The following is a 267,626-nucleotide window of genomic DNA, read 5'->3' on the forward strand; positions in this document are numbered from 1 at the left end:
TATATAATTCAAAAAAATACTACAACGTGTTGTTAAGATGGGGCAGTTAATATTTTTTTCTTCTCTTTAACATGTTTTCTTATTAATGCGATTATTACTCCCTTCATTAGTGGCTAGTAGTGTTTATAGTTCGCCTGTAATTATCAAATATTACATACAAATTTGACTTAATTCACGAATGTGATTGTTAGATTTGGATATTTACTTAAATAATGACAAAATGACCTTTAATTACCCTATTGATTGGTATTCATCATTTACAAGGGTGAAAATTAAATGATTTGAAAAAAAAACTAGATATATATAGTATACACACATTTTCTACCTTAGGTAAGAAATTTCTTGTATCTCTTCCTAGTTCTGATGGAATCCAGTGCATCATCCCTAACGCGGGTCCCACCTTTAAAATTACCTCGACCCACATCACTCAACTCGCGAACCATGACCTGATCATGGAGATGACGATTGTTGTTGTCGTTGGATCATCGTTCCTTTCATTCTCCAGTCACCAACAATCGCCACTCGAGGATTGAGCAAATCCAACGGCTCACGAGTAGGCGTGGTGGCGGTGCCGCCAGTCCTCATCCACTCTTGAATTTCAGCGCTTTGTCGTTGCCTCAGATTATTATTCAAAAGGCCCACTTTATGAGAATTAATATGTATTTAACATTGCTAAAAACTCGAACGATTTCTTCACAAGACAACGAAAGAATATCCGGCTGGTTTGCCAACACTGGGAGGCTTTGTTCAAGATCCTTAGCCAACTTGCACCCATATAACACCAATGCTACTAAATCCTCTTCCATATTTGATTTTTCTTTTCTATTTGAATTTGGAAATAATATGGGGGGTATAAATAAATATGGAAACTAATATTAAATGTAATTTTTTGCATATACGTTGAACACGGAGAGTGGAAGAAATTAAAGTTATATAGGAAAATATGACTAAGAGGGTGTTTGGCTAAGCTTATTTTAAACAGCTGATAAGCTCTTACGTCTGATAAGATGTTTTTAGAGCTGATAAGCTATTACATCTTATTTTTAGGATTAATTTTAGAGTGTTTGGATAATGAGCTTATTTCCTATTTTTACTCATTATAAGATCTTAAATAAAAAGGTGGGGTAGAGGTACTTATTTAAAAAGATCTTATTTGGTCTCCAACAGCTTATTTAAAAAAAAATTAAGATCTTTTTTTAAAAATTTACCAAACACTTTGGAAGAGCTTATAAGCTCTAAAACATCTTATAAGCTCCTTTTAACATCTTATAAGCTTAGCCAAACACCCTCTAAGTCATTGGTCTTAAATTCCTGGGCAAACTTAAATCTTTTTCTCATCTTCAATTGTATTGATCAAAGTCCACGAGAAGACTTGGCCTTGTTGAAACAACGAAAATATTATAATGGACCGTGACGAAATTTCCTAGGTTTGAAGGTCTGATTTTGTGAATATTAATTTTGATAATTATTTACTTTATTGTAATAATTATACTATGAAGTGAATTTAATTTTATTCTTGGTTGGAGGGTTTGAACACTTGACTTCCTAGATTTTATTAGACCTTCTCGATCTGGAAATTAAATTAACTTTAATTTGGTCCACTTAAGATTTAGGTTCTTGGGTTTCATGACTTTTATTTATTTGTTTTTTTTTTTTTTGAATTTCTTCGAACTTTGCTCTTCATTTACACTTGAATTTTAGTGCTGATTGATTAGGAAGCTTCATATATCAATTTTTTTGAAGATGTTGAAAAAAAAATGAATTAATTTTTAACAGTGCAGTCGATATCACAATATTTATCACGATACGATACGGTTTATGTGGCAACAATACAACTCGGCATATGTATCGATTGTATTTTGAATGTCGGTAAATTTAGCTCATATCGCGATACGAAAACGATATTTGTTTTAGGGGTGGTTTGTCAAAATTTTTAGCAAATTTAGGGATGATTTGCGATTTTTAGTACGATTTGTGCAATTTTCAGTACATTGGGGTGATTTGTGCAATTTTTCAGCACAATTTTATTTCAATATCTGTTTTATTTATTTTATCTTATTTGTTTGTTTGTTTTTTTCTCAATTAAGGCAAAATCAAAATAAATTGCTTCAAATTAATTTTACGATAAGTTAAAGATAACACTTGAGGTAATGACAACTTACGAAAACACCCCTCAACTATGTGTTATCTAATACGTCCATTCTTATAGTGTCAGTCAAATTTATCTACCGAATGAAGAATTTTTCTGTAAGACAATACATAGTTGCTCGGTGATTGTAATTTGAGGAGGAAAACGATACATGATATGATATTATCGGGTATTTTAATATTATTTAAGCGATGTTACTAATGTATCGTGTGTTCTTAATAACCATGATTTTTAAATGTAAAAAAACAAATTTTAAAGTGTTAATTGTGATTTGATCCGTCCAATTTTCATCTTTATCACTTTTGCCCCCAATAATTGCTGCATCCGTCTATTTTAATCCATCGACACCGTTAGAACTTAGAACGACCCTTCTCAGTCAATCAACGGTGCAACACCCTTAAGGAACAGGGGGCTAATGTGCACCTCCAGGCAGAGAATCAGTCTAAATCAACTGCATTACTCTTTCCATTTTTAATGCCTTATTTGAAAATCCGATCCTCTGTTTCGCACTCCGTCATCCCACACCGTAGCGTATAGTCCTTCCTCCCCATTCTCCATCAAATTCCCCCACCCCAGCAAAGCAGATCGACTCTCTCTCTCTCACTCTCCTTGATTGGGCCGGGCTCTGTACGAAGATGCTGAAATTCTTGAAAGGAGTGGTCGCCGGATCGGGTGCGGGCCTGAAGGATCTGCCGTATAATATCGGGGAGCCGTACTCTTCAGCGTGGGGCTCGTGGGTGCACCATCGTGGAACTTCCAAGGTTTCCATCTAATCCGTTTTGTGCTATGTTATCGATTTGTCTGTTTTTCTTTCCGTAGTTTCTCAATTCCGCGTTGTTAAGTTCTGATATAGTGAGATTAATGCTGGTGGTGTGAATTGATGTGTTTTTTTATTTTTTGGCGTGGAATTGATGCGTAGAGACAATGAACTAGGCAGTATGAAGAGAATTAGTTCATCAGATTGTATTTAGTTTTGCAGATCATGAAGTTGCGAATCTCAGGATTTTTACGGTTCATTTGATGTATATGTTTTGCAATTGTAAATTCTCAAAGGAGTTGTAGTCTTCCAGATTCTGCATTGCCGTCTATTTGGGGGTGGGCGGGTGGGGGTGGTGGTGGTGCGGATTTCCTACATTTGAATGCATATTTGGTTTCGGTTTTTTATCAGGACGTGCTAGTTTTAAGTATGATCATGTATTAGAATTCACTCGTCAGCTGGCAAGCCTTTGTTGGCTTGGTTTGCATTAAGTTTAGAAGAAAAATTCCATATCACTGCTCCACATTTTAAATTATGGAACAAGAAAGTAGTGTCACGTTGGTTGGATAAACACAAATAAATTGAATATCTCTTAATATCTCATCCAGAAAGTTAATTTTGGTTTTGGTTCATTTAGTTCTAATCCATTTGTTGGCATCACTGGTGATGTAACTTGTTCTAGATTTCTCCAATCACGGCTATTTTTCTTCACATGTTTTGGTTTGAATATATGCTATTGGGTCAAAGGAATTAGATAGCGCTGGACTATGCTCATCATGTGAGAAAGATATCATGCCACTGAGCAATTCTCCTCTCCTCAAATGTGACTAGTCATTAGTGCACACTCATAGATACTAATTCATTTATAAGTGATTGTCTCTCTAAACGTAAAACTCCACTGATTTAGGACTTCAATGGTCTAAGATTGATCTTGAGAAGACTACATATATGTTACTATTCTATTTAATTTAGCACTTCTAATATCATCTTCTCTCTTTCAACAATTGTTTGATTAGGAATTTTATCTACAACATCTTTTACAAGAACTAAGTATGCTTATGTGTTTTTGATTATGACAATCGTTTACATGCTAAAGCATGTGTTTATGTACCACGAAGGCGAGAGCAAAAAAGAAGAAGAGGAGAATTTGTGTAGAGAGTGGGAGAGAAAAACAATGGGAGCTAACTTAATTATCAAATTTTATCACTTTGATACTGTACCTTCATAATATTTTTGTTAAAAAAAACATCTCTCCATAATGTGATGGGTATAGATGATAGTTTCTACTAGATTTATTTTGTGTTCAGCCTTGTTTGGAAACCTGAGCATATATAGGCAGTACTGAAATTTCTCGGTGCTTTTGAACCACTGTCTTCGGTCTGAAGTAGTGTTTTTATGTGATCATGGACATGATAGTGTCTCTACTTACTGTATTTTCCTTCTCTTTTTCCGTTCTATCAAACAGGACGATGGGGCACCTGTCTCAATATTTTCTCTTTCAGGGAGCAATGCGAACGATGGGCATTTAGTTGCTGGCCGTAATGGTGTCAAACGCCTTCGAACGGTGAGGTCCGATTGATGTGTTTCAGTTACTAGATAACAATAATATTTCTTATTTCTTTCGCTAGCATCCTTGATTGGCTATCTATTCTAGTTCAGGTGTGAACCAATTTCTGAAGATCTCTCATGAAGTATTCAATTAGCTTGTTTCTCCTTTTAATTTTTTGGAGAAGTTTGTTGCACGTATTGATTATCTGTGAAAATGCATATTTTGTTTGATTTATTGTCTGTAACGTTGATGGCCAACCTGTGAGCCAATTAGTGGTGTGTGAAGCAGAAACTACTCATGCTTTTTATACTTCGTTTGAGATTTGGCATGAACCATATATCCACAGTAATTAGTAGCTAATAGATGAGTAGACGAAATGAACTTGAGACACAAGAGATAATTTAATGATCTTGGTGAAGAAATTATGTTGAGATGGAGATGAGTATTTTTATCCCTATTTGATAGTTGTTTTACCAAATTTCTTTTCCTTACTGGTTTTCATATTAATAGAAAATGGTGAAAAGACCATTCAGAAAGAGAAGGCTGATCTGAAGTATCAAATTCGTGAAATAAATATAGAATATAAGTTAATATATATAGGCTAATTAAGATTGGGGACCGATGCCTCTGACACCCCAGCACAGAGTATTATGTGATTTGCTGTCCCATCATTATGTCTGGATTTATGATGCGTCTTTTGCTATGTCCTATATTTGTTTCCAGTCCTGGAGGCTGGAAAATAAGCATATGTATGTGGTTCCTCAGGCACTAATCTGTGTTTCTCTAGTGCTGAAGGTTGTGTTTATTTTCTTTCAGGTCAGACATCCAAATATATTGTCATTTCTGCACAGTACTGAAGCAGAAACTTTGGATGGTAATAGTACAAAGGTTACCATCTACATTGTGACTGAGCCTGTTATGCCACTTGCTGAAAAGATCAAGGAATTGGGTTTAGAAGGCAGCCAAAGGTGTAAATTTTTTAGTTATCCTCTTGGTCTCTGTTGTTCTAGCATTTAATCCACTGTTGATGTGCTTTCCTATTGTTTGCTATCTGAACGACGTAGTAAGTCGGATGACTATTTGTTGCTATAGTTCTATCACATGAGTTATATGAGTGGGTTTAATCTCATTATCTTTTAGTGTTTGCCACAAGAAGTCCATAACCTTATTTTTAATAAAACCCATAACCTTAAACATCTTAGATGTTTCTTTGGTTTTCTCTCTTATTTGCTAGACCGTAGACGTTCAGTTTGTTTATTCTCATCTCATGCCAGGGATGAATATTATGCATGGGGACTGCACCGGATAGCTAAAGCTGTGAGCTTCTTGAATAATGATTGTAAATTGGTATGCATCTTCAATCTAATTATTGGTAATTCTCTTCGTACTAAGATTACCTTAATCGACGGGCACACATTCCAAATACCGGTTGGGTGAGGGTCAGATTTCAGCGGACTGACTCTATCCAATTGTGCATGATTTGCTTTACAAAAATAATATTCATTGGGTGCTGCTTTAAAGTTGAGGATAATGTTTTATGTATTGCAGGTTCATGGTAATGTTTGCATGGCTAGTGTTGTTGTCACTCAAACTTTGGACTGGAAACTTCATGCATTTGATGTTTTGTCCGAGTTTGATGGGAATAATGAAGCTTCAACAGGACCAATGCTTGTGAGTTCTCACTTTGACCCCTATTTTTCACAGTTCATTTCAGTGATTATTGGACAAAGATGATTTTGGATTCCCCTAGCAATGGATAGAAATCGTAGAACTGTAGGCTACTATGTAGAATCTTCATGACAACTCTGCTGCCCCGTGAAAAAATTGCAATCAGCATCTTTAAATTTGAAATTATGGTTCTATCTTTGTATATTTCGATTTCTTTAGTTTAGCTTCTCAAAGTAGTTGTTGCTTTCTAAATATGTTTTCATGAAAGGGTTTTAGAAAATAAGCAGACAGAAGTGTTTTGGGTTGAAAATGTGAAACTGGTTCTAGTAATGAATCGAAGAATAATCTTTCAGAAAATAAAAATAGAAATTGAACTAAAACTAAACCAATGAATCCTTATCCTTTCAACTTTTAAATTTTCTCAACGAGTTCTTACTTGCAGAACGTACATCATAGAGATAGTTGTTCAGTTAGATTGATTAGGTCAATCTGTAATGTCTTATTACCTTTTCTCACTCGATGCTTGTTTTATAACAGATAGATACCTGTTTTTTGCTGCTCTTTTCTGAATTACTGTAGTAGATAGTCTGATCGCTAATTTTACTTCATCATTTTTGCATGATTTTGACACAGCAATATGAATGGCTTATTGGTTCACAATACAAACCAATGGAGTTGTCAAAATCTGACTGGTCAGCTATCAGAAAATCTCCACCTTGGGCTATAGATTCTTGGGGACTGGGTAAGTGTGTAATTTTGGACACTCCAATAGGCATTGCGGCTCTCCAATAAATTATTTTATGAATGAATTTAGATTGATCACACTAATCTTATGTGGATGAGTGGGAGGCTGAAAGTGATCTTGGTTATCAGCAAAAGAAACCTGATGTTTGATTACTATTAATTTAGTGTTTATGCATGCATTTTTATGAGATTTGTGGGTATATGTTTGTTGATAGTGGATAATGCTTTCTGGACCAATGGTTGATGTGCTTGTTATTCTGTTTATAACTGTGAATGAAGACAGTATTTGAATCCTTCAACACTCAATTTGTATTCAGGATAATATACAAACCCAACGCTCAATGAAAAACAAAAGTATTGTAGATTGTTTTTCAGTTGACTTAAGTCGGCGCTCAAACTGTTCTCGTCCTGTTTAGTTCCATTCTTTTTGGTAGCTATTCCTCTTTTTATAGTACTTAGTTGGGTTTTCATATTTTTGTTTCAGCTTCGCAGCTAGATTTCATTTCTTTCTTTTCCTTATTTTCCTCCTTAATAAATTCACATCTTCTACCATAATTCTTATCATCCTTTGAGTTATTAACTTTTTTTTGTTTGTTCTTTTCGTTGGTAGGCTGTCTAATTTATGAACTCTTCTCTGGCTTGAAGTTGAGCAGAACAGAGGAGTTGCGGAATACTGCTAGCATACCGAAGGTTAGACTTTCCTTTCAACTTTTCCACCTTAATGGAAAGGTCAACAGAATGGTCTAGATTGTTGTTCCAATTATCATTTAGGAATTTATTTCAGATGTAGGATGTCTCTTTTAATGTTTATCTCTTACTATTCAGTAATTACTTTAACTTCCATTTGATTTGATAAAGTTCATTTTTATTTAGAAATTGTCTATTTTTCATGTCTCGCAGTCTCTACTACAAGATTATCAGCGTCTCTTGAGTTCTATGCCTTCTCGCAGATTGAATTCATCAAAGATTCTGGAGAATAGTGGTAAGTTCTCTTTTTCTGATATCCAAGTATAGGGGGTTGAAACATCAAATGTTACCTACGGATTTACAGCTTTATAACAATTAGTATTTTGTTTCTAATTTATTTCCTTTATACATGATGCTTCAATGGTGGATTTGTGTGTTTTTCCGTATTTCATAATTTAATTGGGTACATAGTTATTGTTCTTATATTTTGGATATGTAATATTTTTAATACAGTTTAAACTCGGTGAACTATTGGCGACAAGTTATCTGCTCCCTTCCTCTTTCACCCTAGTGCTTCTGTTGCTCTTAATTTTTTTTTTGTGACCAGCTTTTGGTGCCATTTTTAATAATAAAAAAATTCGAGGTGTTTGCGAAATTTTTATTATGTACATTTAGTTTGAATTCGTTCGCACATAGTTCACCAATGTATCACCTCACTTAAATTTGAAGAAAATATGCTAGCTCCCATGTTAATAAATGTGAAAATTTGCTTCATGAGCTAAAATTTTCCAGTGATGTATTGACAGAATATTTTCAGAATAAGTTGGTAGAGACCATACAGTTTATGGAAATTCTTAATTTGAAGGACAGTGTGGAAAAGGATAATTTTTTCCGCAAGCTTCCAAATCTTGCTGACCAGCTTCCTCGCCAGATAGTGCAGAAGAAGGTATGTCATGTTGTCTTGTATTTTTATAGTCCAATCTTATGCCTGTCATCGAACTATAATTTTTGGGTTTTCTTGTTCCAGCTGCTCCCGTTACTAGCATCCGCTTTAGAATTTGGTTCAGCTACTGCACCTGCTTTAACTGCATTGCTGAAAATGGGATCTTGTCTTTCAGCAGAAGAATATGGCCTTAAGGTTACTGTTGTCTAAATCTGTATGGTTAACTTTGTGTTGCTTCAGTTTGCCCGAGCAGTACTATTATGAATGGTATTTGAACATTTTTTTGTTGAACTTTGTTTCGTGTTGTAGGTATTACCAACAATTGTCAAACTTTTTGCATCAAATGACCGTGCTATTCGTGTTGGTCTTCTTCAGCATATTGAACAGTACGGCGAGTCATTATCGGCACAAATTGTTGATGAACAAGTATGATTTAGTATGATCATTACAGTTTATAGTTTAAAAGTAATATCCTCCATGTATGTTGCACATAACTTGTTCTTTTGTTGTCTAGAATATTTTTGAAGTCATGGATTACTGTTCTGTTATAGGTTTATCCTCATGTCGCTAACGGGTTTTCCGATACATCTGCTTTTCTACGAGAACTGACGCTGAAATCTATGCTTGTCCTGGCTCCTAAGGTAAATTCACCTCCTAAAAGATCTTGTCTGGTTGAATTAAATTTAGGTATTCTTAAAGTACACGATTCACAAGTAGACACCTATTACATCCCAGCTGTTTAGTTTCTGATGACTGATCTAACACTATCTGCTTTATTTTCTTGGTAGTTTATTTTCTTCTTAATAGTTTATTTATTTATTTTTGCTTAAATTGTCACAGCTCTCTCAGCGCACGATAGCTGGATCACTGTTAAAGTTTCTTTCAAAGTTACAGGTATGCACTTTACGTCTGTTTAGCAACCGGGGTTTTACTTGAAACTGCTGTGCATTTGCCCGACTTTGCTTCTGTTTACCCTATGATATTGTTTCAGAGTGTTCCGTAAGAATCCAATTTCTATTTTCATATGTGAGTCAGGTTGATGAAGAGCCAGCCATTCGCACAAACACTACCATATTGCTTGGAAATATTGCCAGTCACCTTAATGATGGGGTCAGTACCAAATTTTCCTTGCGGATTATGCTTGTCTTGAAATTTAAAGAAGTTATTACGACTCCATGTCTTTACCGAGACAAATCTTTTTTTGAAAATATCTACTACTCAAAAACTTACTGTCGTGCAGACAAGGAAAAGAGTTCTGATAAATGCATTCACAGTTCGAGCATTGCGGGATACATTCTCTCCTGCCCGAGGAGCTGGTAAAGCTTTAATCCTTTATGTGATCTCATAATATTAAGTCTTTTGAGATGTCTTTCAGTTAGTAGCTTCCTAATATTTCCCTTAATGGTTTGGTTGAGACAACTTCCTATTACAATTTTCCTCCACCAAGAATGAAAACCATGCTCACTCATCATCCTTTTCATCGTATGCTACTAACTTCTAGCCAATAATGCTACTTTCGTCCATGTCAGGTATTATGGCTTTGTCTGCTACTAGTTCTTATTATGACGCCACTGAGATTGCAACTAGAATTTTGCCAAATGTTGTTGTTCTGACGATAGATCCTGACAGGTATTAGTTCTTTCTTTCTTGTGATTGATTGATTTATTAAAATTATCTTTCACCCTTATGGTGTGTAAATTATCCTGCAGTGACGTTCGATCAAAAGCATTCGAAGCTGTTGAACAGTTTTTGCATTTAGTGAAACAATACCATGAGAAGGTGTGTAAATTATCCTCCTGGTCTCTTTTTTCTGTGTAACTGTGGAGGTCTTGGAATTACTATAGGATCCATGAATTTTGTCTCGTGGAAAACATGGAATTCTTTGTTTGGAAGTGACGTTACAACAGATCTTCGTAATACTCTTATATACCTGGGGGTCATTTCTATATTATTTCTGATTTCTCGGATTTCTTTCAAACTTTTGAAGAGGCCTTTATGTGTCCCTACACTAGTATTTTTTCTACTCATATACTGGTCTGAAATATGAAATCAGACATGGTATTATATCTTCGTCAGTTATTTAGAATGAGGTTTTATACATTCTACATCTTTATTGAGTATTTATTGCTTTCTTTTTTTACTTCTTTGTAGACAACGTCAGGAGATGCCACATCAGCAGGCATAGGAATTTCATCTATACCTGGAAATGCAAGTTTACTTGGGTACGTCTACTTATAATATTTGTTTTTCAGTACTTCAAATTAGATACTTCTATATGAAGGAATTAGTTGCTCACAGTCAATATCACTTTTATGATGCAGATGGGCAATGAGCTCTTTGACACTGAAAGGCAAACCTTCTGAACAGAGTTCAATTACTTCATCAAGCACCACCGCACCTCTTGCATCTTCAATCTCCAACACCAGCTCTGGTGCCTCTCTCTCTCTCTCTCTCTCTCTCTCTCTCTCTCTCTCTCTCTCTCTCTCTCTCTCTCTCTCTCTCTCTCTCTCTCTCTCTCTCTCTCTCTCTCTCTCTCTCTCTCTCTCTCTCTCTCTCTCTCTCTCTCTCTCTCTCTCTCTCTCTCTCACACACACACACACACACACACACACACAAAATTATATATATTTGTATACGTCTTTCCTTATGGAGCATTGGAACTCTGAGATAATACTAGTTGTGATTATCTTTGATTGCATTGGCAGAACTGATTTTGGTGTTCTTATGTTGCAGTGACGAATGATGCAAGTATAACGCCAGTCCGCGTAACTTCAAGGACAGATTTAACTGATTTAGCCGATGAACTTCCACCTCCTTCCCCTACTTCAACTGACGGATGGGGAGAACTCGAAAACGGCATTCACGGAGACCTCGAGAATGACACCAAAGATGGCTGGGATGATATCGAACCACTCGAGGACCCAAAACAATCCGCAGCTCTTGCAAATATCCAAGCAGCTCAAAAACGACCCGTCTCTCTCCCTAAACCACAAGGTATTCATTCGTATTGCTATCATATAGTTAATTACGGAAAATTGTTCTCATAAGAAGTTAAATACGTGATTCAGTTTCGAATTCAAGACCAAAGAGCACAGATGGTGACTTGTGGGGTAGTAGTAGTGTAGCAGATCCTGCCCCTAAATCCACGTCGAGAAATTCAAACTCGAAAACGAGCAGAGTAGTCGAAGAGGAAGATGACCCATGGGGAGCAATAGCTGCACCAGTTCCAAAATCTTCATCGAAGGCGATGAATCTAAAAGGTAGTGGTTCGGCAGATGACGACCTGTGGGCTTCGATTGCAGCTCCTGCACCTACAACTGGGCACAAGCCCTCATCAGTTGGGCGAGGCAGAGGGAATAAAGCTGCTGCTCCAAGATTGGGTGCTCAACGGATAAATCGAACATCTCCCGGGGTGTAAGCTGAATTTAGAGAAGTTTCTGTAAAAAAAGGAAAGAAAATTGTTTCAATTATATCACATCTTAAGACGATTTTATGTTGTAATGTCTACAAAAAAACCATTTAATGATATGTAATAGACCTACTTCTGAAGCAAATCGATTCTTTGTACTTGGTAAAAAAACCAGCCATTCTTTGGTACTCTGGATTTCATTTTTGTCAGAGTAAGGTTATTTATTTAACTTCGAATTTAGGGTTTTCTCGACCCTCTATTTACTTGTATTTATCTCAAGGATTGTGCACTATTCTTTCCCTGGTCGTCAATATGTGGTAATCATTGTATTAGTTTCTTATTTGAAAATTAGTAAATTTCCAAAATGTTAGTAATCATTATTAGTTTTACAATTAGGGCACTAATTGGTTTCAATTAGACTAATTAGGGCTCTGAAAGTAATAAGAGGGAAGACGGTGTCGTATTGGATGAGACATGCACACATTGTATAAATTAATTAAATATTTTACTCGTTCGTACAAGTAAAATATATATCGAAACATCAATAAGTTTATTTAACTGAAATTAATGAAGAAACTAGACCAAAATAAATAATAATTAGAGACCAAAATAAGAAACTAGAAAAAAAAATAAAAATGCCCTTATTATTATTACCAGTGTTTGTGAATTGTATTCCTATGTGCGATTAGCTAACTAAACTCGTACTTGCAGATCTTCGTCCACCCCCTGCAAATTTTTGGCATTTAACACTAACACAAAATCACCGATTTCATCGATTGCTTGATAATCACTCACATATATACACACATACAAACAGAGATTTGGGAGAATAGAGATAGGGAAATGCTGTTCGGGAGAACCGTTCGATGTGATCTGCTGGCCATGAACACAAATAAAATAGGATTAGTGTTTGGGGTTTTGCTGCTATTATCTGCAGTGGGTGAAATTAGGGTTAGAGCATCGATCCATGAGTACACGAATGAAGCTTTCAAACCTCGCTTCAATTCCTTCTTTTTCCATGGCGGCAGCGAAGGACTCTATGCTTCCAAAAATCTCGACCCCCCCAAAACTCTGCCCACTGATGATAATGGTAAACCCCTCAATGGCAATTCCTTCATCAGGTAAAATGATTTTTTTTTTTTTTTTTTTTGTTTTTGGTCTAATTGAACATATATATCAACTTGATTTTCTGTTTTTGTTCAATTGTTATTTTTAAGGTGTTTTTAAGTGTTACATTATGGAAGGATACAATATCTAAATTATTTCGTGTTTGATATTTCCGGGTGATCTTCATGGCTTTTTGAGTTTTTGGTTTGTTGCTTTGCAAAGGTAATTTAGCATGGGGTCTGAGTGTGTGAGTGGTGTGTGCTTTCCTTTTTCGTGTGGTATTTGAAGACTCCATTAGTAGATTCCTTTTCTCATAATGTATGCAATAGTTTTGTTGTTTCCGGAAAAAAAAAAGACGTTTTACCGTAAATTGAGAGACGTTCGACACTTTAGTGTGTAAAACATAATTTCAGTGGAGTGAGCATTGTTTGATAGCGCTATCAGGAGAGGCGTATAAGCAGACAAAAGAGAAGAAACTGACAGGAAAATATGCATTATAAAAACGTGTTGCGTTTTCAATTTGATATAAATTGCGTTAAAGCTAATCAAGGCTACAATTTATGCTGCTTTTGATTCTTCAAGTGCAATTTTGTCTGTATAAGCGACACTACAACTACCCTACTTTTGATTCGTGCTAATTATTATTATTTTTTTTTTTCATTAATCTCTGTTGTTCATCCTTTGGAGTAATTTTTAAAAGTTTCTATCTCTACTCTTTTATTTTGCATGACATTATTGAGTTGCATTTACTGCATATAATCGGCTCTTTGGAATAAATGTTTGACAAATCATTAGCCTCACATGGATTTTCCATACTGGTCAGATTTTCGCTTGCGTGTTGATTGTAAGATCAATTAAGGTTGAATGAAACTTTATTCAATAAATAGATTCATATCGGGTTTCTATTACACGTATCCATACTTTAAAATATTGATTAGAATTTCTATCAAGACCCGACCATATTTTATGATACACAATTAATATCATATGGAGATTCCATTATGGGAAGATTCCTGTACTTACTATGCTTCTTTTATGTTAATGAGTTACGCCTAAAAGACTAGAGTAGGTGGAATCAAATATTGACGTCATATATACTTTTCAGTTTGTACTTACTTTAATTTCTGACTGAAATATCTTTGTTCGAATCTTTATTAGTTGTAGTCATTCTTCTATTATTTCTATTCGTCAAAACAACCAACTAAAATAGTTAAACATATCCTGCTGTCTTTATTCGTCATAAATGTCAGAAGGAATCAAAATTCGGAACCTATGCGGACAAATTGTCTTTACACAGTCAATAAAAAGCACAAATTTGAAAAATATTTTTTTTCTCCTTATGCCTTGTTTGTTGGTTTAGGTTCGAGTCCATAACGTTTAAAAGACCAAAAGAAATCGCTGAAAAGCAGAACGAGATGCAGCAGAGTACAGGAGTGGTGGAGGCTCTAATAGTCGAAGTCAAAGACAGCGATAAAATCGGAAGAGCTTATATGAACTCTAACGCAATATGCTGCAATCCAACTCTCTCAAAGGAAGGATTCTGCAAAGTCGGCGAAGTTATTATCCGAGAAGATCCCGAAAATCCTGGCTGGCCCAAAAGACTACAAACCTCGTTCGAGGGCAATAGCGAAGAAGCCAAAATGGAGCTCCAAACAATCTACATAAACAAAACCGGAATGTACTATCTCTACTTTGTGGTATGCGATCCACAATTAAAGGGCACTTTAATAACCGGAAGGACCGTTTGGCGAAATCCCGAAGGATATTTACCTGGCAAAATGGCTCCATTGATGACTTTCTATGGGCTTATGTCGTTAGCCTATCTTGTTCTCGGGCTTTTGTGGTTTCTTCGATTCGTGCAGCATTGGAAAGATATTATACAGCTGCATTATCAGATTACAGCTGTGATTAGCCTCGGTATGTGCGAGATGGCATTATGGTACTTTGAGTACGCGAATTTGAACGCTACTGGGAGCAGGCCGTTTGGGATTACGCTTTGGGCAGTTACTTTTAGTGCGATAAAGAAAACATTTTCGAGGCTGCTTTTGCTTGTGGTTTCGATGGGTTATGGTGTGACTAGGCCTACACTTGGAGGGATAACTGCTAAAGTGGTACTTCTTGGATTCGTTTATTTCTTGGCTTCTGAGGCATTGGAGCTTGTGGAGCATTTGGGGAATATTAACGACCTTTCGGGGAAGGCTAGGCTTTATTTGGTACTGCCTGTGGCGCTTTTGGATGCTTTTTTTATCGTTTGGATCTTTTCGTCCTTGTCCAAAACGTTGGAGAAGCTTCAGGTAATTTTTATGCCCCTTCTTTTTTTTTTGGCTTTATTTTATTTTGTTGTTACTGTGTGAGGTTTTGTTTTGGGGAGGATCGAGAATTTATACTTTCCGAGGTGATTGTCGTAAAAAGCATATGAAATGTAGGATTCATTGGTTAGACAAATAACAGGGTCATTTGTATCATGAAATGGTTTCTTTCTTTCTCACTCCGTTTATTTTCATACTTTGCCACAATATATTTAATTTGCCTTCAATTGTTGCATTAAATAGGATACTCGGGTTTGATTTTATTTATTAGAAAAAGGTTGCAGTAAAAGAAAAACTGATTTGGCTAATCCTACTGACTGTGATATTGTCCTAAATGATTTTTCTGGGTGTTGAAAAGAAATTGTTTTAGTTTTCCTATCTGTTGTATATGCTCCTGAATATTTGTGAAATAAAAAAAAAATCGTTTGCTTTTGTTTCTCAAAAGTATATTCTCCTTGTGTCGGTTTTTGGGTATAGATTCGGAGAAGCATGGCCAAGCTTGAGCTTTACAGAAAGTTTACCAACGCACTTGCAGTCTCTGTTTTGCTTTCCGTTGCTTGGATCGGATATGAGGTATTTTCTCTCTCTCACACACACACAAACACACACACACACGATGAAAGAATTGAAGAATGAGTGGTTAATGCGTTGTGCAGTTATATTTCAATGCAAGCGACCCACTAAGCGAATTGTGGCGAAGAGCATGGATAATCACCGCTTTCTGGACTTTGCTCTCCTTCACCTTATTGGTCTTCATATGCATCCTCTTGTCTCCATCTCATAACCCTACCAGGTAATTAATTAATAGCCTCTATAATGAACCAAAATCACCACTTCGCCATAAAAGATTCATTTATTTATTTATTTTCAAATGAAAGGTACGCTTACGAAACCGGGGACGATGATGAAGAGGGTTTGTCACTAACTGGGGTAGGAGTAATAGCTGCTGGAGAGTTAGGTTCAAAGGTTGATCGGAAAGATCATGTCTTCGGTCTAGCTGTTGAAGATCTGGAGGAGGACAAAAGAGAATGAATTTCATATATATATATTTACATTTACATAAGCTTTTCGTAAAGTTTTATTACAAGATCCTTGTCCCTTTTTCCGCCGCCCTGTAAAACTTTGAACTACTAACGGAGATTTATAGAATCGAATAAACTTTGGAAACGAGAAAACTTATGGTCTTTTTTTTCCCTGCTTATTTTTTGTAGTGATTCACGGAATAGTTACAAAAAAATATTAGTTGAATCGATGCGACAGCATCCACCATAAAATCGACTGTGCCCAAAATTTCGTACTCAAAAACAAAAATCCTAATATCCCTATTATCCTAAGCTGTACTGTGTGTTTCTTTCTTGTAGAACATAAAACTGTATATTAATAACGTGGAGAAAGAACTGTATCTATATATATATATATATATATATATATATATATATATGTATATATATATTCATCAGACTGAAATGTTTCTTCAGACCACGATTCCTGTACTTGCATCAAGAACTGCTGCTTAAACTTCTTCAACCTACAGTTAATTTATCCTAATCAGCAAACGGCAACAGCAACTAATAAATACAAAAATCCACGTAATTATAGTAATAATAAAATTTAAAAAAATCATCGTAAAGCAGAACCTGTGGGAGATTCATGAGTTCGAAAACAGCTTTTGTCGGTGTGAGTTCATTGTCCACAATCCGAGCGACAGCTGTCAACACCGGCATTTTCACTTTATATTTCTGTGCCAACGCAATCACAGCTCCAGCTGTCGATACACCCTCAGCCACCTGTACAGAACCAAAAAAAAAGAAAAAAAAAATCCCAACGTGTTATAGATGTCGTATTAGGATACGGATTATTTAACTTAATCATGAAAACGATTTTTTTTCACATGCCTGATTCATGGAACTGAGTATATCATCGAGTTTCTCCCCAGATCCAAGACGAACACCAACCGTTCTGTTTCTTGATAGATTTACGAAACACGTGAGCATGATGTCACCATTTCCAGATAATCCAGTCAATGTTGTTGACTTTGCGCCCATCTGAGCATCAATCATCAAAACGAATGAAACGAACATTCATTTTTTTTTATGCATTTTTATTTTTATATATATCGAAAAAACTGCTAAAGGTACTAAACCTTTGTGGCGAGCCATCTAATCTCAGAGCAACCTTGTGAAACAAGTGCCGCCATAGAATTATTCCCGAGATTTAGCCCTTCCACAATCCCGGCAGCTATTGCAAGTACATTCTTAAGCGCACCTGCAATTTCAACCCCTGTAACATCACTGTAGCATCAGGCGTTACTTCCGAGCATACATACAACCAATATATATATATATATATATATATATATATATATATATATATATATATATATATATATATATATATATATATATATATATATATATATATATATATATATATATATATACTGTACAAAGTTACAACCTTGATGTGCTGATTCTCATGGTCTTGGAAGCAAGAAGTTGCTGAACGGAATTCGCCATCTTTTTGTCTTTCGACGCCACCACCATTGCTGTATACAAAAACACACTGACCGGTCAAACATTATATTATATCACAAAATACGAAAACAAAGTAAACATTCTAGTGGACGACCTGTTGGCAGTTTGTTCATCAACTCCAACGCAAACGAAGGTCCAGATAGAACAACATAAGGCTGACGTGGATTTCTCAGTGCTCGTGGGATTATTTGCGACATCGTTCTAAACGTATTCAGCTCCAATCCTTTGCTGAGAGAGATAAAAGGCAGGCTTGGATCGACATAATCGGCTATTTCCTCGAGGAACGAGGCACTGAACTGCCAATAGGTAAACAAATTTTTTGTTTCAACTTTTTTTTTTCTTTGTTTTTCTTTTAATTCAAGATTCCAACATAATCGGCTACATCGATACCTGGACGGGTACAGAGTGGAAGCAAAAGTCGGCACCCTCGAGAGCAGCTTTAGCATTCGTTGTAGCGACGACATTTTCGGGGAGCTTGTGTGCTGGAAAATACTTGCTGGAGCATGCATACAAGTAAGAAAGTGTTTTCGGATAAAAAATAAAAAAATAAACGAAGATTCGATTGAAGAGAATGTGTTATTCACTACCAATTGAAATGATTTTCGTTGATCGATCGACAAACTTGGTGATCTCGAACAAGCATACTAACTTCCAGCTGGGATTTCCTATTGGCTACATGAGCAGCCATGGCAGTTCCGAAAGATCCGCCTCCAAGCACCACAACCTAAATACCAAAACAAACAAAAAACACGTGCTATATAAATTCCTCTCTTAAAACAAACCCTAATCTCTAAATCAGCTAATTAATTAGAAAAAGGAAGAAAGCAATGTTCGAGATTTTTTGAAGAATTGAGACCTTGTTAGTGCGTTCGAGAACATCGGTCTTGGCCTTTGACCGCAGAGAGCGAGACCAGCGGACCAGCTTCTCCCACGCCACGCGCACGATTTTGCGCCGGTCCTTGCTTCTCTCTAGTGAAGCGTTGTACTCTGGGTAAGTCTCCGCCGCCTGCGGCGGCGAAGGCGGCGGAGGCGGCGAGGCTGGTGGGAGGACGGTTTCACCGGCGGCGCAAAGGCAGATGTGGGACCGGGGGAGAGGGATGAAATAGGCAATTGGTTTGGAGTTTAAAGGGTTGAAAGGGAGATGAGTGGGGGTTTTGAAGAGTGAGTGGGTGGCTGAAAACGGTGGCGGCTCCAGGAATGAAGCAGCCATTGGCGATTGTTTACTGAGAGAGAAGCAAAAAAGAAGCCAAAATTATTTGGGGAGTGTTTTATCCAATAAATCCATCCCACGTGTCCGGTGCTTACACTTTTCTGTTTATTTAATTTATTTTACCAGAAATGGAAATTATAGCTCAAATGCCAGGCTGGCTGATAACATACCCTAGCTGTGATGTTCGGTTAGTGAGGTACACCAAGTGTTTGATGGAAGTCCTCACCCGTAAATGATGAGATAAGATTAAATTACGAATTTTCGTGTAATTTACATGTACATTTGTGTGGTGTTAAATTTAGTGGAATTTTTCTAGATTATATGAAATATTCTTCAGTTTGTACCCGTTTTAGTTTTTACTCAATTTGAGCGTTCACATTTTGATACAAGATGATCATAAGATGTGCCTATTGGCTTGTAAATATCAGATTATGATGCATCAACAATTGCATTTTTGCACAAAACGAGTACGAACTAGAGAAAATTCAACAGAAACTAGAAGATTGTGTTGAATTTGACACCATAAGTTTTGACGTATAAGAAGATTCATAGTTGATGGATGGATGATTGTAATTACCTAAACATGAAGGGTTTTTTCGTAATTTAACATTAATCTCAAGTGATTCAAACAATCACTTTTTAAGACATGATTAAAGATATGCAAGAGTGATAATATAAACAATTAACGAGCTAATGGAAGAACCAAATCCTAAATTAGCAGGCAGACAATAGAGATTAGAGACAGATAATCATCGCCATTGAAGTTTTGTTTATCACGTGATTGTTATTTATTTACTAACATCACCCACATTTTCGTCTACATACATCTGAAACTTCAACTAATTACTATTTCCACGACCACATGCCTCTTACCCACACAAAACACTCCGTAATCTCCCGACCTGTCATTTACAAAAACAACCTTTCTTTAGCAATCAACCAAATACCAACATTACCCTTCATTCCACGCAACAAAAACTCCTCAAAGAATGGGCAATCTCGTCATTTTACCTACCCAATAATTGCATGCCACTACATATATTCCGCAATCGTTAACGGATCCAAATAATAATTCAACCACACAACAGAAATTTCAGAAAGGACCCACCGGAAAACTCCCCCAGGCATGGCTCCGGCGAGCGATGCCACCGGGGCCGACGCGCCGCTCCTCCCCCCCCACCACCACCACGAGGTGGGCCGGCCGCGGAAACCAGCGTCGGTGGCGGGGGCAGTTTTCAACGTGTCGACGAGCATAATCGGAGCGGGGATTATGTCGATTCCGGCGACTCTGAAAGTCCTGGGAGTTGTTCCGGCGTTCGTGATGATAGTTCTGATAGCAGTCGTGGTGGATGTATCCGTGGAGTTCCTGTTGAGGTTCACTTACTCCGGCGAGTCCAGAACCTACGCCGCCCTAATGAGGGAGTCTTTCGGCCGGCTGGGCTCCGTCGCCGTTCAGATATGTGTCATGATTACCAATCTCGGCTGCCTCATCATGTACCTCATTATCATCGGTGAGCACATCCCTTCGATTTCAATTCAATTTCTTAATTTCAAGTGAAAAAAAAATAGATATTTTTGCAAGGAACGCCCCTGTGTAATCTCTAAATATTGAAAAAGCCCTCGTATTAAATATATTAGCATAAAGCCCCCTAAAAAAAATTAGTCAAAGCCAATAAGGCCCTACGAGCTGAATGTGCGTTGCACGCGTGGATTTCGCAACTTGCGGTATTTTTTTTGACCTGAAAAGACCAAACTACCCTTTAAAACATAAATTTAGAAAATTATAAATTGAATCCCATAGTTTTTGTAAGACTCAAAATAAAAGTTTCATAATTTTCTTTTATATTTAAATTTTAATGTAAAAAAATTATTTTGTAAATTTAAATTGAAATATTTTTAAAATAATATTAGGGGTAATTTTGTCATTTCATTGAAGTAACAAACCAATTTTAATATAAGGAGTTGCGGGCTTTGTAAATCGTAACGTAGGGGGCTTATTGCTAATTTTTTTTAACATAGGATTTTTTTCGACAATTAGAGATTACACAAGAGGGTCTGTGCTAAGAACTCGGAAAAAAATTGAATCTTTACTCATTATATATTTGCTAATTAGGAATTTTATTACAGGGGATGTCCTTTCCGGGACAGGGCCTGATCACTTGGGGGTTTTGCAAGAATGGTTTGGGACCCACTGGTGGAATTTACGAGCCGTTGCCCTCGTCTTCGTAGTTGTTTTCGTTATGCTTCCACTTGTCCTGTTTCGTCGCGTAGGTACGCAAAAACCCGAAATGCGAAACCCAAGAAAATTAATTAATCTTGTTACTTAACTTTTGTTTTCTAAGTTAAATTTGTGTTTGTGTTGAATTTAATTTACAGAATCGCTATGGCTAAGTTCAGCTGTATCGGTATTCCTAGCAATCGTGTTTGTCGGTATATGCTCTGTAATGGCAATCACAGCGCTCGTAAAAGGGGAGACGAGGACTCCAAGAATCGTACCTCAATTAGACGACGGCGTTTCGTTTTTCAACCTGTTCACAGCTATCCCGGTTATCGTCACAGCATTCACATTCCACTTCAACGGTAATTAATCAAATAATTAACAACAAATCAACACATTTACAATAACGCCACACGTGTTTTTTTCCGGTGCAGTTCATGCAATTGGAGTTGAGCTAGGTAAACCGGAAGAAATGATCACCGCAGTGAAGATCTCATTAGTACTTTGTGCCGGCATCTATTTTGCTATCGGGATTTTCGGGTATCTTTTGTTTGGGGAGTCTACAATGGACGATATACTCGTGAACTTCGACCAGAGTACTTCTTCGTCCGGGATAAGTTCGTTGCTGAACGACATTGTTCGTTTGAGCTACGCGCTCCACCTCATGCTGGTTTTCCCTCTCCTGAATTTCTCATTGAGGACGAACATCGACGAGTTTCTGTTCGCGAATAAGAAGCCGATTTTGGCTTTGAACAACAAAAGATTCGTCGTCCTCACTCTTGCTTTGCTGGTGTTGGCCTATGTTCTGGCAATAGTAATTCCTAGTATTTGGTACTTGTTCCAGTTCATGGGATCAACTTCTGCTGTCTGTTTAGCATTCATTTTTCCAGGTGCAGTTGTGTTGAGGTACTCTCTCTCTCTCTCTCTCTCTCTAGATCTCTCTCTCTCTCTTGGTTGTCTAATTATGTTTTTTGAATTGGACAGAGATAAACATGGGATTAGTACAGGAAAGGACAGGATTATAGCAGGGATTATGATAATTCTGGCAGTAATTACAAGCACCATAGCTATTTCAACCAATATATATAAGATGGTTGTATAATATATATTGTGTGCTTATAGTTATATAGTGTGAGTGTATCTTTTAATTTTAATTTTTCGTTGGAATATGTTGTTGTTATGATTAAATTTAGGACCAATTAGATTGAATTATTGTAACAATGAACTCGATGGAAATCCTCTTGGTGGATGTATATCAATATCATTGTTCATAAAATTTATTGCATCTAATATTATATACGGTTCGGTCCCCAATATTAAGTTTCGATTATAGTTAGCTCCGTACCTATCATGAAACGTCTGGAATGCCCTTCACTTTATATTATAATTACAACTACACTTCATTTCCACTTAAAAAAAGTTCACTAGTGGTAAAAACATGTTCTAACGAGAAACTTATAAGGGGGAATGGTAATGTTCAACTTCAAAGTACAGCACTGGAGACTGGCTAGTATACGAAACTAACCAAAATGAATTTACGAGCTAAAACCGCTTGATTAGTAGATTTAGTAACACATTTGGTTGATGATATTAAAATTAACTGCCACTATTCAATAAAATTAATAAATGACATCCCAAAATATTTCCATGAATGTTTTAAATTAGGATATTATTGTTAAAGAGAGGATATCATTGAAAATTGACATAAAATACTAGATTTTTAACAATTTTAATACTGGATCTAAACAATTAACCAAGCATCTTATACTAACTAAATAATTAGTTAGTAGGGGATAAATCCAATTCAATCTAATCTAATATATTTACATTAATTTAGATAAATGGTTAAGAAATGTTTACTAGTATTTTAGATTCAGATACATATTAGATTTTGTAAAGATATAATATCTTTAATTTATTTTGACTGATTATTTAAATGAAAGAAAAAATATAAAATAATTTACAAAAGGAACTGGGCCAATTTTAAAATTTATTTGAATTTACAAAATAAGCCCATCTGCTTGTGGAATAAGGCCTAGCTTAGATCACGTTCAGAAAATGAACGGAAAACAGCTAAATAAGATAAGAAGAGAACGGTCGGAGTAGAGAAGGAAAATTCCGGTGGTACTGGTGGCGATATGGACAATGGAGCAGGTGGAGTCGCCGCCGCCGTCGTTGGAGCCTTAATTGTCGGTATGTGCTATTCCTTGCGCTTTTCATCTCACCCGCTAAAGTTTCAAATTCATGAAAATATTATCAATTTACAATTTATCATCCCAAATGTATTTGTAAACCTATCGCTGCTTGCTATGTGCGTGAGATGATGATTACTGAAATGCTTCAAAATGACCACAGGGTGCGGCCGCATGATAGTGATGTTTGTTGAATGATGAACATCAGTTGTTTGATGAAAGTCCTGACCGGAAAATGTTTAATGAAGTGACGATGGAGCGATGATGCTTTGACAGTTAACAATCTTCTGCTTTAAAGGACATGGCGATAAATTGTCATGCTACATTTCAGTCTCTCGGATCCTTTCATAGTCGCGGATTATTTGAACCCGGTTTCTCTAATACAAAAGAAGTAAGAACTTCTTTCGTTATTGTTATATCTGTAAAAACTTGTGAGTTTACTGTATTGTAGCATGAGATGCAAGATTGTGATTTATTACAGTACTTGGTGGTTAGTAGTCACTTGTTGAAATCTCCTCACTTGTTTCATATGTGTTAATCTAATACCAGGCTGTTTGAAATTTTTCTCAGGCTAGAAATTTGGCAGCAGCAAATGCTTTTCAGTCGGTCCATGAAAGAAGTAGAATTGTTGGAAGTAAATTGTTTCAGGTTGCTGAAAATTATGAGTTCCCTCAAAAGGCTCAAAGGCAAGAACTGGTTGACCAGCTACATTTGTGTGCTCAAAAGGAGCTGCTGAGGGAAGCAAGTGTAATTCATGGATATGTATTGAAGTCAGATTTTGCTGATGGTGACTTACTGACGTTACTCAATCACGTAATGTATGCATATCTGAAATGCTCAGATTTTAAGTCTGCGGAGATTGTGTTCGACTATTTGCCGAGGAGAAATTTTTTCTCTTGGAGCGTGATGATCGTAGGATTTAATAAGCAAGCACTTTTCCATGACGGGTTGAGTTATTTTTGCAAGATGATGGATCACGGAATAATGCCTGATGGATTTGCATATTCTGCTGTCCTGCAATCATGTATTGGTATGGATTATGTTGATTTTGGTGATGTGGTGCACACTCAGATAATTGTGGGAGGCTTTGGATCTAACGTTGTTGTTAGCACTGCACTTCTTAACATGTACGCAAAGCTCGGCAAAATTGAGGAGGCTTATAGAGTGTTCCGTTCTATGGCTGAACACAATGATGTATCTTGGAATGCAATGATATCAGGATTTACTGCCAACGGTTTGCACTCGGAGGCTTTTGGTCATTTTGAAAAGATGAAGGACCAAGGCTTTGTCCCTAATGTGTTTACCCTTGTCAGTGTTCTAAAAGCTGTTGGGATGCTAGGTGATGTTGATAAGGGTAAACAAGTTCATGAATATGTATCAGCAAACGGCATGCAGGATAACATTGTTGTTGGTACTGCTTTGATTGATATGTACTCGAAATGCAGTGATATACTGGAGGCGAGGTCTGTTTTCGATATGAATTTTGCCGAGTGTCAAGTAAATGGACCTTGGAATGCAATGATAAGTGGTTACTCGCAGTGTAAGTGTAGCCAACAAGCTTTGCAATTGTATGTCCAAATGCGTCAAAATAATATAAGATCTGATATTTACACATACTGTAGCGTATTTGATGCAATTGCTAACTTGAGGTGCTTGTCGTTGGTGAAGGAAGTACATGGTATGGTTTTGAAGTCTGGTTACGATTCAGTAGATCCAAGTGTTGAAAATGCAATAGCGGATGCATATGCCAAGTGTGGGTCTCTGAAAGAGGTACAGAAAATCTTCAACAAGACGAAAAGCAGAGACATAGTGTCCTGGACAACACTAGTTACTGGTTATGCGCAGTGTTCTAAATGGGAGGAATCGCTGATTATATTCTCTCAGATGAGGGAAGAAGGGTTCACACCAAATAATTTTACACTAGCCAGTCTCCTTACTGCATGTGCCAATCTGTGTTATCTCGAGTACGGTCGTCAAATCCACGGCCTTCTCTGCAAATTAGGCTTTGAAACTGTGACACATATAGAAAGTGCTCTGATTGATATGTATGCTAAGGGAGGCTGTATAGTAGAGGCAGAGAAAGTTTTCAGCCGAATATTAAATCCCGATGTTGTATCATGGACTGCCATTTTAGCAGGTTATGCTTATCATGGCTCTGTGGCCAAGGCACTTTGGTACTTCAAAAGAATGGAAGTAATGAGTATTAAGCCTAATGCTGTAACTTTACTATGCGTTTTATTTACGTGTAGCCATGCAGGTCTAGTCAAGGAAGGTCTTCAATACTTTCGGTCAATGGAGAAAGACTATGGTTTAGTGCCAAAAATGGAGCACTATGCTTGTGTGGTTGACCTCCTAGGTCGTGTGGGGCGACTCAGTGAGGCATTTGAGTTTATAACGGAAATGCCAATCGAACCGGATGAAATGGTATGGCAGAGCTTATTGGCTGCATGCAGGGTTCACGGCAATGTTGAGTTCGGTGAAATAGCAGCCAAGAAGATTCTCTCTTTCTGTCCGGAATATTCTTCTACGTATGTTCTTTTATCGAACACGTACATGGAAACAGGTAGTTTCCAAGACGGGGTTAATCTGAGGAAAGTGATGAGAAAACATGGTGTTAGGAAGGAGCCAGGGTATAGTTGGATAACTGTGGAAGGTAGAGTCCACAGATTTTATTCAGGAGATACAAATCACCCCAAAAAGGATGATATCTATGACAAGTTAGAAGAGCTGAGAAGAACTATGAAAAGTTTGGGTTATATACCAGATTTGAAATATGCATTGCAAGGTGAAGATTGACAGGAAAAATCTTTCGAGAAATTTTAATTTTTGATGCGCTTTAAGATGAAAATAGAGTCCATGAGAGTCAACATCATATGAGCCGATTTCGCCTACGAACGACTTTTCCACTTCATGATCGGTGGTTCCAATTTTCAGTAAAACTAAAAGACAGGTACGTAAACATTTTAATGAAGTATTACTGTGGATAGTGATGTAATTGGCATGTGTTATCTTAAACTTCATCTTCTTAGGGGTTTTGCATTTTAATAAATGCTTTTATTTTTGTATGTATATTAAGACAAAATTTGGTCGGAACATTAGGTGGTTTAGTGGAAGACAAAGACTTCTTCGGACTTCCAACTAGAAAAGGTAACTTTACGGTGTGCAGTCCATCAAGTGAAAAAGACTCGTATAGGGATCATATTTCAACCCTCGTAAGATTTAGAACTTAGGTAACTGGATTATTTTGTTGATCTTCTTGAATTGGCACCATGCCTTAGTGTGATTCAGTTCTTTAAGCCTGTGGTTTCGTATAACATGGGAAGAAAGTTGAACATCTGCATTTCAATTTCGAGGATATTAGTTTTGGACATGAATAAAACTTACTCCGTGACTTGAACCTCTCTCTCTGTCACACAAACAAACGTACATACATATATGTGTTGTTGCTTGTACTTATTTGAATGACAGTATGATGTATCTTACGATAAAGCCAAATAACTGTGCTATTTGGAAAATTGTCTGTGATTCTAAATTGGAATTTCAAATTCTTTCTATCTCATTGAACATGATACATGCTAGTGGCCATGAAAAAAAAACAACTCGGATTTTGGTAGGACACATCTCAAGATACATGTCATGTTTGTTAGTGGTACTCACCGGTCCAATGACTAAGACTTTATTTCCCATTGGTAGAATACGAGATTAAATTTCGTTTTTGTCATCATATATCATATTATTGAAGTGAATAACTGCTGTTCTCATTACAGGAAGTGCCATAGCATAAGGGTGAATGCATCGACGGCTGCGATTGAAGCTGAGGTAAATGTTCAAATATATATAAATTCTAGAAATGTGAATTTTAATTGAAACTGAAAATGATAGAGACAAAATGTGTATAGCTGTCATAGTTCCAGGATTGTGTTGCACGCACGGGTAGGCTTCTCCACAAATAGAATGCTCTTAAATGTTAGATTTTGTAGGTTTGTGTGCCTGGAATTTCACTCACGTGTGTCTTTCATAATTGAAAGTGACTTTTCTCCTTCACATGAATGAATGCCTACATCTACATGCATGTATATGTATATATATGTTTTCTTGATCAAAGTGATTGTGCATGCATTTCTCATAAGCTCGACTTTTTTTCGTAAAATGAAATTGATGTTCTCGACGGTGATCGAACTAATTCAATTGTGATTGGATGCGTATATTTATTACTTCTATTTCAGATTAACTCTTGTCACTTTAGAATTCCAATAATACACTGGTTATTTTTTTTCTCGATTTCCAATAATATTTTTAGCCTCATTATATATATATGTTCTGGTTGGTCATCATCATCTAAGATGTGTAAAGATATTTATTTTTGTTACAGCTTTATATGGGGATGGGTTTAACTTATTTTCCTAGTGATTTTGTAACATTTGCATGTGAATGTACTTTCCCGAAGAGAGCAACTCACGTGATCAGTTTACGTACAATCCAGCATAGCATATATAATCTATACTATACGCAAATAATATAGTGTAATTATTCATTAATTTTATCATCATATATATATATATCTTATCAATCTCATCTAGATGAGGTTTATATATTAATTAGAGATAATTCGAAGCTTCTTGGAATGCGGTATAATCTAAATTTATAATTTCCATGTTGTGGGTAATGTAAATAATGTACAAGTATCATTACAAAATCATGACTCATGCAGTCATGCACTAATTATTGGTAACCAAATCACATTTAGGAAACAAGAAAATTATTAATTAGAGGTGAGTATGCATATATATAATAGAATAGAAAATAAAGAAGAAAAGACATAATAAATATGTACGTATGGAAGTTGGATATGGTAGTAGTAATGATGAAGAGGTGCAGCATGTGAATAGGTGGGTACGTGATTTGTCCTTAGGGCATGCAGACAATTTTGTAAGCCTGGATCATTTCCAACTTATATTAATATACGACGCCGTTTCAATATATATATATATATATATATATATATATATATATATATATATATAATAATGAATTTTTCTATATATATATATATACTGATAACATCTCGTGATAAAATGAGTGGGCATAGGATATGATAAAAATATAATGCCTGACTTGGGGTTTAATTTGTAGCGCATTTGAAGCCAAAAAATGTCCATTATATTGTTTCTGCCACTTTTATTCCTACATTTTTTTTCTACCCTCTTTGTTCCTTGCTCCTTCTTAATATTAATAATTCCCAGCTAAATAATTAATCATAAGGCAAATTACACACACACACACACACACACAAAAAAAATTATCTGCAAAAGTTAACATTCTAATATGCTTCATGTTTCTCTTTTCGACACAAGCATGTATGGATCGATCAATTCTTTGGATCTTATGTTGCAAATATATAATTTCGATCTAATTAATAGATACATATATACTAGATCACTAAGTGTTGTTCAATTTTTTTTTTTTTTACTAAGTGTAAAAAATAGAAATTAAAGTTATAAATAATTATATAAAGTTGTAGTTTCATGATATTTTAATTTTTCACAGCAAGTAATAATAGTTGAAAAAAAAATATTAAAAAAAAAAGAATAATTAAAAAACAATAAAATTAATTGAGTTGACATGACTGACGAGTATTATTGTTTCATATAATAGAAATTCCGTGTGCAACAGTTGAAATATTCACACACAGTCAAAAGAGAAATGATTGTTCGTCCCTTGTGCTTTAATGATTGTTCCTTTTCGTTAACCATGATTTGGCGATCAATAATATATGATGATAATATACTGCAATTACCATTGATATATATATTATATATATGTTATAAGGTTATTTTGTAAATCTATGAATTTCATCAACTTGTTCATATATTTGAGAGTTTTTTGTTAATGTAATTCTTGGCCATATATTGAGGAAGATAATTAAAAAATAAATACCAATTAAAATTAGTAATAAATACTTTATTTTTTTAATTTTTTGTAGTCCAATAATTTGAACACATTGTTGATTTACCACATGGTGTTTTTAATATTCTTGATTATAATTCAATAACAATGCTTCTTATAACACTAATATGAAATTATTGCTAAACAAAACTAGATATATAATCCATGTGGAGTAAAAGACACTTAATTTCCATTATATATTAAATTTTTGTTTTTGGGTTATTGAATAATTGTGGTTTAACAATGTATTAATTAGATGATCGGTTATGAGAGAGAGAGAGAGAGAGAGAGAGAGAGAGAGAGAGAGAGAGAGAGAGAGAGAGAGAGAGAGAGAGAGAGAGAGAGAGAGAGAGAGAGAGAGAGAGAGAGAGAGAGAGAGAGAGAGAGAGAGAGAGGGTATCATGTGTAGAAAGAGAGAGTGGGAGAGAAGACAAAGGTGACGGCTGTTTTGAGAGGGAGCTCCAAATTCCCCGTGAGGACCCTTTGGATCCATCCATAAAATTCCCCAATTAAAATTAAAACATTCTTTTTTTTCATTTTTTTTTATTTCATTTTTATTTTTATTATATATATATAGAGAGAGATATATATTATTTTCGTGATGCACTTTTCTCGATAATATTGGCAATATACAAACAAAAAAATATGTGCGCATTCAGCCATAATAATTCATCTGTTTCACCCTACCAATCCAACACATGATCACGAGCTCATGATTCCTTCTCCTCTCTTCTTATATATATATATAAGCAGCTCTCTTCAATTAATTACTCATCAAATAAAAAAAAATTAAATATATTTAATTAATAGTTTTTTTCTTCCGTAAAGGGTATATCTATTAAAAAAAACATAATTCCAATACAATATTTATCAATTGCGGCTCTAAATTAATCAAGCATATATAACTAAACAGAAAGAGTAGTGCTATATTTAAAAAAAATGTTTTGATGCATGTAAACACATCTCAAATTTGTATATATATTATATTGTGAGTGGGGCGGATGTGTGGTGTGTCACGTGTGTGTGTGTGTGTGTGTGTGTGTGTGTGTGATGTAAAATTGATATATCCTAATTGTTCCTGGTAGCTAGGTTAAAATGGCATGCAGTAAATTTCTTATACATATCTGTATCACATGTGAGATCCATTTAGAAATTGGACTACTGTGTAATTATTACTTATTACACACATATATATTATATGCGCATTGCTTCTGCTGCTATTGCTAATTGCTCCCAGATTATTAATCCATAGTTTAATTACATATTTACATCCACACACACACACTGCACACACAGATGCGTGTGTGTGTGTGTGTGTGTGTGTTGAAGTTTATGAAAGGGCAACGTACTGTAGTTTTAGATGGAATTATATATCATATTATTGTAGTGCATTACCAGCAGAATATATAACTTGATATATATTAATAATTTATTTATTAATTCATTGGATTGGTAATGCATGAGAGAGAGAGAGAGAGAGAGAGAGAGAGAGAGAGAGGGTTGTCATGTGAGAGAAAGAAACAAATGATGACATTGATTTGAGAGGGTATCAGTATCAGTATATATATATATATATAAATGCAGCCTCTCTTTATAAAGGCATCCGATCCATCCATCTCTTAATAAGCCCTCGTTAAAAGAATAAGCATCTCAGTAGAAATACAAGAGAAAAAAAGAGGAGCAAAAAAGATTTAATAAATCCAGCAGTAAAATTTAAAAAAAAAATAAAGATAGAGAGAGAGAGAGAGAGAGAGGCAGCAGCAACAGAAGCAGAAGCAATAATGGTTTCTAGGGAGCAATCACTTCACGATAAGCTTCAAATTCTTCGTTCCGTCACTCATTCTCGCTCTGTAATTATTTTCCTCCTTATATTGCTTATAATCTCATCATATACATATTTATATTTCATTATTTTAATTTGAAATATAATTTCTGCTTGAATGTGCTTATCTAGTACTGTTTTTATCCCTTATTATTTCTTCTTCAACCAATAAATATTACAAGATAACCTACTTTCTATATTAAGCTTCCCTATCTATATATATATATATATATATATATATATATATATATATATATATATATATTTGGTACCTCCTAATTGGCTATCTAATTAGCATTTGATAAATATAATTGATAAGTAGTAGTGTAATTAATCAATTAATACTCTAATAATCGGTATGATCTAAATTGGCAGATGAACGATAGCTCAATCGTATTAGACGCATCGAACTACATCAAAGAGCTGAAACACAAAGTTGAAAGACTGAATCAAGAAATATCATCTTCTTCTACTCCCCTAGATGCTTCAATCCATCATCACAGGCCATCACCACCTGTAAACACACACACACTACACCTTGTATTATTATTAATAATCATATATATATATATATATATATATATATATATATATATATATATATATATATATACATATATATATATATGATATATATAATGAAAAAGTTATATTCTTCCTCATAACACGACAATAAATTCTTGGTTATATTGCAGCGAGACGTGACAGTGGAAACCCTAGAAAAGGGCTTTTTGGTAAATGTACATTCAGGGAAAAGTTGCCCTGGTCTGCTGGTTTCCATATTGGCAACATTCGAGGATTTGGGGCTTCATGTTCTCGAAGCTAGGGTTTCGTGTGCAGACACCTTCCATTTGCAAGCAATTGGAGGACAAGTAATACGAATAAATTTTCGATTTTTAATTACTTACGGCTATTATGATATAAGTGACTAAGTAAGGTAGTGTTTAATTAAGCAGAACGAAGAAGACGAAGAAAACATCGACGCACAGATGGTGAAACGAGCGATTTCGAATACTATCAAGAATTGGAGAGGAAGCAATGAGTAAGAATTAATGTTTAATTAGCCGGCGAGCACGGTCAATAATATTATAGGCTATTATAATTATATTTATATCTATATTATTTGTTCTGGTGTTTAATTAAGCTTTTTGCACCAGATTTTATGTTCGGTTCTAATGGAATCAGGAAGCTGTTAATTAGATTAAAATCTTTGTAAGAAATAAGTGATCAAAGATCATTTATAATTTTGAACATGGAATTATAAATTCCATTTTAAGTAATTTCCATGTAAAATGAAATCGAATAAGAAATCGAACAAACTTGTTCACATTAATGTACTATTATTAACTGCAGCCCAGGAATTGCAATTGTACAACCCTGTTAAAATTTGTCGATTTGTGACGACAAAATTTCACGACTAATTACCGTAATTTTCTCCACAGTATAACAAGAAATAGTTAAAAAAAAATTAAATAAAAAAAAAAGGAAAAAGAAAAAGGCTGTAATTATTAATTAAAAGTAAAAACTCCAAAAAAGTGGGAATTTGCATTTGCATGCATAGTTGTGGTACCTTAAAGGAGAAGTTACGGTGTTCCAAGTTTTGTCTTTTGGTGGTTGTATATACGTAGAAATTAATATTACAGCGTTTTTTTATTTGTTGTAGCACAACTTTTTTGTGTTTTCTACGATAAGGTTAATGTAGCAGCACCACAGGGATTTTGTAATAACAGAAAAATGCATGTATATATAATACATTATATTATATTTTTTTTTGAGAAAATATATTATATTATATTAATTTATTAATTTGATTGTTAATCGACCGATGTGGGACAAAATTTTAGTGGCTAGCTACCTAAAGTTGCATTTATTCTACTCATCAAATTCTGCAATTTCATTTTCATGTGTACATAAACATTTAAAAAAACATATAGCTAGGCATTAAAAAAAATTCAAAAAAAAAAAAAAGAGGAAGATATATAAACAATATAATCTATACAAATATGAAAATAATAATACAATGAATGAATGCACTTGTTCAAATTAAATTAAACACCAGCAGCCCTTCGATTCCGTATATCCATAAACGAAGCCCTCGTAATCTGCACGGTCAAATGAGGATTCTTAAGCGCAAACGCGTCGAACCTCGCCGAGAAAACCACGTCCTCCATATTTCTAACAATGTAGTTCAATGCCGTCTCCTTTAGAGATTGATTGGAACACGTGTCGGATATTTCCAAAATATCTAGAGCGTTAGACGAGCTCAACGAACCGAGCATGTGTTGCTCGCAGAACTTCTGCAGAAACGGGATCTCGTACTTGTCCGCAGCAATCGACAGGGAGTAAACGTGTTTCTCCACTTTCTCCTTTGCAAGATTCCCGCTGTACAGAAACTCGAGAAGAGATTCTAACTCGTCGTGGCTTAGTTCGGAAAGAGTTATCGTCTGGTTCGGCGGGGCTTTGCATTCGTCCGAATCGAGTATGTTTCTGAAAATGCATGATCTTGCAGCCTGCATTGATATTATGTAATATTATAACATATAATAAATAAATAAAAAATAAAAATAAAGGTTTAATTAATTACCAATAATGCTCGATGTGCGGGTATCGACGGTTGATTATTTCCGGGCTGAACTAGAATATCGGTGTGGATTTGATCCGCGAAAACATCGGCAAATCCACTTAGGTAATTTATTCTTTCGTTTAGGTCCTCTTCTACTTCTTTCATCTCCTTTACCCATTTTAATGCATTTGCAAATCCCTGCAGTAGCAATTATTAATTTAATTAGTACTAATCAATATATAAAATAAAACAAATAACAAAAATGTACGTACCTTGGCGGAAGAAACGGGATTAGTAGTAGGTTTATCGGAACCTTTATCGATGGTGGTGTCGAGTTTGTTAGTCAAAGCGATAATCGTTCTAGCTCCTTCGTAGCAAGCTCCACATATTGTGTTTCTTGGAGGCCTCAGAATATATGGCATTGCACTGCAAATTGAACAATCCATCATTTATTTATTTATTTATTTATTTTGCCAGAAAAGAAATGTGAAGGAAGAAGATGAAGTTGAAATTGGGAAAAAAAAAAAGTGATAATTAATTATGTGTTGGTGTCAAGTAAGTATGTTTTACATAATATGCATTATTATTATTCTTTGGATTTGTTTTTTGGTATATAGAGTTGGAAAGAAGGGAGCACTATTATTGCATTGATTATGTTGATGGGAATATTTTGATTAAAGAATAATTATCTTAATATAGCAGCTAACTAGTGTGATTGCTTTATTTTAATTTGTGGATTATGGTCAAGTTGTGAAATGACGAAACTAGCCCTCCAGAAATATTGCTGTAGGATTTTGGAATTTCAGTTGTTGGAGGGCAAAGTGGTCAATTTAAATGTGGTTGGCTGTCTTTAGAGTAGGTGTGAATTAAGAAGCCATAATATATATATATGCAAGAAATAAAAAATGAGTAATTATTTAATTAGTTAGGGAGAATAAAAAAAAAAAAAAAAAGTTAGGAAGTAGAAAAAGACTTTCCAACGTTAGGACAGCAAAAATGTGGTAACCACGTCTTTACAAAATTTGAACCTTCTTTGGGCCCACCTGCCCAACCACCAATGGCATATATTCTTTATATCATTTATTTATTTTTGTTTAACCATTTCTAATATTAATATTCTTTACATCATTTTTTTTAATTATAATTATGGATATATGTGCATTTAAGAGGTCACAAAATAATCAAGATTTTCAATTAATGATTTACGATTTTGTATATAAAGTTATAAACAATATGGAATAAATAGTGTCTGCCACGTAGGATGTCATGTGGATATTCCACGTGTCGCATAGAGCGTTGGACCAAATGTAGATATGGGCCAAATTAATTGACTGAAGAAGCCCAATTTATCCGAAGACTTAATATACTTTTTACTTCATAATGGGCCAATAACTGAATCTGAAACAAAGCCCAATTTATTTATTTACTATTATTTTTTCTTTTTTGGAATATATTAATTAAAACGCAACAAATTAATAGAAATAGAAACACGACAATATGACACTTTATTTTCTGTAGTCCTAAGAGTCAGTCGCGTTTGACCTTTTGGTCATTTTACATTTTCCTGCACACGTTTCTGATAGTAATTGTACACAGCCGCACCGGAGAGGACTGCCAGCGTCAAGGCTTGTGCATGCATCCTGTCATAAACGGAGATGATTAATTATAAAACTATAATAATATATATTATAATTCGAATAAATATGATGTTAATTATGAAAAAAATTAATTATTTTTAACCTAGCATGAATCAGCCGAAGGCTTGGCTTGAGAGGGGTTCTCGCACGTGAGTAAGTTAGTAGTGAAGCACCAATTGCACCACCCCATACTGTGCCTGTTAATTAAATCACCACACTAATATATAATTAGTGTTATTACTGTTACTAATTAATTGACTGTATAATAATTTTAAACATACAACAATTGAATATACCCATCAACTTAAAGTAGTAATTATGTTGCTAAATTATTTTAGGCTAAAAAAAAAAGAAAAAAACAATTTACAACTGTGAAAAAACTGACCAATAGTGGTGAGCTTGTGTTGAGAAATCCATGACTGCACAGCTTCCATATTCTTCTTCACTTCTTTTAATTACTCTCCTTAATTTCTAATTAATTATATTTGGAAAACAAAATTAAATATGCTAAGATTGTAATTAATGAGATAATGGGGAAGAAAAACAGAGTGAGGAATGGTATATATATATAAAAAGATAGGCCCTTGGTTTTGGTATCGATAATGTAAAACCAGTGGCCAAATTGTTGGGTGCTGCAGTATGGGTTATTGGACATATGTATATCAGTACCTACATAATTTATTTGAATTTACCTTTTTAACCTTTTGAAAATGCAGTGCACATTGAATTTAAATTAAATGGTTTTAAAAATAATGGTAAAGTACGATCTTGGGGCAAGTTGATCGGTAGTACTGTGCTTATTTTGGGGACTTTCTCCAATATAAATCATAGCTGCTGGTTTTGAGATAACAATCAACACAACCTACTTTTTATACTTTTCTTTGTTTTTAGGGTAAATCATAATTGGTCAATTTACGAAAAAACTCCTCTTGTTTGGATAATTACATCTATCCCCTCAATTATGATTTTTTATTACACCTCCACTCTCATGGTGTCAAATTCAACATAATCATCTAGATTTCGTGGAATGTGCTCTAGTTTGTACTCGTTTTGTGTAAAAATACAGTTTCTAATGCAATCTAATATATACAAGCCAAAAAACACATATTATGATGATCTTGCTTGAAAATGTTGAGTTAAAACGGGTACAAAAGTGATAATATTCCATATAATCTCGAAGATTCCACTAAATTTGAAACCGCAGGGGTGAACGTGTAAAAAAAATTATAGTTAAAGGGTGGTTAACCAGATGGGGGTTTTCGTAATTTAACCATACCTCAGGGGTTGGTTGTAATTACCCTTGTTTTTATCCAATCAATTTTCAGTAAATTTCCTACACCCATCCACCTCCTACAGAAGGTGTTAATGTATAAAATCTACAAAATACAGGGGGTGTATGTAATTATGAAAAAATTAAGGGTTCTTTTTCTGAATAAACGATACCTCAGGGGGCAGTTGTAATTTATCCTATTCTATATGGTGCAAATGTGCAATGAACAGTACTGTGTTTCAGTATTTTGTAATTCCTTTACTTTATGAAATAGTTCTGGAGGCTACTATTTACTGAATTGTCTCATTTTTACCCCATGTATGCCACTACTTAGTGTTTTTAGTCCATGTGGGAATTTTAGAAGGTTCCACGAGTACTATGTCGGAGATTCCAATACTGTATGTAATATTCATTTATTATATATATTATTGGTTGATTTAAGAGTCTACTGTATGTAGTATTCATTTATTATATATTAATTATTAAAAAAAATCTCCGTATTATTAATATTAATAAATATTTATGATGATAAATTTTACATATTAGCCCGGAATTTTTAGCTAAATGGTCAGTTTTTAGAGATAGTTTGTTTGTAAAAAAAAAAAACCTTGAAACGTAGCGAGTTTTGCTAATATTAATAATACGGGGAGTTTGTTACCGGGTAGAGTCAGTAACCCTAATTGTATATAATATCTTTCGTAATCTCTTTAATTTAAGAATTAAGACACATCTACGTATCAACGGATGGTTGGTTGATATCGAAAACAACATCAAAGTCCACTAGGTTCAATGCACTTGTTTAGTTACCATCGGTCGATGATCATCTATCATCTCATGACCTCCTGCCACAATCACTCAAGTGGTCGAGAATTTGAAAAGGTGAACCGAAATAATATTAAAATTGACAATTTTTCAGAATTATATTATAACTCAATATTTTGACAAACTTAATTTAAAAAAATAATAATAAATGGTTGAAAAAAAATGGGTTTTAATTTTGCAATATATATATATATATATATATATATATATATATATATATATATATATATATATATATATATATATATATATATATATATATATCCCCATTATCTCCATCGTATACGAAATGCAATTTTTGTATTGGGTCGTACAGATATATGTTATGACCAATCAAATCGCAGATAGAATACTAATTGTACATTTCCTTGCATCTGATTGGTGAGAATCAAATCACACACACACACAAAACACACAGTGGCTTAGCTTTCATTCATTTTAATTTCTTGGTACGTAGTTATTGAAAAAACCTAGGTTTAATTTTGACCTATTAATATATTATTATTATTATAGGTCATAGGTTATTACAATAATTTTATTTAGAGACCAAATTAAAGTACTTCAATAATTATGTTGTTGCTCACTTCCCTCTGTGCCATGCAACAGTCGTTGTTTGTAGCATCAACTTGCATCGACTTAATATTTAATTTCCCACATTTTTCCTCTATGTTTTATTTTTGCCCTAATTTAAATATTTATATTTTTCATTTTTGTATAATATATGTGTGTGTGTGTGTGTGTGTGTGTACACTTCAGTGTATGAAAATATAAATATAATTGGAGAAATTAAAATTGTTGCATATTTCATATTAGTGTGGCGTTTTGTTTGCTTTGATTAATTTGTTTGTGAAGGATAAATCCTGGGAAGAATAAAGGGCACAATGGATTGTGGTTGAAACTGTTGATTGTGATTTGTGAAGAGAGAGAGAGAGAGAGAGATAAAGTTGCTAACTGCATTTAAGTAAAGTCGCTAGTGACCAATGAAATCGCTGTATATTTCTCAACCATATATATACCATTCGTGGAAGTTCTCTTCTTTAATGTGTACGTGTCAACTCCACTACGTTATATACTGTTTTCTTCTGCTTAAATGTTTTTTTTCTTTCTCTCTCTTAATTAGTGTGACAGAATTAATTCATGAGAATAACTAATAACAATAAGGTTATTTTAGTCTTTTCCTTTTTCTTTTTTAGCATAATCTGTACATATTTTAGTGTCCAGGTACTTATAAGAAGAGACTAATGGACCACTAGAAACTTGACAACTAAAACAAATCTTGAGTTCGACTTAGAAAGTGTTGGTAAATTCAGAGTCAAATAACATCATCATGCTCGACTAACTTTTAACAATTATTTTTATAAAATTATTTAATCTTATCTCGACTAATTTTATCTTAAACGAGACTAGGCAAGTGAACCATCTTCTTCCTACTAGGAAAAAATATATCACACCCTTTTCATGACCAAATCCACGTATTCTTCCCTCGTATCACACTCTTTCTCTTGATCATTCATAAACGATTTTTAATTTATTTTTTCAATAATCAAAATTATGATAAAAGAACATATAAATGAATATGAGCTTGCAATATGACCCGAATCCAATTTGGACATAACCCACACAACCATATCTATAAGGAAGGGTTAAAAAAGGGAAAGAAAAAAATATTTTCTCAACAAAAAAAAAAGAGAAAAAAATCGTACCGGCTGTTCCGGTGACACAAATACCAGCACCACCCTTATTATAAAGTGGCTACATACACCTGCATAATTATTTCCAACCTACTCTTTTCCCATCCCCGAAATTGATTCATGTCCTAATTAGTAATTACACACCTACATAAAGCTTCTTCTTCGATCATGTCTTTCCAATGAACCTCTTCTTCTTTAATTTAATTTAATTTCTCCCTTTTTTATTATAAAAAAAAAATAAAATCAACGTCGGAAAACTAAAAAATGGATGATGCTAAAGGCTACACACAGGACGGCACGGTCGATCTCCACGGCCAGCCCGCGCTCGCCGCCAAGACCGGCAAGTGGAAGGCCTGTGCTTTCCTCGTCGGTATATTAATTAATTAATTAATTAATTAATTAATTATTATGCTTCTTAATTAATTTTGAATTATTCATTTATTAATATAGTTAAAATAAATAAATAATGAAGCGCAGGGTACGAAGCATTCGAAAGAATGGCATTTTACGGGATAGCATCAAATTTAGTGGTGTATCTGACGACACAGCTACACGAAGACACAGTTTCATCAGTTAGAAATGTAAACAACTGGTCAGGCTCTGTTTGGATAACTCCGATTCTCGGCGCTTATATTGCCGATTCCTACCTCGGCCGCTTCTGGACCTTCACTATTTCTTCTTTGATTTATGTCATTGTAAGTTCATCGTCCCATAATTAATTCTGATTTTTATTAATTATAAATTATTTAATCTCTTTCTTTTTAATTTAAAAAATACAAAATAAAATTAAATCCACCAATCAAAGCTAGGCCATTTGTTTGGCCAATATTGCGTTTACCTAACCCAATAGGCCATTAATAGATGAAGTGGGATTCTTATTAATTTCGTGGGTCCTTTTTACTATTAATGCCCACTATATGATAACATAATTCATGACCTGTAATTAGGTTCACCACATATTTTTTATTTTGTTTTGGGTGCAACTATAATTTAATCGGTAGATATTTTAATTAATTAGTAACGGTGGGGTAATTTGATCGATGTTTCTTCATTGTAATAATGATTTCTCAAAAAAAAAAAAAAACAGGGAATGGTGCTCCTAACAATGGCGGTTTCAATAAAATTCCTAAAGCCCACGTGCGAGAATGGCGTATGCAACAAGGCCAGCACGACGCAGATTGCGTTCTTCTACACGTCGCTCTACACAATCGCGATGGGCGCCGGCGGAACGAAGCCCAACATCTCGACGTTCGGCGCGGACCAATTCGACGATTTTAACCCCGACGAGAAAAAGCTAAAGGCGTCCTTCTTCAATTGGTGGATGTTCAGTGCGTTCACCGGCGCGCTGTTCGCCACGCTCGGCCTTGTTTATATCCAAGAGAATTTGGGGTGGGGGTTAGGGTACGGAATCCCGACCGTCGGGATTATATTCTCCTTGATTATTTTCTATGTGGGAACTCCGACTTATAGGCATAAAGTGAGGAGGGCTACCCGCCCGGCCGGTGACTTTCTTAGAGTCGTTTCTACGGCTTTTGCTAATGCCAGGCTTCGGGTGCCGAGTGATTCGTCCGAGCTTTATGAGCTGGATCAACAGTATTATGTTAGTACGAGGAAACGTCGGGTCCATCACTCTCCGATGTTCAGGTCAGCTCTTTATTTTAATGAATGGTTTAATTTAAGGGATCATTTGCTTAAATTCGAAGCCGAATATTTAGTATCAACTTAAATTGAAAATACACAGCCTAGATAAAGAAGCTAAATTTAGACACTGAAAATTGTGTTGTGCAGTGCATCTATTCTCGTAGTGTTAAGTCCTCAGTCTAAACTCCTCGTCTAGGGCGGTCATATTTTAATTAAGTTCGTGCAAATTATATATAGATACCATGAACAATATTATGGTTGGTGCAAAAGTAGCATAATAGAATATTCTTAATTCTGTCTTTGAAATTGGACATAATTCATAGTATTTTGATAGTAAATGCGTGACAGCTAGGTTATCTCCATAGAAATGGCACAAATGGTGGCTCCCCCAATTATTATGATCATATATATTGATAGAAGGAGAATAATTGGAGAGAAGAGAGAATAATATCTCTTACGTATATTGAGAATATATATAGTTACATGTAGGAAACCCTAACCTACTACACAAGGTAGTCTAATATACAAGGTAACCTAATGTATAAGGTAACTATAATAAATAATAATAATAATAATAATAATATACGCTAATACACCCCCGCAGTCGAAACGGGAAAGGAGAGAACGTGGAGACTGGAAACAAACTGTTGGAACAGTTGAGTGGGGAGACCTTTCGTGAAGATATCAGCAAATTGGTAGGCGGATGGGACGTGAAGAACTCGAACGTGTCCCAAAGCAACTTTGTCTCGGACAAAGTGTATATCGATCTCCACATGTTTCGTACGAGAGTGTTGAATGGGATTGCTGGATAGGTAGACGGCACTAACGTTGTCACAGTAGACAATGGTGGCTTTCGGAAGTGGGCAGAGCAACTCGGAAAGTAGGTTGCGTAACCAAGTCGTTTCGGCAACGGCATTTGCGACAGCTCGGTATTCGGCCTCCGCACTCGATCGAGAAGTAGTGACCTGTCGTTTGGAGGACCAAGAGATGAGGTTGTTGCCGAGGAAAACACAATAGCCCGATGTCGAACGACGAGTGTCAGGGCAGCCACCCCAATCGGCGTCGGAGTAGGCGATAAGTGAGAGGTCCGGATTGGGGGAGAGCTGAAGGCCGTGATCGAGAGTCCCACGGATGTAGCGAAGGATACGCTTGAGAGCAGCCATATGAGGTTCCCTCGGATCATGCATGAATAGGCATATTTGTTGCACAGCATAGCAGATGTCAGGACGAGTAAACGTGAGGTATTGCAGTGCACCGGCAAGGCTGCGATAAAGAGTGGGGTCAGCAACGGGGGGTCCAGTGGTTGAGGATAACTTGCTCTTTGTGTCAGCTGGCGTAAGACAAGGGTTGCAGGAGGCCATGTGTGCACGCTCTAGTATCTCGTCAGCGTACTTGCGTTGAGAGAGAAACAACCCATTCGACGAGCGAGTGACTGAGATGCCGAGAAAGTAGTGAAGATCGCCAAGATCCTTCATTGCGAACTCTTGAGTAAGGGCAGCGGTGATAGAACGTAGCAATTCAGGTGTGGAGGCCGTGAGTACAATGTCATCGACATACAGCAGAAGGTAGGCGCATGAACTGTTGCGACAGTCGCGTGAACTGTTGCGACAGTCGCGGGAACTGTTGCGGCAGTACACAAAGAGTGAAGTGTCGGACTTGCATTCTCTGAACCCCATGCTAGTAATGTGAGATGCAAAACGCTTGTACCAAGCACGTGGTGCCTGCTTGAGGCCGTAGAGTGCTTTGTTGAGACGGCACACGTGAGTGGGGCGAGATGGATCGACGAATCCGGGAGGTTGCTCGCAGTAGACAGTTTCAGAGAGATTGCCATGTAAGAAGGCATTTTTCACGTCAAGTTGGTGGATAGGCCATGATCGTGAGAGAGCAAGACTGAGAACTGTTCGAACAGTTGCTGGTTTGACCACCGGACTGAATGTTTCATCGAAATCTATGCCAGGGCGTTGATCAAAACCGCGAACAACCCATCGTGCTTTATACCGTTCCAATGAACCATCAGCCTTCAATTTCTGCTTATATAACCACTTGCCACTGATAACATTAGTAGAAGGGGGGCGGGGCACAATATCCCATGTGTTATTTTTAATCAAAGCAGTATATTCCTCAAGCATGGCCATACGCCAGTTTGGATCAAGGAGGGCATGGCGATATGTAGTGGGAGTTTGGGATGCGGTAGACACGGTAAGAGAAAAGGGGATTTTGGGCTTGTGAATACCGGCCTTGCTGCGTGTCAACATAGGATGGTTGGGTGGGGGTGAGGAAGTGGGAGTGGGAGGCTGTGGTTCTGCTGGTTGTGGAGATGCAGTCGGGTGGAGGGGCATGGGTGTAGTTGAGGGAGGACTGTCGGACGAACTGTTGGGACAGTTGGTTGTAACCGTAGGTGGTTGTGTATTGTTGTTGGACGAACTATTGGGACAGTTTTGTGAGACATGTGGTTGGACTTGTGTAGGCTGAGGAAGGAAGAGAAGTGGGTGCAGGGGTTCGGTCATATTAGAGGTGGGGGAGTTGTGGGGTGAGTCGGTGGATTCAGCGAATGGAAAACGGCTTTCATCAAAGATCACATGGCGGGAGATAATGATTCGACCGGTTGACCGATCGAGGCAACGATAGCCTTTGTGCGATGAGGGGTGACCAAGGTAGACACAAGGAGTAGAGCGAGGGGCGAGTTTGTGAGGGGTGGTGGCGGTTAAATTGGGATAACAGAGACAACCGAAGACACGAAGGTGAGAGTATGTGGGTTTTGATTTGTATAGTGATTCATGTGGTGTGCGATTTTGTGTGGATTTGGTAGGAAGGATGTTGATGAGATGTGTAGCCATATGAAGGGCTTCGACCCAATAGGTGGGGGGGAGGGAAGCTTGAAAGAGAAGTGAGCGGATCATGTTTGTGATGGTGCGGATCATGCGTTCGGCATGTCCGTTTTGAGGGGAAGAGTGGGGACATGAGAAACGGTGTAAGATACCGTGTTTGGCAAAATATGTTTGAAAATCTGTATTTTTGAATTCACGTCCATTATCGCATTGTAAAGCTTTAATGGGGTGCTGAAATTGTGTTTGTATAAGTTTGTGAAACTGTTGGAACAGTGAGAAAACATCGGATTTATAGTGTATGGGGAAAGTCCATGTATAGTGGGTGAAATCATCTATTAGCACGAGGTAATATTTGAAACCAGAAATACTAGAAATAGGAGAGGTCCATAGATCAGCATGAATAATTTCAAAAGGTGCAACGGTAATAGAATGACTAGTAAAGAAAGGTAAACGAGAATGTTTGCCTAATTGACAAGCATTACAAAGAGACTCCCGTGGGTCTTTGGTACTAGAAATTAAATTGGAAGAAAAAAGACGAGACATGACAGGGTTTCCCGGGTGACCGAGACGACGATGCCATGTAGTAGAGGAGACAGACGTGGTGTGAGCAAGGAGGGCGGTTGCGGATGGGCTGGGAGAAGGGGCGCCAATAGGGTATAAATCACCGGAGCTATTGCACCTGAGGATGACTGCTCTGGTCCGAAGGTCCTTCACAGAAAAGCCATAAGGGTCAAATTCAACTGAACAAGAGTTATCTCTAGTGAATTTTCGGACAGACACAAGGTTCTTAATGATGTGAGGAGTAACATAGACATTGGTTAGACGAAATGGGGTAGAGGGTAGGATGGTGTGGCCAATTTTATGGATAGGAACAGTGGATCCATTACCAACGATGACATGCTTGGGAAAATTATTACTAGGATTAAAAATAAAATGGAAATTACCTGAGTGAGGTGCCATGTGAGATGAGGCGCCCGTGTCCATAAACCACTGAGGTTCGCTCGATGATTGAAGGGTCAACGTGTTGAGATGAGTGGCAAGATCTGTTGGCTGTAGGGGACCACTGTTCGACGAACTGTTGGAACAGTTCACGTGCTGTTGGGGATCTTGCTGTCCAACGAAATAAGCATGAGCTGTAGGAGCATGATAAGGACCAGGAGAGCTTGGGGGGGGTCCAAGAATCGATGAAGGTGTCTGAGGCGTATAAGGGGCCCGCCAAGGTTGCGATTGGTGGTGAAATTGATTGTAACCGTAGTGTTGCATCGGATGTCGTGACTGACCACGACCGCCACGACGATTCGTGCGACCACCACCTCGCTGATTGCGCCAAGAACCACCACCTCGAGAATTGCTGGGAGTGTTGGGCCAACTGTTGGAACTGTTCGGCCAACTGTTGCCACTGTTCGGCCAACTGTTGGAACTGTTGGGGCGAGATGCGTAGAGAACAGTAGGGGTCTGCTCCGGTTCAGCGATGCGCTGTTCTTCCATCTGGAGTAGTGAACGTGTTTGGAGAAAAGAAGGTAATGGAGTTTGGAAGGAGATTAGGTTGACAATGGTCCCGTAATGTTTTGGTAGACCGTGGAGGGTTTGGAGGACGAGTTGCTTGTCTGACACGGGGTTGCCGACGTCTGCCAAGTTGTCGGCAGTGGTTTTGAGAAGTTGACAATAGTCATGGATCGAAAGAGATCCTTTCTTGAGGGACTTGAACTGTTCTTCGAGTTGGATGGCCCGATAGTCTTCGTTGTCTGTAAAGAGAGAAGCGAGGGCCTTCCACAGATCAGGAGCCTTTGCGGTTTTGGAGAGGACCATGCTTGAGAGGTCCTCGGTGATGGTGCCATAGATCCAAGATTGGAGGAGGTAATCCGCGCGTTGCCATTCGTCGGCGGAGATGTTGGTGGGCTTTGCGTTTCCGAGAAGCAGATCGGTGAGGCAGAAACGGCCTGCGGTGATGATGAAGAAATGACTCCACTTTTGATAGTTCGGATTTTTAATATCCAGGGTAACAGGAATAAGAGCTTTGATGTTGGATATGGCATGAGCAAGATGAAAAGGGTTGGAAATCATGGTCGGTGTTGGTGTTTCGTCGGCCATGGTGGATATAGAACAGATGAGAGAACGAGAAGAAGGAAAAAATTGAAGAAGAACGAGAAAAAAATTGAAGAAGGGGAGAAACGGCGGCCTTAGGGTTTTTGGCTCTGATACCATGATAGAAGGAGAATAATTGGAGAGAAGAGAGAATAATATCTCTTACGTATATTGAGAATATATATAGTTACATGTAGGAAACCCTAACCTACTACACAAGGTAGTCTAATATACAAGGTAACCTAATGTATAAGGTAACTATAATAAATAATAATAATAATAATAATAATATACGCTAATATATATCTCGAAATATTATTTTAATTCCATGTGCATATCTTCATCATTTTTATATATAGTGCTTCAAATGGTCCACGCACCATTACTTCTATATCTTCCAATATGTATTCAAGTTGCTATATGCATGATGTTGATGTAAAAATAACATGTGTTAATTAATTATACAATACAAAAATTAAACAAAAAAAAAAAAAAAAAAAAAAATTAAAAAAAAATCATTAATTTATTTTATTTCACATGCATGCATGCAGGTTTTTGGACACGGCGGCTATAAAAAAGGACAACGTTAATAGTCGTACGACAAGACAACCTTGTACAGTGACGCAAGTGGAGGGTACAAAGCTAGTACTAGGCATGGCTATGATATGGGCGGTAACCCTAATACCCAGCACAATCTGGGCACAAATCAACACCCTATTCGTCAAACAAGGCACAACCCTAGACCGGCGCGTGGGCCCCACCTTCCAAATCCCGGCGGCCTCACTCGGCGGCTTCGTCACCCTCTCAATGCTAATCTCCGTCCCCATGTACGACCGCTACTTCGTCCCCTTCATGCAGAGGCGAACCCAAAACCCACGTGGCATCACAATGCTCACGCGCCTCGGGATCGGGTTCCTCATCCAGATACTCGCCATCGCGATCGCGTACCTGGTGGAGGTGAAGCGCATGCGCGTGATCGTGGCCCACGGGATCACGCGCGGGGGTGAGGTGGTCCCCATGAGCATCTTTAACTTGCTGCCGCAGTACGTGCTCCTCGGGGTTGCTGACGTGTTCAACGCGATCGGGTTGCTGGAGTTCTTCTATGACCAGTCCCCCGAGGACATGCAGAGCCTCGGGACCACGTTCTTCACGAGCGGGATCGGCGTCGGGAACTTCTTGAACAGCTTTCTCGTGACGGTGGTGGATAAGGTGACCGGGAGGAACGGCGGGAAGAGCTGGATCGGGAAGAACGTGAACGATTCGCACCTCGATTATTATTACGGGTTTCTTCTTTTGCTGTCCGCGGTGAATTTGGGCGCGTTCTTGTTGGCGTCGAGGAAGTATGTTTACAAGGTCGAGTCGGCAGCTGAGGGTGGTGGTTGTAATAATAAAGAGGCGGCGGCGGGGGCGCAATTGGAGGGCGGGAAAGGGTTGTTGTTGGACGTGGTGCCGCCGACGGCGGCTCATTTGGGGTTGCAAGTTTGATTAATTATTTTTACTGTTGTTCGGTTTAATATAGTTAGGCCGATTATTGTATGGATATTACATAATTATTAACTCGTAATATAATGAAATTTATAGTAAATTTGGGAGTGGGCTTATGGCCCGGCCCGTCACGGCCCGGAAATAGAATTATAGTAGCCTATGTATAAACTAGTTGGGCCAAATATTATAGGCCACTGCCTATTGGGCCATCTTAATGCAGGCTTAATTAACGAGTTTTAACAACAAAAAAAAATATTGGGATAATTGCCTTTTATTTATTTATTAATGAATTTATGCCATGTTTAGATACGAGTAAATTTAATAGAAAAATAATGGTTCCTTCGACCCTACACCTGGTGATAAACACCGGGTGGGTTTTCTGCTGCCACGTGTTCCTTTTTTTATTTTTCTAAAATCCTTAAAGGTAAACCCTAGCGGAGAATCTATTATAAAATACAAAAAGAGACACGTGGCAGCAGAAGACTCACCCGGTGTTTATCACCGGGTGTAGGGTCGAACAAATCAAAAATAATGGTGAATGTGAAAATATATTTGATTTAATAAGTTATGTATGTAGTTCACCGAACCCTTATAAAGTGAGTTGCTTTCAGGAACCGGTGCTCTTTCCTTTGCTTCCTTTTTTATTTTTATTTTTTCTATCTTTTCTTTTGGGGGTCAATTAAATATATCAATTGGGTCCCTCCTCTGAAATTTAACTTCTCAACCTACTACACCAATGCCATTGCTAATTGAAAGTATTAAAGCTAGACTTTATTTGACTTTTATCAAGACTTTAAAAGATTGTAATTGTGTGAGTTTTAATGAAATTATAAAATATTTGATATTTGACAATTTATGCTTATGGTACATTACTTACTACTACTCACAATTAATTACTATCAATAACTATCAAAAAAAAAAAAAAAAAAGTGACAAGATTACTGTGTGGGTCTTTTGCTTTTCGTTGTGGAAGAAAGTTGAAAGTAATTAGTGTTAATTGGTTATTGTTTAGTTAGTTAATCACAATAAGTCAAAATTAATCTTGTAACTTTTCATATATTTCCTCACCAAATCATTTCACTATTTGCATGCATATATAGCTTTTGGAGCCTCTTCTTTTGACAAAAAATAATCATTAATAATCTACAATTTCGTGCAGGGTATAGTAGTTATTAATCTAAAAGCGCTAGTCATCAAATCAAAGTTAATTAAGAAAAAGGAAAAAAAGAAAATGATATAATTAATTAAAAGAGTTGAAATAATTGGCATGCAATGTGAGTCAACGAGTTAGGCAACCTGCCAATAAATTAGGCTAATTATCCAGATAATGAACTATACTCAACTTCTCTATATATATTTACAGTTTTTCCCATCACATAATTGTGAACTTAATTACACTAATAATTAATAACTTAGGTTTTTTTTTTTTTCGTTTGTCCAAATTAAATATGGCTTCATTTTGTACTTTGGCAATTGTACTTGTCTTCCTAATAGGAAGCTCCTCAGCTCAACTCTCCACTGATTATTACTCTAAATCTTGCCCTAATCTTTTCACCACCGTAACATCCGTCGTTCGTTCTGCTATTCAAAACGAGGCTCGCATGGGCGCCTCCCTCCTCCGTCTTTTCTTCCACGATTGCTTCGTTAACGTAAATTTTCTTATTATTAATTTCTCATATATTTATCTCATCATTTAATTTATAAATATTCCTTGTTGTATCAACTAATTATATCATTACATCATGAGTTCCACATTACACTAAGTTGTATGAGTCAATGAATAGTTGACCCTATATCAATCAAAAATGTTTTTTTTTTTATTTGCATATATAGGGATGTGATGGATCAATCCTCCTGGATGACACATCATCATTCACCGGGGAGAAGACGGCCCTTCCGAATCGGAACTCTGTCAGGGGATTTAACGTCGTCGACAATATTAAATCAGCGGTGGAAAAGGTGTGCCCTAATGTTGTCTCTTGCGCCGACATCTTGGCCGTCGCTTCTCGCGACTCGGTTGTCATCGTAAGTTCCCTCACATAAAATATATATATAATAAAATTGAAATGTTACGTACGTACGTAATATTCTTTACATTTCGTAATTATTCATTTCAATATATATATATATATATATATATATATATATATATATATATATATATATATATATATATATTTTAATTCGTTTGGGAAATTGGATGCATGCAGCTAGGAGGGCCTGATTGGAAAGTAAAATTGGGAAGAAGGGATTCAAGAACAGCAAGCCTTGCTGCTGCAAACAACAGCATTCCTCCACCTACTTCAAATCTCAATACCCTAATTTCAAGTTTCAATTCACTTGGTCTTTCAACCAAGGACTTAGTTGTCCTTTCAGGTTTTTCCTTTCTCAAATAAATACATTAATTAAATTAAATTCATTTCTGCAATATATTATATAATTATTAGGGAAAATTACAGCCAACCCCATGAGGTATGGTCAAATTACGAAAACCCCCCTCTCGTTTCGGTAATTATATCCACCCCTCCTTTTAAATATTTTTACATAAAATTTATGTAATTCGGTTATTTACCGAATCAAATCGTATATTCAGTTCGGTAAACAGTATGAAAATGTTGGTGTACCAAAATTTCGGTTCGGTTTTACCGAATTAATATCCCAAAATTTACCTCTTGAGGGGTTTTTTCGTAAGATAATACATAGTTGAGGGGTGATTGTAATTAGCCAAATATGAGGGGTATTTTCGTAATTTGTCATAATTATTAAAAAAAACACATGCATGCATGCAGGTTCTCACACAATCGGACAAGCAAGGTGCACAAGCTTCAGAGCTCGAATATACAACGAAACAAATTTAGACGCTTCTTTCGCGCAAACTCGACGGGGTAACTGCCCGAGAGCCGCCGGTGCCGGAGACAACAACTTGGCCCCGTTGGATGTCCAGACGCCGGCGAACTTCGACAACAACTACTTCAAGAACCTCATCAGCCGCCGCGGCTTACTCCACTCCGACCAGCAGCTGTTCAGCGGCAGCGGCGGACGCACCGACTCAATTGTCCGATCGTACAGCAGTGATTCCGCCACCTTCCGATCAGATTTCGCCGCAGCTATGATCAAGATGGGTGATATTAAACCCGTCACCGGATCTAATGGTGAAATAAGGAAAAATTGCAGGATCCTCAATTAAGAGACAACTAATTGATGTTCTGCTTCCTCAGTTTTTTCGAAACCTTTTTATTTTTATTTTATTATTATATGTTTTGTTTGAGAGTGTTGTGGTTTGTTTGGTCTGTCAGCGTCTGTTTGGATTTGTTTGCCTCTGTTTTTCGACTTTTGTTTTTCCTAAACAAACATGGTCTTCAATTTAATGCAATTTAATTTCCATACTCTGTTTTGTTCTCAAATATAATATTAAATAGTAATAAATAATTTTATATGTTATGGTAGCTACAGAATCAAATCAAAAAATAGATATTAAATTTTCTGTAAATCGGGAAAACAATATTTTATCTTAAATGTATCGGATCATTAAAATATAATAATATATTTATTTATTTATATGTACATATACATTTCAATGAATTAAACCACAAGTCCACAGCTTCATCAATTGGGAGAATATTTATTTCGGAAGAAGAATTTGAAAAACATGCAATAATTGGGCTACAGGAATATATGGGCCAGGCCCAGTTAGTAAATATAAAATCATATATTTCAGAAAATGGAAAATAATATATAATTGCATTTACTGAATTGCAAATAACGAATTTACCCTTAACATAAGAAGATAAAATTTCTAGTTATCACTAGTTATATATATTTTTTTAATTGAGAGAAATAAATAAAAATTGCAGTGACATAAATATTTGTTATAATTCAAACTCATGTTTTTATTCGTGTCAGTAAAATTAAATTAATTTGAGAAGTTAAATTTTTAAATAAAATGTTAATTTACATAAAATATAGTCAAAATACGTAGAAAATGGTCTAGAGATAAGAGAGATGCGACAATTAGAAGCAATCTGGACTTTGGACCAAATACAGTCACCATCTCCATGTGAGAGATGTTGAGATTTACTCATTAATATATTATTAAATAATTAAATACATAGATATATAAATAATAAATAATTAAAGAGTACAAAATGTATACAATATAGGCTTAAATGTAGCTGGTTTGACATAATTAAAAAAAAAAAAAAAAAAAAAAAAAAGAGGGACAGAATAATGTATTTTTATTAGTCATTAAAGCCATCCTCGTGACTGCCAATGTACGTAATTAGGTAATAAATTAATTAGAAGGCCAAATAAATTAAGTAATTAATTAATTAATTACCCAAAATAGGTTATATTTTCAGTGCTAAAGTCACCACCCGCAGCACCGGACGATGATGATGTAACTGGGGTGTACATGGGAGGCGACGACAACAACGGTCTGACCGGAAGTGAAGGCGGCGGCGGCGGAGGTGTAGGTGGCGGCGGAGCAGCGATAGAGACCGCACCAGATGGAAGCAGTGTTATATGCGAGGAGGAAGAATGAAGTAAAGTATTGGTTTCAGTGGTGTTATACTTGTACTTGAGGATCTCGTTTCTAACGGCGTTTAATTCGGCGTGTAAGAATTCAATTTGGTGGTGCAGTGCAGAAATGGCACCCATGCAACCGTAAACTGGGTCTCTCAGCCGTACGTTTGCTTCGTAAACAAGGCTGTTTGCTGCATCTGCTCTCTGGCTTTCGTGAACCTCCTGTACTACCCCATGTCAGATTAGCATAACTCCATTATATATATATTGCAGAGGAAAGAGAAAGAGAGTATATATGCATGGAGGATTAGGGTTTACCAGAAGCATCTTGGATACGTTGCTGGCACCGAAGACTTTGTGGACGGCGGCGAATTTGAGGGGTTCGTGAGGGGAGAAGTATGGAGAAAAGGGGCATTCTTGGGCGCAGCGCCGCCGCAGGAGTTTACAGGCGGCGCATGGAGTTACGGTGTTTAGGGTTCCGGCGGCGGCCGAAATGTGTCTTCTTCCTCCGCCCATGATATTCTGGTGGTGGTGTGGGAAGGCATTATCGGATTCTCTCTTGATCTTCTTGGCTATCTCCTCATCAAATCTCTCCCTGCACCACCAAAATCATACAATTTTATCAGAATTAATCTCAAGAAATTAAATTAATTATTTTTTTTTGGAATTTTATTTATTTATTTAGTACTCCTTTGAAATTAATTAATTGCTCTTGAATGCCATCAGCAAAATACCTCTCTGTGGACATTCAGGCATACTAGGATCTGATAATTAGTTGAGCCAGCTGAAGATTTCAGAGAGAGAGAGAGAGAGAGAGAGAGAGAGAGAGAGAGAGAGAAGGTTGAAAGAAGGTAGTGTATAAAATGGTGATGAGAGAGAAAGAGAGAGGGGAGAGAGAGAGATAGTTAAGAGTGCTTAAAAGGCAAGAAAATGATGAAAAAGAAGGTACATAATAGTTTGAATATACAAACTGCCAAAAAGATATGATAAAGAACTGAAAATGAACTTATATTATTATTATTAAGACCTCCTTTCATTAATTTGCCTACATTATAACAATTAGGCAATTAATTTTGTGGCCTTCTTCTTGGTACTTGTACGAGGATTCAATAATTAACACTTATTACAATTATTGTTCTTCCCGAATTAAAATAAAATAAATAAATAAAATAAAAAGAATTTTTGGAATTAATATTATGATGACGAAACATGACGACACAAACACACACGTACTAGTACACTTTGGAATTAAAAGTTAAAAACTCAATAAAAATGCCAGCTTTTTCTCACGCAACCCTCACGTGCGAGTTTTTAGTTGTTGACTTTTGAAGTAGATTTTTTTTAAAAAAAAAAAAAAGTGAAGTATACATTCTTTGATTTCTAATTCTATTTCAGATATAGCTTGTTTTCCATAAAAATAAATGTTTAATATTTCACTCAAACAGATTTTACTCATAAGTATATTTAATATTTCACTCACACAGATTCTGTACTTTTTCATAAATAGGGTTGAGTGACATAAATTAATGGTTAATCTGATTTAAAGAGTGAATTCAACTACGATTAGTATGCATGCAGTCTAAACTAATTAATCACTTCGCAGTTGCGTTTACTTGCTAATCATGTGCTTACTTCACTAACTATTAGTCGTTTCTCGAGAGCTAAATGCGAAGAATCGTGGCTAGCACTTTCAGTAATTTTCACATAAAACGACGGGACACCTTCAAGATTATGAAATATTTATCTTTACATTAATAGTGGCTTAGTAGTGACTAAAAATATATATAGCACGTTGCTACAATTCATTAATTAGGACATCTCACCTAAACTTTTCCAAATGGCAAGTTTCAAATATAAAAATCTCACAGCCTAGCCTTCATTCTAAGTTCAAGAATTCGAGTTTTCGATCTATATATATAATATGCAGACATATAGTTTGTGTGTATAACTACATTAAAGAATTTGCTAAATTAATTAGCAAATAAATCTCTTACAATTGTACCCAATTTAGTATGTACATAGTGAAGAGAACTGAACAAGGACAAAAAAAAAATCAATTTTTTAGATAATATTAATTAAAAATTGATCATAAACAGTTAATTTCTTAAGGGGGAGAAACGTACAGAAAGATTAAAAAAATCTAAATATGTGGAACGTTATTTCAAGGTGGGTGGTGATGGAGGAATAATAAAGAAAAGGGGTATGTATGTATATATATATATATATATGTGTGTATATATATATATATACATATATATATATATATATATATGTTTGCTTAGAGTTGAGGGAAATTATGACGCCATGGATTCTTGTTTGACCCGTATTTTAAGGCAAATAACCCGCCCCATTGTTCACCCACTACTACTAAAACTAATTAATCAGTTTTTTCAGTACTGCCCTGCAAATTGTTTCATGAGTACAAATTATGGATTTAAAAAAAAAAGTATATGTTTATCTATGTTATCTAACAATTAATTTCATATATTTGGAAACCCTAAATTGGATTCTTGAAGTTTCAATACCATGGTACGTCTTGGGAAGTACAAGCCTTAGCTGTAATTGGCTGATCATTATTTTACCACAATTAATTACTTAATTAATTAATCAGAGTCTCTCTGCATGTCATGAACAAGGTTAAATTAATTTATGTTTATTAAGTTTTCAGAAGATTAACAGATCATCATGCAATTAACAAAAGGTCTTGTAGATGTTGCATTTGTTGTAATACGTCGGGTAATTTTTCACCTTTAATCGATTTTACAGTATATGTATAGTACTCACACGCATATACATGTAAACATTGTACGTAAAATATGTATGGATTTATAAACGTTTGCGTGTGTGTTGGATAATTTGAAAACAGGTTACAAATTAACAAAAAAAACACACAAGAACTGAGCTAGGAAATATTATAATATATAGTTTTTAATTTTATTAATCTTTTGGGCCGGTTTATATAGGACACATTTATAATGTTTTTCTTGGGCCCAATTATGTATTACTCATCATAGTCATTGGACCAAACATTTGAACTCAATAGTCCACATTCAATTGAAACGTTTATTTCAACTTTCCAAAATTAGAAATATTTATATTTTTAGCTCTGATGTTAGCCTCCAACTATGCCCGAGTCTTGGTCGGTCGTCGTTCCTGCAACACCTGGAGGGATTTTTCGGCATAGAAGCTCCGACGATCAAGTCAGTTCAGTGTTTAAGAATATATTGTATGTTTCTTGTAGAAAAATGCAGTAAGAGTCTTTTCAAATTTTATGAACTTCCTATGTACCACATGTCATGCCTTGATATGCAAGCTAAGCCTCATTAGGGTTTTTTAACCTAATTCTCTTTTTATTTGGGTCTGTCGTATTTAACGGGCTTTTAGGTTAAATACACATCCTAGTTCATTAATAACAGCGACCCGAGGCTTTTCCCATCGCCCCGAGATATGGCCTCGTGTCATCATTCGTTGTGAGGTGCGACCTTCCTCTTCGTGTGCTCTTTCAACATAGTTGGGCTTCTAATCTTAGGCCGTTTTTCCTTGGGCCATGTTCATGACCTTGTTTTACTATACTTTTTTTTCTTTTTTATTTTTGATAATTTGTTTTACTATAATTGAAAGCCCATGTTCAACCACTAATCAATGTATTTTAAATACTTATTAAGATTAATTGATGACGAGTGACTGGTGGATGAAGCTTTTAGCTTCCAGATTTATGTAAATACCAGTTTAATTATATGTTGATGTATTTTCTCTCTCTCTCTCTCTCTCTCTCTCTCTCTCTCTCTCTCTCTCTCTCTCTCTCTCTATATATATATATATATGCTCTGAATTGCTTTTATTGACAAACATATTTTAATTAATTATTGATTTGGATATTATTATTTTTCTATTCGGACCATTTTTATATATTGATGGGCCTCGGTACTGCTTTATTTTTACTAAATTTGTTTGCATGCATCTTCTTGTTGATTAATTAATGAGATAAAATTCATTTACAAAAGGTAAGAAACAAAAAGAAATTACTTTTTGTGTGTCGGTGCATATTATTTCTCAATTAAAAAATAAAAATAAACAACAATAATAATAATTAAAAGAAATCATAATCATCATCATCATCAAACATTGAAATATTGTTTTGTTTAACTTGTCTCTTGGATTTTCGACACACAAAAATCAGGACATGATCATGATTAATACAAAATACACTTGTTGAAATTCACACTTACATCTCAGGATTAATCAAACTATATGTATAGCTAATTAACATCACTTTTTTAATTTTATTTTATTTTTCTGTTTCTAATTAATTAAGCATTAATTAATTAATTATTTCCATGTCCAACAATGGAGAGTACAACCTTCTTCACACTTTTGATCGGGTAAGAATAACCTCTGAACCTCCTCGAAGACGGACCAAAGCACAAAGTTGATGTCGGAGAATTATTCCTCCGCCGCCCGGCCGCCACTTCCTCGTATTCATGATCTTCCTCCATGCCCAGACGAACAGTCGATCTCGACCGGGTTTTGAAGTTATTTTCTTTCCCGGCGTGAAATGGCGTCGACGGCAGTGAATAAGAAGACGAAAAAGAGGAGGAGGAAGAAGAAGATGACCCCGCCGGCGGCGAGTTCGAGGCGTTGATTTTCTTCGACGGAGCCCTGGGGAAGATGGAGTTGAAGAACTTGGAATTCTTGCTGGACTGCTTTCTCTGCAGCAGCAACGGCGACGGCGACGAAGGGTTTGCTCGCGGGCTTGACATGTACGACGGCGGCGGAGTCAGCGGCGGGAGAGGGTTGTCGTTGAACGCGTGTTTCGGCGTCCCCGGCTGAGACTCCCACGTGAACGGCACTGAACCGGCGGCGCCGCCGTAGTACAGCACCCGGAAAGACGCCTCGCCGCCCTGTTTGTTGGTTGTGGTTGTGGTGGTGTTGCACTTTTCCCTTGACAGAAGCTTCGAGAAAAATTGATCGTCCTGCTCAACGCCGCCGTTCACCATTTTCTTTTTCTAAATTGATGAGAGAGAGAGAGAGAGAGAGAGAGAGAGAGAGAGAGAGAGAGAGCTATGGAGTTGGAAAATGGTTTCTAGTATTAATGTATAGTGTTCGGACAATTATATAATATAGAGAGAGAAAGGAGAGAGATAAAGGGGAGAGAGAGAGAGAGAGAGAGATACCCGGAAGCTCTACTAACTAATTATTGATCTCAGCAATTATACATCAAGATGGGATTGACCCGAAAGTCAATTATAAAATTATATATGTTTTTAAATGAATATAAAATTCAATAAGATGCATAGAATGTAGTGATCTTTATGAACTAAACAATATAGTATTGTTTTTTGGTAAGTAGAAGGAACAAAATCCGCAAGACATTTAATTCACACAAACTAGTTTCCCTCCTAATATTTTTTTTAAGATTTAATTTGTTGCACATATTTTACTTAATGTTTTGAAACTTGGATCGAAGCGCCGATTGAACCTGTTAAATCGCGAATCGTTGTTTTGTTTGATCTGGTTTGATGGGTTGAACCGTAAAATTGGATTTTTTTTTTTCTCCTTAAAAAATATGTTTATTTAATATAAAAATTAAATATAAAAGATTATTTAGTGACTATTTAATTAATTACTAAGTAGGGGCATTTAGTGACTACATATGAATGAAAATATTTATTACATTTTTGGCCGGTTGCTACTAATTCCATCTACTTTTTCTTTTTTAATTGTTATTTATTTATTATGGATGATGGTATAGTTGTGACGTGGGTAGATCTCCACCGTTCAGAACTTTGATGAGCAAAGAGTAGTTAAGTATAGATTTGGTTGCAGTTGAGCATGGGATAATTAATGAGAACTGGCTGTATACTGTGGCCCATCGCCATTAATTTTTAAGTTCTTTTTTTTTCTTTTACAATGTGGAAATTTAATGTAATTACTGATGCAAACATATCGTTGAAATGCAGAAATACTACTCTAATTGTAATTAGATTAAGGATCCGTTTGGCTGAATTTATTTGAGCAGCTGATAAGCTTTAACATCTGATATGTTCTTTTTGTTTTACCTCTAATATGTAGCACTATATATACTGGTATTCTAGTCGAAGTATATTTATTTCCAGTAATTTATGAACTGACAATAATATTCACTTTAAATGATTATAAATATTTTGATGGGACCATCAAATTAATATGCAAAAATCAAAATTAAAAAAAAAAAAGTGATAAGACAATCAAGTTGTTGGTTCACATTCTTGACACTCTTATGTCATCAAGAACATGATTTAGTTATCTAGATAACACGATTAACTCATTAATTACTCCACTAAAACTGTCACTAATAAAGTTGGTCATAATATAGACAAAACACTAATGACGGGACTTATCGCCCTTTTAAGCTAACCGATTCAAATCTTTCAAAATATACGATTTTCCAAATCGATATATCAATTTCGACCAATCCAAATTGTTAATTATCAACCACATTGGACCACTTTAGAAGGCCCCGAGTACAAGTCATCTACTAATCCCATGAATTTTCTAATGATTATTCAATAACATATGTGTACTTTTTTTTAGGTAAGTTAAACTATTTATTGTTAGAAATAGGAAGGAATAAATAAATAAATAGTAGAAATTGAGCATACATTTATGGGGAATGTTTGTGTTAATTAAATTGAGAGAATTATATATAATGAAGATGGAAATTAATATTGATAGTGGGTGATGCTAGAAATTGAAGCTCATTAAATTGGAAGAATCCTTAACTAACTGATGATCCTCAAATGTTGGTGAATGACCTCATTTATACTTACTAGTTACTATTAGTTAGTAGTGGATTCTAACAACCCATTGTACAAAAATTGGTGCATTTTTCTTGGTACTACTCTTTTAGTAATAGCTTCAAATGTATAAAATAAAATAAAATAAAAATAAATAAATAAATAAAGTTACTTGATTCTGATATTTTATGTGAGTTATTGCATGACTACGAAATTTATCCGAACATTTCGAGGGGTGGTTTTTTTTTTTTTCCGAAACAAAGAACGCGAGATAGCAACTCTTGAACATTAAAATCAAACGCTAGAGAAAGGGAATATTCACGTAATTAAGTCATAACTGTGCCTTGCTCAACTACCCTATGAGCCCGAATTTATTTTCGATGGATTTTAGCGAAAGTTTGTGTAAGCAAAATATGAGTTGGTTTCACAACGATACCTAAAAATAAGGAAGGTAAGCATGTGTTTTTCTTTATTTTTATTTTAGTTGCACTTATATTTTGAGAAAACCGACCTGACCGACAACATCGATAGTAAATTATGCGGTTGAAAATAAAATCAAGCTACTCAGTACTCGATTATAAATAGGTTGATTCGTTAACATCACGAAAATATGCATAAAAATCCGAGTTACTCGATTTTAATTTGTGTTTGTCTCGATTAAAGCTAGTTGTTCAAGTTGATTGCTATTCAGAATAATATATATAAAACACAAAAAAATTAAAAATTAAAATCTGATATTTGGTGTTGTGGGATCAACTCTAAACATGTCTCCAAGTTATATTACATGTATATATTGTAACTAATGATGTGCTTCCATGTTTACTAATTATAAGTATTTGCATATGGGAGTTTAGCAAATGATAAATAATAAATTAATAAAATAATAAACTAAAATTAGTAGAAATGGCCAGATGGGGTCTTATGCATACAAATAGGAAGTGAAATTGTCAACGACGACTGGACCAAATAAAAATAATTTGACTTTCTTGAATATATACATCCCAACAATTAAATTAGTTTAGTGTATGTTTGGACAGCAATTTGAACCAACTAATCATGGAGCTCCACCAATAATAAACGGTTAGGATTCTCTCAATTTATTTGAACAATTCAACCAAAAATAATAATAAAAAAATAATAATAATAATAAAAAAAGGAATTTTTTTTGTAAGAAAAAAAAAGGAATTAGTAGTATTGGTCAATGGTAATATCATAATATTTAGCGGGAAAACTGTAAATTAATTAATAAGAAAGGAGAGTCGTTCCCACCAATTATCGATTTGAATTTTTGTTAATATGGAAATCCCCCACCTTCGTCCATATGCCTTTCCAGATTACACGGCTGCAAAGCATCTACTACACGTGCGAAATCTCCCAACGCACGTGACTCCTGCACGTGTTTTCATCTCCATCTATTACCAACAAATTATAATTAGCAGGCAAATAAAAAATTGATTAGGGACTTCTGTAGCAGTAATTATTTATTACAGTTACTGCCTATAGTAAAAGAATTGGGACCTCGTATTAATTAATTTTTTTGAATGCAATAGAATTGAATTGACGAAAATAATTGTGGCCATAGCAATAAAGAAGCCCATTATAAGTTGTTGGCATTTAAAGGTTGTATGAAACATGTGCGACTAGTAAAGTAGCTGCAGTTATATTTACTAATGTTACAAGTATGTAAGGGTGTGACAGATTAAATTAATTATTTAATAATCTTGATTAGGACAATTCAAATTTATAATAAAATTGCATAAATGAAGTCAGTTTATGTCTGAACAATGTCGAGAACAAACATTTGGCGGGCCGGGTCGAGAGGCCAAACGGGCCTAAACGGATTTGAATTTGACCCGACAAGGTAACAAAAGGAATGTACGGGTGGGCCTATACATATATGGGTCGAGAATTTGGATCCATAAAATTGTGATTTGTCAGAAGAATATGTAACCGTGCTTAATGGGCTGTCTATTGGCACAAATTAATTGCACCATTAGAGCCTATTAGGTGATGATTAGTGTTTAATTATGATACCCTATAACCCTAATGATTACAAGAATTTTGAACCGTGTAAAAAAATTTCAATAATTAATGACGTACATAATCTATATACATGTATTCTGACTTTTTTGTAAATTAAAAGAAGAAAAGAACTATTACTTAATTTACTTCACCATATATAGGATCTGCAAAGTCTAAGAGCTCGTCTGGTTACCACTGTTAGATTTTACTGATTAATTGTAAGGGTTAATAACATATTCGATTGATATGATTCTTCCTAATTCACAACCGCTGCAAAAACTGAAGTCCCGCTACTACATGTTGCTATATCAATAGTTTAGTAGCACCCATCTTGATCCATGCAAAATTAATTTATCCTTAAGACCATAATTTATTTTTATCAAGAGGTTTTATGGACAAATTCAATATACTACTGGAATTTAATTAACTTAGTATGTGAATTAACCTAACGACCCGAACATGTCAGTAGAAAATTAATTCAATCCCATCTAATCTAAACTGGTCCAATATAGGTAATTGAACGAGGCCTAAATATATTTTTCGCATATGAAATAATATTATGCTGCACTGGGTAAATCTTTATCACTCATAAGCACTCAAACACACACACACGCACTCATATTGATGCATGTAAATCAACGATAAAAATTCACCTGATGTAACATTCACCGAATGTAGCATATAAATAATCTATGCCGGACATATATTTAGTCCTGCAATCACGGAAAAGGCTAATGCCATTGATTGTTTTTCAAATAATGTAATTGCAAAGTGAGTTAATTTCAATGGTCCCTTTTTATATAGTGTTTGCTTTTAGTGAAATTGTGCTTGGTGGTTTAGTGAGAGGCCTTTGTGCCTTTTTAAGCATCGCTTTATATACCAACCATCTCAAACAAGTCAAATTGCAATTGAAAAGTGCCCTTTCCAAAAGCCCCTCTTTGATTATTGTCCGATTTTCGATTGTCGAAAAAATCGCAAACGAATTTTTCAGAAGTAGATTTTCACCTTCGAAGATGTAAAACGGGTTTTCCCGAAATTGCGATTTTCGATCGATGCATCCAATTTATTTTACAATCTTCTTTGTATTCATTAAATTTTGTTATGTTTTGCATTTTCCTCATAATTAAATAAATCAAATGGTCCAAAAAGGTTTTAATTACTTTATCTTGTAACTTTGTCTTCCACGCTTCTCACTACAATACGACGTCGTCTAACAAAGAAGAAATACTTCTTTCAACTGGTCCCCTTTTTTTACCCCTCAAATTTGAAAACATAATCATAACAGTCAGGGCCGGTCCCAGGGTTTCGGAGGCCCGAGGCGAGAAACGAAAACGAGACCCTCTTAATTACCAAATTTATTTTGACTTAAATTCTTAGGTTGCCAATCAACAAAGAAGAAAAGAAAAAGGAGGGAAATTAAAAAAATTAAAAAGAAAAAAAAAGAGGGAAATTAAGAATAAAATTAAAAAAAGAAAAAAAGTAAGAATTTAAAGGATCAATCAAGGAATCGAACACGTGACATTAAGAAACCTATGAGTCTGACTTAGCCAACTACGTTAAGGACAATTATTCATCAATAGTTTATCTCAGTAATTATATAACCGTTCCACAAATTGGAGGCCCTAAAAGTTTACAGTTTTTGGAGGCCCAAGGCGACGGCCTTGCTCGCCTTGGGCTTGGGCCGGCCCTGATAACAGTCATATATATATATATATATATATATATATATATATATATATATATATATATATCACATGGTGGCTGATCATCTGAAATTTCCAATCACAAACAATCCCCTTTTTGATTGGCTTCTTCTTCTGTATATTATCCGTCGTAAAACAAGGTTTGATTCACTTTGGAGTTATGGTGGAAACAGAGACGAAGAAGACAATTGCAAACCCTAGAGTGGAAATCTATACTTCGCCGCCGTTCGAATCGGTCCGCTTCGGCGGCAGCGGCCCCTGGATTCCTCATGACTTGCTTCCTTTACCCGCCCCTCCTGTTAGTACTCTCTCTCTCTCTCTCTCTCTCTCTCTCTCTCTCTCTCTCTCTCTCTCTCTCTCTCTCTCACACACACACACACACACACACACATGATTTTTAGCTGATTGATGTTTCATATAAATACAAATCCTGTCTTGACGTTTACCATCATATGAGAGAAAATAAAAACAATTTTCTGAGTCTATGTTCTAATTTTCGAGCTGTGACAATTTGATTAATAAAGTGCTTCAAGACTGTAACACATGTAATAAATTCTTGATTTTAGGGATGATGATGTAATTTTAATTAGTTGTTTTGCTCCTTATGATAAATATGCATTATATATAGCTCATTAAGAGTTTCGATTCTCGCAGCACGAAAACGAGGTTTTCGAGATGGACAGAATGGAGGAACAAGCAGTGCAATTGGAGATGGATCTGATCATTAAACACCACGAAACACTTCATGTCTTGAAAGAACTCGAAGCGGCTAAAAAATTCGTCGAGTCGTTAAAACTCAACTATTTGATTTCGCCGCAATGCCGTGTCAAAGCTCCCTACGAGAATTCAACTGCGGGGCCCGGTTCGATGTTTTTCAATTTGAATCGGGCAAAGACGAACCTTAATAGAACTTCGGTAGATCTTGCCGTGGTTCAATCATCACTCGAGTCTCTTACCAAGAAACTCCGACAGGATAAGGTTTTGTCCGAAACGAGAAGTAAGATGCCAACAATACAAGGAAATTTTGAGGCTGAGCAGTTCAAGAAGATGACGGAAGCTTCTAGATACGAGGTGATGAAGGCGATCAAAGACATCGAAAGTACAAAGAACAGTATTTTAATGGCGGAATTGAGGTTAAACGCAGCCAAGAAAATCGAGGAGGCGGCTAAAGCGGTTGAAGCTATTTCCCTTGCTAAAAAAGGGGGTCGTTTCAAAAATATTCCCGACGAAACAACTCTTTCGTTGCAAGAGTACAAAGCTCTTACTCAGAAAGCAAATGAAGCCCATTATCTTGAAATGCCTATTCTTGAGAAATTTGAGGAGCCCGTAACAGAAGACAAAGAATCCGAAAACGAGGTTTTATTCAAATCGAATTTTGAGAAATCATCGGACATTCTCAGTACGAAATCGGAGAGAGACTTGGACGATTGTTCGGAGAGGGAGCGTGTTTCTTTGAGCCAAATGCTGCAAGAAAAGAGTGGATTTTTATTACATCCTGTTATTATTACGAACCCGCCATCGGAAATGAAAGTCGAAAAGCGGTACTTTATACAGAGGAAGAAATTTGGGTTCATCCGCGTGCCGATTCCGACTAAGTCGAGCAAGAAAAAAGGTCAAATTGAATAGGGTCAAATTAGATAGATTTATAGTGTATTGTATTTCTGATTTACTCTATGTTTTTTGTTCTAATTGTTGGCTGCTTTGTTATGATTTCATTTGTGTGGTGTGTTGTGATATATTGCTGACTGAGTTAGTTATTTCAGTTAATGAAAGATAAAAATGCTATTTTGTGAACTGTATTATGTTTGGGCTTTTAACTAATTAAGAAGGCCCAATTAAACCAAAAGCCCAATTTAGAGTAGCCCAACTTAAATTGGGTTAAACCCAAACGATATTTAATTATAATTTTTATTATTATTTCTTAGTTTATTATAATTATTTGAATTTAATGACGTCATTTTCTTGGCATCTATTGATTTTGATGGGTCGAAGAATCCTAGGATTTGGCTAAACTAAGCAACCGATTAACCCTCATTAATTTTCTTTTCTTAGGCCTACTTACGATACATCATCTTCGATTACAATTTTACACGTCAAACCTTCCACGTCAACTCAAATGGAATTACCCAGACTACCCCTCTATCAGTATTTGATTTCTTCCCCAATGAAGGGTAATTTCGGTACTTGGAAATTACGGAGGTGTTTTTGGCGGCCATCTGACGTGTGCAGTTAAAGTGGTGTTCCCACATTCCATAAACGGAGACACGTGTCCCGTCTTGACAGGCCTAGTGCGCTTTTTCTCAACCTTTTGAGTCACTCGCGGGAAAAAAAGTTTCACATTTTAATTAATTGAAAAACCCCCGCCAGCGCTATTTATCCTCCTTGCTAAAATGAGCCCCGTACACCCTAGCACCCTAGAGAGCCCAGCATTAAAAAATGCGCCAAAAGGCGCACGTTAAAAAAATGCGCAGGCGCAATCCGCTATAATAAATGAAAATTAATTCCCAAATTGAAAACTCAATCGCTTCTTTAAAGGCGTAGTAGCTTTCAAGCTTCAATGGCGCACCGCCGGAAGCGGGTCCACGCAATCCACCGTGGTCCCGACGGCAGCGCCTTCCATAAATGGTTTTCTCCCCTTTCCATTAATTTCTTCTCTCTCTCTCTCTCTCTTCGTAATTTTTAAGACGTTCGTCGTATTTTCTGTTTATATCACGATTATAGAAATGCGATTCGATTTTTTCTTTTTTGATTTGCAGTGGGAGTTGTGGGATTTCAGTACCGATTGCTTTGGGTGATATGCACGAGTGTGAATTCAAAACGAAGGCGAGAAAAAAACTGAAAGTTCCATTGGAGAATGGTGACGTCACTGAGCAGAGTATACAGGATCAGCCCAGATCAGCTTTTCATTTTTTCATGTATGTTTAATTATTTTTATTTTTTTCATTAATTAATTTTTTGGGGGTTTTGTGAGCATGTTTACTTATTTGCATCATGAACCACTAGTTATTGAAGCTGGTAGTTATAGATTAAGGCCCCGTTTGGTTGACAAGATAAGATTAGTCAAGATAAGATTAAATAATCTAATGAGACCCAATTATTTTATTGGAGCTTGAAAGGTCCAACAAAAAAAACTCATTAAAAGGCAAGATAAGCCAAGATAAGCCATGATTATATAATTTTGGCGGGTCGACCCGGCAAGTTATTGAGGATACCAAACATCAAATTAAGTCCAACTATTTAGTTAATCATGGCTTATCTTGGCAACCAAACGGGGCCTAAGTGAATGGGTTTGAATTTAATTAATGTATTCACCATGTTTGTGTCTACTCTAATTATTAACAAAGTCCTCATGTTATTAATATTATCGAAAACGAGAACTCGCAAGTGAATCCCTAGATCGACTTGAAATGCACTTAGCCAGTCGAACTATTTTCTTGATTTGTTAAGGTGGCAAATCGATTACTATGCCGTAATTTTTTTTTAGGGAAGAATTTACGAAGACGTGCAAAGATGAAAATGAAGTTGAGATAGATAAGAAGGGATTCGAGACATGGAAGAACATGTCGGTTGAGGTATCGTATTGCATGGATTTAATTCTTGAAATTTCTATCTACTTATAGTTGTTGATTATTGAGTTGTGGTGTTTCGCAGGAGAGGCAACCTTTTGTCGTTCAAGCAGATAAAGTGAACTCAGCTTATGAGAAGCTGTTGCACAAAGAGGAACAAGAGATTCAATGGGTAATATTTAATGTTATAACATTAATTCCGTTTTAAAAATTTCAAGATTTTATCAACAAAAGTGACAACTCCATGCATGTTCGAACTTACTACAAAAAAGCAAGGCTTTTTTTTACAAACGGTGGTAATGAGATTGTTGTAATGTAGATTGATGACGAGGCCGATTCAGCTGAGGCTGGAAATCTTGAAGAGGTTTCATCATTTCTCTCACATTCTTCTTATTTCGATCTGCTAATAACTCCAACTGTAGTTTGACATAGGTTTTATACTTTTATTGTATTGAATCAAATGGTGTTTGAATTTAATTGCAGAATTACGAGGGCTGCGATTTATATTATGGTTCTGAAAGCTTTGACGGAATCGGGTTCTCCCTATCTGGATCACACTGGACCTTCGACTCCGAAGATCCGTATGCACTTTCCCTGTTCTCGGTTTTTTCTCGATTTAAAGCTAAGTAGTGTTTAATATAGATCTTGGTATTTAATTTGGTTTAATTAAAATTATGCGTATTTGTGTGTAGGTTTCGGCCGAGTTGGTTAACTAAGAAAGCTCCTTAAAAGATAGGAGAAGAGTGGTTATTCTTTGTTGCAGAGATACTTGGAGGCAAGTCATTTTGGCTAATTGTAATTAATTTAAATATTTATGGGATATGAAAAGGTAATTTGAAGAATTTTGTGCAAGATTTGTGATGTTCAGATTCTTGTTTTTGGAATCTATCTATGTAATTAATTAAGTTTTTTTTCTTTCTTTTGTCTTCCTCAACATGGAAATTATGGTGGACTAAATATTGAAAACGGGCCGAATGGAAGGCCCAAATTAATTTTAGTTATTTCGGCTAATCTAATTTGTAGGCCCGTTACATTGGTATTATGATTTATTTATTTTTAAAATACCCAGCTCTGCAAAACTATACGTATTTTTTTCATTTTTTAGATTTAGATTGAAATACTTATGTGGATATAATGTACTAGAATATTATAATTCCAAGAATAATTATTAAACTATACTGGACTAGAGTATTAGGTTGTTGAATAATTGTTTTTGTTTTTTTTTTCTATACTTTTAAAAAATACCATTAAATAAAAGGCCGAAACTTAAGAAACTTCTGAGACCGGCCCAATTGATTGAAAAGCCCAACTAAAAACAAAATTAATTGCCGGCCCAATATAAAGAGGCCCAAACCAATGAAACTTCTTAGCCCGGCCCAATTGATTGAAAAGCCGAACAATACATGCTTATTGATGAAAGTCCGTTTTACCCTTTCGGCATCCCCAGCTGGCTGTTGTAAATTATGCTCACTAGAAATCCCATCTAAGTTGCTAGCTAGTTGAGCGAGCCACTCGAGATATTCGCAGGACATTTAGATCCTTCCCTTCTCGAGTTATTATTAGCCGTCTGCTAGGGTTTAGTTTGATCTGAATTGACAATTGTACCCTTTTAAATCTCACGTGCGACGCACGTGAGTGTGATTCGGGCGAAAATTGAACAATTCCGGCAAATTTAGGGTATCGTGGCAACATTTTCCAAGTTTAAGTAAAAATTTGTAAATGTTTTTAGTCCTCGGGTAACGTGCAAAAGGCACTATAGTTTGGGGCAACGTGCCATTTACGCTTTTAATTATTTTCGATTTTTATTTTTAATTTTTTCAAAAACAAAATCTATTTTTCGATTTTTTTTCCGAAAAGGATATTTTTCAATTTTTTTTCAGAAAATACTTTTTTATTATTTTCGAAAAAAAAATAATTTTTCAAAATTTGGTTTCCATTTTTTTTTTCGAAAAATATATATTTTTTAATTTTTTTTGTTTTTTTTTATTTTGTTTAACTTTTTTTCGAATTTTTTATTTGTTTCATACCAATTTTTTTTTTTTTTTTTTTAATAATTCAATATGTCATTGTGATAATTTGATGAAACTTAGAAAGAACTTTGTCATTATCGTAATTAATCATAGCACAATAATGCTATTGAACCTCTCAAGATCCAATTAGTTATCTCTCAATAAGTAATGATCAAAATTATTTTAACTGGTCGACCCGGAAAATAATAGGGGCAAACCAAACATCAAATTAAACCTTACTATTTAGTTAATTTTGGCTAATCTCCCTCACTAAACAGGCCTTAGGTGACTCTATAACTAATATAAACTATACTAATTAATTAATAACTAAATAAATAATTAAATAATAAACTAATTAATATGATGCCAATTCCTTCATTTTTAAATGGGGATCACTATTTCAAATACTAACTTTTGCTTACTTGAATACCAAAAAAATAAAAAATAAATAATTAATTGTAAATTACTTTAATGCCCTTAATGAAAATTAAAACCCAAAAAATATTACAAATACTATTTTTCTTTCTTAAATACCAAATAATCAAAAACCTAAAAAAAAACATTTCCCTCCTCACTCACAAACCCCTCATCTCCTCCACCTCCTTCTTCTCCCTCCCCAAAAACCCTCCTAAAAAACCTCAAAACAAAAGAAATCAAAACCTTACACAACTTGCAAAATGGCGTCAAATGACAATAGAATAGTAGTTTACGAGCAAGGAGAACCCATTCAAGTATGTATTCATGTATTTTTTGAGCTAAAACATCGATTTTGAATTTTTTTTTTTTTTAAAACTCGCCATGTATTTTCGACACATACAGGTCGAAAATACCCTTATTTTTCGACATGTATGTGTCGAAAACATAACAATTCATATTTTATTAAGTTTCGACACCTAAGTGTCGAATTTTGATACAATTTTCGACACCTAAGTGTCGAAAATTAAAAAAAAAAAAAAAAAAAAAAAAAAAAAAAAAAAATTACACAGATCTAATTCGACAGGTAGCTGTCGAAAATTGGTTGAATATTCGACAGCTAGCTGTCGAAAACTCATCCAAATTTCGACAGCTATCTGTCGAATTATCAAAAATCCCATTTCAAGCTTTCACATTTTTCGACAACTATATGTCGATTTTTGATGAATTTTCGACATCAAGCTGTCGAAAATTCATCAAAAATCGACATATACAGGTCGAAAATTGTGAACGAAGAACCAACCCACGAATCTCAAATCAATGCTCAAATCGACTGAAATTAGATGCACCCATTACTAATTAACGATCATTTCTACCTAAAACAATCAAATCCTAATTACTCATATCAAACAATCAAATCCTAAGTAAATATTAAAGAAAAAAAATTCGAAAAAAATTATTACTTGGATGAATGAAACCGGAACGAAGAAGCGGCGGCGGGTTGATAACAATGGACAAAGAAGCGGCGGTGGCGTACGGTGGCATTCGGCGGCGTTCAGCGGCGGCGGCGGCGGCGGCGAGGTTTGGAGGTTTATTTTTTACAACAAAGGGATTTTTTTCTTTTTTTTTATTTGGTTTTTGATTAGGTAATTTCTAATAAAATTTGATATAATTGATATTTTGTATGAAAGGGTGTTTTTGTAATTTTCTTTTTATTTTGGTATTAAAGTAAGAAAAAACTGATAAATATGTACTCAATTTTGGTTTTAAACTTGGTAGTATTCAAATAAGCAAAAGTTAGTATTTGAAATAGTTGCCCCCTTTTTAAATATCGATTGTAGGTTTGAGATAGTTTGAACTTTGAAGGATACTAATCAAGAAGCACACGTGGATGTCCTATTGTACGAAGTTGAATTATCCGAAACTTTTATTTATTTGTTTTTATAGTCTAATTTAATAAAAATACCTTCTTGCCATAGTCACATCTATTTATTTTTGCTACCCCAAATTATTTATAAATTACCCTATTTAATATTACACTATATGATTATAATATATTTATAAAAACAATTATATAAAATAATTCAGCAATTATTCTTACCAATAAAATAATTTAATAAAAAAAAAAAAAAACCCAAACCAAACCCCACATAAAAAGAGCTTCTTTACTCGTTCCAGAGCTCGTGAACCCTTAAAAATGGAGAACGCTTTAAACTTGAGAAGCTCCTCTCTTCTCCCCCTCAATACGACGACGTTTCCTTCTCATCTCTCATCCAGAATAATATTCACGGTACGAATTCTGCTTCCAGTATCATCTCTTTCTCTATTGTGTATTTGTTATTGATTTATTGATTGATTATTCGCCTTGTTAAACCCCCTTTGGTTTATCTGTAACGAACAGAGGTTTAAACGCTCAAGCTCACTGCAACACCACCGGAATAATAATAATAATAATAATAATAATAAATCTGTATTAATAAGGAACGCTTTCGGGTCGGATGAAAATGGGCAGCTTAACGGGTTCCCCAATTTACCCGACAAAATTTTCACCCAAGAGGTGCTCTATTTTCATTTTCACTGAATTAATTCCTGGAATTTATTATCATACGAAATTGGCGGTATATGTAATTTAATGGAACTTAATTTGATTGATTTGTTTTCCAGGTAATTGGAGCTGAATATGGGGAAGGTTTCGAAACTTTTAGACCAGAAGGTCCACTTAAAGTTGATGTGGTAAGCCTTTCGTTTTTCGATTTCGCTTTTCGTGAAACTCGAGTTGTATCCGGTTTTTAAATCTTGTAGTGAGGATTTATAGTTGTTTTGTTTGTTTGGTGGTTTTTTTGTTAGGATTTTTTAAATGACAGAATGCAAGAAGGGTTTCTGCAAAGAATTCGCTACGCAATGAAGCCAGATGAGGCCTATGGCCTTATCTTCTCTTGGGATAACGTCGTGGTAATTTCTTGAATTTTAATATTAATTGTTTGCTATGCCACAAACTGTTTAATTCGCCATTCGTATGATACCGAAAACAGATATTGCGTTACATCTTTGAGATGAGCAAAAGTCGTGATATATGATAGCAAAATTATGCCGGTGAAGAATCTTATTTTAATTTGGGAACTTATTCAGGTGTAGAATTCTCGTTTTAAAGAGCATAAAGACATCATAATTCATATGTAACTTGTTAACTGACGAAATATCCCTTTTCATATGGATGAAGTCCGTAGCTACATACAAAATATCCATTTTCATATGGAAAGCGAGCTCTGTATTTCATAACACTTTTTTGGTCGTCACGTAGTTTCTCATTTAGATATTGTCTACAATAGCGTTTCAAAAAAATGGGCTTTTAAGACGAGTGCGCTTTAGTGGCGGACTTTATGATCATATTTTGGCTGAGTAAATGTAGATTCGTTTAATTGCAATTATTCAAGAAAGCCGTCAGTTATACCCTGAAAGGTTTCAGGCTCTCTTGTGTACTAAGTAATCTAAGATAACCAAAACTGCAGATTGATTTCGTACTCCTTCATCACATGGTTGGGTGTCCTTGTCGTTATATATGAAAAAATTAATTGTTAAGATAATAGATTAGATAAAGCATAAAGGGTTTCGGTTTTTTTTCATCCCTCAAATATGTATATTTTATTAATAATTAATGCAAAAGATTCCCTCAAGTAGTATATTTTGTCTTTACCAAAATAACGATTACTAAGTTTTCTGTTCTTTAATTGTGTTGCAGGCAGATACTCGAGCTTTAAAGTTGCGTGCATGGGAACAACTTGCATCTGAAGAAGGTCTGCAGCATTCCCACTTTTGGTTTCTGTTCATTTACTTCATTGAACAATCTTTTAATTCGATGAAATAGAAAATGTAATTTTTAATTCAATGGGATAAACGAAATAACTCTAGTGCCTCGGAGATTACTACTTGTTACGACTAAATAGTAATTACTGCGCAGGAAAGGAGATTCCCAGAGGTGTCAGTTTGAAAAGATTTTTACTATATGGCGATGTTGAACATGTCTTGCACAAGGTTCGTAATCCAACATGATTTACATTTCTTGCACGTTTTTTTTCCAGACACGTGTATTTTATTAAGACCTAATGTGTGTGTCTCTCTCTCTCTCTCTCTCTCTCTATATATATATATATATATATATATATATATATATATATATATATATATATATATATATATATATATATATATATATATATATATATATATATATATAAACAAGATATTAATAAATGGTTCTCGAGTATACTTTTATATAAATAAGAACAGCTTAACTTTTGACAAAATTTCTCAGGTGCTGCGCTGGGGGAAGGCTGAAGATGATATAGATAGACTGAAATCGAGGATCTCTCAGTTATATTACGACAATCTTGTCGATGTAAGTTGTTTCAATATATTTATTTGTGCATGTTTGCTTGTCTTAGACGGATGCAGCGATGAATATTCTCTCTCTATATATATGTATAATTTCCTTTTATTCTGTAGGTGTCGGAACCGATAGAAGGGGTAAGAGAATGGTTAGATGCTGTAGCTACATCTCGAATCCCTTGTGCAGTTGTTTCGAGTCTTGGCCGCAAAAACATGGTTGAGACTTTAGATCGAATGGGACTCAAGAAGTTTTTTCAGGTCTCTCTCTCTCTCTCACAACCACACACACACACACACAATATATATATACAAACTACGAATCTTTATGAAGATAGTTAAAATTATCTCTTTTTTCGAAATTGCAGGCCATTGTGTCTGAGGAAGACGGAATGGAATCCATAGCCCATAGATTCCTTTCAGCTGCTGTAAAGGTATGTTCAATGCAAAGAAAATTGGGAATATTTACGTGAAGAAATATACGATGGTAAAATAAACGAAACCCTTTTTTTCTTAATTAGCATAAGTTAATCGGCTTTTGAATTTGTTTTTTACAGTTGGACAGAAAACCCTCAAAGTGCGTGGTATTTGAAGACGACCCGAGGGGAATTACCGCAGCACACAATTGTACGATGATGGCTGTAGCTCTGATTGGTGCCCATCCAGCGTACGTTTCACTCGATTTTACTTTTCTCATCTCAGCATTTTTATTCATGTGTGAATATATATAAATGAAATAGTTCAAAAATGCAGGTATGATCTAGGGCAGGCTGACCTGGCAGTGGGCAGTTTTAACGAGCTTTCGGTCATCAATCTACGGAGGTTGTTTGCACACAAGGGTTCGACTTTTATGGAATTGGAAAAACAAGTAGAAGAGAAAACACCCTCGAGGAGAAAACTCACTATCGACACCATTTTCTGATTTGACACCTCATCAAATCTTGCATATGTACATTTGTTGTAATTAAGGGCTCATAGTTCTTATATATATTTTTTGGGATTTATCAAGAAATGTTTTTTTTAACATTTATGTGTATACAGATTGTACTGTCATGTTATTGTTAATCTGACATGTATGTATAGTTTCTTTTTTCTTTTTTGAAACCGTATATTATTAAATATTAATTGTATATAACGAAAATTAGAAGATTAAAATTTGTTTAATGATACGTATAATATTATTATGTAGTTTGGTAATGAAAGAATAATGAAATGACCCTTCAATCTCTGAAATTGCATGTACTACTGTCTAGCAGCTTTACAATCTGTAAATACTATTTTCTTTTTCTGAGAAGATAAGAGCAGTATATATAATAAAAAAATTATTGGTAAATTACGAAAATCTCCTTGAACTTAGGCTAAATTATGAAAAACACCATCGTCTATCATCGGTGTTTGTTTTCTTCTTATACCGGCCCCCCTTGTGGTGTGATTACCAAAATCCTCATCGACATTTGTAAGGGTAGAATCATTTTTCGGGGAATATTCCCTCGAATAAAAAATCACACCATAATGGGGCCGGTGTAAGACGAAAACAAATGTCGGGATGATTTTGGTAATTACAGATAAGTGAAAGTATTTTTATAATTTAGCTTAAGTTCTGGGAGATTTTGTGCCCAAAAATATTTGTTTATGAAATTGTTTTTTCATCAGCTTGTTTATTACACCTGTCAATGGGATATTTTTTTAGGGACGGAATTATGTGATCTGTCAGAAAGGGGGCACAAAATCTTGAAATTTAATAATAATAATAATAATAATATTTTATTTTATCTTAAAGTTAATGAGTTGGTTGTTTGATTTCGTGGTCTTGACTCTTGAAATTTGAGATGATAAACATTTGGGCAATGTTTGGAAGCGTTTTGGATCTTATTTTGATTTTATTTTGAGGAAATATGTTTTGGTGGAATAATTTGAGAATGAAAGTAATGTTTGTTTGTATTTTGGAAGGAGACAAAATACACTGTAGCAATCAAATCATGTTTAAAGGTGTTAGAAAAAGATATTTTTGAAGAAAAAAATTGAAAGGTGAAGTGATGTTTATTTGTTTTTTAGTGAAGACATTTTTTACTGTAGCAGTCACATCATGTCTGAAGGAGAGAGAAACTTTTGAAATTGTTTTGAGAAAATGATTTGAAAAGTGTAATAAATCCCATTTTGTTTTGGGGAAACAATGAAAACAAAATAAAAACGGTTCCAAACTTGGTATTTTCATTTTTCACTGTTCTTCATACAATTTTAAATGAATCCCTAATCATTTTTATTCTTTACTAATTAGCATGAATTTAGTGTGCTTGACGCTCTGATTATGACAACTTCCAAAAGATTAAACTAAAGTAGTATTTGATTGCAATTAATTATACACGTATACGTTCATAGAAACTTGTGCACAATTATTGAATGACCAGCTTTTTAAAGTTTTGGGGGACATAAATAATAAATATAATTTCCGTGTGGGGTTAAATAATTATTTAGAGCAAGTGGAGGGACAAGGTTTCAACCTTTTGGCACCAGCCACAAGATATAGCGGCAAACGTATACGGACCATATAAATTATTTTCTAAATTATGTGGTGTATAATGCACTACTCTAAATATTTAGATACCAAAATGCAAAGTCAATAGAGAAATTGACGTTTTTGGCTCTATTATATACTTTGTTTTAAATTCCCACTTCTCATTAACTATTGTTTTGATTTTCTTTCTTCATATTAATAATATAATATACAACTAATTTCAAACGGGTGAATATATATGTAGACTACTAATCTAATTATTCAAATAATTGTGGATTATATAATGTCATGATAGGCAATTCTTGAGCCTTGAGCCTCCAATATGGGTAGGCAATTAGTTTAAAGGGGCAATTTGCAAATATCTCTAAAGTTTTTTTTATTAATATAGTAAAGTTGTGCAAATCACCTGTCACTGTTACTGTTAGCTTTCATAAACAAAATTCCGTTAGAGAGACTATAGTCTAACGTCAAATCCATACGGCATACCGCCTTTTAGCAAAAAGATAAAATTGGCTTGTCCTTCATGTTATAGAAAATATTTTTTAGGGACTTCTAGCTAATTTTCTCTAATTTAAAAGGCTTAATTGTAATTATAAGATGAGCTCTAATGATTGATCATAAAAATAACGGAAATATTAGCGAGAGAACCAATAAGATCCGAATGAGATATTCTTTTCAAAATTTCAAACTAGTCCACTTTCAATCTAGTCCACAATTACTTTCCTTCTCATCCAAATTACCCCCTGTATCTAGTTTTCCGCACGTGTCGAAATTCTATTGGTCCATGTTCCTTGAGTACAGAATCACGCCAGTAATCCGCGATGCAGAGAAAAACAACCCCGAAATAGCAGGCCTCAGAACACACAACAACGGTACAAAAAAAAAAGGGGTCATTAGCAATACACCCCTCCTATAGATAAAAAATAGTGATATGTCCATGCCATAATTCTTTTTTTGTGAAAACCCCTTATAATATTTAATTCCAATTTTACCCTTCTACTACTTTTTTTTAATAATTATCTAATATTAACAAAATTCCTATTAGTAAGGAAACTAAATCCTGCACGTTTTTTATTATAATTATCTACTATTTACAAAATTCCTATTAATGAGGCACCTAAATCCCACCAATTAGGAATAATTAGTATAATTTATCTCAATTATTTATTTTTTGTCTCTTTCCATAATAATAATTTAATTCCTAAAAATGTGCTTTCAAATTCCTAAAAAAATGCTACCAAATCAAAAAAAATATATATTTTCGGATTTTTTTTTTTTTTATTTTTATATTATTTTTGGACTTTATTTAGCCATTTTTTATTTATTTTTATTTATAATATTTTTTAATAAAAATAATTTTTAAATGTTTTTTTATTTTTTAAAACAAAAAATTGAAATTTTTCTCTCCACAAGTTTGCAACCCGAATATGACTATAATTGAATATGACTATATGTGACTATATTAACTGTAGTCATATTCTTTCTTTACATTGTTGTTTTTTTTTTTTTTGAAATTTCCGATTATATGGCATAGTCATGTTTACCAAATCATATAAAACAACGAATATTCCCTATTGTTTACGAAAACAATCCAATCACTATCCACACAAAAAATCAATTTGAATCTACTTACTATAAGTCTACTTGAAAACGAGAAGATAGATTATATTCAACAATAGTCATATTCATATTCGGAAAATACATAAATAAGACTATAGTCATATTCGAATATGACTATAGTCATGTTACTGCTGCTGTTCAGATCTGGAAAAAAAAATCGAAAGAGAGAGTGGGGAACAAACAAGAAATTCATAAATCACTAATTGATGAATCAACAATAGTCATAATTATTAACAGAACAATGAGAATATGACTATTATGTGAGTCATATTCAGTAAGTCAGTAAGTGAGAATATACCCTTGCCATATCCATCAACGTTGTCAGTCATCGATACATCCCTCGCATTCAAACTGCACCACTTATCGGTGACAAAAGCCAACGAGGTCTTCATACACAAAATCACCCTGACATATTTTCACCCAAAACGAGTCTCCATACTTTAACACAATCATCAAGGTTGACGACATGCTGTGCAGCACTACACAAAAAAAATTCAGAATGTGACTACTATGTGACTACTTCTGATGAATAAATCTGCACTACTCTGTAAATGCAAAACACATGATATTATGTGAATTCAATTCAACCACAACAAACACATTGAAACTTACACTAACATATCAAGTAACGCAAAAAACAAATTACAAGCATTATCGCCAAGCATACCCTCGCCATATCCATCAACGTTGTAAGTCATCGATACATCCCTCGCATTCAAACTGCACCACTTATCGGTGACAAAGCCAACGAGGTCTTCATACACAAAATCACCCTGACATATCTTCACCCCAAACGAGCCTCCATACTTCAACACAATCATCAAGGTTGACGACATGTTGTGCAGCACTACACCAAAAAAATTTCAGAATGTAACTACTATGTGACTACTTCTGATGAGTAAATCTGCACTACTCTGTAAATGCAAATCACATAATATTATCCGAATTCAATTCTACAACAACAAACACATTGAAACTGACACTAACATATCAAGTAACGCAAAAAACAAATTACAATAAATTACACTAGCATATCAATTACCACAAAACGAACAACTAATTTACAGAGTAGTCACAACGTGACTCTGTGTTAAACGGAATAAAATTTTGAATCAGTAACAATCCTTTACACCAATTAAGACGACCCAAAAATAAACAATAAAATTCGGTTCTACGTACAGACATATCTGAATACACACACTACAGCCCAGCCCCCTTTACGAAACCAACAAAAATAAAGCAGCACCTCTAACCTTCAAACGCAGTTTCCCATTAACGAAAACCAACAAAAATAAAGAAGAATCTCTAACCTTCAAACGCAGTTTAACTCCGGCAACGAACAAAGAATGGTTGAATGGCGATGAAATCTCTATTCTCTCCTAATCTCGGCTGAACTCACGTCTGTGTATCAAAGAGAATCACGTCCGCCTATAATAAAGGGAAACGGTTATGGAAAGATATCGTGATTGAATATTTGATTTATTATAAAAAACTATTAATAAGGGTACTTATGTCTTATTATGTTTAATTAAGGGGGTTTCACTAATTAAGTTTGGGATGTGGGTTTGTGCAAAAGCCTTAAAAGTCAATTGGGTTTTACTCATAATAATTTCCATTTGAGGGGGGTATTGCATATTTCCCCAAAAAAAAAAACACAATAAATAACGTAAGATTTATTCCATAAATAGCTAAGATGTTCATAGTCTTGACAAATATACATACACCCACAAAATCCTCACAACTATTTTACCTCAACATTTCATCTCTCCTTTTCTTCCCAAGGATTCGGATCCGAACGAAGTTCTTCTTCCCCTTCACCCAAAGGTTTGAATTTTATTTATTTTTATTGTTTTCTGCAACTCCATTTCCGTTATTTAAGGTTTCTGTAGTAATCCCTTTTGAGGTTTTGTTTTATTTCTTGTCATTTTACTGTCTGAAATTAACAAGGGCTTCTGTTTTCTCATGGCAATTTTTATTTTTTTATTTTTTGCATTTTGATTCTTGAAAAGCTTGCATATTTATATGCTCTGTAGCCCCTTGTGATATATATTATGTCTGATTAATATATTTTATGGGCTTTTGGAATGTGTGATATTGTTTATAGGGTCCTTGTTGCAAAAATCTGATTAATTTGAGGCTGGATCTCAAAAATGGATGATAGCCTCTACCTAAATTGTAATAGATCAGGCAAAAATTTTAAATAACTTTTTTTTTGTTGCCACCTGAGATTTTGTTCTCTCCCTTGCGATTAATTGTTCGATTTGTGTCTATGAATCTTGATTGATGCTTATATGGAGGATCGAAAACATGGCTGTCGTCTTTTACATTGTTTGTGGATCAAAATAGAAAGATGCATCCCAGCTATTTGTCTAAGCAAGATCCTTTGTAGCCTGAGTAATCGATCGCTCGATTTTGTTGACGAGACAAATCTTGCTTATTAATCGATAGTTATATATAATATATGTGTATGTATCTAACTTTTGATCTGTTTAAATTTCAGAATCACCGATATCTTTGGGTTGATATCCAAGTGCCTGGGAATGCGGAAAGATGTATTCCATCGCTGAGGCTTCCTTCGTCACTGTCCACGGGATCGTGCCTCAGTCTGGACCAATCGTATTCGCCGTCGAAAATGACAGGCGTGATGAATATATCAACGGCAAAATCGAATTTTGCATCCGCAAGCAAAATGGGGCAACACGTCAACTCTCTCCAATTCCGCACGACCTCGTAAAAGGGTTGAGTTCTTTATTCATAAAGACTCAATCTTTCTAATTTATCGCAGCTAACAAAAGGACACGAAACTAGTGCTAGCATATAGCAAGGTTTCGTGCCTTAAAAAAATGGAGACGAAGGAGAAAGTATTGATGCAAAAGTACGAAGTTGGGAGATTATTAGGACAAGGCACTTTCGGCAAAGTATACTATGGTAGGAACCTTAAAACCGGAGAGGGTGTGGCTCTCAAGGTTATCGATAAGGAGAAGGTAGTAAAAGTCGGGCTAATCGATCAAACCAAGCGGGAAATATCCGTTATGAGTTTGATCAAACACCAAAACGTAGTGAACCTCCACGAAGTCATGGCCACAAAGACCAAGATTTACTTTGTAATGGAATATGCCAAAGGGGGCGAGCTTTTCCACAAAGTTGCAAAGGGAAGGCTTAAGGAAGACGTTGCAAGAAAATATTTCCAGCAATTGATTTCGGCTATTAGCTTCTGCCATGCGAGGGGAGTTTATCACCGTGATTTGAAACCCGAAAATCTTCTCTTGGATGAATACGGGGTTTTGAAGGTTTCGGATTTCGGTCTTAGTGCTTTTTCAGAGTCGAAGAGACAGGATGGTTTATTACACACGACATGTGGGACCCCTGCATATGTTGCACCGGAGGTTATAAGCAGACGAGGGTACGACGGGGCGAAGGCTGATATTTGGTCTTGTGGGGTTATACTATTCGTTTTGCTAGCGGGTTATCTTCCGTTTCACGATTCGAATCTTATGGAAATGTATAGGAAGATTTCGAGGGGCGAGTACAAATGCCCTAATTGGTTCCCGCCCGAAGTGAAGAGGCTACTTTCGAGGATTCTTGATCCTAATCCGAAATCTAGGATTTCGATTGCGAGAATTATGGAAAATCCTTGGTTTCGAAAGGGTTTGAACACCTCCAAGAAAGTGGGAGTACTAGACGTGGAGAAGCTTCCGGAACCTTCCGAGGTCGTCAACGTTGTCGAAACGAAGATGGAGTTGGCAAAACCGAGTAACCTAAATGCGTTCGATATTATATCTCTCTCGGCTGGATTCGACTTGTCTGGCTTGTTTGTGAGCAACGATGAGAAGGATGAATTTCAGTTCACTTCTGTAAAATCGCCTTGTACGATTTTGTCGAAATTCGAGGAGATTGGTGCGAATGTAGGGTTGAAAATGGCGAAGAAGGATCGAGGGTCTTTGAGGCTAGAGGGGTCTAATGAGGGTAAAAATGGAAATTTATCCATCGATATCGAAATATTCGAAATCGGGCCGGTTTTCCATCTAGTTGAGGTGAAGAAGTGTAGTGGAGATTCGATCGATTATCGGTGTTTGATGAGACGGGATATTAAACCGAAGATTGGGGAGATTGTTTGGGCTTGGCAAGGAGAGCAACAGCTTTCTAATTAATTAGTTATTAAGATTAAGCTTTATTATTAATTAATTATTAAGATTAATGTTGTTTATTGGAAAATGATGCTGACTTTTCTTAATTCTTTCTGCCTTGTAATATTTTGTTTCTTCTCACCAAGTGTTTTTTGTTCCTACCTATTATTGATTTGAAATTGTAACAATTTTTTTTTAAGACAATTTGTTTTGGTTTGATGTATTCTTTTTTAAGGATGTGTGTGTTTGATTTGATCTTCCTTTTATTATTTATACCTTCACTTGCATCATTTCTCACATTGGTGGGTAAATATCAAATTGTAAAATATTATATGATTAATGAGAGAAAAACAATATTTTATTAATAAATGATTACTAACTCTAAAATCAAATCGTATATAGTTGGCTGCCGATTTTTTCATTTAAAATAAAAAAAATAAGAAAAAATACAATTTTTGTGGCTTGGCTTCAATCATATCCAAAACTTTATATCCAAAAATAAAATAAAAATTATGCTCATAAATATTCTGCATGCATTCGCCATATATATATATATATATATATATATATATATATATATATATATATATATTATATATTAGTGGCCTCCATTAAAACACATATCCTCGAGGTGTATTTGTGATAGATTCCGACATCTTAGGATTTAAAATGCGTGTCGCTTGAACACTAACACCACCTTGATTGATTGTGGGTGAATCAAGTTCTAACTTATCAACATTGGTGTTTGTTTGATACCCTTCAATATGTACTTTTAAATTAGTGTATCCTAAATTGATCATAAATTTGTTATAATTAAAATAAATTAATCATGGTCGTTGGATCCAATAGGTTGAGCATCAAATAACTACTTGTCGAAAGTTGATCTTGATCGTTCAGCTTACGTACGGTGGATTGCATTGTAGTAGACTGAAAGCAAAGGTAGCAACTAACTATGTTGAGTTTAAGTATCAAAGTATTATATTAAGTATCAAATGAATATTTAATGCTCCATTTTGATATCTCCCATTGGAGTTGCTCTTAAAACTTTATTTATTTTATGGGGTCATTAGCAATACACCCCTCTTATAGATAAAAACTAGTGATATGTCCATACCATAATTCTTTCTTTGTGAAAACCCTCTAGAATATTTAATTCCATTTTTACCCCTCTAGTAAGTCACGTTTATTTTTTTATATTTATCTAATATTTTCAAATCCCTAATAATTAGGCACCTAATCCTCCTAATTAGGTTTAATTATTTACTTTTCCTAATAAAACTGCTCCTAACTAAAATAAATAAATAAAAAACAACCGCATCGTCTTGAATAACATACAGAGATTTGGTTTTCCCCCAAATCAAAAACCGGCAAAAAAAATCGAAACCCTCTCTTCCAATCTGCAGTCACATTCCAAAATCGAAGATATTTGATACAAAATCGTCCACACACTTTACCCATTAATAGTCGTATTCTGTAGTAGCTGTGTTTCGGTAGTGATAAACCAGTGAAGTTGAGTTGCGTAGTCACATTCGAATCTGGTTTCTGAAATGAAGAAGAAAGCGTCACAGAATACTATATGACTACTATGTGACTACTATGTGATTACTTCTGATGAATAAATCTGCACTACCTGTAAATACAAATCACATGATATCATGTGAATTCAATTCAACCACAACAAACACATTGAAACTTACACTAACATATCAAGTAACGCAAAAAAATAAATTAAAATAAAATTACAATCAATTAACACAAAACGAACAAAAGATTTGCAGAGTAGTCACAACGTGACTCTCAACGTGACTCTGTGTAAAAAGGTATAAAATTTTCAATCAGTAACATTCATTTACACCAATTAAGACGACCCAAAAAAGAAACAATGAAATTTCGGTTCTAAATACACATACACACATATCTGAATACACACACTACAACCCGCCACAATTACGAAACCAACAAATTAAAGCGGAACCTCTGATCTTCAAACACAGTTTAACTCCGGCAACGAACACAGAATGGTTGAATGGCGACGATATCTCTATTCTCACCTAATCTCGACTGAAATCACGCCTGTATATCAAGGAGAATTACATCCGCCTATAATAAAGGGAAACGGTTATGGAAAGATATCGTGATTAAATATTTGATTTATTATAAAAAACTGTTAATAAGGGTACTTATGTCTTATTATGTTTAATTGAGGGGGTTTCACTAATTAAGTTTGGGATGTGGGTTTTTGCAAAAGTCTTAAAAGTCAATTGGGTTTTACTCATAATATTTTCCATTTGAGGGGGATTGCATATTTCCCCTTATTTTATTTATATATCATTGAAGTTATTCCATTTGTTGGACTAATGAATAAGGCTAAAGGAATCCAAAACAAGGTCATATCTCATATCACAACTCTCCAAACTCATAATGCAATGCATCTAACTAATAATCATTGGTAATTAGGTAACACCCTAATTTATTATTCCTTTTGTTTATTTATTTTATATATATTTTTGTTTTATGGACTAAATTACTTGTGTTATTGCAATATGCCACCTCGTGTGCTTGGTCCACTTGTCTCAATTTCCATTAATTGTGAATCACTAATGGTGGCCACATGGCATAAAGAGAAAAAAAAAGTGTAACTTGTTTGGAGGGAACCCATAATTTGAATGATTAAGGGTAGCATCCTCATCCCCATAATATACCATTTTCTTTTTGCAAGAATTTTTATTGATGCAATTCCTTTATTTCAATCAATAGATATATTCTCATTTTTCATCAATAGACATACAATTGATTACTCATTTGCTTTTTGGAAAGGGTAAATTACACACTCCTGAGGTATGTTTAAATAACTTTAAGGTTTATGTGGTTTCGATAATTACACTCACCCCCTGAAATATAGTTAGAAACTCTAGTGGTGTAATGCATTTTATCCCAATAAAGTTCTAATGGACTATCACTTTTAGCTAGTGGTGGAAACAACATAGAGTTAGGGGGTGACATGGTTCCCCCAATAATTCTTAAATCACCCATAGCTATTTGTTGTATCCATCATTTCTTGAAACTAATAGTTCGTTAAAACTCTATCGGAATAACATATCTAATGTACTATCCCATTAGAGTTTATTACTATGTTTCAGGGGGCGAGTGTAATTATTAATACTATAGGATTTTTAAAGTTATTATAGCATACCTCAGGGAAGTGGATGTAATTTACCCTTATAGATATATAAACCCTAATTGGCAATAATTTGATTTATAATTGTGTTTATGAACTTGAATCCTTTTTATCATTTGTCTTGTTTGCTAATGGAAATAGTTTTTTTTCTTTTTCACTAATTACTTTCATCCCAACTCCCATAAAGAAGAAAGTGAAAAGGTGATTATGAAGGTTACCTAAATGAATATAATAGAGAGACATAAAAAAAGTTCTTATCTTGTTTCTGAAAAAAATCGGTTTTGATTGCTGATTTGGTGGTAGTTATTTGGAATTTGGGATTAGACGGTACTTTATATGCCACATCCAGCAAATGCTACATCAGATAGCACGTCCATGTGGATGTGTGGGTGTGTTTGTGTACTTATATATAATGAAGATTTACCCGATATATTTCACCCGACGTAGCATAGTATATAAAAAGAGTTAGACAAAGCAAAGTAGTATGAAATTTCTTGCTATGAAAGGGAACTATTTGATGCAACTTTATTTGCAACTTGTACACAATCATCACATCATCTTTCACTATGTGAAAAAAGAGGGCATAAGAGATTAGTAGTACTACTTTTTTTTTCCAAATATTATGTGAAAGTAACACAAAGGCTTCTCATAAAATCAAATACCCCACACCATCAAAGTGTAGAGCAAAAGAATTCCAAAATATTGTTAAATTAATGTGTACTTCTTATTGTGCCATCATTTGAACTGCATTTTCTTTAGACATTTCCTTTTCACTTTATTTAAAGTGAGTTAGGATTCAATGACACCTTCACCTCTCTATCTATGAATGATTGATGGTAGGCCAAAAAAAAAAAAAAAAACTAATTTCAATTACATTTTTAAAAAATGTAGAAAATTCGGAATGACAAAATATGTTCCGAAACCGTGATTTTTTTATTTATCGGAATTTGAATTTCTGATTTTTATTCACCTTATAACATTAAATGAATATTAAAAATTTTGATGTTATAATGCATTTTTTGAAGAAAAACATAATATATTTTTTTATTTGGAATTATTTCCATAAATTAAAATTGAATAGTAAGTCAATATATGTTATTTATTTTTGCGAGAGATGGTTAGTGCCTAGTGGGAGGAAATTACTTTTTTATTTTTTAAGAACTTCATGTAACAAGCATGATTAGTCGCATTAATATCACTTGACTAATTAAATGATTATGGTACAGTTTATTTAATTAAATAATTGTATTTAATTATTGCTCAACAAAATTATTTATCTTTAGCTTGTAACCACTAGTGCTAGTGCTACATATAATCGATTAGGTTGAATTGTTAGCTTAAATTATGATTAAAAAAAAGAAGTTATGGGCTCCTAGACCTAGTTAATTAATTTTTTGACTTACTGAAATAGTTTTAATTAAAAAAAAAAAAGAGAGATTATATTGCATGTGAAATTTGAACTATAATGTCAAATTAAGACAGGTCAGACTCACATTACACAAAAATTGTGACATAAATCTAAGTTTCAACTTTTGACCTAAATCATGAGAAAGCAAAATTCAGCACGTGTTGTTTGTGTTCAGATTTCGACCACTAGAGTTACAAAATAATTCGACCTACAATTTCTTTTAAGAAAGTCAACCCTAATATATAGACATTTGACTTCTAATATAAGAAAAAGAAAAGGTGCAACAATTTGTAATGCATATATATATATATATATATATATATATAAAATAAATTGAAAAATTAAAGTGACTCTAAAATCTCTGCAAAAGTGGGAAATAAGAGAATGAAAAAGCTGAGGAACTACGAATATAATTGGTTGGTGGTGTGTTTTAGTTTTTTTGGGAATTAGTTACTAGAAAAAGTAAAAAAATAAATAAATTATTGTGTAATGAGTTTAACCTCATAGTTTACTACTAATGCAGGTTTTTGTAATATTAAGCAATGTAAATTAATTTATAGTTGGTCAAGGGTAAGATTGTAATTTCAAAAGTCAACGGTCAAGATGATTAATTGTAGGCTAATATTAAAATTTAGAAGAACGAAGTCACATCATGAAATATGAACACTCTTCTTCGGTTATAAATTTGTGGTCAAATACATGTGGGCCCCATTACTAGATTGCTAGTTTTAATTCTACTGCATTTGTATTATTAAAATTAAAATTTGCCACAAAATAATTTCAACGGATTTGAAACATAAATTTAGCAATGTCCCCTAATTAATTGCTTTGGAAAAATAAATAAATAAATAAAAAAGAATTATGGGTTTGTTTAACAAAGAGCAAAATAATTGTAGTAAAGAGAAAGAAATAAAGAAGTATATATATATATATATAAATATATAATATAATTATAAATAAAATGAAATAGTAGAATAATAAAAGTGAAGTTAAAAAATAGCATATCACCAAACAATATAAAAACACCTAACCAAAATCAGTCCCATCCCGAAACCGCAATGGACATCGAATCCAACCCACCGCCGCCGCCGCCGCCGTCATCCGCCACGCAGTCCCCAATCAACCGCCTGAACTCCTACGTGGCGAAAAGCCGGGTCGGGAAACGCTTCAAGGTCAGCGAACGCAACACCACCTTCACCACCGAGCTCCGCGCCGGCACCGCCACGTTCCTCACAATGGCCTACATCCTCGCCGTCAACGCCTCCATTCTATCAGATTCCGGCGGAACCTGCTCCGTCTCCGACTGCATCTCACTCTGCTCCGATCCCACAGTTTCCCCCGCTGACTGCTTGAACCGCCCCAACCTCCGCCTCGTCCCCCCGGACACCTCCTGCAAATTCCAACCGGTCAACCCCGGCTACGCCGCCTGCCTGGAAAAAACCCGAAAAGACCTGATCGTCGCCACCGTCGCCGCCTCCCTCATCGGCTGCTCAATCATGGGGGTTTTGGCGAACCTGCCGCTAGCACTAGCACCGGGTATGGGAACCAACGCGTATTTCGCATACACAGTCGTCGGATTTCACGGATCGGGAAACATCTCTTATCAAAGCGCACTTGCCGCCATTTTCTTGGAAGGTCTAATCTTTCTACTCATCTCCGCCGTCGGCCTCCGCGCCAAGCTCGCCAAATTAGTCCCCAAGCCCGTCAGAATTTCTTCCTCCGCCGGCATCGGATTATTCCTCGCGTTCATCGGATTGCAGAGCAATCAAGGTCTCGGACTCATCGGTTACAGTTCCTCCACCTTAGTCACACTCGGCGGCTGCCCCAGCTCCGCCAGGGCGGCGGTGGCTCCGGTGATGACGTCAGCTAACGGCACACTTATGCTGATCCCCGGCGGCTCTGTTTCCGGCGAAATCCTCTGCTTGCATGGACGGATGGAGAGCGCCACTCTCTGGCTCGGCATAGTAGGGTTTGTTATCATCGCTTACTGCTTGGTGAAAAATGTGAAGGGGGCCATGATTTACGGGATCGTGTTTGTGACGGCGGTTTCCTGGTTCAGAAACACCAAGGTGACGGCGTTTCCGAACACCCCCGCCGGCGACTCCGCGTACGAGTATTTCAAGAAAGTGGTGGATATCCACAAGATCGAGAGCACCGCCGGAGCTCTGAGCTTCAAGAGCATCGGAGAACCCCACTTCTGGGAGGCGCTGGTGACATTCCTATACGTCGACATACTGGACACCACCGGAACCCTGTACTCCATGGCGAGCTTCGCCGGATTCACGGGCGCCGACGGCGACTTCGAGGGGCAGTACTTCGCGTTCATGTCGGACGCGTCGGCGATCGTGGTGGGTTCCCTGCTGGGCACGTCGCCGGTGACGGTGTTCATAGAGTCGTCGACGGGGATAAGGGAGGGGGGGAGGACGGGGTTGACCGCGTTGACCGTGGCGGGGTACTTCATGATGGCGTTCTTCTTCACGCCGCTGCTGGCGTCGATACCGGCGTGGGCGGTGGGGCCGCCGCTGATACTGGTGGGTGTGATGATGATGAAGGCGGTGGTGGAGGTGGAGTGGGGCGATATGCGGCAGGCGATTCCGGCGTTCGTAACCCTGATTCTCATGCCGTTGACTTATTCGATTGCCTATGGTTTGATTGGTGGGATTGGTACTTACATTGTCTTGCATTTGTGGGATTGGGTACATCAATTATTCAATAATAATAATAATAATAATAATAATAATAATAATATTAATAGTGGTGCTAAAGAGGGGGTATAATATTTTATTTTATAAGGGTATTTTTGGTATTTATTTATTTTTTTTAATTTGTTTTATTTGAGTGGTATCAAATGATTATTAGGGGAATAGGGATTATGAAATTCATGATGATGGATTAATAATCCGGGAGGTGTGACAGAATAATCAATATATATATCCCACTATTCAACCACATATGTGTGATGTAGGTAGGAAATATTAAAGGCTATTTAATATTGAATTGGTGGAAACATATTTAATAGAGTTATGGCTCTTTCACATCAACTCCACCCTTTTACTTCGCAGTAAAACTACTGATTATTGATTTATTTTATTTTTGGTTAATTTTTAAAAAATAGAAAAGAAGTAAAAGAAATCCATTTTGGATTGGAGGCCCTACAATAACACTATGACTAGCCCAACAACATTAACGAATCTGGGCTTTTCTATCTAGTTAGAAAGGCTTTTATTGAATTTGTAGGAGAAAATGGTCATCGCTCGTACATTTAGGTGGTGTTTGCAAATGCTTTTTGAAAGTGATTATGCAGTTTTTTTTGCTTATAATCTGTTTTTATGTGTTTGCAAAATCAACTTTTGCTTTTGCTTCTCTTAAAATAATCTGCTTTAAGCTATTTTTTTAAAAACACCCCTAACCCTGCTTTTTCAATTTTAGTTCATTTTCTGAAATATTTGCAAACACCCCCAACTTTTAGAAATAAACACTTAAAACTAACTTAAATCACAATCACTAACTTATGCTTTTAAATAATCATTTGCAAACACCACCTTAAACCTCTACAAATTAATACAATCGGAATTAACAAAATCCTATTACCTTAGTCGAACTAATAACACAGGGATCGGAATAAATTATTATTTGAGCGATGTTATTAATTTAATTTCAACGAACAAGGGACAAAAACTTTGTTACAGTAAATGGCAGTACTATGGTAAATCCTAGTATTTACTAGAACTTTAAAATTGTTCCGTGGTAAAAATACCTTTTATTATGTTTTTTTACCGTAGCAACAAAATTTCATAGTAATAAGCAAAATTTCTACTAGTGAATCTTTGCACTCACGCGATATTTCATAATGAAGTAGAATGAACTGAGTCCCAAGTCTCCTCAGCATGCAGATAGATAGATATATTCTCACTAAGCAAAAAAAAACATTCTGAAGAAAAGCGAAACGAAAAATGGATTAACCATGGCAAGGTATTAGACATACCGATCCTCAGTCGCGCGCGCCGGATTCACAATTAGAAGCCGCCAACTCTATCATCTCTTTCGTCAAAAACCTAGTTCATATTATTATATGAATTAATATGAAGAGTAAAATTATTTATAAAAAAGAAAAAAAAAGAAAAAAAAAATTACTCGTGATATAGAGGGAGGTCAGCAGGAGGGATAAGTCGAACATAGTCGACATAATGATGAACCAAGTTAACATCAGTTTGAAAGATGATGGGATACTCGTGAACTAATCCATCAGCAGGAGGTTCCAGAGGCTTAGCTGTAAAGAACAGAGTTACCATATAACCTGCGAATCCTCGTGCAATTGCGTACAACGGCTCCACAAATTCGTAATCATCCAACTGCACATGCATGCATGGACGACACATTCATTAGTATTAATATCAGTATTTGTCGTCATCAATCAATTAATTAGTTACGTAATTGAAATATACATACATGAGTTCTGTTGTAAATACGCATAGCGAATCGGGCAATTTTTTGGACAAGTTTGAAGGTGTAAGGAACGCTGTCGTCCGGATCTCCGTTAATGTTATAGATGACGGGTAGAGGACGAAGGGTACCTGGCGGCGGCGATGGCGGGTATCTCATTTTTGCTTTCCTATTTTTATCCTTCTTCTTACCCATCAGACGCATAAACTTCCACACCTTCTTTTGCGATTCTATTTTCCGATGCTTCATCTCGCCGCCGCCGCCGCCGCCGGATTCACAACACCCGTCTGCCTCTCTCTCTCTCTCTCTCTCTCTTTCTCTCAAGGAACCCTAATCGTGTTCCCGGTTTAATTTTATAATTTTATTTTATTTTATTTAAGGAAAGATGGTTAAAAGATGTAATTAATGGGCTGGATTTTTGAGAAAAAAGGGTTACTTTTGGATCTCTTAATTCTTGGGATGTCACTTAAATTTCAATTTTTTTTTTTTCGTTTTCTTTTATATTGTCTGTGATTTTTTACGGTTTTAATATATATTTTCTTGTTTTACTTTATTTGTTATACTATAATTATTACTCCCTCCGTCCCAATTTAAATGTTTTTTTTTTGTTGTTTTGCACATATTAAGAAAATCAATAAATGTGCATAGATTATTGTAAAAGAACATATAAAATTACTAAAATATCCTTGACATTAATTGATTATCAACTAATTAATTAAGAGTGGTTAAGGGTAAAACTGAAAATAATGCAATTAATGTTTTATTGAAAATCTAAAATGACAAATAATATGGGACAGAGGGAGTAACTCTCTTACCGAGTAAGAGCAACTCTAATGCTAAATATCAAAATTGGATTATCAAATGCTCATTTATGATAATATTTTAAAATACATTTCAAACTCATCTACTCCAACCATGGTAATCAAATTTTATTATCAATTGGAATTTTTTTTTATAATTTTATATGTAATTGTCACATGTCAATTTGTGATTGGTTGGTTAGGTGGTTATTTTTTGATAACTCAATTTGCAGGAAGTATTTTTAGATTCAAAGAGGTGAAATATCAAAATACAAACCCATTTTAATAACCCCTTTAGAGAACACAATTTTTAAAATTTAGAAGTCAAATGGTAGGTAAGAGATTTGATAACTCATTTAATAAATCCATTGGAGTTGCTCTAATATAAAAAAAATCAGTTTTTTTTTTTATATGTATTTTCTAAAATCGAGTTACATTTATGGAGATTCTTAATATTGTGCAGAGATATAAAGGGAGGTTACCTCTAATTGCATAAACACACATACCCCTAACTATGGGTGGTAAACGAGCTGAGCCGGCTCGTGAACTCTACGAGTTGGTTCGACAAAGTTCTAACTCGAGTTCGATTATAGTTCTTCGATAGGTTCCCAAGCTTCTTAGTTAATTTTTTTTATATATTATACAATAAAATGATAATAATAATTATTATTATTATATCATTACTTAAAGCTCGAGCTCACAGAAGCTTACGCGAACTCGAGCTCGAACCAAAAAATTTCAATTCGTCGAGCTCGAGTATGCCAAAATAGGCGAGTTCGGCTCGCCTAACTATAGGAATCAAAAATAGAGTACCAAAATGTGAATATTCCTAAATAAAAGGACAAAGGAGTAACAGCCAGTCAGCCACGTTATAAATAAGAAACCTCCAACCAGAGAAAAAATCGAAATATCTCAGAAATTAAAAAAAGAAAAAACTTTTGTGAGAGATTCACACCAGAAAGAAGAAAAAAATGGAAGTTGTCGGCAGCAATTGTCTCCCGTTATTCTCTCCGGCGGTGGTCGCAGTGGCACCACCACTTGGAACGGCTCCTCTGATTTTGTTTTCTTCCCCAAAGCAAAAGAATTTAGCATCTCTGTGTAATTCCATAAAAGCCCCAAAAAAATTCTCGAGTGAAAATTTGGGACAAGGGTTTGCTGTTAGAAGCTCAAAGAGGTCAACGGATGATTACAATTTAGCAATGAAGAAGATGATGAGGAACCCTTACGAATATCATCATGATCTCGGTCTGTTTTTTTACTTTCTTCCTTAATTCCTTTTTCCTTAAACACATTTCATCATCTTAATCAATAGGTTTGTCAAAGTCTTAGCTCTGTTTTGACTAATTAATTATTCATTATGCTTAATTATGTTTAACTGATGAACTCCATGCTAGAAAAGTGGATCCGCCCCTAATCCCAATGTTTATGATTAATTACACGTGCTCTTAATTAATACTTAATGGGGCCCCAGATAATCAACTTTGGAGGTTTATTGAATATTTAATTGTCACAATAATTAATCTTAATTTCTTGTAAAGCAACAGATGTTGATGTATGCTCTAATTATATAAATTGTGCTGCTCTTAGGGATGAACTATACATTGATAACCGAAAATCTGATAGTCGGCTCACAGCCTCAGAAAGCCGAAGATATCGATCATCTAAAAGAGGAACAGAATGTGGGGTATATTCTCAACTTGCAGCAGGATAAAGATGTCGATTATTGGGGAATCGATCTCAAATCAATCGTAAATAGATGCAGAGAACTCGGTATTCATCACATGAGAAGGCCTGTAAGCTAATCTTTTTCAAAGATCAAATGGGGGGTATATATATATATATTTTTCTTACGGAATTAATTAAACTGCTGAAAAATATTCTCAGGCAAAAGATTTCGATCCAGATTCCTTAAGAAGAGGATTACCGAAAGCAGTTTCTTCGTTAGAATGGGCGATTTCAGAGGGCAATGGAAGAGTGTATGTTCACTGCACTGCTGGTTTAGGACGGGCGCCAGCTGTCGCAATTGCTTACATGTTCTGGTTCTGCAATATGGATGTAAGACAATCTCAATCATTATTTATATATAGTAAATATCTCCATATTTTTTTTCTGATCGGCTTGCTCGTTTTTTTTCCTTTGGTGGGGTGGCAGCTCGGTACTGCGTATAGCACACTGACTTCGGTGAGACCGTGTGGGCCCAACAGAAAAGCTATTCGTGGAGCGACCTACGATTTAGCTAAAAACGAGCCTTGGAAGGAGCCTTTTGAAAACTTACCTGAAAATGCTTTCGAGGATATTGCAGGGTGGGAAAGAAGTCTCATCCAGGATCGTGTTCGTGCTCTTCGTGAGACTTCAAGGAATCTCTGATAAGTTCGATGCCTGATCCAATTTCTTTTACGGAGGATGTGAATTTGGATACAAAAAGCACCGATTTCATTGGTGCGACAATAAATTATTAGTTTTATGGTATGCCCTTGTTTCCGAAAGTAGTAAAATTTTATGGTACAAAATCAAGAAAAAATCTACGGAAAAAAAAAGAAAAAAGAAAAAGAAAATGTCATCTTGTTTGAGTTTCGGGTCTTCGAGATGCTTTGAACTTGGCAAGTTGTGTTTGTCGCCGCCCTAAGTGGAATGCAGTTACTATCCACAGGAAACACACCTGATAAACAGAGCAAAGTAAAATGATTTTTTTTCTTTTCTTGGGATGAATAAGTAAGATTAAATATTAATGATAAACGAAAATTTACGTACAGGCAATGCGTAAAGGGAGACGGTTGACGGAGTGACGTCTAAAGCGCTGAAAAGTAGCTTGTACATGCCAGCTGCAGTGGCATCTCCTAGCCTTTGAACAATTACATCTATACATACCTGTTGATTATATTTCACAAGATTCTTACAAAATTTATAGCACCACTAAAAGGAATTTCTTTTAACCTATGGAAATTGCTATACAAGAAGAAGTAGTTAGCATGGTATTTTCAGACCTTTGCTTTGTACTTTTCGTCTTGTGTAACAACGGTGAAAAGCAGCTCTCTTCCAGGTCTGGTAACAACGTACATAACCACCTGAAGTGGTAAAAGGACAAAAAAAAAATCATTCGAGTGTGTAACGAAAAGATTACTCAAATCAACCCTTAAAATATGATGGGAAAAAAGATTTTGTGAGAATGCTGAAAGAAATTGGGTAAAAGGGAAAGGATAAAAACGAGTATGAACCAGCAAACAGAAGTTACCTTACGTAGAGTTTCAGATATGGCAACTGTAATCCATGAGGGCCATACGGCTAAAGCAATTAGATTAAGGAACCCAACAAATGGTGCAGCGCAAATAGCTGTAGTGACCCCAGCTACAGTAAGTATGCGCCCCTGACATAAATATAGATGAGTAGGTAAGTTCGAAGTTGATTAGTTAAACCGGAAACAGTGCATACGTAAACAATAACTAACTACGTGATTTCATAATAATTAAAAACGAAAAAAAGAAGAAGAAAAGCCATTGCAGTCTCAAGAGTTCAGTTTGGTAATGAAAAAAATATCTTAGAGGAGGAAGATATCAAATGTTATTTTTCATTGGATATCTGAAAGAAAACACCAAATAACTATTACCCAGCATAAAAAAATCAATACCGTTAAAGTAAGTTGTCCACCGAGGATAAAAACAGCAATAAAGCTATTGATTTGTGCAAACAATCTTCTTCTACCAACAGGACTTGTAACTGTACTGGCAATAACAGTTACTTTCTGCAGTTGTAGCAAAACAAAAAACATTACAATTCATAAAATAAATTAACAAAAAAAAGCATCTTAGACCGAAATGTAAAGGTAATGAATGATCAACATATTTGAAGCTTGAACATGTTAACTTAATTATGCATTTTTCCAACTAAACTAGTTAGGACACTTACTTTAAGATCGGTTGTAAACATCAATTGTCAATAATTGTTAAAGGTTTCTATGAATACATCTACATCCAACTCTCGTTAATTATCAAGTCTCAACACAACATGCATGGATCATCATTTGATCATCCGTTGAAGACATTTTATAATTAGTGGGCTAAGAAGTACTCTGAGAGAGTCTGCAAAACAAATAATTGAAGTCTAAAAAAGACCAAATGTTTCCATACCTGGAAGTAGAAGAAAGATGATACTACTGCATTTAGCCATAGGAACAGAGCAACTTGTAATAAATAAGACGATGATAATATAAGCTGCAGGCCCTCCAATATAGCCCAGATCTGAGGTTTTTCGGTCGAAGTAGGAGATCTTGGTGAAGATGCTTTTAGACTAGTTCCAAGTAGTCCATTGTTCTCGCTCATGTGATCAGTATCAGATCTTCTACAAGCCAGAGACAACAAAATTGAGCAAAAGCAAAACAGAGACGAGGATATTTTGACTCCAGGTATTGTTTTTCCAATAGAAATACAGTTGTTTACGACAGGTGTATATGAAGAAAACAATATGAATATGACAAGGCATGAATCAGACCTGATGGGAGATAGTTCTTCAGAATGCTCGGGGATGTCCTTGTTAATTCCTCTTGAAGACTGTGCGGCAAATTCCATCAAGATTGCAGCAACAAGAAGCAAATCTATATGAACCAAACTCGAAGTCATAAAACATAAGGCAAGGAGAAAAAGAGAAAGAGATGCAATAAAGAGGAAACATACATGGGCCTAACCAAGCCATCCCTGTGGCAAACAGCGAACCGAAGAGCTGACCCAGTGTAGCACCAGCTCCAATAAATCCGAACAATCTTGAACCTGACTGAATTCAAGAGAGTTATTGTGCACATAATCAAGGCCCTTAGGAAAATATTAAATAGTTGAAGACACTAGCTACTAAGCAGGAAGGTGATCGCACAAACCTCACTATCCATCACGTCAATCACTCTCGCCCATGTCGAGGAGATAGTTATAAGATTAAGCAGAGCAACCTGTACATATTTATAAAAATAAAATAAAAAAAAAAACAAGGCAATTATTAGAGATTACAGCTCAAAAGAAAATCTGAAATTCGTAGAAGTAGAGAAACACGAATTTACCCAAAGGAACATGGCAATCCTCACTGCAATGTAGAACCACCCATGGTTTTCCCACGTAGCAGAATCAGCCGAAATGGTTTGATTAACTGCAACCTTCAGCTCCTCCTTTATAGTGGAGTTTACTGAACTTGTATCCTACATAGACAGAGGGTATAGTTCAGTAAGAAATGTTGTAAAAACCAAATTGTGAAGAATGAGTGTTATGCACTTGCCTTGGCATTGAATGTTGAACTTCCAGGTGTAGAAAAAATCCATAGAGCGAAGAATACGACAAGAGACAAACTAAAAAACCGGTGTATATATACCAAAGCCTGGAGAAGGAGCAATAATTCCAAATGTTAGTAGCAGAACAACTGCTCAATTAGAACAGATTTTATACACATGTATAACAAATGTAACCCTAAATGGGACAAAAACATGACCAAAAATTCCGATAAAATCAAGCTAAAACACAAGCATAATAACATACCGAAAGTAATCCTCACAAACTGGAGAAAAAAAAAATCAAATTACCAAATAATTTCACACCTTTCCTTTGGAAAGATTTGGCAGTGAAAAAATGAGAGTTGAAACGGGGGCGGCGACGAGCGTGAGCAGCAAAGATCCGACGAAAAGCCCAGGGAGATTTCCCAACCCTAATGAAATTGCACCTTCATCCCGCAACGGTAGTACCACGAAATACGCACTCAGAATCTGCACAATGGATACTCGTTAGACGCTAATCAACAACACAAATTTTACCAATTTCAAAAAAAGAGAGGAAAACAGTAGACTTACGAAGAAGAAGGAAGAGGTCGAATAGATCAATGCAGAGGTTTCGTGGGGATAAACTGTAACGAATATTGATATGATTGATTCTATTTGAGATTTATCAATTATCATCGCAATCAAGCGTCGTAATTTCTGTAATCGCTAATGAAATTGGGAAAAATTCGATTGCAGAAAGAAGGGGGAGATGTCAGAATTTCAGTAGCTGCTGCAACAGATGATTCATTTCTCAACCTTGCTCGGAAGGTCAGAGACTGAAAGTTGAAGACGAGAATGGTAAATAGTTATTTTCTTTATGGACCTTCAACTTGTGACTATTTATATTTTTAGCCCCATATGTATAGTTAATTTTGCAAAAAATAAAATTGATTATATAACAATTTTAAAAAAAATCATTACTAATTAAGAATATTCTTCACACATATAAATCAAAATAAATTATATGATCTAATAAATTCATACAAACAAGATAGAGAGAGAAACTCTGTAATTTATTCGTGATAGATCAATGAGAGAGACTTCAGAAACGCGGTTGTTGGTCGTTTTCTGATCAGCTCGGTGAAAGTTGATTTTTTTAAAGTCGTATTTTAATTGCAATCTCGTATTGTTTATCAATAAAAGGTTTCCGATGGCTGCTCTAAAATGGACGTAGATCTCATTGATCCGAACCACTAAAAAGTAATAACCCTATGTTCATCTTCTGTTTATTAGATCAGGGCTTGCATTATTGTTCGTCGTTTGAATTCCACTCGTAAAATATCAACAGTTTTTAAATATTAACATGTTCACCAAACTTGTTCGATTGATTCACTCTAATCTGTCGAAAAGATAATTGAAATTATACATCCATAGAAGTACAAAACTCAGAAAAGAACACACACACTGCGTCGATCGATTATATATAATTAATTGTACAGTTTGTGAAGCTAAGACGACACACTAATAAATTAAAGTACGTATAACGGAAATCAACCGGAGAAGAGTCTGGTAAAGAAGTTGCCGGAAGAAGGTTTATCAAGGCAAGCAACATGTACATATCTCCCAAGCTTATCCACTTGTCTTGCCTCTCCTCTTGTATCTTTCTTGCACACTTTGCACGTTTTGTCCACCCATCCCTCTTCCACATATTCCCCATCCACTTTTACATATTTACAACAAAACCACACATATCATTATTAATTAATTACCCAAATAATTAATTATATATACATATATTAATACTAATTAATAATTACCATCCACATATGATTTGAAGAAATCCTTGTATGTTCCTCCTATCTTCCTTCTTAAAGCTGCATACTGCAACAAATTTCACACATACAACAAAAAACAAAAATTAATTAATTAACTAATTAAATAATTTTAAGACAGAATAAAAAAAAAAAAAAAACCTGTTCTTTAGACATCCTTTCGCCAGAACGAGTGGCTTCTCTGGCTTCATCGATGAGGTCAGCATCTTTTTCAGATCTAACCTGTGAGAAATCAAGAGCTTCTGTTACACTCTCAAAAATATTCTGTTTTCTCCTCTTCTTCTTCTTCGTTGCTTCTTCTTCTTCTTCTTCTTCTTTTCCGCCATTGTTGCTCTCTTTCTTCGCACACGTCACCACCATACCTATTTTTGACTTCTTTCTAATGCTAACATATCTGTAATTCGAACAGTAGTACTGTTTCTTCACAGCACTGCCAGCTGTCACTGGATGCAGAAAAACACCATTTTGTGAAGAGGATAATGGAAGTGCCCTTATTCCCATTTTTCCTTTTCTTTATTCAATTTAATTTCTCTGTATATATATATAGATACATATATATATATAGGGCCTAAAGAAAGAAGAGAAAATATGAGGCTGCATTTTGTTTTCTGTGTGTGTTTATCAGAAGAAGACGTGGCCTTTTTTTTTATTGCCTGGCTACTACAAATTTAAAATCAGAGGCTTTTTTTATTTTATTTATTTATTTTATAAAAATGTGAATCTTCGAAATTACAAATTGGGGCACATATTTATAGACTTCTTACAATAAGTACACAAAGGTTTTAAGAACACGTACAAAAGAACCCAAACATGAATTAGTAGAATTATCTAATTAATCATTTCATCAAAGTCTTGAGTTTCTCCACATCAACCTCCTTCACAGGCTTACTGATGAACATTACAGCTCCTGCTTCTATGCACCTATATTACATTTCACGAATTAATTAATTAATTAATGGATCTTATTATTAGCAAATTTTACGTATTAGTACTTATCGGTACTGTTGAAAAACGAGATATTAAAAAAATTGTGAAGCGATTACTTTTTCACGAGGGTAGGATCGTTATCGGACGCCATAACTGCAACGGGCACATCCTCCATAAGTGGTGATTCCTGCTGATTGTAACAAAGGCTTATGATTCTAATGTACGTAACGAGATTTACGAACTATAGTACTTAATTTAACTTGAAATTGAATTAATTACCTTAAGTTTCTTAAGTAGCTCGTATCCGTTCATTCTCGGCATTTCATAGTCTATGCAAATCATTTTCATCTTTGGTGTCTGAGAACATAATTAATCCCATATTTTATTTTCATCGATAAATAGACAACAAATATGTTTAAACGGACGGATGATATGAATTTATCGAGAGGTTTTAGGGAGCCGGATTTCTAACATGTCGACTTGCAATATACGGCAAAAACTCGAAAACTAAACAATCTGTTATTACGAATTTGCAAATTCTTAAATCTACATTGTTTCCATCCAAATTCGAGAAAAATATTCATATCATCATAATCAAGATTTTCTTCGAAGAAATAACGACAATATTTAAATTTTGTTCGAGAAAAGTGACGTACGCATACATTGTATTCCCCTAAACTCTGATCATCATCTGCTAATCCCAGATACTCCAAAGCATTCACTCCACCATCTGAAGTAATCACTGAAATAAAATCATGAATTTATAATTGTTTTTAATTAATTAAAATTATTTTACAAATGCAGATTTTATTTAATCCTCAACACAGTTTGATATCTCATTCCCAGTAAATAAAACATCAAATTTCCATCAGGTGAAATAAAAACATATAAAAACATAAAAAAAAAAAAATCAAATGACAGATTAATCAAAATATATACATACATATATGTGTACGTATTGTACCTCTGCATGCGCATTCAGTGAAGAGTAATTCGATAAGTTTACGAGTAATTTCACAATCGTCGACCAACAAAACATGGGGGTGTTCCACAAAAGCCCTAATTGGTTTACACGAATAAGGGCCACAATCCATTTTTTTTTATTATTTTTTATTTATCTCTGATAAATCATCAGAAAACTGAAAACCATGGAAATTAGAGGAAATTTAAAATTAAGGAAGACGACGGTTACGAGAAAAACATAATAATTAAATTACTGTGAGGCCGTTACTTTTTTGTAAGAAAGGGGAAATCAATCAGATTTCCATAGCGTGATCACTGATTTTCGTAATATTATTTTGGATCTCTTTTTTTACAAAATAAAATATAATAATAATTAATAAAATCTTGTAATGTGGTTTTATAATCTCTTTTTTTTTTTACAAAATAAAATATAATAATCAATTAATGAAATAGTTAATTGATTCCTTCATATCAAATTTTGAGTTTAAATGTTCTTGTTGGTTTTACGTCGGTTTATGAGATGCTACACCTGGTGTAACATATTGGATAATTTTGAACTATAGATCAATATAAATAACGATTTACTAAACACACGTGTGTGTGTGTGTGTGTGTGTGTGTGTGTGTGTGTGTTATAATTATGTATAGTTTAGTGGTTCAAGATCACCCGATGTATTCCACCAAGTATAGCATCTACAAAACCGTTTTACATCATCCACACTGAACCTAGGGGTGTTCATTCGTTAATATCGTACCGGAATTTCAAACCGAAATTTTGGTACTTAGAAAATTTATAAAACTATTTACCAAACTAAACTATTCGGTTTGGTGCGGACTTTCACCGAATTAATTAATTTTTCGGTCCAGTAACGGTATCCGGAAATATATTTTAATATTTAAAAAATATATATATAAATTAATTGATTGTGAAATTGACATTCAAATCTTAATAATCTACCCTAAAAATAAAATTTGATTAGCAATAGAGGCTAATTTATAAATTATGAAAAATATTATAAATTTATAATATAAAAGTATTTTATAATTTGTTATAACATTACAGAATTTAAAATAAATGAAAAAGTAAGTATTATAATCTTTTGATATTCGGTACGATACGATATATACGGACAATCAATACCATTTATCGTATCGGATATCAGAATTCCAATAAATCTATATAGAATACCGAACCAAATTTCGATTCGATATTTGACACGTGCTAAATTTTCAGTTCAGTTCGATCGGTTTACCGACCAATTGAAAACCCGTAATTGAACTACAAGATTTTGAAAAATTCCGACCTTTAAATGTAACCGACCAAGGTGGTAACAATTAAGGAAATACTAATTGAAATACACCTGGTGTACTTGTTATTACAAATTTGGTGTATTTTACCGGTATAGACAAATAAGTCAACGGGACAACAGAACCTCTGACCACCGTAGCGCGTAGACAGCTAGCTCTATAAATGTAGGTGACTTTCATGGCAAGTTTATAGCCAATGCGGCACCGATTTTGATGGCACTGTGATGCACCGTCGCGCATTGGATAATTTCCAGGATGGAGGTGGCGGTTTACCCACGTTTGTAAGCGGTAAAACAACCTATTTGGCCCCACTTTCCGCTAATCGTTTCCCCACGTGCTCTTCATCAGCGCGTGTTACCCAATTCCTGTCCTTATTAATAATTTAATAGTAAGATAAAGCCCAAACATTTAGGCTTAATTACGAATGGTTTGGGCTTTTCAGTATATTCATTTCGAATTGGAGAGTGATTGAATTAAAATGGGTGCTCTATATTAAGCTTCCAAAATTAATTGCAGAATTACAAAATATGATTTTATATTTTCATTATTAAAAAAGAAAATATTAAAACAATAGAAAATTGGCTAAAACTCTCTCAAAATTATTTTTGCATAGCTAACCGTCTGTCTGAATATTTTGAATTTGCTAACTCCCTCAGGACAGTTGATACTGAAATAGACAGCTTAAACTGATTAATTGGAGAGTTTAAACTAAAAATAGACTGAAAATGAACAACTTAGTAGGAAAATTCGGACCGCAAATAAATGTCTTAGATGAAAATATTTTTTTCCCCAATGATGTTAATTGTTATGACGTAAATTAGGCGGTCGACGACATGGGACTAGTAGGGAAAAATACAATTATGGAAGAAAATACTATTTTTTTAAAGTAAATGTGGTTTTTTTAAGACGGACGAATTGTATGATAGTAAATTATTTTCGGCCAATACCTATTACCTGTCTAATCTCTCTAACTAACATGTCCGATAGACTTTTAATAGAATACAAAAATATAAATTTACCTGATTTGAAAAATTTGAAAAAGTATTAGTGCTCAAAGTCAAAAGTGTTTAGCACAAATTACCGTTTAAAACAAAGAACGAAATAAAATTTATAGGCCCTAATATGCTTTTTTTCTTTAATTTTAATACAAACAACTAAATAATGCTACTACTTCAGTATGTACATGATTACCAAAATACACACTTTAATGGCCACGTCACTTTGCATTAGCATGTTTTAATTAATGCACGTAATCCCCATTTAGCATGCATTGAACAAATGTTTATATGGTCTGTCAATTATTATTTCCACAAATCAAAATAATTAGACACAAGTTGCAGAAATTCAACGCGTCGGTTAGAAAGAAGCGCGTGGATCTTGCAGTTTATGCATGCAATAATAATATTAGCCCCTCCCCCTCTCTCTCTCTCTCTCTCTCTCTACACTTTCTCTCTCTATCCTGCTTTTTCTCTACACACGTACGACTTTCTCTCCCCTCGCTGACCTTTTCTCACAATCAAATGCAATTAAACCAGATTTTTCTCTTCATAAAAACCCTTGTCTTTTCTTTTTACATAATAATAATTATTATATAAACACTCATTCCAAAAATCAAAGCCAAAATATCCGATCCGATTTTCACCATGGCCAACACTACTAAACTAATTATCAAATCGTCCTTCACACTTCTCTTCTTCTCTCTCATCATTCTTGAAATAGCATCAGCTAGGCCATTGGCATCAACATTATCCTTTCCGGCGGAGGAGAACGGCGGAATGTCGCCGGAGTTTGGAGGAAGTCACCGGAATCTGCTTGGATTAATAGCATACAATCGGCCTTCACTGATGGGCATGCTCCCCAGAGGGAGAACTCCGGTGTCGGGACCTAGCCGAAGAATCAACGACGTTAACAACTAGCCGCCGCCCTGCACCCAAATTAAACTACATATCAAATAATTAACGGTTCTTGATTTAAATTATTAATCCATGTTTGTCTTTTTTTTCTTCTCCATATCTAAGTTTTGATATTTGTTTATTCATTTTTCCTTATAATTATTCCATTAGAACAAACAAACAAGAAAATGTAATTATTTATTGCCTGGATTTTATGATCCCATATAGAGTTTATAATTGAGTTGATCATTCCGATTTGTATTATAATCACATCAATTCTTGACAAGAAGAAGGAAAAAGAAAATAACCTTAAATTAATATGTGTAATTTTTGTAATCTCAAAATTGATTAATTAATTCTAGTATTATGAACGATTTGTTAGAACATTTGCTTAAATATTTGTCATATTGGATTTGGTGAATAAATATATGATTATATTTCAATTTAAAAAAAAAAAGAAAAAGACAAAAAAGAAGAAGCATGCAGCAGATGGATGGTGGCTGGTGTTATAACAAATATTAATTGTGGTGGCAACTTTTAGTTATGCAAAGGACACATAATATTTAAGGCTCAATTCTTCCCACCTCAAATATTCATTCTTCTTTTTTTGCTTTCTGCTTAGGACAAACATTATGGTCCGGAATATATGGATTTGCTTCTCAATAATTACTGCACCCAATTAATTACCTAATTCTTGAAATAATACACATACTATACGGTGTATTGTGTTTGACTTGGTGGAATTTAATTGGATTTTGGCCGGCAACTTTGACAATTTCACAAACATATTTCTTCTTCGATCTCCATCCCTTTTTCTATTTTTATAAGTAAAAGAAAATTACTTTGAAATTAATTTAAGACTTAAGTGCACTAATATGGTTGGATATCAATTTTGTGCCGACTAAGCGGTTGGAATTAGTGACACTGTGTTAATTGATTTAAGTTTGAATTTCCTTGCCAACAGTCGCTAAGTTGAGTTTGTCACACATGATTAGTCTAGTATGATTTACGTCTCTAGTATGCTTTGCAAGCTATTATACGAAAAATGTAGATTTAAATACACTACTTTTATGAATTAAAGGGCCGCCCAATTGCAGCAAAATGGGCCTAATTATCTTTACGAAATGCAACAAATGTACATTGGATCCGCTGAACTACTGAAGCCCAAAACTTAAAACATTTATTTTAATATTCGATTAGTTTAATAGATATATTTTTTTTGTATCAACATACAATTATGAAAATAATGAGCTATTACGGCCCGCATGTCTATAGCTCAACTGGTTCCGGTAATGGTAAATTAGTGCAATGTCCTATAATCAAGATACTAACACCCGCAATGTGGAGATTTCAACACTAATCAGGCCCAGACCTGCTATCCTAACATGTCGTTGAATCATCATAATTTACGTTTCTTAAGGGCCAAATCTGCTATCCTAACGTGTCGGGGCGGGGGCGAAAAATTTAGCCTTTCGGTGCAGCAAATAACGAACGAGCTCCGACAACCTAAAAAATTAAAATGCTGAGTAGATTTGGGCCGCCGGCCCACTTATCGGGAGTGGATTGGGCCTTTGCTCTGTGGAATAAAAGTTAAAAGCCTGCCATTATTACAGCTAATTAATTATTCATTAAACAGATGTAATTAATTTATGTAAACAAAATATATTATAAGTTGGGGTTGTTCTTTTTTTGGTTGTATTGTATGATTCGTATCAGTTCAACATGGTGGGGCCTTGAGCTTATTTCTATTATCTTTTAAATATTGATTCCTTCTTATCTTTTCCAAAACAAAGTTTAAATAATACTATTTAATAATATAAATAATTAAATTAAGGACTTATTGTTATTGGTCGAAAGTTACTTGTTTTACTAGTAAACGAATGTGTTTAGAAAGTGAGTTTGCTTGTCCAAATTGGTTATTGACTCTTCAATATAATTATTTTTTGGCCTCATTATTCAACATACATGTACTAGAATTGTTATTTCATTCTTATCTACAAATATTACACTATTTTTCTTTTGAATGTATTGATTTGTAGTAAGATTAGAACGTAATATAGTTCAACCTCTATGAATTCTGCATTATCAAAATTTTATTAATTTAACAAATTATAATTATCAAAATAATTATTTAGTATCTAGAAAACAAAAAAGAGAAAAAGATCCTACAGGCTACAACCACTAGACAAAAAATGTCCTGTTCGGGCTTCCTAAAATATCTGTACACTATAATTAGAAAACTACCAATTGTAATATTGAAAATAGAAATAAACCAAAAAAAAAAAAAAAAAAAAAAAAAAAAAAAAAAAAAAAATTAGAAATAAACCAAATTCCAGATCAGCAAATCAGGTGGTCTCATCCAAATGACGAGGCAATATTCAATTTATCATTTATCATTTATCATTGGTAAATTACACTTACCACCCCATAAGTTAAGTATATTTATAGATAGACCCCCTCCAATTGGGAAATTTACTTGTATTTCGATTGAGGTTTGATAAAATTAAATTAAATTCATTTAAATTAAACTTTAAGTGAGGTATCTATTTTTTCAATATGGAGAGGTAAGGGTGTGGAAATTGGAACGGAATTTCGAATTCCACAGATTCCGATTCGAAAATTTTCGATTCTGGAACAAGGTTTTTGTTCTAATTAGCGAGATTCCGATTTTTCCAATTCTTTTGGGATGGAATTGGAACTAGTTTTTCATTTCCAAAAAAAAAAAAAAAACGATTTTTTTCTGAAACGGCTAATTCCGAACTCGTATACATAATAGGTTTTCAAATTAGAAAGGTGTATAACTATAATTACACATAAATTAGGGGAGGTAAGTGTAATATACTGTTGATATTCTTTTTATTTTATTATTTTTATTATTAACTTTAGTGCCAATAAATAATAAAGTAAGAATGTGGGGTCAAACAATCATGAACAGAGTAAACGAATGCTTTAGTATAAATTACTTGAAAGTGTCACTAAATATTTATTCCTTCATCGATTCAATCTTTCTTCTCCAATTTTCCCTCAATCCTTCTCTTCTCTTCTCTCTCTAGATAGATAACCACTTAGAGAGAGAGAAAAAAATGGCGAATATCACCATGGGATTGCTGAGAGCAATTATGTACATACATTTAATCTCAGTGGCAGTGATTGCAACTAGGGTTCTGCCTTTGCACCCTTACATGAACGGGCAAGAAAAACCCAATACCCATATTTTTGATACATCAAATTACGGAATTCTTCAGCTCGGCAATGGTTTGGCAAGAACTCCTCAGATGGGGTAACTAATTTTATTTTTTATTTTTTATTTTTTATTTTTTATTTTTTTATTTTTTAAATTGTTTTTGAGGGTTTCCCCCCTTTATTTATCCTGGAGAGGAAAAAAAAATCAGATTGTTTTGTTGGTGGAATGATTCTCTGTGAGCTGGAATTGGATGGGTGATTTGATGCAATATGCCTCCTTTCAGTTGTGGTTTAGATTTAATCGACATGCTTTTGATTTTTTATCATCAAAATCAGCTGGATTTCGTAATATCGGTTTTCGTTTCGTATATAGACATATATGCTACATCTTTCACTAATTATGGATTATTAATTTAAATTTATATGTTACAGATGGAATACCTGGAATTTTTTTGGCTGTGATATCAGTGAAAAAGTTATCAAGGAAACAGGTAGTGCTTTCCTGTCAATTTTAATATGCTATATTTGTTTGATAAATGAATTTTTCGAGGAGGCTATCAGTTTTCGTATTTCGTATTCAATGTGTTTTTTGAAGGCGAATGATACTTTGAAGTTTTCCAGTTATTAAACTAACCTTGTTTGTGATTTTACGACAGCTGATGCACTTGTTTCTACTGGCTTGTCCAAGTTAGGTTATACTTACGTAAATATAGGTAACCGCTTTTTACTTTGTAGCTGCACAATCTTCGTTTTTCGATACTCTTTATGTATATGTATATTGATAATTATGTTCTTATATTACGATATGCAGATGATTGCTGGTCTGAGGTATCACGTGATTCAGAGGTAAATAGACTGTTAATTATAATTTATAATACCTTTTTATTCTCGAGCATATTAATTAACATTTATTAAGTTGAAAAGATGAATGCGTTTCCAATTTTTCACTATTAATATTTCGTATTATGGTTATTTATACTGAAAATTGGGTGACGTGCAGGGTCAGCTAGTTCCCGATGCAGAAACTTTTCCGTCGGGAATTAAATCTCTTGCTGATTATGTGCACTCAAAGGGACTGAAGATAGGTATCTACTCAGATGCAGGGTAAGTAAAAATAAACACTAGATTTATACTTTATTTTGTTTAGAACTCTCGTTTCTATCATTTGCTCTGTTTTCTTGATTCCCATATTAAATTTTCTGCAGTGCTTTCACGTGCCAAGTTCGACCGGGCTCGCTTTTTCATGAATCCGATGACGCTAAACTCTGGGCTTCTTGGGTGAGTTTTTTTTTTTTTTTTTTTTCATGTAGTGCCGAATATGTTTCGTGATTATTTTCATACTGTTGTTCGATTTTCTTTATTGAGAAAATGCTCTTTTTTTCGTTGTGTTAGGGGATTGATTACTTGAAGTATGACAATTGTTTCAATTTGGGCATTGATGCCAAAAAAAGGTTACGTGTCTAAAAATTTAATTTCGTTTACACGGACGAGTTATCTTGATCTAATTGCTAATATTCGATAATGTTTCAGGTATCCACCAATGCGAGATGCCATAAATGCAAGTGGGCATCAAATGTTCTACTCTCTTTGTGAATGGTATAATTACATAGCCTCGTTAACTTTCAAATCCCCTGTTTCTTTTTTTTTTTTTTTTAAATTTATAATATTGCACACTAAAAATGAACTTTGGATTTGTAAAAAAACTTTGCAGGGGTTCGAGTGATCCAGCATTATGGGCAGGCAATGTCGGAAACAGCTGGCGAACAACAGACGACATTAATGATACGTGGGCGAGGTTAGGACCCCCTTTTTTTTTCCCAGAGCTCTTTCGTTTATTTATTTTTACCAAATTACATATTGAAATATTGTAAAAAGGGTTGTTGTACTAATGTGGCTTTTGTAACACCTTTTTTGTTTTTAGCATGACTGCAATTGCTGATATCAACGATAAGTGGGCATCCTATGCGGGGCCTGGTGGATGGAATGGTACAAATACAATCTTTCTTATATATATAGATAAACCTCTATAAATTAATACACTGGGGACTGACAAAATTCTATTAATTTAGTGAAATATTAAATCATCAAACTAATAATTTAGTACATTTTTACCAAGTCGGGACCAAATAAATTATTATTTAAGCGAGGTTATTAATTTATCGAGGTTATACTGTATATATATATATATATATATATATATATATATATATATATATATATATATATATATATATATATATATATATCCTTGTTCAGTGCATGACTTTTTATAATATTCACATGAATCTTTTTGGACAGACCCTGATATGTTAGAAGTTGGAAATGGAGGAATGACAGACGAGGAGTATCGAGCACATTTCAGCATTTGGGCTCTGATGAAGGTACTCTTCATTACACTGTGAAAACGATATTTGTTTTTTTTTTGTTTCTGTGTAATCCATAGCTTAAAGGGTCGAGTGCAGCATTTTCTCTTTATGAAAAAATAAAATAAATATCTAATAATGAAATCCTGTGGCCTTTTTTCGGTAATAACAAAAACCAAATGTTTTCTTGAATTTTCAGTCTCCACTTATAATCGGCTGTGATGTTAGAAACATAACTGCCGAGGCGTTCGCAATTCTCAGTAATGAGGAGGTTATTGCTGTAAATCAAGGTAAGATTTCTTTTCTACTCCATTTTACATTTATCGAGATTTATTTTCTACACACTCTATTTGGCTTTAGGAAAATGATTTTCTTATATTCGGCTTTCAGATTCACTTGGAATTCAAGGAAGGAAAGTCGACTCCTATGGACCTGATGGTTGTTATCAAGTATGGGAGTCTTTTTACTCACTTTTTACATTTTTCTTTACCTTAATCCATCTTTTCCATCTTTTCAAAGTTTTTACACTTGTTAAATCGTCACTCTACATTTTGGATAATTGAAGGTTTGGGCAGGCCCGCTTTCTGGGCAACGTTTGGCTGTTGTTTTATGGAACAGATGTTCGAAAACGGGCACTGTCACAACTAAATGGGCTTCACTTGGGCTCGAGTCTTCCACTAGTGTCTCTATCAGAGATTTGTGGAAGGTGCGTAAAAATGCAGTAGTACCACCTTTGTTTAAAGTCTCTAAATTTGTTTTCATTCTACTTCGAATATTATTGATTTTTTAAATTCTTGGTTCGTTGCAGCACGAATATGTTTCGGAGAATAAAGTATCCTCATTCAGTGCTCGGTTGAAACCCCATGCTTGTGAAATGTACATATTCACTCCGTCTACATTGAGTCACTCGGCAAGTTAATATATTGGATATATGCCAGTGTGAGCTTTTTATAATGGCTCGGTATGCTAAAGAGACAAATGGTCCAGTTTTCATATTGTTGTATTTACGGCTGATGCCATCACCATTTTATTACGAGAGTTCAGTCGATTATTTCAGTTGTCTGTTTAAAGAATAAGTTATGTTGTTGTAATGGATATTTGATTACCACTTTTATTGATCCAACATTGCAAGGATTTTAGTATCTGTGAGTATGTATTCTACTCTGTTTTGATTTTGAATGTAATAAGGAAGAGCTTTTTTTATTAGCAGAAGCACTTTTCAGTAATTGCAGGAATATGTCTGATTTTGTTTCTCTTTCGTAAACGATAACTGCTGTTTCTGGAGAACGAAAACTCGAGTATACCAAAGTTAAAGAATCAGAAAACAGTTGCTATATCATACATAAATAAAACACACACACACACTAGCACAAATGAGTAAGTGGAGAGGGGTTGTACTGTTAAAAAGAATCCCAATAGAGGGAGAAAACATGATAAATTAATCTCAAGGAAAGTTCCAAAGCAGAGTAGAAGATGAAATATATTATAGTTACAAGACATAAAAACCAATTCACCTAAGCCCAACAAAAGCACGTATTTCAGTTCGAAAGTGCACATTCTAATTCATGTTCGAAAAAAGGGATTTCTTCAAGTGAAAGATCTTTACGACAACTTGCAGAAGAGACGAACCAGCATCAAGAAGCACTGGCCAAGGACTCGATCAACAGTTGGTAGCCTTCAGGCACTGTAGACTGCGTGTGTACACAGCCAGCCAATGCAGGAACATCAGCATTCACATCTAGAAACCTGGCAAGCAATAGAAGGAGATGGAAATCTGAAATTCGCTTCACAAAGGGGAGATTCTTTGCCCTATCAAGATGACTCTTCAATGCTCTCATTGTCACTGGGGATATTCTGTTCTCAATCGGAAACGTCGATGTAAGCGGGCCCTGTATTTTATTACAAGATCAGCACATAGGTGATGGAAAAACTTGTTACAAATTATGCTTAAGAAACACGAAAAATGGGAGTGTATACAAGTCCGGACATAACCAATGTTATAATTCCTCTTAGATATCCCATAAAATTAAGATTCAAACAGTCGTAGGACAAGCATGGTGTATTCAAACAGAAAAACCTAATACAATAGCAGCTGAACTAAAGCCGACTTCTCTTTTGCATACACATAAAGTCACATATTTTATTTCTTTTCTGATTCATATATTTGCTTATGAAACAAAGTCCTCACTCTAATCTGAAGCTTGTTTGCATCTACTATTACTAATCTAAATTACGCTGACGAAAAAAAGGCAGGTCTTTTGCTTTTGAGACAAGGTAAAATTATTGATTCTCGGTTCATCTAAAATAATTCTTGCCACCATTATGGTCAAAACAATCTATTCTATGGTTTCTTAAACTTTTGACATTCAGAATAAATTTAGGAGATACCTTTTAACCAAGTAAATTTGGAGATGTCTGATCCGATTTAACAGAACTAAATGCAAAACAAATTACATGAAGAAAATAATATAAAAATCAAATCTTGCTAACCTGGTGATCGAAAATCTTGACGACAACCAAGAAGAAATCGTTGTCCACATCCCTCATATCCTTCACTCCAACCACGACCTCTTTCTTCATCCTCGATAACTTCGGATCAATCTCCTCTTTCACATCCCTCTCGAACCAATCTTCTTTAAACAACCTAACACAAATATCACTCATCTGAAAGGCCTCAAAGTGCACATCCGCTCCTCCATCCTCGTTCGCCTTCAGCTTCACCACAGCAGTAACCCACTCTTTCAAATCACCCTCAGCCTGCAATTCCACCGCCTGCAAAATCTCCGCATTCGACATCGTGTAATCCTTCTTGTCCTGGCTGATGGTCTGAGTGAATATAAACCCTACCCTCCTCATACCCAACCCCAAAGCTATGGCCTCAACCAAATTCTCCTCTTCTGGGTCCCTCAAGAGTATCAGATTTTCCTCGGTCCCTTGCTGCGGCGGCTCGTAGATGAAATCCACCTCAACTTTTCCCTCCTCCGACACGGTTCCGTACATCAAACCGCCGCGCTTCACCGCAAAGCTCAAACTTTCGTTCACGTAATGCTGGAACGCGTTTGCTGCATCACGATCGAAGGAGACTAGCTCGCAGTGGGGGTTCTCCTGGCGGCTAACCCTCATCTGTTTGGCGATTAAATCGTCCATGGTCATCTTCCTGCCGAAAGAGCCGGCGGGGTGGAAGGTGGGTCCGGCGACCGTCCGCTCGCCTTCGTAAGCTAGGTAGACAATTGAGCCGTGGCCGATTTTGAGAGAGGAAAGCATGGCGCCCGGGTCGGTCATGTCGGTGAAACGGGTCAAATCGTCTGGGGTTTTCGCTAGTAGCAGATTTTGGTTGGCGGAGATGATTTGGGCTTGGGCGGGGACCCGGAGTTGGGACTCGATCTCGGACTTGAGTTGGGCGACGGTGGCGAGAGGGTTGTCGATTGAGACCCGCTCCAGACCATCGCGGCTTCGGATTCTGATCATCATCTTCGACGAATTGTGCAAATTTCAGGATTGATTATTATTGGGGAATTTCAACAAACAGTTGGTGTGCGCCGGTGCTATAAAGTTTATTAAGATTAAAACAGAGTAAAATTAACAGGGAATAAGGGAATAATTTATAGAAAGGAAGTTGTTTTGGAGTGAAATTAGATTTGCAGAATAATTGGGGAGGAAGTAAAGATTTTGTTCGAGTGGGGAAGACGAAGAGAGGTGGGACTCTACTAGAAGAGTACAACCGGTTCTTCTTTTCTTCTTTTTTTTCTTTTTCTTTTTTTCTCTTTTCACTTTTGGTATCTTCCCATCAAATATTCGAATTAATCCCTGCTAATTACAATTTTCTTATATATATATATATATATATATATATATATATATATATATATATATATATATATATATATATATATATATATATATATATATATATATATATATATATATATATATCCTTAAAACTTAGCCTAATTATTAGTAATTACAAAAAGAATTAACTATTACTAAAAAAATTAAATATCTGGAAAGGAATTACAAATACCGGTTAAGAATTTATTTTATATTTTGAACTAAAAACAATATTTTTGTGATTTTAAAAGTTGAAGCCATGTATTTATGTTATAAATCATTTTAAATTACAATTAAAGAAATATGTATGAAGTGGTTACAAATTATTTATTAAGAAGATAGGAAATCTAATTTGATTTGATTTGCTTTCAATTTGAGAAAAAAGGGAGAAAGTGATTCAAATAATTTGAAAGGGTGACACATAATTTGATCTCATATGAAACACGACTTGCGCTAATACGAACCACGACTTGCGCTAATTTGATGTATGAGGCAACCTAGAAGGATGAAACGAAAGCGCAAATATTGCGAATAAACCTAATATAAATCAAAATAATATATATCAATCAGATACTAGTTTTTTCGAATTAACGTTACAATGTAGCTGCTGAAATAATCTGCACTGCAGAGTGAGGATTCATACATCTCATCATTAATAATCTGCACTGCAGGAAGGCATGGAACCCAAATGGTTTACATCGCTTCTCAACGGTTGCTCCAAATTCACTGCAGATAACAGCACCAATGGCACTGGAGGAGACTCTAACCTTTGATATACGATAGCATTGAGGTTAGTTCTTCCTCAATCTCCGAGGAAGTGGCTTCTTTGTCAATGTTGATTTTGTTTCCATCATCATTGCTTTCCACTGCAGCACCACCGATGTCTAAATGAATGCTGTTTCTTTCGACATTGGTTTCCAGGAAAGCGGGGCCCGGGCGAACATTTTGAGGTCTTCTAGGAAAGGGTAAGGTATAGTTGAGGAAATATTGCCCGTAAATCATACCCTCAAAGCTACTCGTGCAGTTCCCATGCAGATTAGCGACTTTATAGTATCTTCCTCTGGTACATGCCGCCACACGGTTTTCCATCTCTAGCGCATGTCTCCGATTAATTGTGTTGACGAAGAACTTCTTTATGCCGTCGCTTATGCAGCTTTCTTGCAACATGAGAACCTCTGTAAGCTTTTTATACCCGTAGGACAGTGCAGATTTTATTCGGTAAAAATTACCTGTTTCAGTAAAGTTTATAATACCATCATCAGTCAATCAATTCGCGAAATTAAGTTACTATATAGTATGAAATTTCTTTTATTAACTGAATAAATTAAAATTTTATCATGTTGGAAACATGTTAAACTCAAAAAGATTGCGGTTTTCTGGTAAATTGGAAAAACCAAAGTTGTATCATTAATTACGACTTCACATTTCACTATACCACATGAATCGAATCTCTGTTCCAAACAAGTGCAATCAATTTCTCATTAGAACAACAACAAAGAGCAGGCACAGTGCAATCTATTCGCTGATTATAAAGCAATCTTGAATATCTTATAGTGCATCGATATTTTACGTGAGATGGTATTTTTGTAATAGAAAAACTTATTTAGGAAATCGAGTCTCATTTTGGGACTTCCCAGAAAGGAATGAATGTAAAAAATTAGCTCCGGAAAAATTGCATTTATATGAGCAGTCTTTCAGAAAGAAGAAAATTCCAAGAAGAACGGACATACCTAGAGAGATGCTACGTCCTAGGTTATTCTCGTCGTTTAGAGGATCCAATATATTGATTGGTTTCAACTGAAACTGTCCCCCTTCAGCTCTAACTGCTCTAATTGGGATAGAGAAATAATTCTTGCATCTCTGAATTAAATCTTCCCCGAGCAGCATGTCATCTTCAATTTGTGGTCTTTGTACTGACAGAAATAAGAACATGCAAATGAAATAAAAAACAGAGAGTTATGCAATCAATGGAGGTGATAGATTTATTATATTATCTTAATTCCTTTGGAAAAAGTCGGAGATGAATAATAGAAGAATACATAATACTTACCCACAACATCTGGAAGGGCTTCTAAAATAATGAGACCATCTAAGCTTATTCCAAACCTTTCCCAATCGAATGAACTGTAGTATTCCAAAAAAGTGTATAACACCTGCAGTTATATAGTCATTCAGTTATTGACCCTTTTTGCTAGTAATGTGGAAAGAGAAGCAACTGAGATTTACTTACTGATAATGGACCACGTAAATGAGAATGGAACAGATTAATAATATGTAAGATCATTGTTTCTAAAGCATAAGTTGAGATCAAGCCGTAGGAAGCACCAAGAATCCGGCTCTCATAATAGCACCAAGCTTTGATCAGAATAATGCTTTGTTTGAAAAGGTGCCCCTTCTGAATATCTTTATTCACCTGTGAACGTAGACAAGAAACTGTCGATCTTCTGAAACTAAATTGAATATTTCACGGACTACAGTAGGGATATGTATCTATACGTATATGCATTTAGATTGAACGAGAAAGAGAAGCACAGACAGTATACATATATGTCTATAACTACAACTTCAACTAAGAATCAGTGTACGTCATTTTCTTGCATGTGTAACAACATAAGACCTTAAATATGGGGAATGCAAGAATCGTACCGTTTCCAAAAAGCACAAAGAAGAGAAACCTCCCACTTTGTTGAATGAAATGTCTACAGGAATATGATCCAGAATGCACTTGACAACCTTGACCTGATCCAAAAATGTAAACAAAATGAAGCCAAATATTCTGGAGGAGAAACTTCTAATACAGGACTGTCTAACTTCAGTATTTACATCTGGGGTGAATGCAGATCGAAATTTAAGTGAAAAAGGCATAGATATTACAATTGCAAGGCTTTCTGTGGGAGTGATGACAGTGTCTCAGTGACAACAAACATATTACAGGCAGCATTTATGGTCGAATCACACTTCTTTACTAGAAAACTATAAATAGCTAGAAACTTCTCAAAGCCAATACAAAAGTAGCGAATAATATTCCGTTACTTTTAAAAAGCTTAAAGTTGGTAATATATGTATGTCGTTATCTGCAGTTGTGGACTTCTACGTTTTTTGGTCCGTTATGTAGGTTCTTTTTCACATTAAAAAGTTTTATACATATCAATTATCTTTTTCTCAAGATTTTACATAATATGATAGAACCTTGCCAATTGCTTCCTATATATTCTGCCAACTTTTGCATTTGTTGCACCCTTTACTAAACAGTTTTAACTTGTCTGGCCCAAAATTGCCCCTTATATCAAGTATGCAAATAATTATCCTAATTATAGCAACTCCGTAGAACTCATTTAATAGAATAAATTATCGTTCCAAACTAGAATATGAACCAGGATACTGATGATCATGAATGCTAAATCATTGTTAGCAGATTTACTAGCAAAATCAAATATCAATCGTGCTTGTATCAATTGAGCATATATGCAGATAACAGAGAAGCGTATAAATTAATGTCCTAATAATGTAAATACTTATAACCTATGTAGCACAGACACATTAACGTGGACGCGAACATGGGCAAGGGGAAACACCATTTTAAACACGTGAAAATATATTAAAAACAAATGTAGGGGTTTATTTATAAATTATAAAATACATGTCTCGATTCATTTACTAAAATGATCCACCAAGTGTCCAACGGGTGTCCAACATGCAAATACGTCAATAAGTTTTAAGTGTTCATGCAACATAGCTTATAACTACTTCCTCCTACTACCTATATCATATATATCTCCTATAACACTTACAACAAGAAACTTTTTGTATAGTCCCAAGAATAATTTGGTTAAGATCATATTGAAATTCTTTTTTTTTTATGGTTGCATAAAAAAATGCTTAACACCTGTATTTTTTTAGCCAGATATGTTACGACCAGTGTTGTCAAGGGAGCAAGGCGCTAGCCGAGCGAAGTGAAGCACAAAATTATGTATTTTATAACACACACACACACACACACACACACACACACACACACACACACACATATATATATCATAATCAAATAGGTAAAAACTGATAATAATAGATGCATAATCATTAAACCTAGTGAGAGTGTTGTCACACAAAATTTCTAGAATAGACTTGACTTGATAAACGGAAAATATATAAGCTATACACAGAAAGTTCCACTTATGCAAACAATCCTTTAAAAAATTATTTGCAGATAAAAATAATCAAGTGAAGAGGCAAGACCTGAGCATCAATCATAGTAACATCCGTAATCAGAAACCCAAAATTGTTTTGCTCATAAGCTTTCAAAATTTGATAAAAGTTATTGGCCACGGCGTCCTCGGTATTTTGATGGGTGATTGCACTCATATCAATATCTCCATCAGGAAGATATGTTTTCAGAGGAACTGAGCCATATGGGAAAACCTGCAAAGAAAACTTGATTGAGAGCTGTAACTATCTTACAGATTCTCAGCAAATACGAATCCACTACTATCACAATACTGTGCACTTTAATGCCAAATACTCATCAAAATGATTTTGGCACGAGTAGTTTATCCTCTATTATGAAAATCTAGAAGAAGTTTCAGCTGATAATAAAAGCAGCATAACTGAAAAATATTCAGCTAAACTATCCACTTGCAGTGTATACTTTATATTCAAGTCAGCAATATGTGTGGGTGTGGCTCATGCAAATAATATTTAGATATTGTCCATCAATGAAAAATTCTGAAGAACGTCGTAAAATGCTTACAGTGCCTTGTAAATTCATAATTACCAACATAACTCATGTAGTAATGTACTAGTCTAAAAAATATCTTCAAATAAATGCCCATGGTGTGATCTACTAGCCGTACAGTACATAGCAAAATCTTAATATTGTCACATTGAATAGAACCCAATAACAAAAAAGGGAAGCCATAGATATAATGCATCTTTAACTAAAGTAGGAACACAAACGATCAAGTCTTAGCCTAGGTGGTATTGGTCTTCTCCCATTGTGGAGAGAGTTGAGGGTTCGAATCCCTTCGGGTGCATGTGTTGTGAATTGTGATTGCCATTTTATTTAGTTTTTTTATCACCCAAAAAAAAAATTAGAAACACAAGAATATGAATCAAACCTTAATCCCAAGGTGTTCCAAAAATAATTTCTCAATGATCTTGATCCCCGTCATCCTTGTCTTCTCAGAATACGTATCAGGTCTAATGGATGATATTATGCCATTGGCAGTTCTTTCCAGCATCCACCACTTTTCACCCTCAACAGATAAGGGATGTTGTGGGTAAGACGACGAGGATGAAGCGGAAGAGGAAGAGCAGGTTGGCAAACAAGGTTGAAAGTTTGACATTGGGAAGAGGAGAATCAATTGAGGAAGAAATTCAGCTTAATCAGAACTTTACTTATCTTGATGTATGTGAATGGATTCAGATTTCCTCGTCGTGCAATGAACAAAATAATGATCACTGGTTTCTGGGATGAAAACCTAGTTCCATGTAACAATATAACGAATTGAGTAAAGTTTTGCATTTTAATATTTTAAAACATAATAAGACAAAAACATTAAACTTATGACCATGATGATGTACAAGAGGTGCAAGAATTTTTGCTTTCGCAGAGTGAAATAAATTGAATGGTTTTGTATATCATGTTACAATGGCTTACGTACTTTCATGGAGTAGGGTTAGATTGAGAAATGTACGAAATGGTAAGCCGCGGCCTTAGTTTCGTGAAATAATAGCTAAGCCTTTGGCTTTATGACAGAAGAGAGAGAGTAAGAAGTTTTTAGAGACCATTAATGGCCACTGAACCAGGATTTTTAGAAGGTAAGTAATTGGGCATCGGTAGAAAATAATTGAGATGTTCATAAATTATGATGGCAAATAAGGAAAATCTGAGATGGAAACTCTTGTGCATAGAAGTAATGGATCGGTGAATTATTCTCAACTTGGAGCCATTTGAGCCAAAAAAAAAAACTCAAAAGCAATAAAGAATGGAGAAAAGGAACAGCTTCGCCAGAATTTTCAAGAAGTTCCAGATGATATCAACCATTCGAGTAGAACAATGAGAATAGGATCGAGAAAGAAGTCACAAACACATATGAATATAAAATAAAGATGATTCTACTGATAAAACTGACCTTGGATTATGTTTAGCCAGAAGGAACACCACTATTTTCTCAACACCAAAATGAACCTGGGGCTTATATAGTGATATCATGATATAAGACTTACACCAGGTTAAAAATTGTGTTACTTACCAACTTTTGTTCGAGCATTAATTACCTCAATGGCAATTAATGATTCATACCTGGACTTTTGACAATTTTCCCTCACATTCGACTTTATCTGTCTCGAAAGCAATGAATGGAAAATTAAAACCACCTCATTCCTTTTTGTATTAGTAATAAGTCAAAAGCCTATAATTTACTTTATATTCCAATACTTGTGTAAGTGGATGTATTAATTTTAGATAAAAATGTGCTATTTCAGAATGTTCCACGTAAATATAAGGACCATATGGTTGAAATAGATGAATTAATTCTTGAAATTACTCCTGTCATTGTATCATCGACATTGTATCTTATAAAACTACCGAGTTCATGAAAAAATACATAAATTTCACGGATTAAAATTTAAAGTCTTAATCTCGTGTTATCTACAAAATTTGAACAACAGTGACCAATTGTTGGAAGTTCAATCAATTCCTAAAATTGCATGCGACGTGTAAAACGACACTATCATTTGATGCCAACTACAACCAATCCAAAAGATATTCGCTGATTAGTATATACGCTAAAGTTCAAATCCTACTAAAGACGCAGTACAATAAATTATTGGTAATCGTTAAGTGTCTCGCTTTGTACAAGATAAGGCACTTGGACATTGAATATTGAACCTTATACGTAAATTGTAGGTTCAACATCCACACGACGGCCACGTTTCATCTTGCAACATTCATTTTAATTACTTAATAATCTTTTTTTAAGTATGCCCCGAAAACTATAAGATTTTTTTTAGAAAGTAATCCGGTTTTAATGCATATCTAAATTCCGTCTCGTTCTACGTAATCCAAAAGCGGAACATAATTACATAAACATAGGTTTTGCAACTGTATGAATACCACATAATATTCTCCATAGGATAGATACATTGTTCAAATACAAGGGCTTTTCCGTAATTACACTGCTCAGCAGAAATCTTCAAAAAGTCCATCTCTAGCAATTAAACCTAACACGCATAATGGAGATAAAGCCAGGATTTGAAGATGCGTTCACCATTAAAGCATTTGTAATCTCCAAAAATCACATATAATGTATAATATGATCCGCAAAAGGATTACAGATTTTAAAGGAAAAAGTGGATTATACCTCAATCAATGCCTCCGTCTTTTCCTTTTCTTCCTTCCGCCAATCATCATCCTGCAATTGCTGCTCACTCCCAACATTGCGTGTGCGTCTGTGAGAGAAACGGAGCGAGAGAGATTACAGTAAATATGATTTCGGAAAATTACAAGGGTTTTGTTTTTCCCTTTTCTTTTTTCCTCTTTTTGTATTTCATTATTTTATACTTATAATAAAAATAAAAATTAAATTAAATAGGAAGTAAAAAGCGTGTTAGCGTCTATAACTTCTGCGAAGCACTAATATTACAAACACGCTTTTCCTTTCGGAAACTGATATAATAAAATAAAAAAATAAAAAACACAGGCGCCACTGCAAATCGATAACCTCCAGTCATCCCGCCATGTTTTATCTTCCAATTAAACCCACAACTCCATTCACCTTCCTCAATTCCAAAACCCTAACCCCACCCAACTGCTGCAAATCCCAGCCCCAAACCGAGCGGGGAGTCTCCTTCGACGCCGGCGACACCTTCTTCCGCCACGAGAGCTCCACCGCACGCGACCTCGCCGTCCTCTCCGCCGCCATCTACAAGAAATCGCACAATGAGCTCCGGGTGCTCGACGCAATGTGCGGCTGCGGAATCCGTTCTCTGCGGTACCTGGCGGAATCCGGCGCCGATTTCGTGCTGGCGAACGACGCCAATCCGGACTGCGGCGGAGTTATTGCGGGGAATTTGGAGAGAGCGGACGCGGAAAAGAAGCGGTGGGTGGTTAAGCATTTGGAGGCGAACCGGCTTCTGACGGAGTGCTATTTGGAGAGGGATTTTTTCGACTTCATCGATGTCGATTCGTTTGGGAGCGAGTCGAGTTACCTTAGGGCAGCTATGAGTGCTGTGAAATTGGATGGGCTTTTGTATGTCACTTCCACCGATGGGTATTCCTCCGGCGGCCACCGGCCTCAGCAGTGAGTTGAATTAATGGAAAAATAGGTGGTTTGTTGTTTACTGATTATGCCTTTGTTTTCAATTAACCAAGTTTGATTATGTTAATTAATCAATCAACTCGTCCGGTTAATGGTAATAAGAAAAAAAAATCGAAGATATACTAGATATGTCAACACTGTTTTTGCTTCAAATTTTGACCTTATGTATCCATTCATGTTTCTGTTATGTAACATGAAAATCGCATAATAGTAGATGAAGAATTGTGATTTCTTGGTTATCAGCTAAATCATGAAATTGACGACTTATGGAAGAAATATTTTTGACTCGCAGAACTTTGGCTGCATACGGTGCATATGTTAAGCATATGCCATACTCAAATGAGCTTGGATTAAGAATGCTTATAGGTGGAGCTTTGAGGGAGGCTTCAGTATTGGGTTATCATGTTGTGCCACTCTTCTCGTACTACTCCTACCACGGCCCCGTTTTTCGAGCAATGCTCCAAGTTAGGCGTGGCAAGTTTCCCATTAAGAGGTCTTCATTTTTTCCCTTTTCTTTTTTTCTTTTTTTCTTTTTTTTGTTAATGCATCAGCTTCTTCTGTTTGAAACCTTGATTGTTTTTTTACCTTCGTCACTTGTCACAGGGATTATAGTTTCATTAGCTACTGCATTCAATGTGGAAATTCTCGGGGATTCTCTTGGGATGAACTTGGTCAGATGAGGTGCTCTTGCAACGACGTATGCCTTAAAAATCTCGTCCAATATCATCTGTCATTTACTAATTAATCCTGAAATTTGGTCACCTATAAGTTTTCTCTGTCTTGTTTCTTTTTCAGATTCCAGGTTCTCTTGTTGTTTCAGGGCCACTTTGGACAGGCCCTCTTCACAAGGCATCCTTTCTTACTGAGATGCTAGAGTTGGCCGGAAAATGGGGTTGGACCGACGATAGAACAGGAAAACATATAGAAACACTGTTAAAAGTAATGATTGATGAAAGTGACCCTGTTTTGCCATTTGGATACATCAGAGTAGATGAGGTATTCTTAATACGATTAAGTTTTGATTGAATAATTTGACGCCCCCCTCCCCCCACCCAAATGAATATTACTGCGACCTCCACTAGTTACTTCACGAGCTTCTGTTGACTTTTCGCTTACATCTATCTCAGATAGCAAGTCGAGCCAAGGTTAATTCGCCTCCCCTAATCTCTCTGTTGGCCACCTTGCACAAGGTACTCTCCCCACTCCTTACCATACTACCGAAATTCGCCACTTGGATGTGGTTTTTTTTTCTTTTTTTTTTTGCATACTGTATATACTACTAGCTCGTTATGTATTGAGTATACAATACATGCATGGAAATGAAGTTCTTGATCTCGTTTTAAGGCTGGTATCTTATATTTGGGGGCTTTTAATTACAGGAAGGATATGCTGCCACAAGATCCCATATTGCTTTGAATGCAATCAAGACAAACTGTCCTATGGTCGAATGCGTGAGGCTTGTTAAAGAATTCCATTCCATGTCTGCCGATGAAAAATCACATGGGCTCATCGAAGCATAACAACAAATACTTGCATGGAAACACCTGCTTTCATGATCCAAATTTCAATGAAGCCTGAAATTGCTTCACAAAGAGGAGATTCAAAGAAAGGCACATCACCCACAAGTTTGGCAGTTTTGCTGGTCATTGATTAAATCATATAATTTGTAGTAGATTTTTTTTCTGGTTTATTCTTGCCAGGAAACAGAAAATTCAGAGGAAAACGATAGATAAATGAAAAGATGAAGGACGAAGGGTTGCATGAATCCGAGCCTTAATAAACATACAACTATCATATAAGCAAAGCTGTAGTATGTATCAGCTCGCACAACTGAACATCCCATTTAACAAAAGATTGCCTCTGCAACCGAAGCAATTTTATTTCCTCTCAAGAACTTTTTGAAGTACAGAGCTGAAAAACTTTTACAACCACCGGAACTTGACTGCTCAGGTTCGTCGAATCAAGGGTTCTCTTTCTCAAAAACTTCACTGGCGTATTTCCAGTTTATGACTTTCCATATATTCTTCAGGTAGTCTGGTCTCACATTCTTGTACTGCAAAACGAAATAATATGATATTCAGTGATGTTAAAATTCACAACTTAAATGAAAAGGCCAAAAAACATAGAAGCATAACAGATGAGCATCTGAACTTCGTACATCATATTGCACAAAGCACGATGGGAAAAATCGAATTTAAGCTATAAAAGAACCATTAGAATTAAAGGAGCAAGAAGCACCTGCAAATAGTATGCGTGCTCCCAGACATCAATACCAAGCAGAGGAACCAAATTAGGTCCTACAGTAACCAGTGGATCCTGCAAAAGAAGACGAATTCAATCAAATTGGAAATGCATCGCTTACGTTTGTTCGTCATCACTAATTTATTATCATCAAACAAGAGCCATTGTACTTCTCATATTCTAATTTCGGAATTTCATGATAGAATATTTAATATTAGATAACGGTTATGACCTACAATTAAAAAAAACTTCTTCCTCGTAAACCATTTAAAAACTAGATGCAACGGCCTAGAGGGAAGTAATATAAACAAGGACTGCTGTGAACTCAAGTTCTGAAAAGCTTCCATAGAAAAGCCCATAAACCAGCGAAAAAACTTTAAAATATGTAGCTGACTCAACCCTTTATGGGTGTCAAGTTCTACATCCATTATCTTGGAGTATAGCATATTCAATATTGTGCAATAAATTATAGGACCGAAGAACAACCACGGTTATTTATTACAACACAAGTCAAACCAATTACCTGATTTGCAGTGGTCGCAATTACGAGACGCTTGAATTCTTTGTCCAGACCAAGCCACTGCGAATACAAATAAAGTGATCCAAGAAAATAAAAATTAGCAGGAGCCTGCAGCATTAAGAATCACGGTGGTTATATCTAAAACAAAATATACGTACCACCCATCCAGATCCCTGTAAAGCAGCACCTTCAGCATTCATCTTCTGTATGAGAGCTTCCAAGGAGCCAAAGTTGTTGTCAATGGCCATGGCTAACGTACTCTTGGGAGGCTCGCCACCTCCTTCCTGTACGAGATTATTAGCTTCTGAATAATTGACTTGCCTGATTTTTACAACAACACAATAGTGAATATTTAGGAGGTAGACTTACACTAATAGGAGCAAGATTCTTCCAGAAAATCGAGTGATTAACATGACCTGTTAAAATACAATGTTACTTAGAAGCAAAAAAACAAGATTATGTGTATAGTGATAAAATTAGCTACAGGCACGTTCGGTAGTAACTAACTACTGTAAGCAGCCAATGAAATGCGTCAAAGGTAAATTCTATGAAAATTGAAAACTAACAATATTAATTGATTCTCTTGAATAAATTAAACCCATCGTAGACTGGCATTAGGGGAGGAAAAATCCTCACTGTGGTCTTCATCTTAAATCCAATGCTGCAATTGGCATCTTAAACATAATTATGCCCAAAATAAAATACCCATTTACAGTTTCCAGTTCTTAATTATTTATATCCCACATAAATCTCTATAACACAACCAATTATTGCATAAACACCAAATTGCCAAGGAATTTGAGAAAGGCTAAAATGTGGAAATTGATTTGAGGTAAAAATGTAGAATACCTCCGCCGTTAAACTTGATAGCGGCCTGCAACTTGACAACGGCTGAGGCATCGCCCTTAGAAATGGCGGCATCGAGCTGCTCCAAGGATTTATTGTAATTAGTGATGTAAGCCTGGTGGTGCTTCTGGTGGTGAATCTGCATGATCTCGCCGCTGATTGCCGGCTCCAGGTCGCCATATCCGTAGGCTAGATCGGGGAGAGAGAAAGTTTGCAGCCCTCGGAATCCAATAGGTACTGGCCTCAGGGCTTTTCTGGTGATTAGGGTTCGAAGAGCCATGGCTGAGTTGCTGTTGAAATGAATTTGTCTGGAGAAATGTAGGAAGATGAGGTTTATTTATAGGCCTTTTCTTTTAGTGAGTGGGCTACTACTATTCCTTATTTTTTTTTAATAGTGACCAAGCTCTTTATTCTTCAATTAAATTTAATTTAAAATATACAAACATAACAATTCAATTTTTGGAAGGCCGTTTATCAAAATTAAAAAAATACAATAAATAATAAAAATCTCGACAAAAAAAATCAAATTGAAAATTCAATACAATAAAATTTCATTCGACACCAAACTAAGGTCTTTTTTAAATGTTGATATGATTGATAAGATTGATTTAATTGAATAGGATTACTACGGTACTTGCTATTTACGTTTTGAAAATTGTTATTTGCGGTTTATAACAAAAAACATTATATATCTTTAAAACCCCCAAAACTTCCCGAAAAAATATCTAAAGATCCCCCCAAAATGCGTAAAAGCCTAACTTGGCCGTCCATTCATGCAGTGCACGCCCAATTTGGGCGTGCAAGCTGCATTTGGGCGCCCGAGTTGGGCGTCCAGTGCAAAAAAAAAAAAAAAAAAAAAAATTTAATTGAACGCCCATCTTGGGCGTTCCAACATGTTTTTGCGGAAAAAAAAGTCCTACAAATCGATTTATAGGGTTTTTTTAACATGAAATTGGTTCTGTAATCGACATACCCAATGCATATTACACATAAAAGAGTCGAAATTACATCAAAAAATCGAAGCTCAACCCTTCTTCAAGCTTGATTTCGATTTTTTTTTTTTTTTTTTTGCTATTTACAGTTTGGGGGTTTTTGGATTTTTTTAGAAAGTTTTGGGGGTTTTGTTATAAACCGTAAATAGCATTTCATATTACTAATCATAGTAATTTAATATGATTACTTTGTATTTGAGATTTAATAATTATTTAATACTTGTATTAAGTTATGTAATTTTTAAGATTGTATTTGAGATATTCATATGTTTTATTCACAATTTCGGATCTCAAACGAGGTCTAAATTGAGAAAATAATTATTAAAAAAAGTAAAAATAAAAAAAAAAAAAAATATATATATATATATATATATATATATATATATATTTTATATGCCAATTTATTACTTTGATTTTCTTTTATCAAGAAAATTGAACTTATATGATGGCCTTACTACAACACACGCACACACATAAATCAGATCATAAGTTCATTATTCAAACAAATCTCAATTAAAGTTACAATTTAACACCACAAACCCTCAACAAGTGCCAAAAAAAAAATTAATAAAACAAATCGGCCGGTTCAAGTGCCTGGTTTATTTTGGAGGAATTATTCGCTCAACGAAGATCTGAAGATAGCAGATTCATCACTTTTGAAGCAATTGATGGGCCTTTTTCAACCAAGCATCGTAAATCTCGTCTGAATACAGCACAAAATGCACCTGACAAGGTTATACAAAATTTACGAAAACAATGATTATAAATATTTAGGTTTTAATGATGATTTACGCCTACCACCAAATATTACATTCAAGATTTAGTTGATAATTAAGTTGTCCGAAAATAAATTTACCCGCTTGAAGTGCCCTGCAAATTCCTTTACTGTAGAGATGGCAATAGCGGCAGCTTCGTCATACGGATATCTGCAACCACACATATGAGAGACTAAATTCATTTCCTAATCTATCTTCCTGTCTCGAGAAATATCGTCACTTAGAAATGTTGCACTTTGCAAAAGATTCAATATCTCAATTGTTTTAATTGAAGAATGAAGCTAATTTTTTGAAGAAAGAATCCAATCAAGTTTACATTTATCTAGTTTGTATAAGTATATACTGCAATATAAGGCAATATAATTAATTTTTTTCAATGATGAAAAAAGAAAACAAAATAACAAATGACTTTAACTTTAATTAACTCCAGAAATGATATTCATGTTGTGACAACATATATGATACATACCCATAAACTCCACATGATATGGCAGTAAATGCAACATACTGAATGTTATGTTCTTTCGCCACGCGTAAACTGTTTCTGTAACAAGTTCAAGACAAGAAATAGCGAAATTATAACAATGTCGTAAACTTTAACTTGTAAGAAGAGGGCTTTCTAAGTACCTGTACGCATTCCTAAGAGAGGCTTCAGGGTTTTTGTCTTTGTCGTAAATCGGTCCAACTGAATGGATAACATGAGAAGCTGGCAAACGAAAGCCTCTACAAAATTTCGTAAAGTTAGCTCAATTCACTCATCACAATACTAATGAAAAATGAGGACTCAATACTTTGTACTGTTTTTACATACGGTGTAATCCTTGCTTCTCCTGTGGGGCAACGAACTCCAGGCTTCACTTCCGGTACGCCATAGCATGCTTCCCGTAATTGTGGACCAGCAGCTTTATGTATGGCTTTAAACAGGTAAAATACGGAGAAATTAATTGAGAAGAGTTACGAGACATTGCTCAAATTAGAAAACGGAATAGTCACCTCCATCAGCACCACCACCTCCAAGCATCCGTTCGTTAGCTGGATTGACCTATTATAACGAACCAGTGCAACAGTACAAATTAAGCATCAAACTTATGTGGATATTCTACACCAGGCCCCCAAAATTGCTTCTTCGCCCGTGATTCTATCTTTCTACTCAACGAAAAGTCAGAGACGTTTTTAGAGATCATCTTAAATCATCGACAATGTTGCCATTATTAGCTTATGCAAAATGGAATTCAGAGTATTTGATTGTGTAGAGTCGATTATGAGCTAGATATTTAATGCACTATGATCCAAAATTATTCAATAACTATTTTAGGTCGTCTCCCTCACATATTCATCAGAAATTGGGGAAATCCACTATTTTTCTTCAGTATCCACTGATAAACCCTATTTTAGCAATAGAGAGAGAGATAAATTAATTGAGTTGAGAAAGTTACAATAGCGTCGGAGGAACCGTCGACGGACCACTGAGTGATATCGCCCATCTGTATCTTGACAACTCCAGACGGAGAAAGAGGAAACTCCAGAAGATCATCACCTCGGCCGCTAGACATCGTACAGAATCGAACGGCTATCGTCGTCCGGCCGCTACTGCAGTACCTTGGGCTTGAAATATTATCGGAAAAGGGCCGGAGTTGAACGGCGGCGACCCGATGATAGTCGTTATCCGAGAACCACCGACGCCGGCGTAAATTGTGTAGGGATTTGGGGGGATTTGGAGCGGAGGAGAAAATGCGAATGATTCTGGAGTAGAATGGAGTTGCACAAGTAGTCATCGCCTGATTAATATTACAATTTTGTTGGAAAAATAATCCTTAATAAGCTATTATTATTATTATTATTATTATTATTATTATTATTATTATTTGTTTTACACGTCAGCATTTCAATTTGTATTATTGAATAAATAAAAATATAATATTTATGTATTTATTTGCGAATAATAATATTTATTTGGTTGTTGGGATTATTATTTTTAGGCAAATTGGGAAAAAAGACAGAGTCATTCATAGCAAAATTATTGATAGAGTAAAGGTCTAGGGTTCGAGTCCCCCCTCCCCTACTCCTCCTTGTAATGGACTTGAATTTACTCAAAAAAAAAAAAAAAAAAAGCAAGTAGACTTTCTCATAGTGGAATTGATCACATTTGCTAGTCTTGTTTGTGTAATCTTTGAATTCCGGGGTTTACGAGATGCTACATTTGCTGAAAAATACCGGTGATTTTGCACTATAGATTTATAGAAATAACGATCCATAAGCACACGTACACATGAGTATGTATTATTAATTATTATATGTAGATCAATGGAACAAGATTACCCGTTGTAGCATCTACAAAATCGAATTACGGTGTGTGTATTTTTCAGAAACTTTTTTTCAAAATAAATACATATATATGTTATATATTTAATATAATCTTACATGGGCCTAAGTAAGTTTTAGCCCATTAAAGTGAACTATAGCGGCCCAATGGATTCAAACATAGTGCAATAAGGTTTAATGTAAATGTTACTCATACATGGGCCAAATGTTTCTTGTTATTTATGGACTTCAGCATGTAAAGAAATATAAGATGTTGATTTCTTAACTAAATTAAATCAATTATCGAAAGAAAAATAACTAAATTAAATTGAAATAGTTAATACAAATATTAGTAGTTTAATAATGATATCACAATAAAAATGATATTCAATCACATTTAAATAGCCCCCAACTCAACACTTGTACTGAACCAGGGATTTACATCTACAAACTTATATAGAGTAAACTGCAAAAACTACCCCTGTGTTATCTCGAAATAGCAAAAACCCCCCTGTGATAAATAAACTAGCAAAAACCCCCCTGTGAAATTTAGTCAAAGGCAGAATCCCCCCTAGCTGATTTTTTAGACTTGAAATGACAAAATTGACCCTCAAAATGTATTTATATATATACATATTATATGTATATTTATTCTTTTTAATTTATTTGTTTAGAAATTAAAAAAAATAGTAAACAACTAAATTGATTATTTTTTAAATAAAATAATTAAAATATTTATAAAATATAAGAATTGATTAATTGCAAGACTCCAGGGGTATTTGTGTCTTTTTATATCAAGTCAACCCTCAAATAGTTCCATAGGGGGGTTTTTGCTATTTAAATAATTTCACAGGGGGGTTTTTGCTAGTTTATTTATCATAGGGGGGTTTTTGCTATTTTGGGATTACACAGGGGTAGTTTTTGCAGTTTACTCAACTTATATATAATAAGACATTCTTGATGGACATTTTCAATTTTATCCACCATTTCAATATCTCTTACAAAATAAATAATAATTAAAAATAAAAATGTAACTCCTATAATAATAACTTCACTAAATACAAATATAAGGCCTTTGCGGGTGCAAACCAGCAGCAACCACAGCAACAGAGCCACAACTTCCAGACCCCATAGCCTCTCTCTCTCTCTCTCTCTCTCTCTCTCTCTCTCTCTCTTTCTCTCTCACCCTTTTTTATGCCATTACTCGATTTTCTTGAAAAGTAAAAAATCAAATCGTTTTAAATAATAATTTTCAACGATTTTTTTTAAAGTTTCGATATAATAATTAGAACTGGCTCCCCGTGAATGTTTGCCCGAACTGCCAGCCCGCGGGCGCGGCGTTGTTGCTAGTAAGCGTTCTGCCGTCGCTCGTGGTGACCTGAAACGACAGGCTCTGGCCGTTGATGTACGAATTGCTCTGCCAGTTTTGCCCCCAGTTTCTCGACATCGCTTGCCATCCGGTGTTGGATCCTTTAATCGAAACTGAGTGGACGTCCCCTGCACCACCGACATTCGTGACCAGCACTAAATTGAAGTACGAGTGCCCGTTGATCGTAAATCTGATCCCTCCCTTCTTTTTGCAAGGCACCCTATTAATTAGTACATACCAATTGTCAACAACTGGTCGAAAAATAACAAATCTCTACATGTAATTTTTTTGTTATAAAGATGGGGGCCACGGCCCCCAAGAAGAAATTTATCTAAATATTACCTTCGGAAGGAAACGGGAACGATTCCGGCTCGGTATTGGGCGATTTGCAAGAAAGCAGGCTCCGCCAAATCGAAATGCTGGCGGGGAGGGTTGCACCAGCCGCCGTTGTCGTTGGGGAGCGAGGGGTTAGGTGGGCAGAAATTGGTGGCGGTGACGGTGATTGTGCCACCTAGGCACCATTTCGGGTCGGAGGCGCACGATAGTTCGTAACATGCGCCACATGTCAAGCCGTTGTTGAAGAGAGCTGTGCTGAGTGCGGCGGTGTTGGTGCCGTAGCCTTGGCTATACAAGTTTCCATACCCACAAGCACCTCCTGCATTATTAAATCAATAAATTTTATTAGTAAACTAAATTGCATTGATTTTTTTCAATTATGTAAGTAATTAACGAAGGACTGAGTGACGTACCCATTGTGCCGGAAGCATCTCCGCCGCCGTAGAAAGTAGCATGGGCGGTGTCCCAACCACCGTAATCGCCGTAAGTTGCCGTCAAGCAAAATCCCATAAATGAGAAGAAAAGTAGAGAAATTATTACATCCATCACAAATTAATTATTGATGAGAGAAGGTAATATACAATGTTGTATATAATGTATTTGGAGAGATTGAGGAACTTTAAATTTGGTTGTACAAAATTGTGGAGTGAGAGGGGTTTATTTATATAGAGCAAAAATGTGAGCTAGAGAGAGAAAGATGTAAGTATTAATAAATATTTAATATTATAGACTATAGTATGGTAGAAAATGACAAGTAAGCAACAATAAGGTATGAGAGCCACAAAATCAAATAAATATATGTAATATTTATTTTATTATTTAATTAGGTTAGATAAGAGAGAGAAGGATGCACATGCATTTGTCCCAACTTGAACTACCAACTGCTAATCTTATAGACCCTACATGCACATGCAGTTCTCTCTTATTTTCTTTCTTTCATTTATTAATTATTATTGAATATTATTATTGTTTTATTTTTCTTGGGAATCAATTTATCATGTATGTATTTGATGGGTTTTATCTTACATTATGAAAGTTGTAATTTTTTTTATTTTTATTATTTTTGTGTTATTTGCTGAAGTTGCGGCAGGTTGGTATGTGGAATATTTGGCATCATTTGACTCTTTGAGATTTGAAACTTTTTAATTTAATTACTTTGAAACATTAATTAATTAACAAATTGAGATGCAAAAGTCAAGTGCCCATAAAAAATAAATTATTTTGCATTGGGTGGTGTTTAGAATAGATGATTTAATTAGGAGTCGAGTCAAATAATTATATAATCTTTCTAATTTTCTTGATGTTCTAAACTTCCAAAAACTTGATTATTTTTAGTTGGAATCTTATATTGCATGCTTAATTGTTTTGTAGTGATTGTCCTCGAGTGTAAAGTTTATATGTAAAGATAATTAATTAAAATACGAAAAACAATTGTCTTTATCTATTTGAAGTTTTTTTTTTATGATCCACTTAGAAAAGTTGAAGTAAGAAATAATTTTTTGGAACTTAGCATGTGAAATTTGCATCTAACTCAATACGTAGTACTCACTCCGTTTTTAGTTAATTGTCGTTTTTTACTTTTGTACAAGTCTCTTAATAAATGTGTCTTGATTTTAAGAAAATAAATATTATTGGACTAAAATACCCTTATTTACTAACTGATGCATGGATGGTGTTGAAGAGTTAATGCGGGCAGAATTGTAATAATAAACTGACTGATAATGTGAAACAAGAAAATTTCTTTAAAGTAACAGATATTATAAACACGGATGAAACTGAAGATTAATTATACTCAAAGTAATAGTAATTAGTTAATTCACTAATTGAGTCAAAGGTCAATTTAGGACACCTTGGGGTGTTAGTAAATTTAATTGTGGAAAACGATGAGTGTCTGAAAATTGAGATCTAATAGCCATAATTAGCACGTGTCAACTTGTTGGCTGAATTAATATGATTTGAGATATTGCTTATGAACTCTTTGTAAGAGATTTTTAAGGTTGAGACTTGAGATCGAATAATCTCATTAGTTTATATATTCATCAAATGTGTATCTCATTTTTTATTCAGCTATAATTGCCTCATTATTGTTTATAATTATATTATTGTTCTATAATTATTTTTAGACCAAAGTAGTGGCCACGCACAACAACTATAAGAAAAATTTGAGTTAATTTCCTAAATGTGAACACTTCAATGAATAAGTACTATACTAAACCAATTTATTAAAAAAAAATCCTCAAAATTTCCTCAAAAAAAAAAAATTAATAAAACAATCATTAAATTTGTAGACTATTCTCTCGTACAATAGCCCACGAATTATAAGATAAGAATTATAAGTATGTATTGAAAAAAAAATCAACATTTTTTGTTATCTTAGCTAAAACACAAAAAGATAATTCGATGATAGGGATGTAAAAGCATTTGTCGGTTATCCTCATATGAACAATTATATAAAATCATAATAATTTACAATAATATTATAAAATATAGAGTAAATTACAGCCGTCCGATATAATTTTAAATTACGAAAATACTCGCTCATGTTAGAGTAATTACAACCACTCCTTTATTTGAGAATATTTTTATATGTTCACTCTTGCAATATTAAATGTAGTAAAAACTTTCTAAATTATATGGAATCTTCTTTAGTTTGTACCTGTTTTACCTCATTCGAACTCCATGTTTTGAAACAAGATGATCGTAAGATGTGTTTCTTGTCTTATAAATATTACATTGTGGTGCATCAGAAACTGCGTGTTTTCATAAAATGAGTACAAACTAGAGAACATTCTACGGAATCTAGAAAATTTTGTTGAATTTGACATACTTCATGATTGAAGGGGTGATTATAATTATCCAAAGATAAGGGTTTTTTCGTAATTTAACCTTACATCGGAGGTGATTGTAATATACCTTAAAATATGTAATGCTATCATCTTTTGCGAATTTGCAGGTCGGCTTAATTAAGCGATAATTCCGCACATATAGTCCAAATTTACTTCACTAATCGTATCGGTTTCAACTACTAATTTATCTCTAAAAGTTTATTTTTATTTTACTATTTTACAATTTAATCAGCAATAAAAAACCGTCTTGACGTTTCCCTGCTAACACGTGGTGAGCCTAAACATCGTTAAATCATAAACAAAATTATCACTTCAAAATCAAAACGAAAGAACAAACTCACAAAGGTACAATTCCATCGTCATTAGTCCAGTTAATTAAATGATTTATTCGCTAATCTAATCACTAATCAAGATTAGTTAATATAATAATAAGAGGGCTGAAAGCAGAGTGAATATTTTGATTAAGGGGCCTACCATGTTAGTGCACATGCAATTTGCCCCAAAAGATGGCCCATTTGCATCCTTATATCATTATCATAATTTGTTACACATATAATATTAAATAATAAATATTTCTAGTATATAGGAATAAATAATAATATATTGATTTGTTAACATAGTATATATACACAACATAGTACTGTTTCTAGTATAATATTAAATATAAAATGCAAAAAATAATTGATATATAATGGAAAAATGAGATGCAATAATAATACGAGTTGATGATAATTAGGTATTTATTTATTTACTTTTAATTAATTAATCATTACTGTTGTTGGGATTTTATTCCTGTAATAATATCTGTAAATATATTTTCAGTGGCAATATAAATGCCAGTTTAGCAATGATACAAAAAATAGTTGCATTTAAGATCTATTAATTTTAACTAGAAAAGGAGGAATGTTATATATATATATATATATATATATATATATATATATATATATATATATATTAATTGCAAAAAAATTATCCGGACATTTTGCAACAAATTGCCGAACATGTTTCCGCCTTTTTTTCACTCTCTCTCTCTCTACTCTATCATGATTTTTCGAATAATAATACAATATACGACTAGTTTGAGCTCACAAGATAATTCATATGCAGGGGCGGATTCATAATGAATCTACTCTCATTGGAGTCGAAATTCCCACGCTGCGACTATCGCACTAATTTACCACTCCAGAACCAGTTAAGTTATACTAATGCATGACTTTAGTTCTGCATCTCTAAAAAATTTGAAGACTATTATAACTAATTTGTACATGTTAAATGTATGCATACAACATATGTATATATTGTATATATCACTATGGTAGACATACAATAGAAAAATGAAGTAATGATTCATCATGAAACATAGTTGAATAGACATAACACGAGCACCTAAAATAACATCCACAAAAGGCATGTGGATTTTATCCAAATGTTGTTGTTTTAGGACCAAAGTGTAGTGGTTTTCGGGTAGGGTTTTTCCTCCAATATGCCCCACTTGTTATCAAGACAAAGACTAGTTTCATTGCATTTTATTACATGGACCCTTTTATTCAATTAAATCCGGTCCAAAAAACCAAACATTTTGCCCACTTTTACTAGCCACATAAATTGTCCCACATGAGACTACTCACTCACTATTTAATTTTAATATTTATTTTTATTTTTTTAATTTTTAAATTGTTGCCTCTCCTAAATTTGCTATTTCCATGTGCAATAATGTGGGGGTGATGGGCCACAATTGGCCCCTAGTGACCTAACAAGGGAAGTTAATTTTGGGGGTCCAATATTGCAACACTAGCCTATTTCTTTTGTCTTATAAAATATATACAAAAAGTCAACAAATCGGTGTGTAGATTTAATTTCATCATAAAAATATATATATATATATATATATATAGTTCAAAAGGAGAATGTGTTTGTTTCATATATATACATTATTAGATCATTTTATACGATGAATTGGCAACATTTGAGTTGCATAGGTTAGAACTTAGAAGAGACGATTAAGTAATAGTTCGAGTCTGAACTCACTCAGCATCTTGAAAAGCAAACGGTCCTGGTTTTTTTTAACAGTAGAGATCGACTGTTAAAGATTAAAAAAAATTCTTTCGATCCACGCAATCTGGTCGTAGCTAGCAACTCGTTCTCCATAAAGAGAATGAGAATGAAAAATCTAATTAAATTGGATTGGATCGTGAATCTTACGAATGGATTTAATTGATGTAATGAAAATACGCAGTATTTTGCAAATAAAAATATATGGTCACTACTTGCACATCGATTTGATATCGAAGAAAGATACGAATGTGAGGTAGTTATTTGGGCCTTTCTGATGGTCCCCTTGCGGTTTGTTCTAATATGTTAACGTCATAGTTTTCGTAAAACAAAAATAAATTTCGACATCAAATTCTGTAAACAGACCAAAGAAAAAGAACTCTTATTACAACAACTTACAAACCGAAAACTAATCACACTGTTAAATTTAAAAAGCAAAAAAATGAAAAAAATGTTGATTAGTGATGATTCTTGATCATGCTAAACATCGTCGTGTCAGTTTATGAACAAATAAACAAATAGGTTTTTCCAGACGAGAAAAAAAAAACGAGAATTCAGAATGTACTACTGCTTTCAGTGGCGGAAACGGAAGGGTTTTCGGATTTAACGAGATTAGATTCTCTGCTGCTAATATCGAGGCCTTGAAAATGTCTTAGAGGATCGTGGTGCATTGATCCAGAAAGTTCCTGCATATTATTATGCTGGTGATTCGAAAAGCCAGCTTGAAATGCGTGAAACTGCGGCATCTGCACTGCGTGGGAGGAGTTGTTGTTGTTCGGGCGAGCTTGATGCTGATTGGAGGAGAAGAAACCGGACTGGTTGTAAGAAATATGCTGCATTGCTAAATTGAACGTGTCGGAATTAGCTGCAGATACTTCTCCGGTTGCCATTCTGAGTCTTTCTACTTCCTGCTTCAGTGCTTCGTTAAGCGCTGCAAGTGAAACAAATTTTAATTACTCGAACGAAAAATAAAGGGTAAAAAGGTAATTTTAATCAATCTGATTCTACGTACCGTCGCGTAACTGAGCTTGCTGTTCCATGGCTTGCAAACGAATCTTAAGCTCCGTATTCTCGCTACTCAGCCCTGTTGTATCTCTCTGAAAAAAGTACAATATCTGAGCTTCGAATAAATGTCGACGAACGAACATTCTAATTGGAATATAAATTTTCGACAATGCGTATAAGTTGACAAAATTAGACTATTCATGATGAAACTAGAGATGACCCTCATAATTAAAATAATCGAATTTCGGATGACAAAATTAATACGTCGAGACACTATATATAACCGTGTTTTCTTGGGCTACGTTTTTCCTAATCGAAATAATTAATTAACCGGATAATCTGAAACTGAAAATAATAATAACAATAATTAGAAGGTACATACATACCTGGAATAATGTCAATTGTGCAGAGAGAGTTGTTGCTTCAGTTTGAAGGGTTTGAACTTTTCTCTCGAGTTCCGACATGTACCGAGCTTTTCTCTCTTTCGATCGAGCGGCCGATTGTCGATTCGCCAAAATCCTTTTATCAAATTATCATAATTGATTATAACAAAATAAATAGTTGATGATGCCATACACATATATATGATGATGATGATGTTCAGCTCAAAGATCTATTTTAAGATCCAATCTAAAATCCATTGTTCAAAACAATTCAAATTCAAATGACACAATACATGCACATTATATATATATATATATATATATATATATATATATATATATATATATATATATATATATATATATATATATATATTATGTATATGCTAATTAATAAGAACAAAATTCGAAGAGCAAATAAAATAAAAATTATTAATATAAAAGATAATACCTTTTGGCGCGTTTAGGATCGAGACTCCATAGCTCAGCGAGTTTTTCGGGCGCCATAGCTTTCTTAGCTTCAATACTGCTATCAGTCGAAAACAAATTCGAACTATCCACCGAATTGCTATGCCTATGCCTCGGCCTAGAACCACCGCCGCCGCCGCCGCCGCTCCTCTCCCCATCCTCCTCCGCGGCTCCGCCGCTATTGTCGAAAACAGAGTCGCCGATTCCAGATCCGCCGGGGGCGCCGGCGCCGGCGCTGAGCTTCTCCATGTCCATGTAAGTGGAGAAGAAGTCGTCCTCGGATCCCATCTCATCGAAACCCCCGGCGGCGGCGGCGGCGTCGAATGGATCTGACGCCAGATCCAAATCCTCCGGCAGCCGGAAATTCATCTCGGAGTGGGCCCTCCGGTGGTTGGAAGGCCGCATTGCTGCGGCAGAAAACGGCGGCATTTGATTCATCGAAGAATCCTTTGGATCTTGCATTTTGTAACCCCACTGCGCCACTGATGAAATACTTGTAGTTATAAAAAAAAAAGTCGGCACTTATTTTTTGCCTGAGAGTAACTGTTTTCTGGTTCGGAGTTGACCAGAAAAAAAAAGCTAGTGTGTGTGTTTTTTACTAGGTGAAAAAATGGGGTATGAAAGTTTGTAACTGACGAAGACTTTGGAGTTTCAAGGGTGGACTTTTTATGGGTGCAATCATTTCATGTTGTGGGGTTGTTGCAGGGGATCCTGCCCCCCTAACCCGGATGCAACCATAGGTTTTTTTTTTTTTGGTTCATGGTCATTTATGTTTTTTGTTTGGAAATTATGTTTAATTTTATTGCATTTTTCTCATGCAATTTCATGAATATCTTGCTTAACTTATGGGTGTAAAATGTATTACTATGAGGTGGGCCGGAGTTTGATCCGACAAAAATCATCCGACGCTAAAATCAGCGACTTAGACAAGTAGACAGATCAAGAATTCTTGAGAACTAAAATCGTAAAAGAACACTTACCTTGAAAATACGAGTTTAGATGTGTTGTTTACAGTTTAATTAGTAGAATCTTTATTATGGTGTAATTCTAAATATGATTATGGATCCTAACGGGCTCGTATCCTTAAACTAATGAGATTGGTCAATTAGCTTAATTATTAGCGGATGGGAGGGTAAGTTTTAGGTTCTCTTTGGTAGCCCAATATAAAGAATAATTAGTGGGCCTATTGGGACTGTCGAAATAAAATAAGAATATTACATATTCATTTTCGAGAATTTTTTATTTTTTTTGCATAAAAATAGAGTTTATTTAATACTTTTTCCACATAAACCAACAAATTAATATTATTAGTCTTTATTACAGTTCATGTAAAGAAAATGACAACCCCCAATCACATGAATCTCACATTCAAAAGAGAGTGTAATTTCAAGCAACAAATGTCGGAGCACTCAACATTCCGGCGGCGTTTGCCACCAATGAACCACCGCCTGCCTCGGTGGTTCACTCAACTTCAGCCTGGCACCGTCAACTGCCAATTAATAAGAGCATGGAATTTATTAAAGTAGGCCAAGACATCATGACTTATGTAGATCAATTTGCACCAATACACGTAAAATAATAAATAAAAAAAATAATTGAAACAAATGTTACATCAATTGAAATATTTACGCAATTATATTATATGTCATCCAATTTTATGGACCCATATATAATGCCATGTTGATTTCCCAGTGCCCTTGGCCACATGTAGTCACGAGTCTCGTATGTAGTATGGATTTATTTATGTCCCCTTTTAAATAAAGTATAATATGTCACAAATTGTAGTTACAAAATAATTAATGTAATATGTCGTTTATTATAAACATAGAATTGAAACAATTGATACTTATCAAAAAATAAAAAAATAAGATTTAAATCAATTGACAATCCATATTAGGTCGAAAAAAATATTAATTAGTGCGTGTCATGTGACTTGTGAGTGTCCATCTCTCCCCTAAGCCACACGTATGGGTATAATTGTAAAACCCAGTATAAACTTAACTGCGGTTGAATGCGACTAGAGGTGTGAACGAGCCGAGGTCGCATGTTTTACCAGACTCGAGCTCGAGTCCATGCTCATTTTTTATTTTATTTTTTGTTAATATATTTATAAATGGTCGTGAGTCGGCTGATGAGCTCACAAACAACAAAAAAAAAAGCTTGATCTCGAATACTCAAGTTCGAGCTCAAACTTTTTTCGAGCTCACGAGTCGGCTGAGCTCGTTTAGCACCCGTACATGAGACTTTATGCAAACACAAGTGCTCAAAGAATTGCTTTCACCCGTCAATTCAGAGGAGGAGTGCAAGAGTGGGAGAATGATTTGGTGCTTCTTTTATTTATTTAATAATTAATGATTATTATTTATTAAGCTAATTATGATTAAAGTGGGATCAGGTACCCTAATCAAAATTCTCAAGCATTCCCCCTCCTCCCTTAACTAGTTAGCCCTCTACTAGATGTGTTGGTAAGGTTTCGTCAAGTTTGTTCTTCACAAATAACGACATCTTCCTTTCTGTACAGTGTTTTTCCCCGCACTTGATCATAAAAAATAATTTTAGAGAAAAAAAAAAAAAGACAGTTGGAGGTAGTGATTTAAGGTTTGTTACTTGTTGGAAAAGTGTGCATATGCAGTTTGGTAGAAATTCCTAATTTCAGGTACAGTGATTCACTGTGTATGAATTTCCCCCTTTTTTCCTATCCTGTTTCCCAAACTTAAGTTTGTGATTATCCCAGGAAACATTAAATAAAAAAATAATTTATTTTTTTCCTGTACTTTTTCATTTTATCTTACAAAGATTGTGAATTTTACGAGCATTTCGAGATTTGGAGGGAAAATTAAAGCTTGTGTTGATATTACAGAGATGATTTCTCTGTTTTCCGTTTCTTTTGTGGTCCGATTTGCTTTCTCATAATTCATTTATTTAATCGGAATTTGAGTTGAATTCCTAATTATTTAGATTTGAATAGTACTGTTAATTTAAAGCCAAATCCGATGGGATTCTACCAACGGCGGCACCGCTTGCTGCTGGATCCTACACCGGGTGGTGCACCGCCGATTAACGGCGGCGGAAGCCGCAGCGGCTACACCAGAGGGGCGACGAATTTCGACACTAACATGGTAATCATACTGGCAGCGTTACTGTGTGCTTTGATTTGCGCGCTAGGGATAAATTCAATCATCAGGTGTATGCTCCGGTGCGCCACCAGGATGGGCTCCGCCGCCGGGAGCGAGGCGCAGTCGGTGTTTGGGAGGAGGGGACTCAAGAAGGCGGTGCTCCGCCGCATTCCGGTGGCGGTGTATTCCTCCGGGGAAGGGGGTTTCTACACGGATTGCCCTATTTGCCTTGGCGATTTTTTGGACGGTGAGAAAATTAGGGTTCTGCCGAAATGCAATCACTGTTTTCACGTTAACTGTGTTGATGTTTGGCTGGCTTCACATTCGTCGTGCCCCACGTGCCGCCGGTCGTTGGCGGCGGAGCGGGCGGAATCCGGTGGTGGTGAGACGGTGGCGGGGAGGGGTTTGGGGATTGCGTCATTAGGTGGGCATGGTGACGCCACTGCTGTTACTAGCTCTGCTGATGAGGTGGGCTAATTAATTTTTTTTTAATTTTTTTTTTCTGTAATGTGGAAAAGAAATTAAGAAAAAATGGAATGTAATTATTATTCTTAATTAGGTACTTAATTTTAAGGACAAAATGCACGTCACCCCTATAATTTTTTTATTTTGCACTTTCCCCCTAGAAAATTAGAAAATGGATAACCCCCGTGATATGGGCTAGTTTGACAAATAACAAATAAACATAAGCCCATTAGGGTAAGCCCAATATGATAGGCCCATAATGAAGAACCCATGATGTCTTAGCTCGGTACCATGAGCGAAGTCGTCGTATGGCGCGAACCTCGGAACTACGTGGGAGTACTTTAACTCGCTAGCCCAATACCGAAATGAGGTAAGGCGAGCCCAGGACAATACAGGCCCAAGATACATGACTTGGGGGAAAAGAGAAACCCTAAAAAAGGAAAGCCTTGGAGGCCAAGCTTTCCTCATCTATAAATAAGAGAATCAACACACACACAGAGGGACGAGATTTTTACACCAATCACTATTATATTGCATATACACTTTTTCTTCTATTCCGATCACTGACTTGATCGTCGGAGCTTTCCCGCCGGGAACCCCTCCCGGCGTTGCAGGTTTATTCACCCGGAGTACGGACGGAGCTGGCTTGAGGAAGACGAAGACCTACGGACCAAATCAAGTGGCGCCGTCTGTGGGAAAATCTTGAAGTTTTGGGAAAACAGCTTCCGGGAAAAATCAGATCTACCCCCGGAAGTCCAGATCTGAGCTAAGAACGTGGAGAAAAATGCAAGGAGAAGACACGGTTACCCGAAACCTACAGAAGGAACTGGAGGCAGCAGCTCATGATACACCTGGCGCTGACCCGCCGCTTGCCTCGAGAGAGAAGTCTGGGTGCAGCCTGCTCACGCCCGATAAAGAGAGACGGATCCCTCTCTTTTCGGGAAGCCCTTCTTTTGAATTTCAGAGCGCTGGAACTGCTTCGAAAAGACCGGCTGCAGCACCGGCTCCGCCCCCTGATGAGCGCACGTACACCCGAGATGAAGTAGAAGCCATGATCACTACAGCCATCCGAAATTACGCCCAATCCCTACCTCAGGATAACCGACCCAAAAGGGACCTGAGACGCTCTCCAAACGAGGGGCGGACTGATGACGAAGGTGACAGTTATTCGGAAAATCGAAGAGGCGACAGTCATGGAGTCAGGACCGAAGTAGACAGCCTGAGACGCGATATGAACGAATTAAAGGCCCTACGGAACAGGTCAATGCGAGATCTCGTGGGATCTAGCCCTTTCGCAAAACACCTCGATGATGACCCCATACCCGCTAGCTACCGACCCATCTCGTTCGAGTACAATGGTACATCGGATCCCGCCGAACACCTAAGCCGTTTCAACAATACGGCATCACTTCATCAGCTCACGGAAGGGGTGAGATGTCGTGCCTTCGCCACCACCCTAGCCGGATCTGCTCAGGCCTGGTTCGGTTTGTTACCTGCCGGGAGCGTGCAATCTTTCGAACAATTTGCCAAGGCCTTCATGAACCAGTTCGCCAGTTCGAAAAAGTGCAAAAAAACCTCCCTGTCGTTGTTTAGCATCCGCCAGAAAGAAAAGGAAAGCCTCAGGAGTTACATCAAACGGTTTACCTCGGCTACCCTGGAAGTCCCGACTACCAGTGACGAGGTGCTCATGGCGGCCCTTTCACAAGGGTTAAGAGATGATGAATTTTTCCGAGCTCTAGCGCTGGAGCCATCACCTGATTTCGACAACTTATTAGAAAGAGCATCTAGGTTCATTAACTTAGAAGAAGCCCGCCAACAGAAAGTGGAAGAATCTCACCAAGCCACAAACGTACGGGTCAGCGAAGTAAAGAGAGGCAAGGAGCCCATGTTACCTCGCAGGGATGCCAATATTCCTAGTCGGAGTGTTGTCCCGGATGCTAAGGGATCTCGGTTCCAATCATACCAGCCCCTTACAGCTCCTCTATCCTAGGTGCTATACTCAATCGAGAAGAGAGCTGATCTTCGGTGGCCTCGAACCGCTCGCGGAGCCCCCCGTCGAGACCCCGCGCTGGGAACCTTTTGTCGTTTCCATAATGAGTATGGACATACGACCGACGATTGCGCACATTTGAAAGACGAAGTGGAACGTCTCATTAGAGATAACAAGATCGGGGATTTTGTGAAGATAGATTCACCTCGGGGACAAAAGCGTGAAGCCCAGTCCGGGAACCCGCCACGAGCACCGCCCCCACCGCCAGCGCCGAAAAGAGGATACATTCAGATGATTTCAGGGGGTCCTACGGGAGGAGATACTCACCGAGCTAGGAGGCGTCATCTCGGTAGCCTAAAAAATAATCATGAAGTTTGCCAAATCTCTACACCGAAGTATCGTCAATACCCCACTATCTCGTTCGGTCCTGAAGATGAAGCGGACCTAGACGACTTCCATTGTGACCCTCTCCTCATCACGATTAACGTTGGAGGGTACGACGTCGCTCGCGCCTTCGTTGATCCTGGAAGTTCGGTGGACGTCATATCTTACGAGTGCTTCCTACAAATGGAGCTTGATCTCCCGGTTTTCCCCGTCACCACACCGATATTTGGGTTCACAGGAGGGTCCCTGACGCCGATCGGACAAGTTAAAATCCCTGTCACTATAGGAACTCCACCTCGAACGCGCACTCAAACTGTCAATTTTGTCATCATTGAAGGATCGCCGACCTCGTACAACATCGTGATAGGACGACCAATGTTACATACCTTTCGGGCGGTCCCTTCGACCATTCATCAAAAGCTTAAGTTCCCAGTTGATGGGATGGCGGGAGAGGTCAAGGGCGACCAGACTCAATCGAGATCGTGTTATGTCGAAATGGTTAAGATAGCAGAGAAAGGCCGACGCGATACCCTCACCAAAGAAGATTTGGGAGACGAGAAGCGTCCCCGAGTTGACCCCGAGGATAAGACTAATCACGTACAACCTATGGACGAATTGATGATGATTGATCTCGTCCCCGGGATGATGAAACAAACCCGGATAAGCAAGGATCTAGAACCATCTCTCCGAGACGAGCTAATAGCGTTACTACGATCTAATGAAGACGTCTTCGCCTGGCAACCAAGTGACCTAACTGGTATCTCACCTCGTACTGTTGTGCACAGGCTCAATTTACGGCCTGAGTGTAAACCTATCAAACAGAAACGACGGCACTTCGGTACCGAAAAGGACGAAATCATACAGAAGGAAGTGCAGCGACTTCTGGAAATCGGACACATCCGGGAAATTCAGTTCCCTACGTGGCTGTCCAATGCGGTGTTAGTGCAAAAAGCCAATGGCCAATGGCGAATGTGTATCGATTTCCGAGACTTAAATAAGGCTTGCCCGAAAGACGATTATCCCTTACCTCGCATAGATCAGCTTGTAGATGCCACCGCTGGATGCGAACTACTTAGTATGATGGATGCCTCGCAGGGATACCACCAAATTCCGCTAGACAAAAAGGACCAGCCAGCAGTAAGTTTTGTCACCGCCACGGGGACTTACTGTTACGTGGTGATGCCTTTCGGCCTAAAAAATGCAGGAGCCACGTATCAGCGATTAATGGATAGGATGTTTCGGGCCCAACTCGGACGCAACATTGAAGTTTATGTTGACGATATGTTAGTTAAAAGCAAGAAGCGCTCTACGCATCTCGCAGACCTAGCCGAAACCTTTGCAACTCTTCGTTTATATGGAATGAAGTTAAACCCTGCTAAATGTGCGTTTGCGATACAAGCGGGAAAGTTCCTGGGATACGTTGTTAATCGGGAAGGCATTAAGGTAAACCAAGATAAAGTTGAGGCCGTACTTCAGATGACACCTCCTCGTTCTATTAAGGAAGTCCAGTCCTTGGCAGGAAAAGTTGTAGCCCTAGCTCGGTTTATATCGCGAATGGCTGATAAGAGCCTGCCTTTCTTCAAAGTACTAAGGAAAACAGCTCAGTTCGAATGGACCACCGAATGCCAGCTCGCATTCGAAGCATTAAAACGATCCCTTACTTGCCTGCCGATTCTTAGCACCCCTGAAAAGGGTGAAACCCTGTTCGTATACTTGTCAGTAGGCGATGAGTCCATCAGTTCGGTTTTGTTTAAGGAAGTTAATAATCAGCAAAGACCGATCTACTATACTAGTAAGATCCTCACTACGTCGGAAAGCCGATATTCTGAAGTCGAGAAAATAGCGTACGCATTGGTTCTCACTACGCGACGACTCCGGCCTTATTTCCTGTCGCATACCATGGTAATTCGCACAAGCTTACCCCTCCGGCAGACCCTAGGTCAACCTACCGCGTCAGGACGAATTGTTAAATGGGCCATCGAGTTAGGACAGTATGAGATTCAGTACCAACCCCGTACCTCGGTCAAAGGACAGGCGCTGGCAGATTTCATCCGAGAAACCACCAGGATACCCATCGAAAAGGAGTGGAAAATTTATGTGGATGGTTCATCTACAACCACAGGAGCAGGGGCAGGGATAATAGTTATTGATCCCACTGGAGCGGAAGTCGAGTTTGCCGTTAGGTTACCCCGAGTTTCCAATAATGAAGCAGAGTATGAAGCCTTTATCCGAGGTATGGAGATCGCTCAAGAGCTCGGAGCGCGAGTGGTGCGAATATACTCCGACTCTCAATTGGTAATACACCAACTCGAAGGTGACTACGAAATAAAAAACGATAGAATGAAGAGTTATGTAAATAAAGCCCGAGCTGTGCAAGAAGCTTTCGAAGTCTGTACCATGCATCAAATTCCGAGGAATGACAACCAGCGAGCTGACTTCCTCGCTAAAGTCGGGTCGTCAGTCGTCGATTGTATTGAAAGAAAGATCACTATCCTCATCGCCCCTACCCCAACACCGGGCATAATGGTAATAGACGAAGAGCCTGATTGGAGAACGCCTTTGTTCAAATACTTCAAAGGAGAGCGAGCTGGCACCAAAAGAGAGCAGCACCGCTTGGCATATAAGGCAAGACACTTTTACGTACGGCATGGGACATTATATAAAAGGAACTTCACCACAGTAGATGCAAGGTGTCTGGGAAAGCAGGAGATAAAGCATGTTCTGGATGAAGTACATCGAGGTGGTTGTGGTGAGCATGGAGGAGCTCGGGCCCTCATACAGAAGTTATATCGGGCAGGATATTATTGGCCCGGTATGAAAAAAGACGCACACCGATACGTTCAACACTGCGCACAATGCCAAAAATATGCCCCACTTATCCATAAACCGGGGGAGGAGATGATCATCATGAGTGCTCCATGTCCTTTTGCTCAATGGGGGATTGACCTAGTGGGACCATTCCCTCAAACCACTGGCCGGAAAAAGTTCATCATTGTTGCGGTAGACTACTTCACTAAATGGGTCGAAGCTGAGGCCTTATCAAAAATATCAGAGGACGAGGTCATGCACTTCGTCTGGAAGAACATCTGTTGTCGGTTTGGTCTACCTAGAAGCATCGTATCGGACAATGGCACTCAGTTCAACGGCAAGAAAATTCGTGCGTGGTGCGAAGAAATGAAGATAACACAGAAATTCGTGGCGGTAGCACACCCCCAGGCTAATGGTCAAGTGGAGTCCACAAACCGGACCATTGTCAACGGTTTGAAAAAGAGATTGGACGAGTTAGGGGGAAGTTGGGTAGACGAACTGCCCTCAGTCCTTTGGTCTTACCGGACAACAGTCAAAGCAGCTACTGGCGAGACGCCATTTCGGTTAACCTACGGGACCGATGCTGTTATTCCGGTCGAGGTGGCAATGGACACACTCCGCATCGCCACATTTGATGAAAGGACAAACGATGATGCCCTGAGGACACAGCTGAATGAGGTTTTTGACCTACGAGAAGCGGCGTATCTGCACATGGAACGAAGTAAGAACCTAATCAAGGCTCGATACGATCAAGGGGTGCGGTCCCGCTCATTCCAGATCGGAGACCTCGTCTTGCGACGAGCTGACGCGCTAAAACACACGGGAAAGTTGGAGGCTAATTGGGAAGGACCATACACAGTCACCAGGTGTTTGGCCGGCGGAGGGTATGAGTTGGCAGACATCAACGGGAAACCGTTACCTCGGGCTTGGAACATAATACATCTGAAACGCTTCTTCGCATAAAAAAAAAAAAAAAAAAAAAAAAAAAAAAAAAAGGGGTAATGCAGGTAGTCAATAAGATTGAGACACACCTTGTACGCACAGAAAACCATTAATAAACATCCATTTTCCGATCTGGGCTAGGCCCCGTGGTTTTTTCTCTCCTTATCTGGAGGGTTTCCACGTTAAAAAAGTACTTGTGTTATTTACTTAAGCTATAACTGTGGCGTTAACTCGCGTATTTTATTGTGGCGTTAAATCGCGTATTTCATTGTGGCGTTGAATCGCGTGTTTCACTGTGGCGTTAACTCGCGTGTTTCATTGTGGCGTTAAATCGCGTGTTTCATTGTGGCGTTAACTCGCGTGTTTCATTGTGGCGTTAAATCGCGTGTTTCATTGTGGCGTTAACTCGCGTGTTTCACTGTGGCGTTAACTCGCGTGTTTCATTGTGGCGTTAAATCGCGTGTTTCATTGTGGCGTTAACTCGCGTGTTTCTGTGGCGTTAACTCGCGTGTTTCACTGTGGCGTTAACTCGCGTGTTTCACTGTGGCGTTAACTCGCGTGTTTCACTGTGGCGTTAAATCGCGTGTTTCACTGTGGCGTTAACTCGCGTGTTTCACTGTGGCGTTAACTCGCGTGTTTCTTTGTGGCGTTAACTCGCGTGTTTTCTGTGGCGTTAACTCGCGTGTTTCATTGTGGCGTTAAATCGCGTGTTCATTGTGGCGTTAAATCGCGTGTTTCACTGTGGCGTTAACTCGCGTGTTTCACTGTGACGTTAACTCGCGTGTCTCATTGTAGCGTTAACTCGCGTATTCATAAGCAAAATATTATGAGTGGGTGCTAAGTTAAAATATAGGAGTGGTACAAGATTGAACTGATGGATAAGCTTAAGGAATAAACGCCACTGAAGATCAGTGGGGATATCGACAGACTAAGTCTGAAGTCCAGAATAACACAGACATAAAAGCGAATAGAGACATTTCAAGCATATAGGAAAAACGGAGAAATTGTTAAGGATACAGGGCAAAAGGAAATAAAAGACGTAATGTTTAAAGAAATACATATTCAAAATACAAAACATAAAAAATGGTTAAGTCTTTTTATGGTCTTCACTTCGGAACTGCTGCACCCGCTTCACTTCGATTCTCAGCATCCGGAGGGGGCGGCGGAACGAGGCTTGGCTGTGCCTCTTCGGAACTAACCACCGTTCCAAGGGCCCCAATGTCCCCGACAAAGTCCGTAATGGCTCCTTGACGGGTAAACTCTTCAACGAGGCCCTGGTAAACCGGCCTCCACCATTCCAAGTTAGGGTCCTCATTAACGTCCCCCTCAAAACCCGGGATCACGTCATCGGGAAGGTCTTCGGCCAGTTCACTTTCCACCAACGGGAACTCGATGCTGGCACCACATAACCTCTTTCGAACGGCTGCAACCGCCGAGGAGAAGAAGAAACGAGCCAACCCCGAAGCTTCTCGGGTGAAAGTAGTCGAACGCCATAACCGGTGAAAGAAACGACGAACGAACTCCTCGATAAAACGGAGACCCTCGGGCGACCCCGGGAACAATCTCTGTCCTTCTTTCACCCCCTCGGCAAAATTAGTAGAGGCCTGTACCCCGGCTGCATACAGCTCGTTGGAAAGTCCTTTGGCTTTTTCTTCTAGGCTGGCGACGTGAGAACCCAGGGAGTCTTTCTCCGCCTGTAAGATCTTCTCCCTCTCCTGCAGCCTCTTCACCTCGGAGAACAGCCCTTCCTTCGACGATTCCGACATCGCCAAACTCTCCTTCAGGCCTCGAACTTCCTTTCGAAGTTGAGTCACCTCCTTCTTTTGGTTATCGTATGCCTCACGCGAGACATCATCCCATCCCAAAGGACCCGAGAAAGCGATGGCGAATTGCTACATGTACAAAGAGTTCAAACAAGGTTAGCCTTGGATAAAAATATGAAGCTAAGGAATTGGTTCGAATAATCCGAAATCAGACAAACCTGCGTAATGTTGTGAAGAAGTAGCTCGAGACGGTCGCCTTTACTCATCTGCCCGAAATGGGCAATGTCGGTGGGAAAGGCCAAAGACCGACATGCGGCAATGGCATTCTCCGCGTTTTTGCAAAGATGAAGCCCAAAACCGGCAGGCAAAGACGATCCAGCCGCCCCAAGGGCCAGGTCAGTTCTCCGCTTCTTCGGAGCAGTTTCTTTTTCCACCGTTTCTTCGGTTGGAGGAGGAGGTGGCGACGAGGCCAGAACTATGGCGGAAGACCGCCGGGGAGGCTCAGAATCCTCAGTCCGTGGTCCACCTCGGGCGCGAGGAGGTGCGGCGTTTTTCTTGGGAGGCCTGGGTCTTAAAGATCCCTCCTCCGAGGAGTGCTTTTCAGGTTCAGCGACCAGAGGGCGCTGGAACTCGAATGCGTCGAATCCAGGCTCCGGCTCGGAGGGACGAGTAGCCGGTTTGTCGCCTCGGAACATCCTCTTCATCCTTAAATCTGTCCACAAAATTGGGAAAATAGGATAAGTAAATGAGGCGCAGAACAAATAGACAAGGAACTAATAAGACGACGGAAATACGTATCCGAGATAACACAATAAACCGGGATAAAAGACATGTATCGCAACCAAACCCACCTAAATCTTCCCGGGTTAGGGAGTACGTGCCGTTGTCGTGAAAATAGAAGTGGCGAAGCATCGGCGGAAAGCTAGTGAGGCTATCCGGGACGCCGTAGCTCGGTTGAAAGTGGGTTATCATTTTTAATAAACATTCGTCAATCGCCAAAGGTTTCCCCCTTTTCTTCTCGGGCAGGGTGGCGAGCCAAGGACACAAATAGGGGGTGTCAACAGGGTTCCTGGCAAAGAAATAGTGACCTTGCCACCCATCGGTTTTGTTAGGTGGCATCAGTATTTTGAAACCCGGACGGGCCGAGATGGAGATATGAAAGGGACTCGAATTCTTTAAAACCATGATGCTTCGAAAGCGAGCTGGTGTAGGAATCACCCCCGACCAGGCGCACAACATGCGAAATCCGGTCATGATGATTATAGCGTGAGGATGGAATTGGTTGAGGGATACATTACATAGTTGGGCGATTTCAGAGAACCAAGGCGAGATAGGGAAAGAAAGACCAAAGTAGAACTGCTCGGAAAACCAGGTACTAAAGCCTAAAGGAGGGTTTAGAGGGCGATCATCTCGCGAGGGCAGAATTAACTCGACATCGGTAGGGAGGCCTATGTCACGAACTAAGTTAGCTAGATCTACTTCGCTTAAGGTACTAGGTCCCCACTGGTCATCCGGATCTCGTCCTTCAGATAAGGAAGGAGAACCACTCCTCGCAGAAGACGAAACCTCTTTTCTGCCCCTTTTCTTGGGCCGTTCTAAGAGCTTGCCCGAGGGGGAGAAGTAGGGTCCTTCCTCCGACGAAGAAGAAATAGAAAAGGCGGGGTTTTCACCCCCCTCCCCGGAGGGCATTTTTTGGCCGAAAGGATCAGGAGAACGGGCAGACATTATCAATTCGAAGAGTAAAGGCGGGGGTAATAAAAGATGGGGGGAAAGAAGTAGTACCTTTGTCGAAGAAGAAAACAAGCACGGATAGAAAAGAACTTGGTTCTCGAGAAGCAAAGTCGCCGGAGGTAAACAAGGATAGGGAAAGCGTAGAGATGAAGAAGAGGAAAAAATTCTGAAAATTCGTGGAAGTCAGATACTTATAGGAGGAGGAAAAGTGGAAACTCTGATCACAACCGTTTATTCGGACGGGCGAGATTCAAAGTAGGTCGCCTCGAATTCGGCGCAAGAAGTGTCGATTGGACTCCCCTAGTAATGACCTAGGAAAGAGAAAAAATCAATCATAACCGCCCACCCGAACGGACAAGATTTAATGCAGATTACCTCGAACCTAGCGCGAAAAACGTTGATGGAAATCTTCTCATGATGACCTAGGGAACTTGAACCAACCACGCGGGGTGTCAGAGCAATTAATGAAAGGGAAAGGACGAGGGGCTGTGTACGCCGACGTAAATCTAAATCGAAGTGCGAACTAATACTCCGTACTTATAAAACGAGGTAAAGAAAAAACCGACTTGTTTTATAAATAAGGAGTAGGGGGGAGTAGTTGATATGGGCTAGTTTGACAAATAACAAATAAACATAAGCCCATTAGGGTAAGCCCAATATGATAGGCCCATAATGAAGAACCCATGATGTCTTAGCTCGGTACCATGAGCGAAGTCGTCGTATGGCGCGAACCTCGGAACTACGTGGGAGTACTTTAACTCGCTAGCCCAATACCGAAATGAGGTAAGGCGAGCCCAGGACAATACAGGCCCAAGATACATGACTTGGGGGAAAAGAGAAACCCTAAAAAAGGAAAGCCTTGGAGGCCAAGCTTTCCTCATCTATAAATAAGAGAATCAACACACACACAGAGGGACGAGATTTTTACACCAATCACTATTATATTGCATATACACTTTTTCTTCTATTCCGATCACTGACTTGATCGTCGGAGCTTTCCCGCCGGGAACCCCTCCCGGCGTTGCAGGTTTATTCACCCGGAGTACGGACGGAGCTGGCTTGAGGAAGACGAAGACCTACGGACCAAATCACCCCGTAAATATTATTTTGATTGCACTTGGCATAAAAGTTAATTTTAGATGGGCATAGTGCACTAAAAATAACATTTTAAAGGGGCAATATGCAGAAAAATAATATATTTGAAGGGACAACGTGCAATAAAAACGCTCCGTTCACGTGAATAATCCATTGAAATTTTGCAAGCGAAGGATAAAATTTTGCAGGGGACATTTTTTTTTTCTTTGAGGGGGACAGTGCAAAAACTATGAATTTATATGGGGTGACAAGCAATTTACCATAATTTAAACACACATCAAGTAGTTTTAAGTTGTGATAAACTTCAACTTTGCCATTTTTCACTACTTTTAATGATTGCAACTACAATTAGTGGCACACGATTCATATCTTAATTATTAGACATGATGATGTTTAACATTAGATCATATTGGGTAGTGGAGTAGAAGGAATTGGGAGAGCAAATTGGATCACTGACACTCGAGCTAGATGGTCCTGAGACACCTTAATAATCTTGATGTTCCTGCGAATTGAATACACGTAAACTAAGTCGGGGGTGATCTGGTGGAAACCCCTCCGACACTCACGTCAGACGTACGGATCGTGAAAATAATAGAGAGAATATTAAATATTGTCTTGCTTGAATGATTAGAACGTACCTTTAACAAATGATTTAAATCGATATTTGTACCTTGTCAATTGGGCTGAGGTTAATTAGTCGAGCCCAAACCTTATTTGAAGGTAGTTGAATTTTTGTAGTAGTGGTCTTCTCAATCGGGCTCGTGACCCAATAAATAAATAAGTTGTAGGCACATTGGACTGACCTAACTAGGCATCTCAATGTATCTTGTAGATGGTTATTTCATGCTACATTGAATTATTGAGGTATATTAGATCTATCATAATTATTCAATCACACATAAAATATATAATTATGAATGATAAATAATTATTTGATTAGATGAGTGTGACATAAATAAAATTGAATTGAAAAGCACATAGAATGAATAATAAGAATAAAAGGCATAACATGTTTGGAACACACGGAATCAAAATAATGTGCTCATACAATGGAATCTCCACACTTTTTACCTAATGCTTTATTTAATAATCAATATTGAGCCAAATTTTGGCAAAGAACTTGTAGCAAAAATAACTAGGAATATGGTTTGATTGAGACAAGTCAAGGAGCATCCTTCAACATTGGACCACCCTTGTAATGGCTTCAATAAACAATAGTATTACCCTAGAATTTCCATAACTCTCAAAAAGAAAAAAAAATAAAAAAAAAAATCCCATAACCCAATATATCTTGGAAATTACCAGTGGAGATGAGATAGGGTTGAATATTCAAACTAACGGGGTCTAGGCACAATTACACCAAACCTTAGAGGGTGTAGGTGTAAAATCGAATGAGGAAAACATCTTGGGCCGAGTTATCAGTCACGTGCAATGGATATGGTTATTGGGGGCCCAATTGATTTTCCTTTTAAATGGACTCTTGATTGAATTGGATAGTCCAATATCTAACAGGTTTACATCCCATTCAATAATATCATGTATGTGCAATAAAAGCCCACACGAGTAACTCAATTAATTTAAGGATGGTAAGTTGGTGAAAAGGTCTTAGGATCGAGCACTAGCAGTTGCAATGTGGAAATTTCACATCCAACAATCGAGTCACTCGGCCGAGCCTCGAATCAATGAACACCGAGCCTCTCATTTGGAGCTCTTCGAGCCGCCTGCCATTTGCGCCCGCGATCTCACCATATTTATTCGCACCGAAGACTTCCGACAATTTTTACTACATGATTAAGTGTGGACCATGGCTCTGAAAACCCTCTTGGAACCCATGAAATAACACAAACTACACTTTGATATGATATTGTTAAATATGGACCAAACCCAATTGATTTTCCTTGAAAAAAATTAAATTTGTATTCTTTTTTTTTTTTAAACGTTTTTCTCATGACAAAGTGAAACCGTAATTTGGTGCAATGTGTGTAATTTGCGTAAGATAATTTCATGCACGTGTATAGGCAGGCCGGTGTGTGTTGTGCGTGCGTGACGGTGTGTTAGTTGTTTGTGCGCGCGTGTGAAAAGATGGTTTGTGCGTGCGTGTCGTGTGCTGATGATTAATGGCTAGCGTTGTGGGCTTGTGCACAACGTGTGTATGTAAGCCCCAGTGGGTCCCATTTTGCGCATGTGTTTCTAATTAAATTCATCAAAAATAAATTAAATATTAAACAAATATTCCAAATCCCATCATTTTAATTATTTTTTTAATTTTAAATCAAGTTAAAGGTTCATTAAAATATAACCTCACCAAATATAATCTTATTCTTGTAAGTAAATAAAACTAATATAATAATATTATCTTGAATATTTTATTTAAAGGGTAAATTACAAACACCCCCTGAGGTATGGTCAAATTACAAAAAAACCCCTCTTGTTTGGATAATTACATCTACCCCCCTCAACTATGATTTTTTCTTACCTTTATGGTGCCAAATTCAACATAGTCATCTAGATTCCGTGAAATGTGCTCTAGTTTGTACTATTTGTGTAAAAAATACAGTTTCTCCGATGCACCACAAACTGATATATACAAGCTAAAAATCACATATTATGGTCATCTTGCTTCATAATGTAGAGTTTGAATGGGATAAAACGGGTACAAAAGTGATAATATTCCATATAATCTCGAAGATTCCACTAAATTTGATGAGTTGAGGGGGGTGGTTGTAATTATCCAAACAAGAGGGGTGTTTTTGTAATTTGGTCATACCTCAGGGGGGTGTTTGTAATTTACCCTTTATTTAAATTGAACTAATATTTTATTTTTTCGGAAAAAAAATTCTTAATAAATAGAACCAATGACAAAGAAGTCTTGTCGTACACAACACAGTCTTCTTCTTGAGGTTCGTAATCCTCCGAATCTCTCTTCTCTCTCTCTCTCCTTTACGCGGCCATCCTTTCTTCTCCGATTCTCTCTCTACCAATTCCCAAATTCATATCCAATCTGTAATTTTTCCCCAATTTCCCTTTTCAAGCAAGAACCCTAGAAAAACCAGAACAATTTCCATCTTCTCCCAAATCGCCATCTTTATTTTTTCTGGAGATGGCGTCCATTGGGATTCATTCAGTAGCTAAATTATTACACCCCTCTTTTCCTTCTTCAACAAACAATTCCAATCAGATTATTTTTCCCCCCAATCCATTTCTACCCATCTCCAAAACCACCAGCAGAATCCCTAAACGGCTTCTATCAACACCGATCAATTCATCAAATTCAGCCGTTCTCTCACCTCACCCAGACGAATTATCCATGGCCGCCGATTCGGAAACCCTAAAAAAAGACGGTGCCTCGTCGCAGAAGATCGATTCATGGGTGCAGGACTCCGTGACCGACATTGTAAAAAACCTAAAGCAAGCACCTTTACTTGTCCAAATCTACTCGCAAGACGACGCCGTTACGATCCAAACGGAAAAGGCGATTGAGGACAAATGGCCGCACGTGAGAAACGAGTGGAGAAGCGGGGAATCGAAATCGCCAGATGGGCTGATTTTTGTGGAGGAATTAGGGCAGGAGAATGTGGATGAAGAATCTGGGGAAGGTGTGACTAGGGCTTGGGGAATAGTTGTGCAGGGGAAGGAATCTGAATGTGGGCCCGCTTGTTATCTGCTGAAGACGAGCAAAGTTTGTGGTGGGATGGGTTTGGGTTTCTGCACACATTTCTGCTTGATGAGGGTTAATAATTTTAGGGATACTGCTTTAGAACAATTCAGAGATTCTTGGTTGTTGCAGTGAATTAAAGATTGTTCTGTAAATCTCTTGCCTTCTGGGGCTAAAATTTGTAATTACATGTGAAGAGAAATATTAAACAATGGGTTTTTAATTGATTTGATGCTATCACCTGCTCCAAGTATTTTGTTCAATCTGGTTCTGCTGCAGTTTTGACCTCTGCTGCTATGTTATTAAAATTAAGGGTGAATTACAACCATCACTAAGTTATGGTTAAATTACGAAAACCATCTCATGTTTGAGTAATTACAATCACCCATCAGTTATAAATTTTCTTACACGTCTGCGCTTGCGGTTTCAAATTTAGTGGAATCTTCGAGATTATATGTAATATTATCACTTTTGTACCGACTTTATTTCATTCGAACTCTACATTTTGAAGCAAGATGATCATAATATGCATTTTTTAGCTTGTTTATATCAGATTGCGGTGCATCAGATCAGAAAATGTAGCATATCCCACGAAATCAAGGTGATTATGTTGAATTTGACACCATAAGGGTGGAGGTGTAAGAAAAAATCATAGTAGAGGGGTAGATGTAATTATCCAAACAAGAGGAGTTTTTTCGTAAATTAACCATACCTCAGGGGTAGTTGTAATTTACCCTAAAATTAAACTACTATTTTTTAGGCCTCCTTTGGGTGGGAAGATTAACCGTAATTAACTATAATTGTACTTTATTTGATGTTTCATATTCTAATAACTTATCGCAAATATTATAGTCATAGCTGCTCATTTATTAGGCATATTTTTTATTGAATCTTCGCCTTTAATAATACAAGTGAGTTTTATAAGATTATTACATGGTAATCAGAAACGTGTTTCGTAATTGAATTAAAAGCTGGGTTTGGTCAACTCAACGACTTTATCTTTGTTTTGAAGGTGGAATTCATTCAGCTGTCGATTTTGACCCTCAAAAAGTTTCACAGTCAAATATTTCATAATCATTCTATTATATTATAATAATAATACTTTTTTCTGTATATATGATATATAATTGTATTTTAAATTGAATCGATCCTTAAATCCAAAAGTGCAGAAAGGGAAGGTGATGGAGCTTTCTTAACTGAGACTGATTTTATATATATGTGTACATGACATGATCAGATGAGGTTGGTCCACATTCTTTTCGCACCTTATCTCTAACAATTCCATAAAGTCAAATTACGAAAAATATATACTGTTTATCTGGAAATTTTATGCTACACCTGGTGAATATAAGTAGGCATCCTAATTAATAACATTTCCACTACGGGTTCAGTTATGGACCAATGGGTTTTAGAAATATAATTATAAAATAAATAAAAACGGACACATGTCAAGAAAAGAGCCACCCGGTGAAAATCACCGGGTGTAGCATCGTATTCCCCCTGTTTATCCTAGGGATGGCCGTAGTCTACCCTAAAATATACAGCTAATTGCAAATACCTTCTCTGTGTAATCTCTAATTGTCAAATACCTCTCTCTAAAAGAAAAACTCAGCCCCCTCGTATAATAAAATTCAAAACTTACAGCACCCTCGATATTTTTAGGCATTGACTAAAAGTGAATTAACAAAAATGCTCTACGAGTTTTTTCAGCAATTAGTAAAATATATATGATTTATATATATTGTACATATTTATTTTTTAAAATATTCTCAACTCTTAAATTAATTTAATTACACCAAAAAAAAATATTTTGTAAAAGAAAATTAAACATATACTGTTATATTAAAAGATTTTATATATTTTATATATTTTTTATATTACATTTTTATTTACATAAAAAAAAAAAAAAAAAAAAAAAAAAAAAAACCAAAAGGGGGAAAATCAGCTTCTTCTTCCCCTCTCCACCCCACCCCACTAACCACCCAACTCAACAGTTCTTCTTCTCACGCCGCTGCCCCACCACCGGCTCACCCTTCTTGCACCACCACCGGCTCACCCATACAAAACTCCCTCCTATCTCTCTCACTAAGAAATGGGTGGTGTCAGACGGCGGAGATGACGAGGGAGAGCATTTGAAGGAGTAGGTGGGCGGCGGTGGTGCTAGGTGGGCCAGAAGGCGGTGGCGATGCCGGACTTTTCTTGGTTGGGAGGTGGGCGGCGGAATGAAACGGGGAAGAGGAGTTGTTCCTTATTTTGCAATTTTGAAAATTTTAAAATTTACAATTTGGCCCTATAAATTATAGTTATTTATAATTTAATCTGACAGATTTTTTTTGTTTATACAGGGGTATTTATGACATTTCACCCTAGAAAGAACATAAAAATTCGCACAGCCCGCGAATGAGAGACACGAATTGCCTTAAGGGGTCTAGATGCATTGACTTTGATTACATAGGGGGGCGTTGGTGAGTTTTTTTTTTGACAGGGGAGTATTTGCCAATTCGAGATTACACAGGGGATGTATTTGCAATTAGCTCCTAAAATATAATATAACACTTGAACATTTCACTTCAACAACATTGGTTATATTTTAAACTAGAATATAATCTAATACTTGAACTATTCACTCCATAAAGTTAGTCACTAGCCTCACGTGGAGAAAGGCCGAAAAACTACAAAAAGACATGAATTGAGAAGGAGCCCGCCACCATAAGCGACCACATCAACGAACTCGCCCCGTTGATCCAAACCGCAAGGAACAAGAATGCTTGCCTTCAGCAAACGAGAACAATCTGCATTGATCACATCACCCACACGTGCGATCTGACCATAGACATAACAGGGGACCCACCACCCCATACGTACGGCATGTATAAATATAGTTTAGAGGTACAATGAAAATGATTTTCTCCGGTATTCGTAATAAACACTTATTTCACTACATCATATATTGTTTCTTCACGAATCCGACTGACTTGACTGTGAAATTGCTAACACGAGAAAACCATTCCCCATCCTCTATTTTGCATGTCGCTCGAGAACACGTGACCTTTTCTACTTAAATGGGGTTCCTTCACACCAGGCCCATTGTACCACTTTATATTTGATTGAGCCATTTGGGCTACATCATAATCCAAGTTAAATTTTCCTTTATATCACAATTCTAATTCGCACAATCAATTCATTAAATTAAATTTATAAAATTAGAAAATCATATCTTGGTGACATCAATGATTGGTCCCCACCAAAGCAATTCGTAGGTACTAGGTAATGAAAAATTTCATAAGGCTCCAACTGAATACAAAAAAGAGTTGAAGGACCGAAACTGCAAATAGTGAATAGTTGACGCGGCAAAGGTCCCCTGGTCCCCCAACTAAACCCTCCCTCTACGTTAAATTTGAATTTCGAATAAAAAAAAACAAAAAGTACCAACAAATAGTTAATTAAAAAAAAAGAAAATAGAACACAAAATAATCACAAGCGCGCTCCCTCTGCAATTCAAATCCTAATTCCCTAACCCTCTCCCACATTCAATTTTCAAAATCCACCATTGAGGAACACTTTAATCGAAGAATCTTCAATCTTTATTGCTCTGTTACCTTTTCCGCGAGCCCATTATTTTTCTCGCGATATCCTTCGTCGTTTCAATCGATTAAAGCTGTCATTTTTAAAATTTGAATTCGTTGATTTTTTTGCCCGAAACGGTAATTTGTTAGGATCTCGAATTCAATTTGCAGATCTTCTGAATCAATTTTCAGTTTTCATTTCGCATTAATGGATGGTGAGAATTGTGTTCGGATTCAGTGTTCAACTGGGCACAGATCTGAACCAAAGGTAAGAGCTATTGAAGCAACATTTGTTTTTTGTATCAATAGTATTTTTGATTTTTAATTGGTGTTTTTTTGGGTGGCAGAAAAGGGGAATCATGGAAGTCGAAGAAGCGTACGACAGTTTGCAGAAAAGAGTGAAAATGCGCGACCTCGAATCGGTTTTTCGCTCCGAAGGTAAAGCTTTTAGCCGATTTTTTTCTTTCTCTGAAGTTTCTCTGTGTTGACTGGATCTTGACAATGTATTGTTTTCAATTATCTAAGTGAAAGATTTTTAGATTTGAATTTGATTTTAAATTGTGGGGATTTTAAATCGGATGTTCGATTTAGTGGAAATTAGGGAAGTGTTCCGACTATCGTTTTAAGTTGACTATGAAATAAACGAATTGAATCATGGTTTATATGTTTTTTTTTCAATTACTAATCTCATTAAGTGATTTAAAAACTGAAAAATATCAATGTGATGTAGCTCAAGCAGAAAGAGGAGAAACGAACACACCTCATCCAAACATATGCCCCGATTCAAGAACAATTGATCTTAATGCTAATGTTGGTTCTGTTAATGGTCTTAAAAAGGCTAAAGGCCTTGATTTAGATCTAAACGCCGAAGACATTTCCAGTTCGATCAATGACCCCTTCTACCCCTACAAGAAGTACGAAAAGTCGAGCCCGGTGGATGATTTCGAGTGTGGAAGTTCAGTGGGTCCGTTGGAAGATAAAGATTCGATGAGAGTGTGGAAAGGGTTGAAACAAAACAACTACATGTCTAACCACAGAGGCGTGCCCGTTTCGCTACCAAAGCCGCGTGGGAGGAAGAAATTAAATAGTCACAATGATGTAATGAAGAAAAGAATGGAACTTGCGAAGAAAGAACAGGTGGATAGATTTGCTAGGGTTGCAGCTCCGAGTGGTTTGCTTAACGGATTGAATCCCGGGATTATTAATCATGTGAGGAACAGTAAACAGGTTCACTCTATTATAGAAGCATTAGTGAGATCCGAAAGAAACGAAAAAGAACTTTCCGGAAGCAAGAAAGGCAATCAAGATTTGCGTAATTCGGGAATTTATACGTCTGGACTCAGTCGTGAGGAGACGTTATTAGGGAGAAGAAAGACGGGCGATTATGGTTTGTTTTCGAAATCGGTTTACACAAATACTGATTTTTCGAAGATGCCTCCTTTACAATGCAGCATAGGAAATAACGAGGATGATAAACTTGCGCTGAAGCTTTCGGTTGGAGCAGAGAATAATAGCTGTTTGTCGAATGACGAATCGGGAAATCTTGGCAGCGTCGATTCACTTTCCTTGAAAGGTTATTCGGTTATTATTTTCTTCTTTTTGGTTACATTGGTTCGAAAAATTGACATGTATTTTGTTTAATTTTCAGCTGCTAATGTAGCTTCCCAATGGTTGGAACTTCTGAATCAGGATATAAAGGGTCGTCTCGCAGGTACATTCTATTTTTCGAAGAAAAAAAAAATGAAAGCTTCCGTTGAAAGATCGATTTTTTAGATATATTACTGAGAGATTGATTCTGTATTTGCAGCACTACGACGGAGCAAGAAAAGGGTCCGTTCCGTTATTACCACAGAATTACCGCTCCTAATATCGAGAGAATTTTCGGCCAACTCACAGAAACCAGCTGCCGATGAACACGCTGTTAGATGGAGCACTCTCTTTTCACAGATGGATAAATCACTATCTGAAGAAGAGATCCAAATGGTGAAAGTCGTTGTATTTAGAGTATTCTCGTATTTTCTTCGTTTTTTAATTTACGATTTTTTTTTGGTGGTTGATAATACAGGAAAGTTGGCTGAACCAAGTGAAGGAAATGCAGCTGCATTGTGAGAAGGGTCTATATAAAAATAGTTTACTGCAGCAGAAAGCTCCATTAGCAAATGACAGCAGGTAAATAATAAATATCAATAATCTTACGATAATCAACTTAATTTAACTTTTTTTTCACGTCTGATTTAGTACATTATCGTAATTATTTTTGTGACGTAATAATACTTGTTAATGCAGATTATGTGCAGTAGATAACACGGAGAATGACTTAGCTGTTAGAGCTGCAGCTGCTTCGATATATTCGACTTGCAACTTCTTATTATCGACGGAAAACTTACCGTGTTGCTAATCTATTCTTAATTTCGTTTAGTATTAGCATAAACTAATCTATTCTTCTAGGTATTATGCAATTTCTTTGATAGTTTATGAGCAATTTGTCATTGTTTAAATGAGGTTTTAACCATTTCCTGTCGGAATAATTTCGGTAACTGGATTTCATTATTCAGTTTTTGTTTGTTTTGTTTTCTCTAGCAAATTACGGCTACCCTGAGGTAAGCCCAAATTACGAAATAATCCCTCCTGATTTCTTTGTACGAACTGTCTCTCTTATTGTTCATCATTGTTATTTACGTTTCATGTAGTACTACTCTACAATCACCAAACGAAAGAGGTAGATTAAATATGTCATTTTACAAAACCATAAATCTTTTTATAGTTTACAATAATAAAACAGGGTATTGACATAATATTGAATTAATCATTACTTTTGCAAGTTAATTTTATTATGTATAAGTAATTTGTTTAATTTATCATACTCGAAAAAAAAATAAAAAAATAAATGACAGCGTGCGTAAAGATCGAATCAAATTTATTGAAACTTTGAAAGTAATTTATTTATGAAAACAAAAATATTAATAAATTGTGGCTGCTGGGATTCGAGCCCAGGTCTCCACGGCCACAACGTGGAATTCTTACCACTAAACTACAGCCACTTGATGTTGACTTATGCTACAGTACATATATATCCAAATAGCCTTGTTAAAAAAATATGAAAAGTAAAATTAAATTTAACTGTGGCTGCTGGGATTCGAGCCCAGGTCTCCACGGCCACAACGTGGAATTCTTACCACTAAACTACAGCCACTTGATATACTATTGTTGAACTAATATTAAGATCATTCTAATTTATAAAGTAGTAATGAAGTCTGGCAAAACCCCATAATTAGGGTTTTAGCGGGGAAGAAAAGGAGATATCTTTAGGCAGACTGTTGCAGAAAAACGCAGGAGAATGAAATCCATTAGAGCAATTAGAACTCTTGTACCCAGGTATACCTAGCACATTTTTTCTCCGTAAATCCGGCGACGTTTTAGAGGCAATCTTCTCTCAATTTCTGTTGGCCAGCAGCTAACAAGCTCCGGCGGTAGGTTTCAGGTGGCACTTGAGTCCGGCACTGGGAGAATTTTTGTTAATCACGCCGCGAATTTCACCAAATTGAACTCCAATGGAGACTCTGGTTAGTATCAATTTTCAATATAAAAGTTATATATAGTTTTTCATTTCAGATTTTGCTCTGTGTACTATGCTCTATATATAGCCAAATCAGATCAATTGTCCATAGGTTGTTATTTAAGCTTCTGTGCTGTAAGAGTTCTGGAAAAGTTAATATTGATTGCACATATGATGTTTATCAGGTGTTCCGATTCCGTTTAGAGGTTTGGCGAACGGAGTATTCACGAATTCTCGATCGTGTTCACATCTTCTTGAGATCAATGGGGCTAAGATTACAATTCCCGGACATGCCAGGTCATTGGCATCAAGGGCCTCCGATTCCACGAAGCAAAGCTCATCTCAGGTTCGGTTTTGATAACTGTTTTATTTTTCAACGCAACACTTTTTGAGCAGTGTGGATATTCAAATTTCGTATATTTTTGACTCTATTTTATCGTGTCCGTATATAGACAATAAGTGTCTTGTTGAGTTATTGTGCTTAATATTTTCCGTAATAATCGATTAGCCAATTATATGAAGTTCCATTTGGATTGGAAATACTAGATAGTTAATCGTCTTACTTATCCTTAAGTTTGCCCTAAAAACAGACGCGCAAAGATGTTACTAAAGTGGACGACCCCTTCGATGCTCCAACGTACAATATACCTGAGAAGCCAGTTACATTTACAGAGGGAGCTTCTTACACTGTTCTCATTCTTGCCGGTCTCGGTGTTGCTGCAGCAGCAGGTTACGCTGTTTTCAAGGAACTTATCTTCCAACCAAAAGAGTAAGGATGATTTATTCTCAACAAGTATAAATTAAATGTTCTAACGATTATACTCTCGCCGAACTAAACATTCCATATTTTTCCAAAAAAATTAACAACAATTTTACCGTAGGTACAAAATTTTCGGGAAGGCCCTTGACAGAGTTCAAAATGACAGTCAGGTTCGAGTTATTTTATTTGAGATCAAACTTTTGATACAAATACATATTTTTAGATTATTCTAACTTACCTCTTCTTCTTTTTTTAGGTTAGAGTGAGAATTGGATCGCCTATTAGTGGGTATGGTCAAGAAACTAGGAACCGTGCGGTTCGCCAGAGAATTCCCAATCGTACGTGGACAGACGAAGTTGGCAGTGAACATGTTCAGGTAGTAGTGAAACAATTTGAACGTTCTCGAAATTGAACTTTTTTTTTTCTTTCTTTCAATTAATTCATATTTGGGGATGAATTTTATTTCTCGAAACTTAGGTTAATTTCTACATACGTGGGCCCCACGGAGCTGGAAAGGTTAGTGCGGAGATGGTGAAGGACAAGGTTGATAAGAAATGGAAGTACATTTATTTGATTGTTGAGATCAGATCACCTTCCCCAGCACAACTGCTGCTCGAGTCTTATGTCCCAGCCTGATAGTTTTCGGTATCACGAGCCAAGAGGACAAAGTGTACAGTTTACTCGATTGACTGTAATCCGTTTCTAATAATTTGTAGAGTGTGAGAATCTTTTCACTTGTTCAATAATATTCGTCAGGCCATCGTAATAAAGCTCTGCACAATATGATATGCCTACAGCATGAGCCAATTTTCTCGTGCCATTTAGTTTAAACCAGCACACCACATAAATGCAAGGAAAAAAAACGAGACTCATTTGCGACGAAACCCATAAAATATTCAATAACTTCATATTGGGGAAAATATTACCTCAACTACAAAAGCAATCTGAACCAAACTTGAAATTCAAGAAAGTAACATCTTGACATGCTTAAAACGATCACTAACTCCGTATTCCGAATTTAAACAGTAAAGATTAAAAACCCTGTTCAGCCATCGATTTTTTCGATTCAACGTCTCCAAAATCCAACGACAACTTCTTCAAACTAATAAACGAAAGGAATCAACTTATAACGAACCTTGCTCATATACTCACTGTACCTCTCCCCGAAACTCTCGAGCATCAACGCCTCCTCCATCTTCGCCTTCTGCCCATAATACGCCGAGCACACCCCAACAATAAACAGCAAACTAAACGGTGCTCTGAGCGCAGCGAAGTAAGTCACAAACAGGAGCATAGTGGATGCGTAAATCGGATGACGAACAAATCTGTAAGGCCCGAACTGAACCACAGCAGTGGGGACCACCACATTCTCCGAATACTTAGCCAAGTACAAAGTGGAGTGGTATTGCATGAACACCGTCACCAAAATCAAAGCCCATATACCAACATTGGCCCACCCACCCGGTACGAGATGAAGTTCAGTTCCTTCAAAGGCCGCCAGCCAATGGCCGAGGAATATTCCGGCGCAGAACAGAATCTTGTGCCATCCAGGCGAGCTGATATCCCACTTGGGGTCGTGCGCACGGGGGTTGTAATCGCCGTACATTCTCTTTCGGACAGTCACGTTGAGGAAGAAGAAGTAATGGTAGATGAAGAAGAAGACGAACGGCCATCCTTCAAGAAAGCCGTTGAAGTGTGCGGGTGGGACCAGTGTCAGCCAGGTGAAAGATGAGGTGATTATGGCGAGCTGTTCGTGTAGTTTAGCTTCTCCGTTGAAGTGTTTGGTGAGGCTGAAAATGCCGTAGATTGCGAGGGCAACGGCAACAATCCATGGCCAGAATAGCCATGTCCAGCTGAAGTACATCCAGAAGAAGGGGTTGAACAGTGAACTGACAGCCTGTTTGGATGCAGCGATTGCAACGGAGAGAACCAAACACCACTTGCAAATGTCGATTGGGGTCAATTGCAGAAGGGTGGATTTAATAGACTCGAAGGAGATATCTTGGATTCTTTTCAGCAGTGGTTTCGGTGAGTTTGCATCTGCTGGTACGGTGGAATTTGAATACGAGCATTTGAGTGGGCGGAGAGGAAGAGTAATTCTTGAATTTGAAGGGGGTATTGGTGAAAAACTGGAGAGAATTGAGTGAGTACTGTTCGAAAAGGTTCTGATTAGCCTCGAATTGTTCTTGCTCGGAGAGTTTTTCGCAGATAGATGTTTGCACTGAAACTGTTTGTTAGAAGGTCTGAGTGAAACCAAATAGCTACTCGGCGAGAGAGTAGAGCTAAAAGGGGTCACCTTTGAACAGACTAATGACGCGGTTGCCACCACCATTTTGTATTTTTCTTGGCGCAGTTGAAGAAGGCCGAACAACAATGTTGAATCCTACTTCGACATCGAAGTGATGAGAGAATCTTGAAGGTGAAGCAGTTTTGAGGGGATTAAAACGCCTGTTGCGCCGCCGTGGGTGGGAGATGTACGGCGGAATACGGTGGTGACGAATGAGGGTTGTCACCGGTGCGGTGGCCTGAGCTGCACGAAAACTTCAATGGGGGTTTACAGTCACCGGTCGGAGGGAGTGTGGTTTTAGAAGCCGGTCGAAATCAGAAAGATAAAGAAACCCCCAAATTAAATGCTAAAATATGAAAAATAAAATTAATTACAGGGCTTTTATTCACATGGGCTTCACAATGTGGCCCAATTTCTCTAAGCCCATTAATGAATTCAGAAAACCCTATTTCCTTTTCGTAGAATTGAACTGAAATTAGAAACCTGTGATTTTTTCAATTTCTGCTGGAAAAAAAAGGAAAATTCAAGTAGTGGAATATCTTGCAATGGCTTCTCTGAAGCAAAACGTTGTTTCTGCTCTCTGTAAACACCTCTCTGTAGATCCGGTAAGCGTCATATTTCCTTATATATATATACACACACACACACACATACATATATATAAATTTCGATTAGGTTAGTGATAATTACTCATGCTGCCACTGATTTACGCAGAGTTCATATGCAAGTGATTTGGGCAGTGATTTGAAGAGCCTCTGCACAAGAATTTTGAAGTCATCGCAAAATGGGGATGCCAATTTGAACACTGATGACGTAATTTATGTATTTATTAATAATTAATTAATTTATTTATTTCGAATTCCGAATTTCGATACTGATGAATGAAGGTTTTGGTGGCAGCTGATGAAATGGATAGGGTTTACCGAGAGTTTTCTGGAGATTTCCGATGATCGATCGAAATCGTTTAAAGAGTTGAATGAAGAGTTGAGTACCAAGTCTACTCTGATCGGCAATGGACTGAAACCATCTGCAGCTGATGTTATCGTCTTCTCGGCAGTGCATTCGTCTGTGGTATGTAAATTTTCGACTGAGATTTGTTTAGTTATCTTTGTTTTGCGTAATGTTCTAACCGAGACTTTGTTTGTTTGCGGCTGCAGATTGGTCTTTCAAGTTCGGATAGAGCACAGTTGCCGCATTTGTTGAGATGGGCTGATTACATCCATGTAAGAAGATTCTGCGGTCATGGATTTTATCGTTTTCTTATTCCGATTTATAAGATCGTTTTGTTGTCAAAATTAAGTCTATGTTTTTCTCGAAAAATGAAAACTCGAATTTACTAAGTGGTTTAATTGGCTGATGGGATTTGGATTAGTGATAGAAAGCCAGGCTGAGACACTGTTACGTATCAAATATATTTCTCGGACTCGTTTGTTTCGTGTCCTGCATTAGATTTATTTTCGTTCTTTCATTTTCTGCTGTAGTAGTAGCACTGTTATAATGCTCTATGTATCCACTATCTTCCCAAACAAGTGACGTGCATATGCACTTACGGATGTTTTTTGACTTCGAGTGCAGAACAAGGAGGACTTGGGGCAGCTATTTGAAAAATTGTCGCTAGAGAAAGTTCAATTTGCGCCCCCGGTGAGTAATTCTCGTTATATTTGCAATTTGCTGGATTGCCGTTATGTTTTATTATTCTTAATAGTTCACTGAAAGTGCCATTTAGACATAACCTCGGTGCACTTTTCAGAGAACCTCTAACTATGCATTTAGTGGATACAAACTTTTTCAAAGCGCTTTCATGGAAGCCAGGCTATTAAAAAGCCGACATATTGATTAAAGCCTACATAATCAATTAAACTCGGAAAAAAAAATATATCCTCAAGTTTTAAACACTAGGTACTTTCTGCTCTGTATCCGTGCAGCTCGTAGCTATGTGGCATGCTCTCTTGAAGTCATTTCCTGCCGTGTTTTTTCATTAAATGTTTAGAATTTGATAGATTTATTGTTGATGCTGTTCCCCAGGTACTAAAACCCGTAAAGAAGGTCGAAGATTCCAATGCAAAGAAACCCGTGCAAGAGGCAAAATCCAATGGAAAGAAAACCCCGCAAGAGGCGAAAGAGGTGAAATCCAATGAAAAGGGAACCGCACCAGACGCGAAAGAGGCTAGTAATTCGGAGACAGACTCTAAAGTAAAGAAAAGTGCTGACGCAGTAAGTGTTTATTCTATATTTCCTTTTTGCTAACTTAACTCATTTTCATCGACATATTGTCTTTTCTTTACTATTGTAAATTGTTTGACTACACGTTAATATTGCTGCTATATTCCTTAAAAAAAGAAAAAGAAGAAGGTTGAAGAAGGTCAAGCTAAGACGGAGAAGAAGAAACCTGCTGAGAAAGAGAAGGACAATAAAGACGAAGAACTTAGTGTTAGTTTGCTCAAAATTCAGATTGGTCGAATTCGTAGTGCGCGGAAACATCAATCAGCAGACAGGTAAAAATTGACTAAGTTATGCATGCATCTCGATCAATAGTGAATCAGCTCAATATTTTTTGAGAATCGTGTTACTTTAGTACACATTAGTACGTTGCTTGTTTCGATTGTTTTTTATGCTTCATAATGGGATCTCTTTCTGAAATTTGTCTAATTAATTATAGTCCCTTTACGCCTTTACGTTTGCTCGTGAAATTCTGTTCTAGAAGATATCTGGCCTCGACAGTCGTTTTACTCTTCGCTGAACTTTTTCCACTCTTTACGGAGTCTTAATTTTAAAGATAAACTGAATATAGTGTCAATGAGTGAGAAATTGCAACGAGTACTTACAGTGGAGTTGCATTATTCTCTGCAATCGTTTTCGTTTAATGCAGTTTGTTGGTTGAGGAGATAGATGTTGGAGAAGCAAAATGCAGGCAAGTAGTTAGCGGCTTAGCAAAGTACTGCACTCCAGAAGAATTAACGGTAGTAAAACTGTAAATTACGTTCTATCATTGTTTGATATAATGCAGGCTGCCGTTTCTTTATGGGTAAAATTATCGAAGTCTTCTTAATACTTTCTCCTGCAACATTGCTTTTTGCAGAACCGCCTCGTGGTACTTATAACAAATGTAAAACCTGGGAAGTTACGAGATATGGTGTCAGAGGGACTGGTATTTATATTTCTCCACTATCTTCGTGCTCTTGGCATATTAGGGCCTTCTTTTATTTTTGTGCCTCGTGTTTATTGCTAGTATTTGTATTATTTGCCCTGGAATATTTTGTCGAAACGGGTTTTAGTATATATTGGCAATTCCATAACTCGAATCCCGTTTGGCTTAAACTACAGGTCTTATGTGCTACAAATACAGACCAAACAGCTGTCGAGCCTCTAATTGCTCCCGATGGTGCTAAACCTGGGGAATATGTCACATTTGCCGGGTAATTTCTTAATTCACCACCCCCTACCCCCACCTCCCTTTTTTTTAATCATTAATATTTAAACGGCTTACCGTTTAACTGCAATATTTGGTATCCAGACACGACGGCAAGCCAGAAGAGGTATTAAACCCCAAAAAGAAGCAACTCGATAAGATAACTCCGGTACGTAAACTTTATTGCTATATACTTCATAAAATATTTGCTAAATGAATTAAAATATGTTATTCAATCTTCAAAGCTGGTGAGATTCTTATCGTGTCGTAATTAATTTCTTCGTTACTGGTTGTGTCGGTTAATGCGCAAACAACATCGTTATAGATTTTGATCACCCACTTCACATCTTTCTCGTACAAGTTTCACATATTATCCGATTTGTTTCGGAATTAAAATGCACAATAATTAGATGCTCTAATTTTCACACAATCTTTGTTCTGAAAATTATGTCCTCTAATTTGCAGCATCTTTTCACCGACGAGGCGTGCGTTGCAACATTCAAAGGCGTCCCGTTTATGACTTCGTCTGGACCAATCACTTCTTCTTTCCCAAAGGCAAGCATCAAGTGATACAGAAATCGTACAAATTTTATGCTTTAGACATGAAACGTAATTCTACAAATTTTATTCGTAATTGTACAATCGAATTCTTGTTTTCCAACCAATTTGATGCATTATTCATCACACTCGTCACTCGAGTTGGATTTACTTGCTCTTTTTTACGATATTACTATAAATTCTGATACACGGTTCGAGTGGAAAGATCATTAGCCCCAGACGGGCATATACGAAAAACATAATTTATTATAAAAATTATAAATATCAAGAAACAAAGATGGAGAAGCAATTGCAACATTAATTCAGCATATGAACAAAATGTTTTTGCTGATATCATCTGATTATTATTATTATACACAAACATGTTCAAATCCTGTGTTCATACTGTCTAAACTCATCTACAAAGAATTTCTTTTTGTATCTATTTTGTAAAGAAAGTAACATGCTAATCTATACTGAAACAGCAACTGTATGTATATAAAGCCTAAACCTAACAGAAATTTGGCCATTGAAAACAACGTACGTCTTAAAGAATATCGAACTATCGAATTGAAACCGAAAGTAATTGTTTCCCATACTCTACGAAAGTCGCATTATATCAAACAACGTCATTTCATCATCGACATCAACTTCTCCACATCGGATGGCTTCAGAGGCTTCGGTATGAACATCAGAGCTCCTGCTTCTATGCAACTATTTTTTTTCTTTTCGATAATTAGAAACGAATTATAGCAATATATGTATATTTAAATGTAAATGTATATGAAATTATAGTTAATTACTTGTTAATCAGAGTAGGATCGTTGTTAGAAGACACGATTACGACAGGCACATCCTTCATTGTCGACGATTCCTGGTTCGAACAATTTTTTTCAGAGTTAAAACTTTCGAATTTTTTTTTTTTTAAAAGTTATTTTTGAATGTATTAATTACTTGCCTTAATTTTCTTGAGTAGCTCGTATCCGTTCATTCCCGGCATGTTGTAATCTGTGCTAATCATATTCACCTTTGGGATTTTCTGCACACAAACGAACGTTCGATTTCAAATGGAAAACAAGATTCATTCCTTAACAAGACGTTGCTACGATAAATATTTTCAGATTTTCGTGATTTAATTATGAACGATCGACTGACATTAAAATCCAATAAAATACGAAGATACCAAAGAAATGGTGGCACACACACACACACACACACACACACACACACACATATATATATATATATATATATATATATATATATATATATATATATATATATATATATATATATATATATATATATATATATATATATACCTACATTGTCATTTCCAGAGGTTTGTTTGTCATCTGATAAGCCCAGAATCTCCAAAGCCTCGAATCCGCTTTCCGCATTCGTCACTGTCGGAAAATCGCGAATCAACCAATTTTATTTCATTCTAAACCAGAAACTTAACAAGATCAATAAAAAAAATTCATAAATACAGATAATTAATTAATTAAATATAAGTAATACCTTTGCATGAGAATTTCTTGAAGAGTAGAGTGATAATCAAACGAGTAGCTCTACAGTCATCAATCACTACAACATGGGGTTGCTCCATTTCTTTTTTACTTGAAGAAGAAACCTCCATCTTCTTCAATGGCGGCGTGAAAGCACACACTACACACACTTGGATGTATCTGAAAGGTGAAGAAGAGAAGAATTACAGACGGTTTGGAAATTGGAAGAGCTGGTATTTAAAGTGAACAGCCGTAACAGAAACACACAGCTTCAAATCTTGATCACTCCTATTTTGTCGTCTTCCTTTATATATATATAAATATTTATCCAAAATCTGGAGATGCATGCATAATCGTCATGTTACTGAAACGACACAGTTTTTATTTAATTTATTTATTTGGTGTTTATTTAAATGTGAGTATATGTGAAATGTACATATCAACGAGCAAATATTGATGACCTATTACATATCAAAACAAACTTATTTCCTCGAAAATTGTGCTTCCACAAAACTCTCAATTTATATACCTATAGCATTTTGATTTCGACTTCTGCTTTTTCCACACTTCATTAAATAAAGGGTAAATTACACCCACACCCCTGAGGTATGCTTAAATAACTTTAAGGTCCCTGTGGTATCGCTAATTACACTCACCTCCTTGAAACGTAGTTATAAACTCTAATGGGATAATGCATCGGATAAGTTATTACGATAGAGCTCTAACGGACTATTGGTTTCAGGAAGTGGTGGAGACAACAAATAGTTATGGGTGATTTAAGAAATATTGGGGGAGCCATGTCACCCCATAACTCCCCATAACTCTATGTTATCTCCACCACTAGCTAAAAGTAATAGTGCATTAGAACCCTATCGGAATAGTGTATCCAATGCATTATCCCGTTGGAGTTTATAACTACGTTTCAGGGAGGTGAATGTAATTATTGATACCATAGGGACCTTAAAATTATTTAAGCATACCTCAGGGCTGTGGGTGTAATTTACCCTTAAATAAATAATACAAATATTCATAGGTGATTTGTGATTGGATCATATATATATATATATATATATATATATATATATATATATATATATATATATATATATATATATATATATATATATATATATATATATATTGGTATTTATTTAATATCTAACTTCCCAATTAAAAAAAACTTTCATAATATAATATAGTCAAAACTTTACAAGTAAATACTTTTACGATTGAGATTAACAAAGTTCTATTAATTTAATGAAATATTAAGTTATTGAACTAATATTTTAGTAATTTCTCGAGCGAGGTTATGAATTTATCGAGGTTATATTGTATATTAAGACTAAATCAAACACATAAAAATTAAATGACAATTGTCCAATAAAATTACTACTACATGCAATTAATATTGTAGGTATATACTAAAGAAAGATGATTTTACTCCTAATCAAATTAAAATATATCAATGTTAAATGAAGGATGTTATTCGGTACTAACTAACTAATTAATTAATTAATATGGATTTAATTAAATTTAATATAATTTAAATTAATTCGATCAAAACTCTTATGTGTTTTTACGTACGAGATTTGGATTTTCATTTTAGAATATATATTTTATATTCTTTTATTTTATTTTTTTATTATGAATATACAGTTAAAACTCTATAAATTAAAACAATTGGGATCATGGGAATTCTATTAGATTACTAAATTATTAAATTATCGAGTTAATAATTTAACACATTTTCACCGAGTCAGGACCGAAAGAAACTATTATTTCATCGAAGTTATTAATTTATCGAGGTTCTGCTGTATAATTTTTTATTATTTTATTTGACCTAAATAAGCGGTCTAGTGGGACCCAAACCTTTTGAGGTCCAATTGGGGCCACCGTCACTAATTAGAAAACAAAACGCGATCTCAAGCCAAATAAATATCAAACACGTTTTCTCTGGTCAAAAAGTCAACCCAAAAGGATTACGGGCAATTGCAAAAATTGAACGGGTCTCTTTCTTATATTTCCATTTTCCACCCCACAAATATCAGTAATTTCACTTTCCTCCTTTCTTCTTTCATTCCTTCAAAAAAAGCAGCGAAACAGAACCATCAACTTTTGCGTGAAGAAGAAAAAAAACAATGGGCGATCATTTAGCAAGGGGCGAGGATTTCGAGAGCAGAGCCGAGAAGAAGCTCGGCGGCTGGGGAATATTCGGTTCCAAATTCGAAGATGCTGCCGATTTGTTCGATAAGGCCGCCAATGCGTTCAAACTCGCCAAATCATGTATAATTAATTCATTATTCTTTCTGATTCGTGTTCATTTTATCGTCATGTTCAACTGATTTCATTGTTTTCGTTTCCTTTTTTGCGTGTTTGATGTTAATTTCTAGCCTTTTTGGGGTTAATTTAATTGGAGGATTGCGAATGATGATTTATCGTCTATTGTATGAAACTGGATTTTCTCATCTTCAATTTGCACCAACAAAATTTTGGGAATAATACATTTCATTTGAGATGTCTTCAGATTGAAGGCTGATGCATCGCATTTGCAATTTCGGAAGTTTTGATAACTATAAGATTGAGAATTTTGTAATTATTATGTTGTAATTTTAGCAAATTAAATGGATTTCATACCAGGGGATCAGGCTGGAGCTGCGTATGTTAAGTTGGCCAATTGTCACTTGAAGGTAAGTCTGTGGTTCGTTTAGTGTTCGGCTGCAGCTGCAAGGTCATCGTCGATTTGTTACCCTTCCCCGTTAGTGATTTTTACGAGTCTTATGTCTCTCCACATTTATTTTTTGCAGTTAGATAGCAAGCATGAAGCTGCTAATGCATATGCCGATGCTGCTCATTGCTACAAAAAGTCGAACACAAAAGGTGTCTTTGCTGTAAATCCCGCCTTTCTAACCTTGGATGTCTTTTGTTATTGGTATCTATTATATGTTTCTTGTGGAGTATTTTGTACGTAAATATGGAAATGTCTAATAAGAATTAATAATATTAGTTATTTGTTTGAGTAAATAAGCAAGATTGTTGCATTGTCGCGGCTTAACTTTTAGCTTGTTGGTTTCTTCGTAACTCTACTTATTTGTGAGGTTTGATTTTTCAGTTTTATGAATCACTTCATATTTGTTTTGTATGATGGTCTGGCCTTTTGTATTGTTTTTCTCAATTTGAAGCTACAAGTTATGATTATGCAATTAATTACCGTTGGAATTGGATGCTTTGCAGAGTCAATTTCATGCCTGGAGGAATCTGTCAATTTATTTATGGAAATTGGAAGGCTTAATATGTCTGCTAGATATTACAAGGTAAAACATTAAGTAGGCACCCTTAGGAATTTCGTAGCCTTAGACTCGAAAAATTTCGTATTGTCAACCAGATTCTTGTTCCATTCGCCTGATTTCTCCGCCTTATTATGCAACAAATTGTTACATGAATAGTGGCGTTGACTATCATGTTAGTGATCATGTTGGTAACTCTCGAATGTCGAAGGGTATCTGATAAGTATACTGTGAGACAGTGATGCGAGATTTCTCACATCCGCAGGAAATAGCGGAGTTGTATGAGCAAGAAGAAAACTTGGAGCAAGCTATTGTTTACTTCGACAAAGCTGCCGATCTTTTCCAAAGTGAAGATGCAACAACATCTGCAAATCAGTGCAATCAGAAAATTGCGCAATATGCAGCTCAATTAGAACAGTTAAGTTTGTCTGATTCTCTCATAATTATGCCAGATCATGGGCTCTTTGATGTTTTTTTATTCTAGAATCATTAGTTGCTCTATTTTTCTGTCCTTCAAATTTCTTATGCTCGTTTAAACTTTTGTATGTTTCGGCAAGTCTAGTAAAAGAACACCAAAAGACATGATAGAATGTTTGCAAGTCCGAGATTTTTATTCATTTAGAAGTCAGTACATCCTTGCTTTTATGTTGGATAAAAACTGAATTCTGGGCTGAAATAATTACTGGGTAACGTTTTTTGCAGATACCAAAAAGCCATCGAGATTTATGAAGAAATAGCACGTCAGTCGCTCAATAACAGCTTGCTGAAGTATGGAGTAAAAGGGCACCTTCTTAATGCTGGTATTTGTCAGCTCTGCAAGAATGATGTTGTTGCAATCAGCAACGCATTAGAGCGATACCAGGTACTTCTATTGTTTTTGTCTCTATCTTCCACTTACACTTTGTTTTATATACGCTCTAACGATCTTTTTTTTTTTTCATTTCTAGGATTTGGATCCAACATTTTCTGGAACGCGTGAATACAAATTGCTAGCGGTATGTCACCTTCCTCAATAGTTTAGTTTGTTTTCTCTTTCTTATTTCAGTAAACCTCTGGTTCTAGCACACAGATTGTGTACATATAGTTCTGGCAAATGGATTATTGTTCATATCTTCTAAAATTGTATCATGAAATTTTCGTGTTATCTCAACATCAAAACCTTAAAAATAATATCATGAATTCATTCGATCAATTTGATTTATTTCCCGTTTTATCTCTTGACCACAGGATTTAGCTACTGCCATCGATGAGGAAGATGTGGCCAAGTTCACTGATGCAGTCAAGGAATTTGATAGCATGACACACCTGGTAAGTGAATTGCGTCCCATTCTAAAATGTCTTTAAAAGTCGATTCTGACCTTCGATGCTTTATTATACAAATGATCCGACAACACTTAGCTTTGCTGAACGAGAAATTAAATATAGGAAAGGTTGCTCCCCCAACTACATAAGTTGCATTAATTTTATTAGGGTAAACTGGCATGGCTTTGTTCGAATTTAAATATCATGTCATTTTCGCTTTGCTCGGTTATTTAATTTAATCAGTGACGTATCTAAATTTATTAATAACTACTTATTCGATAGGATGCGTGGAAGACGTCACTTCTATTGAGAGTAAAGGAAGCGTTGAAGGCCAAAGAGCTAGAGGATGACGATCTTACTTGAACTTATTTTTCTTTAATAGCGAAAACCTCCATTTTTGTTTCTTACTTGTGACTTTTTTTGAATTTTGCATTTAATTATGATCTTGGTTTTGTGGGTGTTACTACTTGATTTGTTCTATCATCTGTTCATATTACATACAAATGAAGACACTTGTTTAAACCAATTCTTATTAAATAATATTGCACTATTTGGCCGTTGACCGTTCATTTGTAATTCAACTAATACTCTAAAGACTTGTTTGGTTGCCAAGATAAGATTATTCTATATATAGTTAAATAATCTAATATAACCTAATTGTATTATTGAATCTTGGAAAATCCAATAAAAAAAATATTTTTAGAAGACAAAATATACTATGATAACATAATACTTGAGTATTCTATAAACTTTTCTTCCATTGAAATAGTTGTAGAATAGTATTTATCTCATTAAATTGAGAAACCACGCCTTGAAAATTAAATACCTAACATTTTTTTTATTTTTCCGCCATTTGGATTATGAAATTTGAGTTGTCAATTGGGACTTTCAGCCATTTGAACTTAGAAAAATATTTTTTTCTAGAAAAATAAAGTTTGAAAAATAGAAATATAAAAAAATAAAATAAAAAAGACGCGTGAAAAGCAGCTGATTCTTCTTCTACTTCTTCTTTGATAATCGAAAACTGTTGCTTAAACTGAGAAAACGTCAAGTCTAAAATATCAACTGTGGAAGAATTGAAGCCCAATGCTTTTGTTCTATTCCACGATCATCGGTGCGAACTTCTTTTGAATTACTAATTTTTTCTTCGCTTTTGTCTGTTTATGAATTACGTTTCAAATCATGTTTGTGTACTTCTTATGATAAAACTGATGGAGAATCTTAATTTTTGGTTATGTCCAACTTCATGATTTCCCCCAAATTTGCGTGGACTCTCTGCTGCTATCTGTACCTTCAATTTTGATAAATCGTTTTGTTTAAGATTAGGGGAAATTTGTGGATTCATCTTAATCATTGTTTATTATGATTAGGTTAATGTGTAATGCTTATGGAATTTCTAATTTCTTCTTCTGTTTGTGGCAAATTAAGTATTCAAAACTCTCGGCTGATTTTTTTTTTTTTTTTTTGTTGAATGCTTTTTACAGGTTGGATTTTCGTGTTTTGTGTCATCCACTAAAGTCTCGGTGATATCTGATTGCCATTGGTTCTGCTGTTTTACAACTCTCTGGTATTTAATTCCCATCCTAAACAAGAACACATTGATTACTATGCTCTAGTCACATTTCGTTTTTCGATCACGAAACATTGTAAAACTGATATGGGGTCGACTGGTGATGATGCGGATACCGGTGGAGGTGAGAAATCTACCGATGGTAATGTTAGCCACATCCCTCTCAACGTTTCGACATCTCATAAAGGTCTGATAAGCGACGAAAAATCACAAAACGGACACAAATACGGCTTCTCCACCATTTCCAAGAAGTTAGGGTTTTCTAGATTTAGTACACTGTCATCACCGTCGGCGAGTTTTTATCGACTTGCCGAGGTGAGGAACGAAGTTTCACGCACCGTACCTTCTTCCAGCAGTCTCCATCTCCGCGAGCGTTTCCACAGAATCTTCTCCAAGAAAATCGATTTCAATTCTCTTTGGGGAATCAGCAAAGAATGGATAAGGGATCCCATGAATTTGGCTCTCTTTATCTGGATCGTGTGCGTAGCAGTTTCGGGTGCGATTCTCTTCATGGTCATGACCGGAATGTTGAACCATTCTCTCCCGAAAAAGTCCCAGAGAGACACTTGGTTCGAAGTCAATAACCAGATACTCAACGCTCTATTCACCCTCATGTGTTTATACCAACACCCGAAAAGGATATACCACCTCGCCCTGCTCATAAGATGGAGGTCCGAAGATGTTACGAAGCTCCGGAACTTCTACTGCAAAAACGGAACCTTCAAACCCAACGAGTGGGCCCACATGATGGTGGTCCTGGTTCTTCTAAACCTCAACTGTTTCGCCCAATACGCGTTATGTGGTCTCAACTTAGGATTGAAGAGGTCAGAAAGACCCCCTATAGGTGTCGGAATATGTATATCTGTTGCAATCGGCGCCCCTGCATTTGCTGGAGTTTACTCCATGCTCAGCCCTCTTGGAAAAGATTACGACACTGAAACAGACGAAGAATCCCAAATTCGAATCACGACCGAAGATAGTAGCAGACCGAGTGAATCGAGGAGAAGATCTCTTGAAAAGAAATTTTCGTTTGCATCGAGAGATGAAGAAAGAAATGTAGTGGCAAGACCGCAGTGGAGTGGAGGCGTTCTTGATTTTTGGGAGGATATTTCATTAGCTTACCTCTCGTTATTCTGCAGCTTCTGTGTTTTCGGGTGGAATATGGAGAGGCTTGGGCTTGGAAATATGTACGTACACATCGCCACTTTTCTTCTCTTTTGCATGGCCCCGTTTTGGATCTTCAATCTGGCAGCTGTGAATATTGACAACGAGACTGTCAGGGTGGCGTTGGGCCTCACCGGAATATTCCTCTGCGTTTTTGGGTTGCTCTACGGTGGGTTTTGGAGGATTCAGATGAGGAAGAAGTTTCATTTGCCGCCGGATAAATCTTGCTGCGGTAAGCCAGCTGTCACAGATTTTGCACTTTGGCTTTTCTGTTGTTGGTGTACTCTAGCTCAGGAAGTGAGGACTGGGAATTCGTACGATATTGTGGAAGATAAATTTTACCGGAAAAAAGACGAAAATTTTCCGATTTTGCCACTGCCTCGTGAAGAAGGGGAGTTTCAGGTGAGGTCTAGTACGAGTTCTCCGTATGGGAACAGCCCTTCTCCACCATATTTCACGAGTCCTAGCCAGTTTCCAAGGGAATACAACAGTCCAAAAACGAGGCTTTCTTTGATTGAAGAAGAATCTCGTACACACAGCAAAGACGAAACGATGACGCCACCTGTTTCTTCAGTAATACGGAGAGAAGAAATATAGCACCGCAACGTTTTTTAAGTACCAAATCTGCCTCACATCAAGGGTAGCTGTCTGTATTTACAACTGTTGTATGTATGTATTCATACGAACACCCAATATTCTCGATTTTGTTGTCCTCATTCTGAAATTTCCTGTGTATATCTGTTTTGGTTTGCTATCGTGTTAGATTCGTCAGAAATTTAAACTATAATCAGTTCTCGTGTTTAGTATCTGATGCCTTAACTGTTTCAGATGATTAATATAACCTTCATCGGAATGTAGAATCTTGTTTTTCATTATGTTTATACTTTATGCCAATTAAGCAATAAATCATTCCGGTTTCGAGTTCTCAGGTGTTCCAAGATAAAGGCACATTCCGGCGAACAAGGAAATAACGAGGTTTCGAGGATTCAATCCAATTCCCACCTGAGCAAATCAAGCTTTGTGATTTCGTACGTTAACGACCAAATGAACAAGTAAGTGCTTCATACTACGACGACTAGAAGAAACAGTTTTTTTTCAAGAATTGAGAATCTTTCATAGCACACAAAGCATATTCTCTCACTTTCATCATCATCACTAGGAGACACACACTCCATTTAATTATGGTTTAGCATGATGAAGAATTTGCTTAAAACCATATCGTTAATAATCGACGCTGTTTCTTGCTAGTTAAGACAATGAAGTTAGTTAGTTATAGACCAAATGACCATTATATCTTTGATTTGTCCTTTGAGGAAAGATTAGGGCATTATTATTATTGTTTCACTTTTCATAGGAAAAGTTTCATAAGCTCTTATTTCATAAGCTGGACAAAATGACTTTTGAAGCTGATTAAACTGGCTCTTGTCCAGACAGTGTAAAACTAGGATTAGGGTTTAATTGACCTCTGACATGAATGAAAGGTTCATATTTTGATGAAGGAAGCTTCCCAGAAAGTACTTACTAATGAAAAAGGAAAGACAGATTAATTACCACTTAATTACAAAACTAAAACTAAACTAAAATTTGTTCTGAAAAGTTTTATCATATGTGGATCTTGACATGTACAGTAGGAACATTATAGTATAGATTATAGTGCTGCTAATTAATTAATCACATTATTATAATCTATTATATTATAAAGGTAGAAAAAATAGAATATTAAACAACGTCGACCACACATTCTTGTTCTTTAAACAAATTAATTAATTAAGGGTTTAATTACTGAATAATTGCATGCTGAGGTTACACAACACCTTTTGTTTTGCATTTTATATGGGAAAGGTGGGTTGATATTCGGGAAATTCTACGCTACACCCGGTTGTTAACACTGGGTGATTGTTAACCGTAAATCTACACATAACCACACACACCCATGTGTATGTGTGTTCAGTGAGTGGTTATTGAACCTCATTTATGGTTAACAAATATCTGGTGTAGCATATATTATCTTGTTGATTTTATTTTACCACTAAAATAATATTATATATTCTGTCATTAGAATTGAGATTTGTGAAGTACCAAAGGAGGATATGATAGATATTCTGCAGGCGTATAATTGTTAACTCGGTTCAGTGTTACCAAAATAATTGAATAAAATAGTATAGTCGTACTTTTTGATGATGTGGAATTCAAATAGAAGAGTAATAACAATAATATCAAAAAATATTATTTGTTGTTATTATTTTTATATATATATTATAATAATTGAATTATGGTATATATGGTGAGTGGCGAAATGCGAAAACGTGTCGAATTTTGGTGTGCTCGAGTGGCTGAATGGCATGTGTGTTAGTTCATAACGTGTCTCTTGGCATTGCATATGCAAATTGTCTCGTGGGATGTGGCATTATTTACTTTTATATAATAAATAATATTACTATCTTAAATTACTATATTATACCCAAACGAGTTGATTAGATTTTTTTTTTTTGGTTAATTACATACATTGGTTACACACAAAAAAAAATTTATATTAACAAATAGTATTTAGGAGAATCTTCATTGCCACTATTGGAAATTGTTGAAATTTCTTGTTGATTTATTGTCAAAATTATTGAGTTTTATGTACTTAATTTGTTAATTTTAGGAAAACTATCCATTAATCTTAGCCAACCTTGATAAGAAAAGTTGGCTCCTGTCGTAAGCCCCCATTTGTGGCACTGGTTGCAACTTGCAACACCTATTATCAATTATTAATTGGAAAATAATTATTATTAGTCCTAAATAAATAAATAATTGACATCCAATTATGACAAGTTATTTCCCAGTTGACACTTGACACCTACAAGTAGGGGTGTAAACGAGCCGAGCTCGAGCCGAGCTCGCCTCTTTTGGCTGGCTCGAGCTCGAGCTCGAGTATATTTTGTTGAGCTCGAGCTCGAGCTCGAGCTCGAGCTCGCGAGCTCCTCTTTTTTTGGCTCGAGCTCGAGCTCGTGTCAGTTGTGTCGAGCTCGAGCTCGAGCTCGAGTCCATTGTCTTTTTTTTTTTTTTTTTTTAAATATTTTTTTACTTATTATTTTATTATTAAAAATTATTTAAAAAAATAAAAAATAAAAACTAAATTGTAATTATATATATTTTTAATATTTGTATTTATTTCTATAATATTTTACATTATTATACATTATTTAAATAAAAATAACATATAAAAAATAAAAAAAATAATAATAAATCCGGCTCGCGAGCTCATGAACAACTGAAAACCGGCTCGAGCTCGGCTCATCAGAAAGCTCGAGCTCGCGAGCTCGAGCTCGAGCTCGAAAATCTCGAGTTCGAGTTCGAGCTTTTTACGAGCCGGCTCTTCGAGCTCACGAGTCGGCTCGGCTCGTTTACATCCCTACCTACAAGTTTGTACTTTGCCAAATTCTCATTTCTTTAAATTAATATAAAAAAATGTAAAACAAAAATTAAATCGCCACCAAGGTTTCTATTTTTTTTTTTTTTACAGAAAATATATATATAATAAAAAAAATAATAATAAAAAGAAAAAAGAAAAATCAAGAACTACAGTCAAACGGAAGTGGCGCAAATGGGTCAAGAGAGTTGGGCTTAGGAATATGGACAAATCCTCATCTCAACTGGGCACGATTCCCTAACCCTGAACTTTCCACAAATTACAATTACCCCACCAGGCCCCATTCATTAATCGCCACGTATTCAGTATTGCACATAGCTTCTCCACTAAAAACAAAAGCATACCATATTCCCCATTCTACCCTTCCCAATCCATTCAAATTCCCAAAACACCCTTCCATCTCTCTATATAAATACCCCACTCTCTCTTCCCCCAATTCCTACCATTTTCCCCCAATATCTTCTTCTTCTTCTTCTCCCACATTTCTCTCTCTAATTTTCAGGAACTGGCGGCGTTAAGTCAGGAAATTCTGGAGGATTCTCTAACGAAAGGGGTGGTGACCGCCCTGTATGACGCCTTGAACCGCCGCGACTCGGTGGCAATCCAGCAGATCCTCGCCCCGGACCTCGAGTGGTGGTTCCACGGCCCCCCTACCCACCAATTTTTGATGCGCCTCCTCACCGGCGTCCAGGAATCCAACTTCCGCTTCCTCCCCCACAGCATCTCCGCCTTCGGCCCCACCGTCCTCGCCGAGGGTTTCGACCAGTCACGCTCCATTGCCTGGGTCCACGCCTGGACCGTCTCCGCCGATGGGATAATCACCCAGCTCCGTGAGTACCTCAACACTTCCCTCACCGTCACCCGAATCGGTAACTCCGATTGCACCACCACCACCACCACCACCACCGGCATTGTGTCCCTCCATTGCCCCTCTGTTTGGGAGAGTAGCCTCCCGGATCGGGTCGGCAAATCCGTGCCGGGTCTCGTGCTTGCCATTTAAAAAGATTCCCATTTTAGCCCTTCGGTCACGTGCTTTTTAAGTCTATTTATTATTATTATAAAATATATAAATAATATTTATTGTGAGATAAGAATAAAGAGTGTGTGATAAATCGCGTGTGCGTGTGTGTGTTGTTTGGCCATGGGCTGAGGGAGTATATACCGTTAGATCCTGCGATGTGAAATTTAACGGCTGAGATTGAATTTCGGGGTAGTGATCAGCTGCTTTGCTTCTTTTAGTTCAAAGTTTCGCGGAGTTGAGATGGTGACCAATACGATGAGGATTGCGGGACCCACTTGCTGCGTTGATTTCGTGTTATTTGATTGTGTGTGTGTTTTGTGTGACCTTCCGTTTGTAATAAAACCACTTTATAAATTTGATGATTGGTTAATGAATGAATTATTTTCTATCTTTCTATTATTTCTCCTAATTAAGCTTCACCAACTTAATTACATACTTAGTCTGTATTTCGTTTAACTCATTAGCATTTTTTTAGAAGAATTTTCTTTAGTTGAGAAGTGAAATGATAAGACTGAGTGATTATTGAAAGATAAGCAAGTGATTAAAGTAATCCTATTTTTCAAATAAATTAAATAAATATGTAGCTATCACTTCGTTCTTTTTTATTATTACATAATTAAATGAATATGGATGTCACAATCCATGCTATAAAAGTCTAAACTATAAACTAACTTATACTAATATCCTTTTATTTTATTCAATTGAGAAATAAAATTCTATTCGTGCACATAATAAATTCTTAACTAGTGCCACTTCTTTGAAGAATAAATCTTAGTCTATTGTTTTGTTTTTTTGGGAAATTGCATTCAGCTCCCTGCAATTTATAAATTTCTTATATCCACCATCTAAGAAAAAATGTTAATATAAGAAATCTATTAATTGCAGAGTGTAAGTAATTATGGAAAATTAATTTCTTTTTATTTTTGGGAAATTATTACATTCTACTTACTGTAATTTCTAAATTTCTTACATCCACTCTCTAAGAAAGGATGTTAATATGAGAAATCTATAAGTTGCAGATAGTAAATGTAATTATGAAAAATTAAGTAGGTTTTTCCGAAATTATATCAACTAGTCAACTACGGTAGGAGATGTCATACGTGTAGATTCTTATCCGTCTAGTATTGGTATTTTACCTTTTTCCATAAAAATAATTTGAATAAATAAATAAAAAGAGAAAGAAAGTCAGTGATTTGATTTGACTGACAGCTGGGAACACACTGGCTGGTGACAAGTGCGGGTAACAAAAGACAATTACAAGTATGACAAATTTCATCTCACCCCCACAAAAACTTAATATTTGCATTTTTGACCCCCATCTTGATCAATATCAAATTTCAGACCAGGAAATTTCTTGTTCCATCAGGAGCATATTCTTCTTACTGTATTTTTTATTCTTTTTCCTTTAAGGAGGGAGGGCATATAAGTTTGAATTCTAGAATATATTCCTAACATTGCTCAATGGATAAGATTCAGTTGATCAAGTGGCTAAGTATTAATTCAATAATTAAAAATCGAATCTTTACATTTTATTTATTTTTATTTTTTGACAACCAAGAAAAAAGGAAATAAATAAATAAATAAACACAGTGTTTCGCCAGTTGATATATAGTATCAAAAGAACATCCTTAAAAGAATACATAGTAAACTAATTTGTCTATTTTCTATGTTGTTGTGACATGTCCTCCACTTTGATTGCCTGCCTTAGAATTATTCCACTAACTATAAATATCCCACATATACATATATATATATACGTATATATATTATAAGCTCCTTTCAACTTTTTAAATGGACCAATTTATGCAATCTTGTGACAACTGATAAAGAAGATCAATTATAAATAATAATTAATGTTAGAATTTATGCCCCAATCCAATTTTGTCAACAGAACTGTTCGAACAGTTAGTACTATCATCACACGATTTTAAAGAAGTAATGGCAGATAAACAATTAAGATCAGATTTCTTTACCCAGATTTTTTGTTGAGTTTTATTCACTGAATCAACCTTTATCTTGGGTTTTTTAGACGACACAAAAGTGTGATCAATTTTAGCGGAAAGTGGTGAGCGGGCCATTATTCTTTTAACCATTTTCAAGTACTTAAAACACCTGGGTCGTATATGACCAGCAACATGACAAAAATGACAAATAGGCACAAAACGTTTTCTTGGAAATGACTGTTTTGGCGCAACTGTCGCAACAGTCTGTGAAACAGTGCATTGTTTAACAAAATTGATTTTTCCTATTGGATCTTCTTTCTGTTTCAAAGCATCATCAGATAGTTTATTACCCCTTACACCTAGATGACCATAGTACGGCTGATTTATTCTCAAAATTTCATTCAAATTTACCCTACCTGTATTTAATTTTGAAATAGAATCTTGGGTTTTAGCAAATTTAGCCTTCAAACTATCTGTTTCTCTACTAGCAGAAATAACATTTTGTTCAAGAGTAGAAATTCTTACCTTCAATACTTTGTTTTCCTCAATTAGGACAAGCTTCTCTTTTTCTAAGAATTTATTCGACTCGCATACCTGAAGAAATTTTTCGTACATCCTTTCATAGCACTCCTTTAATTCTTCCAAAAATGACGCGTCATCATCACTGTTGTTTTCTGAATCCCAATCATCACCTGCAAGATTTAACGGAGTTAATCTTTTATCAGATATTGAATGCAACTTATCATACCTAAGTTCTGTTTGAACAGTTTGTCCAACTGTTGCAACAGTTTCAGCGACAGTGTCTTTGCACTCGCTTATCTGAGTAGTTCCTTCGTAGGTCTCTTGTAGAACATCCCATGCCTCATTTGCTGATTTGCACATTGATATCAATTTGAATTGGTCTTCATCGATACAACTCAAGATAGCATTGGTTGCCTTTGAATTATAATCTGCTTTCCGTACTTCTTCATCACTCCACTTCTCTTTAGGTGTTTGAATGATCTCGTGTGACTCATTCATTGAGGTAGGAGGTGTCCAACCAATTAGAATCGCGCGCCAGGCCCATTCATCAATAGATTTGATGAACATCTTCATCCTTATTTTCCAATCAGAGTAGTTCAATTCACCCAAAAGAGGTGGTAGGAATGCGCCTTCACGATGATTATTCATATCTGCACAAAAAAACAAAAATAACTTAAATCCCAAAATCTCACTAAGTGTATCTAGTGACAGGCTCTTGATGCCAATTGTTAGAATTTATTTCGTGCAGATATAAATTATTTGTGTCAGATTCAGTTTTTCGTTACTGTTGCGTGAAGTGTTGCAACAGTTCGTGAAGCAGTTCGTAAAAACAGAAATAAACAAGACACAAATTTTAATGTGGTTCGGATACAATTGTACCCTACATCCACGGGGACCTGCAAATAAAATTTACTAATTTTTAGTTTTACGAATACAATAATAGGACTTAATCAAAATACAAAGACTCCCTCTTTGTTGACGCCGTTCTTGTATACTACGCTGAATTATAAATCTTCAATTTGCAGCACGTCCCTTGCTCCGCACGGTTGAACTCCCTTCAACGCTGAATCCCTCAGTCGGCGGATCGATCTGCTCCCGAGATCTGTTTAAGCCCCTCTCCCGAAGAACCGATCTTCTTTTTGTATAGAAGAAGCAAACTTGTGATACTCCTTGAATCTTGGTGTCTTCACCACAAATCCTTGAAGCCGATATATTTTCTATGAAAATCACGTATCACGATGGAACAATAAAAAACGAGAGAAAAAAATATTTTCTGTGAAAAACTTCTCTCGATCAAAGACGTTCCAGGAGCAGCAAAGAAAAGAGAAATCTTTTTCTCTCAAAATAAAGGCACAAGCTGCCCACACGTTGATGCTCTTGTTTATATATATTTCCTTAGAGAATAGTAGAGCCCTACACAAAATTAGAGCCCATTAGGTTAGATTTGATCTCACGTAAGGAAAGAAAGAGTTGTGTAACAAGAAGGGTCTTAGTCAAGAAAATTCCTTGTTAACAAAACACTTAGGCAATTAAATAAATTAATGACAAAATAAGAGTTTAAAGAACTAAGGAAACTTCCCTAGTTTTTATACACGGTTTTCACACACGTGTTGAAAACCCGAAATTAGAATCCTCTCGGATTCTAACAATTAACATACTAAGAGCCAGAAAAAAATACAACCTTTCACTTATTATCTTGCCTTCTTTTTGGAAAAAGAAAAAAACAAATAAATTAGGCCTTGATTTTGAGATGTAAAAAAATATAGATAAACGAGACACAAATTTCAACGTGGTTGATGGTTCAGATTCAAACGTAACCTGCAAACAAGAACTTACTAGTTTCAATTTTACGAGTACAATGATGGACTTATTCAAAATTAAAGATTCCCTCTTTGTTGACGTTGTTTTTGTACAATAATCGAAATTATGATCGTCAATTTACAGTGTCTCCACCACTCCGAGATCTTTCAAACCCATAAAACACACATATATACGTGCACATGTATAAAATACGTATGAATTTATACATGTGTATGATCGAATAAATAAGATGAAATTTATCAATCATAGTATAGAACAAATCGTTGAAAAGTGCTGCAGCTTACTAATTATTAATCATTGCCAACTGCCAATCATGAGGGTGATATTTTAAGGAAATTGTGCTAGGATTTGGTCATCACATATAGTTTGCGTGACAAAATTGTATTAATTAAAATATATCTGTCCACAATATATCATAAATTAATTAGTTCCCAAACCTAACAATTAGGACAAATTGATGTTGAAGGTATAGAAATTTCAAATTTGATGGACCAGCAAAACCAAATAAATTCTAACAAATTATGGTGTTAACAAATAAGATAGCCCAAGGCGAAAAGCCCATGGAAGATGCTTGACATGCAAAAATTATTAGAGGCCATAGGAAGGTTATATCGCATCTCTTTTCGTCGTGCCCGATGATCCCGCACACAAAAATAGAATTAGGTAACCGTTCATAGGTGAGTGGGACCCACACTTTCGAGCTATCCAAGTTATGAAATGAAGAAACATGCCTCTCTTCAAAGGTTTGGAAATATCCGGGTGGACTTTCACTTTCAAAAATTCACGGTATACTACTTTCTTTGAAGGTAAAACATCCACTATTTCACCGAGTTTGGTTCCAATATGCGTAGCTATCTCCAACATTTGATGCATTCGGACTACAGTTATCATCGTGTTCAGCGCCACGACATTCGAGTCCCTTATCCGGTGCGAGAGGTTGGATCAACACTACATTCTTTTCCAAACGTCACGGATACCCCATCAAGGCATGTTGCAGACCAAGCTAGTGATTAAAGTGGGCTACGAATCTATTGTTCCCAAGTGGCTGGATCGAACAACCCTTCAGCGTTTATAGGATGCGGAGAAGGTTGAATTTAATGTAATGAGTGCGGATTTCTTTCGAGCTCACAATCGAACCAACAATTGTGAATTATGACCCGTGAGAACAAGATCTTGTTGCGTCCGGAGAAAGAGTACGTAAAATTAACAAACAAAATAGAGAAGAGATGAAAGTAGAAGATCAACATAAAAGAAAAGAAAAAACCCTCTCGATCGCAATGTTTATCATTCTATTAAGTGAATAACTAATTTAATAATATTAAATAATTAAATAAAAAAAAAAAGGAGAAAGTAAATAATAATAAAAAAAAAAAAAAAAAAAAAAAAAAACAAGCTCCCTATCATCCCTATCCCTTTCTCCTCAAATCAAATCCCTAAAACCCCCAATCAAGAAATCAAATTGATAAGAGGCATTATTATCGAACTATACACGAAGCTGCGCACTAATTAAGGTTAAGGGAACACCGATTTAATCCCATAAAAAGAAAATTCCGCTGTCGCCTTTTTATGTTTATGGGAAAATCGATTCCATCTTCTCAAAAACTCCAACAAATTGCTCGCTTCGTCGCTTCCCCCGACAACGGGTCCAATCGCCGTGCTCAATTGAAACCCGCATCCAAGGCCCGACCCATCTCCCCCTCCAACCCGACTGGACCCAGAACCGGTTCGAAGCACCAGCTGAAGGTAGACAATCGGCACATGGAAGCGGCGGAGAACTCGGACCGGCAGCGGATGACGCCGCTGGCTGATGTGGTGGCGGACTGTGTCAAGCGGTGGTTCCAGGATACACTGAAGGAGGCCAAAAACGGCGATACTTCCATGCAGGTACTCGTCGGCCAGATGTACTACAGCGGATATGGGGTTGGTAGAGATTCCCAGAAGGTATGTTCGATTCTTTTCTTTCTTCTTAAATTCGTTAGTGTTTGTTGTTTTTTTTCGTTCTGTTAATGTTTCATATGTATATCCGTTCTATACTGGCTTGTTTGGTTGCTTAAAGTCTTGATCTTTGTGCGAATTTTACGAGGATTTTGTGTGAAAAGATTTAACACATAAGAACCATACAATAATTAGTCAAAAAGAGCACTTCGATTAACTACGATTAGATGTGAAATTTACGGAACTAGATTTAGCCTTTTCCCCCCTATTTAAGTCCTCTGATATAGTTCGTTCTGATTTTCGAATTGTACGAGTAACGAAAACTATTGGTGTATCTATCTAGTTTCTACGATCGGAAACGTGGGATTTTGCTTTGCGTTTGTGTGCAACGAATACTGGAAGTAGTTTAATTTGTGGTGCCTTTTGGTTTCAGGCAAAAGCATGGATTAACAGGGCCTCGAGGACTAGGTCGTCGGTATGGAAAGTAGGTGATAAACATCCAGGTGAGTGATCTTTTTTCGTAATAAAAGCGTTAGTGTTTCCATCTCTTTTACTTTCTTGTTTATTTTTTCGTAATTCGACGTTTTGTGCTTTTGGTCTACAGGATATAATGCCAGTGATTCTGATTCCGATGACCCCAAGGAAGAAGCCAAATAGGATAAACGTGGGGGGTTTACGTAGGTAACGTAATAAACAACAAAGTGAGCTGCATCCTTTTCTTTTCTTGCTATCTGGCTATCGTATATCATTTACTAAACTAATCGAATAAAAGTTTGCCTCGATTGATAATATCTTAGGAGCCTTTCTTTTTCTGTGTTCGTGAATTGCTTTCTGTCTTTACTTGTACGTATTCCGTTATTGTCACTATTGAAATACGTACTCCCCGATGCAGCAAGATAAACAAAGGGTGCATAATAGATTTTTCGTAATAGACATGCATAGTAGATTACATGCGTGCAATTTGATAGACAGGCATAATAGAATATCCTAATACATGAAAGCTAAACTTGAATAAACGATCAAACCAATAACTAAATCTAGTCTTTTTTATCTCCTGGTGTTTGATTAACGATATAGTTATGCGATTTCACAGTACTAACTTATTTGTACAAGTGCATCCTTAATGCTAGAAACGAATAGTGTTGACTTTCTGAACCGCCCTCTTTGTGCTTATGATTTTCTTTTTTCCGTTTTTTTTTGGCAGTGCATCTGTGTGCTGCCTCGATGCCTGTGGCTAACAGGTCTCTGTAAAAGTATTCATAGAATATGGGTTTCAAAGAGCACATTGCTCTTTTAATTATGTCATTTTCTTGATTTTCTTTGCCAGCTACATCACTTCTGAACTGCTGTTTGTATTTTTTTTTTTTGCTTGATGTTTTCTGTAATTGTTGATTTTGCCCTGTCGGTGTTGAAACCATAAAAGGGAAGTAAGAAAAAATGCAACTTTATTCCCCTTTATACCCCCAAGTTTTGTCAATTTCGTGCATTTCAAAGTTATGTTTTTTTCTTTATGGCAGTGTTACTTCGATTTTCATATTCGTATATTCAAGTTTCCCTTGGATTATTCTCCGTGATCTACCAACTTAGAGAGAGTTCAACCCTGAAGGTTAAATACGAGAGGTTTTGTGCCATAACAAATACCTTCGTGTTCGAATCTCCTCAGTTGATTCAAATTAAAAGACATTAAACACATTTAAAAGCAGTGCATTTATTAAATCACAGACAATTATCAAATCTGAAACACTGTACAGCACACTCTCGAAGTTTTGTAAGCACACGAAATTCATAAATTAGTAAAAATCTTACAATTTTACAATATTAATACATGGCTGAATCCTTCCTTGCCAATATTAATTACCATAGCCTCAAGTTACATATAGTACAGTAATAATACAATCACAATCCTTCAATCCAACTGTAGGATATCGCAGGGTTATCTATCTGCCTTCACGCCTATCCTTTCTCCATTCCCATGGCATCTCAGGGTTCGAAGACGCCCATAAACCAATCCGTTTCGCCCGTGCCTCTTTCTCCCACTATACATTCATTCAACCAATCGTGTTAGAGAATATAATTCGAAAAAGGGTTCGATATTAACCAAACAAACAAAACTAGGGTTAGTGATATGATTACCTTATCCAACTCTGGGCGTCTGTCATAGGCTTTATAATGCCATGCTAGCCCCTTCTTCAGCATCGATTCCTACACGCAAAGTATTGGTTTATATACACGTGTGTACAGTGTATGTATAATGTTTATCGAATATACCTACCTGCACAAATATGCCATTGCAATATATGTCTCCTACACATCGACCGTAACGGTCTTCATCAAATACCAAGACTTTTAAACGCTTGTCCTGAACAATTTTCGTTAATTCCTCTTTAGCCGTTTGTCCAAACGGCATTTTGCTCTCTGGTGCATCGATTCCCCTGTTACACATTTCCAATCCAAATGTTATTCTCCCAAGAAAAAAAATAACATCAAATTCGCAACGATGCCATTACCAGTGCCCAACAAAAACCTTAATCTTATTCTGTATTTTTTCGCAAGAGTCTCCTCGTTTTGAATGTTTAGTACCCTGCATGATGAAAAACCCTCATCAACATTGTCTTCTTTTTAACAGAAAAAAAAAATTTAAATAAACACGAAGAAAAAAATTATACCTATATCCCGAAACAATAATTTGTCTGTGAAGTTCATCAGCCTTGTCGTAATTCCTCTGAGAACGAGCTTTTGCTCTTTGAACAGCTGCCGCTTGGACTTCTCTAGGTACACATGAAGATTCCCTAGCCTCGTTTGTGCTAACGTATACAGTTACTGTATCTCCATCTGCCACAGCTTTTGCGTCCACCTATAGAACATTTCATACAATCGAAAAAGTTGCCGATTTCGATTAATGGTGGAAAAAAGTTTAAAAGAAAATGTGTTTTTTTTTTGGTTCTTACAGGTAGAGTATTCAATTCAAATTTGAGTCCCTGCTGGTGTGATGGAGGGGTCACAGTAGTGAGCTCAACCAAAGAATGAGGCGACGGAAGACCGTAAAAAGCCAATAATCCCTATTAACAGAAATCGAATCGAGCATTATAATTCTGACATCAATTTCTCATATAGATGTAGTGTGTAACGACATTATCAGTACCTCAACATCGGCCTTTTGATGTCGCTTCAACGTCAGAATTACAAGCCTTGAAGCTTCTTCAGGTGATTTTGGGGGTGGTTTCGTTTCTCTCCACGCATCAGAGAGTTTCTTGTACCTTCATCAAAATCGCATTAATCAAAAATGAGAATTAGGGATTCATTTTATAATGATAATGGCAGGATTTTTGTTGAAGATTCTGTTAATAATTACTTCACTTTTAAGGACATTTTACTTGGAAATTAAAACTAATTAAAAGTGATTACCAGTTGATTTGGGCTTTTCTGGATGAGACAACATGCTTACCTAATCCTTGAGGAACCTGAAAATAAAAATAAAAAATTAATAATTAATTGAAAGTCAGGTCCACAGAACTCTGAAATAACTCAGAAACTCAGATCGTGCTCAAAGTTGAATCCATGAAATTAAAAAAAAAAAAAAAAAAAAGTGAAATTGAATTGGTTAAAGTTGAAAAGTTCAGGTGGGGAAGAAGATGGGTACCTGGTTGGTGATCTCAAAGTTATAGAGGTCCTGGGCCAGGGCGGAGACGCCGACGTTGTCGGCGGTGACGCCGTGGTGGCCGATCGAGTCGGAGTCGGCCGCAGGTTGGCAGCATTTGCCGTACAGGAATCTCAAAGCATTTCCCATTTATGTAATTTTGGTATGTGATTAATCCTTTGTTTGGGGTTTTAGATTTCTCAGGGGAGAAGAAATATCTCGAGGCTTTCAATTATTGATTGGAGGAAGAGAGCAAAAATTGTACGGTGGAGATCGCTTTGGATTGACTTTTGAATTTGATTGGAGATTACAGTTGAAAATTTGAGAGAGAGAAAAAAAACAACTCCGGAGAAGCAACGACACGCGGCGGTTGTTGTTTGGTTGTCCGATTTTCGAACTTTTTTCTGCTCCACCTTCTCCTCCGGCGGCTCTAACTCTCCGTTGAAGGAGATCTGAACCACGGCGGCGGCGCGTCGCGGTGAAGATGTTAAAGTCAACGTCTATTTCGTTGCTTTTCTCTGAAGCTGAAGATACAATCACATGAGCTTCATCAAAAGATACTTTCAAAAATTCTCTCTCTCTCTCTCTCTCTCTCTCTCTCTCTCTCTCTCTCTCAAAAGTGTATAATTATTAATTTATTACGCCACTGATTACTGATATTGTGTACCAGTGTATTATAATATTGGCTTATTTATGTAATTTTTCTTTAATACAAATATCTCTCTTGATGTTTAAATTGTGTAAATGTAATAAAATTATAAAACCCCACAACAAATTTAGCATAATCAAATTGACTGGTTTAATTTTGTCAAATTTTGTTATTAAATACTAGTATCAAGCCCAATCCACAATCATGTTATACTGTTGCACCTCAGGTTTTGTACATATATCATCTTACAAAATTATGATTTATTTATGTATAAATCACGGCCTTCCCTTAAATTATAAATCGAACATTTACATCATAATTACAGTCACCCCTCAACTATCTATTATCTTACGAAAAAATCATCCAGTTGATAAATTTAGGAGCATTCATTCGGTAAAAATTGTACCAAAATTTTGGTATGCCAAAATTTCACACCGTTTAGCATTTGGTTCGATAAATAACCGGATTACCGAAATTTTATTAAAAATATTTTAAAGGGCAAAGTTCAGTTTGCACCCCTGAATTATGGGGTATGCATCAAAGACCCCCCTGAATTACGAAATGTACCAAAATAGTCCCTCTATTTCCAATTCATTTGTGGTGTGCTAATGTGTCAAGTTGACTTTCTCAAATTAATATTTTTTGACATTTTTACCCCTAACTTGTTATATCTATATGTATAAAAATATACACAATTTATTTTATGTATAAAGATGAATATATTTTGCCCCATAATATTTTATATTTTCTTAAAATATTAATATAGTAAAATATTTAATTTATATTTTCATTTAGTTAATAATATTGTTCTCACACACTCATTATCATCTCCATTGTTTGTCCAAAATTAAGATTTATCTCATAATAAATTTATCGCCTAAGATTAGAATTTTATTTATGAGCTTGTTTTGTCTTTTGAAGAACTCAATTTTGGAGAAAGATAGATGTGCAAAGAACTTATATTGGGGCAAAGAAAAAATAAAAAATAAATATAATATATATAATAGTAATAAGGGTAAAAAGGTAATTTCACGCCCAAAACTAGTAGAGTTAATTTTTTAATGTTTGACTAAAAAAGGCAGGGGCTATTTGGTACGTTTTGTAATTCAGGGGGGTCTTTGATGCATACAACATAATTCAGGGGTGCAAACTGTATTTTCCCCTATTTTAAAATCTGATTTTTTTCTTAAATTAATTTTAGTTTAAATTCTAATATTACATATATAATTATATAAATAAAATAATAATAAAAAACGGAATATTGCACCGAATTATGGGTTTGGTAATGGGCATGTACCAAATTTTCATTCGGTTCAATTCGATAGATTTATAAATCGGATTGAACACCTCTAGGTAAATTTGACACCGTAAGAGTGGACAAGTAAGACAATACGAGGGGTGACTGTAATTATGCAAACAAGAGCGAGCGTTGTTTTCATAATTTGACGTTAACTTAGAGTGGCCGTAAATTGCCATTTATTTATTTATCTTTTGTTTAAAAGAAGAAAAAAAGAAAAATAGCGACTGTTTAAAGAACAACCTAAAACATCCGCAAATGGCAAGAGACAGATTCCAAAAATTGAATTGATGTTAAGATATAGCTGGAAATCACTACCTGGTTAACTCACTGAAAATGAAGTTCAATTAAAAAGAAACAACGGTGTACATTAAAAGAAGGAAAAATGCCCCCTCAATTGTCAACAAAGGTGCTTTCATCAAAGCCAAAATTCCCCCCTATGGAGAAAAAAGAATCACATACCCCTACCCACAACTTCTCATTTAAATGCACAAAATTCCATTTAAAAAATAAATAAATAAATCAATTCATTGTAGCTGCTGCTGCTTCTTCTTCTTCTTCTTCTTCTTCTTCTTCTAGTCTCAAGAAACTCAATCAAATTCAAATTTCTGACCTTCTTTCAACCAAGTTATTTATCAATGGCTAATGTAAGTTCTTACATATCTTGTAATATGATATATATACACACACCAATCTTTTTTCTAATGAAAAGGCGAATGATGACAACAGGTGGTGGAGTTGAAGGTGGGATTGCACTGCGACGAATGCATCAAGAAAATCTTGAAGGCCATCAAGAAAATCGAAGGTATTAATAGTATAATTTCTTTATGAAAAAACCTTAATTCAATAACTAGATTATTACAAGAATTTTCTAATGTGTGTGTGGGTGTGTTTTTTTGCAGATATTGAAACATATGATGTGGATAGACAGTTAAACAAGGTGATTGTCACAGGGAATGTGACAACTGCAGAGGTTATTAGAGCACTTAACAAAATAGGGAAGCAAGCTAATACTTGGAATGAAGAACATTCACCAAATGCCAATTAAACAAAATTAATATACATTAATTATTATTAGCTTTTATTCCTTTTTTTTTTTTGATAATTAGCTTTTAATCCTTTATTTCTGTATTAGTTACATTGTTAAGCTTTTCTACTTATTTTATTATTGTTAGAATTAGAACCAATCCGAATCAAGAAGCAAATAAAAAGCGCCGAGATTTATTTTTACTCAATATGAACAGAAAACGCTACTTGAAAGTTAGAAGCTAAGGTGAAAAGTCGTGCTAAATTGTACAGGAAAAAAGCTCCTAACTGATTATTCTTTATTTCGACTCACTGAGTCATAAACTCGACTCACTCTAGCGCGGCTGCTGGATCGGCCTAGGGTTCACCCTCATGCTCACAAATTTGGGCGATTTCTCGCAGTACCTCGGCATCTCCGCCACACCACGCGGCTTCCGCCACTTCAACCACCCCAGCGCCACCAGATCCATATTTCCTTCTTTCCCTGCAAAAAAAACAAATTTAAGACCGAGAATGGCGTCAGTAACTGAGTCCACTCGGGCGAGACGAATCTGAAATTGATTATAGTGGAGCACTTGCCTTTGGTGAAAGCTTCGGTGATGGCGCTGCTGTCGCCGTGGACTTCGTCGTCGTCGTCGTCGCCGCCGGTGATATCGAGAAAGAGTGATTCGATTTGGGGATCTGAGAAGCACTCGCGCAGCCAGTAGTCGCGGAACCATGGTGAGGAGTGGACGAGGTCCCACCACTGGTCGGAGAAGTCCTCCACCGTACGGTACGCCGACGGCACGAACATCGGCGCGTTCGGATTGAGGGCTGACGTCGCCATTTTTTTTTTTTTTGCACACAGTCTCTGCACGAACTAAATCAGAGTTAATTACGTACACACATTCACTATACACAATACGAATACGCAAAAATATAAATGTGTGTGTGTGTGTGAGAGAGAGAGAGAGAGAGAGAGAGAGAGAGAGAGACTTGGAGCTTGGAGAAATCGTTGTTGATCGAAGTCAAGAAGAAGAGGTGAGAGTGGGAGTGTGCGACTGTGATTATATATAGACACGTAGATTTGGGTTGGGGCTGCGAGTCACGTGCGTAGATTGAACTATTAATGCGAGGAAAAAAAAAGTATAGATTTAACATTAAATTTTATTTATATCTAATGAGGAAAAATCCAATTATATGTTAAAAAAAATGATTTAATTTATTAGGATTTAATAAATTTATATACATTATTTCCAAAGGCAGAATTAATTTATTATTTCTTTAGGACAAGGCAGCAGTGCAGGTACACCTTAAACCAAAAAAACTGACGCCATGCTTCCATTTGTCCTTATCCATAACTATCATCACACGTCATCGTTCTCATCCTTTTACTCTCATTAATCCCTAATTTAATAATTGGACCAAAGGAGGTTAGTAACGTATCCGATACTAATTAAAATCTACAATAAAAACTTTGGCCCAAAAGCATCTTTATATGAACTAAAAGCCCAATAAAACTCAACAAATTAAAGCAAAATTCTTATAGGCTCCTTTGGATGTGAAAATATGATTACCTAATGTATAATTTATGCAATTTTATGACAATTCAATTGTATAATTAAATTATAATTTATAAGAAATTCAATAAATAAAATTTCATAAGAAATCATTTTTCTTCATAATATCCGATAAAATTCAAAAATTTAATTAATTACAATTTATCGTCATAAATTCCTTCTATTTCCGAGAAGTTAGATGTTACACCCGCTTATTTACACTATGTGAATGTTAACCCTAGCACACATACACATGTGTGTCTGATTATGTGTTGATCTACGGTTAACAATCACCCGGTGTAGCATCTGATTTCGCTTTTGTGTAGGCATAATATCTTCTTCTTTCATACTTTTATTTATAGTAAGTAAATATATAAATATAGATATACACTACATATTCACAAAAAACAAAGACAAAATGGCTATTATGGAAGTATGATAAAGAAAGGAAAACAAATGTGTACCTCGTACAATACCTAACATATGTCAAAAGACACCACAACACAAGGCAAACCTCCCATTCTTCTCAACTGTGTTACACACTCATATGAGTGGCGATGGAGTATGTGTGTTTTTGTGTGTGTGAGAGAGAAACAGAAATTTCACTCAACCTCTTTTTTTCTTCTATCTTTTCTCCACTTACTATCTCGCCTGAAACAAAGAATTAGTCACCCTTAAAACTACAAAAAGAAAAACAAAATTAAAGAAAAAATCATAAACAGGGAAAATATATATTGTTGTAATGGCAACTGATGATGTCTCATCAGGGGACAAACACATTGTGTGTCAATATAAAGACAACATATCAAGCTTCGGTTTCTGGATAAGGCACAATACCCTAAACTACGCTCTTCCTCTTATTCTTCTACAGCTTTCCGCGATTTCTGTTGTCTCTATTCTCATCGAAATCTGTCTCCGCCCTCTCGGACAATCATCCATCGTCGCACAAATTCTCGTAAGACAACAAAAAAAAAACAAAAAAAACTCGTTGTTATCGTATCATGCATGCATGCATGCATGTGGTTTTGTTGTGTTTGATTTTGTTACAAATGTTTGATTTTCTAGGGAGGCATACTATTCGGGCCTTCGGTGCTCGGGCACCAACGCCTCATGGGGTCGGAATTGTTCCCGGCGAGGAGCATCATGACGCTCGAGACCGCCGCCTCCTTCGGCATCATGTTCTTCCTCTTCGCGATCGGCGTAAGGACCGACACCACGATGATACTACGGCCGGGGCGGGAGCCCCTCGTCATCGGCATCTCAGTAATGATCATAACCCTGTTCTTCTCGGTCTCGCTCGCCTTTGCTCTGAAAGCCTGCGTCAAGATGGACGACTCGCTCGCCCGGGCGCTCCCGTTCATCGGCATATCCCAGTGCCTGACGCCATTCTCCAACGTCTCGTGCCTCCTCATCGAGCTCAAGCTCGCCAGCAGCGACCTCGGCCGCCTCGCCTGCTCCACTGCCATCCTCTGCGACATCATGGGCATGATCATCCTCATGCTGCTCTTCGCGATACTGCAGTCAAGCTACGACCTGATGAAATCGATACTGTCCATCGGTTCGGCGGTTATGTTTGTGTTCTTCATGGTGTTCATCACCGGGCCGCTCGTGAGGAAGACCGTGAAGAGGATACCCACGGGGAAGCCATTGGGGGACCAGTACGTGTTCCTGTGTTTCGCCGGCGTTCTTCTGACCGGGTTTATCACGGAATTACTCGGCCAGCATTTTATGTTCGGCCCGATAGTCCTGGGGTTGATCGTCCCCGACGGACCCCCGTTCGGCGCGCCGATTATCTCCAAACTCGATTTGCCCGTCGGCAAGTTTTTCTACCCGACATTCCTCACGACGAGTGGGATAAAGACGAACATCTTCACGATCGATCTACAGTCCTTGTGGATTACTTCGTTGTTGATCTTCTCCGCTTGCATTATCAAAATCGGTGCCGTGATGTTCGCATCGCGGTTCTTGAACATCGACTTCCACGACTCGATTATAATCGGACTCATTCTCAATGCAAGAGGGGTCTGTGAACTTCTGATGTACAACTTGTGGAGGGATGGTGGGGTAAGTAATGTATATATATATATATATATATATATATATATATATATATATATATATATATATATATATATATATATATATATATATATATATATTAACAAACTCTGTTTGTTAATTACAGATTCTATCAGATCAGGAGTTTGCTCTGACAGTTATATCAGTTGTTGGAGTGACGGCAATCGTAACGCCGTTGATCAAACTACTCTACGATCCTATGAAACGGCACGTCCCACTGAAGCGGCGGACGATCCAGCACTCGAAGCGCGAAGCTGAGCTGAGGATACTCGTCTGCATACACAACGCGGACAACGTGCCTTCGATCATCAACGTCCTGGAGGCCTCGCACGCGACGGAGGTGAGCCCGATCGCGGTGATAGCGGTCCTCCTGGAAGAGCTGGTGGGGCGGGCCACGCACATGCTGGTGGCCCACCAGTCGACGCGGACGCTGCAGCCCAACAACTCGAGGTCGGGCCACATCATCAACGCGCTGCGGCAGTACGAGCTCTGCAACGAGAGCTGCGTCACCATCCAGTCGTTCAGCGCCATCTCGCACTTCGAGATGGTGCAGGACGACATCTACCGCGTGGCACTCGACCAGAACGCCAACATCGTGATCCTCCCGTTCCACAAGCACTGGGAGATCGACGGCTCGATCGGGTCCGTGAACCGGAACGTGCAAGGGATGAACATCAAGGTCATGGAGAAGGCGCCGTGCTCGGTCGGGATCCTCGTCGACCGAGGGATCCTAACCGGGTCGATGTCGATACTCAACAACCAGTCGATCTTCCACGTGGCGGTGATCTACATTGGCGGTCCCGACGACGCGGAGTCGCTGTGCTACGGGTCCCGCATGGGGGCCCACAGCAACGTGACGCTGTCGATAATCAGGTTCCTGCTATACGGGAGCGATTCGGCTAGAGAGAGAATGAAGGACAACAACTTGATCGACGAGGTGAGGCAGGCGAACATGGAGAATCAGAACTTCAAGTTCCAGGAGCAGGTGGTGAAGGACGGCGTCGGGCTGGCGGCGTCGCTGCGGAGTTTGGAGAACAGCTTTGATTTGCTGATTGTGGGGAGGAACCACCAGGCGTCGGAGATATTGATGGGGCTCGGCGCGTGGAGCGAGTGCCCGGAGCTTGGGGTGGTGGGGGACATATTGTCGTCGCCGGACTTTGGCAGCACCGCCTCCGTGCTGGTGGTGCAGCAGCAGAGACTGAATGGGGATAAGCTGATGAATAGGATGATGAAGCCGGTGGTGATTAGCCACGAAGCCGGCCATGAATCGAGACCCGCCGACGACCAGCCTGCAATTATCGAGCATGAAGCTAGGTGGGATTTGCCCTAAAATAGATACATAGATAGATAGACACATAGATAGATACAGGGCTTTTTGTATGTATAGCACAACTTGTAACTCGTTAACGTTTTTAGCAATGAATGTTTAATTTGTACATAAAAAAAAGGAGTTTGAATTCAAGAATGGTCCCTGAGTTCAATTTCCTGAAAACAAATAAATGCTGTTTTATTTATTTATTTATTTAATTACTGCATCAATTGAAGAGTACAACACAGACGTTGACTTTTGCTCAAACAATGAGTTCTCTTCCTCTGAAAATAGGTATAATTGGGTTCGGCCCTTTTGCCCAATTCTTGGTGAAGACGATGATTAAACAAGGGCATTCAATTAGGGCGAATTCGAGATCAGATTACACAGATCTCTGCAATCAATTGGGCATCTCATTTTTCAGGTAACGTATTTAATTCTTTTTCTGATTAGTATATAATGTATTTCATTTTGATACGTACAGATGAGAGTGTATGTATTACTTAACAGTGATACGACGGCGTTTATTGAATCGGAGAATGATGTAATAATGCTTTGCACATCAATCCTTTCTCTGTCGAAAGTGATCAAATCGCTGCCGTTGGATTGCTTGAAACAGCCAACTCTGTTTGTTGATGTTCTGTCGGTGAAAGAACACCCCAGAGAGCTTATGCTGCAAGTATGCAATTAAAAAAATTAATAATAAATAATAAATAAATCATAATTATCTCATTAATGCATTTTTAGGCTCGTTAATTACATTTTTATTTTCTTGGATCAATTTTGTGAAAAGGTTTTGCCTCCTGATTCGGATGTTTTGTGCACGCATCCGATGTTCGGGCCGGAGAGCGGGAGAGACGGGTGGAAAGATCTTAGTTTCATGTACGATAAAGTTCGAGTAACGAACGAAGCTACATGCTCGAGCTTCTTGCAGATTTTCGCAACTGAGGTTGGATAATAGTTTTATTACATATGTACATTATTATAATGTCTGAAAATTCGATTTTTTGAAGCTGATTTGTTTTTTATTACGCAGGGTTGCAAAATGATGGAGATGACTTGTGAAGAGCACGACGAGTTATCGGCCAGAAGTCAATTCATTACACACACCGTTGGCAGGTATTTTTATTCATCACCTTCGTAAAAGAAATAAACAAGAACATAGGTTACTAAATAACCGTAGAAAACATTTCTTGATATACGGACAGGGTTTTGGCCGAAATGGAAATCGAGTCGACACCCATTGACACGAAAGGATTTCAGAAGCTAGTTCAAGTGGTATAATAAACATGCGTACTTAATTTGTACTTGAGTACGATTTTAACTAGCATGCTAATAACGAGAGATTACATGCAGAAAGAGAGTGCGTCGAGAGATAGCTTTGATCTTTTTAGTGGCTTGTTTATCCATAACAGGTTCGCCAAACAGCAGGTATAGATCGGCTCTTCATTAATCGGTTTTTTTCTTTTAAAATTCAAGTTGATAAATCTGATTTACATTGATAACATATGTAGCTGATGAACATCGAACTTGCATTAGAGACAATTAAGCAACAGCTGGTTAAGAAGACGAACGAGGAGGATTCCGAGCAGAGCTAAATCACTTTCCTGGTGATCATTGCATTTGTTTTATTTGTAATTTAAACATCGATTCTTCGGAATTTTTTAGCGAAAAGATTCCCTAATTTATATCTTTAAATTCTGTCTGGAAGGAAGAATAAGTAACAGGTATATTGAACTGTATGCAAGTATGTGCCATTGATGACATAGGTGTGGTTCTGTTTCCTACATTCTGTACTATTATATATAACTTAGGCCCGGATTTTGTGACGGTACAAATTTAAATTAAATTTATAAAAAAAAAATAGGTACCGAAAGCACAAGTTTCTATTGCTTGTTCGTTTCATCGATCGTGGTGGTATCTTCTACAACATTGCATTCCGATGCAGTATTAGTTGAAGGATCTGGAATTTGAGACTGAACTTCTTCGTTCTTTCGAGACTGCAGCCCTGTATACCGTGCAAGATCGATCCATTGCTGCAGAAAAATAATAAAGATTGGCATCAGTTTATCATTATACTACTATACATAAAAAGAACAGCCACTTTTTTTGTAATGTAATTTATTAAATTAGAATTTTACACAAACTTAAAGATAATGAAAAAATTCAAGATTTTAACAGTTTTCCGAACCTGGGTTCCCCAGTAAGAGTTGATTGTTCGAGCCACAAAAGATATCATATTCACAAGTAATGTCTGGTCAGAGAACTGCTCCGAAATTCTATGCTCCACAATTCCGGCAATAAACTGTAAGAAAAATAAGAGAACATTATTTCCGTTATGTTAAATACAGATTCAAAAAAATAGCAGAAAAATCTTAGTCGCTCACTTGATAACGTAGATTAGCCGATGTTCCAAGAAAGGAAGCATACACGAATGCTGTTTTCAGTACAGGGGACCGTCTATTCCCTTGCTTGTTATCAAAACTTGAACTAAGAAGCTTCCGTATTGCATACAGTACATTGGAGGAAGCTACTGCACCGATGCTGGAAATAAATCCAACCCCAGCAAGTTTAAACCCTCCGACAAATACTGATGCAATTCTGTGATTCAAATTCCAGTCCTTCCCTGCAAGATTTTTCTGAAACGCATTATCCGGAATTGAGCCAAGAAGATCTTTTAATGCCTCCACGCTGCCAGGTGGATTCATGTCGTCGACATTCGAGAGGAATGACAATGTGGGCGCTGGAAGCCACACTGTGAAAAAGTCAACGACTATTCCCCTAAGCGTATCTGTGACAACATAATCGATCTCTTCGAAGAAATTCTCTTTACGCTTCTGGTACTGTGCTAATAGAGTAGTTGTGATTGAGATTGTTTCTTCTATGGCTAATCTTTGTAGGAATCTTGGATCTGCCAGTAATCTCTCTCTGAAACCCTGTGCATTGAGACCACATAGTCAACCACAAATATGAGAATCATAATCAGCAAAAAGATCGAGGGGACTCAATAGTGTACCTGGAATCGGTTAGTCAATTCTGAGATAAGAGGATATTTCTCCAGATCGAAGAAGTTTTGAAGAACTTCTGGTGATACGAGACCAAGATCAAGTCCGTTTTGAAGGTCCTGACAAGCACATAAAATTTGTCTCAATATTGTGAAGTGAGACGTACAAACTGGACAACAAGAATCTTTACACAACTTTTCGGCTTGTAAGCAAAACTCCAAAAGGGCAAATGTCTCAAAGACCATTTGATGCTCAAAAAAGGAAAAAAAATATAGGGATGAATTTTGATGTTCCACCTCTTGGGATGCGAAAATGCACCCCGGAGATAGAAGAATCGTATGAGAGTGTCGATAAAGTGACACATAGCAATAAAAAAACATAACCATTCGATGCCTATGGATTGCCTATGGTTGACATATGAGAGAATCATATGATTTTTTATTTTAAATTAAAAATCATTTGATGCCTATGGTTGCAGCAAATGAATTTATAAAGGTATCAAAATACTACGCTAAACATCAAATGATTTTTTTACAACGGAATGTGAAACTTGTGCATTCGAATTGCTCGAACGTGAAAAAACAGCTTAGATTTTTTTTTTTCTGACCTGGGGTAAGGCATCTCTTTTTCTGCCAGCTGCATTCATAACGCGAGCAATTTCAGCACGATCGAAGCAATTTCTATTGCAAGTTCTTGCTGCAGAATACCACAAGAAATCTGCAATCGGGACCTCGCCTTCCCTTCGTATGTACTGTCTCTCCGGGTCGAGTAAAATCACCACTTGATTCTTCTTCTGCATTTTCCTCGAAATCCTTGCTGGCAGCCCAGTTCCCCTGGACCCATACGTGACATGGCTAGCACCTGTTACTACAACAAGCATGCCAGTGGACCCCACATCGGACACAGCTTGTAATATAATCTGCGACATTGTGTAATCCTCAACAGCTCTTGCTTGTACTGAAAGATACGACATTGGGCCAAATGTGGCAGACTGATTGGGAAAATTGTTGTCCATTGATGATCTCCGAGAGATGGAAGGGAAACCCGAGATGAAGCCCGAGCCAGCTGGCGGAGCATATTTTTTACGATCGACTTTAGAAAGACCAAGAACACCTTCAGCTTGAACTGTTCTTAGAACCTACTCAAACCAATATAAAGTCAAGAAAAATATTTTACGATCACAGCGATAATTTACGAAAATTTTAGTACCTCAAGTGGGACCCCACAAGCAACAAGCCGAATCCCATTATTGGTGCAGTAAGTCAACAGAGGCTCGTATTCTTGCCACCGCTGAGGTGGCCAATGTTTTACGAATGATTTTAGGGTTTGTCCGTCAATCCTGCCCACAACTAACAAACTATGAAGACAAGATTCGGCAGTGTTACGAATATTAAAGGGACTTCGTGGAGACTATGAGATCCATCACCAACATAAATGGGATAGTAACAAAGAAAAATCGTGTACCGTATCTGTAACAATAGAACATATAAACACTTCTATGCCTCGAAATATCACAGAGTAAATCATTGAAATTCGATAACGATTTTGCATATCAATGGAAATATAAATAAAGAAAACTACTGAATCCAAGTAAATACTCTATTTCAGTAGCAATTTTAAAGAGTTTAATGAACTGATTGAGTGAGAAAATAATCAAACCTTTTATCCATGTACTGATTGAGCTGTTCCTGTAAGTTGCAGGGAAAAGCTTCCAATGCCAAAGCAATAGGCCGATCGGATTCCACGCATCTCTTGTTCAGCTTTTTCACAATTTCAAGCTCCAACTCTTTATCATCGGGAACTGGAACCTGCTCCGCCTCTGCTAAATACACGACCCGCGCATCCAGCATCTTCTCCCACACCTTGCTCTTGTCTTTTCCCAACGCCATCGGCTCTCCAATCACCGTCGCGTCGTAAATCCTCGAATTAATCACCTCTTCCTTCGCCGCCGGATCCGCGGCGGCCTCCTCCTGCGAGCCAACTGCCGCCTGCTGCGGTGGCTGCGGAATCTGCGCTCCGCCTTCCAAAGCCGGCTTGTCGTCGGCCTTCGCCACCGCGGTACGGAGGGCATAAGCTCCCAGGGCGAGGAGCGGGGTAATTAGGACATCTCGACGCTTCGGCGCACGTGCTTCGCCGGAATGTTCGGGAAGGCGGCGGCAGCAACGCGGAACGCTGACGTGGCGTCGGCGAGTGATGCAATTTTTGTAAGTATTGGGAATTAAATAGAATCCCTGGGGTTTAACCGTCAAAATCTGGGGCTCCATTTTTTTCTCTCTCTACCGAGTGAGCTGAACGCAATTTTTTACATTAATTCCGTCAACGGCGAGATCCAACGGGAAGAAAGATTTTATTATTTTTCGAAAATTTGCTGACGTGGAAAATATGTGGCATCAGCAAACATGTGGATAGCGATAAACAGCCATCAGTCCATCACTGTGTCAAGGTACAACTCATTATGCATTAGCGTATTGCGCGTGTTGTACCTTTCAATTTTCCTGTGTATTTGTTTTTTTTTCTTTTTCCGAAAATTAAAATATTCAACTATTCACCAGATCAATTCATCGAACAAAACAACTGCAAATAAAATCTCCATGAAAATAAATCCTCCAAAATCATCTCAATTCATACAGTTTTTAAACCAGATCCAAACGTAATCATCATTCAACAATTCAATTGCACAAAAATAGTGCCCAGATCCAACAACTACAGACAATTTCAGCATAAAAAAAAACTAAGAGAAGGAAGGGGAAAAATCAACCGCCGAAGCCGTACAGAGTTCGGCCCTGCCTCTTGAGAGCATAGACGACATCCATGGCGGTGACGGTCTTCCTCCTGGCGTGCTCGGTGTAGGTGACGGCGTCTCTGATAACATTCTCCAAAAATATCTTGAGAACGCCTCTGGTCTCCTCGTAAATCAGGCCACTGATTCTCTTAACTCCGCCTCTCCTCGCCAGACGCCGGATCGCCGGCTTCGTGATGCCCTGGATGTTGTCACGGAGCACCTTACGGTGTCGTTTTGCTCCGCCCTTGCCCAGCCCCTTGCCTCCCTTGCCACGGCCAGACATTTTTTCAGCGAAGAAATTATGAAGAAGTGGTTATTGTTTGTGATTGATGAGAATGGTGAAGAGATTTGGTGGGTTAATATAGAGATGTAAAATCTGATGAGCTGAATTATTTGAAATTTTTGGGGAGTGTAGTAATGGCGGAAACTTATTGAAATTTTTTGGGTTAATGAACGGCTTGGATCACGATCCGGGTCATTTGGTAAGATTGTTTTTCAGCCGCAGGATATCAAATAGAGTAATGAACTTTGAGATACGCTGGATCGATGACGTGGACTCTGCTTCACAATATTAGGTTTTTGAATTTGGATTTACGAGTTACGGAATATATATATATGGGCTATATTTTGCCAGGCCCATTATGTTCTCTTGAACAAACTTAAGCCCCTTAATTAAATGATATTATCTCAAAAAATTAATAATTATCTATCCTTTAATTATCCGATTGTGCGAGCTATTTGACCTCACGACCTATGCGCTCTCTTTCTTAATCGAACTCCTTAGTTTATATCGTAAAAAGCGGTAATCGGGTCGGAGGCGGTCAGGGACCGGCTCACGATTAATCGGTGCGGCGGTGATTAATCGATTTTTTTAAAATTTAATATAATATATTTCTACATATTATTTATAAATACTCAAAACATATACAAAAATATATTTAAATATAGTTATATTTCCATCATGTATCTATCCTAATAACATAATAAAATTTTAATAATAATAAGATCATAATACATAAATATCCTTATAAAATATAAATAAAAAGACATTTTTTGCATACATCATTAGTTCTTAAAAAATAACAGCTAACATAAACAAAATAAAGCATAAACTCATATTTATTTTGAATAAAAAAAATAATAATAATAAATAACACCGATTTTCGCCACCGAAGTTTGACCTGCCTTAAAGGTTTGACCGCCTCGGACCGCCTCAAACCGCCTCATAGGCAAAAAAACGATTTTTCAAACATTTACACTAAAATCGTAAAGGTTTTGGACCGCCTGCGCCTCGGAGACCGATTAATCGGCCGCCTCGGCCGATTTTTAGAACACTGGTTTATATCGATTCGTCCAGTTCGCCAAAATGCGACCCAAAAAGTAAATGTGTCACCTTAATTTTGAGCATAATTTTTATCTTTCGGCCCACAAGTGCCGAAGTTACCTCATCACTATGTAACCAAGAAAGTACCTTATATTGGTCATGGAAGATTTGAGGATATATAAAACACGTATTTTATTTATTCATTAAATACTCTTAATTTACGTTAAGATAGGTGGATATATATAGATTACATTAGAGTAAAGTATGAACGAGTAGTTACGTACATGTGCAAAATTTCAAATTATGTGAATCAATTTCACGTGCCAATCTGAAATTTCACTTTAAATAGAAAATGCATTAATGGAGTACCGCAATTTTCAAATGCTTCTTATAATTCAATGCATTTCCATTTAAACTGAAATTTCAATAATAATAATAATAATAATAATAAATTAATAAATTAAAACCCTAATTAAGTGGGTGTGATATGCTAAGTGCTAACCCAGGGTAAGAGTGACAATTTCTTTGAACTGAAATTTTCTAGTCTCAGTGTAAAAAGTGCGATGTTTATTAGGCCAATAAGTCAACCAAATCCAGCCGTTGACCTGCCACTCCATACACCTCCCCATGCACCCTCTATCAACCTTCCAGCTCACGCTCTCCCCGTACTCGTCTCCGGCGAACACCACCCCACCCTGCCGCGTGAACGGCCGGTTCGCGCTCGAGTACCGGTTCTTGAACCACGCCTTCGGCTGCAGCAGCGCGAACTTCGACGGCTTCGACGAGAACACCTCCCTCCCGTCGCCGCTGTCGTGGAGGAACCAGTTCAGGTTCGCCGTGCTCCCGTACACCGACTGCTCGAACTTCCACGGCTTCAGGCTCGTCGTCACGGTTTCTCCGGCGGAGAAGTGGAGACCTATTGCCGTCGGCGGCTCGAACGAGGCCTCGATCCCTTTCTCCACGCCGATCTCTCTGGGATGGTTCTCCGATGATTTGCTGACGGAGATGCTTATCACGTTGGATTGTAGGGTCGTCGGAGTTATCTGCAGAGCTATTCGTGACGGGAAGTGCTTCTCCGATGCTCCGGTGCCGCGCTCTTTCATCAGTTTTTCTGTCAGCAGCTTCACTACGTCACACCTGTTTCATATATATATACAGTAGAACCGCGATAAATTAATATTCGATAACTTAATAATCTGGCTTAAATAATAGTTTATCTCCGTCCCGACTAGGTCAAAACATGTTAAATTATTAACTCGATAATTTAATAATTCGCTAAATTAATAGAATTTTCCCGGTCCCGACTGTATTAATTTATATTGGTTCAATTGTATTGTATCAATGATTCAAGATATATATATATATATATATATATATATATATATATATATATATTAGTTACCTTATGTTATCTGTGTTAACCATAACTTGGATCCACTTTTCTTGAACCGAAACCCTATAGTTGAGCTGAATCACACCCTCGAGCTGGTGATAGTTGAGAGAGAAGATCAAACGATCGTCCGGCGAAGGGCCGCTCGATTTCTCGACATCCATAGCAACCACAGGGCAGTACAGCTGTACTTTCCAAAGCCCAAGTGTCGAGCGCGAGTAAGAAAACAAAGACGACGGAGTTTTGAGTACTGCGGTGTTATTATTTGCCGTGGGATCAATTTCCAAGTTCCAATTAGTGATCGCGAGATTCATCGAACGCATCCATTGCTCTTCGGTATTCGAGCCCATAAGCCTCATCAAAACCTTGGAGACTTCTCTGGATTTCGCGCATGCGAGCTCGTTTTTAAGTATTTCGAGGCAATAAGCTCGTAAATCGGTTGGAGCTTCGTATACGCACACGACGAAAGTTAGGGTGAGGAGAGAGAAGTTGAAGATGTCCCTTTTGAGGGTGTTTTCGGAATACGCGGTTCTCGGGAGTTTTGGAGAAGACGGGTATTTGTTCGAGCAGTACTTTAGGACATCTTCGATGAAATTGGATACGAGGATTGGAGTGGAATCATCTTCGTTGTTGTTGTCGAGTATTTTCTTGGACTTTGTTGGTAATATTTTCTTGGATGTCCAAAGTGAGATTGGGAGATTGTAATCTGCGAAAATGGAGAGAGTGGAATAGGAAGTGTTGAAGTTGTTTATGGAGAGTTTGAGTGAAGGTCGAGATGAAGTAGACGAAGGGCATAGATTTATGGAATGATTATTCGAATCTTCGGTTTTCCATTGAATAATCGGTGGAAGCTTTTCAATCCAAGAAAACACATCCGGAAAAGAAAACGAAGAAGAAGAAGAAGCCATGGGCTTTTTTTTTTTTTTTTTCTCGATTTTCTTGGTGTGAAAATTTGGTGCAAAGGGATTCTTTATATAAAGATATAAAAAGAAATATTCTAACAAGGAATAAGGTATATCGAAAAATCACCGAAGATTAGCCGCCGAAGTGGTGTTGTCGCGTCCTTACAGTGGTATTTGGTGAGAGGTCGGAAATTCGAATTTGTTTTTTGAGTGTGATGTGTAAAGCTAAAGAAATAAGGAGGAATAAATAAAGTTGTGAATATGGAGTTGGGTAAATTGAGAAGCAAAAGATTTGTGCATGCATATAGAGTAACCGTGTGGGGTTGTGATTTCCTGTGTAGAATCCACATCTATTAGCTAATAGCTATAGGACCATTACCATCAAATCATGTGTTTATCCCCTTAAAAACACTTTTTAATCAAAATTATTATCATGAGTAATCATTATAATTATTATTAATAATGTGTGGTTCAAGAATAAATGATGATTTCTAATGTAATGATGGAGCTAATGTGAGTTTATAGTTGATGGGATGTGAAGCTACAACGCATGACTTGTACATGGGGGCAACTATTTTGAATACTAATTTTTGCTTAGTTGAATACTACCTAGTTGAAAACCACAATTGAGTACATATTTATAAGTTTTTTCTTACTTTAAAACCAAAATAAAAAGAAAATTACAAAAACACCCTTTCATACAAAATATCAATTATATCAAATTTTATTAGAAATTACCTATTCAAAAACCAAATAAAAAAAAAAAGAAAAAAAACCCTTTGTTGTTAAAAAAAAAAAACCTCCACCATTTCTTCTCCTCTCCAACCCTGACCGCCGCCGCCGCCGCCGACGCCGCCGACGCCGCCGCCGCCGAACGCCACCGTACGTGCTCGTAACTGCCGCGACAACCCAATTAAACCCTATCTTTTTCATCTTCTTAAATCCTCCAAAACATCTCCAAATTCAAAAAATCAAAACCTCACAAAACTTATAAAATGGAGTTATAAGACAATAATATGGTAGTATATGTGGAAAGAGAAGCCATTAAGGTAAGTATCGATGTCTTTTTTGAGCTTCGAAGTCGATTTTGAAGTTTTTTTTTTTGAAACCCGTCGGCAATTTTCGACACATACAGGTCGATTTTTGGTCAATTTTCGACACCAACGTGTCGAAAAAAAAAAAAAAAAAAAAAAAAAAAAAAAAAAAACCAAATTTCGACACCTACCTGTCGAAATTTGGACAATTTTCGACAGGTAGGTGTCGAAAAACACTATTGGTAAAAAAAAAAAAAAAAAAAAAAAAAAAAAAAAAATTTTTTTTTTTTTTTTTTTTTTACCAACAGTATTTTTTCGACACATACCTGTCGAAATTTGGACAATTTTCGACAGGTAGGTGTCGAAATTTGGTTTTTTTTTTTTTTTTTTTCTTTTTCGACACGTTCGTGTCGAAAATTGACCAAAAAATCGACCTGTATGTGTCGAAAATTGCCGACGGGTTTCAAAAAAAAAAAACTTCAAAATCGACTTCGAAGCTCAAAAAAGACATCGATACTTACCTTAATGTGTTCTCCTTTCATATATACTACCATATTATTGTCTTATAACTCAATTTTATACGTTTTGTGAGGTTTTAATTTCTTTAGTTTTGATATTTTTTAGAAGGGTTTGTTGTGAGATTTTTTAGAAGGGTTTGTTGTGAGGAAGATTTTTTAGAAGGGTTTTTGGGGAGGGAGAAGAAGGAGGTGGAGAAGGAGGGAAATGGTTTTTTGAGTTTTTGATTATTTGGTATTTAAGAAAGAAAAATAGTATTTGTAATATTTTTTTAGTTTTAATTTCATTAAGGGTATTAAAGTAATTTACAATTAATTATTTATTTTTTATTTTTTTGGTATTCAAGTAAGCAAAAGTTGGGATTTGAAATAGTGATCCCCCTTGTACATAGAAACAACCTTTAAATTTGTTGTGTCGTCATCTCGCATCAAAAAGACGAAATTCTTTTGCCCCTACAGCTCCAATCGGGCATGATGCCCACAATAAAACCAAAATTCATTAGAGTTGAAATTCTCATACTATGACTATCAGTACTCGATCTTAGAACATTGCCCCAACTTACAAGTTTAGAATCAGTTGACTTATACCCGTACGGACTGTTTGTTTCATTATCACGATTCAGAATGTTGTTGTATTGTCTATTTTACATAAAATTAGAAAGAGGTGATGGGAATAAAGTAGAGTGTACCCTCTGAAATGTCTACATTTTGGGATGATATTCTCATTCGTCCATATCAGTTATTAATTTAATTGTATTTCAATTTTAATCCAAATCTTCCGCAAAAGTAAAACACGCTTTATGCTATGCTATGCTATACTACGCCTATGGTTCTCCAAATTATTCCTATTCATTTATACTCTGCCTAACTACATGTATAAAGCAAGAGAAAACTTAGAAACTCCAATGTTTCTAGAATGCATGTGTATAAATCACAAATACATTGCACTTACTAGACTCATTTCATGTCTTCACATCAACAAGTCAAAGTGCAGAATCATATCTTACACACACACACACACACACACACACACACACACACACACACACACTGTGTGTGTGTGTGTATTAAGAGATCTTGAAAGCGTCCGGTAGCTTATCGAATAAAAATAATATACGTTCAAGCTTAGTTCGTTATTTTAACAAATCGATTTTTTTTTACTTTCTAGTCATGCACAAACTTATATGCAGCATAAAAGAGCTACGAGTTGGAAAATATTTAAATATGACTTCCTTTTTTTCCATTTCTTTTTCAAAAAGCAAACGTCCATGATTATATCGCGATCGTGTTTATCGCTTTGACTTCCTAACTCAAACCTGTTCTTCACATATTCGGTCAGAGATCAACTACGTGAAGAACGGGGTGAAAAGAAAGAAAAAAAACATTTTTGAATTTCTTGAAGAATTTAGCCATTACAGATCGGTAAATTTTCAAAATAAAAATTCACAGATTGATTAAACCTAAAGACCATCTGCCAAATCAAGCCATCCCAAAGTTGCTAGTTCGTTTCAAGAGGCGTGGAAATACTCGAGAAATAAGTAGCATTTACAGAAATTAATTATCAATTTCTTTTCACAAAACAAGAGTAGAAAAGTAGGATCTTTTACCAATGGCTGTCCTTCCTCCCACCTGCCATCCGGAACCTTCATCGTAGCATTCAGTCTGGTGCGATGACAACACAAAAATTATCACCGGAAAAAGAAAAAAAAAAAAAAAAAAAACGACAAAATAATATCATATATGTATGTTAAATATATAAAATAATTTTTTTCACTATATACAATTTGAATGAAGCACTTACCACATCCAAAACTTCTGTACCCTCCAATCCACCAATTACGTGTATTTTTCCACCAAAGACGAACGAGCCAAAATAACCCCTGGAAACTTTCATGGGTTCAGCCAATAACCACGAACCGAAACGTGGATCAAGAACATCAACAGTAGACACCATTGTATCTCCATTATAACCACCTAATGCATATCTGCGTAGAAAAATCGTTAACTCAAAAGTATTATGTAATTGAGAATAATAATTATTCATTTCTAAGCTTAACTAGAAACGTGACTTACAATCTTTCTTTAAAGGCAACCAAGGAATGGCATCCCCTCTTTACGTTCATACTACCGAGCCTTGTCCATGCATGTTCTCTAGGATCGAATCTTTCGACAGATCTGCATGAAATTGAAAACAGAGTTAACGAGAGAAAAGATCGTTTGTAAAAGTCCGTATATATGGAGAAACCTATAAATGTACGAGACGAGTAATGATGTATAAAAGTGGCAAACAGTGAAAGGAAATATAGTATATATATAATTATCCTACCTCAAGTAATCTCTTCCATTATAGCCGCCAGCAACATAGAGTGCACCGTTAATATCTGCTGCTGCATGAGAAAAACGCTGCAGAAACAAAACAAGCTGAGAATTCTTCGGCTTTAGTTTGTTAAAAGTAATGAAAGAACTTCATAGAATGTCAGAATGTCCACAAGAATCGATAAAAAGTTTATAAAGACCATCAAGTCGATAACAAGAACCAAGTGTGTTGCAGTGAAGCACAGGGTGCCATTAGTAACACTAAGAGTCGATAATAACTGCTCAAGTAACTGTGCTTATGATCAACTTTATGTTAAATGGCACGTTCATTCTTTCACCAGAATACAATTTAGTCATGTTTCCATGTTTCTTTTGAAGCTTTTCAATTCTTATATTTATGAATCTAACAGTTCTTAAAGAAATAACCCAATGCAATGCGTTCTTCTGGACAAAATCAAGCACCGTTCCTTTTAGGTCCAATTCAAATAAACGTCATCACAACTTAAAAAAGTTCAACCCCAAGACGAAATTATTACACATATACATTGATACCCATCTAGGGCAAATGTTGTATCTATACAAGATAACTAGGACAATAATATTCAGAAACATATTATAAATTGAAGACGATATAAAAAATAATAATAATAATAATTAAAAAATAAAAAATAAAAAAATTGGCATACCTTTTCAAGCATGGATTGCGCGGGAATCCAACTTCCAATGTTAAGATCAAGTAGTTCCACCTCTGAGAAACATTCAACTCCATTCCCCCCACCTATTGCATAAATTTTCTCATACAAAGATGCTCCAGCCAGACTTCCCTTTTTCTTACTTAAAGAGGGCCGCTGGACCCACTTATTACACATGGGATTGTACGATTCAACTACCAGCAAAGTAGATTTATTAACTTGATTTACCAGAAAGATATATTCAAAAGACACAAAAACAGAGTTGATGAAAATTATACCTGTGTCATACCATATACCATCATCGACACCGCCAAAAATGTAAAGATCGCCATTCAACTTAGCTACAGAGGCATATGACCTTGAACAAGTCATTGGACAAAGTGATATTTCATGGTCCTCGGGTGGAGAGTACAAACTCAAATCTGGAAGCCAGGAGTCTCCATCAAACCCTCCAACAATTAATACAGATTCCTGAGCTGTGATATTTGGGGGTTGACAGTACTCTAAAGCATAGTAATCAATGGCAGAGGATGGCACAAATTCCAATTTATGGCACCGCCTTTTCAATTGGTCGATTTCCAGTTTGGAGTAAACCTGTGTAGGCGTTGAATTTAAGGTTTAATCCACTAGAACATCGATAAAATAAGCGTGAAAAGCACATTTACAAGATGACTAAAAAAGTAGAACATTTCGGTCAACTTTCATTGAGCATGACATTCTTCTCAAGAGATCAGGATAAATTTGCATTACGAGGGAAAATAAGAATAATAAAATGCTAACAAACTATTAGAAGCTTTTGAAACCCAAACGTTGGTAATACATGCAAAACAATTTTGGTCAAAATGGCTAAGAGTACAACAGTAATAACAATATAATAAAAAATACCAGTTAAGAATGGAGTTGGAGAATCACTAAAACATATGAACAAAGGGATTGAGCAACGAAAACGTGTAAAAATCTGGACATGTTACTGTAGATGAATAATCATACTACGAAGTACAGTCGATGCAAATCACTGGTCTGATAAAACTTTCATGCACCCAATTATGGACTTCAACTTCTATGAATACTGACAAGTTTCACATATGCATTCACCGCTGCTTTGGTCTCACAAAGTCCCATAGTTTTTCCAACAACTTAAGCAGTGTTTAAATCCCAATGCTATAAGTACTACCAAGGAAGCATATAATTAATAAATTTTAATTTCACTAAGGAAGACCGTACACAGCAAGGAAAGAAACCATACCAACTGATGCTGCAGAGAATCAATTTTTAGTGTTTGTTTCAACTGGGAGACCTTCAACTCTTCAAGTTCTTGTGTTAACTTCATAAGCCGTGTCAAAAAAATAAGAGGAAGGGGGTCAATAAAAGAAAGACAGCTGGAAATATGTTTCTGCAAATAATACAAATTTCTTAATTTAAGAGTTAGCTCAAGTTACCTTAATGATCACTGACTCGGAAACAGAAGACTCTGTATCCGTAACCACCCCTCCATATGTAGCATTGATGCTCTCTGGTGTATCCATCGAGTTTGTCTGATTATGGTCTCTCTCACGACTTTCTGTCAACTCAGATTCTTGTTCAGGATATAGCAACTGTGTCACCATATTTTCGTACATTTCTTTAGCATCATTGTCGAAAACAGCATGCTCTTCCCAACATTCCACGACGGTATCTGGACAAGGTTCGGGAGGCGGTTTGCTCATTAAAGATGACGATACCAAAACATCACTTTTCTTCTCTAAAGATGAAGATGAGGAAGCCTTGAACAACTCAGTCCACTTCTTCTCCGGAGCAAAAGCATCTCTATTAGAGACAATTGTTGCATATGAATGCTGATTTTCCTTTAAATTCATCTCCTCCGTTCCAGAATACTCTTTTGAGTCATTATTTTCAATCTCCTTGTCTGCAGCTTCATCTACATTAGAGCCCGACAGAACATTGAATGCGTTGCTCGACCTAGCTGCATTCGGCGGACGAGGCGGCATCTTTTTCGGCAACTCTGGTGATGAGAATAATTTGGTCAATTTTCTAGTTTGTTCTATGTCAAGTTCAAACCAAAAACGCCTATCTGAGTAGTAATTCTTTGCTATTAGTGGTTTGAACTCTTCTTCAAACAAAGGTCGGCATTTCTTCCTAATACCAACTTGTACCTGAAAGTGAAGAGCATTCTGCAAGTGAATATAACTATTTCATGCACGAAACAATCACGGGATGGAATTTCAGGGAAAAAAACTTGCCTGTGCGGCATATGGTGTATACTCAGAACCCTCACTAGTAATCCATGCATGAGGATTAATGTTCATCTTCCCACATGATGTTGCCTCGAAGATACCATGAAGCGTCCGATCACTATAGTTAAAAAGAAACAGAGTAAGGCCGGGGCTAACGTTCTTCACATACGGAAAATGTTCGGCTGGCAATCCTGCTCAAGAATTAAGAAAATTTTACAATTCAAACAATTTCAATGGATATATATTAACCTAAAGTTATAGTATAAACATGCATGCCTAAACAGAAAGATTACCAAACATCATCTTCTTCAAGCACTCATTGATTGTATGATTCTTGCATCCAAAAATGACAGCCCCAAGGTCTTTTTTGGTTAAATTTCGATTAGTTGGGATTGAGTTGACTGTCCATGCGGCTTCTGATTTTACCTTCAATGGAAGATTGCCAGTTTTTTTCCCAGTCTTCAGCATCTTCAATTACACCTGATGTGAGAAAAACAAAAAATTACTACAGTTTCACATGGATCTTACAATTAAGATACAGAATGAAATCACGTAACACTTGGAGCGAGATTCTTCCTCGTTATTGGAAAAAGTGAACAGATCAATTTCCAAATTCCAAAAATGTCACAAAAATTTAAATAAGTCATCCAAGCATCATCTTCAAAAGATAAACATAGTGCATTACAAGACCCTAATCTCATCTCAAATTATACATAAACAACAAATTTCAAGTTTGACTAAATATGTTCGAAAATACTTTGAAATTGTAAAATAATTGCAGCAAAATAGCCTGATTAAAAAAAATCAACTAAAATGAAGTCACATGATCCCTGAAATAAGTGCATAAAAGTAAAAGGAACTTTGATTTTCACACATAAAAAACCCACACAATCTTAATAGCATTTACCATTCAACCCTCCCTCTCACAATTTCAAATTTGTAAACAAAATTTAGCACAATCAGTAGCCCCTGAAGAAAATGCTAACCCTAACTTCCACTGAACATGCATTCCTTCACCGGTACAACAACAAAAAACACAGTACTGCACCAAATAAGGAAAGGTAAAAATATATATATTTAAAAAAAATTAAAAAAAAAAAGCTCCGATTCCCCGTCAAACAACGAAACAGTAAAACGGTGGCAAAGGAAATTAAAATTAGTTATCCGCCATTAAATCCTAAACAAATACCTAAAAAATACCTGAGATTTCAGGCGAATGGCGTCCAAACGACAACGTTTCTGAGAAGAACAACAAAAAAAAAGTACCACAAGCACAGAAGAGGAACGCTTGAAGATAAGAAGTAAATGTGATAGGCCTGCACAAATTATGGACGTTTGATATTTCCAAAGGACGAAAATTGGAGATTAATGGTGGGAGTGAAGCTGTGTAGAAATGTTGCAGAATATTTGCGCCAATACAGAGCCTGAAAAAGGTGATGGTGTGAAAGAAAATGTCAGAACTGCCCCTAATGTTCTCAGTAATGTGAGGTGAAAGGACAAAATAATTGATGGAGGAGTAATAAAATTTCTGAAGATTAAAAATTCAAAATTAAAAAAAATTAAAAGTAAAAGAAAAAGAAAAAGAAATAGCCTAATAAAGTTTACTATTATCGGAAAATAGTAAAATCTTTTATGACATTTTTTGGGACGACGTGTTCACACAAATTTCCTTTTTTTGGAAATTTGGTTGAAATTTGAAATTATTAATTACCAGTGGAATTATTTACTTTATTTGTGTTGAGTTCTATCTATGGAGGAGCCTTGTTGCAATTATATTCTACATTTACATAGTAAAATGAGCTACAAAAAATATATATTATTCAAATATAGTCACATTTGTATAATTGGATTTCGTAAAAAATGATTTTATTTTCGACATTTGTATTTTGGGGATTACTTTGTTATAAACGTCACTTATATGTAATTTATTTGATACAAGTAAAAGAGGATAAAAATGTACAAACCTCTTAAATATTACACTTCTATCACTTTATTACTAATTATACGTGTCTAGTCAATCACGCGTGATAGTGGGAGTAAACTGCAGTTATCCTTAATAGTGAATAGGGTGATCAACTATACTTAAAAGCAGCTAGTTCAAATTGGTTTTTTTTTTTTTTTTGATGAGTGTTCAAATTGGTTTATACTATGCTACACCAAGTGAAATATATTGAGTAGATCGTTACCATTTATATACATTATACATACAAACATACACGCACCCATATACTATTCTACAATGGAGAGATATTTACCATTCATACACCCACACCTAAGTGTGTAGATTAACGGTAAAAATTCACCCGATGTAACTTTCACCGGGTGTAGCATAGAAATAACCGTCGATGCTCACTCACAAGTCACATCTCGAGTTTACCATGATTACTGGTTAGGCCTAGTATTTTTCGCAAGAGAGAAGTGTAAGAGAGAAGTGTATTACGTATGACCTTGAACAATTCATTGGGCAAAATGTGATATTAGGACAGTCTTCTAAAGCATAGGGTGACGACCGTTGGCAGAGGATCGTCGCCCATATTCCAATTTATGCAACCGCCTTTTCAGTTCGTCGATTTCAAGTTCGGAATGGATCTGTGATAGGAATTGAATTCAAGGTTTAATTAACTCACTACAACGTCCATACAACAATAGGAAGCGAGAAAAAGCACAATTACGAGATGACTAAAAACCTTAGGGTCAACTTTCACTAACCATGGCATTCTTCTCAACGCTTTTATACTTAACACTAATCTGAGCCAACGAAATTAAACATATGAATAAAAGGACCCGATCAACGAAAATGTGTAGAAATCTGAACATGTTGTGAGAAGTGGTCAAATCAGAAATACATTTGAGTAATCTCTATGCAAATCACTGATTTGATAAAACTTTCATGCACCCAATTATGGAACTTGAACTTCTATTAACAACTAACAAATTTCATATATGCATCGACTGGCTGTTTTTTCTCACAAAATCGATAGTTCTTGCAACAAGTTGTGAGAAGTGGTTAAATCAGAATGCAAATTCAGGGAATACTATACTACGGAAGGTCTTACACAGCAGGGAAAGAAACCATACCAACTGTTGCTGCAGATAATCGATTTGTTGCATTTGTTTCAACTGGGAGTACCTCAGCTCTTCAAGTTCTTGTGTTAGCTTCACAAACATGCCAAAAAAAAAAAAAGAAAAAAAGGGGTAAATAAAGTAAAGAATGCTGGAAATATATTTCTGCAAATAATAGGAATTTCTTGATTTAACGGTGAGATCAAGGTACCTTAGTGATCACAGAATCAAAAACAGAAGACCCTAGAAAGGGCCTGCCCATCAAGTTAGGCTGATTATGGTCTCTCTCACAAGTTTCTGCTTGTGGCAGAAAATTTCCAGAACTTGTTTTTTGTTTCGTACCAAGTAAAACTTGTCCAGGCACTGTAGCTACTGTAGACTTGAATTCCAAGGACTTCAACTCACCACCCTCTCTGTCTAGAAAACTTGAGTTGTCTGAAGATGGAACATCTGTCGAGTCATATTCTTGTTCAGAATCTAGCAAATTTATCGACTTATTTTCATACATTTCTTCAGTAGCATGCTCTTCCCAATATTCCGCGACAGTACCTGGAAGTGGTTCGATCAATTCTTGAGAAGATGAGGTAACCTTTGAATCCATATCACAGTGATACGAAACTGATGCATTTAATATTCCTTCTTCAGATGCCAAAATATCACCGTGCTCCACTGAAGATGAAGATGACGAAGCCTTGAACAGGTCGGCCCACTTCTTATCTGGAGCAAAATCACCTCTGTTAGAGATAATTGGATATGAATGCTCGTTCTCTTTTAAACTCGTCTCAGCCCTTCCAGAATATTCTTTCGAGTCAATGTTCTTGAACTGTTCTTTTAAACGAGGCAGCTGCTTTTCCGGTAACTTTGATGATGAGAACAATTCGGTCAATCTTCTAGTTTGTTCTCGGTCAAGCTCAAACCAGAAATGCCCCTCTGAGTAGTAATTTTTCGCTATTATGGGTTTGAACTCTTCTTCATGCAAAGGCTGGCATTGCCTCCTAACGGCTACTTGTACCTGAAAGAGAAGAATATTTTGCAAGTCACTATTTACTTCATTAAAATAATGACTACTTGAACTGATAACGAATTATGAGAATCTAATATGTTGCTTGCCTGTGCAGCATATGGTGTATACTCAGAACCCTCATTAGTAATCCATGCACGAGGATCAATATTCATCTTCCCACAAGATGTTGCCTCGAAGATACCATGAAGTTTCCGATCACTATAGTTAAAAAGAAACAGAGTAAGGCCAGGGCTGATGTTCTTTACATACGAAGAATGTCCAGCTGGCAATCCTGCTCGAGAATTTGTCAAGAAAATATTACAAGTTAATAGTTTCATAATAGACACATTAACCTAAAGCTATGGTATAAACAATTATGCCTAATAGAAACAGTACCAAACAACATCTTCTTTACGCATTCAGTGAATGTGTGGTTTTTGCATCCAAAAATTACTGCCCCGAGCTCTTTCTTGGTCAAATTTCGAGCGGTTGTGCTCGAGTTCACTGTGCACGAGACTTTAGATTTTTCCTTCAATGGAAGACTTTTAGTTTTTTTGCCACGCCCCATCTACAATTACAAGATATGAGCAAAATTACTATAGTTATAAATATATCTTACAACTGAGATATTGAACAAATCACGAAACATTTTTGAACAAGATGGCATGCGTATTCGGAAAAAAAATCTTTACGCGTGGAAGAAAGGACAAGAAAACAACATAAATCATTCGTGGGACAAATAATACAACTTCAAAGATATCTAACAGTGCTACTTTCTAATTGAAGAACACCACTAGCAAATATATAACGATGAAATGTCAATCAATCACAGAAGAGCAGAACCAAATTTAGGCTTCGAAATCGAAATATGAAGCTTTCGACATTCGGGGGTTATAGGAAGATATGAAATGGGAATGAGTGCGATTCTAAAAACAGAACTCCGCATAATTGAGCCAATCTTTGAAGCTATTTTACAATAAAGTAAAGGCCAACATATCAATTTCCAAATAGTCACAAAAAAAACTAAACAAACAATCCACGAATCATCTTCAAAGGATACAATATAATATAGTTATTGTGCACTACCAGACCTAATTTCATCAGAGTTAACATCAAGCAAACATCAAAACCATAAATCTCAAACTATCGATGAACGGTAAACCACAAATTATTTTCGACAGCCAAAGAAGTTTGACGATGACGAACGTGCGTTAAAATTTTACACAATTGCATCAAAATTGCCTGATTAGATAGTGTCACATGATCCGTCAAATAAATGCAAAAAATTAAAAAAAAAAATTAAAAATCCTTAACTTCCACACACTCGTGAGTATTTTCTGTGCATTTTCTCAACATGATCCAACAAAAAATTACTCAAACGAAAGGGAGGGGGAAACAACAACAACAACAACAACAACAACTCCGACCGAACGCGGCCTCCACCCCGCTCACACGAAACAGTAAAAAGCAATAGCAAGTAAAATCAGATACTAAAACTACAATAGTTTTCAAATTAGTTCTCCGCCATTGAATCCAAAATTTTCACCGAAAGCTTACCGGAGAATGCGATTTCAGCCGAACGGCCTCCAATCGGCAATTTTTTTTGAGTAAATTTAGAGTGCGCCAACAGAGCCTGAGAAGAAATGTCCGAACTGCCCCTAACGTCTCTGTAGTGTGAACAGAATGAAGACAAAAGAAATTGATGGAGGTCGATTAAAAATTTCCTTAAAATGAAAAAGTTAATTAAAGATATGGCTGATTAAATCCTTCTATTAGCGGTTAAAAAAAAAAAAAAAACTTTATTTTTTTCCGATTTAAATTTTGAAACGGGCTTTAACATTATTTTCAAATCGAACCCAGCATCGAGCGGATCACCGAACATAGACAAGCCCGGCCCATTCTTGTACGGGCCTTGACGAAAGAAAAAACAATTGGGGCCCATATATTATTATTTTGATAAAATGATATCCTTTTCTTTTTGTATCGTATATAATAATTTAAATTTTATATATAAAATCAAGAATGAAATTATATAATTAAATGTAGACATCATAATTTCTCTAATACACTCTCAAGTTTATGTTCCTTTTGCAACAAAAATAGCGATCCATGTGCAATTTCAAGGAATATCAATCTAGAGATTAAATCGATGTGGACTAAGAAGACCGAGTATTGACCGCGTCAACACTATTTATTCAAAATTTAATCATACTTTTGTAAATGCAATACATTTTGATCTAATTACTGATATTGTGAATTTCACTAAATTTAAAAAGATGAAAAGAAATAAAAAAACAATTGCATTAGCATTAGCATTAGCATTAAGATTATGATTTGCAGTGTTTTATTTACACTTCACGTTAATCTTACCGACGAATTCAATGAAGTTTTTGTCTATCAAGGTAACTAATATAAACTATGTTTGTTTCTTACACTGTTAGTTGATTTACGTTTCAGTAATGTGTACCACTGATAGCATATTAACAATTACAAATATGCAGATTACTCGCAACGTATTAGATGAGAGTACTTTGATAAATAAATTTCGTGTCCGAAAACATTAGACTAGATAGTTATATCATTTGAATCACATGATGCATGTTATTTTGCGTATTTCAATTTTTCGTATTGTAAATGTTTTTTTTATCATTTATTTTGTTTAATCCGATACTTAATCAAAAGGAATATATATTATTTTTAAGGTTTTGGATTAATAGTTAATACCGTATCATCTATTCAAAGTTTCGGTCGGATTATATTATCTACAATGTATTTTTTTAATGTTAAATTGTCCACGGGTGAAATAATCTATTACATTTATACAAAGTAGATTGAAAGCGTAGGATAAGTGCCAGAAGGGAGGCATGCGCATGTTAGCAAAAGAGCATAGAAAAATACAGGAGGCAGGTGGTGGGTGAAGAAACTGAAGAGAGGGGCGAACATTTCTAGGTAGAAACAAACTACATAACAAACACGTAGCAACTAGCAAACTCACTCTAACTCGCCCCCACCCGTACCCCCACCCCACCCTCAACTACTCACATCCGTTCTCATTTATCTTCTTTCGCAGCTGCAAATCGAGAAATTCCTCTCTCTAAACTCTTAATTCTGTTGGATCTCATCGTTTTTATCGGTATCTGATCGCCATGGAGTCTGCCGCCGTTCTCCGCTCTTTCCAATGTAAGTGCTTCCCCTCCCCTCCTCCTTTCCCTCTCCGTAAAATGTTCGCACGAAATTGTGTGTTCAGATTTCTGATGCGTTTGGTGTATGTATGTGTGGCAACCTAGTGATTTGTGTAGCTACTTTAATCTGAAGTTGTGTAGTTAGTGCATTTTGAGCTGAAAATTATTAGCTTGTATTTTACGATTTTTTTTTTGGAATATGTTGTTCGTACATTTCTAATTTTGCACCTTCGAATTTTAATTTGAAAATAAATTTTATGAAGGATGTTTTGAATTTGTCGTTGTTGTGATTTAGATTTGATTCATTTTCTTTATTGTGAGCTCAGCTGCGTAGAGATTCAAGGGAATAAGATTGAAAATGTTAATCATGGGTGGTAAATGGTTCTAAAGATTGGAAGAATAGGTGTCGAACTGATTTTGATTGCTTGGGCTCAGTCAAATGTGTTGTGCTATTGTTACCTTTATCCGTTTATTCACATTTCTAATCGTCAGTCTGGAGTGGAAGAATCAAATCAACAAGTTCATGTTTTTGTGGCTCAATTGCCATTGCCGATTCATCTTGCAACATTTGAGTAATTATTTGGTATACTTAAATTGGTCTCGGGGTAAAAGAATAGCGCTGAATCTTGCCTAAGCTGCAGTTATCCTTAAATGTGAATAAGTCAACTATATCTTAAGCAGCTAGTTGATGCTTTCGTTTTGTTTCAGATGCCGTTGGCACAAGTTCTTATATAAAGTCTGGTGTAGAAAGACCTGCCATGATTACCATGAATAATGCAGCCTTCTACAACCTAAGTAGATTGCCCGTCTTTGGTGGAAATACCGTTTCATCTACAAACAGGCATGGAGCACTGATTGTGTCATGTGTGAAGACCTCTGAAGCTTCTGTTACAGCCAAATCCAAAGGTGCGTTGTTGTCTTCTTGTATCTCGTACTGAAGAAAAGAAAAAATTGTCTCGAGTTCCCAGTGTCTTGTTGCCCTTTTGTAATAACTTCAATTCAGAATCATATAACTTCTATATCAAATCCAGGTGACCCCAATGGAGCAGTTCTAGCAGATAGTCCACAAAATGGATCACCGGAGAAGAAATCACCAATCAATGCTACCTTTCCCAATGGTTTTGAGGTTTTATTTTGAATTTCATTTTGTTCTATTCATCTGGTTCTCTTGAAAGCCTTACTTATACAAACTCAAGCATATACTAGTTAGGTCTAGTAATTTTTCTGTAGCCACCCACATGTCCAATATTATATATATGTAGAACAAAGTGTTGCAAAAAGAACATAATCATTGAAGGTTTTTTATTAGATGATTTAGAATTGAAAGATAGGGTCAGCTGATCTGTAGATAGAAAACTATGTTTAAGGTTTTATATATGTTTATCTGTGATCAATCAGAGCTAATCTTTTCTTAGTAAATGATACAATACTAATACTACCAGTATTTTTAAGAATTAAATGCCATGTTGTGTAAAAACTATGAGTTGATTGGATTGAATTATATAATCTGTAGCACATAAGTCATGAGGGTCATTTATGGCATTTATAGCATTTTGCATCTGATCTTTAGACAATCACAGTCATGACATTTTCTCATTGCAAGAATAGGTTTGTTTGAAGAGTTCATGTAGGTATAATATATGTTGATCCAACGCATTAGCCTAAAATGCTATTTGCTAATATGATTTTTAGTTGTTAATATCACTCACAAAGACCCCCTAATAGTGTTTCTCCTTCATCGGACTAGAACTCCTGAACAGTCAGAACAAATATTCTCTTGGGTCAATCATGTAGTCAGATATTTTCTATCTATTTACTCATAAACATGTTAGTTTATTCATTTCAGAACCTGCTGTCAGAAGTCTGTGATGAGACAAAGATCGCCGAGCTTAAAGTTAAGGTAAATAATATTTTACATGTATGCTTTGCAATTGCTTTCATTTGGTGATTGCAGAATTCTATATCACTTAAATAATGCATGATGTGGAAATTGTATTATTGTCACCAAAATACAGATATTAGCAAGGCAGACTCTAGAAAGTTTGGTGCTAGGTTATTCTGGAGTCAATAAATTAAATATAGCAAAAAAAGAATGATAAAAACTTAAAAAATTACTGCAGAAACGAAACAACTTAACAAACTATGGCAAAGCACCAAGACGATGGACCTTTTCTAATGAAAATGCCCAAGTATTAATAGCTTTCAAACGATTTTGTCGATTCAGAAATAAGATAATGATTAGGTGTTTTATATTAACTTCTTGGGAGAAAAATTCCATTCTTGATAGCATTTTACAATAGTTTGCAAATGTAATCTGAATAATATTGCTGGAATAACTTCGCAAGTGTTGCCACTGAGCACTGACATCTTTTTATTGTGGCGATCAATGCTGACATTCTTTTTATAATTTTTGGTTTTCATTGTGTAACAGATTGGAGGCTTTGAACTCCATATGAAACGGAACATTGATGGCCCGGCAATCTCTGCACCTGTTGTTAGCCAAACAACCGTACCATCTCTTCCAAGTAAACCGGCAAATGAATTGAGTCCTTCTGCTCCCCCTCCCCCATCTAAATCTTCTGCAGAAAAGGTGAACCCATTTGCAAATGTGTCTGTTGAGAAGGCAGCGAAATTGGCTGCACTGGAGGCTTCTGGATCTAGTGGCTATGTTATAGTATCATCACCCACGGTATGTATTGCACGACCCTTTAGTTAGCAGTGGGTTGATTGCTACACAATGCGTATATTCCTTGTAACTCTATCTCCAATTCCTGTACTAGGTTGGTTCATTCCGAAGAGCCAGGACTCTAAAAGGAAAGAAGCAACCACCTGCTTGTAAAGAGGTAAACTACCTGTTTAAGGATGTTTTCCTTCTTTGTGCACTGTGTATCTTATTGTCTCAGATCCTAAAATTCCATTTTGATCAAAATAGTACCATCTGAACTCTTAGTTTGAGTTGTCCCTGCTTGTTAGTTGTCCATAATGCTTTCTATACCTCAAATACCCGTGATTGTCGTCTGTTGAACACTTTTGGCACGATCTTTGCCGAGAGATAGGAGCATTCGGTCTATTGTAATAGGTTTCCCCTTCTCCTCCATGCAGCCGGAAAGCGCAAGTAAATAACTTGTGCTTAAGTTAATCACTACTCAATAGTTAATACACCTAAGTAAAAGCAACTTTCTTGACGAGATGGTGTTTCCTTTTACACATGGGTCATTAAACCTCCAAAACATTGATGTTCTTCTAACCATGATAACTCCATTGCATCTAATATATTGCATAGGTTTGATGTGTGATATATATCTCCGGGAATCATTGCAGCTGTATCAACTACTTTGTAGGGCAGGATCACATTTTCTCATCTCAAAGCTTGTTTCCACTTTCGCTTTATAAAATGTGCTACGTGGTTAGAGGGATTATCTTTTCCAACTTCATTGCCCCAAAGTTTTGCAATAGTATCCAACTTCATTGTCCCAAAGTTTTGCAATAGTATCTTCCTAGATCTGATTATTGTCTTCTATTTGTTTTTAGGTTATTTTCATGACCAATTTTTTTATCCAGGGTGATCTGATTCCATTTGATTCATTGTTATATTTCTGTTTTGCCATTTCATCCAGGGTGATCTGATCAAGGAGGGGCAAGTTATAGGTTATCTGGATCAATTTGGCACCGAGCTTCCTGTCAATGTAATACTTCTAACTTTCTCATCTGTACTTCTCTCTACCTTTGAGATTATATACTAACTATTCATTTTCCCTCTACATCGGGATGATAACACGACAGTCCGACGTCGCTGGAGAAGTCCTGAAGCTCTTATACAATGATGGGGGTATAAATTTGAACTTTTCCTTTCAATTTTCATTTATGTATTTTTTACGTTTAGTTCTCTACAATCGTATCCATCCTCATACAAACCGTTTATTTTGTGATCTGATTATTGTTTATTTTGTGTGACATCCGCAGAAGCTGTCGGTTATGGAGACCCCCTCATCGCGGTGTTACCGTCTTTTCATGGTATTAGGTAATTTCCCCTGAAGCAGATTAGCTTCCACCAAGACTTGCAGTGAAAGCACTGATCTTCACTTCAAAACCACCATTGGACATGTTCAAGATGAATCTTCTTTTCTTTTTTCCTTTTTTTTTTCCCCTTGAGAGAAACAGAGAGTAAGTGATTATGTTATCACCATTTCAAGATTTTAAGATGTACTTTTTTCCTTTTCTTTTTGTATTTTGCTCCTTTCAATGTGGATACACTAGTAATTTCCGTTTGTTGTCAGAATATTCTGTTAGTGTTACTTCATAACTCGCAGTTCATATCCAAGTGTTTAAACATTCAAGGGCCTTTCAGTAATATAACATACAATTTATTATTATAATTATTAAATAAATAATAATAATAATTATAATAATAGTGATATTATAAAGGAAACACAAAATAATTGAGGGGAGCTGTATTTATAACAGAATCCCGTAGAGCAGGCAATTAGCTCTCAAAATCAAATCAGCCATGGCATCCCTTCCGATCTCAAATCCCCATTCCGATTCACAGCCGCCGATCTCCACCCCGGCCTTCCGCGCCTTCATCTCCCGCCTCAGCGGCACAATCCGCCACGGATTCTCCCAGCGCCGCCCCTGGTTGGAGCTTCTGGATCGCTCCTCCTTCGCCCGGCCCGACTCCCTCTCGGAGGCCGCCTCACGCATCCGCAAAAACTTTTCCTACTTCCGCATCAACTACATATCCCTCCTCGCTCTCTCCCTCGCACTCTCTCTCATCTCCCACCCGTTCTCGCTCCTCGTCCTTTTCTCTCTCCTCGCCGCCTGGCTCTTCCTGTACTCGTTCCGCCCTTCGGATCAGCCGGTCGTTGTCGCCGGCCGCACGTTTTCGGATCGGGAGGTGCTGGGAATTCTGGTGGTCTCCACCATAGTTGTGGTGTTCCTCACCAGCGTCGGATCCGTGCTCATATCCGCCTTGCTTGTCGGCCTCTCCGTTGTTTGCGCTCACGGCGCTTTCCGCATGCCTGAGGATTTGTTTTTGGATGAGCAGGAACCGCTTGGTTCTGGATTTCTCTCGTTCCTAGGTGGCGCCGCCTCCTCCGCCGCTGCTGCTGCGGCGGCTTCTCCGGCCATGTCCACGCGCGTGTAATTTGGAATCACATCAGATCTGGTCGGTGTTCATGGGATTCAACCCGAAAGGTACACAATTCTAGTTAGTTTCTTCGATTTTAGTTGAGTTTAATTCGACTGAATTGTATTATTTGTTCCCAATAGGGAAATTGAAAATTCATGTTCATCCTGATATAGTTAGTTAGGCATTTTCCATCTTCAATTGATTTGATCCAGGATCTTAAATGTAATATCGTAACTTGAATTCTTCTGCAAATTCTTTTATGTCATTCTTAAGTAATTTGATATTGCCAAGCAGATCTATTATGAGATCTGTATTTCATGTTTAAACATTATTGTTAGCAGCTTGTCTTCTCTCCTTTGACTAGGTGAATATAATATTGTGTACAATGCATGGACTCGTATTGAATTAAATATTCACTAGCATTGCTACTAATTCCATATAGAATCTCATCTCTTGAGACACTTAATTTGAATTTGTTCTATCCTCTTCAAACGAAGAGTTACCCGATTATATCGTATCATACACGTGTACGACTCGTACATATTTTACATGTGCGTGTGTGTGTGTGATTGTGTGTAAATTAAAGGTTGAAAACTACCCGTGCATTGGTGTGGTACACTGTTATGTTTAATGCCTAAGCTGATGGAAATTTCACTTTGGCCACCGGAGCAATAGAGCTTTGGCATTTGCCATACATGTTATCTTCCATATTGTGTATCTCTTTGCAGCTTGAATTACTGATTCAGGGATTGGCCGTTAACCTATCGGTTTCATGGCGCGGGAAATTTATAGCAGAATATAGCGATCTATTTCGTTAGTTTTCTTTCCCCATATAAAACTGTTGTGTCTAGATATGAAAAGTATGCTAGTTACTGGATATTGTACCGGTGGTGGTGGAACTTCCGGTTGGTTGGCTAAATTTAATTGGTAAATTACAAGTATCGGGGCGAAAGATTAAGATGAGAGCCATCAGTGTAATATGAGTTTTGATCAGATTAGCAAATGGGTTGTACAAGAAAGCTGGAGCACTCACATTTAGGGCTGTAGTAATTATTAACAATTTTCATAGACTAAAGGAGCTAAAAAAAATGAATAATGTGTTTGAAACTAAACTTCAACCAAAGCCATCAGAATAATTGTTAAAACCACAATTTGAAATTGGCACTTAAATGATTTTTGAATTTAATTTAAATTAATTCAGAAGAAAATTCACGTGTGTAGGTCGGGCGGGCCGAATAACTGTAACAGTTGGCCCAGTTTTATAGGACTGTAACAATGCTTAATGGGACGGCCAAAATTCGGGCCGGTTACCTTAAAAGAATGATTTCAAATTTTAAAAATCAAAAATCATTTAAGATAGACAATCATCCATTCAAAAAAAATATTATGCAATTAATATATCTTATCAACGTTCCTTAATTATTAGTGCACCAAATTCCATAGCTTACTAGGCTAGCTAGTTACCAATGTTTTTTTTTTTTTTTTGTATAGAAGAACAACACTCGATTTGGGTGAGAAGTTGGGCTGGAACTTCAAAATGTACATAGATCAAAAATCAACTATATAAAAGAGTTTCAGGCAATATGTTAAAGCCAGAAAGTGACTATAAATAACAACTATGGCAAAAAGTAAAAACCTATCAAAATATTATAATACGGGCAAAACAAACAATTCAAACCAATAATAAATAAGATATAGAAATGTGAGTGATTACAGAAAGTTTAGGAAAATCGAGATAATTTGTTCACCTCACCACAACATCCGGAGTCACTTACATTTCCACCAATAATGGGTGATTTCAAGAACCATAGTATAGTGCTAGTGGAGTAACAATTTATGCATGGTGCGAAAAATGGGGTGAATTTTTATTTTTTATTTTAATTTTACCTCACATTTTCTTTTAGTTGTTCCTCTGTCAAATCTTTGATTCCCAATTTTCACCAGACTTGTGTCGATTCAATCATGTAAAAGTCAGCAAGAAACTTAATTACCAATTTGATGCATATTATTATTGTTTATTGTTCAATAATTTTAATCTTTGTCGGCAATCTCTCTTTTATCTTTCATTTTAAGAAACCCTAAACTCAAGATAATATAGTCCGTTGGTAAGTACGTAACACCTATGACCAATTTGGTCATGAATTCGAAATATTAGAATGGGAATTGAGGAATTAATAACTATATATCCTCTAAATTGTATTTTTAGATTGAAATCTCACTTTGACTATTTCAATAATGCAATTTTACGCGTTGAAAAAATGATCTAAAATTTAAACATTTCGAAAAAACTTAAAAATAAAAGAAAAGGTTGAGTGTGAAATTGTCTTGAAAAGAATTACAAGAAAAAAAAGTAAAACAATAAAATAAAAAGGTCATTAGACAGGCAACCTAATTATTCAAGTTTAGTTAAGGGGGCTTCTCATAATTAACTGTAAGATGGAGACTGAATCCGAATCTTTAATATCTTATTATTACAAATTACATTTGTCACCCAATTAATGCAACAAAACTTTTTTTTTTTCTCTGTATACTTTTGTTGATTGGTCATCCCAAAAATAAAAATAAAAATTGTATTTTAAGATGTTACACCAACAACTAATTAATTAATGACACGTATGTAGATAATTTTCGTCAGCATAGCATGCATCGCTACATGTAATAGATGATACGATGTAGTCAGAAAATATGAAAACAAATTTATACTTGCACCAATAACTAATCAAATTTGCAGGAAAATAGTGAAATGAACTAAGACAAATTAAAAAAAAAGATCAAGTAATTAATGATTTCGAACATCTACTTGAATTCTTCAAGCGCACACAAACTTCTGCCAATAAGTCAAAAAGTTAGTACCAATCACATGATTTTCAGAATATTAATTCAAAATTCATCTGGAAATTAGATTTCTCCATCTTTTTTTTTTTTCAAAACTTTGAATTTGCAGCTTTGAAAAAAATGTTAGCAAAAATTACGTAAATTTTCTTCGCGCGACGAGATGTTAACTTGGTCTGTGTGTGTGCGCATGTAAAATCTTTACATTAGAATATTTCGAGTATTTGGGTGGGAAATAAAGACGATAGTAAACGCGTACGATGGAAGATTTATCGTCCATCAGCTGCAAAATTTCTGAACAAATTAAACTTACTGCTACAATAATTAATCACACAACTTGGATTAATTATTACAAGTCTATGTTCAAAACCAACCACAAGAAGAGAAAGAAAAAAATGACTTGTAAATAAATCAAGAATTAATAATTTTGTTTTCTTGATTCTGATCAGTCAGTGGGTGCAACCACCTCTTAAAGGTTGAACTAAGTATTACTCTCTTAAATCTCTACACTAATCAAAACCTAATCTGCCAACCTCAAAACCACCCCCCCCCCCCCCCTCTCTCTCCTATTCTCTTATATAATAAGCAAATCCTCTCTCTTATTCTCTCACAAGTCACAACCAAAACGATCATTCTTTAGTCGAAAAACAAACAAAAACACTTACCCCAAAATGGCGGGCTTCAGAAATAGTATCAGCAACCCGTTGTGCCCATTCTTCTTGTTATTCGCCCTCTCGCTTCTCTTAATTATGCAGACAACAAATGCAAAAGTCCATTACCATGATTTTGTAGTAAGCAGCTCGTTACCTCATCTATTTACGTCGCTTAAATTTCTTGTTTTTATAAAAAAAAGATGGTAAAATATTTCCATGGAACAGGTGCAAGCAACACCAGTGAAGAGGCTGTGCAAAACACACAACACTATCACAGTAAACGGGATGTACCCAGGGCCCACGCTGGAAGTCAACAACGGCGACACGTTAGTGGTCAACGTTGTTAACAGAGCTCGCTACAACGTCACTATTCACTGGTAATTCCATGCATGCATGCACGCATGCAGAATGGCAGGCATTAAATTGAGATTTATATATATTTACATTATAATTTTTTTTTTAAATATAGAATAACGTGTTATTTATACGAATACACAGGCACGGAATCAGGCAAATGAGAACTGGATGGGCAGACGGGCCAGAATTTGTGACTCAATGCCCTATTCGACCAGGAAAGAGTTACACTTACCGATTCACAATCGAAGGGCAAGAAGGTACACTTTGGTGGCACGCTCACAGTTCGTGGCTCAGAGCCACAGTTTACGGAGCTTTAATCATTCACCCCAAAGAAGGAGATTCATACCCCTTCACAACGCCAAACCGCGAGACTGCGCTCCTTCTTGGTAACTAACTCACGTTTTATTTTTTGTCTATCAAATTCTTTTGTATATTTAGATTCTGAGAAAAAATCGATGTCGATTGTGACCAGGTGAATGGTGGGATGCAAATCCGATCGATGTTGTGAGACAAGCCACACGAACAGGAGCTGCACCTAATGTTTCCGATGCTTATACAATCAACGGTCAACCTGGTGATCTCTACAATTGCTCAACCAAAGGTTGTTTTTCTTGATCTTATGCTTCTTTTAATAATTGATTCTTCTGTTAAGATAATAAATATAACGAATTCGAGTCGCCATATTTGATGCAGATACAGTAATAGTTCCAGTTGACTCAGGGGAGACGAATCTCCTGAGAGTAGTCAACTCTGCCCTCAATCAACAACTCTTCTTTAAAGTGGCCAATCACAAGCTTACTGTAGTGGGAGCCGACGCCTCTTACGTAAAACCCTTCACCACCTCTGTTCTCATGCTCGGGCCGGGCCAGACCACTGATGTTCTAATCACCGCCGATCAGCCGCCAGCGAGATACTACATCGCCGGACGAGCCTACGCTAGTGGTCAAGGCGCACCGTTCGATAACACCACCACCACAGCCATTCTTGAATACAAATCCGCCCCCTGCCCAGCCAAAGGAGCCACAATCAAACCCGTTATGCCAACTATGCCAGCATTCAACGACACAGCCACCGCCACTGCTTTCACAACCAGCTTCAGAAGCCCAAGACAAGTCCCGCTTCCCACTGAAATCGATCATAATCTGTTATTCACCGTTGGATTAGGACTCATCAACTGCCCACCCGGTGCAAGTTCTAGCACCTGTCAGGGTCCAAACGGGACCCGATTTGCAGCCAGCATGAACAATGAATCTTTTGTGCTGCCTTCGAACTTCTCCTTGCTTCAAGCACATCAGCAAGGTATACCCGGTGTGTTCACAACGGACTTTCCAGCAAACCCTCCCCTCACATTCGATTACACTGGGAATGTGAGCCGATCTTTGTGGCAACCTATTAAGGGGACTAAGCTGTACAAGTTAAAATACGGTGAAACGGTGCAGTTGGTATTGCAGGGAACAAGTATCTTCACAGCAGAGAACCACCCCATTCATCTTCACGGCTACGACTTCTACATACTTGCTGAAGGGTTTGGGAATTTCGATCCGAGCAGAGACACAACCAAATTTAACCTCGTTGATCCACCTCAAAGAAATACGGCAAGTGTCCCTGTGGGAGGTTGGACAGTGATCAGATTTGTTGCCGATAATCCAGGTTAGTGTAAGAAAAAACACAAACATATGAAAATGCACTTTTATTTCCCCACTGAAACACTAACAAATACGTTTAACCAACAAACAGGTGTCTGGCTGATGCACTGCCACTTGGATGCCCACATCACATGGGGTTTAGCAATGGCTTTCTTGGTCGAAAATGGTCTCGGCGAACTGCAAAAAATAGAGCCACCTCCAGCAGATCTACCCCTTTGTTAGTTAAAATTAAAACTAGGTATTGCAGCAAATTCAAAAACGTCCTGCAATAGAGCAACCACTATTCATTTTGGTGATAGCATACGATTTCCCACTGTTGTTTCCCCACATTCGGGGGCTAGTTTTTGTTTTTTTATTTTTTTATTTTTGTCATTTTTTATTCGGTTAAGAGGGCGAAGAAAGATGGTGCCACATTCCACAGCGAAGCACCATATACGAACCCCAGCGTGTCCTTTGATTATAGTTGTACTGTTTTCTATTGCAATCAAAAAGAATTATTTTTCAGAGTTGTATCAAATTTTCTACTTGTGAAAAGATTTCTGTGAGCCTCTTGTCACTCTTATGATCCATACATGATTTTCCTTAACTGGCTTACTATGATTACATATACAACACATGAAAGATCACCCTTAAAAATTCACAAAGCATATATTTCATACGACTACATAAATTACTTACGAATTTAATCACAATCAACCTATTGTTTACTGTAACAATTAACAAAGCACCACTTAAAAAAATATAGCTCATACCAACACGACAGATGAAGAAAAAATGAGGAACTTCATTTATCAATTGCTACACAGTCAACGTGGGTGCACCTGCACCAGCATGAATGAAAGCGAACAGAGATGAAAATTTCAAATTTGACGAATCATTTCCTGAATTTTCCAGAAGATGTATCAATCAATCAAAGTAAATTGGATAGCACAATAATTTCAGTAGCAAATTTGACGAATTGAGAGTAGCTCAGAATACATCGTACCTTCTTGCCCGAATCGATTATGTTGGAAACCTAATTGTCTCCATCCTTGTTGATTTGGGGGAAAATTCTAGGGATTTTGAATTTCAAATTTGTGTGGTTTGCGGGAAGTTTGTCGGGCTTGGGCCTGAATATTTACCTTTATTGGGCCTGAAATATGAGTTCTACACAGATGTAGCCCAAAAGATTAGTCACGTGAAAATCAATTAAAGTTCGGGGCTTGATAAATACATGACTTTTGTTTTTTTTTTTTTAACGTAAAACATTTTATTTAATAAATTAAACCCTAGCACAAACCCCATCTTTTTCTTTCAAACTTCTATTTTGCCAGAGTATTCCATTATTAATCGTCAAAACACGAGTTTATCGAATTTAATGCATAACTCATACCAGTGTCTTCCAGAGACGCTCGTTTTTCTGGATTTGTGAATCTTCCTTATTCCACCATTTTATTTATTTTTCAATTATTCAATCCAATAAAAAAGATTATAAATTTAAGACCAGTATTGTCTATTTAAAATTTGGGGATACAAATTAAATAATATTTTGAAAAATAGGTACTTATTAATTATTATAAATGAATACTTGAGGAGATAAGTATCAAAGATGCTAAATTGTATTTAAAGTTTTAAATAAACAATTGCATTACTTCTTGTGAGTTGTTTGGGCTTTCCATAGTAGAGGGGAAAGCGCGTTTTTAGATTCGTCAGCTATTGCGATTTTCCCATTCCCCAATAAAAGATAATCGATGACTCAGCATAATTCATAAAAGGTCATGATTGACATCATTATAATGTACACGTCGACTCAAACACACACTGGGTGACTCCACTCTTGACACGTGGCGCACATGCAGTCCTAATATTGATCTTCTTGTTTTTACGTGGACCCCCACTTTATCCTTTACCAAATCTCTCGATTACGACTGCGATGATGTCATCGTGACGCTGCACTGGGAGAACTCTGGTTTATCCTTTACTCTTTTTTTATTAATTAATATTTCTTTTCTTAATTAAAGTTTAATCACATTGTTTTCTCTTTCTTGTATTTTCTTTCCCTTTGACCTTATAACAATTAACAAAGAGAAAGAAGAATTTACATTCTTAATCAGACCCAAGTTGACCAAGTTTGTTAGTGAAAATCCAAATTGACCATAATATGAATCTACAGTTGACCTTGGTTAAGAGGTTTAAGCTCATCTTATAAAGCTCGAAATAAAACAAAGACGAATAAAATTATGCAATTAATCCAACAGTCTTTTGAATTCTTTAAATTATTTTAACATTCAGAACTAAGATGGTGTTTGGCTAAGCTTATAAGATGTTAAAATGAGCTTATAAGATGTTTTAGAGCTTATAAGCTGTTCCAAAGTGTTTGGTAATTTTTTTAAAAAAAGATCTTATTTTTTTAAAAATAATCTGTTGGAAAGCAAATAAGATATTTTAAAAAAAGTACATCTACCCCACCTTTTTATTTAAGATATTTTAATGAGTAAAAATACGAAATAAGCTCATTATCCAAACACTCTAAAAATAAATCTTAAAAATAAGATGTAACAGCTTATCAGCTCTAAAAACATCTTATCAGACGTAAGAGCTTATTAGCTGTTTAAAATAAGCTTAGCCAAACACCCTCTAACTTGACAATCAAATGATTTTTTGACCGGACAAAACTCGATGCACTACCGACTTTTATTGCGACACAAGTATTCGAATTGAAGTTCCATTTTTTTCGATCAAGAAAAAAATGAATTTCTACGATTGTATTACATATTTGTAGATGTCTTTACATTTGATGTGTTGTATTCGATTTACTCTAGTATTGATGTCTAATTGGGTTAACCCAATGGACCTACAATTTTTTTATTTAGTGGGACAAAAGCCTAATTTTGAAGATCACTACAACCAAAAGCCCAATCGCATTAAAATAAGGGTTGAGGCCAACAATCTCAACTAATTAACTTTAGCCCAACGAACTAGGTATAAATAAAAGTTTTAACCATTCATTAAGGTAAGTTCAATATTCAAATAACACAACTGTTGGTGTTCTCTCTACGACTTTTTTGATCCACACGCCTAACTTGAACGAGTTGGTATGTACACCAACATATTTAGAAAATTATTGATAACAAATATGTGTGATTTTTTTAAAAAAAGAATAGCATAATTATCCTTGTTTTCTCTTCCCACTAATTTGATCTCAAGTAAAAAAATCAAATTGAGAAAATAATTATTAATATATTATTAAAATTCTAAAGTGACAAATAATACGAAATACGATTTATTTTATTTTTCTTTTCAAAAGCTGATTTTTAACATTTTAAAGGATGGTGTAATAAATATGAAATTTATATATTAAATTAGGAAATCTTCTCAAATCCGAAAAATAATAAAGGCACCAATATTATATTAGGGGCGTAGGGATGGCAGCAGCGTAGAAACAGGGGGCACAGCCGTAGTTTGACTAAACTATGGGGGTAAGAAATGATAAAACAAGAGTTAAAGAGACTATTGCTTAGCCCCCAAGCAATAGCAGTACAGCTAGCCGCACACGATCACAGCCCCTCTCAATCACAAAACTTGTATGGTTCATGGGCCTTCACGTAACACGTGGTGAAATCTCCGTTACCCAATTAGCCACGTCACCACGCCGAAACCTAATAGAAATATCTCGATTTTTTTAATAATCGTGATTCTGGAAATATCTAGAGAAGGATATAAATAGCCAAACAGCTTCGGCACAACGAAAGGATTTCTTTGCTTTTTATTCTGCTACAACACAAATTACAAATTAAAGCTCACTTCAAAATCAAACCACTGAACAAACCTAAAACCAAAACAGCTAAATTTTTCTTCAATTTGGGGATTTCAATCGGGCGTAGCGCCGAGATATATTGATTGAGAAGGTGATAGAACTGCAAATACTGGCGAACGGAAGCAACGTTTCTCGTTTTGGAGAATCGCACTCCGGCGGAGATTGTGAAAAGGTATGTTGATTTTGAATTTGTAGTTTTGTGATTTTTTGTTGATAGTTGGAGTTTTCGTTCTCTGTGTGTGGGTTTCCGTTTCCTTGTGATGATTTTCGTGGTTGTGTTGTGGTGATTGGTTCTGCAATCGAGCTCAATTAGGTTTCCTGCGCCGTTTTTGGGCCTGTAATTAGGGTTTTTGGTTTCTAATCAAATTCCATCGAGGCAATGGCTCTGGGTGGGTATTTTAGTTTCCGACTGCTTTCCGCGCTAATTTGGTGGCGGATAGTGGTTCGACAAGGATAGGATTGTTCATTTCACTGTGAATCTGCAGTTGGAATATTCGGGCAAACTGTGGGGTTTTTTTTCTTTTTTCTTTTTCCGGTTACTTGGCGGCAAAGGAATGTAGTTCCTTGGCGTATAGGGTTTTCTCAGGAGTTTTATCAACCGGTTCTTTTTAGTAGGTCAAAGTCACCATAAAGTTGGGCATAAAATATAATTGGTCTTCTCTGCCTGATTAAGTTTGGCCGTGGATATCTAACTTTTTTGGTTTAATTGAATCCACTAGAACAGGGTATTTCTTCAAAACAAAATTGTGATTTTACAGAAAATGATATCAGTGATGAAAATTATTTAAATCTCGACGGTCCAATTTTCATAGTGGTTTCTGGTAGGACTTCAGCAAATTATTGGGCTGATTGCTTCTTTGTTACCTCTAGATTCATTTGCCGATCTGTCTGTTGTTAAGACAATAGTCTCTTTACTTAATGGTTTTTGCTTTTCTTGCAGAACATGACAATGTTAAATCAAGATTCCAATACGGCGTACCAACCAATAGACTGCACAAGAAAGAGAAAATCAAGAAGCCGGAAGGAAGGTGCAACAAGTGTTGCAGATATCCTAGAGAAGTGGAAGAAGTACAACACAAAGATCGATTCTGTTGACAATCGCAGCAAGGCCATCCGGAAAGCTCCTGCAAAAGGATCAAAAAAAGGATGCATGAAAGGGAAAGGCGGCCCTGAAAACTCTTGCTGCAATTACAGAGGTGTTAGGCAGAGGACATGGGGTAAATGGGTCTCCGAGATTAGAGAGCCCCACCGAGGAGGCAGGCTGTGGCTAGGCACCTTCGGCACTGGATTTGAAGCTGCTCTCGCTTACGATGAAGCTGCAAGGATTATGTATGGCCCATGTGCACGCCTCAATTTCCCTGGTTACAGCAGAGACTCGTCTGTGTTGCCAGCTGTATCGTCTGACTCGTCTGGTGTTTCTGAGATATGTTGCGATGATGTTGGACAAAGGGTTGATATTTCCGTTATGAAAGCCGAAGAGAGTAATGTGGGTCCCGCTACTCCGATGAGTGAAGTGAAGAAAGAAGTAGTGGAGGAACTTCCGAGGGAGAAAGTGAAGGAAGAGGTGGAACAACCCACGAGCTCAAACGGTGATGGAGAGATTAGCCATGTGGAAAATTGTGGACAGGACCAATTTGAGAAGTTTGAATTAGATGAGATGTTTGACGTGGAAGAGCTTCTTGCTTCGTTGGATTCTGCTCCGGCACCTCAGGTTGGTGCCGGAAATCGAGCGGCACTGAATGTGCCGCCGTCGTCTCAGCCACAGAGTGGAGATGCGCAGGGGTTATCTGGACATGATAATGATTTCGATTTCCTGATGCCTGGAAGACAGGAAGACAGTAATTTCTTATTGAGCGACTTATTTATGGACTTGGACTCTGATTTGGCTATATGAAGTGCCTCTTCTGCAGCAGGATTGGGGACGGGTAGTTTGTAAGATTGATTATAATTAGGATCTTTGATAGTAGACTAGAGGTTTTCGATATACTTCTCCGGTGAAACAATAGTTTTCTTTCTGTTTCGAACTTGTTCTGTTATACAGTGGACGCGCTTTTTGTATTCCCTGTGCTCGTTTAATTTCTGAATGACCGTAAGAAGGTGATACTCCGGGAGTTTTTAAGCTGGAGTTTCTTCAATAAGGTGTTTGGACTAGGTTTTTGTCATGGATGACAGTCTTGTACAGCCTAATTTTATTTTTTATAAACTGCATTTGGGCAATTTCTTGGTGAGATTTTCTAGCCCTACTAATGTTTTTAGTAACAGCTTTAGTGGATTTTTGTGCTATCTGGTAGGTATGTAGAAGTTCCAATCAGGACATTGTTACAGGTGTGGTCTCTCTTCACATACGTTAGTGAATTACTGTATATACAGAACATTTACGGCTAGCCAATGTGATCTACACGAGAGGAGTTATCGGCTGAAGACTGATGTGCTTGTGACGTTACCCACGCAGCTGCTGAAACGGAGACACTTCTTTTCCACTCCAAACAGCACCGTTTCATGAATTGAAGATCTCGAAAAACAGTTTATTTCGTTACATGTAAGATCACATTGGGAGTTGAAGGATCCCTACTCTATTAATGAAACACATCACGGGTCGGTTCGACCCCTTGAACCGGTTCATTGACCCATAATCGATTAACTGGTGATCAAGATCAAGAATCGATCCATGAATACTGAACTGAAATTGTAGAAATTAAACATAAAACTGTCATCTATTATTATTTATAAAAAACAAAAAAAACAAAAACAAATCATCCCCAATCCTTGATAGAAGGCTTAAACACGGGCCCATATCAATTATATAAATGGAAGTGTAATTTGCACAGCTCCAAAAATAAAAGGCCCAATTTACGGACGAGTACATATTACGGCCCGGCCCATATAACAACATGCATAATTGACGGACACGAAGCTGCAATCAGACTATCTAACAAAGATTTTTTTGGGGGGATAGATTATTAGATTCTGTAACTGACCAGAAAAGGTCAAACACGACCAAAAATATGGGACCCACTCTCACTTTGAGGTGGGGATCTTCTCTCTCTCTCTGCTTTTTTCATTTTTGCCTACCCCCCACCCCCCCCCCCCCCAAATCCTCCACCACCGTCCGATCCCACAAATCCCGCAATCCTAATACCCCACCCCTCAATATCTAATCATTTACGAAAATACCCTCATCAACTCCACTCTTTTTCATTTCACTCCTCGTTACTCCCAATGAACCTCCCTTTAACGCCGCTGCATCTTTTTCCGTTTCCATGCAGAAAAAGGCGACACTTTGCACAAACTCCCATTCTTTTTCTTTTTTTCTCTTTTTTCTACTGTCCTTTTCTACCTCTTTTTTACAGTGCTCCCTTTTTCATTTTTTTTTAATTATTTTTTCACACTCGCTCTCATTTTACCCCCCCACCCCACCCCGACCCCCACCCCCACCCCACCCCCCACTCTGATTCGCTATTTATTACTTACTCTCAAAATCTGAATTCGGTTCGATATTGATAAGGCCCCTCCCATTAAAGCAAGGCTCCTCTCTCTCTCTCTCTCTCTCTCTCTCTCTCATCAGTAAAAGTTTCCAGCTACTTTATTTCTGTCTGGCCGGAATCGTGAATCATGAATTCTCTTGACGGAGTTTGACTTCTCAGTTACACACTTCTGCATTCCCCTTTTTTTTCATTGGTTTCTTGATTTTTTTTTTATTTTTTATATATGGTAATTAAAAAACGAGTCTTTTTCTTGACTTTTGCAGTGTTTGATGATGATTGACGATGGCGGCGGCGGCGGTGGTGGTTTCTGGGATTCAGCTCAGTTAATTTAAATTGATTTTTCTTTCTGAATTTGGTAATTATTTTATGCGATTTTTAAGGTTGTTGCTTTTGTTTGTGCATGGGGTTTTGTCTGTTGATGATCTACATTTCTTTTGTTCAGAGATCAGAGCCAATTAGGAAGTAGAAGAAGATACATATATAGATACACTCTGACTCTGTGATTCTCTGTGTGTGTGTCTCAATTGAATGAAAAATAAATAAATAAATAAATTAAAAAAAAAAAAGCAAATTTGGATGGGGCTTTCTTGTTTGTATGAAAAAGCAATACCTTGTTTGGGTAAATTATTTACAGTTTCAACAAAACTGTCTGAAAAAAAAAATGGCAAAAGCTTTGACAGCATCTTTTACCTATGAAACATACTTATTTTGTCTTAATTAAAACATCACTCTACTTGCATAATTGGGTAATGAAAGTGATTAATTACTCTAATTGGTAAAAAATTGTTAGTTAATTAAGGTTCTTGCATTTTGTCACCACTTTCATGTGCTGATTTTGTATTGCATTCTATTTGCTTTAATTGCAGCTGCAACGATTCTGTTTTAGTTCCGGTTATTCGACAAAATTAATCGAAAGCATACTAAGGAGTCATGAAGAGACGACTAATACATCAAATCAACCATCCTTTCGGTCCACATCGTAAGTTCAAAGCATGGATTTTTTTATTTTATTTTGGTTTCATTTGCCATGCTAAATATTTGCTTGTCGAATCAATTCATCTTGTTTCCTACATTTGTCGTTAAGTAAGTGTAATAATGTACGACTGTTGGGAACGATGGTTGAGATCGACTAAATCGAGCAACGTGATTGCGTGCATCGAACTCGAATCTCCTTGTTGCATTTACTATCATGCATTAGGGCTAATGAAAATCCGTTCTTTTTCGTCGCAAACTAAATGCTATCCCGTTTTTATAATAAATTCCATGCACATCCTTTTCTGTCCTGTTTTGTTTTTCGAAATGAAATTACAAAGAATCGTCTTAAATATCAAAAATTACCGTCGGACTTCTAGCTTCCTAATTCATAGCTTTCGAGACTTTCCGTTAATAAAAATTCATTCTTTTTCATTGCTAAAATACTATACTTTTTTTTATAATAAATTACATGCACCCTTTTGCTATCCTGTTTTAAATTTCGAAATAGATATTTAAGTTTTCGATCGGATTTCTAGCTTCCTAATTCATTACTTTGCCAATAAATCATAGCTTTCGAGACTTTTCGATCCGATTCATGGAAACCAGTGGAGCGCTTAAAAATTAATAACGGAGGCATCTCAGCACAAATTCTCGATAATGGTGAGCTCATCGAGGAAGACATTGCCACATCAGATCTTCGTGTACGATCAAGAAAAGCCACACCCTCCGACTGCACATCCTTTTTAAGACCGGGAGTTGATTTCTGTCTGCTCGTTAAATCCGACAGCTCCGATAATAAAAATAACGAGGTTCTCTATTATTGCTCCCACTATTTCATGCATTATTATATATTAATTATATTGCCCTAGAGAAATGAGAAATCACCCTAACAAAGGAGTTTCTCTCTGTTTAAGGTCTCGATCGATGCGAAAATAAGATCAATCAAGAGAAAACCGCACGAAGCTGCGTGCGACTGCGAGTTCTACGTAAGTCTGTACCTCGAGCAAGGCCCCGATCTTATTTGGTCAGAAAAGAAACTAAGTAAAGAAACGAGCATGGTGAAGATCGATCGAATTTCCATTCTCCAAAAGCTCGAAATGAAACCGTGCGAGGAGGGTCAATATTATTACCGTTGGAGCTTCACCGAGGACTGTTCTACCCTCCAAAAATTCAAATTATTTTGCGGAAGGTTTTGCAACGATCTCTCGTGGCTCGCTGTTTCGTCCATTCTGAAGAAAACCGCCTTCGACATAAGAACGATAAACAGCCACCTCTGTTACGAGGTTTCCGAATATAACCCCACTGAAGAAGGTCAAACAGCAGATCCTCCTAGTGACTACACTCACACTGTCAATTTCAAGATGGAAAATGACGTATTTACCCCCGTTATCGTGAAGTTGGCTCTAAACACCCTTCCGGAAGGTTCTTCTTCCGCTGGGCTTGAATTAGGGTTCTTGAATTCCGACGATTTTATGGAGCTGAGGAGGTCGAAACGGAGAAATATCCAACCCGAGCGTTATCTAGCCTGTGATAATCTTCCCGATTACGAAATCGAAGTGACTCGATTAGGAGAAAACAAGACGTATAAATCGGAATTTGACGAAGTTTTATCGGACAGCGATGCGAGCGAAGAGGAGACGCACATGTCATTATCCGTTCAAGCCGATAACGACTACATGCAATTTGGATCAAGAACATCCGGTTCGAATAGTAGCAATAAGAAAATGAAAAAAAGCAAAAAATCGGGAATTTCGGGTAAAGGGTCGAAGGAAAACGGGCTCGCCGTAGTCTCTAAACACACTTCTTCCGAAAAGGGTTCGGTTTTTATCGACAAGAGTATTCTGAACTACAAAGTCGTCGAGAACGACGATCAAGAATCCGGAGATATCGAGCAAATGGTTTCGAAATACTTTTACATGAACAACCCCCCCTCGTCGAGTAAGAAGAAAACGTCCGATCTCGACTTTATGGACAACGGGCGCAAAGACGATCCGAGAGGGTCTCGTAGGAACTATAACAGAACGGGCAGCCATTCGGGCAGTTCGAAGAGGGATTGCTTTTATGTAAGGGATAGCACGTACGATGTTAGAAGCTTCCGGAAGGGATCCGTAACTGCGCAGCTGTGCAGGGAATTGATTAGAAGGTGTATGAACAATATCGAAGCGACTCTCGATAATGAACCGGTGCAGCCCCCTGTGGTCGATCACTGGAAAGAACTGCAGGCGAAGAAGGATGCGAGTAGAAACGAATCTGCGGCGGAAGAGAAACCGACGACGGTGAACGGTGGTGAAGAAGAAGAGGTGTCGGAAATCGATATGTTGTGGAAAGAAATGGAACTTGCCCTTGTGTCTTTGTACTTGCAAGACGACAATGAGGTACAATTTCATAATCTTGATCACTGTTTTCGTACACCCATGATTTTTTTTTTTTTTTTTTTTTTCATATTATATGTCAATTTAGAGTTCGAATAACACATTAAATGCATTGTTTTCCTATTTTACCCTTAACTCTCTTATCATCTCTTTAGATGGTAAAGGTTATTTTAGTCTTTTTTTTATGTGTTTTTTTCCGAAAATTCAGCCATTTATATTAACTTTTCAAATGTGTAAAAACCTTAAACGAACAGATATTATGGAATATATGGAGCAACTTTTATCTTGTTATGGATGGATATTACACACGTAAATTTTATTTATTTATTATTATTATTTTTTTGGAATGTCACAGGATTCTGCTCGTGTTCAACAACCCAATGTTGAAGCGGAAAAATCAAATAAAAATGAGGAAAATAAATGCGCACACGATTTCATACTCAACGAACAAGTCGGAACCGTTTGCCGGTTATGCGGATTTGTGGAGACGGAAATAAAGGACATCCTGCCCCCATTCGTAAGTTCGTTTAGTTTAACAATCTCACTCTTTATAATTACTCTTCTTTAATTTTTTTATTTTTTTTTTTTTTTTTTTTTAATTTTGAACTATAGGTGGCAACAACACATTCAACTGGAAACAAGGATCAAAGAACCGAAGAAGATTCCGAGCAAAACAACGCCGAAGACCAAGAATTCGGGCGTTTCCACATCACCTCGACCCCCGCACCCGCCCCCTCAACCGCCTTCACACAAGGCGAAAACAACGTGTGGGCCCTAATACCCGAGCTAAAAGACAAACTCCTCGTCCACCAAAAGAAGGCCTTCGAATTCCTCTGGCGGAACATAGCCGGTTCTCTAACACCCTCTCGAATGGAGGACAAGAAAAAGAAGAGGGGCGGATGCGTGATTTCACACTCCCCCGGGGCGGGCAAGACGCTCCTCATAATCGCCTTCCTTGTCAGCTACCTAAAGCTCTTCCCCAATTCAAGACCTTTGGTGCTCGCGCCAAAGACGACCTTGTACACGTGGTACAAGGAAATAATCAAATGGAAGGTTCCGATTCCGGTCTACCAAATCCACGGCGGTCAAACGTACAAAGGCGAAGTGTTGAAGCAAAGAATGAAACTCTCCCCGGGCCTACCTAGAAACCAAGACGTAATGCATGTGCTCGATTGCTTGGAGAAGATGCAGAGGTGGCTTTCCCACCCGAGCATTCTTCTCATGGGGTACACTTCCTTTTTAACCCTAACGCGCGAAGACTCGCCCTACGCGCATCGTAAATACATGGCGAAATTGCTCAAGAATTGCCCCGGAATTTTGATACTAGACGAAGGGCATAACCCTAGGAGCACTAAATCAAGGCTTCGAAAGGGTTTAATGAAGGTCAATACGAGGCTTAGGGTTTTACTATCCGGAACCCTATTTCAGAACAACTTCGGTGAGTACTTCAACACACTCTGCCTTGCGAGGCCGGTTTTCGTCAACGAGGTTCTGAAAAAGCTCGATCCGAAATACGAGAAGAGGAACAAACAGAGACAAACGCAGTTCTCGCTCGAGAATCGAGGGAGGAAGCTTCTAATAGACAAGATTTCGAAGAAGATCGACTCGAATATAGGTCAAGAAAGATCGGAGGCTCTCAAAACCCTAAGGAAGCTTACGAGCAAGTTCATTGATGTTTACGAGGGCGGAGCCTCGGACGGACTACCGGGTTTACAATGCTACACGCTAATGATGAAATCGACTAATCTCCAACAAGACATCCTCTCGAAAATGCAAAATCGGAGGCTCGTGTATAAAGGGTTCCCGTTGGAATTAGAGTTGCTGATCACACTCGGCGCGATTCATCCGTGGTTGATTACTACTACATTGTGCTCCGGCCAGTACTTAACCCCTGAAGAACTAACCGATCTCGAGAATTTCAAATTCGATTTGAAATGCGGTTCGAAGGTTCGATTCGTGATGAACCTCATACCAAGATGTTTACTAAGAAACGAGAAGGTTTTGATATTCTGCCACAACATTGCTCCGATAAATCTGTTCATACAAATATTCGAGCGGTTCTACGGCTGGAAAAAGGGGAGGGAGGTTCTTGTTCTGCAAGGCGATATTGAGCTGTTCGAGAGGGGTAGGGTTATGGACATGTTCGAGGAGCCGGGGGGCCCTTCGAAGGTGATGCTGGCTTCGATCACGGCGTGCGCGGAGGGGATAAGCTTGACGGCGGCGTCGAGGGTGATCCTGCTGGACTCGGAGTGGAATCCTTCGAAGAGCAAGCAGGCGGTGGCGCGCGCGTTCAGGCCGGGGCAGAACAAGGTGGTGTACGTGTACCAGCTGCTGGCGAACGGGACCCTGGAGGAGGAGAAGCACAGCCGGACGACGTGGAAGGAGTGGGTTTCCGATATGATCTTCAGCGACGAGCATGTCGAGGATCCGTCGCACTGGCAGGCCCCGAAGATCGAGGACGAGCTGTTGAGGGAGATCGTCGAGGAGGATAGGGCCGCGCTCTTCCACCGGATTATGAAGAACGAGAAGGCTTCAAATAATGTGGTTCGCGGCAAAGGTTTGCTCAAGAAAAGTTGATGGTCTTACTATTTATTGAGATTTTTTTTTTTTTTTTTTGAATTTAGTAAATTTATTTCCCCTGTTTTTTTTGGAGTGTTTTGAGTAGTGTTGTACTATGTGTAATGTACTAATGTGTGTGTGTGTGTGTGTGATATTTTGATGGTTAGACATTAAATTTTATCTTGGATTTTTGAATTTTTCTGAACCGAAATCGGGGTGAGTTGTTAACTGTAGATGTGGTAAAATAATCATCCAGTAGGCGCACACACGTACACAAGTGTGTGAGATTACGTGTAGCGTCTAATTTTCTACACATACACATGTGTGTGCGTGTGTGAGATTATGTGCAAATGTACGATTAACAACCACCTGATATCTAATTTTCGGCTTTGTAATAGAACAAATGTGCGAGGGGTATATCGGTAATTCATATGAAATAGTGATGGGCCTTGGCACAAACATAATAATAATTAGCCCACTTGGACTCATTTGAGCTAATTAAGATTAATAAATCGCCCAAGTCCATGTTGTTTTATTTACAGGTATAAAATAGTCCTTATTCCTTACTGTCAAGGATTAGAGGTAATCTATATTTTTTGCACTAATTATATTCGTAGTATTTCTTAACTCAAGGGTGGAATTGAGCGTCGGGGGGTTTTCGCTGGGACCGAGCGCTTGTTTGTGATACAGATAGCAATCACAACACGTATTCGAAAAGTATTACAATCGTTTTTTAAGAAGATTTAACGTACAAAAAGGGTCGATCAACGAGGGTAAAATAGAAGTGGTATGTAGATACATGAAAAAATATATTAAATAATAATCTATAAAAGAAAATTTGAAAAATTATTTATCGAATATATTATAATATAGAGAGAGAGTTTGAAAACATAATAAAGACTTGCGAGGAAGCTGCAAAACATGCGCTTTGCATCCTCTGACATTTCCTCGAACAACTTACATCCACCAATGCATTCATAATTATGATAAATAAATAAAAATACATTCATAATTAAATTGTCTTAATTTCTGTATATTCACTTGTCCACGAGGAAAATATATATATTCTTGTTTATTTTTAGGATAAATTACGAGCATCCTCTGAGGTAAGATAAAAAAAAAAAAAACACACTCATATTTAGGTGATTACAATTACCTCTCAACTATAAATCGTATTACACTTTTACCCTCGTAGTGTCAAATTTAGTGGAATCTTCTAGGTTACGTGGAATATTCTCCACTTTTTTACTGTTTTGCCCCATTCGAGCACCACATTTTGAAATAAGATGATCATAAAATGTGTCTCATGGCTTGTAAATATCAGATTGTGGTGTATCAAAAACTATACTTTTGCACAAAACGAGTACAAACTTGAGAACATTCCACGAAATCTAAAATATTATGTTCAATTTAACACCATAAGGATGAACGTGTAAGAAAATTCATAGTTGAGGGAATATTAGTAATCACCCAAACAAGAGGGTTGTTTTTCGTAATTTAACCTTAACTCAAAGATGGCCGTAATTTACCCTTATTATTATTGTAATTTGTTAAACAATATAATTTATATGTGTAGCTAAACAAAACTTTAGGTGTGGTAATAGTACATTATCCTTATAATAATAAATAATTAAATCTTATATATAAAGTAATAATAAAAGGGAGCAACTTTGTTTAGAATCTTCATAAGATTTCAAAATCTATAGTCCCAATGGGCAGGTTGAAAAATAAAAACAGGCCAACTTGTTGCTCAACATGGTACCCTTTATTTCATCGATTAGATCCATTTAATTGACCCCTCAAACACTCCTATTTTATTTTATTTTAATTTAATTAATTTAATTACATGTTGCCTTTTGATGACTCAAATCTTACTACCCAAATGAACTAGTTGCATCTTCCCCTCACAATTAATTGAATTATTATTTTATCTTATTACTATTAATTTATTTTTTATATATTAGTTGATGAATGACTTCTGCATGAATGGAATGTTTCTTGCACTACATACAATGTATGCGAATGGTTTTAGAAAAAAATAAACCTACTGGGAATCTCGTAAGTAGCAAATTGTCATTCTAACAATTATTTAATTTGAGTGGTTTATTATTAATTTATTTGTTTTTTGTCATTACATGGAAATAAATTTAGGAAATTACAATTGGTAATAAAGGAATCTCTAGGGCTTTGTCCCTGTTAGAAAAAGTCCAAGTTAATTTTATTTTCCAACCTCTACAAATTGGCATGCTTGATCAACAAATTAATAGTTTTTTTTAGGATAACAAATTAATATTTAATACAATAGAGCATCGATAAATTAATAACTTTGGTTAAATAATAATTTCTTCTAGTTCCGACTCAGTAAAAACTAAAAACCTAACAAATTAATATTTTTTTGCTAATTTCAACTGTATTAATTTATAGAGGTTTAACTGATTTTTTTTACCCAATGATATATTGAATTATATATTTACTATCACACAAGAAAAGTATATATATATATATGACCTAATATTAATAATTAATAATAATGAGAAATATATATATAGAAGATGATATTACTCAATTATTCATAATTATTATGAACGTACTATATATGACAAAACATATTGTGAAGATGCATGCTAACGTACAGAATCTATATTTTCATGTGATCCAATAATAGTATATGTATATGTTTATGTATGTATCTTCATACATCTTTTTCTTTTCATGCACATACATAAAAATACTGTACATTAATAATAAAAATAAATTTGTGTATTTTTTTCTTTCTTATTTATTAATTCCCAAGTTGTTGAATATATATAAAATTAGGTGTTTTAATTTGATGTGACATCCGCTAGGGTTTGAAATCAAGTAGACTAACAAGTTGATGGGACAAACCAGAGTGTAAAGCTAAGCTAGGGTTGGACTTAATAATTATGTAAAAAGGACCAAGTTGATCAAATTAGTTGGTGGGGGAATAGTGGTAATTGACAAAAGATAAAGGGTTTCATGGAAATTACCAATTCCGAGTATTTTTTTTTTCAGAAAAACATTTAAAATAATATATAATAATAACATGTGGGGTGGAAAAACAAGAGTAAACTGCAAAAACTACCCCTGTATAATCTTGAAATAGCAAAAACCCCCCTGTGATAAATAAACTAGCAAAAACCTCCCCTGTGAAATTATTTAAATAGCAAAAACCCCCCTATGGAACTATTTGAGGGTTGACTTGATATGAAAAGACCCAAATACCCCTGAAGTCTTGCAATTAATAAATTCTTATATTTTATAAATATTTTAATTATTTTATTTAAAAAATAATCAATTTAGTTGTTTACTATTTTTTTAATTTCTAAACAAATAAATTAAAAAGAATAAATATACATATAATATGTATATATATATAAATACATTTTGAGGGACAATTTTGTCATTTCAAGTCTAAAAAATCAGCTAGGGGGGATTCTGCCTTTGACTAAATTTCACAGGAGGGTTTTTGCTAGTTTATTTATCACAGGGGGATTTTTGCTATTTCGAGATAACACAGGGGTAGTATTTGCAGTTTACTCGGAAAAACAACGAGTAACCCACAGATTGAGACGGATAGATTTTGACTTTTTCCTTTTTTTCTTGTGAGGGATTATAATTATATTTTTAAATGACGCAATTGATGATGAACGTCACTATTTCCAATTTAGCCACTTTCATTAAATAATAATTAATTTATTCTTCTGTATTCTATATTTTGATTAAATTAATAAAAATCACGAATTAGATGCATAAAGACAAAACATTTAATTCGAGAAAGAAAGAAAATCGCATTTTTTTTAACGAAAAAAGAAAATCTATATTTTGAATTTTTTCCATTCGTTGTAATAACTAATAAGTACAATGAAACAATTGGGATTCTAGTATGTCACTAGTCCCATATTTTATCCTAATTAATTTTACGTGATATGAAATATTAGTTTATTAAATAAATTGTCATTTATGGTTTCACACCTAAAGATTCTCTATGGCATCTTAACTATTGTTTAAATGTCACTTTGCACTTTTGAAAAGTTGATTTTGACAATTTGTACCCTCAAAAAAAATTTAATAGTGCTTTGCACCACGAAACAAGCTAATCATTCACAATGCACCCCTAAATTAAATATTTAGAACTTAATGAGCACAATTTCATTTTCAGTGATTTTTTTTTCTCCAAGGTGCAAAATAACAAATTAAATTGTTATATTCTTCAACATCCGACCTAATTTCGAGCATATAAAGTGCAAAAGAATAAAATCACACCGAATTACTGCAAAAAAATTAGATTTCTTTATAAAAAAAGGTTTCCCACTAAACAATTCGATTATTGGATCTTTTATTGTAATTTGTGATTTTTTTTTAATAAATCTTTGAAAAAAAATACAATTTTCAAATAACTTCATAACTACACAATTTGAAAAATTATTTTGTCATTTTTTATTATAAAATAGTTAAATATGTTGATGAGATGCTTTTTTTTTTGCACTTTGTAATATAGAATGGATTATTAATATATAAATATTCTTTTGACATTTGGCATCCTAAAAAATCACTAAACATATCATATTAACGTCATTAGCTTTAAAAATTCATTTATGATGCATTATGCATGATTTATTGTGTTTTAAGGGTGCAAACTGTAATTAATTTCTTTTTAGGATGCAAAGTGCCAAAAAAATATATTTCAAGGGTGCGTAGTGAGATTAAATCCTTAACTATACAATAAATATAAATCATGCATCATTATTCAAATTTAATGAACAGTACATATTATTTGTCATAATTCATATACACGCATGCTATACAATTATCAACTAAACAATTTAAATATAAATTTTACTTGAAGCGAAAGGGTCGAATTTTATTTTTAACTATATTGATGATCAAATTGTATTTTTTTCTTCTTTTTTTAGTTCATCGGCTCAATTTCTTAGATAGATTCAATGCTGATCCAGTTGATCTAGTTAACTCTGAAAATTTTATTATATACTATATATTAATAATATAATAAGGCAATTGTAATGTATAAGATAAATTAAATAAATAATCAATTAAACTTATTTTTATTTTCTTTTTCAAAATAAAAGAGGAATTTTATTTAATTAAACAAAAAAGAAAATAAAAACCTTCCTTTAATTTAATTCCACTTTTTAAGGAAGCACTAGATTTTGTTTAATAAACGAGCAACCCAACATATAGACCATTCTATTCTATTGTGCCTATCAATCTACAACCAATAAATGCAAGCAAACAATACTTTTAATCATTTTTTTATTTATATGCAAATTCTATTAAGTGAAAGCGTCGCAACATATTTATTCATTTAATTTATTTTGATTAATTAATAATTATATAAAACTCATATGTGATTTTTGAAACTTGATACAAACTGGTTTAAATAAATCTGAATAATAATATAATAAACTCGAAATGGAATTTATTTATTTCCATATTTAATTAATACCCAATTACCCCCCACCAAATCAGCCCCCCCTGTACGGCAGTCGACAGTCGTTTACTCGGCAATGGCAGAGGGCTATTTTAGTAATTACACATTATTGATAATTTCATAAAATGAACCGTATTAACGACAACCTAGGATGACGAATATGAAGGGCAGATGAAGTAATTATAGCAAGTGGTGGGGGCAGTTTTCAATTATGACTGCGTCCAAAAATATGTTTATGCAACTGGCTAATCCCACTTGCATTTCTTTCTCTTGTGTGTTTACAACTTCCTCTTTAATTTTCTTCCCAATCGAAATTTTATTACAACTAGACAAAGATTTCTATTTATACTCACTTTCTCTCTCTACATATACTTACACAAATTTATATATATATATGTGTGTGTGTGTGTGGGGGTGGTGTGTATATATCGATTCATCTACGGCCTGCATTTTATATCTCGTATCCCTATTTTCACATATATTCATCGTTACCAATTAAGAAAAAAATTTACAGGAAAAAAAAAATAAAATAAAAAAAACAAAAATGGTTTCTTCTCTTCAGCTACACAGAATCAATCCCATAAACCACGCAGGCTCCGCCTGCGCCGCCGCGACGGCGGCGGCGGCGGTGGGTTCGCACCAGATCATCAAACAGGCGAAGACCGCGTGGATTTGCGCCGTTTCGGGGGATGACTCGGTGCCGGAGAGCATGAAGCACCACCACACGCACGCGGTGGCGGCGAACCAGTGCTGCTCGGCGGCGGTGCAGGCCATCGACGCCCCCATCGGCGCGGTCTGGTCGGTGGTGCGCCGCTTCGACAAGCCGCAGGAGTACAAGCGGTTCCTCAAGAGCTGCGACGTCATCCTCGGCGACGGCGACGTGGGCACGCTCCGGGAGGTGCGCGTGGTCTCCGGCCTGCCGGCGGCGTGCAGCACCGAAAGGCTCGACATACTGGACGACGAGGAGCACGTGATGAGTTTCAGCGTTGTCGGCGGCGACCACCGCCTCCACAACTACCGGTCCGTCACCACACTCCATTCAGCGCCGCCGCTCGCCGGAGGCGGAGGCTGCCGGACGGTGGTGGTGGAATCGTACGTGGTGGATGTGCCGCAGGGGAACACGAGGGAAGAAACGTGCGCATTCGTCGACACAATTGTCAAGTGCAATCTGCAATCACTCGCACACATCGCTGAAAATTTGGCCAAGAAATAAATATGACTGTAAATCATCCTCTAACTTTTGATCGATGATATACTGTTTGGTTGATTTCTGATGAACAGTTTTTTTTTTTTTCTTTTTTTAATTTAATTTAATTTTATTAATATATATAATCTTTTGTTGTAGATCATGGATGAAGTGTAGTGGATTTTTAGATTTAATTTTCTGAATTAAATGGAGTTTTTTGCACCTATAGATAATTTGGTATTGTTAATTAATGAATCTCTTGATTTAAATTTTGAAATATGAATTATTGAATTTTGTGTTCAATTGTATTTATAAACCAAAAAAAAAAAAGATTTTTCATTGTGCATGAAAAGTCCTAAAATTGAAAAAAAAATATTGTCTAGAGAGAGAGAGAGAAAGTGTAAAAAAGAGAATCAAACCAACAGCTTGGTCTGAAATATTGCATGCAACTTGGTAATTAAACTAATTATATATATTATAATAATGTCAATTTATGTAAGAAGAACTTTTAGTAGCAAGTTGGCAAATAGAGTTTTAATTCATACGTTCTCCCTCTCAAGTCCTGTTAGGTATGCTCTAGTAGTTGGATTGGCATTTATTAATGTCTGCAAGAAAAACCAAAAAGATAATAAGTGCTTTTTCACTATTAGCTTTTATTAGTTGCATTTATTTATTATACCTTAAAGACAGTGATGATTTTGTCCTTTAATTTTCTTAAATGAAAAAAAAAAAATTCAAATTTCAAAATTAATATCTTCAAAAAATATTAAGGGTAAATTACACCTACACCCCTGGTCGTATGATAAAATAACTTTAAAGTTCTTGTAGTATCGGTAATTACAATTACACCTGAAACATTGTTAGAAACCCTAACGGAATAATGCATTAGATAAGTTATTCAATTAATATTCTAACGAACTATTTTTTTATGCGGTGATGGAGATGACATAGAGTTATGGGGTGGTATGACTCTCCTACAATTTTCTTAAATCCTTATTATTTTATACAATCTTTATATTTTTTCGTCTATGTTAGCATCAATGGCCCCGCGTGAAACAAATATATTAGCTTCGGTAATGATTTTAGGGGTGTGATTGTAATTATCAATACTACAAAGATATTAAATTTATTTGGGCATACCTTAGAAGTGTAAGTGTAATTAATTTACCCAAATATTAAACCAAATTCTATTGCGAAATTTGGACCATAGGGTGTCAAGTAAAGAAACAAAGCTAACATATATTCATACAATAATGAGAATAGAGTTTCGTATTCGTCCCACATGGGTTAAGGAATCAAAAGCCCTCAGACATAAGTTGAATATAGATTTGTCGGCCCGTATTATTAATTCTTATCAATTTAGTATCTGATATGTGGGCCATAGGCCCACACAACATTAAATTTATGTTTTAGGGGAGAGCCCGTTAAGGCAGCTTGCTGCGTGGCCCTTCACGCGCCGCCATGCGTTACACTACTACACCGGCTTGGCGTGCCTCACCAAAATAGTCCAAATTTTAGTTGACTGGTCTACTTGTAAATCCATTTATTCAGCCATATAGGTTAAATTACGATCTCTCCTGAAATTTGGTTAATTTACAAAAAAAACTCCCTCTTGTTTGGACAATTATATATACCCTCTTAACTATGATTTTTTTCTTATGACGCGTTTATATTTTGTGGAATGTGCTATAGTTTGTATATTTTAGTATACAACTGATTATTTTTGCGCCTTTTGCTTAAAGAAGAGGAGGGAAGCGACACCGTTTTGAAGACTGCACTCATGTGCAACTCGCGTGCACGGGTCCCAATTTCACAAGAGCTTGGGTTTGGCAAGCATTATCTATCTCAGTTCTCTAACTTATCTTTTAATTCGAAAGAAATTAAGGTAGGGTTCCCCGTTTATTCGTCTCGAAGTTTTACTTTTCAACTGAAGATTGTAAGAACTCTAATTGCATATTATTTTCGAGTCGATTCTTTTATTAACTGATTTATGTATTGGATTTCATTCACCGCACGGTTGGGAACTAATGATTGTTTCTGTCTACAAAGTTTATGGGTTTGTTCGTAATGATCAAATTATATCCGGTCTTGTGTTCCACTTTTCCGATCATTAAAAATACTTTAATAAATACACGTCGATGCACTTTGTTTCGTGTAAGTTCAAGAATCATTCGTTAACCTCACTATCATGAAACAAGAAAAAAAAAATGAAGATGAAAAAGTACTTTTTTTTTTTTTTGGTTCATGGATAGAAAAGCTTGGAAAAGAAAAGCTCATTCCAAATATCCTGAAGGCCAGGCAAACACCAGTGTATGCAATCAGCATAACTCATTGGATCCGCAAGCTGCTTATCGGTCAACGGGCCCCACTGCTTCTTGTATATCGACGTGTGTGCATCTTTTCTCGCACTCGAAAGCTGCGTAATATTCAGAAACGTAATCGGAACTTCCGCTTTTCCCGTATTCATCAGCTCTTCCGATATCACCTGCATCAAGCTTCTCTCTGCTCCAAAAAAATCACCGCCTTCTATCATACTTGTTTCGTTGTAACAGTTTCCTTTCGAAGCACCTCCCCACTTATAGCTCCTGCAATATATATTTTAACAACGATTAATTTAATTTAATTAATTTTTTTTTTAATTAGTAGTTAATTTACCCTTGATGTGTAGGTGACATGCTGGTGAAAAAGACTCTTGTTTTTTGAGGATCCACATTCTTGTTTATCCATTTTATCAAACTTCCGACAGCTATGCGATATGAATCTTCCATCGGTATTTCTACGAGGTCTTTCACTTCGTCTTCGAACGAACCCCGTCTGAAGGAAAGAAAAACATCTAGAAATTATTTTTAAATTAATTTTCATAAAATGTATGTATATATATATATATATTGAGAAACATACAATATCCTTAATCCAGATATCCACCAAATGTAGGAGTTGAACACAATTATGTCTGCTCCTTTCCAGTTTTCTCCATGCGTGTCTATCGATCCGTTCCGTACAATTCGATCAGTTACCCTGTGCTTGTATGGATCGTCCGCGTTCGATTCCAGCAGAAACGGGGCCCAGTAGAACTCAATCGTCGCGTTATAATCCTGATTTGTATATAACATGCATGCACCATATGTGACTATATAATAACAATAACAATAATAATAATAGTAATAAAAATAATAACAATAATAATAAATAAATAAATAATTAAATCTAATAATAATAGTATAGTTTGTTATTAATTTTTTGATTAAAGAAAATGTACCTTGGCTGTAAAAACTACACCAGAAGGCACAGCTTCCATGGATTTATCTTTTTCAGGGATGTTACCCTGAAGAAGACAAACCAACGACGTAAATTGGCCTCGATTTAGCGAATCGCCGACGAACAACATTTTCTTTCCTCTTAGGGTTTCCAGCATTAACGTGGCGTTGAATCTGCAACAAAATAATTATGTTAAATTAAATTAAACTACGTCAAAAAAATTCAATTTAAAAAAAAATGAAAAATGCAAACCTTGGAAGAGAACAGCCGCGAGGCTGCCACCGCCAATAGCGGTAGTCTTTCTCCGGGCGGCCATGTTCGATACACGTCAGCTGAGGCTCAAGAAACGGGCATTCCCACTCCTCGTAAATCGGTCTAGTATAGTCACGTGTCCACTCCCCGGTGAATATATCGCACCCTTCCGTACCTTCTCCGATCGCGAAAGGCAGTTTTAATTCCGATCTCGTCGTTTCTAACAGCCACAAAATTTACAAACAATGCCATTCACTAGATAACACCATTAATTTGATTCGAATAACAAACTTCCAAAAGAAAGACACATGCATTATTATCATTACAAAATATATGAAATACGAATGACTCACCGGTTATTAGTGATATAATTGTATGGTTAGTAGGGGTATTATGGTCAATGTTTTGTACATTAGAGATGTATCGTAAATCGGTGAAGTAAAATACGGTGACGAATAAGACGAAGGCTAGAGAGAGAAAAGAGGAGAGAGAAGAATAATTTTGTGATAGTAATGGCTTCTTCAGCTTGTCTCCTGTTACTACTGCTGCTGTTGCTGCTGCTGCTTTCTGCATTTTTTTTTAATATTATTTCTTGATGATGAATAATATTTTTTTAGTGTTTTTAATTTGCCTATATGTACATTGGAAACTTAATAATATTAGTAAATAATTTTCCGTGTTTGGTTTGTATTTATTGAATAAATATATGTTTCTATTTGCACCAAAGATAAAAGATTATATGGCGTTTTCACGATTTTTTCAGATTAAATAGAAGTAATCGCATATGTATTAAGCACATGTTTCACGATTATGAAATGTTGGTTTGATTTTTTTAGAAGGGTAAATCAACCCCTAAGGTAAGGTCAAATTACAAAAAAACCTCTAATGTTTGGAATGTTCTCTACTTTGTACTCGTTACAAAAATGCAGCTTCTGATGCGTCACAATCTGATATTTATAAGCGAACAAACATATCTAATAATCATCTTGTTTTAAAATGTGGAGTTCGAATGAAGTAAAATGGGTAAAAACTGGAGAATATTCCACTAAATTTGATACTGCAAGGGTGGACGACTGGACGTATAAAAAGATTCATAGTTGAGGGGGTGATTGTAATTATTCAAACATGAGGGGTATTTTCCGTAATTTTACCTTACCTCAAGGGATGACCGTAATTTACCCTTTTTTAAGTCAACAACAATTAGTAATCTATCATTAAAAATCATGAGATTTGCAATACTCACTACTCTCTTCTCCCATTTCCATCCAAATTAAAACTCAAAATTTTCTATTTAAAAAAAAAATCAATGTAATTTCCTTTTTCAATTAATTAAGTTTCATCAATATACATTCACCTTTTTTTTTTTTCCAATTAATCAAGGATAAAAAAGTTTCGAATAGAGAAGCTCGTTCCAAGTATCTTGAAGACCGGGCAAACACCAGTGAACGCAATCCGCATAGCTCACCGGATTCGCCAACTGTTCATCCGTTAACGGGGTCCACTGCTTCTTATATATCGAAGTGTGCGCATCTTTTCGATAACTCGAAAGCTGCGTAATATTCAAGAATGTAATAGGTACCTTAGAATTTCCAAACACTTGACCAATCACATTCATTATACTCTTTCTTGAATCCGAACCCCAATACGTTAAATCATCTATCATCTTCGTCTCGTTGTAGCAGTTTCCGTTTTCATCGCCTCCCCATTCAATACTCCTGTAAATAATAATAATAATTAATGTAATCAATATAATTAGTGTTTTTTCTTTTTTTCTTTTTCTTTTTTTTTTTTTTGCTTACTTTCCATGAGAAGGTGACATGCTAGTGAAAAAGACTCGTGTTTTATCCGGATCCATGTTTTTCTTGACCCATCGCAACATGCTTTTCATCGCCATACGATAAGCTTCCTCCGTCGGCAATTTCACTACATCTTTCTCTTCGTCTTCGAAAGATCCTTGCCTGTTTATTCAATTCAACTTTTATTTAGAAAAATATTTATTAAAAAAAAAAAAGAAAAAAGAGTTAACGAGATGATTTTTTCTTACAGTATCTTGAATTCGAGGCCTGTCATCCACCATAAATAAGTATTGAACACCATGATATCAACTCCTTTCCAGTGTTTTCCGTGTTTGTTTATCGACCCTTTTCGAACCATTCGATCGGCTATTCGGTGTACAACCGCGTCGTCGGAATTGGATTCCAGAAGAAACGGGGCCCAGTAGAACTCTATTGTTGCATTGTAATCCTGAAATTGAACACAGTTGATCAAGAAAAAGGGTATTTTATTATACAAGTATTAGAATTTGACATTTGACGAGCCCAAAAAAAATAAAAAATAAAAAGTAAAAATCAATTGTTACCTTGGCTGTGAAAACGGTTAGGGAACCGAAAGTTTCCATGGATTTGGAGTTTTCGGGGATTATGCTGTGAAGAAGACAGATCATCGAAACGTACTGCCCTCGATTGAGAGAGTCTCCCACAAACATCATTCTCTTTCCTCGTAAGCTTTCGAGCATCAGTGTCGCATTGAAACTGTAATAAAAAAAATAAAAAAAATCGTGTGATGTGATGAAACATAGTTCACTAATTCTAAAATGGACCTAGTTCACACATTGTACTATACAAGAAAGGCAGAACTGAAACAATTAATTATTTCTTACATAGTTAAATCTTTTAATTACTTTTAGTAGGCACTAATTAAGCTGAAATTGTCATTTTGTCGGGGCTAGGCCTGTTTTTTTTTTTCTTTTTTTTTTTTTTCATTTTTTCGAAACATTTTTTTATCGTCGATCGACGATCATTCGACATAACCAATATATATATGTGATGGTTTCTATAGACAGCTGGTTTATGGAATATATAGTTTTAGTCAAGATTTATAATTATTATATGCACTTTATAAACAAAAGAAGAATATAAGAAAAAAAAAAAAGTATTTGTGCACAGATCTTGCACTCACGTATGAGTCCACGGAATTAAATAAATAATCTCAATAATTAGATCACAGATATCTCAACTTGTAGAAGAATATTATTAAATGGCAATTAAATACTTTTAGAGATAAAGATTTTTTATTTATATATATTTTTTGTGATCGAAGAGATGAAGAGTTCAATTGACCACAGTTTTTGTGAATATTAATTTGCCCAAAAAAGAAAAAAATAAAGAAGGGGAAATATTGGTTGTTGACTACATGTATATATTAAACGACGTCGTTTTGCTCTATTTCCTGCAGAATTGTGTTCAATATTTTTTCCGTTTCCCTTTCTAGAGAGAGAAAGAGAGAGAGAGAGAGAGAGTAATGGCGAACCTTGGAAGAGAACAATCATGAGGCTGCCATCTCCAATGCTGATAGTCCTTGTCCGGTCGGCCGTGCTCTTGACACGTCAGCTGCGGCTGAATGTACGGACACTCCGATTCCTCGTACAACGGCCGAGCGACGTCGTCCCACACCCACCTCCCGCTGAACACATCGCAATTACCGACGCCGCCGCCGCCGCCGCCTAATTTCCGATCACCCCCTTCTTCTCCAGTGATGGCAAAAGCCAACTTTTGATTTTCCCCTTTCTTCTCTAACACAGAAAACACACACACGCGCGCACGAGTAAGACACGTGCGCGCACCGCAAAACATGCACGCGCATACACAGGGGGGGAGAGAGAGAGGGAGAGAAACGTGGGTAATTAATTAATTAATTAATTAAGGTGTAATTCGAACTACTCACTAGTTGTTGTTGATGATGATGATGAAAAGGTTTGATGCAGTTGGTGGTGATTGGAATCAAATTGGCCACCAAAAAAGCAGCTAAAATCTTCGCCGTAGAGAATTGTCACAAACAGGATAAACGCCAACAGAATGAAAAGATAAGGCGAGAGGCCGCGGCTCTTCCGCAGGACTCCGCCGCCGGAGGAGGAAGAAGACGGTGGTGGTGGCGGTGGCGGCTTCATCCGGCCTTGTGAATTGTGTGTGTGTGTGTGTGTGAGTTTTTGTTTTTTTTGGTAATAGATTTAGAGTGTGGTAGAATAAATACAAGAAGGCAACTAGTTTGAAAATCCTGATATAAAATAATCTTTTCTTAATTTCAATTATTTGGCAAATGTGAAGTGAGAAATAAGAAATAATATAATATAGTTAATTAGTTGGTTTTGTGTATCAAACTAATCATATGCTATTTTAGTAGGAATAGTTTGGATGGTTGTGGTTTACATTTTGTGAAAATGACCTGTTTAGCCTTAATTTAATAATGACCATTTTTGACTTTATTTGCAATATAAGCATTATTTACGTACCTGCCCTTTTTTTTATAATTTGAAACCTGAACTTTGTTAATTCATGTAATTAGCTAATCGTTTGTACGTATAGATGTTTATTTTAGTAATAAATAATAATTTCCTCGATGGTCAACCTTGAAGAGCAATCAATTTTTTCTTCTATTTAATTTAATAAATAATTAAAATATTAAGATTTTGAATCTTAATATTTTGATAATAAATAATTAAATATGTGTAATATTTTCTGTTAGTTTTTCTCTATTACAACATTTCTATTTATAGTTAGTTTCTTCAATCATTTCTTTGCCCAGACATAATTAATGAAGAACAATGAAATAAAGTAAAATGATTGTGCAACATATGAAGAAAAAAAACCTTCAATTTTGCGTGTCTTGTAAGATAAGGTTTGTGGTTGAAAGATGTTAAATCATTTTCTTATGAATGATTACTAATTAATTAATCATTAAGCAGGTTTAATTATGAGTGATTATTAATCAAGGGGTTTTGGTAGAGAGTAGTTGTGCTTTCTGGTAAAACTTCAATTCCAGTGGTTGGTGTTTTGTCCAAACTTCACTCTACTCTGGTTGGTGTTATTTGTAACATTTCTGGATTAAATAATTATTAATTAGAAGGAAACTAGTAATCAATAATCACAAAAATTGGAGTAACCTTTAAAAAGACTGCTAAAACCTGAGATTAGAGATATTTGTTGTTGTATCACTAACAAGAAGAGAGAATTGAATATGTGAATACACTAGAAAAGAATATGTGACTAACACTGCAGCAAAAACATACAATCTTTTCGGACGAAATGAAAAAAAGATCCGATGTCGAAAAGGAGGAGAAAGTGTAAGTGGAAGCCCGATAACTTTCACAACACAGAGGTGGCGACTGCTTGTTATATTATATGGATCAGATGCAGATTTGAAATGACAGAGCTCAGAAATTAACTGGAGAGTAAGAGCTCCTGTAACCTTGTGATGGTCCTCTGAATCTCCGCACTAAAGACTGAAACAAAGTCTGGCAAAGAATACGGGGTGGGGATTTTCAAGATTTTCATCCGTATCGACAACTAATCGAGGGAAAGAAGGGGATTCATTGTGTTATACACGTACCTGTATTGTATGTGGCAAGCTAGCCCAAAACTCCAAGTTCGGAATTACCTGAAAATTGAGGAAAGAGTGACAATCAACACACGTGTTGATTTCATATGATATTACCAGCTAAAAATGGTATTGTGTATAGATTCCGATATATGCCCATGGTAACATGATTATACTAACACCCTCTTAGCATTTTCATTAACTTTTCTGCCTATGGTTAAGCCCCTTAAAATTTGCAGCTCTATGTTTTTTCTTCAGTTACCCCTTCCTAGCGCACCTTTACCCCCTAATCTTCATTGATACCAATCAGAATTTTCATCTCAAATAAGTTTTGTTGCAGGACAAGAAGATGACGAAATAAGTACCAAATATATCCAGGCGAAAGATACTTTTGAAAAAATAAAATTGGTGATGACTAATTACGGGACTAATGATATGGCATTCTTTAAAAGAAAATACGGAGATTCTACTTACATCTATACCACGAACATGCAGGAAGAAATACCGGTAACCTGCACCAGCCAGTAGATAACCTCCAGATAGGCATAAGATACTAGACGACCAAATTAAAAGATGTTAATAGAGTAACTTATTTTCTGCCAAAAAAAATGAAGATTCTAAAATCAAATAATTACATGATCATGAAGGTACCAAACCATCCCCATCCATTTCCACCAGAAGATATAGTCTTGGCACAGCCTAATGGATGTTTCAGCTCTGTAGTCTGTCAACACGGAACAATAACAACTGCTGATAATGTGACTACTTAATGACAGATAATGGGCACTAACAGCAGCAGAAAAACGCAATGACATGGAAGCTATCTTTTGTTTTGCACCTGTGTCCCTTTACGAAGGAACATCATGCACCTCAATACCTTTGGTTTAAGACGGACCACTTTTGAGATACTATTCTCACTGAACAGATACAAGAGTTTTCTTGTGAATGAAGATGCTCTACATACTCCAAATTTAGTGGCATACAGAGACTGCATAAACCTATAAAGTTTGCAATAGACGTGGCAATTACTCTTCCAAGGCTCAATATTTGATTCTTCAATGATTTAGGATTTCGAAGGATTAGTAGTTGATTTTTCTTGAAACAATCTTCAACAAACAAATCTTAATTTCTAAATTCATATTTTTCAGTTGTCGTGCTTAGTTGTATTTTTTACTCAGAGTAAGCAATAATTAAAGAATTTCACATCACTTGCAAGTCCTTTTGCAGCAAGAGTTATCTTAATATCTCCAGTTGAAATTAGTAGAATTAGCTGCAGGTCTGTATTTATTAAACTCTAATGAACATTAATTTCTTTTTTATGCTACGTCATGTATTATGCCTTTAGGGCACCACCAGTGATCTCTAGATACCCTTTTGATCCTATGTCACCCAGCCTCTGAATTCTGTACGCAACATCGATATAAGATTTATATTTAATATGCTCAGAAAAATATTGAGAACCAGAAATAAAAAAAAAGTATTTCATCAAATGTAATCTGTCAAAAACAAGATATAAGAGCATAGCATTTATCTGCACTATCAATCACGATTAGCCAAATAAAACAGACTGAGTGCAATAGAAATCGTAAGCAGTTTTTATCTTATCAGCCAGTCAGTATTAAGCAATTGGCCACATCATTATCAATAATCAATACACAACATTCTACGTGAGAGACTAAAATGGCTGAGCTATTTGGAACTTTCTCTCTATCTAAGCTACTATACATAGAATGAGATAGGTTAGTCAGAAAAGACTATATTGCTACATGAGAGTGAGACTGCACAAGAATTCAAGACTTACATAATGACAGGTCCCGTTAGTCTCCAATTTCTGAGGCCCCTGAAATTTTTGAGTCACAGTCAAATATCAGTTTGGTGTGACAACAAGGAAACCAGATCAATTCACTATATCATAGTAAAAAAAACATCGTACTTGGACGCCATTTGAATTACATATAACTGACACAGAGAGTGAACAATTACGCTTCGGGCCACTGCTTGTCATCTTAACAATGATTCCCATACGAGGATCTTTTATATCTGCAACATATGAGCAGATGCAATAAATATATGTAACCTCTGAAGAGACAGGGAAGCAGAAACACAATCATGATGCAAAAAGGCTAGAAAACCATCCCATCAAAGCAGACTTGTCGCACACGTTTTCTCATTAGAATATAGGAGAACTTACCAAGGACATCAATAGATGTGCTTGAAGGCTGACCAAGTGTTGTACAAACAGGATAACCTGCACAATAAATTTTGATACTTATTTACAGTAAGCAATAAGCTCTCTTCTGGTCAATTGTTTCAATTTTTGCTTAATATCTTTTCTACCAGCACTATAAATATGTTTCAATAAGATACATGCATGCAAGGTTCCCTATCAATTTCTACATTCTAGTGAGTATTGTATCTATCTCCTTTTATGAGGATAAATTACTAATCTGAAATAACATAATGAGGTGACTAACAATCTTTATAATTTTATAATACTAACTAAAAGATAAAGAATTGTATCAGTTATGCCAGGTATCAAACCATAAGAACAATACTCTAATTTAATTTTATCAAGCAGAAGTTGTACATTACTAAATGCTTTCAAAATTTCACTTCTTAAGGGTACTGCAGTATGGGCGGCATCTTTGTGAAGTACAGAAGTCTAATCCATCCAGTTTCTAACAATCTCAAAAACCATCAATACAAACTTTGACAACAAGTAAATCAGCTGGATGAATGTAATAAAAGTGGGAGTAGTTACCTTCTATTCTGTTAGAGATAAGTGCACTGCAGCCCATACCACATCGTGATGAACCACCACAGTCCTACATATGTAAAGAATGTAAAAGTCAGTAATTAGTATTCAAACCTTTATCGATCCAATTGCCCATTAAAAGATTATTAAGGCTCCCAGTTTTTAGGGAACAAATTAACTAAAGTAGTTCATAAAGATCAACAGACGATACGACTAGAATCAATAAGGTGCCAGGAGAACAGTAATATTTTGTCTGATAAAATAAATATTAGTAGAAAATTGTTCCCGCCACCCCCTAATATTGTTGTTAATCAACTCGTACAAGTTGCATCGAAAAATCTCATACAATGTACCATAGTTGGTTTGATGAACATAGTATCTTAAGAAACAAAAAAAAGACACAAAGGAACTGTGCACAAAAAAGTGGTATATAAGGTCAGAGAAAAGCTCGTCATCTACCTCCTAAAATTGTCAGCACGACAAGAAATATATAATGATTATCAAAAAACAGAGAAAAACGGTACTGCTTTATGGGAGTCATCACCTTACAGTCAACACACGTAGGAGGATCATGGTTGAATATCATCGAACCGCAAAGCTGCTCCAAATCACAAGACGAAAATTACAACAAAGTAAAAGAAGTACTGATCTCAACTCAACTTGAAAGCAAGAATTGTTCAGCTCATTTCACATCAGCTATTTTGCCAACAACGACATGAATTCAAGAATTAATGGCAGAAATAATCCAACAATAATTGTGTGCCAAAACATAATGTGAGTGTATATAGAAAGAAAAAAAAGAATACAATATAGTAACCTGATAGAGCCAACCTGAAACCAAAGCTCGCTCCCATTAGCAGCCACTTTATAAAACCTAAAATTAAATGCCACCATGACAAAACAAAACAAAAAAAACGAAAATATCAATTAGTATATTCAGCTGAAAAAACCCTTATTTGTGCAATTCAATGGCGATTCTCCATTGTAGCAGTACGCCATTATCATTTCACTACATTATGATGATCATACATGATCGTATATTCCAATTGGATATACTTTCACCTAGATTTCATCGAATATATTTAAACCCAATCGCGCTTAATTTCACATAACTAAACAAATTAGAAGCAGCATAGAATTGAGAAAATTACCCATCTTCGCTGAGGATTCCATGGGGAAAGTTGCGCAGCGGAGACGTCAAGCTATAGTAGTAGACCTTGTTCTTGTCCTTGACGCTGAGTTCGCACAAACCAGACACCGAGTCGCAACTGACTCGGTGGAGAATCGTTACCGCCGATACCAGAATAACTAATTGTGAGCTCAGAGAAATGCTACCAATTTTCATTTCTTATCCAGAAATCTCACGCCCAACCCACCAACTCGTACATTTGCAGAGTTAATTGAATCGCTGAACTCAATAATTTGCAGGAATTTCATACGAAAACGGTTTCTTCGAGAATGTAATGCAGGCCTTAAATGGCGGAGAAATTTAGAGGCCCAATAATCAATCAGCCCAACATTTGATGGACTTCATATTGGGCAGATATTAATTGGGTAATTATCACTTACACCCCTCTAGTTTGAGCTTTATGCACATAACCCCTCATACTTTCAGTATATGCACATAACTCCCTTTAGTTTGAACTTCGTGCACATAATCACCCTATAATTTTAATATAAACACATAACCCCGTATCATATTCCACTTGGTAAATAATTAGCGCTTATATTAAAATACGGGTCATGTGCTATATTGAAAGTACATGGTGGTTATGTGTACAAATCTCAAACCACAGGGGTGGTAAATGCTATTTACCTTAGTTAATTTATCTTAATTACACGGGTAATCAAGTAAATCTTAGCTTCCGCATGCATGCCCAATCATTGAATACAAATATATTTTGTATCATAAATTAATATTAAGTATGATAAATATTAAATTAGAACAAAAAAAATGCAAAATGATATTATGGAACGCTTCCCCCGAATTAACTTTTTTAATTTTCATACCCTTAAAAAATATTATAATATTCATTTCACGTGGAAGATATTTAAATTAATATTAATTAGCGAATAAATCTGGCAAAAGCCTGTGAATGCTATGGCCACTCCAATAGAAAAAAGGCAAAGAAAAAACAGTAAAAAAGGTGACATCATTCATTCATTCGTATCGTACCTTCCGATTTGATTCGAGTCAACTCCAATGGAGTCTCGTCTCCTCCAAACCCCAGATGCCTCTCCTCGCCTATATAAAAACCCACCACCCGAGAACCTTCTTCGCCTTGAAGTACCTCCGCTCATTCATCTCCTCAATCATGGAAAACCCTACCACCACCGCCGGCGACGATCCACCGGCACCGCCGCCCTTCGATCCCTCAATACCCGCCGTTCCTATCTCGTATCCGCTCCAGACGCTCGAGCAATTGGAGTCCCGCGCCTACTTCAACTCGTTTCACTACCCGTTCAATCAATCCCCGGTGAAGCTTCCACACGCCGCCGGCGGCGGCGGCGGCGGCGGCGTTGACCTGCCGCAGCGGCCGCGGATTCTGGTCTGCCACGACATGGCGGGAGGGTATACGGATGATAAATTTGTCCAGGGCGGGACGAACGGAGATGCGTATGCGATATGGCACTGGTATTTGATTGATGTTTTCGTCTACTTTTCGCATAATCTGGTGACTCTGCCGCCGCCGTGCTGGACTAATACCGCCCATAGGCACGGTGTTAAGGTATTATTGGTTTTGCGCATAATAATTAGGATTTTACTTTTGTGAA

General features: G+C 36.3%; 56 protein-coding genes, 2 long non-coding RNA genes, 2 other non-coding genes and 2 pseudogenes across 90 annotated transcripts in view; 34 read left to right on the forward strand and 28 right to left on the reverse strand.

Annotated features, from left to right (window-relative positions):
- The first annotated feature begins 2,489 nt into the window (after window positions 1-2,489).
- On the forward strand, window positions 2,490-11,955 carry CTEXP (kinase family with ARM repeat domain-containing protein). Of its 2 annotated transcripts, none has more exons than XM_013002788.2 (21): window positions 2,490-2,910; window positions 4,372-4,470; window positions 5,272-5,423; window positions 5,730-5,802; window positions 6,004-6,126; window positions 6,757-6,865; window positions 7,478-7,557; window positions 7,768-7,849; window positions 8,361-8,500; window positions 8,582-8,692; window positions 8,807-8,923; window positions 9,049-9,138; window positions 9,338-9,391; window positions 9,533-9,607; window positions 9,738-9,813; window positions 10,027-10,126; window positions 10,207-10,276; window positions 10,649-10,719; window positions 10,819-10,928; window positions 11,231-11,491; window positions 11,566-11,955. In XM_013002788.2, exons 1-21 carry the CDS (start codon window positions 2,785-2,787, stop codon window positions 11,913-11,915), a joined length of 2,469 nt encoding a protein of 822 aa, XP_012858242.2. In that variant the 5' UTR covers window positions 2,490-2,784; the 3' UTR covers window positions 11,916-11,955. The 2 variants fall into 2 exon arrangements, with proteins under 2 accessions (XP_012858242.2, XP_088675525.1); XM_088819399.1 differs by having other exon boundaries at window positions 2,514-2,910; window positions 4,372-4,475.
- Window positions 11,956-12,518: 563 nt separating this feature from the next.
- Window positions 12,519-16,497, forward strand: LOC105977488 (Lung seven transmembrane receptor family protein). Its single transcript, XM_013002790.2, has 5 exons — window positions 12,519-13,027; window positions 14,374-15,307; window positions 15,800-15,895; window positions 15,979-16,115; window positions 16,201-16,497. Exons 1-5 carry the CDS (start codon window positions 12,750-12,752, stop codon window positions 16,352-16,354), a joined length of 1,599 nt encoding a protein of 532 aa, XP_012858244.2. The 5' UTR covers window positions 12,519-12,749; the 3' UTR covers window positions 16,355-16,497.
- A 132-nt stretch (window positions 16,498-16,629) lies between these two features.
- GLY1 (NAD-dependent glycerol-3-phosphate dehydrogenase family protein) lies at window positions 16,630-19,077 on the reverse strand. The gene is made up of 9 exons (XM_088819400.1): window positions 18,713-19,077; window positions 18,444-18,580; window positions 18,247-18,352; window positions 17,951-18,152; window positions 17,780-17,867; window positions 17,466-17,613; window positions 17,218-17,367; window positions 16,960-17,109; window positions 16,630-16,850 (listed from the first exon to the last, which is right to left on the reverse strand). The coding sequence occupies exons 1-9, from the start codon at window positions 19,064-19,066 to the stop codon at window positions 16,836-16,838; spliced, it is 1,350 nt and encodes a 449-aa protein (XP_088675526.1). The 5' UTR covers window positions 19,067-19,077; the 3' UTR covers window positions 16,630-16,835.
- A 930-nt stretch (window positions 19,078-20,007) lies between these two features.
- On the forward strand, window positions 20,008-22,560 carry LOC105977489 (amino acid transporter AVT6C). The gene is made up of 5 exons (XM_013002791.2): window positions 20,008-20,577; window positions 21,194-21,337; window positions 21,443-21,646; window positions 21,719-22,190; window positions 22,269-22,560. Exons 1-5 carry the CDS (start codon window positions 20,193-20,195, stop codon window positions 22,384-22,386), a joined length of 1,323 nt encoding a protein of 440 aa, XP_012858245.2. The 5' UTR covers window positions 20,008-20,192; the 3' UTR covers window positions 22,387-22,560.
- A 716-nt stretch (window positions 22,561-23,276) lies between these two features.
- Window positions 23,277-27,520, forward strand: LOC105977746 (pentatricopeptide repeat-containing protein At3g16610). 2 transcript variants are annotated; one of them, XM_013003109.2, is made up of 5 exons: window positions 23,317-23,477; window positions 23,640-23,867; window positions 24,047-26,426; window positions 26,576-26,623; window positions 27,244-27,520. In XM_013003109.2, exons 2-3 carry the CDS (start codon window positions 23,778-23,780, stop codon window positions 26,270-26,272), a joined length of 2,316 nt encoding a protein of 771 aa, XP_012858563.2. In that variant the 5' UTR covers window positions 23,317-23,477; window positions 23,640-23,777; the 3' UTR covers window positions 26,273-26,426; window positions 26,576-26,623; window positions 27,244-27,520. The 2 variants fall into 2 exon arrangements, with proteins under 2 accessions (XP_012858562.2, XP_012858563.2); XM_013003108.2 differs by lacking the exon at window positions 26,576-26,623 and having other exon boundaries at window positions 23,277-23,477.
- Window positions 27,521-31,015: 3,495 nt separating this feature from the next.
- LOC105977416 (transcription factor SCREAM2) lies at window positions 31,016-32,601 on the forward strand. The gene is made up of 4 exons (XM_013002726.2): window positions 31,016-31,272; window positions 31,620-31,760; window positions 31,940-32,116; window positions 32,201-32,601. The coding sequence occupies exons 1-4, from the start codon at window positions 31,204-31,206 to the stop codon at window positions 32,288-32,290; spliced, it is 477 nt and encodes a 158-aa protein (XP_012858180.2). The 5' UTR covers window positions 31,016-31,203; the 3' UTR covers window positions 32,291-32,601.
- A 585-nt stretch (window positions 32,602-33,186) lies between these two features.
- Window positions 33,187-34,420, reverse strand: LOC105977473 (BTB/POZ domain-containing protein At3g56230). Its single transcript, XM_013002778.2, has 3 exons — window positions 34,080-34,420; window positions 33,829-34,005; window positions 33,187-33,754 (listed from the first exon to the last, which is right to left on the reverse strand). Exons 1-3 carry the CDS (start codon window positions 34,254-34,256, stop codon window positions 33,293-33,295), a joined length of 816 nt encoding a protein of 271 aa, XP_012858232.2. The 5' UTR covers window positions 34,257-34,420; the 3' UTR covers window positions 33,187-33,292.
- Window positions 34,421-35,115: 695 nt separating this feature from the next.
- LOC105977510 (uncharacterized) lies at window positions 35,116-35,988 on the reverse strand. Its single transcript, XR_001174567.2, has 3 exons — window positions 35,830-35,988; window positions 35,548-35,641; window positions 35,116-35,447 (listed from the first exon to the last, which is right to left on the reverse strand). It is a non-coding gene; the product is annotated as an uncharacterized LOC105977510 (long non-coding RNA).
- A 3,099-nt stretch (window positions 35,989-39,087) lies between these two features.
- Window positions 39,088-47,408, forward strand: LOC105977747 (Major facilitator superfamily protein). Of its 2 annotated transcripts, none has more exons than XM_013003110.2 (4): window positions 39,088-39,597; window positions 39,705-39,922; window positions 40,315-40,871; window positions 46,333-47,408. In XM_013003110.2, exons 1-4 carry the CDS (start codon window positions 39,492-39,494, stop codon window positions 47,264-47,266), a joined length of 1,815 nt encoding a protein of 604 aa, XP_012858564.2. In that variant the 5' UTR covers window positions 39,088-39,491; the 3' UTR covers window positions 47,267-47,408. The 2 variants fall into 2 exon arrangements, with proteins under 2 accessions (XP_012858564.2, XP_088675527.1); XM_088819401.1 differs by having other exon boundaries at window positions 39,310-39,593.
- A 1,251-nt stretch (window positions 47,409-48,659) lies between these two features.
- On the forward strand, window positions 48,660-50,652 carry PRX52 (Peroxidase superfamily protein). The gene is made up of 4 exons (XM_013002760.2): window positions 48,660-48,915; window positions 49,100-49,291; window positions 49,477-49,642; window positions 50,056-50,652. Exons 1-4 carry the CDS (start codon window positions 48,715-48,717, stop codon window positions 50,451-50,453), a joined length of 957 nt encoding a protein of 318 aa, XP_012858214.2. The 5' UTR covers window positions 48,660-48,714; the 3' UTR covers window positions 50,454-50,652.
- Window positions 50,653-51,456: 804 nt separating this feature from the next.
- Window positions 51,457-52,741, reverse strand: LOC105977466 (LOB domain-containing protein 15). 2 transcript variants are annotated; one of them, XM_088819402.1, is made up of 3 exons: window positions 52,522-52,741; window positions 52,106-52,382; window positions 51,457-52,006 (listed from the first exon to the last, which is right to left on the reverse strand). In XM_088819402.1, exons 1-3 carry the CDS (start codon window positions 52,533-52,535, stop codon window positions 51,599-51,601), a joined length of 699 nt encoding a protein of 232 aa, XP_088675528.1. In that variant the 5' UTR covers window positions 52,536-52,741; the 3' UTR covers window positions 51,457-51,598. The 2 variants fall into 2 exon arrangements, with proteins under 2 accessions (XP_088675528.1, XP_012858226.2); XM_013002772.2 differs by having other exon boundaries at window positions 51,457-52,009; window positions 52,522-52,720.
- Window positions 52,742-55,871: 3,130 nt separating this feature from the next.
- On the reverse strand, window positions 55,872-56,970 carry LOC148769890 (uncharacterized). Its single transcript, XM_088819403.1, has one exon. The coding sequence runs from the start codon at window positions 56,782-56,784 to the stop codon at window positions 56,113-56,115; it is 672 nt and encodes a 223-aa protein (XP_088675529.1). The 5' UTR covers window positions 56,785-56,970; the 3' UTR covers window positions 55,872-56,112.
- Window positions 56,971-62,332: 5,362 nt separating this feature from the next.
- LOC105977831 (HMG-box (high mobility group) DNA-binding family protein) lies at window positions 62,333-66,851 on the forward strand. The gene is made up of 9 exons (XM_088818839.1): window positions 62,333-62,586; window positions 62,943-63,911; window positions 64,822-64,913; window positions 65,045-65,203; window positions 65,773-65,860; window positions 65,940-66,026; window positions 66,174-66,218; window positions 66,338-66,435; window positions 66,547-66,851. Exons 1-9 carry the CDS (start codon window positions 62,449-62,451, stop codon window positions 66,581-66,583), a joined length of 1,713 nt encoding a protein of 570 aa, XP_088674965.1. The 5' UTR covers window positions 62,333-62,448; the 3' UTR covers window positions 66,584-66,851.
- A 3,056-nt stretch (window positions 66,852-69,907) lies between these two features.
- LOC105977830 (Haloacid dehalogenase-like hydrolase (HAD) superfamily protein) lies at window positions 69,908-73,263 on the forward strand. The gene is made up of 11 exons (XM_013003210.2): window positions 69,908-70,066; window positions 70,178-70,333; window positions 70,441-70,509; window positions 70,624-70,728; window positions 71,516-71,570; window positions 71,735-71,808; window positions 72,089-72,172; window positions 72,280-72,420; window positions 72,528-72,593; window positions 72,717-72,826; window positions 72,913-73,263. The coding sequence occupies exons 1-11, from the start codon at window positions 69,974-69,976 to the stop codon at window positions 73,079-73,081; spliced, it is 1,122 nt and encodes a 373-aa protein (XP_012858664.2). The 5' UTR covers window positions 69,908-69,973; the 3' UTR covers window positions 73,082-73,263.
- A 4,675-nt stretch (window positions 73,264-77,938) lies between these two features.
- Window positions 77,939-80,640, forward strand: LOC105977598 (CBL-interacting protein kinase 18). The gene is made up of 2 exons (XM_013002921.2): window positions 77,939-78,118; window positions 78,795-80,640. Exon 2 carries the CDS (start codon window positions 79,138-79,140, stop codon window positions 80,443-80,445), a length of 1,308 nt encoding a protein of 435 aa, XP_012858375.2. The 5' UTR covers window positions 77,939-78,118; window positions 78,795-79,137; the 3' UTR covers window positions 80,446-80,640.
- Window positions 80,641-85,978: 5,338 nt separating this feature from the next.
- Window positions 85,979-87,956, forward strand: AZG1 (AZA-guanine resistant1). Its single transcript, XM_013002920.2, has one exon. It carries the CDS (start codon window positions 86,066-86,068, stop codon window positions 87,782-87,784), a length of 1,719 nt encoding a protein of 572 aa, XP_012858374.2. The 5' UTR covers window positions 85,979-86,065; the 3' UTR covers window positions 87,785-87,956.
- A 770-nt stretch (window positions 87,957-88,726) lies between these two features.
- On the reverse strand, window positions 88,727-89,799 carry LOC105977599 (uncharacterized). Its single transcript, XM_088819405.1, has 3 exons — window positions 89,457-89,799; window positions 89,142-89,359; window positions 88,727-89,062 (listed from the first exon to the last, which is right to left on the reverse strand). The coding sequence occupies exons 1-3, from the start codon at window positions 89,697-89,699 to the stop codon at window positions 88,999-89,001; spliced, it is 525 nt and encodes a 174-aa protein (XP_088675531.1). The 5' UTR covers window positions 89,700-89,799; the 3' UTR covers window positions 88,727-88,998.
- Window positions 89,800-91,069: 1,270 nt separating this feature from the next.
- LSF2 (dual specificity protein phosphatase (DsPTP1) family protein) lies at window positions 91,070-92,820 on the forward strand. The gene is made up of 4 exons (XM_013003087.2): window positions 91,070-91,495; window positions 91,838-92,043; window positions 92,135-92,305; window positions 92,402-92,820. The coding sequence occupies exons 1-4, from the start codon at window positions 91,222-91,224 to the stop codon at window positions 92,615-92,617; spliced, it is 867 nt and encodes a 288-aa protein (XP_012858541.1). The 5' UTR covers window positions 91,070-91,221; the 3' UTR covers window positions 92,618-92,820.
- Window positions 92,661-96,349, reverse strand: LOC105977725 (TLC ATP/ADP transporter). Of its 6 annotated transcripts, none has more exons than XM_088819408.1 (13): window positions 96,069-96,349; window positions 95,820-95,984; window positions 95,504-95,602; window positions 95,292-95,426; window positions 95,115-95,183; window positions 94,929-95,010; window positions 94,736-94,838; window positions 94,375-94,582; window positions 93,876-93,989; window positions 93,488-93,614; window positions 93,235-93,315; window positions 93,002-93,118; window positions 92,661-92,909 (listed from the first exon to the last, which is right to left on the reverse strand). In XM_088819408.1, the coding sequence occupies exons 1-13, from the start codon at window positions 96,171-96,173 to the stop codon at window positions 92,773-92,775; spliced, it is 1,542 nt and encodes a 513-aa protein (XP_088675534.1). In that variant the 5' UTR covers window positions 96,174-96,349; the 3' UTR covers window positions 92,661-92,772. The 6 variants fall into 6 exon arrangements, with proteins under 6 accessions (XP_088675534.1, XP_088675533.1, XP_088675532.1 ...); XM_088819407.1 differs by having other exon boundaries at window positions 94,375-94,585; XM_088819406.1 differs by having other exon boundaries at window positions 94,918-95,014.
- Window positions 96,350-96,843: 494 nt separating this feature from the next.
- LOC105977381 (potassium transporter) lies at window positions 96,844-99,440 on the reverse strand. 7 transcript variants are annotated; one of them, XM_088819410.1, is made up of 7 exons: window positions 99,201-99,318; window positions 98,893-98,978; window positions 98,516-98,593; window positions 98,353-98,423; window positions 97,451-98,230; window positions 97,295-97,358; window positions 96,844-97,197 (listed from the first exon to the last, which is right to left on the reverse strand). In XM_088819410.1, exons 5-7 carry the CDS (start codon window positions 97,808-97,810, stop codon window positions 97,028-97,030), a joined length of 594 nt encoding a protein of 197 aa, XP_088675536.1. In that variant the 5' UTR covers window positions 97,811-98,230; window positions 98,353-98,423; window positions 98,516-98,593; window positions 98,893-98,978; window positions 99,201-99,318; the 3' UTR covers window positions 96,844-97,027. The 7 variants fall into 7 exon arrangements, with proteins under 7 accessions (XP_088675536.1, XP_088675542.1, XP_088675541.1 ...); XM_088819416.1 differs by lacking the exons at window positions 96,844-97,197; window positions 97,295-97,358 and having other exon boundaries at window positions 97,977-98,230; window positions 98,353-98,426; window positions 98,899-98,966; window positions 99,201-99,440; XM_088819415.1 differs by lacking the exons at window positions 96,844-97,197; window positions 97,295-97,358 and having other exon boundaries at window positions 97,977-98,230; window positions 98,353-98,426; window positions 98,893-98,966; window positions 99,201-99,440.
- A 5,871-nt stretch (window positions 99,441-105,311) lies between these two features.
- On the forward strand, window positions 105,312-109,170 carry LOC105977584 (Melibiase family protein). The gene is made up of 15 exons (XM_013002905.2): window positions 105,312-105,678; window positions 106,014-106,072; window positions 106,238-106,294; window positions 106,393-106,427; window positions 106,582-106,685; window positions 106,787-106,859; window positions 106,974-107,032; window positions 107,112-107,177; window positions 107,293-107,376; window positions 107,503-107,567; window positions 107,880-107,962; window positions 108,144-108,234; window positions 108,335-108,393; window positions 108,510-108,650; window positions 108,753-109,170. The coding sequence occupies exons 1-15, from the start codon at window positions 105,482-105,484 to the stop codon at window positions 108,861-108,863; spliced, it is 1,284 nt and encodes a 427-aa protein (XP_012858359.1). The 5' UTR covers window positions 105,312-105,481; the 3' UTR covers window positions 108,864-109,170.
- Window positions 109,171-109,336: 166 nt separating this feature from the next.
- LOC105977585 (NPL4-like protein A) lies at window positions 109,337-111,752 on the reverse strand. Its single transcript, XM_013002907.2, has 2 exons — window positions 110,435-111,752; window positions 109,337-109,833 (listed from the first exon to the last, which is right to left on the reverse strand). The coding sequence occupies exons 1-2, from the start codon at window positions 111,413-111,415 to the stop codon at window positions 109,579-109,581; spliced, it is 1,236 nt and encodes a 411-aa protein (XP_012858361.2). The 5' UTR covers window positions 111,416-111,752; the 3' UTR covers window positions 109,337-109,578.
- A 545-nt stretch (window positions 111,753-112,297) lies between these two features.
- On the reverse strand, window positions 112,298-119,331 carry LOC105977722 (uncharacterized). Of its 4 annotated transcripts, none has more exons than XM_088819417.1 (9): window positions 119,134-119,331; window positions 118,074-118,111; window positions 116,887-117,249; window positions 116,009-116,191; window positions 114,419-114,511; window positions 114,003-114,185; window positions 113,823-113,925; window positions 113,503-113,685; window positions 112,298-113,001 (listed from the first exon to the last, which is right to left on the reverse strand). In XM_088819417.1, exons 3-9 carry the CDS (start codon window positions 117,112-117,114, stop codon window positions 112,535-112,537), a joined length of 1,440 nt encoding a protein of 479 aa, XP_088675543.1. In that variant the 5' UTR covers window positions 117,115-117,249; window positions 118,074-118,111; window positions 119,134-119,331; the 3' UTR covers window positions 112,298-112,534. The 4 variants fall into 4 exon arrangements, with proteins under 4 accessions (XP_088675543.1, XP_012858533.1, XP_012858534.1 ...); XM_013003079.2 differs by having other exon boundaries at window positions 117,904-118,111; XM_013003080.2 differs by lacking the exon at window positions 118,074-118,111 and having other exon boundaries at window positions 119,134-119,268.
- Window positions 119,332-119,449: 118 nt separating this feature from the next.
- On the forward strand, window positions 119,450-121,855 carry LOC105977550 (N2,N2-dimethylguanosine tRNA methyltransferase). Its single transcript, XM_013002869.2, has 6 exons — window positions 119,450-120,072; window positions 120,383-120,583; window positions 120,694-120,787; window positions 120,886-121,086; window positions 121,218-121,280; window positions 121,470-121,855. Exons 1-6 carry the CDS (start codon window positions 119,510-119,512, stop codon window positions 121,608-121,610), a joined length of 1,263 nt encoding a protein of 420 aa, XP_012858323.2. The 5' UTR covers window positions 119,450-119,509; the 3' UTR covers window positions 121,611-121,855.
- LOC105977552 (superoxide dismutase [Mn], mitochondrial) lies at window positions 121,802-124,143 on the reverse strand. Its single transcript, XM_013002870.2, has 6 exons — window positions 123,701-124,143; window positions 123,221-123,267; window positions 123,010-123,135; window positions 122,855-122,911; window positions 122,329-122,406; window positions 121,802-122,143 (listed from the first exon to the last, which is right to left on the reverse strand). The coding sequence occupies exons 1-6, from the start codon at window positions 123,975-123,977 to the stop codon at window positions 122,051-122,053; spliced, it is 678 nt and encodes a 225-aa protein (XP_012858324.1). The 5' UTR covers window positions 123,978-124,143; the 3' UTR covers window positions 121,802-122,050.
- A 946-nt stretch (window positions 124,144-125,089) lies between these two features.
- On the reverse strand, window positions 125,090-127,290 carry LOC105977961 (appr-1-p processing enzyme family protein). The gene is made up of 7 exons (XM_013003363.2): window positions 126,902-127,290; window positions 126,459-126,507; window positions 126,277-126,379; window positions 126,093-126,188; window positions 125,935-126,009; window positions 125,546-125,615; window positions 125,090-125,414 (listed from the first exon to the last, which is right to left on the reverse strand). The coding sequence occupies exons 1-7, from the start codon at window positions 127,238-127,240 to the stop codon at window positions 125,340-125,342; spliced, it is 807 nt and encodes a 268-aa protein (XP_012858817.2). The 5' UTR covers window positions 127,241-127,290; the 3' UTR covers window positions 125,090-125,339.
- Window positions 127,291-128,122: 832 nt separating this feature from the next.
- On the reverse strand, window positions 128,123-130,234 carry LOC105977787 (expansin-A8). The gene is made up of 4 exons (XM_013003168.2): window positions 129,885-130,234; window positions 129,478-129,790; window positions 128,699-129,355; window positions 128,123-128,217 (listed from the first exon to the last, which is right to left on the reverse strand). The coding sequence occupies exons 1-3, from the start codon at window positions 130,015-130,017 to the stop codon at window positions 129,052-129,054; spliced, it is 750 nt and encodes a 249-aa protein (XP_012858622.1). The 5' UTR covers window positions 130,018-130,234; the 3' UTR covers window positions 128,123-128,217; window positions 128,699-129,051.
- Window positions 130,235-134,711: 4,477 nt separating this feature from the next.
- LOC105977952 (Basic-leucine zipper (bZIP) transcription factor family protein) lies at window positions 134,712-137,032 on the reverse strand. The gene is made up of 4 exons (XM_013003353.2): window positions 136,212-137,032; window positions 135,764-135,896; window positions 135,385-135,469; window positions 134,712-135,303 (listed from the first exon to the last, which is right to left on the reverse strand). Exons 1-4 carry the CDS (start codon window positions 136,688-136,690, stop codon window positions 134,927-134,929), a joined length of 1,074 nt encoding a protein of 357 aa, XP_012858807.1. The 5' UTR covers window positions 136,691-137,032; the 3' UTR covers window positions 134,712-134,926.
- A 1,590-nt stretch (window positions 137,033-138,622) lies between these two features.
- Window positions 138,623-139,899, forward strand: LOC105977429 (RING-H2 finger protein ATL74). 2 transcript variants are annotated; one of them, XM_088819419.1, is made up of 3 exons: window positions 138,623-138,745; window positions 138,804-138,884; window positions 139,197-139,899. In XM_088819419.1, the coding sequence occupies exon 3, from the start codon at window positions 139,222-139,224 to the stop codon at window positions 139,819-139,821; it is 600 nt and encodes a 199-aa protein (XP_088675545.1). In that variant the 5' UTR covers window positions 138,623-138,745; window positions 138,804-138,884; window positions 139,197-139,221; the 3' UTR covers window positions 139,822-139,899. The 2 variants fall into 2 exon arrangements, with proteins under 2 accessions (XP_088675545.1, XP_012858193.2); XM_013002739.2 differs by lacking the exon at window positions 138,623-138,745 and having other exon boundaries at window positions 138,802-138,884; window positions 139,187-139,899.
- Window positions 139,900-153,398: 13,499 nt separating this feature from the next.
- Window positions 153,399-154,414, forward strand: LOC105977981 (uncharacterized). Its single transcript, XM_013003386.2, has one exon. The coding sequence runs from the start codon at window positions 153,623-153,625 to the stop codon at window positions 154,310-154,312; it is 690 nt and encodes a 229-aa protein (XP_012858840.2). The 5' UTR covers window positions 153,399-153,622; the 3' UTR covers window positions 154,313-154,414.
- A 3,146-nt stretch (window positions 154,415-157,560) lies between these two features.
- Window positions 157,561-160,385, forward strand: LOC105977951 (Uncharacterized conserved protein (UCP030365)). The gene is made up of 7 exons (XM_013003352.2): window positions 157,561-158,011; window positions 158,091-158,181; window positions 158,474-159,316; window positions 159,392-159,454; window positions 159,551-159,726; window positions 159,809-159,912; window positions 160,030-160,385. The coding sequence occupies exons 1-7, from the start codon at window positions 157,952-157,954 to the stop codon at window positions 160,139-160,141; spliced, it is 1,449 nt and encodes a 482-aa protein (XP_012858806.2). The 5' UTR covers window positions 157,561-157,951; the 3' UTR covers window positions 160,142-160,385.
- Window positions 160,386-160,712: 327 nt separating this feature from the next.
- Window positions 160,713-160,784, reverse strand: TRNAH-GUG (transfer RNA histidin (anticodon GUG)). Its single transcript has one exon. It is a non-coding gene; the product is annotated as a tRNA-His (tRNA).
- Window positions 160,785-160,864: 80 nt separating this feature from the next.
- On the reverse strand, window positions 160,865-160,936 carry TRNAH-GUG (transfer RNA histidin (anticodon GUG)). Its single transcript has one exon. It is a non-coding gene; the product is annotated as a tRNA-His (tRNA).
- A 66-nt stretch (window positions 160,937-161,002) lies between these two features.
- On the forward strand, window positions 161,003-162,829 carry LOC105977378 (putative mitochondrial import inner membrane translocase subunit TIM21). The gene is made up of 7 exons (XM_088819421.1): window positions 161,003-161,118; window positions 161,218-161,306; window positions 161,485-161,645; window positions 161,890-162,068; window positions 162,181-162,229; window positions 162,316-162,435; window positions 162,537-162,829. The coding sequence occupies exons 1-7, from the start codon at window positions 161,081-161,083 to the stop codon at window positions 162,693-162,695; spliced, it is 795 nt and encodes a 264-aa protein (XP_088675547.1). The 5' UTR covers window positions 161,003-161,080; the 3' UTR covers window positions 162,696-162,829.
- Window positions 162,830-162,931: 102 nt separating this feature from the next.
- LOC105977593 (protein C-terminal S-isoprenylcysteine carboxyl O-methyltransferase) lies at window positions 162,932-164,391 on the reverse strand. The gene has a single exon (XM_013002915.2). It carries the CDS (start codon window positions 164,389-164,391, stop codon window positions 163,162-163,164), a length of 1,230 nt encoding a protein of 409 aa, XP_012858369.2. The 3' UTR covers window positions 162,932-163,161.
- Window positions 164,392-164,811: 420 nt separating this feature from the next.
- On the forward strand, window positions 164,812-168,463 carry LOC105977594 (Nucleic acid-binding, OB-fold-like protein). The gene is made up of 12 exons (XM_013002916.2): window positions 164,812-164,951; window positions 165,061-165,159; window positions 165,247-165,417; window positions 165,504-165,569; window positions 165,922-165,987; window positions 166,372-166,560; window positions 166,687-166,841; window positions 167,216-167,306; window positions 167,426-167,494; window positions 167,671-167,762; window positions 167,861-167,924; window positions 168,221-168,463. The coding sequence occupies exons 1-12, from the start codon at window positions 164,892-164,894 to the stop codon at window positions 168,323-168,325; spliced, it is 1,227 nt and encodes a 408-aa protein (XP_012858370.2). The 5' UTR covers window positions 164,812-164,891; the 3' UTR covers window positions 168,326-168,463.
- Window positions 168,464-168,707: 244 nt separating this feature from the next.
- On the reverse strand, window positions 168,708-169,177 carry LOC148769893 (uncharacterized). Its single transcript, XR_016031683.1, has 2 exons — window positions 169,096-169,177; window positions 168,708-169,006 (listed from the first exon to the last, which is right to left on the reverse strand). It is a non-coding gene; the product is annotated as an uncharacterized LOC148769893 (long non-coding RNA).
- A 7-nt stretch (window positions 169,178-169,184) lies between these two features.
- On the reverse strand, window positions 169,185-170,223 carry LOC105977595 (two-component response regulator ARR17). The gene is made up of 3 exons (XM_013002918.2): window positions 169,814-170,223; window positions 169,619-169,698; window positions 169,185-169,331 (listed from the first exon to the last, which is right to left on the reverse strand). The coding sequence occupies exons 1-3, from the start codon at window positions 169,929-169,931 to the stop codon at window positions 169,239-169,241; spliced, it is 291 nt and encodes a 96-aa protein (XP_012858372.2). The 5' UTR covers window positions 169,932-170,223; the 3' UTR covers window positions 169,185-169,238.
- A 1,650-nt stretch (window positions 170,224-171,873) lies between these two features.
- Window positions 171,874-174,908, forward strand: LOC105978027 (alpha-soluble NSF attachment protein 2). Its single transcript, XM_013003436.2, has 9 exons — window positions 171,874-172,083; window positions 172,438-172,487; window positions 172,605-172,677; window positions 173,032-173,111; window positions 173,350-173,501; window positions 173,787-173,946; window positions 174,032-174,079; window positions 174,312-174,392; window positions 174,669-174,908. The coding sequence occupies exons 1-9, from the start codon at window positions 171,939-171,941 to the stop codon at window positions 174,747-174,749; spliced, it is 870 nt and encodes a 289-aa protein (XP_012858890.1). The 5' UTR covers window positions 171,874-171,938; the 3' UTR covers window positions 174,750-174,908.
- A 368-nt stretch (window positions 174,909-175,276) lies between these two features.
- On the forward strand, window positions 175,277-178,618 carry LOC105977850 (uncharacterized). 3 transcript variants are annotated; one of them, XR_016031682.1, is made up of 3 exons: window positions 175,277-175,500; window positions 175,871-177,789; window positions 178,050-178,618. XR_016031682.1 is itself a non-coding variant. In XM_088819420.1 (3 exons), the coding sequence occupies exon 2, from the start codon at window positions 176,044-176,046 to the stop codon at window positions 177,715-177,717; it is 1,674 nt and encodes a 557-aa protein (XP_088675546.1). In that variant the 5' UTR covers window positions 175,277-175,500; window positions 175,871-176,043; the 3' UTR covers window positions 177,718-177,760; window positions 178,050-178,618. The 3 variants fall into 3 exon arrangements, 2 of the variants coding, with proteins under 2 accessions (XP_088675546.1, XP_012858686.1); XM_088819420.1 differs by having other exon boundaries at window positions 175,871-177,760; XM_013003232.2 differs by lacking the exon at window positions 178,050-178,618 and having other exon boundaries at window positions 175,871-177,973.
- Window positions 178,619-180,963: 2,345 nt separating this feature from the next.
- On the forward strand, window positions 180,964-181,948 carry SAG20 (senescence associated gene 20). The gene has a single exon (XM_013003328.2). The coding sequence runs from the start codon at window positions 181,203-181,205 to the stop codon at window positions 181,533-181,535; it is 333 nt and encodes a 110-aa protein (XP_012858782.2). The 5' UTR covers window positions 180,964-181,202; the 3' UTR covers window positions 181,536-181,948.
- A 5,306-nt stretch (window positions 181,949-187,254) lies between these two features.
- On the forward strand, window positions 187,255-189,235 carry LOC105977942 (uncharacterized). Of its 2 annotated transcripts, none has more exons than XM_013003342.2 (4): window positions 187,255-187,783; window positions 188,211-188,280; window positions 188,382-188,458; window positions 188,982-189,235. In XM_013003342.2, exons 1-3 carry the CDS (start codon window positions 187,409-187,411, stop codon window positions 188,432-188,434), a joined length of 498 nt encoding a protein of 165 aa, XP_012858796.2. In that variant the 5' UTR covers window positions 187,255-187,408; the 3' UTR covers window positions 188,435-188,458; window positions 188,982-189,235. The 2 variants fall into 2 exon arrangements, with proteins under 2 accessions (XP_012858796.2, XP_012858797.2); XM_013003343.2 differs by having other exon boundaries at window positions 187,265-187,783; window positions 188,382-188,478.
- Window positions 189,236-189,541: 306 nt separating this feature from the next.
- LOC105977903 (staphylococcal-like nuclease CAN2) lies at window positions 189,542-192,140 on the reverse strand. Its single transcript, XM_013003297.2, has 9 exons — window positions 191,418-192,140; window positions 191,183-191,238; window positions 190,920-191,034; window positions 190,726-190,836; window positions 190,444-190,631; window positions 190,302-190,358; window positions 190,050-190,209; window positions 189,911-189,979; window positions 189,542-189,813 (listed from the first exon to the last, which is right to left on the reverse strand). The coding sequence occupies exons 1-9, from the start codon at window positions 191,562-191,564 to the stop codon at window positions 189,715-189,717; spliced, it is 1,002 nt and encodes a 333-aa protein (XP_012858751.2). The 5' UTR covers window positions 191,565-192,140; the 3' UTR covers window positions 189,542-189,714.
- Window positions 192,141-193,682: 1,542 nt separating this feature from the next.
- Window positions 193,683-195,510, reverse strand: LOC105977990 (protein EARLY RESPONSIVE TO DEHYDRATION 15). 5 transcript variants are annotated; one of them, XM_088819423.1, is made up of 4 exons: window positions 195,362-195,501; window positions 194,966-195,245; window positions 194,700-194,870; window positions 193,683-193,976 (listed from the first exon to the last, which is right to left on the reverse strand). In XM_088819423.1, the coding sequence occupies exons 2-3, from the start codon at window positions 195,210-195,212 to the stop codon at window positions 194,722-194,724; spliced, it is 396 nt and encodes a 131-aa protein (XP_088675549.1). In that variant the 5' UTR covers window positions 195,213-195,245; window positions 195,362-195,501; the 3' UTR covers window positions 193,683-193,976; window positions 194,700-194,721. The 5 variants fall into 5 exon arrangements, with proteins under 5 accessions (XP_088675549.1, XP_012858848.2, XP_088675548.1 ...); XM_013003394.2 differs by lacking the exon at window positions 193,683-193,976 and having other exon boundaries at window positions 194,554-194,870; window positions 194,966-195,236; window positions 195,362-195,510; XM_088819422.1 differs by lacking the exon at window positions 193,683-193,976 and having other exon boundaries at window positions 194,554-194,870; window positions 195,362-195,500.
- On the forward strand, window positions 193,869-194,886 carry LOC105977991 (Heavy metal transport/detoxification superfamily protein). Its single transcript, XM_013003396.2, has 3 exons — window positions 193,869-194,007; window positions 194,090-194,165; window positions 194,263-194,886. The coding sequence occupies exons 1-3, from the start codon at window positions 193,999-194,001 to the stop codon at window positions 194,406-194,408; spliced, it is 231 nt and encodes a 76-aa protein (XP_012858850.2). The 5' UTR covers window positions 193,869-193,998; the 3' UTR covers window positions 194,409-194,886.
- A 669-nt stretch (window positions 195,511-196,179) lies between the features above and the next one.
- On the forward strand, window positions 196,180-199,552 carry LOC105977377 (cation/H(+) antiporter 15). Its single transcript, XM_013002678.2, has 3 exons — window positions 196,180-196,879; window positions 196,990-197,988; window positions 198,110-199,552. The coding sequence occupies exons 1-3, from the start codon at window positions 196,667-196,669 to the stop codon at window positions 199,331-199,333; spliced, it is 2,436 nt and encodes an 811-aa protein (XP_012858132.1). The 5' UTR covers window positions 196,180-196,666; the 3' UTR covers window positions 199,334-199,552.
- Window positions 199,553-199,581: 29 nt separating this feature from the next.
- LOC105977769 (arogenate dehydrogenase 1, chloroplastic) lies at window positions 199,582-201,119 on the forward strand. Its single transcript, XM_013003138.2, has 7 exons — window positions 199,582-199,736; window positions 199,823-199,991; window positions 200,106-200,261; window positions 200,349-200,431; window positions 200,521-200,590; window positions 200,669-200,743; window positions 200,827-201,119. The coding sequence occupies exons 1-7, from the start codon at window positions 199,582-199,584 to the stop codon at window positions 200,908-200,910; spliced, it is 792 nt and encodes a 263-aa protein (XP_012858592.2). The 3' UTR covers window positions 200,911-201,119.
- On the reverse strand, window positions 201,018-204,793 carry LOC105977767 (DUF399 family protein, putative (DUF399 and DUF3411)). The gene is made up of 7 exons (XM_013003137.2): window positions 203,977-204,793; window positions 203,527-203,656; window positions 202,925-203,455; window positions 202,329-202,436; window positions 201,700-202,248; window positions 201,504-201,617; window positions 201,018-201,348 (listed from the first exon to the last, which is right to left on the reverse strand). The coding sequence occupies exons 1-7, from the start codon at window positions 204,579-204,581 to the stop codon at window positions 201,199-201,201; spliced, it is 2,187 nt and encodes a 728-aa protein (XP_012858591.2). The 5' UTR covers window positions 204,582-204,793; the 3' UTR covers window positions 201,018-201,198.
- A 112-nt stretch (window positions 204,794-204,905) lies between these two features.
- On the reverse strand, window positions 204,906-205,448 carry LOC105977937 (histone H4). Its single transcript, XM_013003336.2, has one exon. The coding sequence runs from the start codon at window positions 205,380-205,382 to the stop codon at window positions 205,071-205,073; it is 312 nt and encodes a 103-aa protein (XP_012858790.1). The 5' UTR covers window positions 205,383-205,448; the 3' UTR covers window positions 204,906-205,070.
- Window positions 205,449-206,797: 1,349 nt separating this feature from the next.
- On the reverse strand, window positions 206,798-208,960 carry LOC105977424 (neuronal PAS domain protein). The gene is made up of 2 exons (XM_013002734.2): window positions 207,826-208,960; window positions 206,798-207,560 (listed from the first exon to the last, which is right to left on the reverse strand). The coding sequence occupies exons 1-2, from the start codon at window positions 208,719-208,721 to the stop codon at window positions 206,921-206,923; spliced, it is 1,536 nt and encodes a 511-aa protein (XP_012858188.2). The 5' UTR covers window positions 208,722-208,960; the 3' UTR covers window positions 206,798-206,920.
- A 2,667-nt stretch (window positions 208,961-211,627) lies between these two features.
- On the reverse strand, window positions 211,628-220,140 carry LOC105977376 (uncharacterized). 4 transcript variants are annotated; one of them, XM_088819427.1, is made up of 12 exons: window positions 216,707-216,996; window positions 216,414-216,548; window positions 215,800-215,986; window positions 215,513-215,697; window positions 214,712-215,425; window positions 214,519-214,596; window positions 213,551-213,866; window positions 213,267-213,466; window positions 212,591-212,667; window positions 212,338-212,439; window positions 212,066-212,249; window positions 211,628-211,926 (listed from the first exon to the last, which is right to left on the reverse strand). In XM_088819427.1, the coding sequence occupies exons 3-12, from the start codon at window positions 215,972-215,974 to the stop codon at window positions 211,837-211,839; spliced, it is 2,121 nt and encodes a 706-aa protein (XP_088675553.1). In that variant the 5' UTR covers window positions 215,975-215,986; window positions 216,414-216,548; window positions 216,707-216,996; the 3' UTR covers window positions 211,628-211,836. The 4 variants fall into 4 exon arrangements, with proteins under 4 accessions (XP_088675553.1, XP_088675552.1, XP_088675554.1 ...); XM_088819426.1 differs by lacking the exon at window positions 216,414-216,548 and having other exon boundaries at window positions 216,707-217,073; XM_088819428.1 differs by lacking the exon at window positions 216,414-216,548 and having other exon boundaries at window positions 216,696-216,996.
- Window positions 220,141-222,357: 2,217 nt separating this feature from the next.
- On the forward strand, window positions 222,358-227,033 carry LOC105977774 (biotin/lipoyl attachment domain-containing protein). Its single transcript, XM_088819430.1, has 9 exons — window positions 222,358-222,752; window positions 223,463-223,660; window positions 223,786-223,880; window positions 224,601-224,654; window positions 225,186-225,443; window positions 225,535-225,597; window positions 226,372-226,440; window positions 226,538-226,583; window positions 226,718-227,033. Exons 1-9 carry the CDS (start codon window positions 222,719-222,721, stop codon window positions 226,777-226,779), a joined length of 879 nt encoding a protein of 292 aa, XP_088675556.1. The 5' UTR covers window positions 222,358-222,718; the 3' UTR covers window positions 226,780-227,033.
- A 152-nt stretch (window positions 227,034-227,185) lies between these two features.
- LOC105977931 (PRA1 family protein B3) lies at window positions 227,186-228,208 on the forward strand. Its single transcript, XM_013003330.2, has one exon. The coding sequence runs from the start codon at window positions 227,262-227,264 to the stop codon at window positions 227,895-227,897; it is 636 nt and encodes a 211-aa protein (XP_012858784.1). The 5' UTR covers window positions 227,186-227,261; the 3' UTR covers window positions 227,898-228,208.
- Window positions 228,209-229,744: 1,536 nt separating this feature from the next.
- LOC105978014 (laccase-12) lies at window positions 229,745-233,887 on the forward strand. Its single transcript, XM_013003419.2, has 6 exons — window positions 229,745-231,505; window positions 231,593-231,744; window positions 231,866-232,110; window positions 232,197-232,325; window positions 232,418-233,374; window positions 233,462-233,887. The coding sequence occupies exons 1-6, from the start codon at window positions 231,386-231,388 to the stop codon at window positions 233,590-233,592; spliced, it is 1,734 nt and encodes a 577-aa protein (XP_012858873.2). The 5' UTR covers window positions 229,745-231,385; the 3' UTR covers window positions 233,593-233,887.
- A 3,155-nt stretch (window positions 233,888-237,042) lies between these two features.
- Window positions 237,043-239,383, forward strand: LOC105977983 (uncharacterized). The gene is made up of 2 exons (XM_013003388.2): window positions 237,043-237,338; window positions 238,107-239,383. Exon 2 carries the CDS (start codon window positions 238,110-238,112, stop codon window positions 239,058-239,060), a length of 951 nt encoding a protein of 316 aa, XP_012858842.1. The 5' UTR covers window positions 237,043-237,338; window positions 238,107-238,109; the 3' UTR covers window positions 239,061-239,383.
- A 710-nt stretch (window positions 239,384-240,093) lies between these two features.
- On the forward strand, window positions 240,094-246,768 carry LOC105977624 (SNF2 domain-containing protein CLASSY 1). The gene is made up of 7 exons (XM_013002949.2): window positions 240,094-240,809; window positions 240,915-241,006; window positions 241,518-241,630; window positions 242,197-242,435; window positions 242,541-244,001; window positions 244,354-244,515; window positions 244,611-246,768. Exons 3-7 carry the CDS (start codon window positions 241,582-241,584, stop codon window positions 246,573-246,575), a joined length of 3,876 nt encoding a protein of 1,291 aa, XP_012858403.2. The 5' UTR covers window positions 240,094-240,809; window positions 240,915-241,006; window positions 241,518-241,581; the 3' UTR covers window positions 246,576-246,768.
- A 5,586-nt stretch (window positions 246,769-252,354) lies between these two features.
- Window positions 252,355-253,441, forward strand: LOC105977444 (abscisic acid receptor PYL4 pseudogene; annotated as a pseudogene). The gene has a single exon (XR_016031684.1). The product of XR_016031684.1 is annotated as an abscisic acid receptor PYL4 pseudogene (transcript).
- A 1,094-nt stretch (window positions 253,442-254,535) lies between these two features.
- Window positions 254,536-254,711, forward strand: LOC148769894 (U2 spliceosomal RNA; annotated as a pseudogene).
- A 612-nt stretch (window positions 254,712-255,323) lies between these two features.
- Window positions 255,324-256,016, reverse strand: LOC105977375 (protein trichome birefringence-like 32). The gene is made up of 2 exons (XM_088818891.1): window positions 255,869-256,016; window positions 255,324-255,798 (listed from the first exon to the last, which is right to left on the reverse strand). Exons 1-2 carry the CDS (start codon window positions 255,979-255,981, stop codon window positions 255,456-255,458), a joined length of 456 nt encoding a protein of 151 aa, XP_088675017.1. The 5' UTR covers window positions 255,982-256,016; the 3' UTR covers window positions 255,324-255,455.
- A 1,965-nt stretch (window positions 256,017-257,981) lies between these two features.
- On the reverse strand, window positions 257,982-260,910 carry LOC105977988 (protein trichome birefringence-like 33). Its single transcript, XM_013003392.2, has 6 exons — window positions 260,447-260,910; window positions 260,033-260,294; window positions 259,083-259,254; window positions 258,768-258,967; window positions 258,523-258,681; window positions 257,982-258,438 (listed from the first exon to the last, which is right to left on the reverse strand). The coding sequence occupies exons 1-6, from the start codon at window positions 260,667-260,669 to the stop codon at window positions 258,099-258,101; spliced, it is 1,356 nt and encodes a 451-aa protein (XP_012858846.2). The 5' UTR covers window positions 260,670-260,910; the 3' UTR covers window positions 257,982-258,098.
- Window positions 260,911-261,618: 708 nt separating this feature from the next.
- LOC105977984 (autophagy-like protein) lies at window positions 261,619-266,932 on the reverse strand. Its single transcript, XM_013003389.2, has 11 exons — window positions 266,003-266,932; window positions 265,683-265,725; window positions 265,396-265,449; window positions 264,858-264,921; window positions 264,288-264,344; window positions 264,030-264,136; window positions 263,898-263,936; window positions 262,732-262,820; window positions 262,571-262,649; window positions 262,109-262,156; window positions 261,619-262,013 (listed from the first exon to the last, which is right to left on the reverse strand). Exons 1-11 carry the CDS (start codon window positions 266,194-266,196, stop codon window positions 261,933-261,935), a joined length of 855 nt encoding a protein of 284 aa, XP_012858843.2. The 5' UTR covers window positions 266,197-266,932; the 3' UTR covers window positions 261,619-261,932.
- Window positions 266,933-267,082: 150 nt separating this feature from the next.
- ENGASE85A (Glycosyl hydrolase family 85) overlaps window positions 267,083-267,626 on the forward strand; it is a 3,874-nt gene continuing 3,330 nt past the window's right edge. Inside the window, exon 1 of the mRNA XM_013002930.2 lies at window positions 267,083-267,580. Within this exon, the coding sequence (XP_012858384.2) occupies window positions 267,083-267,580 (498 nt within the window). The remainder of the gene's footprint in view (window positions 267,581-267,626) is intronic.

This window comes from Erythranthe guttata, chromosome 6, assembly GCF_056151865.1.
Source record: "Erythranthe guttata isolate IM_541 chromosome 6, IM_541, whole genome shotgun sequence".
Classification (NCBI taxonomy): Eukaryota; Viridiplantae; Streptophyta; class Magnoliopsida; order Lamiales; family Phrymaceae; genus Erythranthe; species Erythranthe guttata.

Coding starts and splice junctions, on each gene's coding strand:
- CTEXP (XM_013002788.2), top strand. CDS start 2,785: ATGCTGAAATTCTTGAAAGGAGTGGTCGCCGGATCGGGTGCGGGCCTG. Junction 9,139..9,337: donor TGCTTGTCCTGGCTCCTAAG/GTAAATTCACCT, acceptor AAATTGTCACAG/CTCTCTCAGCGCACGATAGC. Junction 11,492..11,565: donor CTCTCTCCCTAAACCACAAG/GTATTCATTCGT, acceptor TACGTGATTCAG/TTTCGAATTCAAGACCAAAG.
- LOC105977488 (XM_013002790.2), top strand. CDS start 12,750: ATGCTGTTCGGGAGAACCGTTCGATGTGATCTGCTGGCCATGAACACA. Junction 15,308..15,799: donor AAACGTTGGAGAAGCTTCAG/GTAATTTTTATG, acceptor TTTTGGGTATAG/ATTCGGAGAAGCATGGCCAA. Junction 16,116..16,200: donor CCATCTCATAACCCTACCAG/GTAATTAATTAA, acceptor TTCAAATGAAAG/GTACGCTTACGAAACCGGGG.
- GLY1 (XM_088819400.1), bottom strand. CDS start 19,066: ATGGCTGCTTCATTCCTGGAGCCGCCACCGTTTTCAGCCACCCACTCA. Junction 18,353..18,443: donor AACGAAAATCATTTCAATTG/GTAGTGAATAAC, acceptor TGCATGCTCCAG/CAAGTATTTTCCAGCACACA. Junction 17,368..17,465: donor TTAGATGGCTCGCCACAAAG/GTTTAGTACCTT, acceptor ATTGATGCTCAG/ATGGGCGCAAAGTCAACAAC.
- LOC105977489 (XM_013002791.2), top strand. CDS start 20,193: ATGGCTCCGGCGAGCGATGCCACCGGGGCCGACGCGCCGCTCCTCCCC. Junction 20,578..21,193: donor CATGTACCTCATTATCATCG/GTGAGCACATCC, acceptor ATTTTATTACAG/GGGATGTCCTTTCCGGGACA. Junction 21,338..21,442: donor TGTCCTGTTTCGTCGCGTAG/GTACGCAAAAAC, acceptor TTTAATTTACAG/AATCGCTATGGCTAAGTTCA.
- LOC105977746 (XM_013003108.2), top strand. CDS start 23,778: ATGGCGATAAATTGTCATGCTACATTTCAGTCTCTCGGATCCTTTCAT. Junction 23,868..24,046: donor GTTTCTCTAATACAAAAGAA/GTAAGAACTTCT, acceptor AATTTTTCTCAG/GCTAGAAATTTGGCAGCAGC.
- LOC105977416 (XM_013002726.2), top strand. CDS start 31,204: ATGGTTTCTAGGGAGCAATCACTTCACGATAAGCTTCAAATTCTTCGT. Junction 31,761..31,939: donor ATCACAGGCCATCACCACCT/GTAAACACACAC, acceptor GTTATATTGCAG/CGAGACGTGACAGTGGAAAC. Junction 32,117..32,200: donor TGCAAGCAATTGGAGGACAA/GTAATACGAATA, acceptor TTAATTAAGCAG/AACGAAGAAGACGAAGAAAA.
- LOC105977473 (XM_013002778.2), bottom strand. CDS start 34,256: ATGATGGATTGTTCAATTTGCAGTGCAATGCCATATATTCTGAGGCCT. Junction 34,006..34,079: donor ATCCCGTTTCTTCCGCCAAG/GTACGTACATTT, acceptor TTGCTACTGCAG/GGATTTGCAAATGCATTAAA. Junction 33,755..33,828: donor CCGCACATCGAGCATTATTG/GTAATTAATTAA, acceptor ATATCAATGCAG/GCTGCAAGATCATGCATTTT.
- LOC105977747 (XM_013003110.2), top strand. CDS start 39,492: ATGGATGATGCTAAAGGCTACACACAGGACGGCACGGTCGATCTCCAC. Junction 39,598..39,704: donor GGCCTGTGCTTTCCTCGTCG/GTATATTAATTA, acceptor AATGAAGCGCAG/GGTACGAAGCATTCGAAAGA. Junction 39,923..40,314: donor CTTCTTTGATTTATGTCATT/GTAAGTTCATCG, acceptor AAAAAAAAACAG/GGAATGGTGCTCCTAACAAT.
- PRX52 (XM_013002760.2), top strand. CDS start 48,715: ATGGCTTCATTTTGTACTTTGGCAATTGTACTTGTCTTCCTAATAGGA. Junction 49,292..49,476: donor CTCGCGACTCGGTTGTCATC/GTAAGTTCCCTC, acceptor GGATGCATGCAG/CTAGGAGGGCCTGATTGGAA. Junction 49,643..50,055: donor GGACTTAGTTGTCCTTTCAG/GTTTTTCCTTTC, acceptor GCATGCATGCAG/GTTCTCACACAATCGGACAA.
- LOC105977466 (XM_013002772.2), bottom strand. Junction 52,010..52,105: donor ACGTATCCAAGATGCTTCTG/GTAAACCCTAAT, acceptor GGGGTAGTACAG/GAGGTTCACGAAAGCCAGAG.
- LOC148769890 (XM_088819403.1), bottom strand. CDS start 56,784: ATGGTGAACGGCGGCGTTGAGCAGGACGATCAATTTTTCTCGAAGCTT.
- LOC105977831 (XM_088818839.1), top strand. CDS start 62,449: ATGGTGGAAACAGAGACGAAGAAGACAATTGCAAACCCTAGAGTGGAA. Junction 62,587..62,942: donor TTCCTTTACCCGCCCCTCCT/GTTAGTACTCTC, acceptor CGATTCTCGCAG/CACGAAAACGAGGTTTTCGA. Junction 65,861..65,939: donor GGAAGAACATGTCGGTTGAG/GTATCGTATTGC, acceptor GGTGTTTCGCAG/GAGAGGCAACCTTTTGTCGT.
- LOC105977830 (XM_013003210.2), top strand. CDS start 69,974: ATGGAGAACGCTTTAAACTTGAGAAGCTCCTCTCTTCTCCCCCTCAAT. Junction 70,067..70,177: donor CATCCAGAATAATATTCACG/GTACGAATTCTG, acceptor TGTAACGAACAG/AGGTTTAAACGCTCAAGCTC. Junction 70,729..71,515: donor TCTCTTGGGATAACGTCGTG/GTAATTTCTTGA, acceptor ATTGTGTTGCAG/GCAGATACTCGAGCTTTAAA.
- LOC105977598 (XM_013002921.2), top strand. CDS start 79,138: ATGGAGACGAAGGAGAAAGTATTGATGCAAAAGTACGAAGTTGGGAGA.
- AZG1 (XM_013002920.2), top strand. CDS start 86,066: ATGGACATCGAATCCAACCCACCGCCGCCGCCGCCGCCGTCATCCGCC.
- LOC105977599 (XM_088819405.1), bottom strand. CDS start 89,699: ATGAAGCATCGGAAAATAGAATCGCAAAAGAAGGTGTGGAAGTTTATG. Junction 89,360..89,456: donor GTATTTACAACAGAACTCAT/GTATGTATATTT, acceptor ATGCATGTGCAG/TTGGATGATTACGAATTTGT. Junction 89,063..89,141: donor GACCTCCCTCTATATCACGA/GTAATTTTTTTT, acceptor AATATGAACTAG/GTTTTTGACGAAAGAGATGA.
- LSF2 (XM_013003087.2), top strand. CDS start 91,222: ATGGAAGTTGTCGGCAGCAATTGTCTCCCGTTATTCTCTCCGGCGGTG. Junction 91,496..91,837: donor CGAATATCATCATGATCTCG/GTCTGTTTTTTT, acceptor TGCTGCTCTTAG/GGATGAACTATACATTGATA. Junction 92,044..92,134: donor TTCATCACATGAGAAGGCCT/GTAAGCTAATCT, acceptor AAATATTCTCAG/GCAAAAGATTTCGATCCAGA.
- LOC105977725 (XM_013003085.2), bottom strand. CDS start 96,173: ATGATAATTGATAAATCTCAAATAGAATCAATCATATCAATATTCGTT. Junction 94,839..94,917: donor GATGGCTTGGTTAGGCCCAT/GTATGTTTCCTC, acceptor TGGTTCATATAG/ATTTGCTTCTTGTTGCTGCA. Junction 94,586..94,735: donor GAAGAACTATCTCCCATCAG/GTCTGATTCATG, acceptor TCTGGCTTGTAG/AAGATCTGATACTGATCACA.
- LOC105977381 (XM_088819410.1), bottom strand. CDS start 97,810: ATGGGAATAAGGGCACTTCCATTATCCTCTTCACAAAATGGTGTTTTT. Junction 97,359..97,450: donor AAAGGATGTCTAAAGAACAG/GTTTTTTTTTTT, acceptor AATTTGTTGCAG/TATGCAGCTTTAAGAAGGAA. Junction 97,198..97,294: donor CTTCAAATCATATGTGGATG/GTAATTATTAAT, acceptor AATATGTAAAAG/TGGATGGGGAATATGTGGAA.
- LOC105977584 (XM_013002905.2), top strand. CDS start 105,482: ATGGCGAATATCACCATGGGATTGCTGAGAGCAATTATGTACATACAT. Junction 107,963..108,143: donor GCATTTGGGCTCTGATGAAG/GTACTCTTCATT, acceptor TTGAATTTTCAG/TCTCCACTTATAATCGGCTG. Junction 108,394..108,509: donor GACCTGATGGTTGTTATCAA/GTATGGGAGTCT, acceptor GGATAATTGAAG/GTTTGGGCAGGCCCGCTTTC.
- LOC105977585 (XM_013002907.2), bottom strand. CDS start 111,415: ATGATGATCAGAATCCGAAGCCGCGATGGTCTGGAGCGGGTCTCAATC. Junction 109,834..110,434: donor TCAAGATTTTCGATCACCAG/GTTAGCAAGATT, acceptor AATAAAATACAG/GGCCCGCTTACATCGACGTT.
- LOC105977722 (XM_088819417.1), bottom strand. CDS start 117,114: ATGTCAAACTTTCAACCTTGTTTGCCAACCTGCTCTTCCTCTTCCGCT. Junction 114,512..116,008: donor TTACTATGATTGATGCTCAG/GTCTTGCCTCTT, acceptor TTTTTGGATCAG/GTCAAGGTTGTCAAGTGCAT. Junction 113,926..114,002: donor ATTTACGTGGTCCATTATCA/GTAAGTAAATCT, acceptor ATATAACTGCAG/GTGTTATACACTTTTTTGGA.
- LOC105977550 (XM_013002869.2), top strand. CDS start 119,510: ATGTTTTATCTTCCAATTAAACCCACAACTCCATTCACCTTCCTCAAT. Junction 120,788..120,885: donor TGAGGTGCTCTTGCAACGAC/GTATGCCTTAAA, acceptor TTTCTTTTTCAG/ATTCCAGGTTCTCTTGTTGT. Junction 121,281..121,469: donor TGTTGGCCACCTTGCACAAG/GTACTCTCCCCA, acceptor TTTTAATTACAG/GAAGGATATGCTGCCACAAG.
- LOC105977552 (XM_013002870.2), bottom strand. CDS start 123,977: ATGGCTCTTCGAACCCTAATCACCAGAAAAGCCCTGAGGCCAGTACCT. Junction 122,912..123,009: donor TACAGGGATCTGGATGGGTG/GTACGTATATTT, acceptor TTGTATTCGCAG/TGGCTTGGTCTGGACAAAGA. Junction 122,407..122,854: donor TTGCGACCACTGCAAATCAG/GTAATTGGTTTG, acceptor CTTCTTTTGCAG/GATCCACTGGTTACTGTAGG.
- LOC105977961 (XM_013003363.2), bottom strand. CDS start 127,240: ATGACTACTTGTGCAACTCCATTCTACTCCAGAATCATTCGCATTTTC. Junction 126,010..126,092: donor TCTCTTAGGAATGCGTACAG/GTACTTAGAAAG, acceptor AACTTGTTACAG/AAACAGTTTACGCGTGGCGA. Junction 125,415..125,545: donor TTGCAGGGCACTTCAAGCGG/GTAAATTTATTT, acceptor TAACCTTGTCAG/GTGCATTTTGTGCTGTATTC.
- LOC105977787 (XM_013003168.2), bottom strand. CDS start 130,017: ATGGATGTAATAATTTCTCTACTTTTCTTCTCATTTATGGGATTTTGC. Junction 129,791..129,884: donor AGATGCTTCCGGCACAATGG/GTACGTCACTCA, acceptor TTAATAATGCAG/GAGGTGCTTGTGGGTATGGA. Junction 129,356..129,477: donor GTTCCCGTTTCCTTCCGAAG/GTAATATTTAGA, acceptor ACTAATTAATAG/GGTGCCTTGCAAAAAGAAGG.
- LOC105977952 (XM_013003353.2), bottom strand. CDS start 136,690: ATGCAAGATCCAAAGGATTCTTCGATGAATCAAATGCCGCCGTTTTCT. Junction 135,470..135,763: donor CACAATTGACATTATTCCAG/GTATGTATGTAC, acceptor TACTTTTTTCAG/AGAGATACAACAGGGCTGAG. Junction 135,304..135,384: donor GCAAGCTCAGTTACGCGACG/GTACGTAGAATC, acceptor TTTCACTTGCAG/CGCTTAACGAAGCACTGAAG.
- LOC105977429 (XM_088819419.1), top strand. CDS start 139,222: ATGGGATTCTACCAACGGCGGCACCGCTTGCTGCTGGATCCTACACCG.
- LOC105977981 (XM_013003386.2), top strand. CDS start 153,623: ATGGCGTCCATTGGGATTCATTCAGTAGCTAAATTATTACACCCCTCT.
- LOC105977951 (XM_013003352.2), top strand. CDS start 157,952: ATGGATGGTGAGAATTGTGTTCGGATTCAGTGTTCAACTGGGCACAGA. Junction 158,012..158,090: donor GGCACAGATCTGAACCAAAG/GTAAGAGCTATT, acceptor TTTGGGTGGCAG/AAAAGGGGAATCATGGAAGT. Junction 159,317..159,391: donor CGATTCACTTTCCTTGAAAG/GTTATTCGGTTA, acceptor TTTAATTTTCAG/CTGCTAATGTAGCTTCCCAA.
- LOC105977378 (XM_088819421.1), top strand. CDS start 161,081: ATGAAATCCATTAGAGCAATTAGAACTCTTGTACCCAG. Junction 161,307..161,484: donor GAACTCCAATGGAGACTCTG/GTTAGTATCAAT, acceptor GATGTTTATCAG/GTGTTCCGATTCCGTTTAGA. Junction 162,230..162,315: donor GAGTTCAAAATGACAGTCAG/GTTCGAGTTATT, acceptor TTCTTTTTTTAG/GTTAGAGTGAGAATTGGATC.
- LOC105977593 (XM_013002915.2), bottom strand. CDS start 164,391: ATGGTGGTGGCAACCGCGTCATTAGTCTGTTCAAAGGTGACCCCTTTT.
- LOC105977594 (XM_013002916.2), top strand. CDS start 164,892: ATGGCTTCTCTGAAGCAAAACGTTGTTTCTGCTCTCTGTAAACACCTC. Junction 164,952..165,060: donor AACACCTCTCTGTAGATCCG/GTAAGCGTCATA, acceptor TGATTTACGCAG/AGTTCATATGCAAGTGATTT. Junction 167,495..167,670: donor ATATGGTGTCAGAGGGACTG/GTATTTATATTT, acceptor CTTAAACTACAG/GTCTTATGTGCTACAAATAC.
- LOC105977595 (XM_013002918.2), bottom strand. CDS start 169,931: ATGGAGGTTTCTTCTTCAAGTAAAAAAGAAATGGAGCAACCCCATGTT. Junction 169,699..169,813: donor CAAGAAATTCTCATGCAAAG/GTATTACTTATA, acceptor ATTTTCCGACAG/TGACGAATGCGGAAAGCGGA. Junction 169,332..169,618: donor AAACCTCTGGAAATGACAAT/GTAGGTATATAT, acceptor GTTTGTGTGCAG/AAAATCCCAAAGGTGAATAT.
- LOC105978027 (XM_013003436.2), top strand. CDS start 171,939: ATGGGCGATCATTTAGCAAGGGGCGAGGATTTCGAGAGCAGAGCCGAG. Junction 173,947..174,031: donor ACGCATTAGAGCGATACCAG/GTACTTCTATTG, acceptor TTTCATTTCTAG/GATTTGGATCCAACATTTTC. Junction 174,080..174,311: donor GTGAATACAAATTGCTAGCG/GTATGTCACCTT, acceptor TCTTGACCACAG/GATTTAGCTACTGCCATCGA.
- LOC105977850 (XM_088819420.1), top strand. CDS start 176,044: ATGGGGTCGACTGGTGATGATGCGGATACCGGTGGAGGTGAGAAATCT.
- SAG20 (XM_013003328.2), top strand. CDS start 181,203: ATGCGCCTCCTCACCGGCGTCCAGGAATCCAACTTCCGCTTCCTCCCC.
- LOC105977942 (XM_013003342.2), top strand. CDS start 187,409: ATGTTTATGGGAAAATCGATTCCATCTTCTCAAAAACTCCAACAAATT. Junction 187,784..188,210: donor TTGGTAGAGATTCCCAGAAG/GTATGTTCGATT, acceptor TTTTGGTTTCAG/GCAAAAGCATGGATTAACAG. Junction 188,281..188,381: donor AGTAGGTGATAAACATCCAG/GTGAGTGATCTT, acceptor TTTGGTCTACAG/GATATAATGCCAGTGATTCT.
- LOC105977903 (XM_013003297.2), bottom strand. CDS start 191,564: ATGGGAAATGCTTTGAGATTCCTGTACGGCAAATGCTGCCAACCTGCG. Junction 191,239..191,417: donor ACTTTGAGATCACCAACCAG/GTACCCATCTTC, acceptor TTTTATTTTCAG/GTTCCTCAAGGATTAGGTAA. Junction 191,035..191,182: donor AGAAAAGCCCAAATCAACTG/GTAATCACTTTT, acceptor ATTTTGATGAAG/GTACAAGAAACTCTCTGATG.
- LOC105977991 (XM_013003396.2), top strand. Junction 194,166..194,262: donor GGCCATCAAGAAAATCGAAG/GTATTAATAGTA, acceptor GTTTTTTTGCAG/ATATTGAAACATATGATGTG.
- LOC105977990 (XM_088819423.1), bottom strand. CDS start 195,212: ATGGCGACGTCAGCCCTCAATCCGAACGCGCCGATGTTCGTGCCGTCG. Junction 194,871..194,965: donor CACCGAAGCTTTCACCAAAG/GCAAGTGCTCCA, acceptor TTTTTTTTGCAG/GGAAAGAAGGAAATATGGAT.
- LOC105977377 (XM_013002678.2), top strand. CDS start 196,667: ATGGCAACTGATGATGTCTCATCAGGGGACAAACACATTGTGTGTCAA. Junction 196,880..196,989: donor CCATCGTCGCACAAATTCTC/GTAAGACAACAA, acceptor TTGATTTTCTAG/GGAGGCATACTATTCGGGCC. Junction 197,989..198,109: donor ACTTGTGGAGGGATGGTGGG/GTAAGTAATGTA, acceptor TGTTAATTACAG/ATTCTATCAGATCAGGAGTT.
- LOC105977769 (XM_013003138.2), top strand. CDS start 199,582: ATGAGTTCTCTTCCTCTGAAAATAGGTATAATTGGGTTCGGCCCTTTT. Junction 199,737..199,822: donor TTGGGCATCTCATTTTTCAG/GTAACGTATTTA, acceptor ATTACTTAACAG/TGATACGACGGCGTTTATTG. Junction 200,262..200,348: donor TGCAGATTTTCGCAACTGAG/GTTGGATAATAG, acceptor TTTATTACGCAG/GGTTGCAAAATGATGGAGAT.
- LOC105977767 (XM_013003137.2), bottom strand. CDS start 204,581: ATGGAGCCCCAGATTTTGACGGTTAAACCCCAGGGATTCTATTTAATT. Junction 203,657..203,976: donor AATCAGTACATGGATAAAAG/GTTTGATTATTT, acceptor AGTTGTGGGCAG/GATTGACGGACAAACCCTAA. Junction 201,349..201,503: donor ACTCTTACTGGGGAACCCAG/GTTCGGAAAACT, acceptor ATTTTTCTGCAG/CAATGGATCGATCTTGCACG.
- LOC105977937 (XM_013003336.2), bottom strand. CDS start 205,382: ATGTCTGGCCGTGGCAAGGGAGGCAAGGGGCTGGGCAAGGGCGGAGCA.
- LOC105977424 (XM_013002734.2), bottom strand. CDS start 208,721: ATGGCTTCTTCTTCTTCTTCGTTTTCTTTTCCGGATGTGTTTTCTTGG. Junction 207,561..207,825: donor GTTAACACAGATAACATAAG/GTAACTAATATA, acceptor TATATGAAACAG/GTGTGACGTAGTGAAGCTGC.
- LOC105977376 (XM_088819426.1), bottom strand. CDS start 215,974: ATGCTGAAGACTGGGAAAAAAACTGGCAATCTTCCATTGAAGGTAAAA. Junction 215,426..215,512: donor ATACACCATATGCCGCACAG/GCAAGTTTTTTT, acceptor CTTCACTTTCAG/GTACAAGTTGGTATTAGGAA. Junction 212,440..212,590: donor AATGGAAGAGATTACTTGAG/GTAGGATAATTA, acceptor AATTTCATGCAG/ATCTGTCGAAAGATTCGATC.
- LOC105977774 (XM_088819430.1), top strand. CDS start 222,719: ATGGAGTCTGCCGCCGTTCTCCGCTCTTTCCAAT. Junction 222,753..223,462: donor CGTTCTCCGCTCTTTCCAAT/GTAAGTGCTTCC, acceptor GTTTTGTTTCAG/ATGCCGTTGGCACAAGTTCT. Junction 225,444..225,534: donor TTATAGTATCATCACCCACG/GTATGTATTGCA, acceptor TTCCTGTACTAG/GTTGGTTCATTCCGAAGAGC.
- LOC105977931 (XM_013003330.2), top strand. CDS start 227,262: ATGGCATCCCTTCCGATCTCAAATCCCCATTCCGATTCACAGCCGCCG.
- LOC105978014 (XM_013003419.2), top strand. CDS start 231,386: ATGGCGGGCTTCAGAAATAGTATCAGCAACCCGTTGTGCCCATTCTTC. Junction 232,111..232,196: donor CGAGACTGCGCTCCTTCTTG/GTAACTAACTCA, acceptor GATTGTGACCAG/GTGAATGGTGGGATGCAAAT. Junction 233,375..233,461: donor ATTTGTTGCCGATAATCCAG/GTTAGTGTAAGA, acceptor ACCAACAAACAG/GTGTCTGGCTGATGCACTGC.
- LOC105977983 (XM_013003388.2), top strand. CDS start 238,110: ATGACAATGTTAAATCAAGATTCCAATACGGCGTACCAACCAATAGAC.
- LOC105977624 (XM_013002949.2), top strand. CDS start 241,582: ATGAAGAGACGACTAATACATCAAATCAACCATCCTTTCGGTCCACAT. Junction 241,631..242,196: donor CCATCCTTTCGGTCCACATC/GTAAGTTCAAAG, acceptor AATAAATCATAG/CTTTCGAGACTTTTCGATCC. Junction 244,002..244,353: donor ACTTGCAAGACGACAATGAG/GTACAATTTCAT, acceptor GGAATGTCACAG/GATTCTGCTCGTGTTCAACA.
- LOC105977375 (XM_088818891.1), bottom strand. CDS start 255,981: ATGGAAGATTCATATCGCATAGCTGTCGGAAGTTTGATAAAATGGATA. Junction 255,799..255,868: donor ATGTCACCTACACATCAAGG/GTAAATTAACTA, acceptor TATATATTGCAG/GAGCTATAAGTGGGGAGGTG.
- LOC105977988 (XM_013003392.2), bottom strand. CDS start 260,669: ATGAAGCCGCCACCGCCACCACCACCGTCTTCTTCCTCCTCCGGCGGC. Junction 259,255..260,032: donor CATGATTGTTCTCTTCCAAG/GTTCGCCATTAC, acceptor TTTTTATTACAG/TTTCAATGCGACACTGATGC. Junction 258,682..258,767: donor GGCCTCGAATTCAAGATACT/GTAAGAAAAAAT, acceptor TTGAATAAACAG/GCAAGGATCTTTCGAAGACG.
- LOC105977984 (XM_013003389.2), bottom strand. CDS start 266,196: ATGAAAATTGGTAGCATTTCTCTGAGCTCACAATTAGTTATTCTGGTA. Junction 264,137..264,287: donor CACATCTATTGATGTCCTTG/GTAAGTTCTCCT, acceptor CATATGTTGCAG/ATATAAAAGATCCTCGTATG. Junction 262,157..262,570: donor TGCATGTTCGTGGTATAGAT/GTAAGTAGAATC, acceptor CTCAATTTTCAG/GTAATTCCGAACTTGGAGTT.